The sequence below is a fragment of the Pelodiscus sinensis genome, chromosome 2 (assembly GCF_052426305.1).
Source record: "Pelodiscus sinensis isolate ZL-2025 chromosome 2, ASM5242630v1, whole genome shotgun sequence".
Classification (NCBI taxonomy): Eukaryota; Metazoa; Chordata; order Testudines; family Trionychidae; genus Pelodiscus; species Pelodiscus sinensis.
In genome coordinates this window covers 36,665,545-36,953,902 of record NC_143053.1, presented here as the reverse complement: position 1 = coordinate 36,953,902, position 288,358 = coordinate 36,665,545, and the positions used below count along the sequence as shown (strand labels likewise).

At 44.9% G+C, this 288,358-nt stretch overlaps 1 protein-coding gene and 1 long non-coding RNA gene across 6 annotated transcripts; one reads left to right on the top strand and one right to left on the bottom strand.

Moving 5' to 3' along the window:
- Positions 1-102,378: 102,378 nt before the first annotated feature.
- LOC102458448 (uncharacterized) lies at positions 102,379-164,176 on the bottom strand. Its single transcript, XR_332031.4, has 4 exons — positions 164,037-164,176; positions 143,501-143,587; positions 104,645-104,827; positions 102,379-102,688 (listed from the first exon to the last, which is right to left on the bottom strand). It is a non-coding gene; the product is annotated as an uncharacterized LOC102458448 (long non-coding RNA).
- A 162-nt stretch (positions 164,177-164,338) lies between these two features.
- GRHL2 (grainyhead like transcription factor 2) lies at positions 164,339-277,309 on the top strand. 5 transcript variants are annotated; one of them, XM_006122407.5, is made up of 16 exons: positions 164,339-164,473; positions 186,170-186,359; positions 196,884-196,951; positions 198,981-199,371; positions 202,408-202,463; positions 205,963-206,116; positions 209,788-209,899; positions 221,286-221,380; positions 239,054-239,212; positions 252,281-252,368; positions 252,457-252,596; positions 255,385-255,416; positions 258,116-258,210; positions 262,657-262,742; positions 271,222-271,286; positions 274,434-277,308. In XM_006122407.5, exons 1-16 carry the CDS (start codon positions 164,454-164,456, stop codon positions 274,546-274,548), a joined length of 1,866 nt encoding a protein of 621 aa, XP_006122469.1. In that variant the 5' UTR covers positions 164,339-164,453; the 3' UTR covers positions 274,549-277,308. The 5 variants fall into 5 exon arrangements, with proteins under 5 accessions (XP_006122469.1, XP_006122470.1, XP_006122468.1 ...); XM_006122408.5 differs by having other exon boundaries at positions 205,960-206,116; positions 252,460-252,596; XM_006122406.5 differs by having other exon boundaries at positions 205,960-206,116.
- Positions 277,310-288,358: the final 11,049 nt, after the last annotated feature.

Sequence of the window (288,358 nt, the reverse complement as noted above, 5' to 3'; positions counted from 1 at the left end):
AAGAGAGGCTGATGCATAATAGAAAAGCAGTAGGACTCAGACATTAGTAGATTAAACTGGGTTGCAGGTGATTATGAACAGGCAGAAAGCAGGAATGGTAAGTGGAGGAAAGATTATAAATAGTGCCTGAGGTCTTGTAGAAGAAGAAGAAGCTGTTGCTAGAACCCAGGTGCTTTTGTTTTAGCCCTTCTAAGGTATGTCTGGACTCTGATGTAAGTGCCTTTCAACCAGTATGTAAAATAGGGTTGCCAGGTATTGTACCGGACAGTCCGGTATTTGTGCTCTCTGTCCAGTAAAAAAATCAGAAAATACTGGGCATGTGCAATGTCTGGTATTTTCTGATTTTTCCAGCTGCACACCGGGTGGAAGTCTGGTGCGGGCGGGGGGAGCTGCTGGGAGCCCTCAGTTGGTTGAGTGTGAGGAGGAGGGGAAGCCTCCTCCTCGCTCATACGTTGCTGGGACTCTGCGCGGGACAGGCAGCGCCCTGGGATCTGCAAGTGCCCAGGTCAGTCCGGTTCCCCGCCAGCTGATTTGTTCACCCCCCCCTTCCTTCCGGGCCAGCCGGTTCTCCCCCACTTCCCCTCCTGATATTCCCTGAACCCTCACCCCCGCCAGCTCTGCTTCCCGCCCCCCTTTCCTCCGAGCCCCCCCCTTCCTTCTGGCCAGCCTCGGCCTCCGCCGCACTCCCTCCCCCCCCCGCTCTGCTTCCCACCCCTCTTCCTCCCGGCCAGCCCCACCCCCCTCCCGGCCGGTCCCTCTCCTCCTCCACCCACAATCAAGTGTGTCCGTTTTTTTGGGAGGGAGGGGTCTGCCTGGTAACCCTACTTTTGCTGCATGAAAAGAAGGGAGACTGCTTTATTTTAGAGAAATGCTATTTTTGTTAGCACATCATGTCTTTTCCTTTCAAGTATATCTCTATATTGCCCTCAAGTAAACAATACTATTATATTCTTCAACGTAAATGTTTAAAATGCTACTTGAGTGACAAGGTGGATAGGTGATATCTTTTGTAGAACCAAGTTCTCTGGGTGAAAGACAATTTTTTGACCTACAAAGGAAGACTTTGTTTAAAAAAAATTGGTAAAGGCCTAATTGGGAGGCCTCTGCTAAGGAGGCACCGGATCTGTGAAAGCATAAGAAGGAAACAGCTAAAGATAAAAGCAATATTGGCATGAGTCTGGGTGTGCATCACCTCTTGATTTAGGGCAGGGCTACTCAATATGTGGCCCGTGGCCCGTCTGCGGCCCACGGTGCAGTTTGGGCTTATGCAGGGCTCAACATGCAGTCCGCAGGTAGGAGCCAAAATAAAAAAAGTAGTCAGTATAACGGTCTTCTGTTGATATGCATTTTAGTGGTTAAATTCCTGGACTATCATTGCTCATTATAAGTGCTGTCATATGGGTAGAAATCGGGTAAATATCACATTTTATTAATATCAGCAGAACTGATTTAAATGAAGCCCATGTTGTGTAGTTTTGCCTTAATCTTTGTATTAATGCCTGTCAGTGTGAAAGGAACTATTTGCATATATATTTGCATGTATATACAACCACACTTAAGTTGTGGACCTTGGCATGTGCTGAGAGTATCATTGTGGCTCCTGGGGCTTCCAAAGTTGAGTAGCCCTGATTTAGAGTTTCAAGGCTGAAGTTCTAGAGAAGGCCCCCGTTAACAGAGTGGTTTTTCATACTGATCTGTGTTGCCTTGGGTATCAGCCCTGCATGGATAGGGATGAAAGTTGTGACCTGGGCTGGGCTAACGATATGTTTTATTTTATATTGATTCTTATACACCCAGAAGAGAGGATTTGTGATTTGGCTGAATGTCTGACTTCTCCAGAAGGAAAATGAGTCAGCAGCTGTCCTTGTTGCTTGAGAAGTAAGAATCTACTACTACAGTAAAACTCCAATAGTCCGGCACTCCTGATAGTCCGGCATCAAAATGGCAAGAGCCTAGTGAGTGAGCTTCGGCAAAAAATGAGTCACAAGGTAACAGCGGCAGCAGCTGAACTGAGCAAAAGGGGTAAAAAAGGCTTAAAACAACTAAAACATTACAGTACACTGTATACAGTATGTACAATAAAAAGGGTTAAGAACACTTTATATACAGTATATAATGCATACAGTATATATATAACCAGCTTATAGTACCTCCTGACAGTCTGGCATATTTGATAATCCGGCACCACCTAGGTCCCATAGGTTCCGGATTATCGGAAGTCTACTGTACATGCATGTGAACTTGAGCAGTCTTTTGTGCTTGTAAACTAGGTCTTTGGGGTGAGAAGTTGGGGGGTGGCTTTGAATCCTGGGGTGGGGAGGCAGATAGAGTTGCCAGATGTCCGGTTTTGAACCGGACAGTCCAGTATTTGAGGTTTCTGTATGGGGAAACAAATTGAGAAAATTTTCTAATTAAGTTTTATTGTTATCATGAGTACCAGTACGTAGTTGCATACTGCCTGGCTGGTAGACACACTCACGCTGCGTGAGCATGTCTACCAGCCAGGCAGTACACAGCTACGCAGTAGAGAGGAGCGGGGGCGGGGCCCAGGCCCGGGCAGGATGGAATCCCTGGGGCCAGATTCACCCATGTGCCCCACCAGGACCATACGCAGGACAGATAGCACCCTGAGATCTGCGTGCGCCTGAGTCAGTCCCGCTGGCCGGTTCCTCCCCCCTTCCCCCTGCAACCAGCCCTGCTCTCCTCGGCCCCCTCCTGGCCAGACCTGCTTCCTGCCAGCCGATTCCTCCCCCCGATCCCCTCCCAGCTAGCCCTGCTCCCCCCAATCTCCTCCCGGCCAGTCCTGCCTCCCACCAGCCGGTCGCCCCCCGCCCCCAGCCAGCTCCTTTCCCCCCAACCCTGCTTCCTGTCGGCTGGTCCCCTCCCCGTCCACCCACCGTTCTGAAATCCTGTGTGTCCGGTATTTTTTTTGAAAGCCATTTGGTAACCCTAGGGGCAGATACAAGTCTGATGCAAGGCCATCTGGGTATTGGGCTTGATGCAGATATTGGTGGGTATGGGTCTGTGGTTGGCATTATGCAAGGGGTCAACATGCTAGATGATGTTCCTTTCTGAGCTGAGAGCTTATGAACAATTCATTGGATGATTCTTGTAGTTGCTAGTTGTAATGGGTCTCCTCAAGTCTTACAGCAATTATAGGGGAGCCTTGTGGCATTCTTCTCATACTTAGCAAGTGCTTAAATGGAACTGGGGCCTGGATGCAGCAACATCCTCGATGGCAGAACGCAAGGCAGCTCCAGTCTAACATGCTTGGTTTTGACTGATCGTTTTTGGCAAAAGGGGCAATACCTAAACACTGTAACACAGCAACATTCCAAACATTGTGTAACTATCACTTGTGCATTTGTTGTTTAGTTCCTAGGTACTGAGCATCAACACTGGAGATTTCAAGTCCTATCTCCAGGTTCTGCTGCTGCTAAGTTTCATTGAATTAAGGGTTCATAGGGGCCCAAGTTTGTACAGAGATTTATGTGCCTGGGACCCGGAAATGCCATTATGCCAGTACCTCTGTCTATGCTAACAAGATGGGATTCTCAATAAGCAGGAGGTGATCATGAAGCAAGCGTGTTACTGACTCACCCCCTGGAGGTGGCTTATTGACCTACTCAGAGGTAAGGAAGCAAGATGGGTGGGAGTGGCCACCTATGGAAATGACTAAAGCAGTAGACTGAAGCTATTCTAAAGTACTAATCCTAAAATCTGCCAGGCCTAGATCAGGTTTAATCAATGGAGTTCTTAGTTAGTAAAACTAAACTTGGACAAAGAATGATGGTGAGGTTTTTTGGCTCACTGGACTTTGATTTAGAGCAGGTATCTCTAAATCATGGGAAAGGTATCTGCCCACCTGGGATAGTGGGAATGTTTATATAACAGTGTAAAGAATCACAAAGTCCAAAGCAGTTAGAGGGCTACTGCATTTCTGTTCCTTTTTTGGTCTCTCTGAGGGCACTCAGCTCAGGAGCCTAGGCCTTTTGCCCTTGTTGGAAAGATTTCACCGTGGCTGTGTCTAGACTGGCCAGTTTTTCCGGAAAATCAGCCACTTTTCCGGAAAAACTTGCCAGCTGTCTACACTGGCCGCTTGAATTTCTGCAAAAGCACTGACTTCCTACTGTAAGAAATCAGTGCTTTTTGCGGCATTACTATGCTGCTCCTGTTTGGGCAAAAGTCCCTTTTGCGCAAAACTTTTGCCCAAACAGGAGCAGCATAGTAAAACTTTTGCGCAAAAGTGCCAGTGTAGACAGCTGAGATTTGTTTTGTGCAAAAAAGCCCAGATCGCGAAAATGGCAATCGGGGCTTTTTTTCCGCAAAAGCGCGTCTAGATTGGCCATGGACACTTTTCCGCAAAAAGTGCTTTTGCGGAAAAGCATCCGTGCCTATCTAGATGCTCTTTTCCGAAAATGCTTTTAATGGAAAACTTTTCCATTAAAAGCATTTCCGGAAAATCATGCCTTCTAGACGTAGCCCCCGAGTCTCTTCCACTCAGGTGCTGGTAGGCTGCTCCTCTACACCAACTGCTGGTCACTTGATAGGGGCAGTAAAAATAAAGAAACAGTTGCCTGAAACTTATCAGTTTCATTGGTCACCAGCAGCTAATTAGGGTTGCCAGGTGTCTGGTTTTGAACCAAATAGTCCAGTATTTGACCTTTCTGTTTGGGAAACAAATTGAGAAAATATAGATATCTGTTATTTTCTAAATAAGATGTAGTGTAGATTGTGATGTAATGTCAAGTGTGTCCGGTATGTTTGTTGAAACCATTTGGCAACCCTACAGCTAATCAGCCGCCTTAAAGGTTTTAGTTAGCATTTAGAACACAGCATTAGAGGATTTCATGGGTAATGAGTGAACCAAAGCCGTGGGGAGGCTAGCCCCTGACTGGCCCACCACTTCCACCCATACCCCACCAGCCCTGGAGCACCTGGAAGGCAGGCCACTGAGCATGGGGCCCCCACAGTGCTGTGTGTGCATAGGCAGGCAGCGCAGCACAGCCCTCAGCCCCAGAGCTCTGGGTGAGCATTGACTCCAGCCACCTGGAATCCCTGGCCACAGGCTGGCCCCAAATACCACCTGAGGTGGTGCTGAAGGCAGGTAACCCCCTGCCAATGTCCCAGAGAGCTGGGTTCCAGGCTCCTGACTGCTGCCCATGCAGCTTTCCCCGAGCCATCTCTGGCCGAGGGAAAAGGAGCCGCTGAGCAGCTGTGGGGAGCTGCTGCAGAATTTCCACTTGCCTTCAGGGTACACTGTCTGCCTCCTGGGCTCCCCGCCTGCCTGGAACAGATGGAAGATCTGTGACTTTGCGGTTCCTACTGTGGCTGGCCTGCATCTCCAAGGCCCCACCCCTGGCTGGAGCTGGGTCAGGGAGAGTGGCATGGGCAGCTGTAGGAGCTAGCTGTGGGTTCAAGAACTGTCCTCCTGTCCTGGAAAGCTAGGGAGCCAGGGGGGTGGGGACACTGGGTGGGGGGCTGTTCTGTCCTCCTGCACTCTGGACAGGTGGAGGGTCTGCTGTGGTGTCCTGCCCGGGTTGACTGGTGGGGCTAACTGCTGACCTAGCTATGATAATCTAATCTGACCTCCTGTATAACACAGGCGATAGAACATCTTCAAAATCTATTCCTAGAGCAGATCTGTTAGAAAAATAATCCAATCTTGACTCTAAGATTTTCAATAATAGAGCCTTGCACAGATACAACATTTGTGTCCGTATCTATATCACAAAATGAGCTGTGGCTATATGCATTCATATCTGCAGATGCAGATACCCATGGATATAAAGTGGATATTTGCAGAAAATGGTAGAGAAATCACTATGACCCTTAAACTGTGGCAGTTGTTAATTAACATTATTTCCAGTATGAATTTGTCTAGCTTCAGTTTCTAGCCACTAGATCGCATTATACCTGCCTAATATTTGTTCCTCGTGTAGGTACTTAGACTGATCAAGTCACCCACTAACTTCTTTATTAGATTAGACTCAAAGAGTTTATCTGATCTCACTGGAATGTTTTTCCCCTAAATCATTAAACTTTCTCATGGCTCTTCTTTGAACCCTCTCCAATATTGCCACATCCTTTCTCTATCGAGGACATCAGAACTAAACACTGTATTCCAGCTGTGGTGGCACCAGTGCCCAATACAACCTGAAAATCATCTTTATTCCTGTCTGAGACTTCCCTACCTATGGAATGACACAATGCAGATTGCTCTATCAATAAGCTGTTCTTCTCATTGTTTACCACTCCTCCAATTTTTGTGACTTGCAAACTTTCTCTGTTCTTGCATTCTTCCAGGTGACTGAAAAAGGTTAAATAGGATAGGGCCAAGAACTGTTTCCTGCAGGTTCTCACTGGAGAAACACCCTGTTGAGTCCCTGCTCACAATTTACATTTTGAGCATATTATAAGAAAAAGGTGCTGTGCCAGGGTGTAGATAATACAAATGTGAACTTTCATCTGAATAATACAAGAGTTTAGTGTAGAGTGCCAGAAGACCTTGTTGCTGTGAGTTTGGATTGACTCCATCATCATGGCATGACTCTTACTGCTCAAGATCACAAAAGCAAATGAACAGTTTTTCAAATGTGGGCAATTAAAGCATGCATCTGCTGTGTGTGTGGAAGGGATACGGTCACAAAAGAATAGAAATTTGCAGATGCCTACCATGCTGGAATTGCAAATGGATTTTTGTCTAGGTGCATGTTATGCAGCACTGATCTAGCCTTCATACTCCTCTCTAATTTTCAAACCTGCTAGTGTGACCACAGCAGTTGCTGTGTGTCAGTGACTAAAATGTGAAACAGCTGTATGGTTACACCATAACTTACAGGTAGATTTGACAGTAAAAACAGTTTTTTAAAATGGTCTCCTAGCTTCCTGGATAAATAAACTGGAAACATATGGCCAGAAGTGTGTCTCCCTCTCCACTGTATTGGTCATTGGTAGGGTTTGTAACCTAGATCTTAAAATCCCAAGCATACCTCTGCCACATGAAGTACAGGAGTAACAATTCTCTTCTGTGTGGGCCAGCCGCTGTAAGAAGACTTAATGCACACATCACCAGCTGGTTACATGTCTGTTTGATAGACAGCCCTAGAGTACTGGTGATGGGAATTTAAGATTCTGTTTGTGGTTCTGGGAAAGGAGTAGTTCAGTGGTTAGACACAGGATAACAAAGCTCATCTGGCACAGTCAATCTGAAAGGCAGTGTGATGCAGTGGATAAGAGCTGGCTTGTCCTACAAAATTGCTGCCAGAAATAACTTGGTTTAGCATCTGTAAACTAATTTCTTTAAATGGTGGGGCTAATATTCAAGGAGTATTATCCTTCCTGCATCTGTGTTATCATTTGCATCTAATTCATATTCGAGGTTTACACAAACAATGAGACCATACCTGTGCAGTATTTCTATGCCAGTGTTCCCTGTAAGCTGCGTGGCAGCTCAGCTTCACAGGTGATTAATCAGCCCTGCCAGTCAGAGGCTCAGGGCTCCCTGCATGGAGCTGACTGACTGGGTGGGGCTGATTAATCTCCTGTGAAGCTGTGCAACTTAGAGGGGATGCTGGTCTACAGTGCAGTGTAAACACAAGCTCAACTCAGATCATTACACCCTCTGGACCTGGGTCTGAGGACCTAGCAAAGGGGGTGACACTGACCCCAAATCCCAACGGGACTCTGGTCCAAAATACATAATTTTGCAGTTCAGCCCCACTCTCCCAGACAAGTGCCCTGAGGGACTGCCAGCACTACCCCCTGTGGTTGCCAACTTTCTAACTGCAGAAAACTGAACACCCTGCCCCTTCTCCAGGCCATACCCCCACTCAGTGCATGCTCACTCTCCCTTTCCTCCCTCCCTCCCTCCTTTTCAGTAGGCTGGGGCAGGGTGTTGGGACATAGCCTTACTTCAAGTGGCGCTGTGTTGGTGGTACCATGGGGTTAAGCACTGTGTTGTGCTGCTGAAGTGGCTAGCAGGTCCAGCTCCTAGGCACAGCAGGGATGCTAGGAGGCTCCACTATCCCTCTTGCCCACCAGCACTGTCCCCCTCAGCTTCTATTGGCTGGTTCCCAGCCAATGGTAGTGTGTAGTTGGTGTGCAGGAACAGGGACAACCTTGTGGTCCTCCTCCCTAGGAACCGGGCCTGCTGCCTGCTTCTGGGGTGCAGTACAGTGCTAGGACTGGTGGAAACTAACCCTGCAGCACCGTTGACTCGACTTCTAGTGGCCTCACTGGCAATGTTGACCGGAGCTACCAACGTCCCTTTTCAACTAGGTGTTACAGTTGAAAACCAGACAGCTGGTCACCCTAACTATCCCACAGGCCAGTGTTCCTATCCTCTTCTGTCTCCAGACTAGCCAACCAACTCCCAGGAGACAGGCATAACAGCTGCTCAGCATTTAATCCTTCCATCTCATTCTGATCACTGAGCTGCCAACGGAGTGAAAAGTTTTCTGAGTTGGTTATGGCTACTGACAAGAAGTCAGTTGCGAAGAGTACAACTACCTTGTCAGAGTCTGGTAAATCTGTGGTGCAAGGTGACCAAGGTCTTTCTCTTCAGTTAGAATACCAGAAATGATGGATGCAGCCCTCAGATTATCTGTATCTGGCCCCAGAGCCTTGGGGTTCCCCCCCCCAATTTTGGAGAACCGATACTGGTGCTCCAGCCCTCTGCACTGTACTACCGCAGGGCTGGACCAGGTATGCAAGAGGAATGGCTTTGGTATGCAAGAGGAATGGTATGCAAGAGGAATGGCTTTTTCCTTCTCAGCTTGGGGCCACATCAGTAAGGGTTTGGGGTGGGTTTTTTGTTTGTTTTATTTTTGCTTCTCACTTGTGTGCGGCCCCCAACTGACTTTTCTGTGGGTCTGTCTCCCCCGACGCAAAAAAGGTTCCTCTCCTCCTTTACTGTCCGAGTAACTGCAGCATGTCCTGGCTTTGTTTTATGCCCCTCCCTTCGTCCCAGGGAAATAGCCACCTGAAGAAACAGAAGAGATAGCAGTAACCCAGGAATCTGGTAAGATTCTGGCTCTGTTTATTATCCAAATGGGAGGGATCTCTGGTTTAAGACAAAATGCAATTTTTATTAGGAGCTGCAGGTAGCAGCATGTATCTGCTAATAGCAGACTACTTGCTAGTGCTTTGGTGTCAGCACCTCCCACCATGTGGAATTCACTTCCCCGGCTCCATTTTGCAGACAGTTAATGCTGATTTAATATTACATTTTTACCAAGTACACACTCTCATTCCTATGAAGATGTGCTAGAGTATTGAGTGAACTACACATTGCTTTGCCATTTTAGTGTGCCGCACAGGGCCGACTTATCCAGTAGGCACAGTGCCTACAGCCCACGATACTTTTAGGGGCCCACTAAAATGTTTTAATTTCTTTTAAAATGAGAAGAAGAAAAATTACTTTTAGGGTCGAAGAAAATGTTTTAATTTTTTTCTCACATCGGAAAATAATGAAACTTTTAGGGCCCACGAAAATCTATTGTATTTTGCTTAAAACAGAAAAAAAATGTTGAAGTAGTTAGTTATATAAAAAATAATTTTAAATATTTTTTTTTTATGGAGGAAGGAGCCCACAAAGGCAAAAGTGATTAGGACCCACGATAGTCATAATGCGGCCTTGGCGCTGCACTGGAAAAATTGGCTGTGCCATAGTGTTACGAGCTACCTGTTGACAGTATGGGAGAGGGTAAATTGGGGTGGAGGAAATACAGTGTCTGGGTGACAAAATCAATGTCTGAAATATAATCCCCCTGCTGTCTGCAGTTCAGAAATTAGGTGGGGGGCTGGCTGTGCAACTCTTTGAAAGTGTGTGTGTGTGTGTGTGTGTGTGTGTGTGTGTGTGTGTGTGTGTGTGTGTGTGTGTGGTTCATAGATAAGTGTATTCAAAGCAGGCTATATCAAAAGCTATACGTTGACACTAATCTATGTGAATGCTTACTCAGCCTCCTATTGAGTCCATCATGAATTTTTTAGCCAAATTCTGGATGATAGCTGCAATTGCAACTAGGCAGGTGCATTTTCGGGAAGGTGTGCATTCTGGGCCCTCCTCGACAGGACACAGTCCGCTCAACTCATAACTTTTTGGCATAGTCAGAATAGTACATGCTTGAAAAGCTGCGAGAAATACACAGGTGGCTTGCCACTGATAGCTTGGAATAGAATGTCCCTTTGCTATTCCAGAGCCTCCAGAATGTTAGTCCTTTCAGGCATTTACTACTCACATAGTGGGACCAAATGCACATGCTGTGATAATCCTTATACAAGATATGCTTGTGAGGTATCATTTGCAATAACTTGCTGGTCAATATCATTGTAAAATGTGCAGCAATATTTATATGCAAAGTTTGATTCTTCCCTTCTCCAGCCTCCTCCCCCACATGGGCTCCCATGTGATAGCACATGTTCAAACCCACATAGTTCTGACTAGGCAGAAGTTGTTGTTAAACAGTCTAACCAAAAATATGTGTACCTCACTTTACATAGAAGTAATAAACAGGGTCCTCAGGGCAGCAGGGGGATAAACCAATTCCTCACAGACAAAGAACAAGCTGATACCTTTAGCCAGGTGTCATGGTAGGGGTGCCAACGGTAATATTTAAAAGCTGGACACTCCTGCAGGAGTGCTGGGTTATCTGCTGCCTGGCCTATTTCCTCCCAAAGCCCTGCTCCTGTCCATGCCTCTTCCCACCCCATCCTCTCATGAGTCAGAAGACACTTGGCTGCAGAGTTGGGTCTGGGAGCGGTAGTGACGAAGGTAGGAAGTGGGCCTGGCTTTGTAGGGGCTGGTGCAGGTGTTGATCCAGCACCTACCCTGCTTGCAGTAACCAAACTTTGGGTGTCTGGACAAATCTGATCAGGCATTATCAGGTCCCCTTTTTAGCCAGTTTTTCTGTTTAGAAACCAGGCACCTGGCCACACTGTCATCAAAGCCAATTGTCAGTCACTGGTGAAGCAGTCATTCTTTGGCCACAAAGGGGGACAGGGATAGATCACTGCATTTTAGCAAACAGCGACATGGAACCTTTCACTGAGTTTCCGTATCTCCATCCTCACCACAGGAAGGAGCGTCATCTAGGGGTAACCCTCAGAAAATGACTGGACTATAAAAGTGAGGGGTGATGTCAGCTGAGGTTATCTTTCTCCCTCTCTTTCAGCTAAGGAGGAGGAGTAACGGTAGTTCGAATTAGCCTAATTCGAACTACCTACTCCGTGCTGCGTGTAGCCACGGGCATGGAGTCCGAACTACCGGGGATTTAAAAATGGCGGTGCCCGGCAAGATGCAAATGAAGCCCGGGATATTTAAATCCCGGGCTTCATTTGCAACTTCAATTGACTACATTAACCACCCTAGTTCGAACTAGGGTGGTAGTGTAGACATACCCTGACAGAAAAAAACAACAACAAATGTTCTGATAGTGCTACCAGACCATTTGTTGTTGTTGTTGTTTGTTTGTTTTGGGTGTCTTAGAGTTGTTGTAACAGGGTTGCAGCTTTATAGACACTGAAGATGTGATCTGCATGCTGTTTTGTATCACCCAACCAGAGCTGCTCACACAACAAAGGATTGAGGCACCTAAGGCTGCTGGGCAGGAGGTGACAATTCCTTGCTGGTTTGGATTGCACCCTATAATGTGACAGGTAGTAAATCATAGTTCCCCTGTGCAATGGACCAAGTGCATGCTAGAAAGGGGAAAGCAAACAGGGCACTGGGGGTGTGCAAAAGTTGGGAATTGGTTTGTTTAGACTCATTCGCTCTTTTGCAGCATTCTATGTTTGTTATGCACTTTTTTTATTTGTTGTCCCAGTGTTGCAAGGCAGGCCAAGTGCCATCATAACACTTCAATATTGTTTTTCTTATACAGCCATGTTTACAGCTTTTACTATGTCGAAAATGCTTTATTACCATCATTGCTCATCACATTGTATAATCCAGTGGTTCCCAAACTCTTTTATACCGTGGACCAGCAAACCCATTCACATACTTCTGATGGTCTGGTAACATTTTATTTGCATATTCATTATGGTAGTTAATTTTAAGAGGTCATGTGTTATTTTACATCGTATCTGTATGCACACAATACATGTTGTTCTAATGCATGGGTTCCCAAACTGGGGGGCGGGGTATGTGAAGAAATTCCAGGGGTGCCGTGAGGTGATCCAGTCCTCCCACCCCCGTCAATTGCTGCTATTTTGGGGTTTTGACCTTGGTAAGCTCCTTTTTTTCCCCCCCTCCCCCAACAAGTTTTGCAGCTATTGTGGGGCAGCGGGCGTGAGGGTTTCTCAAAAATCAAAAAGGGGGCGTGATGCCAAAAAGTTTTGGAACCACTGTTCTAATGTATCAGAGTTTGCAGACATCTACAACACTAAAAAGATTCACCAAAGAATTCCCCTCTGGCTGCTGAGTGGGGCAGCCCCTCCCCCAGGGCAATTGGTGCCTGCAAAGGGAGGGGCACCACAGTGGCAGGGGCATCCTATTTAGCAACTGAAATTTTGTTAGGAGCATAGGAGGTTGTGCCCCCACGTGCTACCAGTCACTTCTGCCCTCCTCTGCCTCCTGCCCCATGGTGTGTGGGGGGGGGAACTGCCATTGTATCCCCCTCATCTCCTATACAACCCCGCCCTATGCCCTGTGTCTCTATGTGCTGTGTGCTCTCTCTCTCTCTCTCCCCCCTTCCCCACCCTTCCCCAGCCAGGCTGCTCTTGCTCCCACAGCCTCCCCTCTCTGCATCTCCCCCCCTTTCCCTCCCTATGACCTTCCCTCAGTTTCCCTCCATTGCACCCCTGCTTCATCTGCCCCATAGGTTTCCCTCCTGAATCTCCCTTCAGCACCTCCTGCATCCCCCCTCCTGCCCCCGCCTCACACATCCCTGTTCCCCCTCACACTCCTTATCTGTACCCTCCCCTCTTCAGTCCCCTACCAGAGCTGGCTCCCCCCATCCCGCATATGCTGGGAGCTGGCAGCAGCTTCCCTCTGCAGGGATCACAGCCAGCTCTTCTGGGAGCAGTCTGGGGCCAAACACTCCCCCTGCAGCCCAAGGGCACTGCTCCACTGGGGACTCTTGTGCATTTCAAAGAAGGCACCCGCATGCAGCCCGAAGTCAGCAGGACTTCCCAGCAGGGGCTCTTTACATTTCAAAGGAGGAATGCGGAAGTGCCTGTCGACGGAACTTTCATCGACTAGTCAATTAACCAAATTTTAACATCTTCATCAGAGCCATTAGCTATCATCTTTGAAAAGTCTTTGTAAAAGAGGGGAGAGATTCTAGAAGACTGGGAAAGGGCACATATAGTGCCCATCTATAAAAAGGGAAATAAAGACAACCTGGGAAACTACAGACTAATCAGCTTAACTTCTGTTCCAGAAAATAATGGAGCAAGTCATTAAGGAATCCATCCACAAACGTCTGGAAGATAATAATGTGATAATTAAGAGTCAGCATGAATTTATAAAGAACAAATCATGTCAAACCAACCCGTATGCCCATCACCATTGGGTAAATCATACACTTGATTGTTTCAAATCTCCATCCCCTCTTTACCCACATCTGACTTTTCAACACCACACTAGTTAGCAATGGATGGGGGTTAGCCAGCTTCTAGATGGTTATCACAATCTGCTTCATGCAAATGTCCACTCTGGAAGGTTGGGATAAGCTGCTGACAAACTTCAACACCGTAGCTTGCTTTGTGCAAAAGTCCTGGAGCCATGCTGGTCATCTCAGGTCTGCATAAGGATGTGATCCTACCAGGCTATACTTGTGACTTCACCAGAAGAGCCAGCCTCTGTAGAGAGCATCAGCAGCTGGGCTAAGATTCATGAGGAGCATAAGGCAGTTCAAATCTGTCGTCTTCTCCTCCACATGCCTTTGGAAGGTAAAAAATGTATCTGAAAAGTCCACCAGTATCTTGGTGATGTTGGGTCAGTTTCCTCAAACAGGAATGAAAGCCCAAGCAGGACAAATTCTTCAGATGGTGACTCCTCGGTCTTGGCTCTAGCTTCTGTGATTGTGCAGACCCAAAACACTACTCAGCAGGATGTGTTGGCAGGCTGGGAAACTTCCAGACAAGTTTTCCCCGCAATGCACCATGGCTAGAGTGGCTATAACTAGGAAGTCCAGGATGGGTTGGCTTGCCACAGGTCAGTGTAGTATAGACATGACGTGCAGAGGTGAGACTTGGGTCTAGAAATTCTAAAGAAAGGGCCAGTAATCAGAGTGAGTGCACAAGCCCTCGCTACAAACCCTGAGCCTGCAGGCTTATGCCATGCAGGCCTCGTGCTTATACTGCAATGTAGACAAACCCCCATCAGATCTGCCTTTTCTTCATCTTGCCTGTGTCCTCCTGAAAGGCAGGTGTGAGACTTCAGCACATGAGTCTTTGTTTGTCATTAAAGTTAAAACTTCTACTTATGGGCAGGAGCAGCATCTGGGGGATCTTATAACTATCTATATAATCTGAAACCAATTATAGGGGGAACCTCAGCAAAATGACCACACTTTAGACAATGCGTTTCATAATGGTACTGTAAGGCTAATCTGTGCTCTTTATGTAATATGCCTATTAACATTCCTACTCAACTGAAATTAAATCCTTTGAAAAAGAACTATAATGCCAGCAACAGGCATCAAGAATGGTGAGAACCAACAAGCATGACACTAGAAACTGCTCACCAGTTTGGCAAGAAACTAAGTGCCTGAAGGAAATGGTGTGATATAGCTAGAATTCATTGCAATTAAGCAATGGTGCTGCAATAGGAACATCATAAACGCCATCTCTTTTATGAGTGTTATGTAATAAAAATTAAAGCTGACTAAAAATCAATTCAGCATATTTCTTATGTCGTTAACATAGCTATTAAAATCTTGGGAAGAGCCTTCCAAATGGTATTGCCCCACAAAAATGCTTTAAATACATCCATCCATCACCCATAATACATCAACCCCCCAACTTTGAGACTTCTCATTCTGAATTGAAAGTTTCTGTAGGGAATCAGCATGCAGATCAAGGGTATCTTGAAAACTTTGGACTTCTCAAGCCAGCTATATATGGAATGCTACTAGCCAGGAGAATTTTTACCTTGAATGTTGCTTTTGCCTTGTGCTTCTTATGGAGCAGGGTGCAGTAGGAGAAACTAATAGAATGTCTGCTTGTTTCACTTGTCTATAATACAAGTCTTACTAAGGTGGCCTACTTGCTCTAGCAGAGGCAGGTTTAATGATGCACCTGGAAGTTGAAGTTTCACTCCTGCATCTGGCATAAAGGGGAGAATATATTAAGACAGATATGCACGAGAGATTATTGCACCCTGTGCTGTAGGGTATGCTATACCTGGCAGCCGAAGGAGCAGCATGGCTCTAGCTGTACTACTGCTCCCATAGGAAGTGATTTCCTGGCCAACGGCTATTGGGTACCTCCTTTTCATAGTGCGAGTCTCTGCGACTATTGTCCTAGGAACATCCAATCTCTTCACCCTCTTGACTGCTGTACACCCATGCGGAAGGTAGTTTGCGTACTGTGTGACTTCATGCACCCTGAGTGGTTGCCACCTACACAATAGCTGAGCGCATGAGAACAGCTCTGGCAATGTGCATGTCCCTTCCACACCCTTCTGCAAGAAATAGGTTTAGTCGCTGGGTACATCTTCTGTTCTTGTCTATAGTGTAAATCTGGACCCAACTGGATCCAAAAGCAGTTTTGCAAATGGCTTTAATAGATGCAAGACTGGGCCATCTGTGGGGCCCAAGTGTGGGCTTGATGGTTTTCAAATGGAAAAAGGGACACATTCCCAGCTGGATTTTTGTGTGGGCAAAGCAGAGTGGCCTAAAGCCTGGGCTTCCATCGCCAGTTTACCAGGAGCAGGCCTGCTGGCAGGGGAAGGGGCAAAGAGGGCAACTGTCCCAGGGCCTGGTGATTTCAAAAGGGCCTGGGGCTCTGGACCGGCACTGCTGCAGCTGTTACTGGTTTATTTTTGTGGTGTTGTTTTGCAGCCTTTTGACAGTGCGAATCCTGGGGTGAATAATAGCCTATTGCAGCAACTCTCTAGGTCCTCAACATCAGTGCTAGTTAGTTAGGTGACTGTCTTATGTGACTGAATCCACATAGCCACCTCCCACCATTTGCAGGTGATTTGCTATATATTTCAAAGAGAAATCAAGACAATGATGTCAGTATATTTACAGTTCCTTTACATGTTAATATTTACTTTTGAGTTCTCCTCTGAGAATCTACCTGCTGCTTAGTGCATTTTCACTTCCAAAAATACCTCCAGAAACTCATGAAGCTCAAAAGTGCAATTCAGCATTTTTTCCTTGGAATACCATCTAATCTCAGCATGTAGGCAGCATGTGAGGAGGCTTACACGTGAGCAATGGAAGCTTCCTAGAAATGTGGCCCTGGCCCCAAGGTCCTGCCTCTTTTCCAAAACCTCTACCCACCTCCCTCACTTCGCCTCTTCCTCCAGGCCCACCTCCTGGCCAGCTGGCTGCTCACTTGCTCCTCTCTGGACAGGAGTGAGTGGTGGGTGTGGGACACCTGGGAGAAGAGGTAGAGTGAGGGTAGAGCTATGGGGGAAGAGTACAGGTGGGACCATGATCAAAGTGCTGGTGGTGGCTTCCAACCTGTACTTCTAGGAAGTTTCACTTCCAGCATTCTAAAAGCAACCAAAAGGAGGTGATCCATGCTCCATCCACAGCATTTGGTCTCCTACATGGCTAGCTTCTTTTGGGAAGGCTTATTCTTCCCATGCCTCTTGCACACCACTTATGCCTCCATTTACAGAAGATGGCAGTAATGCAATTCATCCATTTCTGCACACATTGCTGGAAAAAATACATGCATGCAAAGGGTGTGCTTTGATAAAGCTAATAACTTTTATTGCCTCATCAAGTACGTCTTTCAGGTCACCTGGAAACTTTCTCAGGACTAGGTTCTCCCTGTAAAACTTGTAGTCCATTGCTTTTGTGAATGGTGCAACGTCCCCTTAATTTTTTTGCACCTCCATAATGTATCATATTATTGAAGCAGCACTGTCTATGCTCACCCCTTATCATACCCCTACTCTAGGCTGTTACTCATCATGAATTCATACAGAATCCTAATCTCTTACTTGTCGTTTTTGGCAGTAGTGATCTGCAAAACAGATCTATTGTCCCCTTGCAGATATGTCACACATAAACCAAACATCTGAACCTCACCGGACAGTCACAAGCTGTATTTCCCATTTGCTTGAATCCTGTGTAAAAACTGGTCTTTTGCATCAGCTGCAACATCTATAATTCACCTTTCAATGATGTCATTTGATACTAGCACATTCTTCTGTTTATTAATGTCTTCGTCCCCCTAATTATTTCATGGCACATACAATTGCCGAAACTTTGCTACTGCCAGCTGCAATTGATATGTGACTTTCTATTTTTAGCAATTCTAAGTGCAACTGTGTAAGATGCTTTGAGAGCCTTCTCTTGTGCAGTTGATGCAGTTTCTGTATTCCTTTTCTTTGTTTGTTGTTAGAAAGCAATTCTGCTTCCTTTCAAAGTATTCCACAGGCTTCTCAATGCTTTCCTCATGTAAAGACATCAGATGTCTTCTAAGTTTTGCTGGCTTAAGTGCTTTGTTAGAAAGTACTGTTCCATAAATTACACATCAGTCTTGATTCTCCACTAAGACATACATGCACAAAACAGAGTTTAATGTAGCTGTCATATTTCTTTTCTTTTTTTTTTTTTTTTTTTTGAAAGGGATTCAGTTTTGCTTCTTTATTTTTTCTTATTTGAGACATTTTCTGTTTCATGAACTGCTGAAGTTGACTGAATTATGTTACAAATTACAAACTTATCCATTACTGGAAATTAAATGAATGAATTGTATTTCGCAGTTGCAGTTGAAATGATCACTAGCATTATTCATCTTGCCCTGAATTACAAGATCCGCATCAAACCAATATGTATAATATAACGGGTGTAAACCAGGTTAGTGATTGGCACCTGACAGATTAAAAATGTGAATCCTCAGGTTTTGCTTTAGTAATTTAAACACATCAGATTTATATTCCTGTGCATCATTCTCAAATTATTTTCACAAATTGATGTTTTAAATGACAAATTATAGCGTTGCTAGGAGATATATGAACAGTGCCAAGTCGCTATCAACTTGGAATGTGCAAACTGAACGTGTCAGATCATAAATGTGTCATATTATGTAGTTGCTGGCACATTCATGGACCCTGGATTATACTGCCAAACCACTAAGGGTCTGCAGACCATAGGTTGCGAACCACTGGCATATATCATGCTTCGGCATCTTCTGCTATACCTGGACTCTTCAGGGCTCTCCTGGACTTCTGCCAGGACAGTCCCTCAGCACTTCCAGGTGGAAGGTGGTTACCCCTCTCTCATGTGTGGAGGGTATAAGAGGCCCCTAGTGGGGCCACCACTGACCCATTTCTGGATTCCTGGGCTGTGGTGGTCACCTGAGCTCTGCTTCTTCCTCTCCTTGCTCCGCCACTTCCCAGTGGTTGTCTAGTGAGTCCCTCCTTGCTCCTCTTTTCCACTTCATTCCCTCCTCCAGAGATTTCTGCTGCTCACTGCATCCCTCCTCTCCTTCATCCTCCCAGCATCTCCTGTGAGGCTGCCTGCTTCTTTACAATCCCTCTTCCCTTCCACTCCCACTCCCACTCCCTGAGAGGCCACCTGCTGCGTCCCTCTTTTCTCTTCTACTTCTTCTCCATGAGACCCTACTGCTGCTTGCCATGTCCTCCATGCCCTACCACATCAACTACTCCTCCCCCCACCCCCTGCTTGCGAAGTCCTTTTTCTTCAGTGGAAAAGAGAGACAGGCGGAGGAGAGGTGTGACCTGGCAAGTAGCAATGACAGGATGGAGTGCAGACATAAAAGGTGAGACAGGAAGCTAGCCTCCCCTAGGGGAAACGTCACTTGTGGCCACCCACGCCCTCTCTTCCCAGAGCTTCTCTGCTAGGAGATAGTCCTCACCAGTGAAGCATCCCTCACTTCCCCTGGCCGTCAGCAGTCCACTGGCCCTAGCTCTTCAGCATGGAGACATCAGCAAGGAAGCCTCTCTCCTCCTTCAGCCTTCTTTGGCCCTTGGCTGACAAACTAGTGAGCTGAAGCTAACTAACCCCTTTGCTGCCCTCCTGTCTTCCCCTAGCAACCACCTCCAACTTCCTTCTGGGTATCTCTGGCAGCTCTCCCAGTCCAATCTTTCACTTTTGGGTAGCTCTCTCCTGGTCTTTTTCTGAGTCAATCCCCACTTCTTGTATTTTATGGCATAGGAGACTCATAGTCAGAGTCTATAACTGCCACACTGGATTTAATGATAAGTCATTCTCTTCTTACGGTTTAAAAAAAAAAATTGTAATGTTTTCTTAATGGCACACCATTTTCCTGATACTCTTACCAGGCATTTTGTAGAATAATCATTGTCACTCTTAGGTGCCTGCATTTATCATACACAATTCCCCAATTGGTACTACTTTTACTCTCCTAACGGATGTGATCAACCATTTTTTTTGAACTTGCATGTGTCTCATAGCCCACCTTTTGTGTATTAGTGAATGGCAATGTAGTGTTTAAGCCACAGTCCCTGGCAAGTGTGCAAAATAGAACTACCTTTCTCTCCCGGTTCTTTCAGTAGGTCAGCATTTTTTTATTCTAGGGCTTACTTCCTGGAATCTTCCCCAGATCTCCTTTGCCCATACATCCTGGTACTCCTTTGTTCATTTTTATGAGATTTTTAAACTCCTCTTTGCTTAAAGAGCTCATTTTTCCCCCTAGCATTTTTTTGCTGCTTTGTCTGCCACCTACCCTCCTGCTTTTCTAACTTGCATGGGATCCATACTCTCAGTGTTTACTCCCATCTGTGTCAATTCAGTTAGTGCCAATATTTAATTTATATAACTTCTGCTTTCTGAATTCTGATTTGATTGCTAGTCATTCTAATAATGAATCTGACAAGATGACAATGGATGTAGGTTGTACATTTGAGTATCCACCATACTGCCAACCTTATGCCTGCTTCATTGTCTGTCAAAACAATTACAGAATGTAATAGTCTAATGAATTTCTGTTTTCCAAGTGCTGGGATGCACTCTCATCTTTAGACCCATTTGTAAATATTTGGCAGTGTTTGATCTATAGGTAATAAATGGGACAACTTGCTATATTCCATATATTTAGTTCTCCTTTTAATTTCATTATAAAGTCCCACGTTTCAGGCTTTTCCCCACCTGTAACATTTTCCCCATGGCTATTTATACTAATTTGTTCTAGGTCTTCCTTTTTTCATTGTTCCTTTGTCTGTACTTTTAATCCTATTAACATGAGGCATTTTTGGTTTTCCCTTGGTAGTATTCACTGAATTCCCAGAATTCTTCATATATTTATTTAGTGATTTTTCCATCTTCCCTGTTTCCAGTTAACCTTTTGGGCAACAAAATTTAAGTGCAATAATTTCATTAAGACTACAAGCATTTCACTGGCAGCTATGTGAATTACACGGGGGGAGTCATTATGAAGCATAAAATGTCTGGGCTTGTATTGAATCTAGCTTCCTTTGCTTCATTTCTGATGGTGAACTAAATGCTTGGTGTCCATATTGAATGTTTAATCTTATTAATGCTTTATAAAGCATTAATACATTGCTTTCTTATCCACATTACAGCTGGTTCCAGAGGTACTTTAAAGTAGATATTTTTGTCTTTACATATATCTATAGTATTGTCAAAGTGAACCTTCCAGGGTAGCTTTAGACTATACTAATGTACTATCCCTACAGAGGATGGAATCCTTTTTAATTTTCCTATTAATAAATATAATTCCTTTTTAATTTTCATAATTAAATAGACTTACACTTCCCCATTCTGCACTTTCCCCAAGTGCTTCATTAATTTGTTTGAGCTATTTCTTGGTTTCTTTGTTAGCCCACATAACACAAGCATATAGAAATGAAGAAATGCCTCTGCTACACATCCTTTCTGGAAGATCATTTATCATTATATTGAATGAGGTTGGGCTGATGACACTCCCTTTATGGAGTGCTATTTATGAGTATATATGCTGGAGTAAGCTTTCTCTACTCAGATCTGCATATTTCTTACTTAAGAAATCCTTTGTTCACCCATATTTGTTTTTCTTTTATGCCCATGGATGGTATTTTATATAAGCCCTCTCTCCATAACATCATATGGTTTTTTTATATCTAGGAAAGCTGCTATCTATTGATCTAATTTCTTACCATTTATTTCTATCTCTACACTTACTATATGATCAGCTGTATCCTTCCCCTCCTCAGCCCGCTTTGCATGTTTTCTATAAGTCCATTTCTCTCTAGATATGGTAATCTCTCAGTCACCATTCTTTCCATAGCTTTATCTGTGCATAATGTAAGGGGAAATAGGCCTGTAGCATCAGATCTTGTTCAGTTACCTGGTTTCTGTACTGGGACTGAAGCCCCATGTTTCCACTCCATTGGTAGCTCACCTCTTACGCCAGTGGAAACTATGGACTCCAGCAGATGTGGGGAAAATCCAATAACTCCAATTGTGTCTAAAGGGGGGACTGTGCAGGAAATCAAAACTCTCTAACGAAAACTGCTGTAAGGGTTAAAAAGTTTTCCAGGCCTCTCTTCCTGTAACAGAGAGAATCAAATTAACTCTAATCAAAGACCCTTACAAATGACTATCTCAAATTCATGGATACTCCTAGTCTGTCACAAATTATCATGTAAACTCTTATCTTTGTCACAGTTTGCCTTGTAGACTCCTCCACTCAAGTTCTCATGTGGCTTTGTGTACTGTAAAAACTTACTTCTAGCACTCCTGGGGTGAACAGAAGTCTCAGAGTACTTCTGCTGAGACTTTGATATGTTAAAGAAGAACAATCCACAACTGAACTGTCTAAGCATTCTGTATATAGGATACCTGAATCTGTCTGTCAGGGCTGCTGCTTCACTCTTGGAAGTAACAGCCTGCATGCATGCATCATAAAGTTTTCTCTTCTAAGTTTCTTTCCTGCCTCACTGATTTGACCTCCGGCCTCGAACCCTTCTGGGGGCTCTGTACCCCAGGGGAGCAAGATTTCCCCTTCAATTTGGTGTCAGAAGTGGGATGGCTTGGAACTCCAGTTGGAAAGGCTGATGACGGGGAATGGGAATGGACTACAGCGCGCATCTGGAGGGTAAGGGATCCATTTAAAATCCCCCAGTCCGCCTCCCTGTTCTCGTCACCAGCTGGACCGGCTGGCGGTAAGAGTCATCTTTTACTTAAAATTTTTTTTTGTTAAGAGGCTTGAGGGAAACTTAAAACGAAAACACTGGGTATAGCCAAATAGGGGTTGGATTTTGTTGTTGTTGTTGTTGTTGTTGTTTCTGACTGATTGGTGGCGAGTCCAAGCACATGGTTTTGAGTGAGTGAAGTCCGGAGGGGGACTGCAGCCGCACCAGTGCTGTCAGTGTCACTGCACAGCTGCTGAAAGCAAGGGCAGTTTCCCCCGGCACATAAGGAGTGTGAGTGAAGCTGACAGTTTGTGTGGACTCCCACACTATCCTTGGAGAGGGTAGTGCTGCTGGACGCCTGTACTATCCTTGGGGAGGGTAGTACTGTTGGGCTCCTGCACTGTCCTTGGACAAGACAGTGCTAACATGGATAAGATTGCTCCCTCAAGACTGTCTCCTACTGAGGGAAAAGGTTTCTCACAGCCTGGGACTCCCTTGTCTCAGATGATCAGTCAGCTAGGTATTGCCTGCAGGTTTGAAACTAAGGAGACTTAAGGAATTATTGAGCATTTGGAATGGCTATACTCAGGGGAATTCCCAGAATAAATGGCAACTAGAGCTTTGACTTACAAAAGCTTGCTTATCTTAGAGTTTTCCTCGAGGAAAAACATCCTAACCAGATGGAATATTGGTGCCTCTGGGAGGATGTGGCAGTAAAAAAAAAATAATCAGCACTATGGCTAGCAAAAAAGATTCTATTGAAAAGCTGCAGCAAGAATTGGCTACTCTAAAGAAACAGCTTGATTCCCCAGATGTGCCATCTGCACCCCCACCCGCTTTGGACCCTTGTCAGCTGAACATTCTTTCCTGTTATCTCCCTGTTCTCCTGTAAACCTTATGGGACGTGACTTGTTGTGTAAATTGGGTGCAAACCTTCTCTGTAGAGAGGAAGGGATATTTGTTGACCTTCCCCCCTATCAGGCTCCAAATTTGATGGCATTACTACTCTCAGAGGAATCTGATGAGACCTCAGGACATACACCCCTCCTGGACCTCTCAGATGTCCCAGAGACATTGTGGGCAGCCCATGTGAATGAAGTGGGGTTGCTAGCCTCTGCAACACCAGTGCAAATAACATACAGACACAACAAGCCTTTCCCAAGGGTAGCCCTGTATCTATTGGTTAGGGAGGCACAAGAGGGCATTAAGCCTGTAATCTCTCCCTCCTTAAACAAGGGATACTTGTTTATACAACTTCACCATGTAATACACCTTTACCACCTGTGAAAAAGCAAATCTATAGATTTGTAGAAGACCTAAGAGCCATTAATAAGTTTGTAATCCCTAGATTTCCAGTAGTACCTAACCTGGTTTTCTGTAATAGATTTATGTTCTGCCTTCTTTTCTATTCCAGTGCATAAGAATTCCCAATTTCTCTTTGCCTTTTCCTTTCAGGGTCATCAATTAACCAGGACATGTTTTTGTAAAGTTATTGTTAAAGCCCTACTCTGTTTTCTCAGTTTTTAAAAAGCTGACCTTAATTCTCTCTCTCTTCCCTGCAGTTCTGTGTTAGTTCAGTATGTTGATGATGTGCTAATTGCTAGTAAAACTGAGGAAAGATGTAAAACTGATACCTCTATGTGTTAAAGTGTCTTGCTAAAAGGGTCACAAGGCTTCCAAAGCCAAATTGCAGTTTGTAAAACAAAGAGTTCAGTACTTAAGGACATTTACTTTCAGGAGATGGCCGCCAGTTAACACCTGAGTGAATCTCACATGTTTTTTCCATTCCTTTCACCAAAGTCAGGTACACAAATTTCTGGGTACTGCAAGATATTGCAGACAATGGATTCCTAACTTTTCTGAACTCACCAAACCCCTTACTATTCTACTCTTAATCTTAGCTCCTGACCCAGTGACCTGGTCCCCAGAATGTGAATCTGCTTTCCTTTCCCTTAAAACTCTTCTCTCACAGCCACCTGTTCTAGGCTTACCTAAATATAGCAAGCCTTTTACTCTGTTTTGTCATGAACAGGATGGAATTGCAGCTGGAGTTCTCTGTCAGCCCCTTGGGCCCACACCTCGTCCAGTAGCTTATTTTTCTGCAACACTGGACTCAGTAGCCCGTGGGTTCCCACTTTGTCTGAAGGCAGTTGCAGCTACTGCTGAATTACTTTAAAAAGGCCCAACCTGTCACATTAGGCCACAGCATTATCTTACAGGTCCCTCATGCTGTCTCTGCTCTCTTACAGCGACACCGCACTCAGCACCTATCTGTTCAGAGACAAACCCTGTATGAGAATGTTATCCTCTCTTCCCCAAATGTGGTAATTCAAAAGATGTAATGTACTTAACCCAGCTACTTTTTCTCCTTTACCCTCTACTGGTAAAGCACATACCCATAACTGTGAAGAATTGCTTGAGCACTGTGTAAAGCTTCCCCAAGATTTGTCTGCTCAACTGCTGGAAAATGCAGATCTTGTATTGTATACTGATAGCTCATGTAAAAGAAAGTTGGTAAAGTAGAGGCTGGATATGCAGTGGTCTCAGATAATAATGTTTTAGAGGTTTTTTTCTCTTCCAGGAATCAAATCAGCTCAGGCTGCTGAGCTCATCGCTTTAATTCGTGCTTGCCTTTTAGCTTCCGGACAGTCTGCTGCCATTTATACTAACTCAAAGTATGCTTTCTCTGTCTGTCATGCCACAGGACAAATTTGGAAACAACGAGGTTTCCTTACCTCTTCTGGCTCTGCTCTCTCTCATGGTCCCCTTATCTCCCAACTCCTTGATGCTATTCAGCTACCCACATCCCTCTCTATTACCCATTGCCCGGCCCACACAGGTGCCATTGATCCTGTTTCTCTGGGTAATGGGAATGCTGATGCAGCCGCCAGACATGCAGCAGAACATGGACCTCTGGCTCCCTTTCAGATTCTGGTCTCTCTTTCCCTCCCTGTTTCTTTGCAGGACCTGATAGAACTACAGCAAGCTGCTCAACCTGCAGAGAAAAACCTTTGGGAGAAAGCAGGCTGCTCCTTATCCCCAGCTGGGATAATGGGTGCACCTGATGGCTGCCCAGTCGCCCCAAAAATCTCTCACACGGCAGCTTGCTCGGGTGTCTCATCAAATGACACACATGAGCAAAAGGGGGGTGGCCTCACAAATCCCAAAACAATGGTACGCCCCAGGCGTGCACCTAGAAGCTGTCTCAAGAATATCTAATTCATGTGTGATTTGTAAGCAGTTTAATGTTGCAGGAGGCCCACAGGCTAGCAGCCACACAGAAAGAAGAAACCTAGACATAAAATGACGGTTAGGAGAGCTTGCACCTGCGGGTAAAGGAAGCCCTCCCAGTACCTACTGATGTACCGTGCCACAACATCCAACCAGGCGACTACGTGTTCGTGAAGGAACATCGCAGAAAGAATTCCCTGACAGCCCGGTGGAAAGGACCGTTCCAATTGCTGCTCATCACCCACACAGCAGTAAAGGTGAAGGAGGGCCCCTCGTGGATCCACGCAAGTCATGTACGCCGAACTGCAGATCCCACAGAGCTGATTGACCCCGTCACCCAGGACCCCTCCCTGGAGGAATCACCTGAGGACGAGGTTCAGCGGACCGAGGTGGCAGACTCTCAAACCAGACTGTTACCAAACCGGCCTCCACCAGGAGCTTCGAGGTACAACCTGAGAGGTAGGACTGTACCAGCAAAGACCTACAGGTGAGCCTGGCGCCCTGTAGCTCTCACAAAGGGGAAGCCATTCCAGTATTGAGTGAACTAAGAGACTACGAAATCTCGAAGAGTGCCTGCAGAGGCAAGCCAAACAATACTAACTGATTACGTTTAGTTAAAAGACTGCTTTGCTAGTTGCTAGATAATTACTATATTATTATTATCCTTTCTACTTTAGAAATTTAAGATACTATAATAGGATAAGGATTGTTTTCCTTCTTTTAGTAGTCAGAATAGCCTTAGTATATAACTTTCCCCACCCTTATTGGGAAGCCCTGCAAAAGGTTGTGTCCCTCACCAATACAAGTGACTGTTGGATATGTGAACAGCTTATAAAAGGCTCTGAAGGCCTTTTACCATTACAGTTTATCCCAACTCCTGCCTCCTTGTGGACCAGACCCCTAAAATTGAGATTTACTGGTAGTCAGTACTCTACAGGAGAGCGGGAGTGGGTAGATGCCCAGAATGATAACACTGTGCCAGAAGTACATAGTCATGGGGGGGAACAGGCAGATTTGGCATAAAAATCTAATTGCCTCAGAGATTCCCCTTACTCAAGCATTACATCCATCAGGGAATGCTTCCCTTATGTTTCCCTTATGTTTTAAAAGCAATATTGGCACTGGTAAAGATCTGGGGGTGAATGGGCAGTGGATCATTTACCCAACTGATAAAGAAAACCTCCCTCTAAGATAAGAATTCATCCCAGCAAAAGAAGAATACCTAAGAATGTCTAGAATAACTTTGAGTAATACTCCAATAGGAGTATTAAAGGGGGGAATTGTGGGGAAAATCCAATAACTCCAATTGTGTCTAAAGGGGGGACTGTGCAGGAAATCAAAACTCTCTAAAGAAAACTGCTGTAAGGGTTAAAAAGTTTTCCAGGCCTCTCTTCCTGTAACAGAGAGAATCAAATTAACTCTAATCAAAGACCCTTACAAATGACTATCTCAAATTCATGGATACTCCTAGTCTGTCACAAATTATCATGTAAACTCTTATCTTTGTCACAGTTTGCCTTGTAGACTCCTCCACTCAAGTTCTCATGTGGCTTTGTGTACTGTAAAAACTTACTTCTAGCACTCCTGGGGTGAACAGAAGTCTCAGAGTACTTCTGCTGAGACTTTGATATGTTAAAGAAGAACAATCCACAACTGAACTGTCTAAGCATTCTGTATATAGGATACCTGAATCTGTCTGTCAGGGCTGCTGCTTCACTCTTGGAAGTAACAGCCTGCATGCATGCATCATAAAGTTTTCTCTTCTAAGTTTCTTTCCTGCCTCACTGATTTGACCTCCGGCCTCGAACCCTTCTGGGGGCTCTGTACCCCAGGGGAGCAAGATTTCCCCTTCACAGACAAATGAGGGGGGAAAGAAATCTTTGGGGAATATATGCCCCTTCCCTGCCTGTGTCAGTCTGGAACAGCCAGCAGAGATGTGAATCATAAAAGGGAGAAGGAGGACTGGGCAGGTGAGCCTACCTGGAGAGACATTAAGGGGGCAGGATTAGGCACATGCTTGTGTGCAAATGAGAGAAATGAGCCAAACTGGACAGTCTCTGCACCAAAGGATAAATATACAAATATAGGACATCAGGAAAGGTAACATACACAGATCTGTAGGGAAACACTGTAATCTTCCTTGACTTCAGTAATGGATTTAAAAGTAGCCATCCTACAAAATAACTTTAAAAGCCAATAACAATGGGGAGACAGCTGCACTTCATTTGCAAATTCAATACAATCATCTTAGGACTGAATAAGGATCTTAACTGGTTAACTCATTACAAAGGTCATTTCCCCTCTCTTGATATTCACATCTCCACATCAAATGCTTCATATGAAACACATCCACCCAGACCTGATTAACCTCATTAGCACTGGTCCCACACTTCATAAGTAAGTTCTTTGTTCTTATATATAATATCCCTGCCTCTGTAATTTTCACTCCTACTCATCTGATGAAGTGGGTTTTGCTCATGAAAACTTATGCCCTAATAAATCTATTAGTCTCTAAGGTGCCACAGGATTCTCATTGTCTCTCCCTATTGCTTACTATTTCAGGACTTCCAGCTTGGAGGGATAGGGCTTTGTGTGGCAGGCTCTGTCCCCAGAGGCAGAGCAGAAGTGTAACTGGGAGGTTGCTAATGATCCCATTGTCAGTTATTTGTACCCATTCTTAGTGAATTCCCCCAGGAGCCTAAAACAAGTGTAAACATTTTAAGGCTCCTTTACGTTACCAGAGTGGTGTAAAGGAGCCTTATAGTAAATGACAATAAGGGAATCCTCACCTAGGAGGATCTGTGTGCTTTCTCACTTTTTTTCCCCTATGTCAGATGGACATAATGAGGTTAGTCGGGATATGTTTTTCTTAATCATTATTAAAAGATGCAGAACAGTGATGAGCAAAACTATATGACTTCCATGTGTGAAAGTCTAAGCATTTGAAAATGACATTATACTTTTATTTTGGTGTAATTTAAACGGAAATCCAGGATTATAACTAGAATGCAAGGCATTGGTTACCAAGTATTTGTAACTTAACTTTCATGTGTTTTAGAAAATGCTGAAGAGTTATAATTTTCTGTTTGGTAGTTTAATTTAATCTTGTTAGCATACAATTTAGAAATGTGTGTCTGTCCATGCTTCTGTGAGTCTGTTTGTACAAAAACTCCTAAATGGTAAGAACTAGGACCACCAAATTTAGTATCCAGCTTCCTCTTATCATCATAACTTAAAGGCAAGGTTTAGTTGTGCCAGGACAATAGAATGTGCCTGGAATTCAATTTTCTCCTTAAACAGAAAGAGAGCTCTGACAGGAGGGACAGTTTATACTATAGAATGATCACAGGGGGCAACAAGGGGGCAGAGATGGGGACAGCTACCCCATTGGGCCAGCAAGGGTGGAGAAAGGGAAGCTATCTACCATATATTTCAGAGATCTCGTTGGTGTCTGCCCTCCAGTCAGGGGACATGCACCTCTCCTCCGGCTGTGCCTGCTACAACTGCAGCAGACGTGAAGAGGCACTTCTCACCTGACCCCAAGCTGCTGTGGTGGGAGGGCTGGGGTTGTCCTCTCTCCTCAGGGCAGCCTGTCAACTGAACCCCTCATCCCTAGCCCCATCCCAAAACAATGATTTAAATGAAGAAAAATAAAACGAGTTAAAGTCCTAAGCAATGCCAGGTAAATCTTCTAGTTATCAAAATAAATTAAACTGGTATGATTTATAATGCTTAATTTTGACAAAATAGGCAGAATTTTTGCAGAATTTTACATTTTTGTTTAGAATTCTCCCAGGATAGATCTCATCTCTCATAGAGAGAATTCCATTTAAGTAGAATTCTACACCTGGTAAAATTACTCTGATTGCCATGGTACTTGCTTGAATAAATCAGAACTATGCAGTACAAATTTAAATTTTAACATCAAGTTGACTTAGCCCATTACAAAGATACTACATAGCTGGATATCTTTTAATCACCTTAACTTTTTAGGCTTTAGTACTCACAGGAAAGAGATGATACCCACACACTCCCATACGCCTCCCTCACACAGTAGGGCTGATGGACTAACCCAACCATCCATGCTTGGCACTTTCTGCTCTCCGAGTTGGGCCCTGATATGGTCCCACCTGGCATCTGGTGTTGTCTTCCCAAGGCAACATGTGGGGCACACACAGGGTCACGTGCCCCTCTCCTCAGATTTCTGCCAGGGATCACACCAGAATGTGGCCCACAGGAAGGGAAGACTTGGCTCCCATCTTTGTCCCCTGCTACATTGCGGGTAGGAAGAGGTTAAGCCCTAAGGGTGCATTGTGTGTCAGAGCCCAGGGAACTTGGCTACAGGGACTTGAGTGAGCTCAGCAGGGGAGGATGTCTGTGAACACAGGCAGGAAGGAGGAGCTAAGAGGGTGGTAAGTCCCTCTCCGGGGGGCTATTATGGAGCCTGAAGGGTTGGGGCTGGCGATGGTTTCCTCACCAGTACTGCAGTGCTCAGCTGAGGGATGGAGAGGCTTCCTTGGGCCAGTGCTGTGTGGGGCTTTGGCACGTGCAGGGCTTGTCTCCTCCTTAGCAGCACCCTAGGCCAGACTGTCTTGGGCTTTCCCTCGTGCCAGCCCAGCCAGAGGCAGTGGGGAAGGAAGGAGACTCCTGGCCAAGTTATCGGTAAGCAGAGTGCTCTGGCCAAGGGCTGGTTCTCCCAGGGCCGTCCTTAGGCATATGCGGAGTATGCAGTCGCGTAGGGCACCACACTGTCTGGGGCACCACTCTGCCGGCCCAGGACGGAGGGGAAGCATAGGGGTGCGCTCTGCACCGGAGCCAGTGGGGGCACTGCCAGCACTTACGGCCCCACCAGAAGACCCCACCGGGCCGAGGGACTTCGGCCGGCAAGCTGACCCTGGCTGGAGAAGGGAAGCTGTCAGCCCGGGCGGCAGCGTTGGGAGGAGCCGGGACTGCGCCAGGGGCCGCATCACGTGCAGCGAGCCGGAGGGGGCGGAGTCACGCACGGCTTGGTGTTGCGCCGCCATTTTTAAAAACAGCCAAACCGCGCCTAGGCAGGAGACACGCCGAGTGGGGCGTGGGGGAGCAGAGCCACACTAGGGCGGGACTGGCTGTGTTGTGATGGGCCGGGGCTGCGGCTGCGAGCGGCCCGGCTCCGGCACGTGGTCTGGAGCCCGGGCTGCAGGGACTCCTGGGGCCCGATCGCAGCAGACTCCAGCCCTGCAAACGGGAAGGCAGAAGGGAAGGGAGGCGAGGCGAGTGGGAGGGGTGGAAGAGGAAGGGGCTTGTGCTGAGGGGGGGAGGTCAGGAGGCGAAGAAAGGTGAAGGCACCAAGGGGCAGGGGTGTAGGAGAGACCAATGCCGTAGGCGGGCAAGTGCAGACAATGAGCAGGAGGGGAGGTGTCAGTGGGAGGGGGGGACAGGGTGATGCTGGGAGAGGAGAGAGCATTGGGAGCTAGAGGGGGAGGAGGAGGTGCTGGGAGAAGGCTTAAAAGAAGGGGTTGGCATGAGAGAGGTGAGGATGGAGCAAGTCATGTGTGAGGGCACAGAGGCAGGAGGGGAATGGGACAGAGAGCAGTGAGGGGGTGGGCATCAGGGAAAAAGGGGGCAGGATCAGTAAGGAAAGGGGGAGGCACCGGAGAGGTCCAGGGTTAAGGGAAGGTGCAGGTGCCAGGGGATTCTGGGGTGAAGCAGAAGGGCAGACACCTGCAGGGGAGAGACCAGCACCAGAGGAGAGAGGCAGGACAAGTGTGTAGAGGGAGGTGTTAGAAGAGGGGTAGCTCACATGATCAGAGTGGAGCTACTGGAGGAGTGGGGGGGGGGAGAGAAGGGCTGGTGGAGGGGGGCAGGTCTCAGGAAGGCTGAGGGCAGTGAGAAAGGCAGGAGTCAGGACAGCAGATGGGGGGGGGGGGGGTTGAGGGCAGCAGGCACCAGGGGAGCTGATGGAACAAGGGGAGGAGATATGGCAGCAGAGGGAAAAGGTAGAGGTTTATAAGATATTTATTAATAACTTGGGTGCCACAGTGGCACATCCAAACAAGCCACATGAAATCAGTACTGGTGCACAACACAAAATTCATTCTGCTCATGGGAGGAAACTCTTAGGCTATGTCAAAACTGGCATGATTTTGTGCAAGAACTCTTTTGTGGAAGAGTTCTCATGCAAAAACTCTTCCTGAAGAAAGCATCTACACTGTCACGTGCCTTTGCGCAAGGGCATCCATGCCAGTGTAGATGTCCTCTTGCGCAAGAAAGCACCGATGGCCATTTTAACCGTAGGGCTTTCTTGCGCAAGAAATTCATGATGCCTGTCTACACTGGCCTCTTGCACAAGAACAGTTGCACAAGAGGGCTTATTCCTGAGCGGGAAGATCAGAGTTCTTTTGCAAGAAGCCCTAATTTAATACATTAGAATGTCAGTTTACTTGCGCAAGAACTCATGGCCAGTGTAGACAGGCAGCAAGTTTTGGTGCAAAAGCAGCTGCTTTTGCGCAAGATCACACCAATGTAGACACAGACTGAGAGGGAACACTTCCCCCAGCCTCTCCGCCCCCCCAAGTTAATGTCACACACATTGGGTTAATGCAATTGCAGGATAATTGCATGAGGGGCGTTTGGTGGGGGCCAAACTAATCCCTATTGGTAGGAGGATGGTGGGAAAAGTCCTTGGGGGGGAGGGCCCTTGACACCTTTTACTTTTGGTCATGTGTCCATCTTGCCCCGAAAGTGTTACCTCCAGAGGCGTGGCTAACGGGGGTCAGGGGTGTGGTTAATGGGGGGGTCAAAGAGTACATTTAAAAAAATTATTTGGGTGCACACCCTAATGAAATATGCTGCGCATGCCTATGACAGGAAGCCGTAGAGCATGTAACAGCAGGGCTGGGTCCTAGAGAGCTGAATGCACTGCCTGCAGCACAGTCTGAGGGAAGGGATTGGCTGCTGGGGTTTCTGGGAAGGGGAGGGAGTAGGGGTGGAAGAGCAAGTCAGTCATAGGGGCACCAGTTTAATAATCTCACGTAGGGCGCCATAAATCCTAAGGACGGCCCTGTTCTCCACACAGCACCTGGAGTGCAATGTGCCCTGCCAAGGGGGATATGGAGGATCAGGTGGGGCTGTGGGATGAAGGGGCACAGCAGGATGAGAACAGAAGGGGGGGCATGTAGAGGGCTGATGAGTGGACAGCAGAGGTTACATGTAACTGGCCACTGCCTGGCCCCTGCTGCTAGGGTTGCCAGAAGGTTTTAACAAAAATACCGGACACATTTGACATTACATCACAGTCTGCATTACGTCTTATTTAGAAAATACCAGACAGTTATATTTTCTCATTTATATTTTTTTCAATTTGTTTCCCAAACAGAAAGCTCAAATACTGGTCTGTCTAGTTCAAAACCAGACACCTGGGAACCCTACCTGCTGCGCTCACCAGCCACGGCAGCAAGTGGCCAGAAGCAGCACAAGGGGATAGAGCACTGCTAGCCAAGAGCCAGCATGCAGTGGGGGACAGATCCATCCCATCCTCTGGACATTTTGGGGCTGCTGCCCAAGGCCCCATGCTTTGAGGGACCCCATGGCGGCTGCCTCAGCCCCCCCAGAAACGGCCCTGGTGGGGGCTGGATAAAACAGCCGGAGTAGCCAGCGTTGTAGGCAACTTTGCCCAACCACCAGCCTTACGCACAACCACACTCTCTCTCTCTTTCTCCTCAGTCACTGATCCCTCTTCTTTACTGAGCACCAACCTACTCTATCCTCCACTCATTTTAAAATTACTTTGTATCCAGCAGACCAGAACCTCTGATTAGTGCAGTGTCACTGTCTTGGGTGCCATATAACAATCCAGGTAGGGGCAGACACTGCAGAAAATACCTGTCTTGTTCTCTGATCTGAGGTTCCTGAAGTCTCAGCTGAAGACGTTTTCCCCATCTGTTATACAGCTAAATGATTTCACACCCTATAACTCGCTTGTAGCTTAATTTTATCTCCTGTTCTTTGCAGGAAACAAGTCACTTTTTGGCATATCAGAGAAATGGAGCCTCCCTGATGGATTTAGAAACTAAATTAGGCCAAGAGCATCACAATTTATAGTTGACTGGAGCCTATTTCATTTCACTTCTTTTCATTTCATTATGACTTCCAAGAGCTTGGTCTGTTGACTGACACAGATTGCAGGCCACCTGCTGTAGAATAACAGCTGAAATCAAAATGACTTTTTCTGGTTTTCTACTAGCTCCCTTAGTCTAAAGTAAGATTTCACATCTTTTTATTGTGCTGAAATTGTCACTTTTATCTCAACCCCTCCTACTGCCTTATCTTCATCTCACTCCAAATCTTCTTTTCCAGCTGCATATTTTCTATCCTCTGTTCCATGGTCTCACTTTCTGTCTAGCTAATTATCTCACACTAGCAAGTTTTCTACCTTTTTCATCTAGTTCTCCAGCTTGGCATTTTATTTTCTAATCTCTTTACCTATTATAATTACATTGTTAACTATAGAATCCCTTCTACAGTTAACAATGCACTCATCCTATTAGCTTTTATCTTCACTTTCCTATCCTTTCCATTTTTTTGGTGTGCACTGGATTCCTTCTAGCCTGTTTTCCAGAGTCATACTATTGCTTGACCTCATTTCCCACTTCCTGCTGGAGTTCATAGATGAACCTCAATGTTGCAGTTAAAATATAGACCTCACCTTTCAGTTTCCTTATTTCAAAAACAAAGCCCTCAGAATGGAAGCATAAATCATCTGTGAATATCTACAAATAAAAAAATTAATATTGTTCCCTTGTCTCTCCAGCAGTAACTGAGGCTTGAGCGGATCAGCCCTAACACTCTTTCAAAAGTGTGTGTGGGGGAAACAATAGTGAAATCCCTGTGGGGATCTACATCAAGAGAAGAGGGACACGAGGAATGTCTAGAACAAATTATGGAAATATTCACAATATAAGCACTGGTAGTAATGGGATTACCTATGGAGCCCTCTGTGGGGAAAGTAATATGGAAAACCAGAAAGTGTCTAATTTTGGAATGTGTTTGGGGAAACTTTTTGCTTTGGAAGGCGATGGAAGTAACCAGGGAAACAGCCATTTTAGACCAAAAGGGACAAATAGTTTGCAAATCTGAAAGTTGAAGGCAGTTTGAGTCAAACTGGTCATGAAATGATGATTTTGTGGTTCTAAGGAAAGGCAGAGTGAGAGCAGCAGAACAAAGCCAACAGAATTCAGAAAAGCAGACCTTATTAAACTCTAAACTGGTAGCTAAGAGTATGTCTACACAACCACCCTAGTTCGAACTAGGGTGGTAATGTAGGCAACCGGAGTTGCAAATGAAGCCCGGGATTTGAATTTCCCGGGCTTCATTTGCATAAAGCCGGATGCTGCCATTTTTAAATGTCCGCTAGTGCTACACGCAGCACGAACTAGGTAGTTCAGACTAGGCTTCACAAGGAGTAACGGTAGTTCGGACTAGGAAGCCTAGTCCAAACTACCTAGTCCGTGCCGCGTGTAGCCGCGCGGCACGGAGTCCGCACTAGCGGACATTTAAAAATGACGGTGTCCAGCTTTATGCAAATGAAGCCCGGGAAATTCAAATCCCGGGCTTCATTTGCAACTCCGGTTGCCTACATTACCACCCTAGTTCGAACTAGGGTGGTAGTGTAGACATACCCTAAGGTTCCAGGGGAATAAAATCTAATGGAGAAAGGAATTCAGGAGCGCTAGCTATTTCTCAGTTTATTGTTACACCTCTTACACTAGCTCAATATGTAAGCGGGGGAATGGTCCCGCTATTGTGGGGAACTTTCCTGGCTTCTATACCACCCCGGTGAAATGGACCAGCAAAAGGATCTGAGTCCCCGCTCCCACTTCCTTTACCCCACGGCTTCCTGATCCTGAGGGCTCCCCCTCCACTCTCCGGAGTAGCAGAGCCCTTGAAACCCCAACAAGGCTGGGCCCAGGTTTCCTGGGGCTTAATCCCCGACCTTGTAGTCACTAGGGGCAGGAGTTAGGGTGTCCCCACTCCGAGGTGCTCTCTTCACACTGCATGCTTTCTTGGCCCAGTGATCATTTCATAAGGTTCAAAGCAAATACAATTTATTAAACATCAACTGGTTAAAGAGAAAAGAATAAGAAAAAATGAGAATGGTTAAATGAGAACACACAGCCCTGCTCTGTAGCACAGGGACATCAAAACAGCAGTCTGCAGAGTGTAAGGACAGTCCACAGTCTCTTCCTTAGAGGCCCTGGATGTGCTGCAGGCTGGACACGCTTGCTCTGGCAGTGACCACACAGCCTCAAGCTCTAAGTGGCCAGACCCCTCTCCCAGTCTGGCCTGCTGGGCCTCTTGGCTGGTGATATCTCCCTGCCCAGAGCCTCTCCCCGCACTTTGCTGGTCCCAGCTGCTCACCACACCCAGCTGTAGGCTGTGATGCCTTAGTCTCCAGCTCCTTGCATTGCTTCTCTGTCCCTTTTGGCTTCTCTGAGCACTGCCAGTCTGCTGCTCAACACAGGGTCTGTGCTCCTTGAGCTGTGTGTGTCTGGCTCTGTTGCTGCAGGACTTCTTCTGCACACAGCTTGCACTGCTCTTAGCTGTCTCTCAGCTCTCTCCTTGCTCAGAGAGACCCAGAACAATCCCAGCTCACAGGGAGGATGGGGCCTGGCCTCTCACTTTCCTCACTGGCCTGTCCAACCTGTCAATCAGGCTGAGCTGGAGTGTTGGCTGCTTTCCATTGTCTCTGGGGTCTGTCAGTCTCATGGACCCTTCCCCTTTTGATACTGGGAGCTGGCAAACCAAAAACTCTCACAGAGTTTTAGTAAGGGGCTAACAATCCCCTTACAAATAGTAAGGAAGGCTAAGAAGTCTAGTGAGAGGCCAATAGGGATAAATGAGGAGCTCCTTAATGACCTGAAAATCCAAACAGAATCCTGCAAGTGGAACCATGGACAATAATAATAAAGGCTGAGTACAAAGACCAGCACAAGCATGTAGTGACAAAAATCAAAAAGGGCTGAGGCACAAACGAGTAACAATTACAAGGGACATAAAAAACAACAAGCAGAGATTCTATAAATACCGTGGGGGTAAGAGAGAGTTGAAGGAAAGTGTAAGCCCACTACTTAATGGGGAAGCAGTGCTAAGAATAGGCAACCTAAGAAGCCTGAGGCTATATCTAGACTGTAATTTTCTTTTGGAATAAGCTTTTCTGTAAGAGATCTTCTGGAAAAGCTTATTTTGAAAGAGCGTCCACACGCAAAAAGCGCAGTGAAATATCAATGTACTATTTTGAAAGATAGCATCTTTCAAAATAGCACATTGATATTTCATTGCACTATTTTGAAAAATAGCGTCCATACTGATTGGATGCTATCTCGCATTTATGGCCACTTGGATCCAGTTCAGGCAGGGCTTAGATCAGCAGTTACTTCTGGGTGCTGTTGCCTAAGGTTATCTGAGATGTGTGCTTAAAGAGATCCCTCTGGACCGCCGTTTCTCAGCTTCTTCTGCTTGTTTGCCTATCTCTCTGAGAGACAGCAAAGCATTTGCAGTGTGTACTCTGGTTGCCCTGTTTCAGAATACCACAGCACTCCTTGCCATCGAGCCGGAGTTGCCTCTGGGCATGCGATAGCCCCACACTACTGTGTTGCAGTTTCTGCAGGCTGCCTTCATGGTCCTGCAGGAGCTCAACTGAACTCATTACCAAGACTCTCTGCCTGCATGCAGGAGCAAGGCCCTTGCAACCGCACTCCACGGTGGAGAGAAGGTTCTGGAGGTTGGACACCAGTTCCGACTAGGACCAGCTGCTCATGGAAGCACAAGAATATCATACATCGAATCAGTAGAATATAAGCTTTCATTTGACACCTTGCATGGCCCACTTTGTACAGCATTTGGGGCAAACACTCCCTTCCTTCCACCCCCCATGGGCACAGCAGTGATCTGTCTGCTCACTTGAAAAACCCAGTAACGTGACACCTCTGCCCTCCATCGACAGGACACCCAGATGCGACCCACCAGCCCCATGGAGAAACGGGTTGCCATCGCTATCTGGAAGCTTGCCACCCCAGATAGTTACCAGTCTATGGACAACCAGTTCGGTGTGGGGAAAGTCCACCGTTGGGGCCCTCCTCATGGAGGTAAGGCACTCTTGGGCTGCAATCCCTGGAGGGGAGGGGGAGTACTGAAAAGGGGACCCTCACGAAAATGGGGGTTGGGAGTGGCCGGGGGAAGCCCTGTCGCGGGGGGGTTCTGCAATCCTGCCCTCACACAGCCCTGCGGCCGGGGCGGGAGGAGAGGGGTGGGCTCAGAGGGAGTGGCTCCTGGGGTGTTTGTGTAGGGGGGGGAGCAGGGACCTCCCAAGGGCTCAGGCACTCCCTTTGATTCTCTTCTGTGTATGTGTTTGTCTCCTTCTGCAGATGGTGAGGGCCATTAACATCGTCCTGCTGCACAGGGTCATCTGCCTGGTAGACCGGGACTTCATCATAACCAGATTTGCCGCCCTGAGCTTCCTCAACTGCAGGGAAGTGCAAGAGCCTGTAAACCTCATTTTTTGAGGAATAAAGGCTCTTGCGCAAAAGGGTTTTTTTTTTTCCAACAAATGGCCCCATCTACACAGGGCTTTTTATCGCAAAAACCTCTGCCACAAAAAGGATCGGAAGAAAATATGCAAATGAGGGTGTGAGATATGCAAATGAGCACTCCATTTTTATTTCCTCTTCTGCAAAACACCCAGGGTATGTCTACACTACCCACCTAGTTCGAACTAGGGGGGCTAATGTAATCATACGGAGTTGCAAATGAAGCCCGGGATTTGAATTTCCCGGGCTTCATTTGCATGATCCCGGCCGACGCCATTTTTAAATGCCGGATAGTTCAGACATACCCCCACAGTGTAGATGTAGCCTCTGAGAGCTGGCTCTGCAGCTCCCATTGGCTGGAAATCTTGACCAATGGGAGCTGTGGGGATGGTGCCTGCAGGCATGAGGGCACCATGTAGAGACTCCCTCGCTCTCCATATGCCTATGGGTTGCAATGACCTGGCAGCTGTTTCCTGGGAGCCATGGTAAGTGCTGCTGAGAGACCCTGCACCCCAAGCTCCCTCCCATAGTCCAAGCTCAGGTCCCAGTCCTGAGCTCTCTTCTGCACCCCAAGCCCCTCATCACAGATCCCACCCTAAATCTCAACTGCCCTGCTGGAGCAATCACCTCCCTACCCCAACCCAGAGCTTTCTCCTTTTCCCCAAGCCACTCATCCCTATCCTCTCCCTAGAGCCCACACCTCCAGCCAGAGCCCTCACCCCCTCCCCCACACTCCAACCCCCAGCCTGGTGCAAGTGAGTGGGGGTGTGGAAGAGTGAACCGGGGAGGGAGAACCTCAGAGATGGGGTGGGGCAGGGTGTTTGCTTTTGTGTGATTAGGATATTGGTATCACTTAGAACCTGCCTTAGCTCAGGGGGGTGAATTTGATAAGTTCCTGATGCCCCTTCTAGCCCTATATGTCTATGATTTGCATGCCTGCCAGGAGACTACCAGTTTGTAAATTAGCCCCAGAAACAACATTAGCTCCCCACCGATATTTTCCCACTAGCTCAGGATGACAAAACTGTAACTCATGAGCTGTATTGAGCTTTTACAGTTTGAGGCTACATCTACACTACTGGGTTTTTGTGCAAAAGCCGTGAAGCGTGAACCTAAAGCACATTTTTGCACAAGTAAATTTACATTAAATCTAAAGAACAGAGGGATTTTTGTGGTGTAGGTATTCCTCTTTCTATGAGGAATAGCTCCTTTTTGCACAAGAATTCTTGTGCAAAAAGGTGTGTGGGGATGGGCAACAGGGGTTTTGTGCAAAAAGAGCCAATCAAAAAAAAGCACAGGTGCTCTGGTGGCTATTCTGTGAAGCTTTCTTTCGAGAGCGTCCATGCAGTCTGGATGCTCTCTTGTGCAAACGCACATCACTTTTGTGATGCGTTTTTGTAGCATGGATGCGCTTTTGCGCAAGAAATTTTTGCGGGAGATCTCTTCCACAAAAAGCTTCTTGTGCAAGAAGCCTACAGTGTAGACGTACCAAAGTGTGGCTGAAAGAGCTCCTCCCCGACCCATGTACCTGTACCTACTAGATTGGCGGGGCAGGGTGTGGGCTTAGGAGCTTCAGCAGCTGCAGGGCTGAAGCTGCGAATCCTGTCAGGTGCGCCCCACAGGATTGAAGCTGTGTGCCCCATCAGACACACCCCGCAGGGCTGAAGCTCCAGGGCTGGCTCTTGAACATTTGAAGATTTTAATGCGTCAGTGTAATACAGAGGTCTTCTGGGGCATCGCAGAGAGGATTAAATCAGGGCAAATTGCTTTGAGACAGGGCTTCTTACAGGCCAAGACTGGGAGTCCTCCACTATAAGGCACACTGAACCAGTCACAAAGAGCACTTCTGTTCACCTCATGGGCTAACAAGAAGTCACAGAAGACTGGGGGGGTGGGGAAGAACATTTTTTGGATCAGGGGCCACTGACCCACAGAAAAATCAGTGGGGGGCTGCAGGCATATGAGAAGCCCAAAAAAACCCCCCAAACCATCACTGATGTGGCCCCTAACTGAGGAGGAGACAGACACTCCCTACATTCCCTTGCACACCGGAACCTAGTGGGGCCCAGGCTAGTAGATTTTGTGTGCTCCAGTCCTGCAGTAAGGTGCAGACTCCACAATGCTGTGGTGGGGGGGGAGCCCTGAGCCTCAGGGGCTGCATCCAGGCATGCCGGGGGCTGCATCTGGCCCCCGGGTCAGAGGTTCCCCACCTCTACCTTAGACACTCCAGTTTTCCTGCACTATCAGCACCACTCCACATACAGCTGAGAGGTTATGAAAGTGAATCTCACCAAATCAGAACAGGTTCTTCCAGTCCCAAAGGAGCAGCCACATTCCCAGGTCAATTTATATCTCAGATCTTACCCAACCAAGCATGCTGTGTCAATCCTTTAGAATCTAAAGGTTTGTTAATAAAAATGGTGAGAGGTAAAACTGGTAAAGGAATCAAATAATACACCAATTGCAAAGTTCTCGGTGAAGGCTTGTGGCAGAGATGGAATAAACTGCTGTCTTAAAACAAGACTCTGGAATACATCGTTTTTGAGGATGGGACATCAATCCTTGCAGGGTTCAGTTCCTAGCAGAGATCCTTCATAGGTGATTAGCTGGATTGAAGATAAATGGAGGAACCTCCAGGACCCTTTTTTATAGCCTTCCCATGTGAAGGGACTCCCATTATTCTTGCTGTGCAAACGTATGCACCAAGATGGAGTCTGTCACATAAGAGAATCACTTGTCCATGCATGACTCGGTCCTTTTTAGGCAGCAGCCATTGCTTTCAGGCTAGTCCGAATGGTCACAGCAAAACTCATCAGATGTGGATGGGCACCACCTCAGGTGTATTGTCCATCAAGTATTCCTATTCACTCAACTAATAGTCTTCTTACAACAGCAAACATTTGAAATATAAGTACATAATCCATAAGTATAACTAGAAATATAAAAATGATATATGCATATGAGCAGTATAAACAGAATCAGTGCTTTTCCTAGACCTCTTACTTGGTACACTTTGTACAAGATTTGGTGCAGACCTATAACATTACGGCCAATAAGTCTGACCACCTCTGCACTAGCTATAATTTTATTTTTGTTAGAAAAGGGAGGCTAGATCCTGGGCAGTAGCTTGCAAGGTTACTAATAGTGAAGAAATTATTTTACTCACTAGACAGATTTTCACATTTCGTGGGGCAGGTAGATTCCCCTCATGAGAGGAGGAGAAGATAATCTCTGCCTAGTGTTCTCTCTTATTTTGCACAATAGAGGAAGGGCAGATCACTTCCCCCGCTACTTGTGTGAAATGTACTGAATGGTAGAAAGGAGGGCATTGTTTATAGCCCTGCTTTCAGTGTGGTGACCTGTGAAATGCCAATGTTCCTCTCTGAAATAAAAGCTTTTGCACAGCAGTGTTAGAGGTGACACAGTGGATGTAAAGCAGAGTTCAGAGTCAAGGACAATCACAAAGCTATGGAGTGTTGATTCACCTGAAGGGGAGAGATGAAGCTGTGTTTGCAGAGCTTCCTTTCAGAGTACCAATTTGGCCTTTGAGCCTATGTTCAAACCTTTTATTCCTCAAAACAAGCAAACACACTGAAACACCTGAGCATCATCAAATGTTTTATGCTGGATCTTTAATGTATTGAATAATCTTTAAAAGGTATTTAAATTATTGTAAAACCCTGTTAAATTCAATACATGTGGTGTGAAAAGTAGACTGTTGAGGATAGGCAGCCAGATAGCCATGTGTGCTATTTAGAAATACTTATAGACAGAAGTTAGACAAGCAAGGTCAGAAGTTAATGATTCCACACATTTGTCTCAGGGTTAGGTAGAGACAGGGTTGTCGATGTCATAACTAACTTTTCACATAACAAGGAAAATAGCTGATTAATGTATTCGCTTCTGAAGGTCGTATAATTAGACTCTTCTTTAGTTTGGTTACAGAGGAATTTGAAAATAGAGACAAATTTTTACTTTATCGTCTTGCCATGAAATGCTGCAACTATAGTGTTTTATGTGCCACTGCTTGTTCTGGCCCCAATATGGATGAAGCAGGTGCAGTCTGTGTTTGGGGGATTGGTGGGGAGTTTTTGTAGATTACATTACCAGATCATGGTGCATAGGTATTGAAATGGATGGATCTTGCCTTCTGCCACAAAATACCATGTTATAGCTCTGGTCATGGATGGCCAATGATGGTCATGGATGGCCAATGCTCAGAGATGCTGCTGTGATGGCCATGTGCTTCTCTGAATGCTGTGAGCCTGGGGAGAAGGAGAGAGGTTTCGTGCACTGCCCCTCCCTCCTCCACCCCAGCACAATCTTGCAGCTCTCATTGGCCAGAAATTGATCAATGGGATCTGCTTGTCTGTGAGGGGAGCCTGCCTCATACTCATTTCAAGGCTTCCCTGTAGTGTGGACACAGTAGGTGTGTCTAGACTACAGGGTTTTTTGGAAAAAGTGGTCTTTTTTCGAAAAAACTTCCCCTGCGTCTAGACTGTTGCCGTGTTCTTTCGAAAGTGAATCAAAAGAACACGGCAGTTTTTTCGACTGCGGAAAATCTCATTTTACGAAGAATAACGCCTTTTTTCGAAAGCGTTCTTCCGGAAAAAGGCACTGTATAATGCAAACTGTGCTTTTTCAAAAGAGAGCATCCAGACTGCCTGGTGCTCTCTTTCGAAAAAGCAGCTTGCTTTTTCGAAAGTACTGGCTGTAGTCTAGACGCTCTTTTTCGAAAGAGGCTTGCAGTCTAGACGTAGCCACTATGTTGAAATAGTTATTTCGGGAGTTATTATTTCAAAATAAGTTATTTTGAAACAATTTCCTAGCATAGACATGCCCTAAGGTGCCAGAGGACTCCTCGTTGTTCTTGTGTTTTAGGTCACTGCTTATCCATTAGATTGTATACACCTTGGCTGTGTCTATAGTGGCGCGATCTTGCGCCAGAGCTATGCAAATGAGGCTCAGCATGGAATATCGCCGAGCCTCATTTGTATAACTAATGAGCCGCCATTTTTGCGGAAGAGGCTCTTGCGCAAGATGGAGCTGTCTACACTGCCCCTTCTTGCGCAAGAAAAACCCTCTTGCGCAAAGCCGTTATGCTGATTATTTTCAGGCATAACAGCTTTGCGCAAGAGGGTTCTTCTTGCGCAAGAAGGGGCAGTGTAGACAGCTCCATCTTGCGCAAGAGCCTCTTCCGCAAAAATGGCGGCTCATTAGTTATGCAAATGAGGCTCGGTGATATTCCACGCTGAGCCTCATTTGCATAGCTCTGGCACAAGATCGCGCCAGTATAGACACAGCTTCTGGTGGGGCTGTCTGATGACAAGGTTTAGAAGGAATGGATTTTTTACAGGCAATGTCAGTTTCACCATAGGCAAGAGAGTGAAAACATATTTCTGTTGATAGCATTTGAGATTGACAAGCAAAGGTTGCTTGAGAACATAAGGAGTGTCTACATAGCAAAAACCGCAACAGCAGCCACCACAGCTATGAATCTCCGAGTCTGGGTCAGCTGACTTGGGCTCATGCTGCAGGGCTGAAAATCTCAATGTAGTTGTTCAGCCTTGGACTGGAGCCCAAGCTCTGACACTCAGCAAAGAGGAAGGGTCTAAACAGCCACACAACTATTTTTAGCCCCTCAGCATGAGCCAGAATCAGTTGACCTGGCCTTGAGAATTGCTGCCCTGGGGTTGGGTTTTGTTTTTGCTGTGTAGAAGTTTTAGCTGCTGATTTAAGGATACCTACTTTGTGTATTTTGACATGTGGTATTGACAATTTGCATTAGTGGCTATAAAGCTTAACATTTAGAATCTGTATTTGCCATTAAGTGTTTCTGACCCCTAAATTGCCCTGCCACTATGAAAATATAAATTGATAAACAGAAACAGTTTTACGCTTAGCCTTCAAAATTATGATAAAAAAATTGCATAGGCTCAAATTTGGCCAAGCCTATGCATTATGTGAGTAAAGCCATTACCGTTCTTAAGCATTATGGCTGCAGTTTTCAAAACTTGGAGCCTAAAGTTACATACCAAAAAAGATTGGTTTCAAGGATACTGAGCATCCACAACTGACTGAAGTCAAAGGACATGCTGTATACAGAGGGCAGGATTGGGTTTATTGTAAGATTCAAAATAGGAAAACACAGAGTGAAACTTTTGGCTATTAACAAGCATCTGAAAGCTGGGAAACTTTTGGATTTATTTTTGGAGTTTACTGCAGCAATAAGTGTCTTTTTGCTCTCTTACTGGCTGATTATTTTTAGTTACCTTATAAGAAGACTGGGCTCCCTTTGCACTGGCTATTGATCGTGGATGCAAATGAAAGAGACTAGCTTCAAATACAGAGACAGGGCTTCAGTCTGACCATCTAACTCTTATTAGGAAATATTGGATCCCTTGAAAAATGACCATAGTTACACAGATGGAGAATTATGTTAACCCAATCACTTAGACTAGAATTCAATAGCCTTGCTGTTGAATAGTACTTTGCCACACAAGACTTGTTAACTTCAAAGGGTTTCTTCAGTATGTGAGTAAGAATATTGCAATCTGGCCCTGTCGATATAATAATTTTATGAGTGTGTGCTGAAATGGAAAGATTAAGTTTCCTGGCTGAGTTACTATGGTAATAAGTACAGGCTGTAGGGCTTTGTACTTATACACTGAATACCATTTATGCACCAATATGAAAGACTTGTACATTTGAGGGTACATTTTGTAGTGTTAATCAACTCAGCTATCCATGTGACAATAATAGCTGGTATTTCTAGGGCATCTTCTTAGTCTCTTAAGCACTTTGAGGTGTGTGAAGCAACTGGTAGACAGATATTGGTTTCTTATGCTGGGTAGGCTTCTAAAAGCTTAAGCAGAAATTCTTTTCATATGCAGAAACACCTGTTTGCCTTGGCTTAAGGAAATGCTTTAAGAGACAAATCAGTGCATTTATTTCAGTATTAGAATTGTCATTGCTTCCTGTGATGGCGTGACTAATTCACACTCACCCTGCAGGATTTAATGCAGGCCAGATGGACCAATTAAATCATTAGGCAAGTGACTAAGAAGGCTCAGCCAGGATGGTAAAGCCCAGGAGCTGAAAGGAGAAGGGGCTGTTAGAAAAGAGCAGAGACACTCCCAGGTGAAAAGGAGGATTGCGTGGACACTGTAGGCTTCAGTGACTCCCTGGAATGGAAAAGGCTTTGGGAACTTGTAGGTCCAGGAAGTCAAGGGAACCAGTGGTAGGAAGTAGCCCAGGGATAGAGTACTGAGGCCAGAGAGAGAAGGACCAAACTACTTAGCTGAGGATCCATGTGCTGGAATCCAGAGAAGAGTGAGCCTGGGTCACTGGGGGAATGGCACAGAGGCTGTGAGCAGGAAGCTTGCCTAGGATTATTAGGGAGTGAAACCTCCCCGGTAGGGGGACCTTGGACAATGAAATAGCCAGAGGGCCAAGCTCTGAAGAGGACTGGGGTTGCCAATTTTAGTGGGATGTATTCCTGGAGATTTTCTCACATGACATAATCTTCAACTAAAGTTTAATCTTAAATTTCTGGAGAACTGGTGACCCTCAAGGTTCCTGAGTCTGTGAGGGGCTGTAGATGGGCAGCAGAGACAGAGTGGTGGTGTGCAAACCATGAACAGGGAGTTTCAGCCTCAAGCTAATCCCCAGTGTACCAGGAGGAGGCACCAGTCTGGAAGTGAGTGGTGTGCCTTGTGATACTTTCACATAAGGAAGATTGTGGTTGTTAAAAAAACAGCAACAACAGCTCTGCAGTACCTCTGTTTTTTTTAATTGCTTGTGTTATGTATACTTTGTTACCATTCTGTTTATTACTTCCAATTTAAATGTCATATCAGCTTCTTTCTCCATGTTAGTTATCTTTGTCATTTCCTCTGCTGCACAGCACCCAAGGAAAGAATGGTTTAGGTATCTACACACAAATTTTAAATAGACATGATTGTATACATTTGGTGTTGGCTTTTATTCAGTGCTGATGGCATAAGGGTAATGTATTAGTGTTAGAATTTGACATCCTTGGTTTTTTTTACAGGAGACCTAAGAACTAGCTAAGAGAAGAAATGCAAGATCTGCCTTTAATTACCAATACTACTCTTATTTTTATACATATGCTATATCTTTCTGCTGTTAGCAGACCAACTCAGGCATATAATATAGTATTTCCTAGTGCACTAGGTAACTCTTCAGTAAATCTTATTCTTTTTTGCCATTGTCTGCAAGATGTAATTCCAACTGATCAAAAATAAACCATCAAATCTCTGGGCACATTTAAGATGTATATTTATGCATGTGCAGTGGTATATCGATACTATCTGGAAGGAGAGAAGAAAGTTATGGAAAGCAGCAGAACTGTCAATTCACTGCTGCACTTGGTTGAAGCACAAATGTGTGGATTCAGAGGCAGCTGAATTGCTTTTTCACCCGTGAATGGGGCTACCCATTCAACCTAACCCAAGTCCTTGATGAGATTTTTTTTTTTTTAATGTATTTTGGGATCTTTTCACTTGTCTTCTGGCTTCTGTCTAAGGAGACATTTACTTCCTGTTTTCATGCTCATGACATGTTTAAACAAAAAGCAGAGATTCTCATGCGATCACTTAACTTCAGAAGTCAGAGTGGTAGGACAAATGCCAATTATCGGGCTCATGACAAAATCATGAAAATTGGTAAATATGCATTCAAATGGCATAAGCTGACAATTCTGCACACCCAAAGCAGAGGGAGAGAGGCATCAGTTCACCATAAACTAAGCCTGATAGGCAAGTTCCTCTTCAAACACCTCTACTGGTGCAGGAAAAAGTTGGAGGCACAATTGTTCATCGCATTTACTTCAGGCCTTGAGGCTGGTCAAACCATAGCACAGGAATGGAAAACATAGGGATGGTGGTTGAATTCATACAAGATGCTGCAGAAGGGCCCACTCCATTCCTGCCTTTTCATACCACAGAAGTGTAGCCCAAGGTCCAGTGTGTTTCAGCAGCAGCCCTGGGAACTACAAGTTGTGGACTACAAACTGCGGCATGTTGGGAGAACTTCCCGGTTCCTGCCAGGATTTGCCCTCTCCGCCAGCAGGGTCTCAGCAAGGACTGAGCTAGAAGTAGCACCCAGACTGCATGCTGCGAGAAGGGGCTGCTGAACTGTTTTCCTGTTCTGTTTTTTACAGGTAGGACCAGAAAGGGACCCTGAGAGGAGTTTGTGACACACAGGGAGAACCTGGACTTGGTTATTGTGGGGTTTAGTTACTGTGGGAGTTGGAACATGTTGTCAGGGGGTTGTGTTGTGTGCTGTAACCTCTGCCCCTAGGAGGGTCTCAGCTAGGACTGTGCTAGAAGCAGGACACAGGCTGCATGCTGAGAGAAGGGGCTGCTGAACTGTTTTCCTGTTCTATGTTTTTTACAGAATAAAGCCTGTTCCTGGTGATTTGTCTGAGTGGGTCTGGTCTAAGGTGTGTGCGTGTGCACGCATATACACACACACACACACACACACACACACACACAATACATAATGTGGAGCACACCAAACAGCTTTAGGCCTAGCGTCCCACAGTGGTGTAAGAAGTCACAAGGCTTCCCCTATGCTGAATAACCTCACCCTGGGATAGCCAACAGGAGGGGTTACAGAAGCTTTCAGTGGTTGTGCCACTTGAGTTCCCTCCACCAATGTTGTCTTAGTCCTGTACACTAGTTCTACTTGCAGGGTTTTCGGTGCTTTTCAGCCTTACCTCTGGGCAGGGCGAGCCTGAGACCAAATGGCACCCCAAAGGAGGAGCATGTTCAGTGCCCCCTCTGTTTGTTAAACTTTCAAATACCCTGTTTATTGCATTTATGGCCCACTTCATGAATTTCCACTATTTGCATGGATTATCCCTGTTGTAAAAGCTGACAAATTTGCAATGTGAGGATCTATAAATCTGTATTTAATAATGCCATATCCAAGCAAATTAAAAAATAATCCTCTAGGCTTGTAGAAACTTTAATATCAAGAAACTGAACTGTGCAACAATACTAATGCACCAGCATGGAACAGTGTTAACAGTATGTGACAGTCTTAGAATGTTAATTCTAGTCCTTTAGTTTAAAAGGTCACTTTTCTTCGCCTTTGCCCTCGCAAACTGAACCACAGCATCAGAGGCTGGCCAGTGGCATTTTCAAATGATAAAATAGCAAGTGATGTCAGTCTCTGGTCAGCTATCATTGATCAAAGTTGTGTGTTAAGCCTGAGCTTTGAAAAGCTGTGCTCACCCCTCGTGACTATGACTAATAGCATAAATAGAAACCTCAAAACTATCCACACATTAGGATGGGTTGGCAGCCTTTGGCATATGTTACATCAAAGTAATCTGCTGGCAGGCTGTGAGATATTTTGTTTATGTTGACCATCTGCAGGCATGGCCTTCCGCCACTCCCATTGTCCATGGTTCACTATTCCCAGCCTGCACTGCTTCCATTGGCCACAACAATGAACTGCAGTCAATCTGCTTGAATACAGACTCCACTCTTAAGTTGTCCACCATTTCTTTGGCAGCAGCAATAGCATTTTCAAATCCATTGTCTCTGTAGGCCACAACAAAATCAAGGCAGTGTAGTAGTAGTAGTAGCAAGATGTCCACTGGCTGAGTTTATAATGCCTTATTCACAAAGTTTACTTGGAACAGATACTGTGCCAAACCACAAGTGAGACCAGAAATCTGAAGCAGTGATCTGGTTTGCCAGGCTTTGTGCCTCATACTGGATTCTGGCCTTAGCTTTACTCGACTGTGCAAGATCCATCAAGACACTGAAAATCTCAGTCAATTGGTACCTCACTGAACTTATATTGTCAATTCTATTCTCTCAGCATGTGTCACTTTCTGGCTGCATGGTCAGATTTGTAATGTTTTCCATGAGGATCTTCCATGTGATAGTTAATACTGAAAAGAGAAGGTTGAACCTTTGCTGTACTCCAAAGAGAGTTGAGGGGATGGCAGCCACGAGGCACAAAGACAACACTTGAATTCAGCACAAGGATCCTTGCCTAGATGACCTTGTTTCTTCCCTTCACTTGGACACAGCTATCCCCATTGTCAGCAAATATTACTGTGAATGGCATCTTTTCACTGTGACTAATGCCAGGAGTGCAGGCCATTATTTCAGAGTAATACTACTAAGTTACTATTTAAGCTTAGTTACTACTAGCTTACTACATCAGGTAAGTTATGTTAGTAATTGTGTCCAGGACTGAATGTAACAATTTGGCATTCTCTTCAAGAATTTTGCAGCAAAAACAGAATCCTGTCAGATGATTTCAAGTAAGTTAGCCAATGCTGATTCAGTTTCTCTCCATTCTTGAACACTCTTTCACAGGGTGACTTTGATAAGTTTCATTGCTGCTCATTTACTGGCAATGTATTAACCTTTATTTTGCCTCGCTCATTCAATATTGTATGATCAATATAATAGTTTAGAAATATCAGCAATAAAACAGGATCTCAGTATCTATATTTGTGGTGTGCAATTTTCTCGCTGCTGTTTCTGTCATTGTGCGAGGCTGATTCTTTATCAGTTCTGTTCTTTTCATGTAAACCAAATTATTACTCTTTTCATTCTTCTTTATCACCCCTCTCCTTTACACAACCAGGAAATCTGGAACACTCTCCCTCACTTTCCTCATATTTACCTGAAAATAAGGAATGGAAATCTGCTAATTTCTTAGTACAGTAAAAGCTGTGTTTATTCAGCCCTGTACCAATTGAAAAGCTCTACAAACTGGCATTTCGGATCTTCATTGAAAGTCCAGTTTATAGTTCAGTTGGCATGGGGCTGGCAAGCTCCTTATCTAGCTCCCCAGAAGTGGTGACTTGTCCCTGCTGCTCATAGGCAGAAGAACAGCCACTGGCACTCTGTGGGCCGAGCCCACAGCTCTCATTGGTTGGGAACTGTGGCCAAGAAGAGCTGCAAGGACTTAGAGCCAAGGGAAACCAGAACACTACGGAGAGACTTAACCATTTTCTTATTTATTGCAAGCTTTAAACAGTTAACATTGATATTTAAGTTTTACAAGCCTTACAAACAATTATTAGACAATTTAAAATATTTAAAGTTTAAAATCTAAAGCAAGTAATACAATGTAAAGCAAGTAATAGAAAATTATAATACAATAATTAAACCTAGTTCACTTACACTTCACCTGTATGCTACCTACAGTACCAGGCAGGAGGTCATGGTTCCTTTGTTTCCCATGTGTCGGAACGCCAGGCACTGGGCTTACTGGTGTAAAGGGGTCTGTTCCTTTTTGTTACATCGAAAGCAGGACCTGTGGGTCAATCCTGCTTATTCCCTCTGACTGATTGTGCTTACTAAACCAAATGTATAGCAAAGCGAGACTTGGTCATTCTAGTAATATCTACCAATCAACTATATTTTATGTAAAATACCTATTATGCCAATATCTAGGATACATTTTGCTAAGCCAAAATATTGTAAAAGTGTTTAATAGTTTTTCTGGCTGTCTCTTGAATTTTTCTTTTATCAAAAAATGTACTAGTACCAGGTTGTTTCTGGTCTTTTTGGCCTGGTCTCACTGTCCTGTACTAGTTATGCATAATTGGGCAAGCACTCCTGACTTTCCCCTACCCTTTCTGGCCTGGCCTGTATGCATACGTGCGTGCCCAAGCTTGAATCAGACCTAGGGTGGTGTGTTAGAGAGCCATACTTTGGACAAGGTTGGAATGAGGCCTAGCACTGCAGATGTTGTTTTGATCATGGGAGGGCCATCCAGGCTTCCCTACAGCAACACATAGAGCCAACTAACTGCACTTCTGCCTTGGAGCACCAGGGACATATCACCACTTGTGGAGTGTCACCTAAGGTGAACACTGCCTGGATCTGGCATCCCAAAACCCCTCCCATACCCCAACTCCCTGCCTCCTCCTGCATCTAAACTCCCTCCCAAAGCCCACACCCAAACTCTAGTTAACTAGAATATTTGACTAACAGGCATCCCTCATTCTTCCAACATGCTGGATAACAAAGCTTTTCCTGTAATAGCCACTTCATCTGGGTCTTACGTACAAAAGCTCAAGATACGATATACATTTGTGTTAGTCTCTAAGGGTGTGTCTACACTGCAGGGCTTAACTCAAAATAAGCTATGCAAATTAAGCTATATCAATTATGTATCTCATTTTGAAATCCCTATTTCGAAATAGGGAGCATCTACACAGCACTTATTTCAAAATAGAGCACTCTTCCTCTGACTTCCCTTATTCCTTATACAATGAGGGTTACAGGAGTTGGAGTAAGAAGTCCTCCAGCTTGACAGTATTTTGACACTTTCAAAATAACTGCCTGCTGTGTAGAGGCGGACTAAGTTATTTCAGAATAGCACTAGTTATTTTGAAATAATGTTGAAGTGTAGATGTACTCTGAGGTGCTACAGGACTTCTCATTGTTTTTAAAGTTACAGACTAACATGGTTACCCCTCAGACTTTAAAAAAAAAAAAAAACAGCAAAAAATTCCATCACTTACACTTCACTCAATTTTTTGTTCACTAGGATGATCTCTGCTGCCTAAAGCCTAAACTGTGCAGTTCTGTTTGAGATATTTTTCCCATCAGATTTCCCTCTTGTTGCTAACTAGATTGCATCTGAGCTTTTCTCTTCCTGTACTGCTGTCCTGAAGACTTCTTTGGGAGCATTTCTTCTTTTCTGTGGGGAAAAAACAAACCATGCTGGGAAGAGCAACAGTCTGTTCCACAGTCTTAAAGTCAAACACTAAGCATGTAACAGTATTTCTTTTATTTTACTGCACAGAGAGATTCAATAGCTATCTCTGGCATCTCATTAAATGTCCTTTATTAGTTGCTACTTACACTCTTCCAGTCTTAACACAAGTACACTTCCACAATAAGTTGACAATATCACAGTGGGGCTCTCATTTCACTTCAGTTCTCATATCACATTGAGTGACTGGCAGTGCCCTGCTCCTTTATCTGCCCATGAGAACAAGGCTGACAACATACTCAGAGATTCAAGGAGAATGCAGCTCTCAAAGTCTGAAAGGTTCCATAAGATTCTACAAAGTTTCAGAACTAGAAGGCCATAGTGAAAAGTAAATCCAGCTATGGAATCCCTGAAACATATTTTACTTCAACCATGCTATTTTCCCTTTTATCACAAACAACAAAAACAGCACACTAAGCCCACTGCCCCCTAAGCCTGGCATCCCAGGCAGTTGGTTCAGTCTCTTGTACCTACATCTACCCAGCCTCTGGACATGTGAGGAACAGAGGACTTCCAACCACAAAGGTCAGCTAGCCTCATTCTTCCTTACTTCTATACTTCCTTTCTGTGTCTCTTTATTGGTCTTGAACTGATGAGATACTTGGCTTCTTAGCTCACTCAGCCTACAAGTCTGATTGGGATAATTAAAGGTAATTAGCTAATCAGCATTCTCTGGGGAAACAAATGGGTCTCAGGGTGTAGCTTCACCTGTTAACTCTATGCACTCTGTTGCAGAAACCTACAACTTTTCCTTGTCCCTACTAGGATGAGTTCATAGCTTATCACTCATAGCAGAACAGTCCCCAAATACTCTCTGCAATACAAGAGGGGACAGAAGGAGGGGCTGATTCACAGCCTCCTCTCATAGCACCCCTAAGGAAGTCCAAGCAGCACTTGAAGGCATGCTCCACCCACTCTGATAGAAAAGAAAGGCAGACGCCAATAGCACTAGCAGCAGCTGCTTTTTAGTGTATTTCTTCTTTTCTTCACCTCCTCTCTCAACTATGGACTAGAGGCCAGGTTTACACAAGAAAGCATCTTCTAGTGCCAGCACCAGGGAACCTGGCCCAAGCAATCAGTTAAGATAGGCAGAGGCGCTACCTGTAGGACCACTTGGTACCATTCAAGAGACAACAGTGTATCAGGAGTGAGCTCTAGGAAAGATCTAGGGAACATTTAGCTGAACATATAGCTACAAGCTGTCACTACTCCAGCAAGCAAGCTATCATGTAGCCAATGAATGACTGAACAAGATCTGTACAGTAGTAGGGGCTACATGTGTACCTCAATGATTTACTAAGCATTTTCTTGTTTAATTTTTCTGCTGGGATGGAAATATGTCTGCGAAATTTGCAAGTTAATAAATAATGTATCCACGGACTATTACAGGTCCTGAAAAGTCATATTGAGCATATCAATCTGTTTATCAAATTAAGCTTTCTGTTTGGAGGAAGTAGGCCTGTTTGTGTTCAAAAGGCTACTAGAAGAATTGATTGTCTGACAGCTGTGTGATTTAAAATAATAGCTTCAGGACCCTGATACAGCAGCAACTGTTTTCTCCTAGAGAAAATGCAGAACAATCTCATCTCCTAGACACAAAATAATGCCAAAATCGAACACTTCTGTAATACTTTTATAGGTTTTGCAAACACTTGGCTAAAATACAACCCTCTTCTGGTTACTCAGCAGCTGAAATCACTAAAAAACATAAGCCTTGTCCTCCAATTGACCTTGAGAAGAGGAGGATGGATCCGTACAGAAAGAAATATCCTGGTTTGTGGCTTTTTATTTGGGGTCACAAAATATTCTGCACTGGGGCTGAGATTGGCCCAGTTTTCACGTTTTACTGAATTACAGGGCTGTCTGTGTTGACAGAATAAACAGTTCACATGCCCCCTCTTGTCATTCTGCAGCTGCCTTATGAGTAGAGCTTTCTGCTGATTGGTAGCATTCAGACATTGCAGGTGATTGGCCCACAGTTTTGTCTCTCCCTTCTAATTCCTTTCTGCATTGCAGTCCTATTGATTGAGTCAGCAGGGAGTGCACAGCTGGACAAACCACCTATCATTAAAGAGAATGAAAATATGTGCTCCAATGTACCAGTTCAGAACTCATGCAATTCCACAAGGGAGGTCCAATGAATGATGGGAGCTGAACACTTTGCTTATATTTCATATGACTCAAACGTGTACACTCCAGGGTCATGTGGATTCTCAGTCCATTGCTAATCTTCAACACAGACAATGGGACTTTTATATACAGATTACATTTATGTGATGCTTTAAGTCACATTTACACTATAAACTTTGGTCAAAACTAGCTACGTTAGCATAGAACCACTAAAGCCTGCATGTTGTTTGGATGCTTGCATTGGCTCTGAGTAAGATGCATGTTTGTGTTTGATGCAAAGTGCACTGCACCTCAGGTTGGTATCCCCGTGTGCCACCCACTGCTGTCCAGACTAAGGATGTTAAATACCGGTTAATTTACTAGTAGAGTAGTTGATGGAATTTCCATCGACTACTCGATAGGCACTTCTGCATTCCTCCTTTGAAATGTACAAGAGCCCCAGTAGGGGCATGTCAAAGGAGGAATGCGGAACTCTGCATGCAACCTGGGGCCAGTGGGAAGTCCCTCTGACTCCGGGCTCCATGAGGGCTCTTTCCCTTTGAAATGCACAAGAGGCCCTGGGGGCTCTTGTGCATTTCAAAGCAGAAGTGCCTGCATGGAGCCTCAGGTCAGCGGGGGACTAAGAGTCCTCTGCTGATCCCGGGCTCCATGCGGCACTGCCGCTTTGGAATGCCGTGCAGAGCTGGTGTCAGCTTGGGACTCCCCAGCTAACCCTGGGTTCTGTAGAAATGCCACGTAGAGCCTGGGGTCAGTTCAGGACTCCTCAGCTGATTCTGGGCTCTGCACTGCATTTCCACACTGTATATTTCTGGAAATGCTGCATGGAGCCCAGGGTCAGCTAGGGAGTCCCCAGCTGACCCCGGGCTCCATGAGGTGCTTTGAAACGCTGCAGTGGCATTTCAAAGGGGCAGTGCTGCACAGAGCCCGGGATCAGCTGTGTGGCGCTGCCACTTTGAAGTACTCCCTCTTCCCCCTGGCCTTTGCTCCCTCTATCTAATAGAGGCAGCAAAGTGTGTGTGTGTGGGGGGGAGTGACTAGTCCTTAACATCCTTAGTCCAGAGCAGTGACCTTTGGAAGCTTTTGCAATGTGTTTTGGAGAAGAAACGAGTCCCCCAGAGATTTCTAAGGAGTGGGGGCAAGTTCCAAGCATGCCAGAATGCCATCCAGATCCTTTAACTTTTGTACCGTGTTATTCACATCCCAGAAATCTATGCAGCACTTTTCTGTGTCCACCATTTAAGAGAGAACCTTGTGGCTCCCGAATGTTGTACATAGAGGACTAATGATCCTTTGCTAGCTGCAGACCTGCAAGAAGAACCACAATAATACGGGACATAAGGATTCTTCTAGAACACTTTGCAAAGGGACATAGTTGAAACATATTCAAGGTTGTTGGTGGCATTCACAGGTCAGCTGCAGACAGTAGAGCACCACTTCTGGGCAAAAGAAACGAGCACTGATGAGTGGGATTGCAGATTAGGGATAAATGGTGGCTGCACAATTTGCAGATGTGAAGGGCTGTGTTCCTTAATCTGTGCACTCATCGTAGCTCTCCAGTGCAGGGACAGGAGAATGAGAATAGCACTCACACTGGAGAAGTAAGTGGAGATCGCAATGCCAGATTATTACTGGTCAGTGGGAAATCCTTTTGTTTCATGAAGCTGTGTCCTGATCATCTCAACACCACTAAAGAAAGACTCAAACTGCCAGGTCAGCAGGTGCAGAATGACTGATTGTGCTTTTGGTAGATAGAAGGGATGCTGGCATTGTTTACTTACAAGATTAGATTGCAGAAAGAAAAATATCACCAGTGGTTATAGCTGCCTGCTTCACATCTGTGAGACAAAGGGGAACAAGCTCTCATCAGGATGGATGGTAGTAGTGGAGTGGCTGTCTGCTAACTTTGGACATGGGCTATTACAAGAGGTCCAGGTGGAGCTGTGCACATGAGGAAGGCTTTGAAAGACCACTTAAACAGTCTGCCGCAGTGTTCTGTGCTGGACTATTTTCTGGGTTTGGAGGTTTGAGTGCTATTAGGAACTGTATGGTGCTTGCTATACATATGACTGTGTTCCTGGACCTCTGAATTATACGGCCCTTGCAGTACATTTCCAAGCACTGTATTCTTTGAGCACTATGGTGCATTCTACAGGATGTCTGTGAACTAGTAAAGATTTATTCTCCCAAAATAGACATTTGAGTGGAGAAACAGTGCAGAAGGACATTTTACAAAATACACACGTTAAAATAAACTGACTGAAAATATATTTATTTTAAAATAAATTAACTGAACGGAAGTTTAAAATTAGAAAGGCAACAAACATCCTACAGTACAGAAATGTATTCCAGTGTAAGTGCACATAAGTTGACGTATGAGAACCATAACTGATGTACAGTATGTGAAGGTGTGGTCTTCCTTTCTGTGCTCAGCATGAAGTGGTAGGGGCAAGATTGTGGCCTGTGATGCCACATGGAATGCTGGAAGCTGTAGAGATCTGCTACATGTGATTTTCCAGGGACTGCAAAGGGTGGAGAGTCCAGGACTTTTGGACTTGTAATTCAACCAGGGTTTTTGTTGACGGAGAAGACCCATTGTATTCTGATGTATCTCCCTCTTCTTTTGGTCTTTCCCTCTCAGCGCCATATGAAATGTCAGCCCTCTCTTTGTGATCTGATGCAACACTGGCTTGCAGGGCCTTGCTGAACATGTCCTCCCTAGTATTCTTCTTTCTCCTTCCCATCAGGGTCAAACATTCTGAAGGAAGAGACACCCTCAAAGCTGCACTGTCAGGTGCTGCTGATAAACAGATGTAGCACTGGATTTCTAGTCACTACAGAAAGGGAAACAGAAGTTTCAGATCTCACTTTCCTTATTCTCATAAACATTTTTATTAAGACATGCTAATTGACACTTCAGCTTTGGAGTGCCTCTGCACAGAGCCAGACATGGTGAATATGGCCTGGAAGGAGGGGCTAGGAGGAAGGAATTTTGAGTGCACCTAGTTATAAAATATTGGTCCATAGTCCATAGGTATGAGCATAGGGCTGTGACACTATTTTCCATAGGCATTGTTGGCTTCACTCCTGAGGGCAACAAAGGCACAGACAGCACATCTACTGCTGGTGTCCAAAGCTGACCAGCACTTATCTTGCTAATTTGGTTACCACTGTGTTGCCAGCCAAACTTACTGTGGAGTGTTATGAGGAAAGGGCCCTACCTCAGAGGAAGAAATAGGGCAGCAATCCCTAGAAACCTTCAGGAGAGGTTCTCTGTGAAAGTTTCATCAGCATGTCTCAGGAAGATACACAGAACATTCCTAAGTATATAAAGTACTAGGTAAGTGTAAGGGGACTGTTGGCCCCTTAGTAAAACTCAGTGGGGGCGGGGGGGTTGGCTGGATAGTCCCAGTATCAAAAGAAAGGGGAAGGTCAATGAGAAATCAGGACCCTGAGACTGACAGTGACCAGGAACAATGGGAAGAGGCCAGTGCTCAAAGTCAGCCTGTTTGACAGGGCAGGCTAGTGAGGGAGTCCGGAGGAAAGCACAGCCAGGGCCTGAGAAGGAGGCTTGGGAGCTACAAGGAACAGACTGGGAACTGTCCTTACATTCCAGAGACACAGTGTGTGGAGTCTCCATGCCAGAGCGGAGTGGTGTGGTTTCCATTTTTCCTTAGTCTTTTGTTTTTTAAAAAAAATGATTGCTGTTTAATAAATTGTATTTGCTTTGAGCTGCATGCAATGATCTGTTAGTCAAGGAAACATCCAGTGACAAGAGAGCACCCCAGAGTGGGGACAACCTAGCCCCTGCCCTAGGTGACCACAACAAGATTAGAGGTTGAGCCCCCAGGAATCCTGGGCCCAGCTTTGTTGGGGTGAGGAGGATTTTGGCACACAGGAGAGTGGAAGGGGAGCCCTCAAGGTCAGGGAGGCCTCTGGATAAGGGAAGTAGGAGCAGGGTCTCAGATCCTTTTGCTGGCCCATTTCACTGGGGTTGTGTAGAAGCCAGAAAAGTTCCCCTCAATAGTGAGACCATTCCCCCACTTCACATGTCTCCCTCCCATCCCCCACCTCTTCATCCCAGTCCAACAGGGCAATAAAAACAGACAATTCCACTTTTATTGATCTGTCTGTACTTCTACCTCTTTTCATACAAAAGAAATAATGATACTTTTGCCTTATTAACTTGGGGCTGGGCTGGGTGCCATCTTCAAGTTGTAGAGAAAATACATACACATACTTTATCTAAGGCTATGTCTACACAGCGGAGCTATTTCGGGATACCTCTGGTATCCCGAAATAGCTTTTCTGCGCCTTAAGAGCAAGCCTGTTATATCAAAATATAACAGGCTCACTATTCCAATGTCCCTGTAAACCTCATTGCATGAGGGATCAGGCACATTTAGGAACAGTGCCAAATTTTGAAATAAGCTGTTTTGAAATAAGCTACGCAATTGATGCTTGATTATCCCTTGCACTCTATCAGACTGTCCCTGTCCTATCTGTGACTGAAAAGGATTTTTTATATATTTCTACAATAAAGCATTCAGTCTGTTTTTGACTTTCATAGCTCTCATGCAGTGATGAGAAAATGCATTTTCTTTATGACTGAATGTTGTCACTATGCTAATATGTTCAAATATATTTCACATGTTGGTTTATTTAAATTTTTATTGGCTGTGTAGCCTATGTATGCGTTCTAAAGCATTAGGTCTGCAATGCAAGCACAGATAAATTGTTCTGTTATAAAATACCAGAGGGTATTTTATATATTCATTAATTATTGTGATGCATTTTGGAGTCTACTTATAAAAGTACCGTAAAAGCTAGCCAGGTACTATCAACCAGCCAAAAGCCTTAGGATAAAGAGATGATGTTTGTAGTTCCCGGGAGTCTGTTTCAATTCCAGCTTCAAAATCCCTTTACAGGGAATCGGAATATAAAAACTGAAGGTTTTGTTGGAAACTTCCTCAACATCAATGGTAAACAACTTAGAGCCAAGAGAAACCAGAACACTCCGGAGAGACTTAACCATTTTCTTATTTATTGCAAGCTTAAAACAGTTAACATAGATATTTAAGTTTTACAAGCCTTACAAACATTAGACAATTTAAAATATTAAAGGTTTAAAATCTAAAGCAAGTAATACAATGCAAAGCAAGTAATAGAAAATTATTATAATACAATAATTAAACCTAGTTCACTTACACTTCACCTGTATGCTACCTACAGTACCAGGCAGGAGGTCATGGTTCCTTTGTTTCCCATGCGTCGGAACGCCAGGCACAGGGCTTACCGGTGTGAAGGGGTCTGTTCCTTTTTGTTACATCGAAAGCAGGACCTGTGGGTCAATCCTGCTTATTCCCTCCGACTGATTGTGCTTACTAAACCAAATTTATAGCAAAGCGAGACTTGGTCATTCTAGTAAAATCTTCCGCAAAAGCTTCTTGCGCAATAGCACGTCTACACCTCAAAAGCACAATGCAAAAGTGATGTGCTTTTGCACAAGAGAGTGTCCACATTGCATGGACACTCTTGCGCAGGACAGTTCTGATTGCCATTTGCAGAAGTGGCCGTCAGAGCACCTGTGCTTTTTGTGATAAACTCTTTTTGCACAAGAAACCCCTGTTGAGCATCCACACACACCTTTTTGCACAAGAACTTTTGCGCAAAAAGAAGTTATTCCTTGTAGAAAGAGGTATACCTATACCGCAAAAAGCCCTCTGTTCTGCCATTCTACTGTAAATTTTCTTGCTCAAAAACGCACCTGAGATGTGGCTGGTCCGCAGATTTTTGTGCAAAAAAATTTTGCGCAAAAACCCTGTAGTGTAGACATAGCGAAATGGATCTTAGCTAGGGAGAAAGGACTGAAATAATCCATGATTAGTTATTTGCAGAAGGCTTCAAATCGATTACTCTCTTTGCTGCTCACCTGCAGATATTGTTAAATAACAGGCACTCATATAAAAAGGAAACAGAAGTGTTACAGTTCATGCATCTGTAATCACTGTAATATAAGTGATTCCTTTCCTATGAGTCACTATGATCTCATCTAAGACATATTAGACATTCTTCAACAGTCATATAATTTGTATGCTTTTGTGCCATGTGGAGGTTTGAGCCACATTCTTCTGGATAAGCAATTTTTTATGAATTAGTTTAATGCATTATGAAAACCTTTCTACCCTGAAGTTTTAAAGGCATAAATAGGAACGTAAACATTGCAGTCCCAGAGCACCGAGTCTCATCTCATGGTTCTGTTGGTTGTTCTTAGTCACAGTGCTTCAGGAAGAAAATATCTCAATGCTCATTTGTCAGGATGAAATTGTTGCTGCTGGGATAAATGACAGTATGTATTCTGCAGCTAAAGAGCAGCATTACAGTACTTGAATGCACCATCAATCTTTTCAAATACAAGGTTAGCACCACTATGTAGCTGTGTATGAATGAGATAAAGGGAGAGGATCCCCAAACTGGAAATAGTAGCTACAGCAGAGAAGATGGATAATAATGTACAAGAACAAATTCAAATTGGGACTACTTATGTTGTAAATGCCTTGAAAACTTAGTGAAGTAAATTGGATGAGGTGGAGCCTGCACAAATAATTCTGGCATCTCTTCTTGGGTCATAGAAAGATAATTTGCAGAACTGTTCTCTGTAGTCCCTGTCAAACTCCCTGAGGAGCCACAGAAATCAGGAAAGGTTACCACATTCTCACAATACCCCAGACAACATTCTGACACTTCTGAGGAAACAGCACTGTGATGGCACTGTGAGATGAAGTCATCAAATGTACAAACAGTGGTGTGAAAATTACTGTTAATGCTTTTTATTTGTATACATCCTTCAATGAGTCAGAAGTGAGTAGTCTTGTAGAGTGTGCTTGGCACTTTGCCTACTGTGAATTGTACTTTGCCATTGGAAATCTCTCTTTGAAGAAAATCATGAAATAGGATATATTAATAGTACAAACTGGGAATGCAACACTTCTTTTACTGTTAAGGGACTGTGTGCTGCCCAGTGGCTATACCCATTTAAATCCAAAGTAACACTGTGGAACTAGAGTAACTGAGGGTACATCTTACTACAGGTACGTCTAGACTGCAAGCTTCTTTCGAAAAAAGCTTTTTTGGAAGATCTTTTCCAAAAAAACTTCTTTCGAAAGAGAGGGCCCACACTGCTGAAGTACATCAAAAAAGCGATCTGCTTTTTTGAAAGAGAGTGTCCACACTCATTTGATGCTCTCTCGCATAAAAGGCCACCCGGAACCACTTCAGCCAGGGCATTAGGTCGGCAGTTACTTCCAGGTGCTGTTGCCTAAGGCTATCTCAGATGTGTGCTTAAAGGGACCCACTCCTCTTTCCCCCTTCCTCTCCCCCCTTCCCCCCCCCCGTCTTGGGGGGGCTTGTGGTTGTTCCATGAGTCAGCAGGCCTGTGGCAGGGAGAACCGCATGGTCAGGGTACTACTCCAGGGCCGACTTCCTGCCACAAGGCTTGTGTATGGTGCCTGCAGCTTTAAGAGCTGGCAGGAGACAGAAACTATAGAGCTGTGATTAGTTTGGATGGAGTGTCCACCAGGACACTTGTGTTATTTCCTGGAGGCCTCTTTTTTCGAAAGAGCTCCCTCTTCCGCATCCACAAATGCCTTTTTCTGAAAGAGCTCTTGCGGAAAAGCCATTCTTCCTTCTAGAATGAGGTTTACCAATGTCAGAAAAAACCCTGCATTCTTTCGATTTTCTTTTGGAAGAACACGATTGCAGTGTGGATGTGGGTGAAGTTTTTTTGGAAAAATGGCAATTTAAAAAAACAACAGCTGCATTCTAGATGCACTCTACAGGGCAAGGTTGAATTAAGCTACGCAACTTCAGCTATATTAATTACTTCAACTTCAGCTATGCATCTTAATTCGGCTTTTGGCGCTGTCTTGGCTGCAGGAAGTGAAAGGCAGAACACTCTTCCTTCAACTTCCCTTACTCCTCATGAAAGCGGGGTTACCGGCATCAACCAGAGTGCCTCTCTCACTTTGAATTAGCTGTCTTAACTAGACCACTAATTCAAACCCTGGAAGATCGACAGCAGCAGCTTTAATTTTTTTTTCATCTCTAGTGTAGACATATCCCGAGGGCTGAATTTGGTACTGACAGCAAGCCTCTTCTTAGATGAAGGTAGACAATATACGAAACTGAGGCAAAAGCCTGTTTCATTCACTGCAGAGGGCTCAATTCTGTTCCTCCATGAAGTCAATGAGTCTTATTTGCAATAGCAGAGAATGTCTGGTGGGACAGCAATATATTTAAAGGCAATAACTGTATTTTCAGCATTGCTTACTTACAAGCTTTGCTCTAATTGTTATGTGATGCTCCCATTTAAAGGACATAGGGATAAATTAAAATCTTGGGTGAGGAAAGGGATTTCCAAAAATACAGCCCAAAACCTGAAGTGCTAGATTTTTTTCATCCTGCTTGAGCAGCTCTGTTCAGAGTCAGGGGGCTGAGCAGGGAGAGACAGGAAATGGGTTCTGGAGCTGTGCTTAACAAGCACTTATCCTTATAGCCCACCTTTCTTCATTTCAGTGCTTCCTGACTGCAGATCCCAGAAGTGCTGACTTTAGGAGTATGCGCACCACATCACTTTAGAAGTAGCTTAGACCTATTGCTTCCAGCTGGCAGCTGGAAAGTCCTGCCATACCAGTCTGAAGCAAGCATTTTGGATTCACTGCGCCGAAGAAAGTGAGTCACTGTAGCCTGTTTAGATATTTGGTTTTCACTAGAAATGTAAGATTGTCAGGGTCCCAGCCACAGTTGTTAAATAATGGTGTATTCAGAGCAGCCACTTGGGAGCAAGCAGCACCTGTCCAGAAAAGCAGATCCTCACAGTTTAGGTGGTACATGTCTGTTCAAACATGGCTTCATAATTAAAATCTTTAAATGCTATTGGCGAGGACTCAGTTGCAGCTGACAACTGGAGTCCTTGTTGCAGATCTGTAACTTCCTTTGGCTTCTTTTACATTGGCTAGTTTCTATGCGAGTAAATGTCTGTTAAGAATGTCTAGTATTATCCTGAATAGTGATAGAAATGTAGCCATGTTAGTCTGGTGTAGCTGAAGCAAAATACAGGACTATGTAGCACTTTAAAGACTAACAAGATGGTTTATTAGATGCTGAGTTTTCGTGGGCCAGACCCACTTCCTCAGATCAAATAGTGGAAGAAAATAGTCACAACCATATATACCAAAGGATACAATTAAAAAAAAGAACACATATGAAAAGGACAAATCAAATTTCAGAACAGAAGGGGGATGCGGGGGGGAGAGGGGGAGGAAGGTAAATGTCTGTGAGCTAATGATATTAGAGGTGATAATTGCAGACGCTATCTTTGTAATGGGTAAGATAACTAGAGTCTTTGTTAAGACCCCCGCGTAAAGTGTCAAATTTTAGCATGAATAACAGTTCAGAGAATTCCCTTTCACTTGAAACTGCACGGCTGTGTCTACATTGGCATCCCTTTCCGGAAAAGGGATGCTAATGAGACACTACGGAATTGCAAATCTGCAGGGGATTTAAATATCCCCTGCGGCATTTGCATTTACATGGCTGCCGCTTTTTTCTGGCTCGGGGTTTTTGCCGGAGAAAAGCGCCAGTGTAGACACGATTTTCCGGAAAATAAGCCCTTTTCCGGGAGATCCCTTATTCCTACTTCCAAGGGTTTATTTTCTGGAAAATCACGTCTAGACTGGCGCTTTTCTCCGGGAAAAACCCTGAGCCAGAAAAAAGCGGCAGCCATGTAAATGCAAATGCCGCGGGGGTTATTTAAATCCCCCGTGGATTTGCAATTCCAAAGTCTCTCATTAGCATCCCTTTTCCGGAAAGGGATGCCAATGTAGACACAGCCCACTTGTCTACTACATGTTCCCAGCCCTAGAGTTCTAAATAATTTGTTTATCTACCCCTTTTCCTTCAGCTCAGCCTCCTCACTGGTCCTTTCGTGGGTGGCCTCTCACTCTTTCCTTAATCCCCCAGCAGGCCTGGGTCTAGTCACATGCCTTTCCCATATGACCTTGTGCTCTCATTCCCTTCCCCTAGGTAGGTTGGTTATTTCTAGCACAGGTGTCACTATACCCAGGGTTGTGAGGCATCTCACCATCACTTTATCTTAGCTTGAGAAAGTTTTGCCTGTGTCTGCTGTGGATCTGCTCCATGACTCCACCAGCCACTCTGAGCACTATCTTCCAGGCCTCCAGAGGCCTCATCCTCTCAATACAAGTTACAAATAGGCACACACGAACCTTGGTCTCCAAGCATCCCTCTGGCGTGTCCAGCCCCATATCCACTGAACACTCCCAGGGCTCTTAGCTCCTTTTCTCCCGCAGGAATAGCAGAAACCAGCTCACTAAATTCAGTCCAGGTTCACCAGTCTGCTTAACACACAGCACTTAGATATATTTATAATCAAAACCAGAATTGGTTTAATTTCAAAGAACAGATTCAGATGAAAGTAAGAATACTGGAAGCAAAAGGTTACATATAAACCAAGGTCATAACTTGTGTTCTTGATCCTAAACATAACTCTGAGTCACAAGACAGTCTTGTTTCCTAAAGGACAGCTTACCCCAAGTCTTTTTCCTGTATTTTCAATCAAGATGGCTGAGACCCCCTTCAATAAGATCAAGATTGCTGGCAGCCTGTTTTCACAGACTGAAGGATGTTGGAGTATCTCACTGCATCCCCCAGCTATATCAGACCATTAATCTTCACATGCTAACAGGATCTGCTCCCTCTCTCCCCCTGTTAATTTTCTATTGATGTTGCCATAAATCATTTGCATCTGACTGGATAAGCTAACAGATTTCTGTTGTAAGAGACACAACACACCATGGTCTACCAAGGAGCTAAGGATATGTCCCCACTGTAATAAAAGTCCTGCGGCACTGAGTCTCCAAGGTCAGTTGAGCTCTTGGGGCTGAGGCTGTGGGGCTCAACATTGCAGTGTAAACATTTGAGCTTGGGCTGGATCCTCCTTGCCTGAATCTACACTGCAGTTTGATAGCCCTGCAGCCAACTCAGTTGTCCTGGGCCGGCTGCAACTCCACTGTGCATCTTTTATCTCAGCATTGACGTGCCCTAAACATCTCCCACCTCCTGTTTGTAGAAATTCATCTCAAGGCTCGCTTCCCTTAAGGGACACGCCTTTAGCTGCAAGGGCTAGAGAACATCGTTTCCAGCATATATACATAACGATTCAGTGTGCCGCAGGATTCATGAGAGACCCTACCTAACCCCCTTTGAGGAACATGCAGATCCCTGAATCTCTGCGCCCTCTGCCCGTTGGCATCAAGAGGTCTTTAGGTCACAACCGGTGTGGCTGAGTGTCAGCCCACTTAGAGCCAGTCACCCTGTAATATTGTACATTTATATTATTCCACCCAAGATGTTTCAGTTTTGGGATGCCTTACCAATGCTACCATCTGAATTACTAAAGGCTGCGTTTTGTGATCCCTATGCTTAGTCATGTAAAACTCCTAAAAAGGTAAGTCCAAGTGATGCCAAGATTTATGCTTACTAAAGAGACACCTAACTAGCACTACAAGTTTTAACTTGCCACTAGAGATGGGCCTGCACAGAGGAGTTTGGTTACAGGTCTAAATCTGAACTTCCCTTAAGTTTGGGATGTTTGGATCCATTTCTACTATTGTGACAGGGCTTCTGCCCTGTACTGGTACTTTAAGGGCAAAACTCAGCCCTGGGAGAGGGCTGAGATCAAAGCCCACATCTGAGGCTGATATTGTCAATTAGGGCCCAGTTGGGGGCTGTATAAATAAGGGCTCCAGGAGCGAGAAGGAAACAGGCACTTGCTGTATCTGGGGAGCAGGAGGGACCTGATTACCAGGGAAGTTGGGGTCTTCCTGAAACAGAGCAATGCTGGTAAAAGGCAGGCAGAACTGGGGGACCCTGGCCTGGCCTCACTCCTAGGCTTCAGGGCCTGAGTGCACTGGGGTACAGGGAGACAGCCAGGCTAGACAGAGGCAGCTGGTCTACACCCCCTTGCAAATGATGAGTGGCCATTTCAGACTGCAGTTTGCCCCTGTGGCAGAGGCTAGATGAAGACTGGCAGTGGGTCACTGAGGTAAGGTGGGTATAGGTGAATTGGGGGTTCCCTGGGAGGGAAGGAGCCCAGAATGCAGAGACTGATAAACAGCCCCCCCAGAAGTGGATGGAAGACCATTGTAAAGGGCACTGCTGGAGAGCAATGTCTGGAAGGGGATACCATCATCTGGGAGCCATGTGGGTCTGGACCCGCAACAGAGCGGAATGACAGGGAGGTGTCCTGCTAACAAGCTAACTTCCAGTGCTACTAGCTAGAGATGCTGTGGAGGTGAGTCTGCCCCATGACTACCACTAATACCTTTTCAGGTCTATATCCCTTCCCACCACCCTTAATCTCATCAATTGTAAGTTTTTCAGGCCAGCAGCTGTCTCTTACTCTATTTATATAGCATCCAGTGCGATGGGTCTTAGTTGCACCTCTTGATGCTACTTGAATGTAAATAAAAATCTAACAGAGGTCCCCAAAAACCCAGGCCTAGCTACTGGGGGGACCTGATGCAGCAATAAGTCGGTAGCAAACAGAGTCTATTGGGGCAAGAGAGAGTGTTCAAGGAAGCCAGAGGGAGAGAAGAGTGTAGGATGCAGGAAGGAGAGACTGGAGGGTGGATTTACTTGATGAAAGAGTCTGCAGGGGTGAGTATGACCTTTGCAGTGTGGTGAGAGCAGTGCTTTTTTTGTTCTTAAAAAAAAAAAAAAAAAAAAGATGCCGGTACTCCAGGGGAAAATTTGTTGAGCTGTGACTGGAGGTGCTGGTGCTGCGTACTGGGCAGTACCATCACAAAAAAGCACTGGGTGAGAGAAAAGAGCAAACCAGGCCTGCCAATGAGGAAGGGGCAAAGGAGTCAGCTGCTCCAGAACCGGTGATTTTTAAAGGGGCCTGGGGCTCCTGGCTGCCCTATAGTGGCAACAGCAGTGGCTGGAGTCCTGGGCCCCTTACATCACTTTTGGAGCCCATGATGGTGCTGACTGTGGGAGGCTAGACTCCCCAGCTTTGCCCTTTCCACCTGAGGCCCTACCCCTTCTGGGTAGCTGCTCCCCATCTTGCCCAGGGCCCAGGAGCAACACTTACTAATCCATTCCACCGTGCTGATTTGCCTCTTATCCTGGAAGAATTAAATTGAAGTAAGTTACTATTGGGTTGGGAGGGGGTTACTTTTATTATGTGCCAGGAGAAACGGGAAAGTAGCTCTTTGTTTTGCCAGGAGATATCCCCTTCTTAACACACATTCCCAACTCATTACTGGCATTAGTTATCTAGTAATGCTGATCTACTTATGGGACAAAAGCTACCGCAGGATCATCTCTAGGAACAGTGATCATGCCAAAAGGCATGTTGAATAGGCCTTTTTTAATGCCAACATTTTAATGCAGTATGGAAATACAATCCTTGTTATACCCTACATCACTTTGCTGTCTTACAAGTGTAGAAACCTGATTCTCAGTTGTGGAGCTGAAAAGAGGACTGAAGACTTCTGCTGACTCCAGGCTGCACATGTTGTATGCATAAAGCTCCAAGGAGAGTGTTGGCAAAATACCTGTGAGAGCTCAAATGCCAGGAGATAAAACCTTTAGTTTATGGCAGGGCAAGAGACAGAGTGTGTGTGTGTGTGTGTGTGTGGTTTTAGTGGATAAGGCAGAAAACAAGCAGGTAGGAACCTCCATATTTGATTCTGATGTTGACTCTGTGAGGGTTTGGGCTTCAAGTTAAAGGCTTTTTATGTGTCTATTTAATTCTATTACAGAAATATTAACTGCTGCTCTTCATTAGAGAAGACTAGGGTGGGCAGAGGTCTGGTACTGTGATGTGCATGAATGCACATATACATGGACTGCCTAGTTCTAGTCTGGCATAGAGGTGTTCTACAGTACACATTCTTTAAACAATACCCCTTGATCTGACTACCTGAGAGTGTATTGTTCAGTTACAAGAGCCCTGCATCATGAATGTGCTAATTACACTAGGAGGCATAATTCTTAAATACACTCTGTTTTAAATACAAAATGGGGGAAGGTGTCTTCCCATTTCCAAAGGTTTAGGTTCAGTGACAGACTGCAGCAGCTGATCTCTGATCATTCATCTGTTGCTAATTTAGTGGAAACTACAGGCAGTCGCCGGGTTACGTACAAGATAGGGACTGTAGGTTTGTTCTTAAGTTGAATCTGTATGTAAGTCGGAACTGGCATCCAGATTCAGCCGCTGCTGAAACTGATCAGTTTCAACCGCGGCTGAATCTGGACACCAGTTCTGACTTACATACAGATTCAACTTAAGAACCCCAGGCGTCCCCAAGTCAGCCGCTGCTGAAACTGACCGACTTGGGGACGCCTGGGGCAGAGCAGCTCGGGTACTGCTGGGTTGGTCCAGTAGCACGGCTGCTCCTCGGCGCTACTGGACCAACCCGGCAGCACCCCAGCTGCTCTGCCCCAGGAGTCCTGATTCAGCCGCTGCTGAAACTGATCAGCAGCGGCTGAATCAGGACTCCTGGGGCAGAGCAGCTGGGGTGCTGCCGGGTTGGTCCAGTAGCGCCAAGGAGCGGTGCTGCGGGACCAACCGGCAGCGCCCCACCTGCTCTACCACAGGCCCCGGGCTTTGCTCCACATCTCCCTGGTCTGCTGGAGGGGGCACTAGCTGCGTCCCCCCCCCAGCAGACCAGGGAGACGCGGAGCAAAGCGGTGGAGGACCCGGGGCTGGACCTGCGGCGCTTCCAGATCAGCTGGAAGCGCCGCGGGTCCGGCCCGGGTCCTCCGCCGCTTTGCTCCCCCTCTCCCTGGTCTGCTGGCTTCCCCAGCAGACCAGGGAGACGGGGAGCAGCTTTTCTCACCCCGGAGGAAGCGGGCGGCGGGACTAGGCGTCCCGCCGCTCCAGTCCTCTGGGGCGAGAAAATCCCCGTTCGTAACTGCTGATCCGACATAAATCAGATCCCCGTAACTCGGGGACTGCCTGTATTCTAAGAATGAATGTGCCATTCTGAATGTATACCTTAGCTTTGTTTATCTTTGACGGAGTAAAACATAGGTACTGGCTGTGACGTCTTTTGTATCAGACCATCTGGAAGTCCTTACTAGCATGTATGAGAGTAATATATATTTAATACAATGTTATGATTAATTCAAAGGTTCCTAAATGACTTAATTAAATACATCATAATTTCAAGTAGTTTGGCTCTGATACCTTGAAAGGGAATGTTCACTAAAGTTGATGAGTGTCTTGAGCCAAGCATGAAATAGGATGTGCCATGGAAATTTACATCTGCAGTTTTTCCAGTGCATCTCAGTCTTTACTTGCAATAAGTACTGCAGCAGCTCTGGGCCTCAGTTGCTCAATGGACCGATTGATGGGCTGGACTGCACGGGAGTGCTGAGATACATAAAAGGGGATGAGGAGGAGATCAAATTAATTTTCATTTGTGACTTGCTGCAAATAGTGTTCAAGGTCAAGGCTTTCTTTGGTTGCTTAATCTACTACTAAATCTTCAGTGGGATACAGGTTGTCTATCAATTTGGCCTTTGATCCAAGTTTCCCTCCTGAAATACAATGCACATTTTGCTTGGGGAAATTGGAAAATTTGGAAAATCTGTGTTTATTTCAGATTCCAAACTTACTGTAGCAAAATCAACAAGGAGTCGAGTAGCACCTTAAAGACTAACAATTTTATTATAGCTGCAATGTGAAACTGCTGAACTTGCATTCATATGTAAATTTGACACCACCAGAATGGGCCTAAATAGGGACTGGGAAGGCTCTCATTACAATAAATAATTTTCCACTTTAGGTATCTTCACCTTCATATCCACATTCAATCTGATTGAATTAGCTCTGATGTAGCACTCTCATCTCTGTACCCCTGCTACTGCTTTCTTTTTCTTTCAGTTCATGTCTCACAAAGTGAGCTGTAACTCACAGAAGCTTATGCCATAATAAAATTTAGTCTTTAATGTGCCATTACACTTATTGTTTTTGCTGAAACAGACTAACATGGCTACCTCTGAAACATATTGTAGCAAGTTAACAATGTGCAACCTAGAGTCCTATTCTGGGTAGCATACATGTGGAGCAAAGTGTTTGTCTCTTTGGCTGTATTTTTGGCACCGCCCACATGGCAGTGGCAGATGGAGAAAAGGAAGGGGGGGGGAGAGAGACAACCACATGACATCTGAACAGTTAACAACGGATTGGTTATGCTGTAGGTATGAATGCACCTGCTTACTGATCTCTATAGGGAGCAATATAAATTCCTAAGAAATAAGAAGAGCATCATAATGACCTAATTCAGATTATTATTCGCATGCCTTGTTAGCACAAACTGTTAGTCAACTGTCTATAGAACTGTCTGACATGCATCTGATGAAGTGAGTCTTTGCCCATGAAAGCTTATGCTCCAATAAATCTGTTAGGTGCCACAGGACTTCTTGTCACTGTCTATGGAATTATTTATCATCTATATTTCAGTAGCACCTACGGGTCCCAACTGAGATCAGAACCCCATTATGCTAGGCATTGTACAAACACATAACAAGAATCTGCTCCTGCCCCCAACGGGGCTCCATGCTCCTGGTGTCGCTAAGCCTCTGACTGCCAGAAGCTGGGACTGGATGACAGTGAGCATTTGATTAATTGCCTTGTTCTAGTCATTCTCTCTGAAATATCCAACACTGTCGGAAGACAGGCTACTAGGCTTAGAGGGACCACTGCTCTGACTCAGTGTGGGCATTTTTCTCTTTATTTTAAGCTCTTGCTTAAATCTATCTGGGCATACATGGGAGAAAAGACATATCCCTCACTTTGGTGGAAGGTCTGACTGGCATACAGAAGCAAACTGGTTTCTTTTAAAATGCATCTCACTTTAACTGGTCTTAGAAGGCTTGCCTGTTTTTATAGCAAATGCTTTCCTACCCCCACATGTCCTTTTAAAGTGAGAGTGCTTCCAAAAAGAAAAATACAAAACTAAGCTAAAAAAAGTTACTCTTGGGAGTTTTTCCTACTGTTATAATTGAGCTCTCATACAGACTTCTTAAGTAACATGATTGTCTACATTTGGTTGAAAGAGAGTCTGTTTTCTTTAGCATCAATATGAAATAGTATTAAGCTCTTCAGTGTGTGCCCTCTAAAGTATGCTCATAAGAATGTGTGCATGGAAGCATGCTGCATTTTCTTACACTTGTTGCAGGGAGTGGGGAGGGAACTGTTTTGACTGGTTTCATATTACATCTCGGGCAACACCCACAAGTTAAAAAAACCCCAAACCAACATGGCTGCAGGTTTTAAGTGTCTTCTTGCGTGAAGGAGCAGGACAGATCGTACCAGTATTTGGAAGATAATCCTCCTGGCATTTGTTTGTAGGGATGTAAGTTGGCTTTTCCTGAGAAAACGTGCCACAGGACATGTTTTACTCGACACATGGATCATTAGCCAATAGCCTTCTTAGCTTTGCAGTTTCCCTCAGACCAGCTACAAACCAGATTTCTCTTCAGATCAGCAGTGAGTCTATTCCTTCCAATCAAGTTATTTTCCTAGGATCAGATATTCCTTAAAAGTTCTGTCTTTTGCAAAATTTTCAGCCAAGATAAATCATCATTCTTCAACCTTGTGAAAGATAGTCCTCCCCACCCGTGCCACGTACCTCTCTAATCCCCAGCTGACTGTAGGTTAGGGAGAGTCTTACATGTATATCCATCCATCTCACTTTGTTCCAAATTTTGAACTCTGAATAACCAGAGAGAGAACAAAACTCATTGTATTGTTTTGTTCAACAAAATATCTTAAGGTTCTGTGATTGAATTCAAGTCAATAAGGATATGTCTCGGAGCCCAAGGAAGGCAGATAAACACACATTGTAAATTGAACAAAAGAAAATCTTATGCTAATTACAATGAAAATTTTATTTTGCAAGAAAATTGTTTCTTACAACCTTACACTTTTGGGGCTTGATGTTAATCTTAGATATGACATGTGTCATCCTGTAAACTCATCTGTCTTGCTTATGCATGCATGTACAGTGCCAGTTTTACAAGTGCGGTGGTGATGCATCATATCCATCCATGAAAAGACAGGACTGTGCCCTGAGGTGTGCGTTGTATTTGCAAGACGCGGTTCATCCAGAAATACTAATCAGTACAGATTCCCAGTTCTGTAAAAGCAGTTTCAATTGAGATAGTACAATACAATTTATTATTGTGCAGAACTTCAGCCATTCTTTGTGGAGCTATGGGTAAAATGTAGAAGTGGGACCCTGTTAAATCTAAAGGTGGTCCAATGAGGCAGTGTAGGGCTGGGACACCTGAAGTGAGTAGCCTTAACTGACACAGGGGGGCAGGTTTTGCAAAGTGCAGGGTACCCTCTTCAATGCCTATTGATTTTAGACCTGTCAGGAAGAACTCTAATATGAAGGTTCAATTCCATAATGGGGCACTCAGAACCTAACACAAGTTAGTAAAGTCTGTAGTGCAGCTTATAGAGAGGTCCTGGAGCATGTGGCAATGGGAGGAAGCAATGTAGGAAATTGGCAAAAAAATTCCTAGGGTTGACTAGGCCTGAAAATATTCTTCATGCTGCTGTCATCTCAGAGAGGCTTAAATCCTAGGTGTGCTGACTTTCACATTGGACATGGAATTACACACACACACATTAAAAGACCATTACGGTTGTACAGTCAATCACTCAAGTGGATAAATGCCAACATTAAAACTGCCCATGAAAGGTGTGATGTAAATGATTTGCCCAGTATCAGACATGAACTCTGGGGCAGAGGCAAGGACTGAATCTATTTTTCCAGAATAACCTCTGACTGTCTCACCCGTGAACCTATTCTTTCTCTTCCTGCAGCCCCTGCCTCATTTACTACACATCTTCTAACTTCAGCAATACAGGAAGGAGGGATCTTCCAGACAAGAGCCTCTATCACCACACAATCCTGTTTCATTCCAAACTTACCATCCAACCTGTGTGCTGAAAGATCATGCAGAAAAAATAGCATGTGATCATATAATTAAAGATGGTATCAAAAGGCATATGCACAAGGACTCAAATTAAGGTTGCACAAGCACCTTAATTCTGACATCTCCTAACTCATTTGACATCATATTAATACACACAAGGCTCCTGAGTAGGGTTAGATCCATTATATCCTAGGGGCTGGATATATATTTTATCCTAGGGGCTGGATATATATTTTATCCTAGGGGCTGGATATATAGCCAAAATGCTGAATTTGTCACATCACTGTCCTACAGCCCAGCGGGAGCCTTAGGGAGTCTCCTTGCCTGCCATGCCCCTGCACGCTGTTCAGACTGGCTGGGTGAGGGAGCTACGTGCGTCTCTGTGCACTGGCTTTGCGTGTTGCCCTTGCCTCCAGCACAATCTCGCAGCTCCCATTGCCTGGTTTCCAGCCAATGGGAGGTGCCTGGGCTATGCTTGCGGTGCAGGCAGCATGCAGAGCGCCTACCCCCAAGGGCATGTGGCACACAGATGCACATGGCCCTGCACCCGGCCACTTTCAGAGGTGTGCAGGAGCGTGGCAGGCAGGGAGCTTGCCCACTGGACTGCTGGCTGGGAACCGTCTAGGTAAGCACCTCCCAGCCAGAGCCTGCACCTGGCTTCCTACCCCGTCCCACACCATAGTTCCCTATCCCAGGTCACAACCCGAACCTCTGCACCCGTGCCCTTAGTCACAACTCCCTTCCAGACCCTGCACCCTCTCCTACACCCCTCCTGCAGGTCAGAATCCTCTCCTGCACCCCCACTCCATCCAGGACCCTGCACCAGCTCCCGCACCCCAATCCCTTGTCCCAGGTTGCAACCCCCTCTTCACTCAAACTCCAAGTCCCTCATCCCCTCCTGCACCCCAGTCCCTCACCCCAATCTCCCCTCTGTACCCAGCCTTTATCTCAAACTCTGTACCAGCTCCATTAATACCATAGAAGAGTGCAACCATTGACCACTTACCAAATTCTTGACATAGCTCCCCATCAAAAATAACTGTCCACCCCTGCCTTGGATCTACTGCACAGAGCTCTGACACTTGATCTAGTGGAGAAGCTGACAGCAGTAGTAGGCTGACATCCTATTTAGAAGCACTTGGACGAGGGGAAAATGATCAGGAATAGACAACATGGATTCACCAAGGGCAAGTCATGCCTGACCAATCTGATTAACTTCTATGATGAGGTAACTGGCTCTGTGGATATGGGAAAGTCAGTGGATGTGATATACTTTGACTTTAGCAAAGCTTTTGGTACGGTCTCCCACAATATTCTTGCCAACAAGTTAAGGAAGTATGAATTGGATAAATGGACTGTAAGGTGGATAGAAAGCTGGCTAGATTGTTGGGCCCAACGGGTAGCGATCAATGGCTCGATGTCTGATTGGTGGTCAGTTTCAAGTGGAGTGCCCAAGGATCAGTTCTAGGGCCAGTTTTGTTCAACATCTTTATTAATGACCTGGATGAGGGGATGGATTGCAGCCTTAGCAAGTTTGCGGATGACACTAATCTAGGGGGAGAGGTAGATACAATGGAGAGAGGCTGTTCTCAGTAGTGACAGATGACAGAACAAGAAGCAATGGTCTTAAGTTGCAGTGGGGGAGGTCTAGGTTGGATATTAGGAAAAACTATTTCACTAGGAGGGTGGTGAAGCACTGGAATGTGTTATCTAGGGAAGTGGTAGAATCTCCATCCCTAGAAGTTTTTAAGTCCCGGCTTGACAAAGCTCTGGCTGGGTTGATTTAGTTGGGATTGGTCCTGCTTTGGGCAGGGGGTTGGACTTGATGACCTCCTGAGGTCTCTTCCAGCCCTAGGGTTCTACGATTCTATGATCCTCTGTGTGGACCAGCTAACAGCTGAGGAAGCAGCACACAGATTGCCAGGGGATTTCACAGATATGTGCTGACAGCAGTGGAATGCTGAGCCTCAAGTGTCTTTGGCTCCTTCTCAGACTCTAGAGGGGAATGTGATTAAGTGGTCATGGGCCCTTTCTGCCCTTCACCCTGTCTGCCTGTTTCCCCTCCAGCTATCCTTGTGCTAGTCCAATCTCTTTCTTCACTTAGGTTCTTTATACATATCCCAATTTTCCCTCAATTTGGGGGCACAGGGAAGTCAGGTGTTTGACTAAAGCATGAAAAAAAAAGGGAACATAGACATTTCCCAGGAAAATTTTTGTTTCTACGAAGAAATCATTGTCAAATAAGCTCATTGGGGGGAAAAAACAAAACCCCTGACCAGCTCTAATAACCAGTAGTACTTACATCAGTAATGTATATAATTAACAATAATTTGGTGACAACCATCTCTAAATCATTTACTGTCCTTCATTTTTTGCATTTCCTTTCTCCTCCATTTGATTTTCTTTTTTACTGTATCTGATTATGGCTCCCTAGGTGCAGACTTGCTAAAAGATCAGATCATTCAGGCTGGGAATGCATTCTGTACAGTGTTGGATTTTTAGTGTATGACTGTTATGATGAATAGCATGGCTAGAGAAATGTATATAAAATGACCCTCAGCTACATAGACCAGGTTGGGGAGTCAAAATCTTTTATTGGCCCAACCTCAGTTAATGAGAGACAAGCTTTCAAGAGTGTTCCTCTAACCAACCGAAGTTGGTTCAATAAAAGAGATTACCTCACCCACCTTGTCTCTTGAATATCCTGGTACCAACACAGCTACAACTACACTGCATGCATCAACCACAGCTAGATAAGTCCATGGTTCCATTTTGTGCCGTTAAAGTGTGCTGCACCTCTTTAGCCAGAAGATGGCAGCATTGTGCCATGAGGAATGTTCAAGTCACTGTTTCTCCTTACATTGGGGAGGCAGGCAGGTAGGTTGGAGATTGAGGTGGGTTTTGTTTCCATAACAGTTCCTTGTGGGCATACTGCTACAAAACAGATCACCTTAGTCAATCTTCAGATATCATATGCAAATGGCAATAGCTCTGTAAATGTTCTGCTGCTTGTTGCTATAATGAAAGAAACTTAGATGAGTATAAGTTATGGGAGTGACTCATCCTTCTTGAGCACTACTGTGTGTGATATTTTTTTTTCTAAATCAGGGCATTGGATCACATCCAAGTCCATGCTAGCACAAAATTCTTTCAGCTCTGCTGTATGCATGCAAGTAGTAGCCAGAAATGCAGTCGCATTTTATCACATGCAGTTTTAAAACACTGAGCTCTTTGTAGACCATACGATAACTTACAAATTACATGCCTGCTATTTTTATCAAAGATTTGTGTGAAATATTGTGGAAAATGTATCATAAATCATGGGCTTGGGCTCAGAAGGGAAACCTGTGGATGCCTGCCTGTACCTGTTGCTGTCTTGGAGAAGTTCCCATGAATAAAAGACCCAAAGGCAAGTGAAGATAGATTTCTGTTGGACTGGGTCACTTCAGCACACAGCCAACTCACTCAGGGTGATGTTTGCTTCTGTCAAGGCCTATGAATCACTTCAGTCCTTTTCTGAGTGTTTAAGTTGGATTTAAATGATGCAGGCCTTGTGCTGCCTTTCTTCCCAAGGTTGGATTTTATCCTGTTGGAATATTTCCCATTTTAATGGACTGGTTACCAGTGCTTTGCCAGAGGCAGTTTGGTCCCTAGAACTAAGCATTGTGTTACAAGTAGGAAGTTAAGGTGGGTGCATAATTGGCTGGATAACCGTAGTCAGAGAGTTGTTGTTAACGGTTCTAAATCCTGCTGGAAAGGGATAACAAGTGGAGTTCCTCAAGGGTCTGTTTTGGGACCCGTACTATTCAATATCTTCATCAATGATGTAGATATTGGGATAGAGAGTACTCTTATTAAGTTTGCAGATGATACCAAACTGGGTGGGGTTGCGACTTCTTTGGAGGATAGAGACATAATTCAAAATGACCTTAGCAAGTTAGAGAAATGGTCAGAGGTAAACAGGATGAGGTTTAATAAAGAGAAATGCAAAGTGCTCCACTTAGGAAGGAACAATCAGTTCCATACATACAAGATGGGAAGCGACTGTCTAGGAAGGAGCATGGCGGAAAGGGATCTAGGGGTCATAGTGGACCACAAGTTGAATATGAGTCAACAGTGTGATGCTGTTGCAAAAAAAGCAAATATGATTCTAGGTTGTATCAACAGGTGTGTTGTAAGCAAAACTCGTGAAGTCATTCTGCCGCTCTATTCTGCACTAGTTAGGCCTCAGCTGGAGTACTGTGTCCAGTTCTGGGTGCCACATTTCAAGAAAGATGTGGAGAAATTGGAAAGGGTACAGAGAAGAGCGACAAGAATGATTAAAGGTTTAGAGAACATGACCTATGAAGCCAGGCTTCATGAACTGGGCTTGTTTAGTTTGGAAAAAAGAAGATTAAGGGGGGACATGATAGCGGTTTTCAAATATCTAAAAGGGTGTCACAAGGAGGAAGGCGAAAATTTGTTCCTCTTGGTTTCTGAGGACAGGACAAGGAGTAATGGGCTTAAAGTGCAGCAGGGGAAGTTTAGATTGGACATTAGGAAGAAATTCCTAACTGTCAGGGTGGTCAAATATTGGAATAAATTGCCAAGGGAGGTGGTGGAATCTCCCTGTCTGGAGATATTTAAGAACAGGTTAGATAGACATCTGTCAGGGATGGTGTAGACGGAGCTTGATCCTGCCTTGAGGGCGGGGGGCTGGACTCGATGACCTCTCGAGGTCCCTTCCAGTCCTATTATTCTATGATTCTATGATTCTATGAAGTCCTGAGTTCTAATTGTTTCTCACCACTAACTTGCCAGGGAGTCTTTGGCAAATCATTTCAGCGCTCTGCCTCAGTTTTCCTAGCTGTACAATGCAGATACTAACTTCCTTGTGCAGTGTCTGAGGAATAATCAATCAGGGTTTGTACAGTATTTTGAACACACAAGGCACTATACAAGCGCTGAGTATCATTACTGCTGTTATCTGTAGCTAACCTATTTTATTTACCTATGTGGAATCATAGTACTAAAAGGGACCTTATGAGGTAATGTAGTTCAGTCCCCTGTACTCACTGCAGTACTAAATATTATCTAGACCATCTCTGCCAAGTGTTTGTCTAACCTGCTCTTAAATATCTCCAATGATGGAAATTCCACAACCTCCCTAGGCAATTTACTCTAGTATTTAATCACCCTATAGTTAGGAAGATTTTCCTAATATCTAGCATAAATCTCCCTTGCTGCAATTTAAGCCCATTGCTTCTTGTGCTATCATCCGAGATTAATAAGAACAATTTTTCTCCTTCCTTCATGTAACAATCTTTTATGTACTTGACAACTATGATGTCCCATCAGTCTTCTTTTCTTCAGACTAAACAAATCCCATTTTTGCAATCTTCACTCATGGGTCATGTTTTCTAGAGCTTTAATCATTTTTGTTGCTCATCTCTGGACTTTTTCCAAATTGTCCACATCTTTCCTGAAATGTGGTACCCAGAACTGGATACAGTACTCTAGGTGAGCACAGAGAAGAAAAACTAATTCTCATGTCTTGCTTACATCGCTTCTATTCGTACATCCCAGAAAGATCTTTGCTTTTTTTGCAACAATGTTAACACTGCTGATTCATATTTAACTTGTGATTCGCTAGGCTCTCCCTTCCTCCCCCCTCCCTTGATTATTTTCTATAGCATTCCTTCCTAGGCAGGAGAGCAGATCAAAAAATAAATGAAAGGCACATGGTAAATGTGAGAGAGGCATAGAGGACAGGTCATAAATCATAGCACCATTTATGTGGGGGATAAAAGGGCAGTAGCCCCCCTCCTGTGTTTGAATCCTGGGTTTCATACTTGAGATCCCCTTAAAGCTGCATGCCCTGGCTCCAAAGACAGCTTTTAACTGCAACAGAGTTTGAGCTGCTTGCAGCTTTGCCTTTGAGGCAGGGAGTTTGTTATAAAAAGAGGGAAGCAGGGAGATTAAGAATAACCAAAGGCTGGGAATTCCAGTAATTAAGGGATCATCATGAAAACATTGCTAGGTACTTAAAAGCTAGGAGATGGGAGAGGAGTAGCAATCAGTGTTGTGCTGCTGGGATCTGAATTTGGGCCAGTACAGGCAGTCCCCGGGTTACGTACAAGATAGGGACTGTAGGTTTGTTCTTAAGTTGAATCTGTATGTAAGTCGGAACTGGCGTCCAGATTCAGCCGCTGCTGAAACTGACCGCCAGTTCTGACTTACATACAGAATCAACTTAAGAACCCCAAGCGTCCCCAAGTCAGCTGCTGCTGAAACTGATCAGCAGCTGATTCCAGGAAGCCCGGGGCAGAGCAACTCTGCCTCGGGCTTCCTGTAGTCAGCGCTGGTCAGTTTCAGCAGCGGCTAAATCAGGACGCCTGGGGCAGAGCAGCTGGGGTGCTGCTGGGTTGGACCAATAGCGCCCAGAGCGGCGCTGCGGGACCAACCGGCAGCACCCCAGATGCTCTGCCACAGGCGTCCGGAGAAAAGCCTAGTCTGCTGGGGGGGGCGGGGGCGTACTAGCTGCGCCCCCCCCACCGCAGCAGACCAGGAAGACACGGGTGGCGGACCGAGACGCACTGCGGTCCCGCCGCCTGGGTCCTCCGCGGCTTTGCTCCCAGTCTCCCTGGTCTGCTGGAGACCAGCAGACCAGGGAGACGGGGAGCAAAGCCTCTGAGGACGCCGGCAGCGGGACAGCTGCGGGACGTCTGGGCTGTCCCGCTGCCAGCTTCCCCCGCGGCTTTGCAAAGCCTCGGGGAAGCCGGCAGTGGAGCAGCCCAGGCGCGCCTGCGCTGCCTCGCTGCCCGAGCCCCCCCGCGGCTTTGCTCTGCGTCTTCCTGGTCTGCAGACCAGGGAGATGCAGAGAAAGCCCCAGAGTACACGGGCAGCAGGATCGCGAGGTCCCGCAGTCCGTGTACTCTGGGGCAGCCCCGTTCGTAACTGCGATCCTACGTAAGTCGGATCCGCGTAAGTCGGGGACTGCCTGTACTGTTAAACTTTTAAATGTACTTGAAAAGGGGGTAAATAGTGAGATGGCAAAATTTGCAGCTACTGTGAATTGCTCAAAATAGTTAAGTACAAAGCTGACTGCAAAGAGTTACAAAGGGATCTCAAGCAACTGATGAAGTGGGTCTTTGCCCACGAAGGCTTATGCTCCAATACTTCTGTGAGTCTATAAGGTGCTACAGGACTCCTTGTCGCTCATGCAACTGAGTGATTGAGCAATACAAAGGTAGATGGAATTCACTGTTGAGAAATGTGAAGTAAGGCACTTGGAAAAATGTAATCCCAACTATACACACTGTCATGGGGTTGCCGGCCCCGCGCTTCTTGGGGAGGGGGGTCAATATGGCGGTCATGGGGTTGCAGGCCCCATGGCCGAGTCTCTAGCTCACCCTGGTCTGGGAGTTAATATAGCCCAGCGGCCGAGTCTCTAGCGCCACCTCCCAGTATGGGAGTCAATAAGGCTCAATGGCCTAGTCTCTAGCTCCCCCCGGGTCTGAGAATCAAGATGGCCCAGCGGCCGAGTCTCTAGCTCTACCTCCCAGTATGGGAGTCAATATGGCCCAGTGGCCAGTAGCTGGTGCGGCAGCGGGCTGCATTCGGCATGGCAGCTGCTGTCAGCGCGGGGGTTGTGGCTGTTGTTCCGGCTGGTGCGGTGGCTAGAGCTTCGGCAGCTGCTCCCGTGCTCCGGCAGGAGCTCCTTCCCCTCCGGAGGTCAGCCCCAACTGAGCTATTCATTCAGCCTTTATACTGGGCCTGCAGGTGGAGCATGTCCGGCAGGGCTGCGCGGGAGGGGCCTTCTCAGCCCAGCAGGCCTAAATAGCCTCCCCTTGGCCAGTGTGGGGCGAGTACAAAAATTGTGTCGCACACAAAAATTACGGGATCTAAAATAACTGTTACCCCTCAAGAGAGAGATCTTGGAATCCTTGTGGATAGTTCCCTGGAAACGTCTGCTCAATGTGCAGTGTCAGTCAAAACCAAAAACTAGCAGAATATTGAGAATCTGTAGGAAGGGAATAGATAAGACAGAAAATATTATATTGCCTCTTCATAAAGCCATGGTTTGCCCTCATCTTGAATACTGTATGCAGATGTGTTCACCCCATCTAAAACAGATCTATTGGATTTGGAAAAGGTACAGAAAGGGCAACAGAAATTACTATGGATAAGGCACAGCTTCCATAGGAGGAGAGATTAACAAGATTGGAACATTTCAGCTCAGAAAAGAAATGACTAAAGGGTGGAAGGCATATGTTAGAAAATCATGAATAGAGTGGAAAAATAGAGTAAAGAAATGTTATTTACTTCTTCACTAACATAACACAAGAATTAAATTGAATTTATAGAAAGCAGATTTAAAACAAATTATTTCTTCACAGTCAACCTGTGGAACTCTTTCCCAGGAGATAGTGGAAAGGCCCACACTGTAACAGGGTTCCAATAAGAACAAAATAAGATCAAGGGTGATAGGTCTATCAATGGCTACTAGCCAGAAAGGGCAGCAATAGTGTCCCTAGCTTGTTTGCCAGAAGTGGGAATGGGCAACAGGGGATGGATCATTTGATGATTGCCTCTTCTGTTGATGCCTTCTGAAGCACTCGGCATTGGTCACTGGTAGCAGGCAGACTACTGGGCTAGATGGACCATTGGTCTGACCCAACATGGCCGTTCTGATCTTATATAGAGCCCAAATGTATCTGCCCCCTGCTGTAACCCACAAGACCCCACTCCACCTCCAGAGCTGGGATGGAGTCCCGACAGTCAGTCCCTCTCTCTCTCTCTCTCTCTCTCCCTCTCCCTCTTCAGTTAGTAAAAAAGTAAGACTATATATTAAAATGTTAAGGCTATGTAGTGTCCCTTAAGTGACTTGCCATAAGATGTCAGAATGTTAATATTAGAGCTGAGCGGGTCTAATATTTATTTAAACTTTCTTTATTTTATATAGGGATTAGATACAGTGCTCCTGTCAGCTAATTGATAAGCTATCTGCCCCCCAAAACCCTAGACTTTTCCAATGCTTTAGTAACCCTAGAAAGAGGCGTGGTGTGTGTGGGGAGAGCGAATGTAATCGGACCCCCCATTTGCTGCTTGGCTTGTACTGAGTATGCTCAGTAAAACTGCTCAAGCCGCTGTCTTCATCTGTTCCCCCTTGCTCTCATTCTCTCCCACCCCCATCAGGGTATGCACAGGTCTGTCCCCCTCTAATTAAAATCTGAAATAGCGCCCCAACATAAACTTCTTTCTTGTGTTAGGAAAAAAATGACCGACTTTCGATCCAGGCAGCTTGTTTCCCATACTTCTGTTCAAGAAGAGGAAAAAGCTTAATTCCAGAGCCCCACAGTGGACAGAAGGAGAAGCTGTAATATAGAGCACGAGATCTAACTTATCTGCAGAGGAAATACTGAAAGGGGGAGGATGTTTGTACTTTAGATGGAGGGTTGTACAAAAACCAGTATTTTCCTGCTATTATCTCAATAAGGCTTTCTACTAAAAATCAATGAGAAAAAGTTCATTACTCCACGGCTGTGTCTAGACTGGCCAGTTTTTCCGGAAAATCAGCCACTTTTCCGGAAAAACTTGCCAGCTGTCTACACTGGCCGCTTGAATTTCCGCAAAAGCACTGACGATCTCATGTAAGATTGTCAGTGTTCTTGCGGAAATACTATGCTGCTCCCGTTTGGGAAAAAGTCCTTTTGCACAAAACTTTTGTGCAAAAGGGCCAGTGTAGACAGCTCAGATTTGTTTTCCGCAAAAAAGCCCTGATCGCAAAAATGGCGATCGGGGCTTTTTTGCTGAAAAGCACGTCTAGTTTGGCATGGACGCTTTTCTGCAAAAAGTGCTTTTGCGAAAAAGCATCCGTGCCAATCTAGATGCTCTGTTCCGAAAATGCTTTTAACTGAAAACTTTTCCATTAAAAGCATTTCCGGAAAATCATGCCAGTCTAGACGTAGCCCATGGGTAAAGAAAGAGGCATCAGTAGCATCATACAGTGTTGCTGTCTTGCTCAGCCAATAATTCCAAACCCTGTTCTTCCTCTCCATGCCATGAAGCTCAGTGGTTGGTGGATCCTTGCTGTCGTATGACTACCCCAATGGATGCCTAAAGTTTGTGTCCTTCCTGTGCTCTGGCAACTCTTGTATAGCCTGTCTTGCCAATAATGTTGGATTGCATTAGCGTGAAAGATTCTTTTAATAGAAGCTGTTTGAAATGTTTTGACTTTTTGTCAAAAAATTGAATTTCACCTGAATGCCCCATGAAGATAGTTCAGTTTCAACAAAACCTTTCCATTTTTCAATGAAACAATTCAAAACACATTTTCATTTTGTTGAGAATTTTTTTTATAAAAAATGAAGTTTCCATGAAAAAGTTGAAAATAGCAAATAGAAAGGCAGCTCACTTTCTGGTGTCAACATTTTCCCTGGAAATAAAATTGGATTTTTTAAATTTTACCTACAACCCCTCCGCTTATGTCTGTTTAACTGTAAAAACTCCAGTCATCTGAAGAAGTGGGCTGTGCCCACAAGAGCTCATGATACCATCTACATGTTTTGTTAGTCTATACAGTGCTATCAGACTATTTGTTGTTTTTCAAGTTTAACTGTAAAATAACATCATGTTGCTCTGAATTTAACTCCAGCCTGATTCCTCTAAGCTTTTCCTGTTGTGTACATAAATTGCTTTCCTGTGATTGCCATTCCTCCTTCACTCGGGACCTGAGCCTGCAGTGTGCTGAGCAATGCCTAAGCTATTGAGCTCTCAATTCCCAAGGAACGCTGTTGCAGTTCAGGACATCCTGAACCTCTTAAGAGATGCTAAGCACGCTTAAAGAGTAAGCCCATAGTTCCTAGCTGTTTTAAGAGCAGAAGTAAAACAACCAGGCTATGGATAGCATGGGGAGCATGGGTCCTCTGCAAATCTAAAGGGCAAGTGTCACATAGTGCAAGAGTTAGCTGGTGTCAACTGGTTTTGCTTGTCAGATGTGTATTGTATGCTTTTGGGGTGTGTCGTGTGCCTCTTTTCATGGAACGAGCCAAATCAGGGGTGTGGTTTGAATTTCAAGTCTGTAACAATATCTAATATGCATTTCAGATGACGGAGGAGCTTTGGTTGAAATGCTAATAACCTTCCATGTACAAACAGATGTAATCAAGGCTTATTTAGGTGAATATTCCATCATTTCCGTGTGTGCCTGTTTGCATTCTGTTAGCTTTTGTGGAAAGTGGCTGTTTCAATTTCTTAGGGCTGTTTGACGTGGTGGAAAAGCTCTTGCTCAGAGTGCTGCGAGTGCTCAGAGTATGGGTGATTCTCTAGAACTGTGGTATACAACACACTAGCCACATGTGGTGATTTGGCCAGTTGTGTGTGGCTAGTTTGCTATAGTGGCTACTGCTTCAGAACTGGTTGGATACCATGGTATTAGAATTACTATGGCCATTTGGCTGGAAAAGCACTTTGAAAAACAGCATGATGGCCAATGCCCAGATTTAATTAATTATCATTGAGCTTCATCAAACATGCTGGTTTTAAAGAGTCTAGTGCTAGAAATATTTTTCCGGGGTTGTTTTTTATTTCTAAGCCATCAGCAGAGTTAGAGAGAGATAAGGCTCTCAAGAACATCTGCTGCATGCCATCAATTTCCTTTTAGCTGAGCCACTTTATCGCCTCTGGAATAGATACTGATTGGCTTGAAGCTGCTCCTGCGTTAGAAATAGTCAGACATTTAATATCCACATTCAGAAATAAGAGCAGCAGTGGCTGACTCAGCATTCTAATGGCAACACAAGGGTGTCCTATGTAGGGGATATAGTTGCAGGACTAACATCCCTTGCAAACTCTCATATATATGAGTTCCACTAGGTTCTCGGGGTCTATTCACATGCATACAGTGTCTGCCAGATTGGAACCTAAGAGACAGGGAGAACTTTGGCTTTCCAAATTTTAGCAGAAGGGCTGCTACTGAAGTGGGCTGCCTTTCTGTGTGCTATTTTGTTTTACAGGGAGAATAGTTTGTACCAAGCAGCACCCTTAGGAAAGATGTAAGCACTGAGCTTGTGTTATTGAGAGGTGTGAAGCTAACAGCACCTAAGAAATATGTCTGCATCGGGGTGGGCGCGATATGGCCCACGGGCCGGATTCAGCCCGTCAAGCTTTTTCATATGGCCTGCATTCATTCCACCCGGACCATGAGCATAGAGCAGCTCCACATCCCTCGAATCGGCTCACCGCTAACTGTGGCTCTCTGCACTGCACACTGGGGAGGAAGGGAGGCTTTGCATACTGCCCCGCCACCAGCACAATCTCTCACCTCCTGTTGGCCAGAAACTTTGCCAATGGGAGCTGAGAGTTTGTGCTGCACTGCCCCTGCCCCACCACAATCTCTCAGAAATCAGCCAATAGGAGCTGAGAGATTGTGCTGGGGGTGGGGGCAGCATGCTGAAGCATCTCCTCCCTCCCCCCATGGTGCAGAGAGCAGCTTTGAGCAGTCTGGGGTTGCACCAGGCAGAAAGTCTGTCTGAAGATCCTGCAGGGCTGCTGGTCCCACACCCCAACTCCCTGCCCAAGTCATCACCCAAACCCTCTGCACACACCCCACCCCAGGTCACAACTCCTTCCCGCGCCCTGCATCCCTTCTACACCCCTCCCCCAGGCCAGGATCCTTTCCTACACCCCCACTGCCTCCCGGACTCTGCACCCCAGTCCCCTGTCCCAGGTCACAACACCTTCTTCACTGAAATTCTCACACACCACACCCTCTCCTGCAACCAGACCCCTACCCTGAGCTCCCTTCTGCATCCAACCTCCATTCCAGACCCTGCACTCTCTCCATAGAAAAGAGTGGCCCTTGACCACTTAGCAAAGTCTTGGAGTGCCCGCCCCCATCAAAAAATATTGCCCACCCTCGTCTACATCCTTATAAATGCACATCTCGGACCTAACACACTTATAAAGTGAGTTCGTGCACTTAGAATCATAGAACACTAGAACTGGAAGGACCCTCGAGAAGTCAAGTCCAGTCCCTGCCCTCACGGCAGGACTAAGCATCATCTAGATCATCCCTAATAGATGTCTGTCTAACCTGCTCTTAGATAACTCCAGTAATAGAGATTCCACAACCTCCGTAGGCAATTTATTTCAGTGTTTAAACACCCTGACAGGAAGTTTTTCCTAATGTCCAGCCTAAACCTCCCTTGCTGCAGTTTAAGCACATTGCTTCTTGTCCTATCCTCAGAGGCCAAGGAGAACAATTTTCCTCCCTCCTCCTTGTAACACCATTTTAGATATTTGAAAACCACTATCATGTCCCCTCTCAGTCTTCTCTTTTCTAAACTAAACAAGTCCAATTGTTTCAATCGTCTCTCATAGCTCATGTTTTCTAAGCCTTTAATCATTTTTTGTTGCTCTTCTCTGGACCTTCTCTAATTTCTCTACCTCTTTCTTGAAATGTGGTGCCCTGAACTGGACACAATACTCCGATTGAGGCCTAATCAGCACAGAGTAGAGAGGAAGAATGACTTCTCATGTCTTGCTCACAAGACTCCTGTCAATGCATCACAGAATCATGTTTGCTGCTTTTTTTTTTTTTTTTTGCAACAGTCTCACACTGTTGACTCATGTTTAACTTTGTTTAACTTTATCTCTGCTTCAGAGATAAAATGTGCTATTTATTATGTATTTTGATGTGCTGAATTCAAATATGACAATTAAAACAACTGATTGGCTACTGTTTCCAAGATATTTAAGTTTTTATATTTTACGTCTATGTATATTGTGTAGATAGTAGAGTTTTAATCATAAATTGTAAACCTAGGTCTTTTCATGTGTTTATGGTTGCTTTACATGATAATATTTCACCTGTCCTGTTTATGTAACACTTTAAAAATCAGCAAAAGGGTTATATAAATAAAATTTATTATGAAACAAAAGGCAAAAAACTATTATGTACATAGTTTAGTCCTATTCAGTGTCTACTCGGCGCTTCTTGGCTTTTCTCTTGTATTCGTTAAATGGAGCATCTCTTGTCACTGTCCAGCAATAGTCTGCAAGCATTGATGGGCTCCATTTGCCCTGATAGCGTTTCTCCATTGTTGCAATGTCCTGGTGAAATCGCTCACCGTGCTCGTCACTCACTGCTCCGCAGTTTGGTGGAAAAAAAATCTAGATGAGAGTGCAAAAAATGTATCTTTAGTGACATGTTGCAACCAAGGCTTTTGTATGCCTTGAGGAGGTTTTCCACCAACAACCTGTAGTTGTCTGCCTTGTTGTTTCTGAGAAAATTTATTGCCACTAACTGGAAGGCTTTCCATGCCATCTTTTCCTTGCCACACAGTGCATAATCAAATGCATCATCTCGAAGAAGTTCACGAATCTGAGGACCAACAAAGACACCTTCCTTTATCTTAGCTTCACTTAACCTTGGAAATTTTCCACGGAGGTACTTGAAAACTGCTTGTGTTTTGTCCATGGCCTTGACAAAGTTCTTCATCAGACCCAGCTTGATGTGTAAGGGTGGTAACAAAATCTTCCTTGATTCAACAAGTGGTGGATGCTGAACACTTTTCCTCCCAGGCTCCAATGACTGTCAGAGTGGCCTATCTATCTTGATGTAGTGGGAATCTGTTGCACGACTATCCCATTCGCAGAGAAAACAGCAGTACTTTGTGTATCCAGTCTGCAGACCAAGCAAGAGAGCAACAACCTTCAAATCGCCATAGAGCTGCCACTGATGTTGGTCATAGTTTATGCACCTCAAAAGTTGTTTCATGTTGTCATAGGTTTCCTTCATATGGACTGCATCATCAACTGGAATTGATGGCAAAACATTGCCATTATGCAGCAAAACAGCTTTAAGACTCGTCTTCGATGAATCAATGAACAGTCTCCACTCATCCGGATTGTGAACGATGTTGAGGGCTGCCATCACACCATCGATGTTGTTGCAGGCTACAAGATCACCTTCCATGAAGAAGAATGGGACAAGATCCTTTTGATGGTCACGGAACATGGAAACCCTAACATCACCTGCCAGGAGATTCCACTGCTGTAGTCTGGAGCCCAACAGCTCTGCCTTACTCTTGGGTAGTTCCAAATCCCTGACAAGGTCATTCAGTTCGCCTTGTGTTATGAAGTGTGGTTCAGAGGAGGAGGATGGGAGAAAATGTGGGTCCTGTGACATTGATGGTTCAGGACCAGAAGTTTCATCCTCTTCCTCTTCCTCGTCTGACTCAAGTGAGAATGATTCTGGTGCATCAGGAACCGGCAGTCCTTCTCCGTGGGGTACTGGGCGTATAGCTGATGGAATGTTTGGACAATGCACAGTCCACTTTTTCTTCTTTCACACCTTTCTCAACTGGAGGCACCATGCAGAAGTAACAATTGCTGGTATGATCTGTTGGCTCTCTCCAAATCATTGGCACTGCAAAAGGCATAGATTTCCTTTTCCTGTTCAACCACTGGCAAAGATTTGTTGCACAAGTGTTGCAGCATATGTGTGGGGCCCACCTCTTGTCCTGATCTCCAATTTTGTAGCCAAAATAAAGGTGATAGGCTTTCCTAACCATAGTGGTTATACTGCGCTTTTGTGATGCAAAAGTCACTTCACCACAAACATAGCAGAATTTATCTGCACTGTTCACACAAGTACGAGGCATCTCTGCTCACTTTGGCTAAACAGAAATGTGTCCCTTTGCAAAATCAAACACTGACAAATAAGAGAGCACGACACTGTATGATTTCTAGAGCTGATGTAGGGCAATTTGTTCAGCAGAGTGATGTAAGCTTCGTTATGATTGCATCATCCATGACTTCTAGGAATAACATGCAATTCATATCATGTATGACGCAATACCAGCTTCAGATTGCATCATTCATTGTTTTGCCTAAAAAGCAAGTACTGTCCAAACCCAGTCATAGATTTATTCATAGATCCAGTCAAAGATGTATTTTAGTCATTTCTGGTTTAAATTGAGATCCCTTCCCTTTATAACTCACTTATCCTCCACCATTCGCAAGTCAAGGGTCATATATACTGACCCAATAGCATATCTTGAAAACTAGAGCCAATCAACAATTTTAAGCATCATTTTCGTTCTCAGTGATCCAGAATTAGTAAAGTTTGACTACATTTATTTCAGAAGCATTTTGGCTGTAAAGCAATTATCCAAGTTGTGTAGAAGGTTTTATGGGGTTGTTGCAGCATTAATATTTGTTGTCTCTATAGTGCCAAAAATGTAGGTGGGGCTTTACAGACAAGGGGTATGTCTACACTACAAAGTTAGTTCGAACTAACAGACGTTAGTTCGAACTAACTTTCATAGGCGCTACACTAGCGCTCCGTTAGTTCGAACTTAATTCGAACTAACAGAGCGCTTAGTTCGAACTAGGTAATCCTCATTCCACGAGGACTAAGCCTAGTTCGAACTTACTAGTTCGAATTAAGGGCTGTGTAGACCCTTAATTCGAACTAGTGGGAGGCTAGCCCTCCCCAGGTTTCCCTGGTGGCCACTCTGGCCAACACCAGGGAAACTCGTCTGCCCCCCTCCCGGCCCCGGACCTCTTAAAGGGGCACGGGCTGGCTACGGTGCACGTGCCAGGTGCAAGCCTGCCAGCACCCAGCCAGCAGACCCTGCACCTGGCACGGATCGAGCCACCCACCCGATGCCCCCCAGCTCTCCCCCCTCTTCCTGGGACGAGGCTGGCGGCTCCCAGGAGCTTGTCCGGGACCGCAAGAGGCGGGCACCCGCCTGGGCTAGTGCGGACATCGTGGACCTCGTCCACGACCTCCGCACTAGGCACAGGACAGTGGCCGGCTAGGGCAGGATAGCTGCCAGCCTGGCCACCCAGGAGCAGGTGTGCATGAAAATCAAGGTGGTCCACTGAGACCCCTGACCCTGAGCTTACAATGGCCGTCCTGGGTCAGACCAAAGGTCCATCTAGCCCAGTAGCCTGTCTGCCGACAGCGACCAACCCTAGGGACCCTGGAGGGGATGGACCGAAGACAGTGACCAAGCCATTTGTCTCATGCCATCCCTCTCCAGCCTTCCACAAACCTTGGGCAGGGACACCACTCCTACCCCCTGGCTAATAGCACTCCATGGACCCAACCTCCATGACTTGATCTCACGTCCCTTTAAACTCTGTTCTAGTTCTAGCCTTCACAGCCTCCTGCAGCAAGGAGTTCCACAGGTTGACTCTTTGCTTTGTGAAGAACAACTTTCTGTTACTAGTTTGAAGCCTGCTACCCATTCCTTTCTTTGGTGTCCTCTAGTCCTTCTTTATGGGAACGAATGAAGAACTTTTCTGTATGCACCGTCTCCACCCAACTCCTGCTTTTAGAGACCTCTATCCTGTTCCCCCTCTGTCTCCTCTTTTCTAAGCTGAAAAGTTCCAGTCTCTTTAGCCTCTCTTCATAGGGGACCTGTACCCAACCCCTGATCATTTTAGTTGCCCTCCCCTCTCCCACCCTCTCTCTTCCCCTCTCCCACCTCCTTTTCCCAGTCTCCCCCAGTTTTGTTCAATAAAGACAGATTCCATTTTTGAACACACGTGTCCTTTATTTTGTACATCAAGAAGAGGGGCTAGGGAAGGGTAAGTGGAAGGAGGTGAGGGAGGAATGGGGTACGTGCCCCCGATGGGGAGGACTGGGCTGGCTCTGTGGGCTTCTGGGGGTGGAAGCTCTCCTGCAGCCCCCCAATTGCCCCCTGTCCCCAGATGGCAGCCTGCGGCAAATGCAGCCGGTCTGATGGCCGAGTGCTGTGATGTGCCCAGTGTGGGTAGTCCGGGCACTCCAAGCCAGGACTGCTTTGCAAGCGGGGCACCCTGAGAACTGTCTGTCCGGGGTGGGGGTCGGGACCCTTTAAGCACAGCCCTTGGCTAGCCTGAGGCAGCAGCTCCACGCTCTAAGTCCTCCTCTGATGCCCTGCCGGCACTGCTTCCGGCCATCCTTAAGCCTGGTTCAGGGTCCACTTAATGTGGACACGCTAGTTCGAATTAGCAAAACGCTAATTCGAACTAGTTTTTAGTTCTAGATGCGTTAGTTCGAATTAGCTTAGTTCAAATTAACTAATTCAAACTAAGTTAGTTCGAATTAACATTGTAGTGTAGACGTACCCATATAGAAGTTGAGGTCCCTCTCCTGAAGATCTGTGGGTGAGACAAAAGCAATAGGAATATGGATAGCCATAGGAATATGGAGCAACATAATCTAAGGGGGGGAGTTTCATACTCAATGGTATTCAGGCACCTGAAGGTACATCTATACAGCAGCATTATTTTGGAATAATTGGCACAGGAGAAGGGCTAGAACATGCAGATAATTTAATTGCCTGTGATACTAATGAACAAATCTTGAACTGTTAACATCACAGATGAAGAAAAATCTTACATCTGTCTTCCTTCACATATGTCAGCACATGCATGAACATGTACACTCAGATGCAGGTACTGAAATGGGAGGATTAGGTCTGCATGGGCCTCACCAGTAAAGTATGTCTTTCCACGGTTTTTATCTCCACCCTCTCCTGGAATCTGCAACTTTTTTATATCCTTGTCATCCACTAATAAATATCTGCTCTTTTCTATTAGATTAAAAACAATTAACTTCCCACGAAGGGGGAGATAGTTAAAACTCAACCCATTCAAACCTCTTTTACAAAACATTGTTACCCTGCATTAAATCTCTCCAGGTACAGAGAACTAGCATGAGGCTTAACCACTTATTTTGGTGAAGTCTTATTTTGTGGGTCCAAGTAGGATCTAAGCTATATACGGGCCTTGTGATGGCCCTATGTATGACTTTTTCCCTTATTGTAAGTATAGAAAATGTCTGTAGAGTAGCACCTCTTTTTCTGAACTGATTGTGAGATGTTCAATATTATGATCTCCACACCCAACTGGTGCAGTAATTTATTGTTCAGTGATAGTGTACATAATGAATGGTGACAAATGTACACAGTGTGCCTGATTTGTCTGTCTTTGAGAGAGGGGTATCTCTTCTTTGCGGTCAGAACTCCATCTGTTCAGATGTCTATGTCTGGTTGAACATGGGCTGAAGGACTGAAGTTATATTTGGTGAGTGAAAGATGACGTCGGGGCAGAGTCATAAAATTGATTGTTCATAAGATCAATGTGGAGGAGATCAGGGTTCTACTATACTGCATTTATGGGCCAAACCACTTCCTTGGACAGTCTTTCTAGACTGTCCTACCTCTCCCTCCTACTCTCTATGGAAGAAGAAGATCTGTGCACCTTTTTCTGCCCCATACTAAGGATGTTAAGGGCTAGTCGACTATCTGATAAGCAAATGCATATCAGATAGTCAAGTCAACTAGTTGCTTGCCCCCAACTTGCTGCCTCTATCTGATAGAGGCATCAAAATGGAGGAGGGGAGAAAGAGAGGGTACTTCAAAGTGGCAGCGCCCCATAAAGCCCATGGCACGGGCTCCGTGCAGCACTGCCCCTTTGAAATGCTGCAGCTGTGTTTCAAAGCGGCAGCATTGCACAGAGCCTGGGATCAGCTGTGTGGCACTGCCCCTTTGAAATGCCGCTGCAGCCAGGCTCTGTGAGGTGCTGGCTCTGTGCAATGCTGGTGTTTCAAAGTGGCAGCACCTCATGGAGCTGTCCCCAGGCTCCATGCAGTGCTGCCACTTTGAAATGCTGCACAGAGCCCAGGATCAGCTGGGGAGTCACCTGTTGACCCTGGGCTCCATGCGGCGTTTCCACAGAATTCAGAATCATCTGGGGACTCCCCAGCTGATCCCAGGCCCCATGCAGCATTTCAAAGTGTGCAGAGTCCCAGGGTCAACTGAGGACTCCTCACTGACCCCGGGCTCTGCACAGCATTTCCATGGAACCTGGGGTCACCTGGGGACTGCCCAGCTGACCCAGGTTCCATGGAAATGCTGCACGGAGCCCAGGATCAGCTGGGGAGTCCCTGGGTGACCCCGCTCTGTGGAAATGCCGCACAGAACCTGAGGTCAGCTAGGAAGTTCCCAGCTGACCCTGGGCTCCATGCAACGCTGCCACTTTGAAATGCACAAGAGCCCCCGCTGGATTTCTTGTACATTTCAAAGGAGGAATGCAGAAGTGCCTATCGACTAGTTGATGGAAATACCATAATATGAATACTGCATCAATTCAGTCACTGATCTAGATGTGCAGCAAATGACACCCCTACTGCAATCATCTTCAATGGGGGAAGTGGGTGCTTAGCACCTTTGACAACCAGATCAACCAACCATTTAGGTGGCAGGTAGTATGCCAGGCACCGCATGCATGCACACATGAAGTTTCCAGCCAACATTTCCACGTAGTCAGAGATTCATTGGTTGTGGTTCTGGGTCTACTGCAGACTACTCCCACAACACAGACCACTGCTCTGCACATGAAGGTATTCAGACTTTCCTTGCTTGCTTTCTCTCAGGAACTGATTCAGCCAAAGGTTAGGGCTCTGTCACAGGAGTGGGTGGATGAGATTCTATGGCCTGCAATGTGCAGGAGGTCAGACTAGATGATCACGATGGTCCTTTCTGACATTGAAGTCGGAGTCTATCCATTCTGTGGAATCAGTTGTCTTTTTAAACCTTCTACAGACATTGGGACCTGGCCATGCAGAAGGCGTTTATGTGAAGATGGGAAAGCTGGTCTAGAAAAAATATGATTCTCTGAATTACATGGGTGTTTGAAAGCACAATGCTCCTTGTCCATTTGGAATTTAAAAATAAAACGGTAGTAATACTGGAATAAATAATAGAGACCAGCAGCTGGTGAATATTGGCACAGCTGACTTTACAGATTCCGATGAAATGATGCTCACATCCAACTGAAGACTTAGTCCGAGTTTTTAACTTCAATTAACTCACTAGGAATGGGAGAGATTTCTGGGAGGCACCATGGAAGGCATACCCTATAACAAACAGCAAAAGCATATGACATATATTAAAGGGACCTCAGTGCACACCAGCCATTTTTGTACCATATTTGCAATGAGTTTTCTCTCTATCTTCTTCTGCAGAGTTGGTTTTGGTTTTTTTTTTCATCTTTTTAAATTTAAGCTTGTTTTTCCCTTGTGACAGATGTCTCAGTCACATGCAATATCTTTAGCAAATCGTATTCTGTAGGAGGGTTATAACCGCTCCTACGGGAACTAAAAACAACAGTGGGTACTATGCCAGGTCACTGAGGGTAGAAACCGCTCCAGAGAAATACCTTTCCCTAGTGTGGTATGAATATATTGGTTTGGAGTAGGCCCAGGGGAGAGTTAAGAAACAGAGAATGAACTTGGGCTATAAAGGCTAAATTTAAACATACAACTGGTTTCTTGGCTTTCTTTCTGATCTTAGCAAATTTAAATGATACTTTGTTCAAGGCAAGGGGTCTCCCAAATCTTTGCTGAAGGTTTGGAAGGACTTTGGCTTACCAAGGTTTCATAAAACTGATGAGCAGCTGCTGTTACATTTAGAATATATAAATGAATAGATTGATGTGGTGTTTTTCTCTTAATGCTTTTGTCCTTAAATAAATATACTCTGCTGTGGAAGAGCTGGACGGTCCTCGGTAAAAACACTCATTGTCTTTGGAGAGAAACTGGAGAGCAGAGGTCTGGGTATGTGTCACACCTGCTGGGGAATCAGCACACTAAAGAGTGGAGTGTTGCTTCCTAAAATGCCTGGTGACTGGAAGAGGTCCTTGCCCAGAGATCAGTGAAGGCTAGAGGTCTGAGATCTGAGCTGGTATTCCTTGAGCAGATCCTGGGGGGTAAAGGGGGGATTTAAAGATCCAATTACTCTCTGAAACTGTGACACCCTGTCACAAAAACATACACAGCAAGTGAGTCTTCATGATCTGCATAAAGTGGAAATCATTACTGAAATGGAAGTTTTATATTAAACCTACTACCTGGAGTGGGCCGTGGCCATATTTGCTATGAAATCTAGGGGGATACTAGCAGTACAGGAACCTACCTATCAAGGAGTGGGGGTCCTAGAACTATTACTCACATAAGCAGTGGATTGACTTCTGTGATGCTATTGTGTGAATAAAAACAGCTCACATAAGTAAGAGTTGCAGGATCAGGACTTGGACCTCACATATTATTTTCCATCCTTCAATCTAACCAAGCTCACATACATAATCAGATACTATATTTATCACAACAATTTTACTGTTAAAGCCCCTGATTTTGCAATGCAATGTGTGTTTGTACCAGTGCCACTGGAGTCAGTTTATCCTGACTGGGAGGTTGTGCTAAGAGACAATGTTGGCATATCAGGTGCCTTTTCTAAGGATATTTAACATGAATTAAAGAACCCCATTTCAGTGTGGTTTCTGCAGCCTAATTTTCCCCTTGTGCTCTTTTCTCTTTTCAACTACTGTTTCATTTTCAGCATATTCACTAATTATGCAGTTAGCTATTTTTCTCTGAACTATCATGATTTGGCACTCTTGTTCATTTAAAATATCTACAAAAGTCGGGCTTTCTTCCTACCCTACATAGAACAACTACACTATATTGGCTGGGGGAAATCCCATTTTAAATGTGGCACTAAAGTGTTTTAATGGGCTACTAGAAGTATAGGAACCTTAGCAAAATCATGATTTCCATGGAACCAGGATCATGACTCTGAGGGTGTTTTAGACGAGCCATGTCCTTTATGGAGAGGAATGTCATAGAATCATAGGACTGGAAGGGACCTCGAGAGGTCATCGAGTCCAGCCCCCCGCCCTCAAGGCAGGACCAAGCTCCGTCTACACCATCCCTGACAGATGTCTATCTAACCTGTTCTTAAATATCTCCAGAGAGGGAGATTCCACCACCTCCCTTGGCAATTTATTCCAATATTTGACCACCCTGACAGTTAGGAATTTTTTCCTAGTGTCCAATCTAAACCTCCCTTGCTGCACTTTAAGCCCATTACTCCTTGTCCTGTCCTCAGAAACCAAGAGGAACAAATTTTCTCCTTCCTCCTTGTGACACCCTTTAAGATATTTGAAAATCGCTATCATGTCCCCCCTTAATCTTCTTTTTTCCAAACTAAACAAGCCCAGTTCATGAAGCCTGGCTTCATAGGTCATGTTCTCTAGACCTTTAATCATTCTTGTAGCTCTTCTCTGTACCCTTTCCAATTTCTCCACATCTTTCTTGAAATGTGGCGCCCAGAACTGGACACAGTACTCCAGCTGAGGCCTAACTAGTGCGGAGTAGAGCGGCAGAATGACTTCACGAGTTTTGCTTACAACACACCTGTTGATACAACCTAGAATCATATTTGCTTTTTTTGCAATAGCATCACACTGTTGACTCATATTCAACCTGTGGTCCACTATGACCCCTAGATCCCTTTCCACCATGCTCCTTCCTAGACAGTCGCTTCCCATCTTGTATGTATGGAACTGATTGTTCCTTCCTAAGTGGAGCACTTTGCATTTCTCTTTATTAAACTTCATCCTGTTTACCTCTGACCATTTCTCTAACTTGCTAAGGTCATTTTGCATGTCGTCTTATTCTCTTTTGCTTAAAGTCATAGTCAAGATGTTGACAGTTGTGTATACTGTTTTAAATGAAAAGGCATAACAACTCTGCTAAATTTAGAATTTGGAACTGGCTGCAGTTGTTTTATAAATGTTGTTGAAGAAAACCAGAGCCAACTGTTTTGTTACAAAAAATCTCTCTGAGTAACTGCATTGGATTATTTGAAATCTGTGTGCTGTACTTCATTTTTGTTTGACATTATCTGAATAGAACACTGAGAATGATATATCAGCTCCACTTAGGAAAGTGAGACAGACAAAATAATGTTTGGATAGAAGTAGTTTTATATTTCTTCTCTGTTTGAGCAAGGCTGAATCAACACCTTAGTCTCATGGTGTGAAAGGAAAATATTTTATTTTCATTACATTTTAGGTTTCCTTGGCTCAAACAAAGATTTATGGATTATTTAATTTTATAAGTATTTAAAATGTGATTTGTTTCTTTGTGATCAGTTATAAAATCCTAACTCATAAAAAGGTGAAGCCAGGGATTTTTTGTGTTTTTGTTTTTGGGGTTTTTTTTTTGTTTGTTTTTTTTTTTTTGTTGTTATCTGTATGTACAGATGACTGGAAGGGTTTGAGCTGATGAACAGTTAATGAAATATGCATTGGGTGTTTAGTAATGTTTTCTAGCTTTGGACTGTTTTTCCCAGACATTTTGACTACTACAGAATGCCTCTGGGGAAGGGAGCTGCAAATATTATATACACATAGCAGACAGGTAAAAGAGAAGGAAAGGTAGCAACATGTTCACTGAAAGTCTGAGGACATAATTCTGTAGTTGCCAAGTGCCTGTTCAGTGAGGGGGCTCTGGCTTCTTTCAATAGGTAACATTCCTTGTTTAAAACATTAGCATGTGGATACTGAGTTTCTTTGCTTAGCAAGCTGTGCAGCCACACCACTAATCACTCTCTTGCTTGGGACATAGCTCCCTCACGTACTTTCTCTAGTTCATCACCTCCTCATGGAGCATATAGAAAAATGGTCTCTATCTCCTGAGCTTCATAAGCTCACTCTGTTCCCTAGAACAGGGATCCATCATGGAGTCTTATTATGCTATACACAGGGCCAGTCAGAAGAGGGGCCTGGAGGGCCATTTCCCCTGAGCCTCAAACTTAGACACTTGTTAATAGCAAGTTGTAAAACTTATGTGCATTTGGACTGAAAGGCTAGAAAAATATTTGTTAAACAAAAAAAAATTCAAATTATGTCTCTCTATCTTTTTGGTGCCTTATTTTGTTTTCATATGTCATCATTTTTTATTTTGATTATAGCTAGGGGCCTCAAAAGCTGGAAATGGCCAGGTCTTTCAGGGTATGTCTAGACTACATGGCTCCGTGGACGGAGCCATGTAGACGAGTTTACTAGACATAGGAAAATGAAGCAGCGATTTCACGAGGCATACCGGAGCGGTCGACAAAGGCTTCCCTTGTCGACCGCGGCGCGTCCAGACTGCCCCACTGTGCCGCCAAACAGCTGATTGGCACAGCGCGGTGGCCATTTTGATGTAAATGAAGTGGCGATTATTTAAATCGCCACTTCATTTTCCTATGTCTAGTAAACTCATCTACATGGCTCTGTCCACGGAGCCATGTAGTCTAGACATACCCTCAGTTCCGAGTCCATGCTGTGCTTGAACAAGAACAGTGTGAATAGCCACCAGCAGGCTCCGCTTGGGCATGACAGTGACTCTTCCCATCATTGGAAGGGCAAAAGAGCAGGAAAGCTGATACACTGGAAACTCCAGCCCGGTGGAGCTATTTTTGGTACTGTAATACTTCCTAAGAGTTCCCACCAATATATTGTCTGTAGTAATGAATTAAATGCAGAAATCAGGCACTCAAAGGCTACCAGCAACAAGCTCATCCCTGAAGAAGAGTGTGGAGCCAGTGCATAATTATGAGAACACATCAGTGGCCATGCTGGAACAGAGCAGTGGTTCATCTGCTGTTGTATTCTCTCTCAGAATGCAGCTAAATGCTTTAAAGGAAATTGTTAAACCTGCAGGTTGTGCCTAATGGCACAACACTATACCAAAGAGCTAAGCTCTTCCTTACTCCACCTGGAGATCAGTTTCACACTGTCCTCCTAGAACATGATCCATAGGTCACAGCACTGCAGTGGAAGTATACTGTGGCCCCAATTCACCCTATTTCAGCTTTACACCAGTCTGTCCTCCATCCATTCCAATAGTTTATATCCCCATGAAGCTGGAGAGGAGCACAGTGGGAGGTCCAGGCCCCTGGATTTAGTATTATCCTCTAAACCTCTGTCCCTTTATCCCCTTACTTACCTTCTGGAAATCAGAGAGCTAGTCTGACATAGTTATTAACTATGTGTATGTCTACACTGCGGAGATATTTCGGGATACCAGAAGTATCTTGAAAGGAATAGTGAGTTATTTCAAAATACAGTTGAAATAAGCGATGCGGTTTGCATAGCGCAATTTGCGTAGCTTATTTCAAGCTAAGGGTGCTGTGTAGACACACCCTATGTGTCCATGCAGTACAAAAGATGTATCCTCCAACAGTGATCTAAATACTACCGAGACCTGCTTCATTATAATATTACTGCACCACGCAGACCTTGACTTGCCTGATAGTTTTCTAGCTGCATCCTGTCTGGCACCTGTTGCCTGATCTATTGATTGTGTGTTAATTATTAAGGATTCCCAATTGACAGGTTCCAGTTCCAAGGTAAGGCCCAGAATGATTAGAGTTACCGTTAAATTGGAAACCCCATGTGCACAGTTACAACACTCACACTTAATGAAAAAGCTTTTGGCTTTTAGTCGTTTTATTAACATGGTTGGTGAATACACAAATGTTCCAACCCACACAAGAATGTAATGGCAGAGCACTGTTAGTATTGCATCCAGCTTTGTGTCGTGCACACTCTCACAATTGTTATGGAGACCTAGGAGTAGGGACATAAGTCCCCATCCTCTGGCAGACCAAACAATTCCAATGACTGAAGTTTTGATGACAGCACAAAGTATCCCCCTCACAGCCCGGGTGGGGTGGAGTCACCTCAGCCCCCTCTCCTGCTAGCTGGAAAGGAACCAGGCAGCATTGGAATTGCCTGCTCCGGGGCTTCACTGCCTCACCTCTCCAGATGGGCAGTGAAGCCAGGAAAGCAGCATGACACCTAGAATATTGCCCTTGAGCCCCGATAGCCTTCTCTAGCAGCCATGCCTTTGGCTGCAGCTCTCAGCTACCTCCTCCCCGCTGCCCCCCCGCCCCCACGCCTCCGCACTACCCCATGGATCATGGATGAAGGGCCTCAGAAACAGCACTGACACTGCAAATACCACACAGCGCAATTTGTTAAACAGTCTGATAAAGAGACTTTCGGACCCAGCATCATCCCTTTGCCACCACCTCTATAACAGGCGTCCCAAGGCATCCCTACCATCCCCCAGGCTGGGGCCTGTACGCCCTGGTCTACCCTTATTTTGAAATAACAAGTGGAGTGTCCACACTATCAAGTCCGTTATTTCAAAATAAGGGGCTTGTTATTCTGAAATAACAACAAGGAATAACTACTCCTCAAAGTAATTCAAAGTAATTACTCCTCAGTGCTTGCTGGGGCTCTAAGTCAAGATAGCGCGTTCACATTAGGGGAGCCTGCTTGGACTAATTTCAAGGCTTCCCTATAGTGTGGACACGATTTTGAATGGTTATTTCGGGAGTTCTTCTTCTTCTAGGAGTGTCCCCATGGGTGCTCCCCCTTAGGGGTGCCAGACTTCTGATAGCAATGCCCCTCTGGTTGTCTGTGCACACGGAGCACTGGTGTGTGACGCTTGGAACGATCATCCTATGCGCACAGCCAACCGCCGCCTCAGTCCCTTCTCTGACTGCCGCTGGCTATGCTGGTCGCAGCAGTGCAGTTTTGACCCAGTTTACCTCCGCCTATAGTTTTCCATTAGCTGTTAGCAGTTATGTTGTCTTACCTTAGTTGAGATTAATTCTCTTTTCTCACACAAAGAAAAAAAACAAGAAGAAAGGAGAAGTTGTCACTTTTTAAAGCCAGCACAGAACCGCGGTCTTTTCCACAAAAGACCACCTCAGAAGGACTCTTACCAAGACATGCCTGGTTCCTCAGGATTCAAGAAGTGTGAATCTTGTAGGCGCTCTCTCTCCATTTCTGATGGACACTCTCACTGTGTCTGTTGCCTCGGTCAACAACATAATACTCAGCAGTGCAAACACTGCTTGAAATTGACCAGCAGGACCAAAAGAGCCAGACAACTGCAATTAAAAATCATGCAGATAGAATCTGACTCCAGGTTGACACTAGACCAGCACTCATGGGCAGCCGCACATTCAGGTCTCCTGGGGGCGCCCGGGAAAAGGGGCCGAACTGCAGCTCAAGCCCCAGGAACCAAGATGGGCTCAAAGACTCAGGAAGGAGTCCCACTCCTCAGTGGCCTCAGATTCCCCACCGAGAAAGCACTCTACCCCCGACAAACCTGCCTCCACGCCCAGCGCAGCCAAGGTGATGGAAAAGCAGGCAGGAATGGTGTTCATAAAAGTCAGGACCCTAAAGAGCAGGTCCGACCTCCCCCACCCACCCCGTAAGCCAAGCGTGGAGCAAAAGCACAAGAGCTCCATGCCAGCGCCAGCTAAACCACCATCAGTGGCCATGCCGAAGGTAGTGACAGTGGCAGCAACAACTGTCCTGTCAGCAGCACCACTCAAACCACCGCTGGTGGTACCACTGAGAGACAAATGAACAGCGCCCAAAGAAGCGCTGACAACGGCACCGGTGAGAGCGCACTCGGAGCCTGGCTTAGCAACACAAGTGTTTAAAGGGCCGGCAGAGCATAAGAGTGCAAAACCTCACAAGAGTCACACAGCACTGGCTGCAATACCTGTACCGGCACCGATACCATACACACCAGAGTCACATGCTGCTCTCCTCAGCACAGCTGTCTCAGTTTACCTTGACAGCAGACCTGGCGGTGGCATCGGTACCAGAAACACCACTATTTGCCAGGGGTGGCACCTTAAAATCCTCCAGACTCAGTTTCTCATCATCATCGGCTTCAATGCTCCTGCTAGTGAGCGAGGAGGAGTATGATGCAGGCTCTCTATACAAGTGTACCCCCAGAACCTCGTCATCGAAATTGCTACAAGGGCAGTAGTGGCAACAACCACAATGGCTCCCGCCACCCAGCTAGCCATACTGGGACCCATGGGCGGCTTACAGACTCCTACAGCCCAGATAACTCGGGTACCAGACCCAGGATCCTCCCAGGAACTCCCTTGAACACTCTGTCCCTTCAGAGGAAGAAGGTGAAATGGATGTCACAGGGGCAGAAAAAATATTGGACTCAACATCAAACGAGCACCTCTCATCTTCGTCACCCAGGGAGACAATCCTGCCCCACCAACCAACACAGAGGATGATTTTAGTTCCTTCCAGGAGCTCTTTAAGAGGGTGGCAATTGCATTTCGCTATTAGCTATGCCTGAGACCCAGCATAAACTCACAGACATTTTACTCATCTCGTCACAGGCTAAGCTAGCCATCCAAATGAAGGAAGCACTGATGGACCCAGCCAAAGCCCCGTGACAGACACCAGCATTGATCCCACCTATCAGCAAAAGATCTGACTGAAAATACTATGTAGCCCCAAAAGGTGTGGAATTCTTATTTTCGCACCCTACTCCGCATTCCTTAGTGATCAAAGCTGCTAATCAAAGGAGCAAGCACCAGACAATCAGCACAGGGCCACGTGACAAGGAATGGAAGTGCCTGGACGTGTTGGGCAGAAATGCCTACTCGTCTTCTAGCCTCCAAATCAGGATTGCAAACTGTGGCACTCCTTGCAAAGTACACACACCACACATTCGATCAACCATCAACTTTTATTACCGAGCTTCCTGACAACCAAAAGGAACAATACAGTGCGAACATGAAGGAGAGGGCATAGATTGTCAGAACAGCCCTGCAGACAGCACTGGACTCAGCTGACACGGCCTCAAGGTCCTTAGGGTCGGCAATAGTTATGAGGCGGGCGTCGTGGCACCAATAGTCTGGCGTCCCAAGGGAGGTGCAATCATGGAAGATCTACCGTTTGAGGAGCTATTTGCTGAGTCCTCCAACGCTTCCCTCCACACACTGGAGGACTCGAGCCACTCTGAAGACATTAGGCATACATGTACCTGCAAATAAAAAGAAACCGGGAAGACCTTTCACATAATGCTACAGATCAGCTCCATTTAATCAACAGGCAATGGCCCAGACCGAATAGACGCAGGCAGGCTCTGACCAGGCAACCACACAGCAACCTTCAACACCCTGCCAAGCATTTTGAAGGTCTGGTCGAGGGTCAGACAGCACTGAGTTCTCCAAGGCAGCAATACACACCTTATACACCATTTGGCAGCAGACTAGCTGCATTCTGTCCAGCATCACAGACTAATGGATACATCACCACAGACAAATGGATAATGGAGATCATCAAAAATGGTTATTGCATCCCATTTACTTCCATTCCACATCACCAACCCCCCTTCCCATCCCTCTTCAGGGACCCCTCTCACAAACTTATGCTAATACAAGAGACATAGCACCTCTTAAACTCGGGGCTATAGAAGAGGTCATAGCAAAGCACAGGAGGAGGGGTTTCTACTCCCACTACTTCCTGACCACCAAGAAGCCAGAGGGAATGGAGATCAATCTTAGATCTCTGAAAGCTAAACTGATTTGTTCATTATCAATTCAAAATGATAACCCTAGCCACCATCATCCCTGCCTTGGACAAGGGAGATAGGCTGTCCACCCTTGACCTCTGTCCACCCTCCACCTCTGAGATATATGTACTTTCACATCACAATATACCCATCCCACTGGCAATTCCTGAAGTTTACTGAGAGAGACCTACACTTCCAGTACAAAGTGTTGCCATTCGGACTCTTGACAGCCCCAAGAGTTTTCTCAAAAGTCCTGGCTGTTGTAGCAGCTCACCTAAGGAAAATGGGTATCACCGTTTCCCCATACCTAGACGACTGCCTAACAAGAGGCCCCAGGGCGCACAACACAGAACAGGCAGTAGCCACCACCAGAGCACTGTTCGACTCTCTGGGCCTACAGATCAATCTGGAAAAGTGTGTCCTTATCCCAAGCCAGACCACAGACTTCATAGGAGCATACCTGGACTGCACGAAAGCGATAGTGTCACTACCCCACCACAGGTTCACAGCTATCAGGGACCAGGTATCTCTAGCGCAAACCAGCCCATTCATAACAGCAAGACAATGCCTGCAACTAGTGGGACACATGGCAGCAGCCACGTTTGTGGTACCACACACCTGGCTGCACATGAGACCACTACAGGCCTGGCTAAGAACAGTGTACAGACCATACATACACCATATAAACAGGCACCTAGCCATGCCAAACAAGTTTAAGTCCACACTAACGTGGTGGACAATACATCACAATGTTTGCAGGGGGGTACCCTTACAGTGCTCACCTGCTACTATAACAGTAACAACAGATGCCTCGTTAATAGGCTGGGGAGCTCACCTGGACAAACACATCATGCACGCTCAATGGTGCAGGGACGAGACCAACAATTAAATAAATGTGCTCAAACTCAGAGCAGTTGGCAATGCTTGTGCCCACTTCCAGCCTATAATTCAGAACAAAACCATCCCAGTGTTAACAGACAACACTGAAACAATGTACCACATCAATTGGCAAGGGGGGGGGGGGTGATCCTATCAGTTATGCCAGGAAGCCGTAAAGCTATGGGAGTGGTGCATCCCTAGGAACATAACACTTCCAGCTACCTACCTTCCTGGCAAGGACGACATAACAGCAGACAGTCTCTGCAGGGACTTCCCCCACAACCAAGAGAGGGAAATTGACCCCAAAATACTAAAACCTATTTGCCACCAGCAAAAGCAAGAAGTGCCAATACTATTGTTCAAGAGCGTGCATAGGCCCCTGGTGCTTGGGGGATGCATTCAGCAATAAGTGGGAAGCATCTTTACTGTATGCGTTCCCACCATTTCCTCTGATCCAGTGCACAGATCATACTGACAGGAAAAAGGTGACAGGAAAAAGGTCATACGGATAGTGCCCATGTGGCCCAGACAGACTTGGTAACTTACCTTCTGCGGATGAGTGTTCACCCACCATAAAGCCTCCCACCAGACCGGACACAGCAGTACGGCCACAGTCACCATCCGGATATACACTCTCTCCACCTCCACATATGGATGGTGACTGGCTGATGCCTTCGGAGGTCGACTACCCCAAGGAGGTACAGCAAATCCTTGTGAACTGTCGTAGACCTGCAACAAGAAAAACATACAGTCAGAAATGGCACTGCTTCAAGTTATGGTGCCTCAAACACAACTGTACTCCAAAAGTCAGGAGTGTCAGAAATACTTACTTACCTGCTAGAACGATACAAAACAGGACTATCTCTAATCTCAGTCACAGTACACCTCACCGCAGTAGCGGCATTACACCCTCCAAAAGAGGGGTACTCAGCTTTTACTCACCTTTCCACCAAGAGGTTTCTCCGGGATCTACAAAACATGTTCCCACCACAATGAGACCCACTTCCAGCATGGGACCTCAATCTTGTATTAAGGGCTCTTATGGGGAAAACCCTGTGAGCCGCTAGCTACCTGATCCCTATTACACTTATCAATGAAGGTAGCCTTTCTCGTGGTGATTACCTCCGCAAGAGGAGTGGGTGAGGTGGGGCACTCATGACACAACCACCGTACACAACCTTCCATAAAGACAAGGCGGTCCTCTGTACCCACCCTAAATTCCTCCCGAAAGTAATTACCTCTTTCCACTCTAACAAACCAATCTACTTACACGTCTTCCTTCCTAAACCCCATAAGGATGACAGAGAAAGGGCACTTCACGCCTTAGACACCCATAGGGCAATAGCCTTCTATCTCCACCATATGGAGCCCTTTCAAAAATCTCCATAACTCTGTGTCATCTACAGAAAGATCAAAACGGTTACCCTTATCCAAACAGACTATCTAAATGGATCTCGGACTGCATACGCCTAGCCTATAACATATTCAACAGAGAACCCCCAATGACCATAAAGGCTCACTCCACGAGAGCAATGGCAACAACAACAGCCTCCCTCAGTGGAATCCCAACAGAGGACATCTGTAAGAGGCCACATGGGGATCTGTTTACACATTCACACAGCATTATACAATAGTCATTTGCGGACACGGACATGTGCTTTGGCTGAACGGTACTAGCAGTTACCGAGTCAACATTGCTGAAGTGCCCACCACCAAGCACAAATGCCACTTTGTAGTCGCCTAAGGTGGAGCATGCCCAGGGACACTCCTCAAAAAAGGGAAGGTTACTCACCCTGTGCAGTAACTGGAGTTTTTCGAGATGGTTGTCCCCATGGGCGCTCGACCATCCACCCTCCTCCCCTCAGCTTTGGATCCATCTGCTTCCGGGCCAGAAGGAACTGAGACAGCAGTTGGCTGTGTGCACGGGACGACTGTTCCAAGTGTCGTGTGCCAATGCTCCACGTGCACAGCCAACCAGAGAGGCACTGCTATCAGAAGTCTGCCGACCATGGGCGCAGTGGCGCTGGCACACCTAAGGTAAAACACCCACAGGAACAACCATCTCGAAGAACTCCAGTTACTGCACAGAGTGAGCAACCTTCCCTTTTGAAATAAGTTATTTCAAAATAATTTCCTTATGTAGACATACCCTGTGAGACCCATCTGGAGCCTATTCCAACCCCAAGAACTTTCCCTGAAGGTACGTCTACACTATTTTGGGATATCAGAGTGTCCCGAAATAGCAAGCCCATTATTTCGGGCTCACTATTCCAGAGTATGTCTACACTACAAAGTTAATTCAAACTAACAGCCGTTAGTTCGAATTAACTTTCATAGGCCCTACAGAGGCAAACCGCTAGTTCGAACTTAATTCAAACTAGCGGAGCGCTTAATTCGAACTAGGTAAACCTCGTTCTACAAGGACTAACGCCTAGTTCGAATTAAGTAGTTTGAATTAAGGGCTGTATAGCCACTTAATTCGAACTAGTGGGAGGCTAGCCCTTCCCAGATTGTCCTGGTGGCCACTCTGGGCACAACCAGGGAAACTGTTCTGCCCCCATCCTGGTCCCCGATTCCTTAAAGGGGCACGGTCTGGCTACGGTGCCCGTGCCAGGTGCAAGCTTGCCAGCACCCAGCCAGCATACCCTGCATCTGGCATGGCATAAGCCAGCCATCCGCTGTCACCCAGCCCTCCACCTCTTTCCTGGACCAGGCTGGTGGCTCCCAGGAGCCTGCCCAGGGCCGCAAGAGATTGTGGACCTCATCGAGGTTTCGGGGGAGGCCTCCAACGTCCACGACCTCCGCACTAGCCACAGGAAAGTGGCCGTCTAGGGCAGGATAGCTGCCAGCCTGGCCACCAAAGGTCACATGCAAACCCAGGAGCAGGTTTGCATGAAAATCAAGGTGATCCAGTGAGACCCCCGATCCTGAGCCCTGAGCTTAGAACATAAGAACATAAAAATTGCCATACTGGGTCAGAACAAAGGTCCATCTAGCCCAGTAGCCTGTCTGCTGACAGCGGCCAACACCAGGTACCATGGAGGGGATGGACCGAAGACAATGACCAAGCCATTTGTCTTGTGCCATCCATCTCCAGCCTTCCACAAACAGAGGCCAGGAACACCATTTCTACCCCCTGGCTAATACCACTCTATGGACCCAACCTCCCTTAATTTATCTAACTTCTCTTCAAACTCTGTTATAGTTCTAGCCTTCACAGCCTCCTGCGGCAAGGAGTTCCACAGGTTGACTATTTGCTTTGTGAAGAAGAACTTTCTTTTATTAGTTTGAAGCCTGCTACCCATTCCTTTCTTTTGGTGTCCTCTAGTCCTTCTATTATGGGAACTAATGAAGGAACTTTTCTTTATGCACCCTCTCCACACCACTCAGGCTTTTATAGACCTCTATCTCATCCCCCCTCAGTTTCCTCTTTTCTAAGCTGAGACGTCGCAGTCTCTTTAGCCTCTCTTCATATGGGACCTGTTCCAAACCCCTGATCATTTTAGTTGCCTTTTTCTGAACCCTTTCCAAGGCCAAAATATCTTTTCAGGGGTGAGGAGATAACATCTGTACACAGTACTGAAGATATGGCGTACCATAGTTTGATACTTCCCCTCCTCCTTCTTCCCCTGGCTTCCCCCTTCCAGCTCCCTCCTCCCAGGTTTCCCCCTCCCCATACCCACCCTCTCTCTTCCCCTCTCCCACCTCCTTTTCCCAGTCTCCCCAGAGGTTAATTTCCCCCCCCCCCCAGTTTTGTTAAATAAAGAGAGTTTCTATTTTTGAACACACATGTCCTTTTTTTTGTACATCAGGAAGGGGGGCTAGGGAGGGGTAAGTGGAAGGAGGTGAGGGAGGAATGGGGTACGAGCCCCCGATGGGGAGGACTGGGCTGGCTCTGCGGGCTCCTTGGGGTGGAAGCTCTCCTGCAGCCCCTCGATTAACACCCCCCCCCCCCCCGATGGCAGCCTGCAGCAAGTGCGCTGAGTGCTGTGATGTGCCGAGTGTGGGCACTCAGGGCACTCCAAGCCAGGACTGCTTTGCTGTCCCTCATCGAGGTAGACAAGCAAGCGGGGAACCCTGAGAACTGTCTGTCCGGGATGGGGGTCGGGTCCCTTTAAGCACAGCCCTCGGCTAGTCTGAGACAGCAGCTCCACGCTCTAAGTCCTCATCTGATGCCCTGCCGGCACTGCTTCCGGCCATCCTTAACTTTGGTTCAGGGTCCACTCAATGTGGACATGCTAGTTCGAATTAGCAAAATGCTAATTCGAACTAGTTTTTAGGTCTAGATGCACTAGTTCGAATTAGCTTAGTTCGAATTAACTAATTCTAAGTTAGTTCGAATTAGTGCTGTAGTGTAGACGTACCCCCAGTGTCCCCATAAACCTCATTCTACAAGGAGTAAGGGACATTTCAGAATAGCTATTGATTTTGACATTTGGCACTGTGTAGACAGCGTATTTTGTCATTTGGCGCTATTTCAAAATAGCATTGAAATAAGATACATAATTTGAACTATGCAAATTGTGTATCTTATTTCAAGTTACAGTGCAGTATAGATACACTCTGAGGGTATGTCTACACTACCCCCCTAGTTCGAACTAGGGGTGTAATGTATGCATACCGAACTTGCTAATGAATTTGAATTTCCCGGGCTTCATTAGCATAAAGCCGGCGCCGCCATTTTTAAAAGCCGGCTAGTGCGAACCCCGTGCCGAACTATCCTAATCCGAACTATCTGTACACCTCGTTCCACGCGGCACAGGGTTCGCACTAGCCGGCTTTTAAAAATGGCGGCACCGGCTTTATGCTAATGAAGCCCGGGAAATTCAAATCCCGGGCTTCATTAGCAAGTTCGGTATGCATACATTACCCCCCTAGTTCGAACTAGCGGGGTAGTGTAGACATACCCTGAGAGACCCAGAAGGGGAGAAAAAATACCCAGCCTCACTAAGGCTATGTCTACACTATGTTTTTTTGTGGAAGAGGTAAAGCAGTTCTCACAAGTGGTGTAGCAGTCACTCAAAATAACTTCAAGAAATATTCTGCCTTTGTTAAATAACAAACTCAAGTTTTTAGGCTCACTGAGACTCACAGAAGAGTACAGGTCGAACCTCCTGTCCAGCACTCTTTGTGGTCCGGCATAATTTTAGTGAGCTGGATGTCCATTTATCGGTGTGGCCAAGTTTCCCGCTACAAGTCCTGGCTATTATTTACAGCCACAAGTCCTGGCTCAGTGTCCAGTGCTGTTATTTAGCTCTAATTTACCCCTAAATGTCTTCTAAGAGCCCAGTAAGCAGAGGAAGTGTTGGTAATGCTGCTAGACACTACTGACCTCCATGGGTGGTTGGCTAAGGTTGGACTGGAGGAGGCAGGCCCCAGCCCCACCTACAACCTGCCTTTTCTGCTGAGTCCTCATCTCCCCATCCCAGGGAAGGGAGGGACAAGTACACATGTCTCGCCTCTGGCCTGAAGCACCAGAGAGGGAGGAGGGCACACGACTCCAACCTCCTTGGCCCCGGAGCACAGGGATGGCAGGCGTTAGGGGGCAGTAACATTCCGCCCTCAGTATGCCTAGAAGCAGGCGTTCTGGGGGCAGAGTGTGGATAGGGCCATGCCTGGCAGTTTGGGAAGGTTGTGCCTTCTCCTACCTAGGCTACCAGACACCCATGCAGACCTCCTGTGGTTTGGAAAATTCTCTGGTTCAGCATCAGTCAGGTCCTCAGGGTGCCAGACTAGAGAAGTTCAACTTGTTGTCATATCTCCTGCGCTGAGTTGTCCTAGATGGCCGTATTGCCATCACCAAATTCTACCTATTAGTCATTCAATCTTAGCCAGTGCCATTTCTGGCAGAACTGTTCTCCATGCCTTTGGGAGCAGAGGAAGATGTGTATATAATATTTCAAACCTTTTTTCTGAATGCCCATTTTTAAAGGATGGTCCTACTTCCCACCCTGGAGTCAGAGTTTTGAAGATCCCATTGTAAACCTCCTTTGAGTACAGGCAGTCCCCGAGTTACGCGGATCCGACTTACGTATTTGCCATTCACCAAATTCTACCTATTAGTCATTCAATCTTAGCCAGTGCCATTTCTGGCAGAACTGTTCTCCATGCCTTTGGGAGCAGAGGAAGATGTGTATATAATATTTCAAACCTTTTTTCTGAATGCCCATTTTTAAAGGATGGTCCTACTTCCCACCCTGGAGTCAGAGTTTTGAAGATCCCATTGTAAACCTCCTTTGAGTACAGGCAGTCCCCGAGTTACGCGGATCCGACTTATGTCGGATCCGCACTTACGAACGGGGCCCTCTCCCTGGTCTCCAGCAGACCAGGGAGAGGAAGCAAAGCGGCGGAACACGCGGGCAGCGGGCAGCCCAGACGCGTCTGGGCTGTCCGCTGCCCGCGTGCTCCGGGGCTTTGCTCTGCTTTGCTCCTGGGGGGATAGGGAGCAAAGCAGAGCAAAGCCGCGGAGCACGCGGGCAGCGGACAGCCCCGACGCGTCTGGGCTGTCCCGCTGCCCCCGTGCTCCGCGGCTTTGCTCCGGGCGCCTGTGGTACAGCAGCTGGGGCGCTGCCGGTTGGTCCCGTAGCGCCGCTCTGGGCGCTACGGGACCAACCCGGCAGCACCCCAGCTGCTCTGCCCCAAGCATCCTGATTCAGCCACTGCTGGTCAGTTTCAGCAGTGGCTGAATCAGGACGCCTGGGGCAGAGCAGCTTGGGTGCTGCTGGGTTGGTCCAGCGGTGGCACTACTGGACCAACCCAGCAGCACCCCGGCTGCTCTGCCCCAGGCGTCCCCAAGTCAGCCGCTGCTGAAACTGACCAGTGGCTGACTACAGGAAGCCCCTGCCCCGGGCTTCCTGGAATCAGCCGCTGATCAGTTTCAGCAGCAGCTGACTTGGGGATGCCTGGGGTTCTTAAGTTGAATCTGTATGTAAGTCAGAACTGGCGTCCAGATTCAGCCACTGTTGAAACTGATCAGTTTCAGCAGCGGCTGAATCTGGACGCCAGTTCCGACTTACATACAGATTCAACTTAAGAACAAACCTACAGTCCCTATCTTGTACGTAACCCGGGGACTGCCTGTACTGCAATCCATGGATCCAGCCCACACAGCAGACAAATCAATCATCCAGACTAGAGATAGAAATTGACATCCAAAGGTAGGGTTTGTTGCCATTAGTGGAAATTCCCCATGCTCTGCGCTAAGATAAATTGTTGAGATTTTTCCTCAAGTATAGTTAACACTATTGCAATTTTAGAAAGTAGAATTGAATTAATTTAGCTTTGAAAGATGTCTCAATTGAAGGGAACTTCAGGGTGTGGTTCATTCCCCTGCAGCCACTGTCTGACAAGTCTGGTTTTGCCCCCAAGCTGCAAGCAGACTGAAGTAGCTATTGGAACAAGGTCTACACTAGAATTTTTTTGCCTCTATAGTAATGTCAATTAAACATTTTTTTTCTTTTTGTGACATTGCAATGCTGTCAAAAAGCCATAGTATACACACAGTTTCAGCTGCAAAAAGTACTTTTGTTAATCTAGTTTATTTTGTTTAGGGAACCAGTATGAGCTGTGTCTACAGCAGAAAGATTTCCTGGTATAGCTATACACACAAGCCTTTTCTAGTATAGACTAGGCCAAAGAAAGGAAGTTTTCAGGCAAACACGAAGTTTTAGGAATTGGAAAACTTTTCTCACCTAGGGTCCTCTTAATGGTCTTTTCTATCATTCCACATGAATGTAAATGTTGTATTGACCCCCTCATAACCATTTGTGTTATTTCTGCCAACTAGCCACACCTACCTTAGTTCACACACAAGCCTTATGGTGCAGCTGTTCTAAAATGAAAGATGAAATGTAAACAAAGACATTTGCCTCTGGGAGATTGGCTCAGATTTAATAGAGGATGTGCAGGCTTTCAGTCTTGCTCAGCCCACAAGGCTTAACAACTATAGAAACTAAACTGGAACACCAGAATCAAATTGTTTGCTTAGATATATTTATTTAATTCTGTTTGAGACAGTTGGACTTTGTATTGGTCATGAAATTACCATATAGAAATTGTCTACCTTATTATATGGATGGCCACTGTGTATATGTTACTATATCTACTAGATCCACCAATTATTTATAATGTGTGAAGATACTCATGATAAGATCCTGTTTTCAGTTGCTTATATCTTTGCTGGATTTTATCCATTCAGGCTGAAGTTTTCCATGCCAGGACTATACCTCAGGCTGAATTTATTTTGGAATTTCAGCCAAGACAGTTTGACTGTCCAAAAATAAGGTTAGTGGAAAATACCTTGATTTCCTCCCTGTTATAAAAGGAGTGTAGCAAGGCCCTAGGCCCCTGATTTAAAAAAATAAAAAAGTTAAGGGACACCTTACCAATTCCAAAATCTAAAATTTAGCTTTCATTTACCATCTTGGAAAAGCAGAACATATCCATGAGGTATACACAGAAAATTTGTATTTACAAATGTATACAAATTCCTCGTGGGCAGTAATGCAATACTAAACTTTATAGTGCAAGAACCCTACAGAACTGATTCCAAGTTAGTAATTGTCACATGTGACAGTCTCTAAAAACATTGTCTTTGAAGTGATATCATCTTAAGACAAAGCACTTCTATACAATTGTAATATTTTACCAGTAAATTTTAGCTCATGACAAATGAAACTTCATGCATTAGTAATAAAAAGACATCCTAGCAACATGAACTACACATAACTCAGCTATTCTATGCCAAACCTTAAGTCACCAGGTACATCCAAAGCACACAAGCAGCCAATAAAAAAGCCCAAAGGATTGAATCGCTATTGTTACTCCAGTTTCAAGCTGGTATAACTCTACTCAAACTAAATGAATGGAATTACATCACTGTAAAATCAGAATAATTCAGGGGGGAAATCAAGCCCAATATCTTTATACCTGAACTCCTGGAAAAACTTTCAGTTTGAGCACAAACATTTGTTTTATATTTATCAATCACATGGCTGAGCACCACATATAAACAAAGTTCGTCAGAAATATACAGACCACTTTTGAAAATGTGGTCTCTGTACCTCAAAAACTAAACACAAGGATCCTTGCTGCTGTCATGTAATTAAAGTAAATAAATAAAAACTTTAAAAAACCCTACATCCTCAGGTAAGGAAGTAGGGTCTAGGTAGTCTGGCTTAGCTGACCCAGCTGGGCTGGTGTTCCCACAGCAAGGACAGCCACAAAATGGTAGCCAGCAAGCAGAGGAATTGCTAGCAAATGGAACAGTAATCAAGAGTCAGGGTCAGAGACTGGAGACCAGAGGGCGCTTGGTGGTCCAGAGGCACAGCAGGCCAGAAGTCTGTGTGGTTACCTAGACAACTTCCTGGGGCACTCTCCAGGTTGGTACCTTTTAAGGTGCACATGCTTTTTGGATAGTGTTTGAGTCTGTCCTATATGGGGTCAGGTTCACTTATATGCTCCAGCTAAGTTTGGGCCACTGCATAAACACAATGTCACTTAGCGGATCAGACAAAATTAATATGGCTTTCTGGTGAATCTAGCTTAGTTAGGAAAACACCTTCTAACAGAGTGAAGAGATTAATTCTCGTGAAGGGTTGCTCCTCATCTGCTTCCCACAGCCCTTCTCCTGGAGCTGCTCAGCTCAACCACAACGGGACCCAAGCATCCCCCACCTGCCCCCTGCACACCACACCACCCTTCTGTGTTCCCTATCTGGTCTCCCACACTCCACACCCCCAGCCCAACCCAGCTCTCTCCCCCTACATGGCCTCCCCATGCTCCTTAGCCTGCCAACCCACCACCTTTCCAGGTGAGCTCCTTGTTGTCAATGAAGTATTCCATCTGTATCCAAATGCATCTGTTACCATTTTTGCATCAAGGCAGAGATCTTACCACATCCTCTTTTGTTCTGTTGGTCATTTGCTTTGTACCCCAAAGATTTATAATAAAAATTGTATGTTTTTATGGAATATGTTTTCTTATGGAATAAGTTTTGGATTTAATACCCATGGAGAAGTCTTCTGCTGCTATGGCTGTTTGCATCATTGTAACTTCTCACTGAACATTTCCAGTCAAATACTGATAAGCCACAACCTTACTTAGCTTGTGTGATTTAAATCACCAAACCCTTGGTGGCTGCTCTTCCCCTTCCGCTCCGCAATCTCCAGGCCCACTGACAGGAGGGCGGGAAGAGGAGGAGGAGAGGGGTGGTTAGAATCGCATTGGGTTTAACAAGTGCACTTGTACCCTTCCAGCAGTGTATACGTGATTGGGTACATCTACACTTGCTCCCTAGTTTGAACTAGAGATGCAAATGTAGGCGACCGAAATTGCTAATGAAGCGGGGATTTAAATATCCTGCGCTTCATTAGCATGATCTTGCCGGCGCGTTACTTCGCTCAACAGCTGTTTCAAAAGTGAAAGTGTGCGCCGGGACGCGTTAGTTTGAATCAAACCCCGTGGTTTGATCTAACGTTACTTCTCATATTTCGGAAATGAGGAGTGACATTAGTTCGAACCAATGGGTTTGGTTCGAACTAATGCATCCCAGCATGCACGTTCACTTTCAAAACAGCTGTTGAGCAGAGTAACGTGCTGGCAAGATCATGCTAATGAAGCATGGAATATTTAAATCCCTGCTTCATTAGCAATTTCGGTCGCCTACATTTGCATCTCTAGTTCAAACTAGGGAGCAAGTGTAGACGTACCCAATCACGTATACACTGCTGGAAGGGTACAAGTGCACTTGTTAAACCCAATGCGATTCTAACCATCCCTCTCCTCCTCCTCTTCCCGCCCTCCTGTCAGTGGGCCTGGAGCTTGCGGAGCGGAAGGGGAAGAGCAGCCACCAAGGGTTTGGTGATTTAAATCACACAAGCTAAGTAAGGTTGTGGCTTATCAGTATTTGACTGGAAATGTTCAGTGAGAAGTTACAATGATGCAAACAGCCATAGTGAGGATTCAATAGGAGGCACTCTTCCCTCTAGTCTACTTTACACATGATCATTGATTGCATTTTTACATCTTACAATGGTTCAGCTGAACGGTTGTAATGTGTAATCACATAGTGTGGCAATATCAGACTGTATTGCTAACATAAACTTGTGAGGGGTCTCCAAGTACAGCTCTTTCCAGACGTTGTAGTGAAATGCATTGTGGGCAATTATTTCCTGCATGGATTCCTAAGTGTTTCTCAACACATAAGGGTATGAATACCCTTAGCGGTACTTGAGAGAAGTCTGGGGGATACGTCAACACAACTGAAATTTGGAGAAAACTGAATTTTTATTTTAAGTTTTACAGCACTTCATTATTTTTATACTTATTACACCCAAAAATTTCATCACCCACCTGGCTACGATTAAGTTGTTTAAACAAATGTATAGCATGCCCAGGTAGAGGTCTGAGAAACAGTGTAATACTATTGCAAAAAAAAAAAAAACCCTCATTTTGGGATGCATTAGCACAGAGGTGGGCAATAATAATTGTTGATGGGGGGCCACGCCAAGATTTTGGAAAGTGGTAGAGGATGGCACTCTTCCATCATATAATTGGAGGAGGTGCAGGGTCCTGGATGGAGGTTGGGTGCAGAAGGGAGGTTGGGGTAAGGGATTAGGGTGCAGGAGGGAAAGTGGGGTCTGGGTAAAGGAGGCAGTTGTGACCTAGGGCAGAGGTCTGGGGTGCAGGGATTTGGAATGTGACCTAGGGCAGGAGGGGATTGTGACCTAGGGAAGGGAACTGGGGTGCCATATCTGGGAGGGGATATGGGTACAGGATGGGGGACAGAGGGTTTGTGTATGTTGAGTGGTGGGCAGAGGGTTGGGGAAGGGAGGGGCTGAGGTGTCAGAGACAGGCTCTGGCCAGGAGACTTACCAGCTAGCAGCCCAACCAGTCTGCCTGCCTGCAGAGCTAAATGCTTGCAGAGTTTAAAACATTTCTCAGCCAGCCTGCCTTACACTTGAACAGGCTGCTTGGCCATATGCTTGTGTGAATAACTGAGCCGGAGAGAAGGGGGAGTGTGGTGATTCATGTGCTGCCTGTTATTCAAACAGGCAGCTCCCATTAGGCAGTTTCCGGCTGGATGGGAGTTATGCCTGAAGCCTTCATCCCCTCCTCCCGGGCTAACAGTTTTTAAAGAGAAATGGCCCCCCAGCTGCTTTTCTGAGAGGTGTGTGGGGCTGCCAGAGCAAGCAGGGGAGGTTGTCTGGGGCTCCCCCCTGTGTCTGTGGGCCAGATGTGGCCCACAGGCCGTGTTTGGCTGGGGGAGGACGGGCCGCACGCGCTGCAGGGCCGAACTCGTGCCGTGCCGGGGTGTGGAGAAGTGCCAACGGTGGGAGAACCTGCTGGGAAGCATAGCGAGGAAGCCGCGGGAGCAGGGCGGCGGGTCTGGAGCGGTGAAATGGCCATGGTGAGGAGTCTGGCACTGGTGCAGGCGCACTTGGCACGGGGCCGGCTGGCCGGCCGATGCAGCGGGATGACGTCACCCACCGATGCGGCTCCCGCTACACAAAAAGGTTGGGGACCACTGGTTTAAGATAACACTTAGTCCTGCAGTGAGTTCAGGGGACTGGAAGAGATGTTTTGAGGTCCTTTCTCCTCCTACAATTCTATGATTCCTTTTGTTGATTTTTTTTAGTGTTTTAGAAACAAACAAAAAACTTAAGATTATATGCAGTGCACCTTATAAAAGAGAAAAAGCCTCTGTGTAAAACTACAGAAGCTGTCAGAATACAGATCTTGCACCAGGTGGTCTTTAAGTATAAAGGAGTTGCAGGAACATTGTGAGATCATGCTGAAAGCACCAGTTGCAGTGCTGCAATTGCAATGCTGAAGAGCAACCCAGTGTGGGATTGCAGCAGTGGTGAGCCTTGTACCAAACTGGATATTAGGAAAAAATTCCTAACTGTCAGGGTGGTCAAATATTGGAATAAATTGCCAAGGGAGGTGGTGGAATCTCCCTCTCTGGAGATATTTAAGAACAGGTTAGATAGACATCTGTCAGGGATGGTGTAGATGGAGCTTGGTCCTGCCTTGAGGGCGGGGGGCTGGACTCGATGACCTCTCGAGGTCCCTTCCAGTCCTATGATTCTATGATTCTATGAAACTAATGCAGTGATAATAGTGGCACTTGTATGCCATTGCAAACATTTTGATCATAGGGCATCTTACTAGTGTGCAGAATTCTGGCACTATGAATACTTGTCAGTGCAGACCAGGGGTGGGCAAAAGGGCCTCTGCGGGTCGGATGCAGCCCACCAAACGGGTGGATCCTGCCCACGGAGGTCCTTCCACTCCTCTGCCCCAGGCCGATTTGGGCCTGGGGGTGGGGGAGTATACGAAGCCTCCTCCAACTCCGCCAAGAGCACATAGCGCTTTTAAGTGCCATGCGCTGCTCGCAGGGTGGGGCAGAGTGGAGGAGGCTTAGCGTGCTCCCCCCGCCCCCAGGCCCTAATTGGCCTAAGGGCAGGGGAGCATGGGAAGTCTCCTCCCACACCAGGAACATGGGCATCTAAGGGGAAGGTGGGGGGGGGTGCAAAGGCACTCCCTCACCCCCAAATCAATCATTGTCTGGGAGTGGGGAACCCTGAAGTATCTTGGCCCCACCCCTTCCCCTTAATGCCCCACCCCTTCCTGTGCGGCATGGAGCCACTTCAAAAATTTCCAAAGTGGACCCCGGCAAAAAATTATTGCCCACCCCTGATGTACACGTAGCTTCTGGGTCAGTGCTAGACTAGTTTCAACTTGGTGTAAGATGCTCTAGGTGGCAATTGACGCTTCCACAGCGTTTTGAGCAGGTGTTACAAATACTAGACTAGGTCTTTGGCTTGAATTCTAATCTGGGTAACTACATTTTACCTAGAAAAGTGCTCTGCAAGATCTTTTTTTTTTTTTTTTTTTTTTCCTTTTGGTAAATCTACTTTATGATCCAGAGAACAATCTGTAAAATCCCTTCTCTTAATCCTATTGATTTAGGAACCCTTAATTATTGTATTGAAAGCATAATTTAAAACTCTGTGGTTGCCATTAATATCTCTATTAATTTATATAAATTCTCAAATTAGTAAACTCTTGCCTGAGCATTTAAAGTAGAAGTAACTAGAAACTGAACTTTGTTTTTAAAACTTAGATCTGAAATCAGACAATGGATTTCTGCCCTAGAGGCTAATCCCAAAACAGTGCAGCATTATTACTTGAAATATCTTTTGATCTGTCTTTGAACACTAAATGTACTAAAGATTGTGACTGGGCTCTAAGTACAGATCATTATGTTAGAGTTTAAATGTGAACTCTCCAGATGGAAAGGCCTAAATGGAACAGTCCATCCATTCTGAGGACAACAACTAAGGTACTTACCATTACCAGGCAATCAGCCAATCAGGAAACCAGTGTTCTGAAAGCTGCAGTGACAACACTCTTAATTAATTAAGTGTGCTTCAGAATCCCTTATAATTCTGAGCAGTGATTAGATCACACAAGTAAGAATTCTTTAAAGAAAATAAATGCTATGCAAATGTGTTTACATTGAGGTATATAGTATTCCAGTCACATAATTTGTAGCACTTTTTATTCACCTGTTGATTTGGCAAATTCTGTTTGGCTAAAGACCACAGATGAGCTATCACTGGTAACATGTAACTTGATCTTCAAATGAAAAGTGTGTCCATGATTTCTAATGCCTGCACCTAGCAGACAAGTTTAATATCTGTTTATTGCTATAATTTCTAGGAAGAGCGGGCACTGAAATAAGTGTTTTTATTTCACAACTCAGTCATTCCAAGTGTTATAACAAGAGAGCAACAGAGAGTCATAATAAGACACTTACACGTGGAACATGGATCAACACCCCAGTATGTTTGGTGTGTATGTGTAGAAATAAACATGACATCAGCAGCAGTGAAATGGTTAAGAAAATGAGCAGCAATTGAAGCAGGTTTTTCAGGTGCAATAATGTCGGAAGGCAGTACTTTAATCTGAATAGTACCAGATAAACAAACTGATCTTAATCAAGGAAAATGGAGTCCAACATCTTAAACCAATAAGTGCAACTATAGGTGGAAAATTAAATAGCACATCCAAGTGTCGCGGTAATCATTTAATGTAGAACAAAGCTAGATAAACAAAAAGTTCTACAGGATATTCCCATACTTGATGATGCTTATAGTGGAATATTAGCCAAAGTCTCCTTGTCCTTGGATGCACAAAGGAGCTCAGAATCAGGGAAGAAGACTACAATTCCATGCTGAGACATCTAAAAACCTTTTATTTTTTGCTACCAAATTAACCATTAGATATTAAAAGAGGCTTCAGCTCCTGGTGAACTAGATGATTCTGCTAAAGATTAGCCTTTCAAAAAGGCCACATTTTCAATAGTTAATGTGCATAGGCCCCAGTAATTTCAAATGTGGTCTGCACTCAGACCCATGATACAGAGGAGTGATCCTTCACAGCCAACAGCAGAGCACTGGAGACGTATATAGCAAAAATATTAGCAGCAGAAATTGCATCCATGAAGGTGAAACTCAAACAACCTGTTGACCCACCATCCACCTCAATTCAATCCACTCTACTAAGTCAGACAGAAACTTCTTGGAGCTATGCAAATAGTCCATTCTATCTTTCTTATTGGCCTTTCCTCCACCTGACCTAATTAGTGTGGGGAGTAAATAGAAGTGTAGGGTCAAATACAGGACTGAAGTTTCCTTCAAATGATTCCAGATCTGACTATGCTGCTGATAGTTACTGACATCCCAGAGACAGAAGGCTGTGGATTAAAGCTCAGCATTTGGATGTTTGGAGATGGAAATAAGAAGAACAGGAGAATGTAACTCTCTTGGACCAATCACCTGAAAATTAGAGTTCAGTATAAAATTCATAGTATCAGTATATATAATTAACATAAAATATAAGTGGAGTAGGTAGCCTGTGACCTCACAGATTCTGTTGCTTCATGTGCATTTTGTGGGCAAAATAAAGCACTTTCTATCATTGTGACTTTTTTTAAAAAACATTTCAGGTTTAGGGTAATTTTTTAAAACAGTTTAATCATGAAAACAAGATTACCACAATTAAGCTAGTCTACTACTAGGATAGGCAGGCCTAGTCAGGGAACTCACATGTTATTTCCATGGTAGGAAGCCAGGCAGTGCAGTTTTCCAAGAATTTTAATAATGAGCACGTGACTTTTATTAACAGTTAATGCCCTTTTCTTTCAGTATGTCTAGCTGTTATGCTACAGGAAAGATGAGATCCGTGCTTTTCCATATTATTTAATCACAAGCTAATACATATATCTTGCACTGACTGGGTGGCATGAGCTACTTGTGGATTTCTGGGGAAGTTTAAGATGCTCTGTTCTATTCTATATAGATTCTTATACCATGCTTATCATATAGCATGTGAATTCTTTGAAGTAGTGCAGTAACTATTGAGTTAATGCATTTCTTCCAGCTTCAGCGGGATGGCACTAGGGAAGTGAAGGATTTGTCGACTAGTTCACTATCCGATAAGCAAATGCTTATTGGATAGTCGACAGGCTTGTTGACTAGTTGCTTCCCCCGCCCTCTCCCCTCCCCCTGCTGCCTTTATCAGAAAGAGGAGGGGGTACTTCAAAGTGGCAGCACCGCGTGGAGCCTGGGGCCAGACCCTGGGCTCCATGCAGCGCTGCCATTTTAAAATGCCGCATGCAGCCCGGGGTGAGCTGGGGCGTCCCCAGGCTGCATGCAGCATTTCTAAGCAGCACCAGCGCGTGGAGCCCAGAATCAGATGGGGACTTTCCCACTGATCCTAGGTTCCATGCACTGCCGCTTGGAATGCCACGTGGAGCCTGACGCTGGGCTCCCTGCAGCATTCCAAAGCAGCAGTGCCACATGGAGCCTGGGCTCAGCGGTGGAGTCCCCAACTAAGTGGGCTCCATGCCGTGCTTTCGCCTAGGGCTGTTTCTACGCTTCAAAGGCGGAGACGTCCTATTGACTAATTGAATAGCCAATGCAAAATGTATCAACTATTCGATCAGTTACTCGCAATTTAACATCCCTAGATGGCACTCAGCTCTTTGTTAAAATTATTTCTTGCTATCAGGTTCCATGGGCTCATTTTGTGAGGAGTTCTCCAGAACTATCACCTTTTGGGAAGGTTTTCTGAGAGCTTATATGAACTGTCATTCCACTATTTGCCTTCTATATTCCACAGGTGCGTTATGACAATTACTGTTTGTGCAGGACGTTTATGAATATTATGTTCCACTAATGCTTACTGTTTCTTTAAGTGCATTCTTGAGTACTTTGTCGAGCTCAGATCACATCTATCCTTTCCTGCCAAGGCTTTCTGTCGCCTTGGTTTTCTCATTCTGGTTTTCTGGTTTTCTCATTCTGTTACATCCACTTATGCTTCTTCAGTCATCTCAAACAATTTCTCTTCCTCTTCAGCATTTCAGTACTTTAAATACTTGTAGGTCATCACATTCAGCTTTAGTCGACACTTAGCCAACATTTTAGTTTTCATAATAGGTCCTTATGCTGTAAATAAATCCATCTAGCTCCTTAAACATATTAGTTATTGTTATCAGTCCCCAAACTGAAGAGTATATTTGAAGTAGAGCCTGCTCAATGGACCCGTGGACTAGGGTTGTTAAATATCGGTTAATCGAATAGGCAAGTAACCTCATGAATTCTTATTGCTTAGTCAACTATTCTATAGTCCCTGGGAGCGGGGCTGGCAGCAGCGTGGGGTGTCAGGTGGGAGCTAGTCCTCAAGGAGAGCCAGTTTAAAAGCCAGCTCCTCTTGTAGTCTGGCTGCTTGTCACCCTGTATGGCTGCCTCTGACCCCTGTCTGGAAGGCGGGGGCTCTGAACTCCCAGACCCAGCACGAACCAGAACTGAGCCAGACTGCCTGCCCGCCCGGCTCCTATTACACTTCAAATGCAGAGCCAGAGTGTGGGTAGGTCCCGGACCCGGCGTGAGGACGGAACTGAGCTGGGCTACTGGCCAGCCTCCTAAAAAATGTACTGGTTGGGAGGGGGAAGAAAATGTGTGCCCTAATCAACTACGCTATTACATCCCTATCGTGGACCCGTGTCTATAGCTCAAAAATATATTGGCCTAAATGTCTGCTCTCTTGCTAGCTCATATCTAAATTACAGTTCCTTAGGGTATGTTTCACGAGGCATAAGGGAGTGGTTGACAAAGGCGTTCCTTGTCGACCGGTCCACATTTTGACTGCTGCACTATGCCGACTATCAGCTGAGCCAACACAGTGCGGCGGCCATTTTTATTTTAATGAAGCCGGGGATATTTAAATCTCGGCTTCATTGACTATGTCGGGTAGTCTAATGTACATGTCTCTGGCGACAGAGGCATGTAGTCTAGACATACCCTTAGTGTCTTTCAGGAACTGCTTTCCAAGTATGTGTTTTTTATTTAATATTGAGGATTTAGATCATTTCTCCCCTCATATATTGGAGTTAAATTTCCCAAAGTGCTTCTATTTTATTCCCTGTCCTTTTTTTTATCATCCATAAATCTTTTTGGATTATGTCTTTGTTTTCACCGGGATTTTTAAAGACTTGTTCAGTTTCATTTTATTTATAGTTCTTGTTATTTTTTTAAAGATTTTAAATAATACTGGCCCCTAATAATAATCTCTGTAGCAGCCCATTAGATCTCTCCCTGCAAAATTCATACTAATATGTCTTGAAGAATCATATAGTAACACTTGCTTAATTTAAGAACTACACTTACAGAGCCAGTACTAGGGATGTAATATTGTAGTCGATTAACTGATAAGCAAAAGCGTATAGGTTAATGCAATAGACTAGACACATTTCCCTCCCCCCTACCCTTGCCAGTAAATTTTTTGCAGCCCAGCTCAGTTCTGGCTCCCACCGGATCTGGAACCTACCCCTGCTGTGGCTTTGCATTTAAAGTGTATTAGGAGCCAGGTGGGCAGGCAGCCTGGCTCAGTTCCAGCTCATGCCAGGTTCAGGAGCTCAGACCCATCTTAAACAGGGGCTGCTGCCACCCACGCTGCTGTTTCTTAATCATAGGCAACAGCACTGGGTGACAGTCAGCCAGTCCAGAAGGGGAGCTGGTTTTTTAACTGGCTGCCCTTGTGGACCAGCTCCTGCCTGGCACCCAGCACTACTGACTCTAATACAGTGGCTGCCGCCCTGCCCCTGGAGACCATAGAATAGTCGACTAACCGATTAAAAATTTATGAGGTTACTCGACTTATGAGGTTACTCGACTATTAAATTAACCGATATTTAACAGCCCTAGCCAGTACTTCTCCCACTAGTAGCTCATTGTTTGTTTCTCTACAATGCTCTTACACCACATTAATTAAACTACAGATGCAGTTTTGAATGTTACTTGCAACATCTTTTATTGTTCCAAAACATTTCTTGCCAAGATGAAAAAGTAACTTACATTGATTGCAGCTTCTCCTATATATAGTCACTGTGAGACATGTTTACACAGCAGGGCAAAAATTGAATTAAGATACTCAACTTCAGCTACGTCAGTTGCGTAGCTGAAGTCAAAATAATTTCAAAGAACCCTCTTCCTTTGACTTTCCTTATTCCTCATAAAATGAGGGTTACAGGAGTCCAAGTAAGAAGTCCTCCATCTCGACATTATTTCAAAATCATGGCTTGGTATTGGAATAATGATAGTTATTCTGAAATAATGCTGCTGTGCTATACTGCATCACTATTTCGGGATACTAAAGGTATCCCAAAATAGCTATCCCACATCTTAACAGCAAGCCCGTTATTTCAAAATATAATGGGATTGCTATTCCAATGTCCCCGTAAATCTCATTCCACGAGGAGTAAGGGACATTTTGTAATAGTGGGTTATTTCAAAATTGACTTGAAACAAGCTATGCAATTTGCGTAGCTTATTTTGAGCTGCAGGTGCAGTGTAGACGCAGCTTTGATGTACCCATAATTATTATGCTACTGTTTTAATGTATTCAAAACACATAGTTAATCTGCTGCCTGTTTTATTTCCTTTTATTTATAGTCCTTCAGCTCAGTTTTCGGTCTATGTCACAGTGTTTATGTCTGTTTTTATGTGAATTAATATTGAAAATAGGATGTTGTGAAGTAAGCTATTGGGAGACCTGAGCAGAAACAACACACAGCAACAGTCAGGTCTGTTCAGCAGAAAAGAATCTGTAAAAATACAAGCAAGTAAGACCATGTAAGCTAAAATAGCTACAAACAAAATTTTCCCCAACTAGGGATCAACCTTTTCATTTTCCTGTCTCTCCAACAGCCCTTGATATATCCTTTCCCTTCACAGGTGTTCTGTCCTCTGCATCCTGTTCTTAAAAGGTATATTTAAATTAACTGGTGTACATATTATTACATCTATTGCCTCCACCTTTCTCCAAAATAATTTTATAATTCAAATAAAAAGTTATCTTTCCATCTAAATTTTTAAATAAAATCAGCCCTTACTGTGGTATCTGAGTCTCTGACCACAAAGTGAACACACACAAAATTTTCTTTCTACGGATAATAAAAAAGGGATTATTGATTACCATTTAATTGCTTGCTGTTCCTATATTCTCTAGGTGCCTTCAATTGTTATTGCTCAGCATTTGCCACCAGATTTGGTCAGGTATTGAGGAAAGAAGATCAATACTGGCAATTATTTTCTAGAAAGTCTTTTTCTTTTTGAAGTTTGCTAATTTTTTTTTGTCCAATTCTCTGGTACCATCCTTACTGTCCACTTTTCAAAAATAGTTTCCAGTCCGATCATTTGTACATTCTTTTGTTTTGCAATCTCTAAATATCCAGTGCACTATTTAAAACTTTTATATATCCTGCCAATAACAAGTTCAGTGAATTCCAGCAGTTTAGTAAACTTAACTAGTTTAAGCCATGCTTTTCCAAGCATCATCCCAATGTGATCCCTGAAATTGACTTAAGATTTTCCAACAATGGATTTCAAACTGACTGATTTGTAGCTCTTAATGTGCCCCAGGCTGCCTTTCCTTAGCAATCACATTTCGTTACATTCTCCAGTTCCTAGGAATTTCTCTCGAACTTATGAGAAGGTTTGCTAAAGCATCTCTAATTTCGTTCTCCATTTCCTTCCATGCACATGGATATGGGCTTTCTTTTTATCTGTTTTGAGGATCTCATGTTTTTTATTAACTATTTCTGATTTTATCACCTGGTTTCCTAATAACTCATAATCTGTTCACAGTAATCAGATTCCTGATTAGGAAAATAGCTTTTTTCGTGTACGTAGAGATGCAAAGTATGTGTTTAATATTTTCTTTGCTCTAATTGTTTTTTTCTGATTACCCTTTAACAGAAATTGCTTTTTCCCCTCTTCATCTTTTTCCCTCTGCTAATTGTTTGTGTTAGATCAATTTAGATCATCTAAATTAAGTGCAGCTGGTTCCTCCAACTATATTTTGCCTCTGCAAAAGATTTGAGAGGTTATTCCCAACTCACATTTACAAAGTGTGGCTGCATTGTAAAATGATTTCAATTTTTTTTCTGGATACTTCCTTACTTTTTTACTGAATTACATTCCACATTTGTCTTCCATTCACTTCTAAATGTTCAAGTAGACACTTTAGGGCACAGTTGCACAAGGTCTTTGTATGCATAGAATTCCTGCTGAAATCAGTGATAGTTCCATGCATATAGAGCTGTTACGTTTTAGTTGAATGACTGAAATCTACTTCAATTTAAAAAGCTCTCTTTTGTGGCCAGCAGTGGGATAGGAATTTTAGGTGAAGCGGGTGGTCGATGTACTCATTTATACATCAGTACCCATAGTCTCGTTTCAGTTCACATCTGGGTTATACCGTAGGTGTAGTTTGGGGGCGGGGGAAGAGGGGCATTTCCCGCCACCCCAAAATTGCAAGACCCAGGCATGTGCGGAATTTGCCTTTTGGCTTGACTGGAGTTGCTCCCCCAAATATAGAAGTCAAATTACAACTATGTATTGCAGTTATTTTAACTAAGATAAAAATGGAAAGGTTTGTGCATGTTTGTGGGCATGCATGTTGTGTGGCTTGTGTATACTTGACCAGAATGAATATAACATGCACTGTCACAGTCTAGTAAATTTACAATGAGATTTGATTCAGCAATTAGGCAATTGTTTTTCTCGGATATATTTCTGTGTTCTCTTGCAATGCCTTCTTAATGGTTTAAGTTGTCACTTTATGTACATCTGACATCAATGATTTTTAGCCCCAGTGCATCTATCATTAATAAATTACATATTACCAAAAGTAATCCAAAATTGTATTGGCTAGTTACTCAACATTCTGTTCCCAGAAATGAACATTCCTTAGCCCAATGCACCTTGCTTTGGACATTTGTAATTTGTATTCCAGATGGTATCAGTGCCTTAACTTTCACATAATCAGTATGCTGGCATTTTTATGGTGTTCTTTGGTTTGCATAAACATTTGCTCTTTGGTTTGCATAAACATCCCGATGTTCTTTTGCCTTGACTCCTGGAGAACTAGTACTTGATTATGATTTTGTACCATCCAGTCATCTTGCTTTCATCTCAGTCTATACCATTTTCTGCTGCAGGTACTTCATATGCTCCTATTCTTTTCTCAGAAATACTGCCCACCCCTACAAAAAATGTTTCATCAAATCTCCTGCTTTTCTGCTCTATCTACTTTGTCTTTTGACATATTAGATGATGGAATCATATCAGTCTCACAGACAGTTTACTGATGTATTCAAGTTTCAGAGTTGCACTGCAGATCATATTTGATGGCAAATGTGTTAACGTTAATAACTTTCTTGGCCTTCTGGCTTCAGAAAATTTGTTTCCAAAGCACTTATTTTTATTAAGCTTTCCCCTCAAAGCTTGGAGGCTTCCACTATATAGTATCTTGTGCTCCCCACCCTAAACATAGTGGTACCCATTCTTTCCCTCCATTTCATGTACTTCCATTCCATACTAACTTCCCTTACAAAGTAAAGGGGCTGCCACTGCTTGTACCTTACTATGCATCACATACTGCTCTTCTCACCTCGCACATGAAAATCTCAAAATGTTTAATTTTTCATCATGGCTTCCCCTAAGTCCCTTTTTGCCACAGGACAAACAAAAATTAATATTTTTTATTTTTATCCATTAAAATAATAAATTCCCTGATTGAGCGACTTCAGAAACAGTGGAAAGACTGAAGAAATGAAGAACTGTCTCCTGCCTGTCTCTCCTATCTTTGTTCTAGTCCAGTTACTCTCACAGTGCTGGTGTAAACAGGAGAATGGTCCCACTATTGAGGAGACATTTTCTGGCTTATATAAATTGCCCCAATGAAATGGGCCAGTGAAAGGATCTGAATCTTTGCTGCACTCACTTCCAGAGACCTTCACTTCCAGTGAACTCAAGGGCTCCCCTTCCATGCTCCTGTGTGGCAGAGTCCTTCTAACCCAGTGGTTCTCAAACTGTGGTCTGCGGACCACTAGTGGTCCATGGCCGCCTGGTCTGCAGGTTGAGCATAGCCCCCCACTTCCCCCACACAGCGGGGAGCCTGCGCTGCAGCTTGAGCCTTGTGGTCTCTGTGCAGCTGCAGGCGGGAGGGTGCAGGGGAGGGGCAGAGGGAGTTGCAACATGGCATAGGGGCCAGGGTGGCCTGGCAAGTGAAGCAGGCGGCATGGAGTCGCTCACAGGGTCCTGCACTGAGATGCTGCAGGTGGCCGAGGAGGCCTTTCGCAGAGACAGCATCAAGCTGGCAGCTGAGATCTACGGCTCACAGCTGGCTGAGCTGCTGCAGCCCGAGCGGAACCTCTGCCTGTGCCGACGGGATGCGCTGGCCCGTGCTGGCCGCATGGCCGAGGCCCTGGAGGTCTACAGCACCACTGCCTGCTTGGCCTGCCTGCAGCTGTGGGAGCCTGTCACCCTGGCCCACCAACAGCCCCCTGTGCTGGAGGCTGCTGTGCAAGCCAGTGATCTTGCCCTGCGGCCACACTCTCACTGCCGCCACTGCGCTGAGCCCAATGACTGTGGCTGCTGCCATCGGCCCCGCTGTGCTACTACCAATGCGCCCAGCCCTACCAGCGCCTGGATCAGTGGAGTGCTGGGCAACCTGCTGGAGAAGTGGCTGAAGGGGAAGAGTTGGGCTGCGCAGTGGCTGTGAGTCTTGAGCTGCAGCGTGTGTTCCCCACTGTGTGGGGGAGGAGCAGGGGCTGAGCACCCTCCCCACTCCACCCCACTGGGGGAACGGCAGTGCAGTGACGTGCTGTCCGGAGGCTTTCCCCGCTGCTCCCATTGGCACATCAATGGGAGTGGCAGGGGCAGTGCTTGGGAGCAACAGGTATGCGAAACCAGGTAGGCACCTCCCTCATGCCCAGACCCCTGCAGCCCAATACCCCTCACACACCCTCTGTGTCCCCGCCAAAACCCTGCTCCCCCAGCTTGCTCCTGCACCCTCCCTCCTGGCCACACTCTTCACCCTCCCTTGCTCCTGAAACCTCTGCCCTGGTTAGATGTGCTACTTCCAGCCTGCTTCTGCACCCTGCCTCCCACCCAGACCTCACACCTTCATCCCCTCCTGCATCCCACCTGCCACCCAGATCCCGCACTCCTATCCTTATCCCATTCGCTGGCAGCCCTGTCACACACACTGAACCCCTCATTTTTGTCCCCACCCCAAAGCCTAAGGGGGACCACTAAATCCACTAACTCAGGAATCCCAGAAAAATAAATCTGGCCTATGGCAAGCCCTGAATCTCAGTCCTCTCTGTCCCTTCCTCTCGCCCTGTGGGGCTCGAGTGCCGGAAGAGTGACGTGTCTTATTTGGGGGCCACATTAGTGAGGGTTGGGAGTTTTTGGAGTTGGTTTTTTTTTGTTTTGTTTTGTTTGGGTTTTTTGCATCTCACTTATATGGTCCCCAACTGTTTTTTCTGTGGGTCAGAGGCCTCCAACCCAAAAAAAGTTTCCCTCCCCTGCCATAAATAAAGAAAACATGGGAACCTTTTGTGTTGGACAAATTAATATTTTATTTTATTTAAAATGAAGTTTTATAAACTAATGTGAGAGAGTTAAAATGCTTAATCTGTTTAATAATTTAAATTAAACCAGTCTCCCTAGCTGCAGCACTAGCAAAATGGCATGGGCATATTATGTAATTAATCATGAGTTTCCATTAGCAACTGGTGGTTTGCGGAAAGGTTTGTATTGAGCTAAGTGGCCCATAGGCCAAAAAGTTTGAGAACCACTTTTCTAACCCCAATGCTGAACCAAAGATTCCTAGGGAGCTTGAACCCCTCCACCCCCGTCATGTCACTTAGGATGGAAGCTAAGTTGTTCCCTCTCCAAGGGGTTCTCTCTGCTCTGGACACATCTCTGTCTCACTGGTCATTACATACAGTTCAAAGCAAATATTATTATTAAACAGCAATCTATTTTTTTTAAATAAGGAAAAAGTGGAAAAGGCAAAAGGGATGTTAAATATTAGTGAACTGAATAGTCGAGTAACCTCGTGAATTCTTATCGGTTAATCGACTGTTCTATAGTCCCCAGGGGGCAGGGCCGGTGGCCAGTGTGCTCCAGCCTCACTCCTGAGGAGCACTCTGCCACTCTGTATCCGAGGCAGCAGCGTGGGGTGCCAAGCAGCAGATGATCTGCGAGGGGAGCCAGTTTAAAAAACAGCTCCCCTCACAGACCAGCTGCCTGTAGCCCTGTGCTGCTGCCTCAGATAAGGAAGTGGCAGTGCAGGGTTGCAGCAGCCCCTGAGCTCCTAGACACAGCGTGAGCCAGAACTGAGCCGGGCTGCCTGCCCACCCAGCTCCTAATACACTTTAAATGCAGAGCTGGAGTGCGGGTAGGTCCCAGACCCATGGCAAGTCAGGAGTGAGCCAGGCTGCTGGCCAGCCAGCTAAAAAAATTTACTGACAAGGTGGGAGGGGGGAGGGGCTGTGCTGCTGTAAAACTCTCTACTGTAGATCTGAAGAAGAGCTCTGTGTAGCTCAAAAGTTTGTCTCTTTCACCAAAAGAAGATGGTCCAATAAAAGATATTATTTCCAAGCACCTTGTCTGCCTAATATCCTAGGGCAATTCTGCAAACAAGGTGTTAACCAGAGTTTTGACACCCAGTAATGGTGCATACCAGGCACTTGTTGCTCCCTACCAGTGAGCCTACTGCCTTGGTGCATCCTGCTGTAAAAAGCATCACTTAAAAAGAGAAGGGAAGTGAGCTTGGACCTCCAGGAGTTGTCTAGAATCCCAGAATTCCCAGTGCAAGCTGCTAATGAAATTGGTCAGACTTGATCCACCAGCTGCTACAAGGGCTGGGAGCCAACAGAGGCCAGTCAGGGCCCAGCAGGCCAAATGAAAAGGGCTGGCCACTTCTATCAAATGGCAGTCTCTGGGTGAAGTCAGGAGAGGGGAGAACAATCCTCCCTCTGCCTTAACCCAAGAAGCCATGCCTAGCTAGAGACGATTCCTGACTGCCTTTGGCACTTAGGTCAGCGAGAGTACATCTAGATAGCGGCGCTATTTTGGGATACTTCTGGTATCCTGAAATAGCTATTCCGTGTCTTGACAGTGTGCCCATTATTTTGAAATAGTTTTCAAAATAATGGGCATGCTGTTCTGATGTCCCCGTAAACCTTATTCCACAAGGATTAAGGGACGTTTTGAACAGTGCTCTATTTTGAAATTTTGGCGCTGTGTAGACAGCGTCTGAGAAACTTTAATTTTGTGGCATGTCAGGCCCATACAGGCCATCCTGAGTTAGACACTAATTGGATACTAAGAACTAGGCAAGTTCACTTCACAAGACACCCACGGGCTCAGGGGAGCCAATGATACACCCTTTTACCTTGAGCTATTAGTCATCCCATAGGGCTGCACTAATAAATTCTGCTTCTAGAAGCCCTGACTGTTCTTCCTTGCCTTTCTAGTGGGAAAAGCACGTTCTAGCTATTATGCTAACCTGGGGTTCCAGCTTGTGAGGTTCTCCCATGAGTGGATGCATGAATTATAACTTCAGTTTCATTTAAATCTATTTTGCGTTGCTGTTTTTTAAAAATAGTAAGTGAACATTATCATTGTTAATTGTATATGAGTGAGTATGTTTAGTATACATAGGGTCTGATCCTGACTCCAGTGAGAGCAGAACTGGACCCAGAATCAAGCGTCATATTTTAAAAAACAAATTAATTTGCATGTCTGGCACTACCTTCTGCAGGACAGAATCAGAACTGCTCAGCTGTGTGTCATATACCTAAAACTGCCAACAGCTAATGAAGAGTGCAAAGTGCAAGGCCTGCCCTGTTGTAGAAGTAGGATCTGAGTTCTATACTTGTTCTTGGCTATGTCTAGATTGCAATGTTTTATTGTAAAAAGGTATGTGTTAGAAATAAAAAAAAAACAACCTGCCCCCCAGTAAAAAGTTTGGCCAGGCTGTTCTTGCTATAGTGGGCTGCAGTACTCATTGGGAGAAACCAGCCGCACCCTTCCTGCATACCATTGCCTTTAGAAAAGGGAAGGTGTGAAAAGGGGAAAACAGCCTTGGACTCTTCCACCCGTCACCTTGGCGTGAGAACTGCAGGGCTTACCTGGTCACATGAAACCTGCACAGTTTTGGCCCAACCCCTGGGACACAGACCCCCACTTGATGACCGTTGGGCCGTATATGGTAATATGCAAACGCGGGAAAGCGATGTGCAGACTTGGGATAAATACTCATCGCACAGTTCGCTCGAGTAGGTCTTCGCAACACACGCACCACTGTACATGTGCCTTCCCGTATACTCCAAAGCGCTGCCGGCCTGATCAACCAACCAGCCACCTCCCCCGATTCTCGGGCGTAACCAAGGCCTTCGCAACCGAACCGATATCTTTGAAATGTTCCGGATGCTGTGTAAGTTGGTATGTATGATTTGATGTTCCTTGTTATATAGCTTAGTGTTATAGTTGTTTTGATAGTACATAGAGTTTGTAGTTATCACTGTTATTAATTAGTATAGCTTGATATCTTTAGAGCAGAGACTATTCCCCTTGCCGTTCCCACCCTTATATTTCTGATACGTTCAACTAGAAATCATAGAATAAATATAATAAATATTGTAAATTCATTACTGACACGGTCAATTAAAAATCTTAGAATAAATACTATAAATTCACCACTGTCATAAATAAATATCTTTTATTTACTAAAACAGTCCACCTGGTTCTGTCCTTCCCCCCCTTGGGTATGCATCATTGGACCTGTGGTTCTCACGACAGTACGCAAATTGTGCTCCAGCAAAAACTCTAGTGTATCATAGAATCATAGAATAATAGGACTGGAAGGGACCTCAAGAGGTCATCGAGTCCAGCCCCCCGCCCTCAAGGCAGGATCAAGCTCCGTCTACACCATCCCTGACAGATGTCTATCTAACCTGTTCTTAAATATCTCCAGAGAGGGAGATTCCACCACCTCCCTTGGCAATTTATTCCAATATTTGACCACCCTGACAGTTAGGAATTTTTTCCTAATGTCCAATCTAAACCTCCCCTGCTGCACTTTAAGCCCATTACTCCTTGTCCTGTCCTCAGAAACCAAGAGGAACAAATTTTCGCCTTCCTCCTTGTGACACCCTTTTAGATATTTGAAAACCGCTATCATGTCCCCCCTTAATCTTCTTTTTTCCAAACTAAACAAGCCCAGTTCATGAAGCCTGGCTTCATAGGTCATGTTCTCTAAACCTTTAATCATTCTTGTCGCTCTTCTCTGTACCCTTTCCAATTTCTCCACATCTTTCTTGAAATGTGGCGCCCAGAACTGGACACAGTACTCCAGCTGAGGCCTAACTAGTGCAGAGTAGAGCGGCAGAATGACTTCACGAGTTTTGCTTACAACACACCTGTTGATACAACCTAGAATCATATTTGCTTTTTTGGCAACAGCATCACACTGTTGACTCATATTCAACTTGTGGTCCACTATGACCCCTAGATCCCTTTCTGCCATGCTCCTTCCTAGACAGTCGCTTCCCATCTTGTATGTATGGAACTGATTGTTCCTTCCTAAGTGGAGCACTTTGCATTTCTCTTTATTAAACATTGTGTAGACATAGCCCTTGTGGCAAAGTTCTCTGCCACCATAGTGTGCAGCACGATGGCTTCTTGAAGCACTAGGTACCAACAATGTGTTGCAGTGAATATAGAGCAGAATGAAAAGGACAGATATATTTTGGAGAGCAGTGGCCCTAACTAGGCAGGTGTAACAGTCTGCTGTATGAAAAATATTCTCTCATTGGATTCCAAGTATGGCTAGGTCTATACTGCAGACCTGTATCGCTATAACTACATTGCTCCTGGGATTGAAAAATCCACCCCCCTGAGAAATGGGGTTATATTGAACTAACCCCCTGTGTAAACAGTGCTATATCAGCAGGAGAGGTTCTTCCATGGACATAGATGCCACCTTTTAGGGAGGCAGATTAACTACTTCCATCAGTGTACGAGCACAGCGCTGTATGTGAAGACAAGTCCTCACAAAACATGTCTGACTGTTGGTGGTGGTAGATTTTAAAATGTTTAAATTGTTCTGATTCACTTGTAAGTAAAACTGAGCTAGAACACTAATTTTAAAAAAAATCATAATTTTTAACTTATTCCTTTAATTATATCTGCTTGCTGGCTGTATAACAGTATGCAAGGGAAAATAGACTTGAAGACATTTGGCTATAATTAAATTAGAACTACAATCTGAAAATATGTTTGAATTTCTGGAACTTGAAGGAAGTTTTCTTAATTGGAAATTGCTCAAGTGTTCTTTTGTTCTCATGAAATGAAAAAACACATCTGATTCACATCCCCTCCCACCCCAATTATATAAATATTCTGACACTGGATCCTTCTTCATTTGGTTTCAGCTAGTATCTGGACAGTTCCCTGAGGTGGAGAGAGAAACTTGCTCTTAAACTTCCTTCTTGTTTCATTTAACTTTAAAGAGAGTGCATCTGTAAGGGAACATGAGCTTCAAGAAGTGTCTTAGCAGGAAATTTTTAATGTCTGTGGTTCAAATGGCTTAGTGAGTTCTGCAGTCCATTGGTCCTAAGAGTTGATTTTTATAATAACATTCTGCAGAAAAGGGATACTGGGTGTGTGAGGAAATTGGTAGTAGGAAATGAAGACTTTATCTTCAATGTACCAGTCTGAAACTAGCTTGAGTCAACACAGATCAAATCAGATAATAATTGTTTTGTGGTCTGTGGGATATGAACTGATGGTCTCTGGCCAGTTCCTAGTGGATCTAGTTACTAGATTGGTGCCCATTTCACAAGAATTGCAATCACAAATGGCAATCTCAGCAGAGAGACCATGATGTGAATGGGAAAGGAGAATGAGTCTAGGGGTGGTCCACACAGAACAAGACTGGGGGAAATATGGGGAAAACTATACCAAGTTTGGGTCTGTGTACGTCTTAAGTAGTAGACTTCAGCTAGGTTTATATAGAACACTTCAGTCCCCAGTGTGGTCAGTCTTCTTCTATAGAACTATTCTCAAATCTACTATATAGTTGAGAGAGTTTGTTTGTCTGTCCACCTTCCATCTGTGAGTCCGTTTGTTCAAGAATTCCTCCTAAATGGTAAGAGCTAGGACCACGACATTTGGTATGCAGCTGCCTCTTACCATAACTTAAACCAAGGCCTGGGTTTGATTATGCCAGGGACAATGGGATTTGCCTGGAATACAATTGTTTCTCATAAAATACAAAGGGAAGGCTCTGCTAGTAGGCACAGTTATACTGCAGAATTACCACAGGGGAGCGGGCACACTGGTAAGAGAGTGGCTGGCTGGGGTCGAGGCTCTGGATGATGCTGGCCACTGTAAATGAGTACGGTTCCCATGCTGATGGGCTGCTAACCAGGCAATGTTACCCCTCATACTCCAACCAGCCCTGGGGATCTGGTGATTCTGTAGTGTGGCCCCTGCCACCCTCGGGAGCCACCACCTCGGCAGTGCATTGCTCACCACCTCAGCCCGCCCTGGGGAACCACCACCCAGGTAGCACAGGGCCTGCTGCCCTGCCCAGCCCCAGGGAGTCAGTGGCTGGGAAGAGTGGTCTCCACTGCCCTGGCCATCCCTAGAGTGCTGACAGCTGGAGAGCATAGCCCCTGCCACCCCAGTGAGCAGCACCCCTCACCCCCTGCCCTGAACCATCCCCCCCCCCACTTTACGACCCCTGCCCCAACTCTTGAACCCCTACTCTTGGCCATGAACCCCTCCTCACCCCCAACCCTGACTCCTGCACCCCCTGCCACCCTTAGACCCCTGCCCTGACCTCCTCTTTAATGACCTGAGCAAGTTTGGGTAAATGTGCTAGAATTAAATATGGAGAAAAAAATATATATTCTGAAGGAATTGATTGTCTCATTTCAAGAACTTCAAATAGAGAATTCAAGGCAAGATTAATACAAATAAAAGAGCAGATGGAATTTGGGGCCTTAAATACCAAAACTGCATTTGAAAACTCCCAGGTACAACCCAGGCGCCAACAGTGACACAGTACTGGTGTAGTCTATTGTGTATTGGAGGGAAATTGTATGTTCACTTTCATAACTTTCATGGACTTGTTTCAGCCATTGTGGAATATGAGCTGTAGCATGTCAAGTGATTCCTCAGGCTGCCTAGGAGGCTTCCATCCTATATCCTTAGCATAGGAATAACTATGAGATCACTGGCTATTAAACACTTGACATGATTTCCCAAGGGATCCCCATTATAGCATGAGTTCTGTGTCAAAACTGTCCGTGCCCTTGGGAAGGCAGACAAAAGAACATGAAATAGTCTTTGAAGCATTTTGATGTGTGTGTTTTTTGGGGTTTTTTTTCCACTTTGTTCATGCCTGGGGAGAAATGCTGCAAAACAAAACCTTCCTTCTTAACCAGCTCCTGTCATACTAACAATGCTTAGATAGCGCCTACATTTCCCCCAAAAGCTATCCACCAGGCTAGCTCCTTCTTCTGGGCAGAGAGAGATGGATGCTGCATGTTCTCATACTGCGTGCATGCGATGAGGAAGGGAGGGAGAACTAGAGTAGAGAATATGTGTAGAGCAGAGGGAGGAAGTTATTAGAAGACTTGACGAGGATACGTTGGTCTTTGCATTTTGATGCGGTAGAATGTATGTGATGATTCTCATAATTTGATTTTTGATCTTCATTTTTAAGGGTTTAGACCATGGCTTTTATAAAGTAAGTGAACTTAGATATTCTGAAATGTCATATTCTGTAGCACAGAAATCTTGTGACAGAAGGGCCATGCTCCGTGTGTGTGTGTGTGTGTGTGTGTGTACATGGAAATCTTTCTGTCTTACAATACCTTGTCCTCATCCTTACGAAAGAACATGTTTCAGAGCAGAGTTCCTCTGCTGACCTACATAATCAAAAAGGCAAAATGGGTCTCATTACTCCCATTGATTCAGCTGATATGGAAGTCTGAGTGCCAAAGGAGTGGGAAAGGGGGGGAAGCAAATCCTTCAGTGGAAAGTCCTGGGGACTAGCCCATTTAAGAGGGAGCTGGGACCATGTTTGCACTGGTGTAGTTCTGAAGTATGTTTCTGCTCCAGGACTTTGTAATTGAGGAAGTTGAATAAAAGCAGCCCTCAGAACAGGGGCAGAATTGTGTACGAACCTGTGTATTGGTGCCTCTTTTTTTTTTTTTTTGGCTGTGAGTACTCCTGCCTGCTCAGAGTTTAAATCTCTTCTAAAGAGACTGTGCTGGACAAATTCTAAATACATATTATAATAAAATAATTCTCCATAGCCTGTTTATTCTTCCATCACAAAGCATTTCTTACGATCAGGTTTTTACTTTATATAGCTCGGGGAGGAGAACCTAAGGTCCAGGGTCTGGATGCAGCTCCTGGCTTGCCTGCATCCAGCCCCTGAGGCTTAGGGCTCTCCCCGCAGCAGTGGGGACTGGAGAGCCCACACTGCACTCCCTCCCCCACTCGCCCTTTGCACAGCTGGCGCACACAAAATCAACTAACCTGGACCCTCCTAGGCTCTGGTGCAGGGAATGTCTTTCTCCTGCTCAGTCGGGGGCTATGTCTATGAGGGTTTGGGTTTTTTTTGCCCCCGACTGGTTTTACTGTGGGTCAGCGGCCCCCCACAACCCAAAAAAGGTTCCCCACCCTGATATAGATTGTCTCTCAACCTGATAGACCAGCTGTTCACTTGTAGTGATTCTTCAGTGCATGCTGCATGCTTTTAATTAAAAGAGCTTTCTACCAGAGTCAGGCTATGTCTGCACTACAGGCTTCTTGCACAAGAAGCTTTTTGCGCAAGAGATCTTCTGCAAAAACTTCTTGCGCAAGAGCATGTCCACACTGCAAAAGTTCATTGAAAAAGCGATTTACTTTTGCACAAGAGAGCAACCAGACTATATGGACGCTCTCTCAAAAGGAAACTCTGATTGCTATTTACAGAATGGTCACCAGGGCACCTGTGATTTTTCGATTGCCTCTTTTTCCATAAAAAACCCGTTCGCCGTCTCCACACACCTTTTTGTACAAGAGCTCTTGCGTAAAAAGGAGTTATTCCTCGTAGAAAGAGGAATACCAGTTGCGCAAAAAAACCCTCTGTTCTTTTGACTCTCTTGTGCAAACATGCACTTGAGGTGTGGACGCTTCACGAGTTTTTGTGGAAAAACAGCTGTTTTTTCGCAAAAACTCTGTAGTGCAGACTTAGCCTCAGAGAACTCATCAACTTTAGCCAAAAACCTGGAAAACAGATAGCCAAAAAGTAAATTGCCAGCATGAAACAACGTAACATTCCTGTGCATGACTGCAGAGGTCAAGGATTTGATAATGGATCTCATATGTCAGGAAAATTAAAAGGCTTTCAAGCCTGCACTATGTCAAAAAATCATCTTGCTGTGTCATCTTCTTGCTCTTCCCATTCATTTCATCTCCTAGGAGTTAATGCTCCTGATGCTTTTACTGAAACCTAACGGCTGTGTCTAGACTGGCAAGTTTTTCCACTAAAGCAGCTGCTTTTGCGGAAAAACTTGCCAGCTGTCTACACTGGCTGCTTGAATTTCCACAAGAACACTGACCATCTCATGTAAGAAATCAGTGCTTCTTGCGGAAATACTATGCTGCTCCCGTTCGGGCAAAAGTCCTTTTGCGCAAAAGCCAGTGTAGACAGCTCAGATTTTTTGTGTGCAAAAAAGCCCTGATCGCAAAAATGGCGATTGGGGCTTTTTTGCACAAAAGCGCATCTAGGTTGACACGGACGCTTTTCCGCAAAAAGTGCTTTTGCGGAAAAGCGTCCGTGCCAATCTAGGCGCTCTTTTCCACAAATGCTTTTAATGGAAAACTTTTCCGTTAAAAGCATTTGCAGAAAATCATGCCAGTCTAGACGTAGCCAACATGTTTTGCTGCGTGCAGGTATTTTTCATGTTTTTCAGTGCCAGCCCTGTTTGCTAAAAGACACATAGGTCACTCCATTCCCAGTCAGACGCAGGGAGTACATGTGCTGACACTACGCACCCAATGGCAAAGCTTCTCCCAAGTATTTTGGAGACATTGGAATGTGCTCAATTAAATTTGACACACAAAGTCAATTAGAAATGGAAGGGCTGAAATAGACTTTCAGCTCATTTTCATGTCTTTTGTTACTAACTTCTGGTATAAAGTTCTTTGAAGTATTGAGGAGATAAACAAGATTCTACAAGCCTGAGGAATCCCTCTTGATTCAGGGAGCTCTCATCACAGTTATTAATAAAGAATTAAAACAACTTTGAGATCAGTGGCACACCACTTTACTGGAAACATGCCCTGTGGCAAAAGCTATGGGAATTTTGCCACAATTACTGTTGAAGAGAGGCAGGAAATAGAAAAGGTGACATGAGACACCAGAGTAACCAATATAGCAGAGCTCTTGGTGTGCCCCCTGGGTCCTGCACTTCCTGGTGGGTTTCCGTATGCCTCCGAGGCTCACGGTGACACTACCACTGCCTCTTGTTTTTCTCAGAGAAGAAAATACCCCCCTTCAGGAGCCATTTTCATCAGTCTCTAATTTGGAGGGGAAAACTCTTCCATGATCTGAAGATCCTTTTCCCCTGTTGGCAGGCCACAGGTCAGGGAGAGGGTTGAGGGGAACCCAGTCCCACCCACTTACTCTGGTTTCAGCCCAGGGCCCTATGTGGGAGCCACTAATGGATCTCTTGCCCTTATCCCCACTAAATAGCAACCCCTCCCTGGGCCACTTCCCCAACACTTCCTCCCAGGCATCTTGGAGAAAAATCTGTTCTGCTTGCAGACTGTAGCTTTTGCCTCCACTGGGTTTCCTCTTCTTGAGTCCATCCCTCTTCTCCTTCCCCTGCCTTGCCTGAGGGGAAGCCTTTTATAGTGGGCCAGCAGGCCTTTACTGGAAGCAGGTGTTCCATTAGTCTAAGCTGCAGGCTGGCTCCTAATGAGTTTCAGCTTCCTGCCTGACCTGATGGCTGAGCAGCAGTCTCTGGCAGCCTATTCAAGGCACATAAATCCACCCACCCAACTAGTCATGTATCTGCCCTCCACCAAACTCCTGTAGCCCACTGCCTTCTATCTGCTCCACCATGTTCTATCACCTCTGAAGATGCAACAGTCTCTGTTCAGAAGGAATGTGTTCTATGCAACTCTGGACAATACCATGTGTGAGTTGAAGCACTAATTTAAAGCAACTAGACTATTCGTTGTTTTTTTAAGTTTTTCCAGTTACAGAGTAACTCAGCTACCCCTCTGAAGCTTTCAAAGCAACCAGTGACATTTGTTTTACATTCTGTATGGTCCTAAAATGTGTCACACGGTACCCTGAGGAGCTAGAAGTTCCAAATGTCTAGTTCACTAGTGTCCTATTGATCTTTTGGAGAACTTTCCATGTGAAATCTTGCATCTGAAAAAATCTTGGTGTCTACTTTTTGGGGGAAAAAAAAACTTGAACTGCTACCATTATCTTGTGAGATTCATCATCATAACAAATAACTAAAGCTAATTTTCAGTGAAGTGTACATAGCCCTATGAATTTGTTTTATTATTTTTGCACGTTGCCAGTGACTCTGGCTAAAGCTGAAAAAAGTTTTAGTGAGCTGGCACTAATAAAAAATTGAAAGGGATCTACTATCACTCAAGAACTTATCTTATTGTTTTGTCTGTTGAGCGTGAACTCACAAGAAATATTTATTTTAGTGAGGTCATGCAGGATTTTGCAATGAAAAAGTACAGAAAAATATAGTTGAAAAGTGATAAGGCCTATCTATACATAAAGAAAAAATATATGATTAATTAGTGTGACTCTGTGGGATGAGATGGGGGCCATGTTATGAATTTGCCCTGAGCCCAAAAAAGTGTTGATTTGGGCCTGAGCTAACGCACACAGAGCTGATGAAATCTTTGTGTAATTTAGCTGCTAAAATCTAAGAATTCTTTACTGAGCATATTCAACCTGTAATATTGCAAAGGCTTATAACTTAGTCACATTTGGGCAGATTTACACGGGGATGGCTAAAAACAAACTCCTGACACCAATACCATCCCGTGCCAAATTTTCAACTCCCTGCTTCAAAGCATAAAGTGCTAAAAAGGTTGTCAGAATTTTTTTTCACACAGACAAACCATGTATTTTCTCCTGGTCTCACTCTTAGAAATGGCTGAACTATTTAGGCTGAAATATTCCTGAATAATTCAGTTTGAGGCAGACACTCAGCATGGAAAATTTCTGTCCAAAGTCTGGCAAAGTTAAAAGTACAGGCAGTCCATGGGTTACGTACAAGATAGGGACTGTAGGTTTGTTCTTAAGTTGAATCTGTATGTAAGTCGGAACTGGCGTCCAGATTCAGCCGCTGCTGAAACTGACCGCCAGTTCTGACTTACATACAGATTCAACTTAAGAACCCCAAGCGTCCCCAAGTCAGCTGCTGCTGAAACTGATCAGCGCTGATTCCAGGAAGCCTGGGGCAGAGCAACTCTGCCTCGGGCTTCCTGTAGTCAGCGCTGGTCAGTTTCAGCAGCGGCTGACTTGGGGACGCCTGGGGCAGAGCAGCTGGGGTGCTGCTGGGTTGGTCCAGTAGTGCCCAGAGCGGTGCTGCGGGACCAACCGGCAGCGCCCCAGCTGCTCTGCCCCAGGGTCCGGCAACAAAAGCCTGGTCTGCTGGGGGGGGGGGGCACACTAGCTGCGCCCCCCCCCCAGCAGACCAGGGACACGGGGAGCAAAGCCGCAGTGGCAGCGGGGTGCCGCGCTGCAGCTGGGGCTTCGCTCCCGGTGCCCCTGGTCTGCTGGTCTGCTGCGGCTTCGCTCCGGTGCCCCTGGTCTGCTGGGGACCGTCTCCAGCAGACCAGGGGCACCAGGAGCGAAGCCCCAGCCTCGGCGCGGTCAGAGGCACCCCGCTGCCACTGCGGCTTTGCTCACCGTGTCCCTGGTCTGCTGGGGGGCGGCGCAGCTAGTGTGCCAGAGTAAAGCCTCAGAAGCGTGGGAACCCGACCTGCTGCGGCTTTGCTCACGGTGCCCCTGGTCTGCTGGAGACGGTCTCCAGCAGACCAGGGGCACTGGGAGCAGCTTTTCTCGCCCCGGAGATCGAGGTGGCGGATCGCTGCCTGTGAGCTCCGGGGCGAGAAAGCCCCGTTCGTAAGTGCGGATCCGACGTAAGTCGGGGACTGCCTGTAACTGAAATCCACGTCTTATAATGGGAGATTATAACAGCTCTGCCTGTTATATACCAAAGTATGAAATGAGACACAGAATAATAGTCTATTCTTCCTTTTTGCTAAAGAAAAGCTTAAAGGCATACAAGAGTGTTATCTGGAGGAGTTATGTTTTTTGTGTGGTGATCTCTGAAGATGAAAAGTACTCTGAGGGCTAAGTATTGTTACTTTCAACTATTACACACACAGGAAAAATGAACAAAACTCCTGGGCACAGCAACTACCTTACAGATTCTATTATGATTCATGGGACCATGATGTATTTGGTAGATAGATACTATGGAGATGAGAATAGTGTGAAGGCTTGATGCAGACAGAACAAAGAACAGTCAAGACAAAGATGTTGCCACTTTGACCCCTATGAATAGCTAGTGGTGGTAAATTCCATGGGGAGCTCACCCTCCTCAAGCATTACTTACCTTGGAATCTATTTCACTGAGGCAAGAATCTCTATTTCATATTAAAATTGTAGATGCTTTATTTAATAGATTTTTCATAGGCAGTAGTTATCAGAACATGAATGGAAAGGATCCTTAACATGCTCCTATTACACAGACCCCTTATGTAAGAGGAAGATGATGAGCCACAGTATTTCTTTACATTTTACTGCAGAAGATTGCTAACCAGAGTTGTTCCATCACTGAAAATATAATGGGGACATTCACTATTAAGCGGTTAAGTTAGTGGAGACTGAAATAAGCTTAAAGTGATGTTTTGTACCAAATTGCATATTTAACCTCTGAGGCACGTGCTGGCTTTGTTAAGGATACCTCTTTCCCCTGTATCTGCTCCTTTGTCTGTAAGAGGAACAAGTATCCTTTAAATTAATCCCTTCGTGCCACTCTCTGAAGGATTTGGCATGCTGGCTTTTTCCCTCCAGCCTTTCAAATTCTTCTTGATTTCACACAAGTTGACTAATCTCTGTGTAAATGTTTAGAAATCCTGTCACACGATCACAGCTTAGACGCTGTTCTATGGTGTGAAGCAGCATCAGTGTTGGTGAGCTAATCATTTCACCAAAAAGTGTTTTAAGAAAATTAAAGACTATGCAAAGCTCTGTCACAGGAACACTGCTAGCATTTGCAGTAACACCCTTAACACCAGCTTCACCTCTCTTCAGCAGGTAATGAGTCTGCTCTACCTACTAGGGTTAAAGTTCCAGTTCACAGACACTAAGGCTGGTTCTACACTGCACCCCTTTTCAGAAAAGGGATGCAGATGAGACAAGTTGGAATTGCAAATGAAGCGGGGGATTTAAATATCCACCGCTTCATTTGTATAAACATGGCTGCCGCTTTTTTCCGGCTCGGGGCTTTGCCGGAGAAAAGCGCCAGTCTAGACAGGATCTTTCGGAAAATAAAGCCTTTTCCGAAAGATCCCTTATTCCTGATTTTAAGAGGGGTTTCTTTCAAAATAACCACGTCTACACGACATTTATAATCTCAAAATAGGGTATTTCGAAATAGTGGCCGGACACGATTATGCAAATGCAGCATGGGAAATTCAAATCCGCACTTCATTTGCAATTTCACTTGGCTACATTTGCATTCCTCCCTTGAAAGAGGAATGCAGTGCAGACATACCCAAAGAGAGTTATGCCTCAAATATCCGAGTTGTGTAACAGTCAAGAAAGAGATAGCAGCACAACTCTTCCAAAAATATTTATTTTTATGTATTCTAGGACATAACAGGAATGATCTCTATTACTTTGTCATATACTTACAATAAATAGCTCTTCAGAATGGTTCAACACCTCCTCTTTTCTTCAGCTGTTAATCATTCTCACCAGTCATTTATTGCTTCATATGCTCTAAAGTGACAGAGAGTGGTGTTAGTTGATAAAAATATTATTTATATTCAGAATAAGAAAGTGTGGGTAAAATAAGCCTGATCTCCATGAAGTTGCATCATAGATTAAGCTGGCTCATCACATATCGATAATACAACAATAATAATTAACTAACATGTTTTATCTATGTCTCCCAGGACTTTACAAAGAAGGGAATCACCTTCCATGCTTTACTGATGGGAAAACAGAGACACAGAGAGGTGAAATGACTTGCCCAAGATAACAGTTCAGTTATCAAATATGGAGCAGGAAAATCTAAACACACAAACACAAGAGCCTTTCCCTACATATAAAAAAAAATCTTTGACTAAAAGACACATAAATCTTGATGTTTATAGAACTGCAGGTAAAATTCACATGGTAGCATGGAGCTGTATCTCGTATGGAACTATTAAATGCTTTCAAAACATCTGTACAATTAACTGTCTCTATATAGTTGACAAGAAACCAGTTTTGTCAGACTCTCTTACTAGAAGAAAATGGCATCATGTATTGAGGTTGCGATTTCTGATGGTCAGAATGATTTGGTGTAAGATGATCATTAGGAGTTGACAGTAATGCTATTTACCATTGACAAGGTGATCTTTCCTTTCAAGTCACTTTCCTCTTTCAAAAACATGGTGATTGTTGGCATGTGTGCAAATGACTAGCAAATTCTAAAGAAAATTATTAAGTTCCATTCTTCTAGCAGTCTGCCCAGCCTGCTGACAGCCAGTAAGTGCTGCTATTAGACAGACAAAAAGGAAATGGTCACAGCCCCACTCAGATAACGCTACACTGAGATTCCATCACTTTTGCTGTTGCCATGTTTTTCTAACTCCCTGGACATTTTATGTGCATCTAATTTACTGTTTGGTAGGTTCTCTGATCAGAAATCAAACATTCTTGTCACCTGATAAATGCAAAGAGGAAGAAAGGGCCCAGTGCTCCTTGAAGTCCTTTCCTTGTTTTGTCTTCTCTAAACTATATTTATTTTGTTTCTTCACTTTGCAAACAGCTAATGTCTTCAAGCCAGGACTACACCCAGCCCTTTTATGCCCTGCAGCCATTGCTGTGTCTTTAAGAGCAAACTGATTCTCTGGAATGCTGTGCGTGCACATACCTATCTGAGCTCTACAGCCCACACCTGCCTAACAGGTAAACCAGATCCTCAGTGCTGGGCCTCAGCAGCCACATTCCAGCTTGGCAAGCTATTACTCTCTAATTGTTACCTGTCAAACAGGTAAACTAAGCTCTTGGGCCAAGTCCAAACAAGCAGATATTCCCACGAAATCCTAAACCTGCAAACCTTTGACCTTTTTCTCAGTCCCGCAGATGATTTTAACCCCGACTGATTTAAAACACAATTATATTTTTGGCTGACAGCAGAGAGTAGCATTTGCAGCCATTTTTACAGCGACAAAGCTTTCCCATGCATGTTAATACCTGCACTAGTGCCCAGGATTACCACAATAGGGCAGAGGACAATCAGCCCAATAAACACAATGCCAACCAATGGCTCCGAATTAAACCACATCTCTCTGTCTGTGTGGTGGCTTGTCAATGATCTCAGCAATAACAGCTTGATCCCCAAACTGGTTGGATGACTTTGTGGTGGTAATACAGAAAAGTTTCCTGAACAAATTAACGTACAAAGCAGCCCAGAGCCATTTTGAAGAGACAGGTCTGGCACTTCCTGGTTGTTTGGTCCAGTTCAGACTTGCTCCGCACAGTAACCGGATCAACTTGCTTACAAGGAGAGGATCTCCCGACACAGACTTATGCAACACCCAGTCACTGTCATCCACCTCATCCATCTCAGTTACCATCATCGCTCCCCTCTGCATTTTATGAAAAGGCAAGGAAGTGCCAGCTAGGGAAAATGGCTCAGGTCCAATTACATCATCAAACAAGGCTGAGTTTTTCTGGCTAATTTCACTAGAAAGCCATTTTCATTGGTTCTTCTGTAAAGGTACATGCTAAGGAAGTCTGCTCCCTCCTCATGACATCCTTTTAGATATCTGAAAACCACTATCATGTCCCCCCTCAGTCTTCTCTTTTCTAAACTAAACAAACCCAATTCTTTCAGCCTTCCTTCATAGGTCATGTTCTCCAGGCAGCTGGGTTGCAGGAGGGGGTTCTAGGTGCAGGCTCGGGGGGGGGGGGATGCTTGGATGCCTGGGGGCTCTGGGCTAGGACAGGGGTTTGACATATAGGAAGGCGGTTCATGAGTTGGGTAGGGGTTCAGTATGAGGACTCCAGTTGGGCACTGCTTACCTCAGGTGGCTCCTAGGTGATGGTGCAGTGGGGCTAAGGCTGGCTCACCCCTGCCCTAGCCCTGCACCACTCCCAAAAGCAGCTAACAAACTTGCTCTATTCCTAGTCCTGTTGTGCCCCATGTCTGCACTGTGGAAATAAGATACAGGGTGTGAGAAGGGGGCACGGTAATATTAGCACCATCCTCTCCCTCCCTTGTCCTGCACAGCAAGCAGGAGATTCCTGAGGGAACAACTCCAAGGCAAAGGGCCAGAGATGCACAGCAGTGGGAGGAGGAGCAGCTGAAGTGCTGTACTTGATAGCCACATGGCCAAACCTGTCAGGATCACCTGTCAAAGGCTTCAAGATCTACCAGTAGATCTAGATCTACTGGTTGGTGATCACTGCATTGAGGGCACCTTGCATTTCCCTCACTAGCTCCTAGTGCCACCCTCCCATTCCCTAATTCAGGGACTCTCTAGGTTCTCTACCCTGGCCCTTATTCATGTTTCTTTTCTGTTTTGGAGGGAGAAATATTCCAAGATGTCAGCTTTCTAAACTACTTTGGGAGACTCAGCAGAGCCAAGAGGGTTATTTTGGCCAGGGGCGAGGAGGAGAGAATGTGCTATTGCTGTGCTGAAAAATGCTAATGGCTGCCATCAGCAGTTTTTTGATCTATAGACAATTACCCAGATACTGGAGGCTAATGGCTGTGCTAAGCAGATGCCAGGGGCTCTCTGTGCCAATGTCCCTCTTGTGATTTTTTTTCCAGTTGTCACCATCATCTATAGGTTCAGGATATTGATGCCTCCATAGAACATTCTCTGAAATCTTGGAGTTGATCAGATGAAATGTTCATAAGTTATTGTACTGCAGACAGACAAACACCATTGAGTATAAGCCACACACACAGCAGCATCTTATAGGATCAAGTTGCTATTCCTTGCACGGTGATTTAAGATGAGTTTTATGTGGGCAGTTGGGAGGACACACCTATATTTATGTTCCCAGCTCAATGGTTCCTCAGGATTATCAAAAAATCTTCACTCAACAAATTTATCTAATGGTAGATGTTTTCATTACACAAATGAACTGAAACCTGTTTCTTAAAAATGTACAGGTACGATAAGAATTAAATTACTGATGAAATTTCTCAAATAAGAGAAGTAATCTTAAAACCAAATAAATCTTTAGTTCTTAATTGCTACTGGGGAAGAAGAATAAATACACTAATATGACTACATCCTTGCATCGAAAGGCATTACTCATGTTTATGAAAGTGATGTGCTTTAACTTGAACTTCAGAAAATGACATAACTAGCTGGTAAGTTAGACAATTGAAACTCAAATTTTTATCTGACAGGATGTTGCTTAATAGTTTCTTGTTGTAATAATGGTGAGATCACTGGAAGCACAGAGGCAGAAATGGACTGAAAAGGGAGGTCAGCATTTCCAATAAAACACTGAAAGGTTTTGAACCCAAATTCAGGTTCTCTTTAACAAGGCATAACAATTGACTCCAGCAGACTTGTATCAAGACTGTATCTTCTTTCTATTTATTTATGTATATACCTTTAAATCATCATTTAATATTAAAAAGATGCTTGTGGCGCCTTTGATAGGTTCATCAATGGCTATTAGCTAGAATGGGTAGGAATGGTATCCCTAGCCTCTGTTTGTCAGGGGCTGGAAATGGATGACAGGAGAGGGATCACTTGATGATTACCTGTTCTTTTCACTCCACCTAGGGCATCTGGCATTGGCCATTGTCAGAAAAACGGATACTGGGCTAGATGGACCTTTGGTCTGACCCAGTATGGCCTTTCTTATGGCAGCTGATACCATCTCTTTATGTGAACATTGCTGCCTCTGTTTCCATCATTACGATTACACCATAGTTCTTTACCTGAACGCAGAAGGGGAAGGGTTTTCATTTAACAGTTCTGAATTGACCTGGAAGATTCTAGGCCAGCCCATGTTGTCAGCTTTGTTTAAGTTATCGGCTGATGTCTTTTCCAGGAAGGAGTTTTGACTTTTTGTACCTACCTTCGCTTTTTGTTGATAAGCTTGGATTTGTTTGGTGAGCCTTTTGGAAAGCCGACCATTTTCCTTAGGCATCTGGGGAGGATTTGGGTCGATGGGCAAGAGCTATGGAGGAAATGGGTTGACCTAATGGTTGCATTATTTTGATCACTGGGAAGGCTGAATCTTTCTGCAGTACTCACAGGCCTCTCTTGCTGATTGTGAATTTTGCACTGAATATTGTGTTTACTTGTGTGACATGCCTAGAGTGGTAGGTTTGTCTACACAGTACAGGCAGTCCCCGAGTAACACGGATCCGACTTATGTCGGATCCGTACTTACGAATGGGGCTTTTCTTCCCCAGGAGGACGCGGGCGGCGGGACCGCCCAGACGCGCCGCGGTCCCGCCTCCTGCGTCCTCCGGGGTGAGAAAAGCTACTCCACGTCTCCCTGGTCTGCTGGGGGGGGGAGGGCAGCTAATGTGTCCCCCTCCCCCTCCCCAGCAGACCAGGCTTTTCTCGCGGACACCTGTGGTAGAGCAGCTGGGGCGCTGCCGGTTAGTCCCGCAGCACTGTTCCTCGGCGCTACTGGACCAACCCGGCAGCACCCCAGCTGCTCTGCCCCAGGCGTCCCCAAGTCAGCCACTGCTGAAACTGACCAGCGGCTGACTACAGGAAGCCCGAGGCAGAGTTGCTCTGCCCCGGGCTTCCTGGAATCAGCTGCTGATCAGTTTCAGCAGCAGCTGACTTGGGGACACCTGGGACAGAGCAGCTGGGGCGCTGCCGGGTTGGTCCCCGCAGCGCGGAGGTGTGGCGCTGTGGGGACCTATCCGGCAGCGCCCCAGCTGCTCTGTCCCAGGCGTCCAGATTCAGCTGCTGTTGAAACTGATCAGCGGCTGATTCCAGGAAGCCCGGGGCAGAGAAACTCTGCCTCGGGCTTCCTGTAGTCAGCCACTGGTCAGTTTCAGCAGCGGCTGAATCTGGACGCCAGTTCCGACTTAAGTACAAATTCAACTTAAGTACAAACCTACAGTCCCTATCTTGTACGTAACCCGGGGACTGCCTGTACAGCAAAGCCCTCTACAGCAATGTAATTTGTAGCACACTAATGCATCGCATCCTAACTGTCCTTTGTAGGCACTGATGGTATGCACTAAAAGGTACTCAGTTTACATTAATGTTCAGGACAATATTAACGTAAACTAGGAACCTTTCAGAGCGCACCAGCAGGGTCTAATAAATTCTGTGTCCCTCCACAGCAATTCTGGCCTGTCTCTCCCCTTAAACTCTGCACCTGCTCCTGCTGCAGCTGTGGGAGTCTTTACCCATGCTAAGGCCTTGGTGAGTAGCTGCCATGTAATCCTCTTATCCACCTTCCCATGTGAGCTCTTTCTGTTCCCTCCTTTGAAAACAGTGTTGGCTGTTCCTTTTCCCACTCCCCTACCCAAAAAGCTCTCTCTGTGCCTGTCAGCAGTTCAGTCAAAGGTGGTCTGACCTAGTGATTGGAGAAAGAGGCCAGCCTCCAGCTTAAAGCTGGATCCAGGTGAGGCAGATCCAGAAGCAAAGCCAAGAACTTATGCCGTATCAGAAATCAAGACCTAAGGTTAACCAGAGTTACAGTCACAATATGTAAATAGTGGAGGGTCGAAGCTGGAAGTCAGGAAGAAGCGAGGGGTTGCAGCAAGGTGAGGGATAGCAGAGGCAGGGACAGGATCAAGAGCAGCTATGTTCTTGGAATCTGTTGTGCATCCACAGGCCTGCTGTTGCTACTGAGCTTCAGGATCAGTCTGCTGACTCTTTCAACCAATCAGGTGGCACTATCAATCAGAGAGGTGGTATCAGGACCAGCAGCATTCATTAGGTTGCCAGGAGACTGGACGTGGACGTGCTGCAGGCTGGCTTCCTGAGTGGGGGAAGGAGAACTCTGTCTGCCTCCTGCAGCAATCCTGTTTGGTTGCTCTTTCTCAGTAGACAGGCAAGTTAAGAAGGCAGCCAATCAGACAGCGCATTCCCCCCAGGAAGATTTGAAATTTGCAAGAGGGCTGGAGTTTCTTGGGTTGTGATAAGACTGACTCCAGCTCTAGCCAAACCTGTATTATTCTCAAAAGACTTTCAAGAGTTGGCAACACTGAGAAATTGAGATTTCACTTTCAGATATTTTGAATACAGGTAATTTCCTCCCCATGAATTAAAAACCTTCCAAAATGAGTCAAATTAGGTGATTAAAATCTTTGATTTCATTTTAATATAATGTTTTAACATTTTCAGACTCAAAAAAGCAAAAGATAGGGTAAATATACAACTATTCAGAATTAAAGAACAATTTTCGTGCACTGAAATAATGAAGCAAAAGGATTTTGCAAATATAATCAAGACTAGATCAGAAAAATAGATTAGTGCCCAATGATGCAAGCTCTTACTACCACAAGCAGTGTTACTGGAGACAGTGGGATTAAAATATAGCCAATTACTGCAATGTTATCTCAAGTTTCACAGTAATTGGTACTTTTCATGTGACTTTTGAGACTGGCAAGATAGGAATTAATGAGAGCCTGTGCACCCAATGGTCCCTGCCCCTTTACTCCTGTAGCAGTTGTCAGATGTGGAGAAGGGAGTTAAAAGGAGGAGACCAAGCTAAGTCTGGGGCTGACCACGGAGAAGAACAGAGCTCTTCAGCCAAGAGTTGGAGACAGCTGGCTGCATGAACTTGTGGATGTGATGACTCAGTCCTGGAAGGCCGGCTAAATGGACAGGCTGCATGAAGGCAAACCTAGAGCAGAAAGGTGCAGTCCTGCTGAAAGATGATTTTGAGTTTGCAGCATCCATTTACCTTCAGACTTTGAGCCCCTGTAAGGGATGAATCTCATGCATGCTTTAGCTGGAGGGCTATATATAGTACCACTGCACAGGACCCATGAGAAGTGACAACTGCTGTTGAAGACCTCATGTACTTTTGTGGGCTGACAATCTTGGGCCACAAGGGAGCACCATGAAGGAAGGCCCTGTCACAAGTAAATTTCTAACCCTCACAACTTTCTAGGGAATCTTTAAAATGAAACCTGCAGGCTCTGATACCAGAAGACAAACAACCTCCCAATCCTTTTCACATCTCATGATCTGAAGGACAGGAGTGCTTGTTCATAATGTAACATTTGGGTTTGGCGACATTTGGGCTGGTCACCATAGTATGCTTCATGTTCAGCAGTGTTTGTAGGACTGGCTCTAATGCTCATGTCACTTGGGTATTGCTCAGTGTTGTCTGTGCCCTGCCCTCTCGAATCTAGTGTATGTTTTGAGGCTCCTCCTGTCCCTATTTTGCATGTGTTCCTCTCGGGCTATGAAGTCAGCGTGGAAAAAAATGGAAACAGGAATAACAAGACTTGTCCCTTTGCAAAAAGACAGCTTGCACTCGCTACTGAGAGTCAAAGGAATCGAGAAGCTGTTCATACTGGAGGGCCTTTAACACGGTGTCTAATTATATTGATCATTGTTCTGGGAGTTTGGTTCTGTAATGCTGTTTCAATAGTCATGTAACTACACTCACTTTCTGTTGCCAAATGTAGTTATTGAATTGCTCTAAGCAACAGTAACAGTTGATCACATGGGATTGCTCTGATTATTTTCAGTTTGCCATAGGTGGGGATTGGGAAGGGCGCAGTTCAGCTGTCGGGTCACTAATTAGCCACTTATGCAATTCCCACACAGGGCAAAGGCATTTTTTGATGGCTTTCCCAATTAGCATCATAATAGCCCAAGCTTGTGAACTGTTTGTGTATATTTATCTTTCCCTTTAAATTGCCTAGGCTGCCATAGATCAAACCAATTTAATAGTATACACAAACCTATTGTCTGGCAGCTGTTAGCCTAAATTACCCTAGCTCTCCCCCAGCAAATGATAAAAGCCAGACTCGGGGAACCATTTTAGGGTTGGGGGGCCACTAGCCCACAGAAAAATCAGTCAGGTGCCCCACATATGAGGACATTCCCTTTGCACACCAGAGCCTAGTGGGGGCCAAGCTAGTAGATTTTGTGTGCTCCAGCTCCGTGGGGGACAGTGTGGGGGGCTGGAGTGCTAACACGGGCTCCCCAATGCTGGGGGGGGGCCCCGAACTGGGGGCAACCTCCCAAGGGACTGAATCCAGGCAAGCTGGGGGCCGCATCTTAAAGCAGGTACACTTTGGGTTCTGGTTTTGGATTTATTTGTAATCTTCCAGTATTGCTATAAAACTGGAATGAAATTTACAATCTACAGGAAGAGTTTTACCATCTAAAGGAATGGCATCCATTCAGTTCTGCTGTGAACAGGAGGGTGCAAAAGGAGGAAGGACAGCCAGAGGAGTGTCATCTGCATGGGAATTAAATACATGGCATAGAGGGTTGAGGCAAGGGAAGGAACATGACCACTGGACATGAGCCTACATGAATCAATAGCTCACAGAAGTGAATGGAAAAATTCTGATTGACTACCACAGACTTTGGATTATGCTCTAAGAGCAAGTGGTTTAAAGAGGGAATTGCAAGCTCTTCAGAGGACTGAGATTAGTCTCTTTGTGTTTGTACATCGCCTAGTATAACAGAATGCTGACCCTGATTGGGGCACAACAACAGTTCTAAGCACAACCACAGCACAAATATTCTGTCTTCATGTTTCTCATTCCTGGTAAGACTGCAGGGAGCTGTTCTGTCCCTATCTCTGGTCTTTAGAACACGAGTCAGCAACCCATGGCTCTCGAGCCAAATCTGGCTCTCTTGTTATTCCCAAAATACATGCAATGTTTTAAACTAAAATGAAAAAAGAATTCAAAATTTTAAAAACACGTAATTACTCATGTCAGGATGGTCTTTTTTTGTCTGTTTCACCTTTAACCAGAGGTGGAAGTAAGGCAGAGTGCCCCAGTAAGAACTGGCTGCATTCTGGCAAGAGCCGGCTGGGGGACTCTGCTCGTTTAAAGACAGGCAGAGGACGTGCTGTAGGAGACGTGTGAGTGCTCCAAGATGGGATAGTGAGAGGGGCTGGTGGCGGCAGATGCCTCCAACTGGCAGCAGTGGCCCAGCTCCAGCCCACCTGATGTCCGCAGACTGTCCCCAGCCACTGTGCTCCTTGGGCAGACCCTGCAGCCCAGCCGTGGCACCTGCAACAGCATGGCCGCAACTGCCCCCATCTGGCCACAGCATCCTGGCCCCAGTCTGGCCCCTGTCTGGCTGGAGAAAGGGCTGGCAGTGGCCCACCTCCTACTGTGGCATACGTAGGAAGGGAGGCCACGATCCGGCTGCAGTAATCCTGGCTCAGTTGCTAGTCCAGCCACTGGTGCCTGAGTGCAGTAAGGTAATCTGGCTCCGCCCCCTCCCCCCCAAACACACATTGCCCCGCCCTGCCTCCTGCACCTCCCACACATCCCAAGCCCCTGCCCTGAGCCCTTCACATACCCCAACCCTGACTCCTGCACCCTATTTCCACAAAGTGCGCCCCAGCAGCAGCAGAAGTCCCATTAACTAAAGTCTGAGACTACAAAGTTTCACTTATGCTATCGTTAATCATCATGTCAATTATCAATAATATTTAGTTGTATATTTTCGGTCATGCAAATGGGCATTCTTATACTGGCTCTTTGTTGACCACTTGTTCTGAATTTTAATGTCATTTGGCTCTCTGGTTTGAAAAGGATGCCGACCTCTGCTTTAGAATATAAAATTCATTTACTTATGTACTCAGCAATGTATAGGAGAGAGCAAAGGGAAGTAGTCTGAAAGTGCCCCAAAGAATAACCCCTGGGCTTACTAAGGTGTGAGGCAGAACAAAATAATGCACTGAATAAAAGAAGGCTACCCCACATTCATACATGAAAATTCCTAGAACTCATTGGATAAATCATGAACAGATAGCAGTTAATTCCTATGTTCTTCCATGAGCTGCAGCAGGTTGCAGACCTCTCATGGGATCCCCCTGACATGCTTTCACCACTGCTAGACTGCTAGGTGCTACCATAGTATGAAAATGACCAAGTGTGGGATACCATGTAACTTTATCAGTGAAGATGATGAAGGTGCCTTAGCAAAGTCACCTAAAATGCTGTGCTCCTGGATTGTAATTTCTAAATTGTGCTTCCTGAATGTGTGTTCCTTACAGGCCAATGAGAGCAACCATACTTACATGATAATTAATATTGAGTTTGTCACACTGTCTTGCCCCTAGATATACATACACAGATCCTGCTGACTTCAGTGGCCCATCTGCACGAGAGAATTGCACTAAGCAGTGCATTTAGAACAGTGCTAAAGTTACAAGTACAGCACACCTGCATACCCTCAACAAATCTTTTAAAGGATTGAGCTCAGTTCTGCTTCCTTCCCTAGACTTGAAGGAAAGCTCTGTGTAGCTTGAAAGTTTGTACTTTCCATCTACAGAAGTTGATCCAGTAAAATGGACCACCTTGTCTCTCTCAGATCCTAGGATCAACACAGCTTGAACAACACGGCAAACAAATTAACTACATTTTCAGTTTATAGAGCAGTGATTTGTTCCCAGAATGACAGCAGCAATGGGTTTGTATTCCCCTCTGAAGTGTTAGTACACCAAGTTAGTTTATGGTAAAATAGAAGCACATTCATTTTGTGCTCCTTCAAGACTATCCTGGATGTGTGGGAGCAAGAGAAAGAAGTGGCAAAGAAATTGAAATGTAAATCTTACTGCCTTTACATCTCTCCACCATATGCATTAGATAAACAAACAGCCATCTCCATGTACTTTGTTTTTCTAGCCAAACAAAGGCAGGCAAATCCTTAGAATCCATGCATGGCTGGGAGGCGCACAAAACTAACTTCTTCAGTAAAATGTACTTTCAACTCATCTGGTGAAAAGAAAATGGTTCCATGTAGGTGGTAAAGAGAAAAACAAACCAAGAAAAAGTAGAATAAAGCAGAAAGGAAAAAAAGGCATTGTAAATAAACCTGTTTATTCTGAGATATTTGCTTTCCATAGTAGAATAAAGGAAACAAAATCTCCAATATACTCCTCATTTATTTACAAAGTGTCTTGAGGCATTACGTAGTATGAAGAGTTTACAGAGCTCAAAATGCCTGAAAGGCTTGAGAAAACAGATGCCTTGTTTCATCCATTTCTTAAAATGCCAGAACCAAGGAAACAGATGCAATGTCATTGCTCAATATATTCCACAGCTTCCAAGCAGTTAACAAAGGCTCTGGTACCCACTATTTGCAAACCTTATTAAAGGACAGTTAATAAACCTGTGCCAATTCATGCAATTTTGGGGCATTAGGGTTCAGCTCCATAGGCATCTGGTGTTGCAAAAGGATAATTAAGGCACAAAGCTATTCCATGCTACCTATCAGGTAGCAGCCTGCTTTCAATCCAATGGGCCTGATTCTTGGATCTGGACATGCTATGACCATTGCAGGACGTAGGAGCTGGAGGAAAGATGCAAAGGTGGCTGTTAGGGAGCCATTTGGGCATCTAGTAGTTTCTTCACTGTACGCCTAGGGATAACTAACATTACTTGCAGTGGGTGTCTAAATATGAAAAATAATCTCCGGGTATGTGGGTGTACTCTTGGCGTATCACATATAAATACATACTATCTCCTAGATTGTCGGCCAGTTGGGACAGGCTACTGAGTCTGTTGCTGCAGGGGAGGCTTAGCCAGCGTATTCCTGAATCAGTGGGATTTAATGCTCTTAAAGCTAACGAGCATTAAAAAAAACAACAACCCCAAACAATAACCTGGAACTCATAAGCAGCCCTGTGGCAGGCTGAAGGTTATCTCAGTAAGCTCTGATGCTCCAATATGCTTAGCCTGGCTTGTTGACCAAATTTACTTCACTTTTACCCAAAGAAAAATTGTTTATATCTCTCGTCTTAAAAGCTCCCAAACTGAATAAATAAAAAGAGACAATGGAAGTGGCAATATTATACACGTCACGCTGTCATTTGCATATTCTCTGCTGATGCTTTTTGCACAAGGGGTTTTTGCGCAAAAACAAGCAGTGTAGGGGGGTCCATTTTGTGCAAAAAAAACCCACTTTTGCACAAGATGCTTATACCTCCTTTTTTGAGGCATAAGGTTCTTGTGCAAAAAGCATCGGCAGCGAATATGCAAATGACAGCGTGACAAATGCTAATGAGCACTTCATTAGCATACTCTGCTAGCAAAAGCCTGCAGTGTAGACATCGCCTCAGATGTGGGCTATTGACCTAACTCTAGGACTAGGAGCCAGGATATCCAGAGTTATCCTCTTGGTTCTAATTCCTTTTCTAACATTGGACAAGTCACTGAATTACCAAATAATATGGTAAAGTCCTCTGAAAATGATACATGCCTGGTCAGTATATCCTGACATTCCTCGCTATTCTAAGTTGCTATTCTATTTATAAAAACACCTTTTACTAATATTTCTTCCGTATTATCACCATAGTGCTCCCTGCCACCTACTTGATTAAAATATTATTTATAATTTTCAAGCACCATTTTCTACCATTTTCATAGCATCTATTTACATTGATAGTTGGGGCAAACTCCAACACATGAAAAGCTTTTTTTTTTCTGAAATTCCTTGGACTAACTTTACTATGGTTCCTGAAGTGTGGAGAAGATAGACAGGCTTTGTTTAGAATCCATCCTTCCTGTTAATCTACTGAATGAAAGACTGCTGAGCGCTAGGAAGTATTCTGAATAAGTCAGCTTGAACAGGTATATCTATTACTTTTTTAGGACAATACAGTAAAGCAAAAAGAGATCATGAGAAAACACAACAGTTTTTGAACCACTTATTGTTTCACGTGGATATTTTATATCTGTATTTTCTAAAACTCACAGCAGTTTTACAAGTGTTATGGACTGGTTGGAAGGTCAGTCAGAAGTTCAGTCCTGCACTGAGTTGCGTGCAAGCTCTGTGAAAGTCATGCTTCCCCAAGTAACTGTGCTCCAGCCAGCTGGGGAAAGGCGCTCTGCCGGAGACTCCCTCTCCCCAGCTCCCGCCGGCCAGAGGAACACTGGGACTGATTTGCCCCTCCTCCCCCACTCAGGAGCAAGACCCTGCCCCATCCCTGGTCTCACTCCTGGGGAAGAGTGGAAAAATCAGCCCCAGCCTTCCCCGGCCAGCTGGAGCATGGGGGAAGGAGGTTTGGGCAGCGTGCTGCTCCTACCTTACGCTTGGACGTGCGTTCGCACTCTTCACGCACTCCCTGCATACAGGCCAGCTAAAAGCCATGAATCTGACAAGATGACACAGAAAGAAAGCCATGTGGTTGCCTTCCATAAAGCAACAAGTCTCTGGTGTCAGAGTAGCAGCTTGCAGGGAGCAGGCAGCGGGACCGGAAGGGTCTGTAGGGGATGGGGCCACAGGTGTTGCAGCCCATAGGCCGTCGAGAACAAGCTGCCATAACTTAAACAGGTCTCCAGCGTTGTCCAAATTAAACTAGGGACAGTGAAGCAGACCATGACTCGATGTGCAAAAGGGGGACTTAAAGACATTTCCTCGACTCAAGGTTCAGCACAGAATTTTACCTGGAGTTTTAAGATTCTAGCTGAATTACTGTCCTTTGACTCATTTGTCATAATTACACTGTCTGCTCCTTGCTTAAGAACTTGGAGCCAAACCCACCACTTGCACAAGCAACCACTGAAGTCGAACTGGTAACCACAAGAACTCTCTCTCTCTCTCTTTAACTTCTATACAATGCCATGTGTAGTTGTTAGCTTAAATCTGGGTCAAGTTAGCTGTAAATGTAACAGAAAATCCTTACCAGCATCTATGTTCTAAAGAATTTAAATAGTGATAAATTAATAGGTTTCTAGAGACATTTCCAGAGAAAAATGACATTAAAATGGAGTTTCGACTGAGAGTATGAATGAGTAATTTATGGTAAAATACATGGTAACAATGTTGTAATTATCCCCAAATCAAGAAATATAAACCCAGGAAATGCAGTTAAGTATCAGAAGTCCAACCATGTTAAGACAACAGTTCTCAAACTGGGCTGGGTCTCAGGACCCCAAAGTGGGTTGTTTAACCCCATTTTAATGGGGTTGCCAGGGCTAGTGTTAGACTTGCTGGGGTCAGGGACTCAAGCCCAAGCTCCACTGTCCAGGGTTGAAGACCGAGCCACATTGCTCTGGTCCAAAGCTGAAGTCTCAGTCCCACCGTCCAGATCCAAAGCCAGAAGACTTCATCCCTTAGTGGCAGGGCTCAGGTCAAAGGCTCCCACCTGGGACTGAAGCTCTGGAAGCCTTGGTCCCTCCACTCAGAGCAATGGTGCCTGGGCTTTGCCTCCCTCACCATTTTATCTCCCTCATCCTTGGGGCTGCGGGGCTCAGACGGACTCAGGCTTCTGCCCTCCTCCCCCCGCTCCTGGGATGGAGAAGCAATTTTTGTTGTCAGAAGGGGGTTGTGGTACAATGAAGTTTGAGAACCCTTGTTATAAGGGTGCACAGTTAGGGCACCGAAACAATGCAATTCTGTCCCATGCATTTCCATGCTTGACTCTACAGGCTAGCTCTCTATCAATATATAGCTCTCTGTCAATGCTATTGGATCGCTCAAACTAGCTACAGAACAGTTATTCTCCATTAAACTCAACAAAGCTGTTCTATAAGAGAATGTCTACACGGCATTCCTCTTTCACGAGAGATATGCAAATGCAGCCGAGCGAAATTGCAAATGAAGAGTGGATTTGAATTTCCCGCACTTCATTTGCATAATCACGTCCAGCTGCTATTTCAAAATACCCTATTTCGAGATAAAAATGCTCTGTAGACGCAGTTATTTTGAAAAAAAAAAACCTTCTTTCAAAATAACCCTTACTCCTCAAAAAATGAGGTTTAACGGTTATTTCGAAAGAAAGGGTTTCTTTCAAAATAACTGCATCTACATGGCATTTTTTATCTCGAAATAGGGTATTTCGAAATAGCGGACGGACGCAATTATGCAAATGAAGCATGGGAAATTCAGATCTGTGCTTCATTTGCAATCTTGCTCAGCTGCATTTGCATTCCTCTCTCGAAGAAGGAATGCAGTGTAGACATTGAGTAAGCGAGGGCAGTCTATATGAAATGGACTGTTGGTTTTAGTCTAATTTTTGGTAATAAGATGCAATAGCGCACAGTGGTACACAACTGAAATACAGCGTAGCCCTCTGAAACCATGAGAAGGGATTGTCAGACATCTGATGTCTCACTAAACTTATTTATACCTTTTGTTTTGATATAAATGTTAAACTTTCATACCTTTTATCTCATAGACTTCTTTTAGTAGTTTTCAGAAAACCATTTTAGATACTTACCCCAATTAGTAACCCTAGTTAAACCTTATATTTCCTGTTTTTTCTGCCCAGCACTGGCAATTCCAACCAATGCTAAAATTAGCTGTAATATAGCAAATAACGCAAACATGAAGAAGGTTCTTAGTTGAATTCTATGTTTTTTATTGGCGTAATGCTATAGTAAAACTAGAAGCTGCTATGCAAACAAGCAAGCCAAAGCAAAACATGAAAAACAGTGGTTGCCTGGAACAGTAAATGAAACTGTCAGCTTAATTATTCTTGTAAGGGTCCAAAGATACACCATAGATGTTAAAGTCTCAGCAGGGTAGCCATGTTAGTCTGTAACTAAAAAAACTTTAAAAATGTTGGTCCTGAAGCATCTTAGAGACTAAGCAAAAATATATATAGAAAGCTCATGATACTTTCTATATATTTTTGGTTAGTCTCTTAGCTCTGGTCTACCTAGGGAGTTATTTTGAAATACAACAAAAATTGCGTCCACACTACCAAGCTCGTTATTTCAAAATAACAGGCTATTTTGAAGAAATAACTCCTGCTTTCCACAAGCAATAATGCTTATTTTGAAATAGTTATTTTGAAATAGCAGTAGTGTGACACTCCACTGCTTCTATTTCAAAACAGCTACACTCCAGAGTCATTCAAAGTAGTTACTCCCCAGTGCTTCCTGAGGCTCTATGTCGAGGTAGTGTGTCCACATTAAGGGAGCCCGTCTTGGACTAATTTCAAGACTTCCCTGTACTGTGCACACGCTATTTCAAAATGGTTATTTCAGGAGTTAGTTCGAAATAATTTCCTAGTACAGACGAGCCCTACAGTGCTACAGGACCATTGTTGTTTTTAAAGTTTTCATAGATTTTAAAGTATATGCCACATAGCTATTGGGTTTTAACTCAATGACTGATTGTATTACAAGAGAGGAGGATTTCTTAGGTCAGAAGAGACTGTTAGTTGATTTTGCAACTGACTCATTGACAAACAAATACAGGGTATGGAGATTTTGTAGATCACGGAGAATGAGAAGCAAGTTGGACCAGACAGGACTTGTTTGACTTGCTCAATTAGAACTTGACTCCAATGTTTTAAGATATATTTCCATCTGCTAAATGTAGCAGAAAAACTCCATCCAAACAAAGAAATCCCCATGCAATACAGTTGGATGATTTTGAGGATCTGTTTTCCTTCTTCCACACCTACAGGCTGGGGTATAAGTAGGGATGTAAAGAGTTAACTGGTTACCTGGCATGCTTGCTGGGGCAACTGGTTAAATGTGATGTTTAACCAGTTAACTTTTAAATGGGATTTTACATCCCTAGGAATAAGAATATTTATCACTAAACAGCTCCAACAATGACAAGACAGAAAGGGCCACTGCCCTATAATTTTCCACTAGTTTTGACCTTGGGCCACTTTCTTTGAGGGTGAAAGCTTATTCAGTCCCTGGGTTTAGCTCATTCTGAGGGAATCTCCCTAAGAACTGAATGCCAAAAACAGTTTTGTATTGTGATCTGTGTACTAGAACAACAAACTTCAGTTCAGATTACCAACTGGACTTGATCCAGGATTGCGATGAGAATGTTTTTCTTATAAAGTCATCCAACCTTCCACGTCCACGCTCCTACCTCAATACAAGTAGTTTTTTCAAAAGTACTCAGCAGTGGCTTTTAAAGACTTCATTAGGAAAATGAAAAATCACAACCTAAATGTTATTGTAATGTTAAAAATAAAGAGAAAGAAAGGATTAGCTCTGATTTGGAACCACCTATTTGCTTACTAGTACAAATAGTCCTTTTTGGACTAATACCGAAGCTTGTTTTAGGATATCTAAAACTTAAGGTTTTGGAATGAACCCCTGCCCTATTTGAAACCGGAGTGTTCACATTGACTTCAACAGAGCCAGCATTTCACTTTTTATTTTCCTAAGAAATGCTACTGATAAATTGTATCCTTAGGTCCCCAAGTGGTTTTAAGGTGACATCCTTAAAAAACAATAACAGGTCTGGTGGCACTTTATAGACTAACAAAACATGTAGTTGGTACCTATTCTTCAGATGCTTATTGATGCCCTATCTCACACACACCCTTCCTTTTTTTCCTTTTTTTTCTTTCTTTTTCTCCGCCCTCTCCTTTCCCTCTCCTATTTATTTTGAGTTTTCATATCCCCTACTCATACTCCAGTCATCTGAAGAAGTGGGTTGTGCCCACGAAAGCTCATGATACCATCTGCATGTTTTGTTAGTCTATAAAGTGCTACCAGACCATTTGTTGTTTTTTTCTGTAACAGACTAACTTGGCTACCCACTGAAGCGCCTTAAAAAACAATGAATGGTTCTGCAGCACCTTAGGGTATGTCTACACTACCCCGCTAGTTCGAACTAGCGGGGTTAATGTAGTCATCCGCACTTGCAAATGAAGCCCGGGATTTGAATTTCCCGGGCTTCATTTGCATGAAGCCGGGCGGCGCCATTTTTAAATGCCGGCTAGTTCGAACCCCGTGCCGCGCGGCTACACGCGGCACGGAGTAGCTAGTTCGGATTAGGCTTCCTAATCCGAACTAGCTGTACACCTCGTTTCACGTAGACGTAGCCTCTATGTTTTTTGTTAGCCTCTCAGGTGCTGCAAGACCATTTGTTGTTTTTTTATTTTTTTTCAGTTACAGACTAACACAGCTACCCCTCTGAGAATCATACTTCCTTGTTAGAAATGAGCAAATTATTTGTAGTGCATACTTTATTGAATGGACTGGCTTTTTTTCCTATTTGAATTTTGACTGTCTCAGATAACACACAACTACTGTAGAATCATTTTTATGAATAATTCTTGGCTTATAGATAGTTTGATTAATTTATTGGCAGCATTTGTTATTCAAAATTCAAGCTGTTACTTTTGACTAGCCATATAGGTGGCAAGGTATTGTTTTTGATTCCTAACAATCAGGCTGTCTACACTCAAAACTCTACTGGGTTAGCTAAAAACATTTTAAAATCAATATAGTTAAACCACTGCAAATGTTTAGTGGATATTTTGAAATCAACTGAAACCTGGCTTATATTGAGTTGAGCTTAATTTGGCTAGTAACTTTGAATATAGACTTAGGTTTGTGCAAATTTATGCATCTGCTTCTGAACTCATGCTGATTTTTACATTTACATCTTTACATTATTGAAATCCCAATTTATTAAAGTTTTGTTTAAAGTGATGTGAGAAAAGATTTAGGCTCCACAAGGTCAAAATTTTCTATATTTGAAAATTACTAAATATTTACTACAAAATATACTATTTCAGTAAATGTTTCTACCAGTGAATACCTTTGTGAACTAAAAAGGCATATGAGCATAACTGAAATTGAAATATCTATGTTTTAGTGCCTTGTGAACAGTTGTTGGTCTAGTGAACTACCTGGACAAAGCATTTTAAAATAATTGTTAATAATTAGCAGGTTTAAACAAAAGGAAATATTTCTTCATGGAGTGCAAGAACTAGATAAATTCATGGATGATAGGCCAATCAATACTTATTAGTCAGGATTGGTAGGAATGGGGTCTCTAGCCTCTGTTTCTCTGGAGAAGGGTGACAGGGGAGGGATCACTTGAGGATTACCTGTTCTGTTCACACCCTCTGGGGCATCTGGCATTGGCCACTGTTGGAAGACGGGATATTGGGCTAGATGGACCTTTGGTCTGACCCAGTATGGCTGTTCTTATATTCTTATTAACTAATTAATCCTACTGTGAAATAGGACAACTAATTATTACTCCTGTGAAAACTTGTATTATATAATGGCATATAAATAGCTTTATATACTATGTAGTAAGGGTTATTATTTATGATGCATAGCGAGTTTTTGTCACTAAGCTTCTGAGCACTTATTTTCCTTAGGACCTCTGTGCTTGCAGATTGTATCCTGACAGATGTGCCACATCATTTGCTACAACTAGCTCTTAGATTCAGATGGTGGGTGTCATCTTCTGGCATCATGAATCTGGCTTCATTGTGAAATGTTTTCTTCTCTGACAAATCCAGCAATTTAAAATTCAGTTCATTCCAGCCTCATGGAGTATCTGTTTTAAGCATGAAGAACAGTGTGTGTCTAAGTCCTGTTTCTGTGGAGTTACAGAGCAAACATTGATGGCTGATGCTACTCTGAAGAACACCAAATGACAACAAAAACAGGGAAACAGTCAGTGGATGCCTGTGTGATACTGACAGGGCTCAGGAATTGTAACAATGGGTGGGTAGGAAGTGCAGGTGACTCCTTGACAGGTTTTGGTTGGGAAAGTCAAAGGCATAGACGTGAATTTTTCCCTACCGTTTTCCTAAAGCCAAAAATAAAGCTGGACAATGCTGTTTAACTGAGCATAAATCTCACAAGTTCATTTTTATAGCTCTGATTTGGATTGTAAATCTTGTTGTTTAGGTAAAACTGGTACAGTGCAATCATATAATAGATATGCTTGTCTCTCAGGTAGCTGTAGTTACATATTTCTTCCAAACATCCCTCTGTACAGGACAATAAACGTTCTTGTTTATTGTTCTCAGCCATACCCCATTGGCCATCCAGGGTTCTTTAGATCTCTGAATTCAATAGCGTTGGCCTTTTCCCCTACTCGGCTGGCATTTCAGCTGTCTGCGGGTGGGGGTGGGGCTGATTGTTAAACAGCCCGAGGAAAAAGTTATGTGGAGCGCAGAGAGCTCTGATGGCGCCTCGCTCGGGCCTGCGGGCTGCTGGACCAGCAGGTCTCCCCCCAGCTCAGCTGCCTACAGCCAGCCTCGGGCAGCTCTTTTCTCAGCTCTCTCTCCCAGCCAGCCCCGTGCTGCCCTGCTCCGCAGCGAGTTACCTGGAGTTAAGCGGGGGCCTTACCTGAGCGCGTCTCTTCCAATGGCAGCTCACCTGAGCGCCACCCCTATCCAATCAGCTCGCAGCGCGTCCCTCTGCCGTGTATCCTTCAGTGAAAGAATCCAGCTCCTCTCGAGAAAGTTACCTGTGGGCGCCTAGGTCTGCTGCTTTCCGCTCTGTACCTCCCCCTGCCCCAGCACCACGGGAGAGAACCCAGCACCCAGCCTCTGCCCACACGTGAAGGGAGAGGGGGCTGTACCTGTCCTACCTCTGGGGCTGGCGGAGGGAGAGGCGGGAGGGGGGAAGAAAGCAGAATTACCAGTAGCTCTGGTTCTCCCGTCCCGGGCGCTCACACACCTTCACCTGCACAGACTTGAAAGTCCAGTTTCACCAGAGAGACTGAGGCAGCAGGAAAAGGGGAGAGAGTTCATTGGATCAAACATGTCACAAGAGACGGACAAGTAAGTGATCACAGACATCCTGCTGCTCCTGCCGTTTTGGGCTGATCAGACCAACTGGTTTGTTGTGTTTTGTTGGTGGTGGCTCTGGACCTGCTGGGATTCCCATGCTGCCTCGAGAAAAGGCACTAGACTGAGGAGGCTGAATGAGTCCCAGGGCTGCTGAGCACAACGCTGCGGCTTTCACGTTTCTCCTCTCGCTCTTTTTTTCGTGTTCCCTTTTCAGCCGAGCTTTCTTCCGTGTGGGGGACTTTTTCGTTTCGCCCCAGAGCAGAGCACTGGGCCTCAGGCCCGGGCCGAAAAGTGGCTCTTGGCTTTTGTGTGAGTGCAACAAAGAGCTTTTATATTGGATCACAAACGGCCATCTTCTTCCCCCTTCTCCTTGCCCGGGTGCGTGTGGCCGAGCGCAGGAGGAGGGGCTCTGAAATCTCTGCTGGGGGGCGCCTGGGGGAGACCCCGCTGCCGGCTGGGGCCGTTGCGAGGAACGGGGTGTTTGGCAAGTGGCTTTGGGGGGGATTTTGTTTCTTCCCAAGGAGAGTCAGGGAATCCAGGCACAGCCGAGTCCGACCGTTGTTCTCTGAGCTGCTTGTCACTTTGAATGCCTACCTGCACACATACAGTTCCCAGGCTCTAGGGAACCTGAAATTGTTTTTAACCTGGACGTCTTTGCAGCGCCCAGGCCTCTAGCCCCCGCCTGCCTGAAGTTATAATTTTTATAATCAATTGGCCCAAGAAGCGCCACCATTTATTATGTTTCCAATAGTGCGTAATTAAAACAAACCTGTCCATATATTTTTAATCCAAGGACACCCCCCCCCCTCGCCGCGCGCGCGCTGACAAGGACCTTACAATGCCCTGGTTTGGGTTAACAGTGAAAACAAATCGCAAAAGACAAACTTTAAAAAGTTGCATCGAACTTTTTGCGCGAGCTTGGAAGGCCACGAGACTGCAGCTTGTGTGCGAGGGGGAAACGGGCTCACACGGGTGTAGAGTACCTGTCTGGGCAACAGCCTCCGCTCACCCGATTCCCCCCACATACACAGTGTGTGCGGGGCAGGGGCTGGGTGTCTCGGGGAGTTGCTTTTCCCCTTCTTTCGGACGAGATGCGTGAAAACCCGCCGGGTCCTTGTAGTTTTGTCTCGTGACTTCGGGCCAGGCTGCAGCCGCGGGTCTTGCAGAGGCCGCCGACGCAGGGAAAGGGGCCAGGCTACTGCAGGAGGCCGGGGCTGGGGATCAGGATTAGGAGCAGATTCTGCTCTGGCCAGAAAGTGCCTTCACCTTCCGGGCATGTGCGGGGCCCTGCAGGCCCAACATGCGCCGCGCTGGGGAAGCCAGCGAGCGCGGCTGGATCAGGGTCGAGGGAGGGTTTGGATCTGCGTGGAGGGAAACTGGAGGAGATACCTTTGCAGGAGAGGCAACAGCAGAGCGGGGGGTGGGGAGACAGGGGATCCAAAGGATGGAGGGGGATCCAAAGAAGGGGAAGGGAGGGGGGACACACCAGAGCTGGGGACAGGGAACCCGAAGGAGAAAAGGGAGCTTGAAAGGGGCGGGGGAGGGGGGGGGGAGACCCGAAGGAGGGAAGGGATCAGAAATGGAGGAACCGAGGGCACAGAGGAGTGGCTGGCCATGGGCATGAGAAGGACGGGTGGGCTGAGCAGGGATGAGGGGGTAGGATAGGGAGAAAGGGGCGGAGCGGCACCCAAGTTGTGGGGAAGAAAGGAGAGAATGAGCCAAGCTGTGGATATGTGGTTGGAGGGAGGCCAGGCCAGTGGGGGTGTCAGATATCCTGCCGTGGGGCATAGAGGCAGGACTTTGCAATGTAAGGACACTACTGGCAAGACTATTCGTGTGGACAGAGGGAGGGACTGATTTCAGAGACGTTGAACTGGAAAAATCTCAACAGGATTTGGTGACAGCCTGAGAGTATGGGGTGGAAGAGGAACTGGTAAGGAGACTAGTCAGAAAGGGAAAGGAAAGGATGGTTTAGAATGGAGAGGTGACACATTTAGTCTTGGCCACTTTGAGCATCAACTGGCAGAAGGAGCCACTAGAGAAGGGAAGGGATTGTAGTGGAGATCGAAATTTGGGAATTGACAGAGCACAGATGGGAATTGAAGCCAGAGGACTAGAGGGTAAGGTATGTAGAGAGGAACAAGGACAGAGCGCTGAGCTAGGCTAGTGGTAAGGGAAGAGCAGCAGAAAGAGCAGTGATAGAAGCAGGAGGCGAACTAGATAACGAAAGTGTCAAAAAGCTCAGAAACAAGAGGGAATGACTATTAAAAATAATGGGTATATTAAAAATAATTGGTATATTAACGAAGATGAGAAGGGAAAGAGGTTGTTATGCTTGACAAAGAGAATGATCTTAGTGACAGAGGTCCTTTACTGGTGTGGAGGGGCAGTGGACTAATGAGAAAATTGGAGTGGAATTGAAGTCAGGTGAGGTGAGGAACAAGTCTTGTCAGCTCAAGAAGCGCTGAAGCAAAAGAGAGGAAGATGGAGGAGTAGATGCAGAAGTATGCATTTGTCATTGTTATTGTAACCTGCTAGCCACCCAGTGGGGAACACCAGAAGAACAGAAACGTTTTAGGGGCCGTATACCTTTCAGACATCAACATCTGCCCTCAGCAATTGTATCTGTGAAAGGCTTAGAAAAATCTTGGGTGAAGGGGAAGGAGAGTTTGAAGAGGAAATAAAAGGTGGAAAAACGTCACTGGTCTTTGTAAACATAGGTGTGAATCATTACGAAAAATAAAGCTGTTTATCAAGAATGATGGCAGTGCAGAATGAAGAATATTTTTGTGTGAAGGAAGTCTATTTTGCTTTAATATATTCAGTATATAATGATATCTATTTTAAATCTAACCTGTAGCCTTTATTTCTTTTAGCATCTCCCTTTACTCTCTCTCTCTGTCTCTGTCTCTTTCTTCCCACCCGTGCATCCAAAGGGTAAAATAAGGAAGAGACATTCATTATCATGATGTCAATTCATTCCTGTCAGTTTAATTGGATGTGCTTTTTTTCTGTTATGTAATATTAATATGCTGAGAGAAGCAGGACTGAAGATACCTATGAAAAGATGCCCTATTCTTGTTTCTGTGTAGCAGGGGTGTGTGTGGAAGATTGGTGCAAGATTTGCATGGTCCATATGACAGACTTTGTGCAAAATAAAGTCATACTTTGCGATTACCTACAGATACCTAATTTTGCATAAACAGTCCTGCCATGTAAATTAGCTGAATGCACTACTTTACACACCAGAATATGCTAGGTGAAAGATTTAAATAATTATTTGTTTTTCATTGGAAAAAAAGTCATGACTATTATGCTTAGAGTTCATAAAAATATTTTCTAACATAATTAAAATCAAGTTGCCTATTGAATTGTCATTTTAGTACAAAGAAAATTGTTACTGTTACAAATCAGAAAATAATTCAAATTAATTATGGAAAGAGTAATGGAAGCTTTACAAGTTTCTGATTCAAATTTACTATGTATAGTAATTATTCAATAAAATGAATAATGTATGAAGTAGAACTGGAACTTTAAAACTGTTCTTTTATTTCCTTTTTGCAAGCACATTAATAAAACATTCTTTTACATATATTTCATTTCTTGAACTTTCCTATAAGATTAATCTATGCAAAATGATTTTGCCCAGTTAACAAGGGGCCTCACCTGCTAGTAATAGATAACCAAGACATTTGATTCTAATACTGAACACAAAACTTACTTACAATAAGGATTGTGCAGAATTTTCAGACATAAAATATTACTAAGAATAAAGCTAGCTAACAGACACATTGTGATCTAAGGCATATTTTGTTGTTGCAACTGTGCCGGTTCATAGGGCTGGAGACTGAGGCCCCCACCTCATATGAAAGCTCAGAGAGAGAGGGAATACTTCTGAAAGGCAATTATTACTAGAGAAGAAACCTTGAATAGTCACCTGCCTTCTGTGCACTGGGGAAGGACTGTGGAGGCATATTGGTGGGAATGTACTCTCACCTTGGACACCTTCAAAAACTCATCATCCTTGCTATGAATGGGGTCTCTGAATGGGAAATCACCTGAAACCAGTTGACACTAGCTGTCTTTTGAGAAATATCAATTCAGTGCAGATTCCTTTGATTATGTGATATTTCCAGTAGACATGAAGAAGAGCATCTGGACTTGCTATTTTTCCTTATAGTACAGGTTGCACCTCTAAAATCCAGGATTCTCTGGTCCAGCAACATCTGTGGTCCTGCATAACCACAGATGTTCCAGGATCAGAGAGTCTCAGTGCACTGCAGGGGGACTGGGTCCTGGGAGCCAGTGCGTGGCTCAGTTGGGCTACAAAGAGGAGCCAGGAGCTGGCTCATGGTTCATTTTGGCTGTGTGAGGTGGGCAGGGAGCTGGCGCATGGCTCAGCTGGGCTGCAGGTAGGGGGCAGGATGGAGGAAGGCACAGGAGCTAGAAGCCATTGTATGAGCTCTACTGGGCTGGGGAGGGACCAAGAGCTGCGCTGCAGGGGGAGTCAGGAAAGAGGGGGAGAGGCACAGCAGCAGGAGACCTGAAATGATCACCCCTGGTCCAGAAAAAGCCCTCATCTGGGACAAGTCAGGTCCTGAGGGTGCTAGACCAGGGAAGTACAACCTGTAGTAGAATGCAATTCTGTCCCTAGAATTGAAGGATTATATCTATTTAATGTTTGAAATAAACTAAGATTTTTCTGATAATTTGCTCTATTATCATTGTGAGAAGTCTTGGCCGGAAAGAGGCTAGGACTGTTTAATTTGTGCTTTCCATAGGATTGTTGCATCTTCAAATTAGAAAGTCTCTTTAGCATTGCTGATGCTATAATTATTGAATTCTTATTAACTTCAGTGAGAGTGTTGAGTGAATAAGAGCTTCAGGAACAAATCATAAAATACATCAAATCATCCAGGAAGTTTTGTCATTGCTACTTGAAGATTAAAAAAGCACTGTGGGGCTACCTGCACAGAGAGGCCGGTTAAACAGTCGTGTATGATATTTTCTGTCAAAAGAATCAAAATACAAAGATAGACCCAGACAGAGGGCTTGATACAAAACCCATTTAAGTAAATGGAAATATTCCTATTGACTTCATTAGGCTTTGAATCGAGTGCACAGTGCAAATCCAGAAAGTCCTCCAGTTCTTTGAAGATATACAACATAATTCTGTCCTACTTAATAAAAGTGAAACCTGCCACCTGTAACTACCCAAGGGACCAAAAATTGGTTGCCTAATAGAAATTGTTTTAAATTAAGAAACAAAACTGTATTTGGAACCAATGCAATACTTCACAGTCTTTGCTTAAGATAGGAAACTGATCATTAAAGGTGACCTCAGTGCAGGTTTTACTGTATATTTTTTAAACTTCTGTGTCAAATACTTTTCTGTAGCTGACTGACATATTTAATAACATACCCATGTTCACAGTATACTTTACTTTCCCTCAGAGGTTAGCATAGGCAATATAATTGTGTGTAGTCATTCAGCATGTTTGATCTTGTTTAGATTTGTCATTATATTGGAAAAGAAACATTTCCCTAGAATTACAATAGTCCCACTCTAGCACTCCTTAGTAGGCAAACTCCTATTGATTTCAATAGGAGCATTGCTTGATTAAGGAAGGACTGCAGATTGAACCAGAAGTCTGGTATCTTTTTACTTCTAATTTCCCTGTAGTCTAAACACTTATATTGTACTCTGCTCTGCAGTTACCCATGTATAAACATGTTTGTAAAATTGGGGTGAAGTGTACTATGAGGACTTTGTGTTGTCCTCTGCAGATTTAGTATAGTCCGTTACTAGAGACAAAACATCTGATTAAATGGACTATTTTCTCACTTGAGCATGGAAATTCTTATGCTTCTTTGTAACTTTGGACACTACCATCTAATTGAGGGTCAAATTTTACTGGCTATTAAACTGTGATTTCTAGGATATGTCCTCCCGATACCAAAATACCTATTAAAATATAAAAAAAGCCAAAGTGAGTCAATGGTATATTTTATTCTTCACCTCCTGCTTGCAAAAATATATTGTGAATAGAGAGCGTGATGAGTTAGAAATCTTAATTAAAATCTCTTCAGGTTCTAGGAAAGTCAGGACAGTATTCAGAACTTTGTAGTTTATGTCTATTTCCATAGTGGGTACAAACTAGAACTACAGTTTCAAACATTCAGATCTGTTTAAAATTCAGATCTGGATCTTACAGTTGTGAATTGGGCCTATCACAAAAGAATATTTTTTTGGTCATTCACCCACACTCAGATTTGTTCAGAATATGTTCTCCCTTCAGCTACACATAACTGAAATGGGGTTTTCCTTCCAGGTTAACTCAGGCTCAGTCACAGACAAAGTTGTACCAGTTTTAACTAAAGCTGTGATTTTTAGCTGATCTAGTTAAATCTGTGCCACTTGTGCATTGATCCTTGCTTTAAATTAGTTTGTATCAGTTTCACACATGTCTCTAAAACTACAGGCACAAGCTAAACTGACCTAGTCAGTTTTAAAGTGATGTAAAAGAATCCACATACAAAGATCGTATTGGTTTAATTACACAAAATCAAATTAATCTGGCACAACTTCTGTGTTTAGACAAGCTGTCCTTTAATGTCTTTTCACAGTTCTGTGTAATGGCATGTTGCCTCCAGCCTACCAATGTGGTGACTTATTTAACAGCTGCTACAAGCTGCTACATATATCATATCTAGTTCTTAACTTGTGTCTCAACCTAGTTGCATCATATTGTATCATTTGAATCAAATATTTATTTGAGATGGAGTTGCAAATGTGATTGTTTTGTTGATCCACACATTTACTCATATTGATCTACAAAGCAACTACACAACAGCACACAAGAATCAGCATATCAGAGAGAAACTTTCAGTAATGGCATGCCTGTACTTGAAAATTGTTGCAGATTTTGTGTATTTGCATTAAGTGAGCTGTATTAAGCAATCCGCAACAACTGTGATGCAAATAGTTTGCATACACCACACTGTTATTCTGTGGTTAAGCTATTTTCATGTTGTGGACATACAGAACTGTCATGCTTCTAAATAATGCTCAGCATTCTGGTCAGCCATCCCATGGTGTACTGCTCTGCAGCTATGCTAAATACACCGTGGGATTTTTCACAATGCACAGTGTGGGGTATCTGTTGGCAGGCAAAGGAATTGTAGGGCTGTGGGATAAACTACATACTTCCCATGCTTCCTCTTATTTCATCGGCTTATCCATCTGGCTTTTGTGAGCTAGCCAGCACCATTTTCAAAGCACTGTCAGGCACTATGGAGGATATGTATGAGAGCACTATATTCATCACCATAAGGATCATAAACAGGCTGTTGCAAGCATATCTAAACTAATCCAGTGATCTTCAGAACCTGATGAGGAAGGTGATATTGAACATACATCTTAGATCTCTTATTAAGAGATATTTATTAAGGGCACAAGAACAAACTGTTCCACTGTGTAGGAAAGATAAGGCTGTATAGCAAGAGACCACCCTGGCTTAACTAGAAGTTCTTCAATTATCTGCAAATTAAAAAAAAAAAAAGAGAGACCTACAAAAATTGAAAAGTAGGTCAAATTGCAAACGATTAATATAAATAATTAACGTAAGTATGTAGGGGCAAAATTAGGAAGGCCAAGGCACAAAATGAGATCAAACTAGCTAGAGATAACAAGAAAGGGCAACATGAAAACATTCTACAAATATATTAGAAGCAAGAGGAAGACCAAGGACATTGAAGGCCTTTTACTCAATTAAAGGGGAAAACAATCATATATGGAATGTGGAAATGGCAGAGGTGTTTAGTAACTTATTTGTTTCTGTTTTCACCAAGTGGGTTGGTTGTGATTGGACACCTAACATAGTGAACACTAGTGAAAATGGGATAAGATCAGAAGCTAAAATATGAAAAGAACAAGTTTAAAATTACTTAGTCAAATTAGATGTCTTCAAGTCATCAGGACCTGATGAAATACATCCTAGAATAGTTAAGGAGCTGACCAAGAAAAGCCATTAGCTGTTATCTTTGAAAAGTCATAGAAGACAGGAGAGATTACAGAAGACTGGAAAAGGGCAAATATAGTGCTCATCTATAAATAGTGAAATAAAGACAACCCAGAGAATTACAGACCAATTAGCTTAGCTTATGCACCAGGAAAGATAATGGAGCAAATAATTAGGGAATCAATTTGTAAACATATAGAAGATAGTAAGTTGATAAGAAATAGTCAGCATGGATTTGTCAAGAACAAATGTCAAACCAACCTGCTAGCTTTCTTTGACAGGATAAGAAGCCTTGTGGATATGAATTGGTAGATGTGGCATATCTAAAATGTAGTAAGGATTATTGATAGTCTCACATGACCTCATTAAAAAGCTATGGAAATACAACCTAGATGGAGCTACTACAAGTTGAGTGCATAGCTGGTTGGATAACCATTCCCAGGTATTTTGGTATCCAGAGGACATATCCTAGAAATCACAGTTTAATATCATCCTGGATATTAGCTCTGCAAGGTGCTGTACCCCCACGCTAGTGGTGTCTTCACCAATCCTATCTCATACTATGGCCACTCTTGCCCAGGTACTGCAGCCTGTCTTTTGTGAGTCAGCCCTCCGCTGAGGTCTCTGTGGGGCTTCCCATTACAGGGGTAGGAGTATTCTTCTCACAGTATTCAAGGTAGTCTTCCTATTCACTGCCTTGCCAGTATCACTTTGCCAGTGGCTGGTGGGGGAATCCGGGCCTGCTCTGTAATTCTGGGTTCCTCAGGGCCCCTCTTGTCAGCAGTCAAGGCCTGTTCCATCCCATTCCTGGCTGAATTTCCCAGAGTCCTATCCTAATCTTTTGGCTCTCCCTTTCTTTTCCGGGTACGCCAGCCTTACCATTCCCTCTTCCCAGAACTAGGGGTCACTAAATGAAATTAATAGGCAGCAGGTTTAAAATAAACAAAAGGAAGTATTTCTTCACACAACACACAGTCAACCTATGCAACTCTTTGCCAGAGGATGCTATTAAGGCCAAAACTATAACAGGGTTCAAAAAAGAACTAGGTACGTTGATGCAGGATAGATCAATCAATGGCTATTAGTCAGGATAGGCGGGGATGGTGGCCCTAGACTTTGTTTGCCAGAAGCTGGGAATGGGCAACAGGGATGGTTCATTGTTCTGTTCATGCCCTCTTGGGCACCTGGCATTGGACACTATTAGAAGACAGGATACTGGGCTGGATAGACCTTTGGTCTGACCCACTACGGCTGTTCTTATATTCTTATGTATACCAGCTTTAATCAGTATCACTGTGCTTGAATTAATGTATACAGTGCAGCTAAGCTTTTGACATTCTGCATATGGGGATTCTAGAATTCTATATGTGGGAATTTCTAACACAAGGTATGGATGGATTTTATTATAGTGCATGTGAAGGTGGGCAACCTTATAAATTAGATCTGTGGACCTGGGCATTTTCATGAATTATTTCTAGGTACAAAACCATGCAAAGGTATTTTCAGTATATTTTTAATAAATAACAATAAATGCACCAATTTGAAATTTGTGATTAGTAAGAAAGTATTCAACATTCATAGAATCATAGAATACTAGAACTGGAAGGGACCTCGAGAGGTCACCGAGTCCAGTCCCCTGCCCTCATGGCAGGACCAAGTACTGTCTAGACCATCCCTAATAGACATTTATCTAATTCTTAAGATTGTATAAATTGGAAAACACATTAAAAACTTTTAAGTGATAGGGTATTAGGAGACTTACCCAGCCTGGGTCCTTCAGGGCAGGGGGCTGGCGTGTGGGGAGTTCAGGAGTCAGGGCTTGGCCCTGAGGAGGCTGTGGGCAGGGTGTGTGTGTTAGTGAATGTTGGGGAGTAAGGAGGGGCTCAAAGCCCCATCCCCTCCGGCTGCCTGGGGCATTTTCTCTCCCCCAGTTTCTCCCCCTAGCTGCCAAGGGCCTTCCCCTCCGCCCCCCAGTGTTGCAGCCAAGGGCAGGAGTGGAGAAAACAGTTTGGGGAAGAGAAGCTACTTACTGGTGTTCCAAAAGGCAAGATGGGGGAGCCCCAGCCCTGCTGGCCATTCTCTTGGTGGGCTCTCTGCCCGCAGTGGCCACTCTCAGTATCATGCCCCACTGAACCATAGTCCCTCCCTTTTATGTTATGGAAAATAGTCCTTTTTTCACAGGCTTCTGGTTGTCCTGGCACCAGGAAACCCTGACCTTGCTTTAAGTTAGGAGTAGGGGAAGCTGCATACTATATTTCGTGGCCCTAGCTCTTACCATTTAGTTCTTGAACAAATGGATTCGCAGACAGACACACAGACAGACAAAAAACTCGAAATTCAAAAATAAATAAATAGGCAAGTCAAGTCAAATGCATGTATGTAGGGCACTCAGTACTGCTCTCTGCATCTTGGGATGATGATAGAAGGGTATCGCCCTATGGCTCAAGGACCACTATTTTCTTTATCTTGGGCCACAGACTGCCTAGAAAAAGACCTCTGTCCGGGCTTGGATGTGGTAAATGATCTGCCTCAGAATGAGCAGGTTTCAGAGGCAGAGAGAGTGCTGCAGAGGTGTATAGCCTTTGGTTTAGGGCTTCACCAGAGAACCACTATGCTTTCCAGGATGGTTGTTTGCCTTTCCATCATCTGCAACAGCTGAGTACATGAGGACCTAGCCATGTTCTTGCCCTTTTCCTTCTCTTTTTCTGTCATGTTGTCAGAACTCTTCCCTCCACTCCTCTGTCATTTATCCCTCTCCTGGGATGTTCTCTGAACATGCCATGACATCTCTTGAGCTCTTCCTAAGCAGATTGGATAAATGATAGCTTTCTTTGATAGGATATCAAGTCTCGTGGATAAGGGAGAAGTGGTGGACATGGTATACCTAGACTTTAGTAAGGCATGTGATATAGTCTCGCATGACATTCTTATTAATAAACTAGGCAAATACAACTTAGATGGGGTACTCTAAGGTGGGTGCATAACTCGCTGGATAACTGTTTTCAGAGAGTAGTTATTAACGGTTCACAATCACGCTAAAAGGGCATAACAAGTGGGGTTCCGCAGGGGTCTGTTTTGGGACTGGTTCTGTTCATCAACAATTTAAATATTGGCACAGGGAGTACGCTTATTAAGTTTGCAGATGATATCAAGCTGGGAGGGGTTGCAACTGCTTTGGAGGATAGGGTCATCATTCAAAATGATCTGCAGAAACTGGAGAAATTGTCTGAGGCAAATAGGATGAAGTTTAATAAGGACAAAAGCAAAGTACTCCACTTAGGAAGGAACAATCAGTTTCTTACATACAGAATGGGAAGTGACTATCTAGGGACTGCAGAAAGGGATGCAGGGGTCATGGTGGACCACAAACTAAATATAAATCAATAGTATAATACTGTTGCAAAAAAACCAAACATGATTCTGGGATGCATTAACAGGCGCGTTGTGAGTAAGACACTAGAAGTCATTCTTCTGCTCTACTCTGCGCTGATTAGGCCTCAATTGGAGTATTGTGTCCAGTTCTGGGCACCGCATTTCAAGAAAAATGTGGAGAAATTGGTGACGGTCCAAAGAAGAGCAACAAAAATGATTAAAGGTCTAGAAAACATGAGCTATGAGGCAAGGCTGAAGGAATTGGGCTTGTTTAGTTTGGAAAAGAGAAGACTGAGAGGGGACATGATAGTGATTTTCAGGTATCTAAAAGGTTGTCACAAGGAGAAGGGAGGAAAATTGTTCTCCTTGGCCTCTGATGATAGGACAAAAAGCACTGGTCTTAAACTTCAGCAAGGGAGGTTTAGGTTGGACATTAGGAAACATTTCCTAACTGTCAGGTGGTTAAACACTGGAATAAATTGCCTGGGAAGGGTATAGAATCTCCATCACTGGAGGTACTCAAGAGCAGGTTAGACAGACATCTATCGGAGTATTCTGTGATTCTATGTTCCCTCAGGCTATGTCTAGACTACAATGTTTTATCGGAAAAAGGTATGCAAATTGCGCTCCACAGTTTGCATACCTTTTTCCAATCGTTTTGTTGGAAGTGTCTCTTCCTAAATTTGGCCCGTCTACATTGGGCCAAATTTCAGAAAATCCTCCTCTTTCGGAAGAGTCCTTCTTCCTCATGGAAGAAGGAAGACAGAGCTTCCAAAAGAGTGCGTTTGCTCTTCCGCAAAAAAAAGCGGAAGAGCAGACACGTTCCCTGGAAAAAAAACCATAGTCTAGACGTCGCCTCAGTGGTAGCAGCACCCTATCCCTGCTCATCACAAGGTGTCTGCTGCTATGGCGGGGAGGAAGAAAAGAAGAGGAAAAAGGACAGCTAGTTTCAGTTAAAATTGAAGTCTCCATGCCAACAGTAACAAACTGTTGTCTTTTCTTTGTTTTTGGAATTCCATTCCCAGAATCTCTTCCCAGTCTTGGTGAGCTGGGAGATGGTAGGTTGTCTTCAATTTTTGCTGTTTTCATATGACATCTTGGCCTCTGATATAAGAAAGGTTGTTGTTAAGCCAACTTTTGGAAAGGGATAATAAATACATGGTGGGCCTGGGTGTCAGGGTAGCGCCTACCTAAAGATGGTGGAGAAAAGGCAGGATACTAATTACACATGTACGTCTGCAGGCTGTCCTTACTTTGAAGGATGTTACTCTGAGGCATGCAACCAAAAGGCAGAGAAGGATTCTGTTGAAAAAGGCCATGGACAAAGCAGAAAAATCTGCTCTGCTGCTATTTATCAGGTGCCCACAGAGCTGGGGTACAAGTAATAAGGAAACACACACTGCACAGCATTACTGTGCAGTCTTCTTGCCAAAGCAGAACACTGTCTTAGGCTTCAGTTCTGTTTTAGCTCCTCCCCCTCTCCCCTCCCCCGCACGAATCAGCACAAAGTGCAGTGTAAAATAAATAGAATGCTGTAGTAGATCAAAGGGAGCTGAGAGCCTCACGGTGTCTAACAATAGTTTTATTTTTTGAAATGTTTATGTCCCATTACTTTTCTGATTTATCTCAGAATACAGCATATTGGCTAAAATCCGAGGCCATCAATGAAACTGTGAGCAAGATAAATGATTCCAGTGTTTTTCTTTTCCGTATTTGCCACTACAAAAAAACTGCCTTTACTTAACACCATCTGCTTTTTAACCCATATGGCGCTGCCATCTTGGCTGGGGAGGTTGATTGGGAGCAGGGGAAGAAGGAAGACCAGGTAGGAGTGCATGTGCCCACCCTCAGCCTGCTCCCGCATCTCCTTCCATTCCTGTAGCTTACTTCCTTTCCAGACCCCCCACCACAATCCCCAGCCCACTTAGGGTTACCAGGGAGACCCTGCCAAAAAACCTGACATACTTGATGATGGGCAGGGTGGGGGAGCAGGGCTGGCCAGGAGGGGGGCGGGGTGGGATGCAGAGCTGGCGGGGGCGGGTCAGGGGGCTGCAGGGCTAGTCGGGAGGAAGGGGGGGACAGGAAGCAGGGTTGGGGGTTCACGGGGCTGGCTGGGAGAAGGGGGGCCTGGACAAGGGGGGCGGGAAGTGGAGCTGGCTGGGGGGAGTGGTACAGCCACTGACCGCAGCCAGAGTCCAAGGGGCCACGCTCCTGGCAGGCACTCCCTCTAGTTGCTAGTAGAAACCGGGCCTGCCTCCCAGTCACTCCCCTGCCCCTGCCAGGCTTCCGTCCAGCGCCCAGCTGGGAATTCAGAAAATACCGGACATTGCACATGTCCGGTATTTTCTGAATTTTTCTATCGGACAGACAGTGCAAATACCGGACTCCAGAAGAAAACCAGACACCTGGCAACCCTAAGCCCACTCACCCCACCCCCACTCTATTCCTGCAGCCCATTACCTTCCCAGATCCACCAACTCCCAACCCTCTCCTGCAACCTCCATCCCACGCAGACCCACACCCTGGGGGTATGTCTACACAGCAGAGTTTTTCCAGAAAAACATCCATTTTCTTGGGAAATCTACACTTAACAAGGTCCACACTGCAATTGTGTTCTTTCGACAGAAAGTTGAAAGAATGCAGGGTTTTTTCTGACAGTGGTAAACCTCTTTCTAAGAGGAAGAAGCCTTTTTCTGAAAGAACTCTTTTGGAAAAAAGCCTGTGTGGACAGGGAAGAGGGTTTTTTGGTTTTTTTTCGAAAGAAGAGGCCTCCAGGATAAAGCACAGGTGCCCTGGTGGCCACTCCGTCCATAGTAATCACAGCTTAAATGCGAGAGAGCGTCTACATACTCTGGGAGCTGGTGGCAGCTTCCCTGGGCCCTGGGAAAGGATAGCAGCCAGCTCCACTGGGAGCAGCCTGGGGCCAAACCCTCCCCCTACAGACCAGGGGCCCATCCCCAGGGGGTGGGGAGGTCTCTCTTACCTGCCCCCAAGTGTTGCCCGCCCTGGGGCAGAGACTGGGCCAGGCAGGGGCTAGCCAGGCTGGGGGCGCTGTCCTAGGAGAGGCTCCTGGAGAACAGTGGGACTGGCCCTCATGGAGATTCCCCCTCCCAACTGCAACCCCTGCTCCAGAGTAGGGATGTTAAATATTGGTTAACTGAATAGTCGAGTAACCTCATTACATTTTATCGGTTAGTTGACTATTCTGTAAACCCCCAGGGCGGGGCTGGCAGGCAGTGTATTAGAGGCAGCCGTGCGGGGTGCCAGGCAGGAGCTGGTCTGCAAGGGGAGCCAGTTTAAAAACCAGCTTCCCTCGCAGACTGGCTACCTGCCGCCCTGTTCTGCTGCTTCTGAGAAAGAGTCAGCAGCTCCCTGTCTAGGTGGGGTTTGAGCTCCCAGACCTGGCGTGAGCCAGAACTGAGCTGGGCTGCCTGCCCACCCAGCTCTTAATACACTTGAAATGCAGAGCTGCAGCAGGGATAGGTCCTGGACCTGTTAGAAGCCAGTACTGAGCCAGGCTGTGAGCCAACCTGCTAAAAAATGTACTGGCAGGGAGAGGGCAAAGGGAAATGTGTGTAGTCTATAGCATTAACCTATAAGCTTTTGCTTATCGGTTAATCAGATAATTGACTACTGCAGAGTCAGCTGAGATCAGCCCTGGGTCTCAAAGTCCCTGCCTGCTGTTGCAGGGTCCTAGCGAGCAACCCACCGTGCTGCAACCCCTGTCCTGGGGGCCCTCCCGCCCCCAGACTTGGGCAGTGTTCCCCGCATCAAGGCAGCATCATGCAGAGAAGCCAATGCAGCACTGGACGCAGGGAGAAGAGACAATCCTGGGGAGAGGAGAAGGGGGTTTCTGGGCAGACTGGGCCTTGCTCCGGAGTCCTGCCAAGCCAATCATCAAGGCATGGGCGTGGCCTGGCCATGTGCCACGGCCCAGCAGCCAGCAGTTTGCGGCCCAGCACCACTGGCCTAGGGTGTCCACAAAATCTGCTTGCCTGGACCCCTCTTGTCTCTGGTGTGCGAGGGGAATGCGGGGAGTGTCTTTTTGCTGCTCAGTCAGGAATTGCAGTGGTTTTTTTGGGGTTTTGCGTATACTTTTGTGCATCCCCCTATTGATATTTCTGTGGGTCAGTAGCCCCTAACCCAAAAAAGGTTCCCCATCCCAGTTTTACATGCTGCAGGCCATCTCTATAACCAAAGGAGAGGGGCATTTTGTTTTTAAATATGAAACCATAGATTCTAGAGAACGTGTTCAGTTCAGTATGAAGGAAGACTCTAAATCCTAGTCTACTGATTTCTATTGCCATGAGATTTTACTTCCCAGACTATTCAGTTATTGACAGGTAATTCAGTTGCACTCACCGCCTTACTGTCTGAGTGCCCCCCTCCCCCACCTCCAATGATAGATGCATCACTTATAGTACCTCTGAAGTAGAATTCTCCTGTCTTATACCTTTAACATGTGTCCTCTCTGGGACTGAGTGCTTAGAGCAGGGGTGGGTAAATATCCGGTTGCCCAGGTTTAGCCTCTGGTAGACTTTCCACAGCTTCCATTGGTTGGGAATGGTGATCCATGGCCAACAGAGGCCCAGGAAATATAGCAGCAGCAGCCTGCTAGGGGCTAACCCTGGCAAATTGTTGCTGTTAATTGCCCACCTCTGGCTTACAGGCTGATTCCTTCTGATTTGGATGTCTAACATTTCTCCAGACAAGCCTGTTACAATTTTAAATGGGTACATCTTGCAATAATAATGTAGCATTCATACTATGAAGTCACAGAGTGACTAGCTGTGTTAGTCTGTAACCTTAAAAATAACGAGTAGTCCTGTGGCACCTTAGTGTACGTCTACACTGTGGGCTAAAATTGAGTTAAGATATGCAACTTCAGCTACATTAATTAGTAGCTTAACTTGGCTTTTGGCACTGTTTACACTCTTCCTTTGACTTCCCTTACTCCTCGTGAATTGAGGGTTACAGAAGTCGGAGTAAGAGGCTTGTTATTTTGAAACTATTTTGAAATAACGGGCTTGCTATGTAGATGTACATTCTGTTATTTTGAAATAACATGAATTATTTTGAAATAAGCATTGAGTGTAGACATAGACTAAGGGTATGTCTACACTACAGCGCTAATTCAAACTAACTTAGTTCGAATTAGTTAATTCGAACTAACAGATCCAGACTAAAAAACTAGTTTGAATTAGCGTTTTGCTAATTCGAACTAGCATGTCCACATTAAGTGGACCCTGAACCGGGGTTAAAGATGACCGGAAGCAGTGCCGGCAGGGCATCAGATGAGGACTTAGAGCGTGGAGCTTCTGCCTCAGGCTAGCCGAGGGCTGTGCTTAAAGGGACCCGACCCCCACCCCAGACAGACAGTTCTCAGGGGTGCCCGGCTTGCAAAGCAGTTCTGGCTTGGAGTGCCCGGAGTGCCCACACTGGGCACATCACAGCACTCGGCCATCAGTCTGGCAGCATTTGCCGCAGGCTGCCATCTGGGGAGAGAGGGCAATTGGGGGGCTGCAGGAGAGCTTCCACCCCCAGAAGCCCACAGAGCCAGCCCAGTCCTCCCCATCGGGGGCTCGTACCCCATTCCTCCCTCACCTCCTTCCACTTACCCTTCCCTAGCCTCCCTTCCTGATGTACAAAATAAAGAAAACGTGTGGTCAAAAATAGAATCTCTCTTTATTGAACAAAACTCGGGGAGATTGGGAAAAGGAGGTGGGAGAGGGGAAGAGAGAGGGTGGGAGAGGGGAGGGCAACTACAATGATGAGGGGTTTGGAAAGGGTCCCATATGAAGAGAGGCTAAAGAGACTGGGACGTCTCAGCTTAGAAAAGAGGAGACTGAGGGGGGATATGATAGCGGTCTATAAAAGCATGAGTGGTGCGGAGAGGGTGCATCAAGAAAAGTTCTTCATTAGTTCCCATAATAGAAGGACTAGAGGACACCAAAAGAAAGGAATGGGTAGCAGGCTTCAAACTAGTAACAGAAAGTTGTTCTTCACAAAGCAAATAGTCAACCTGTGGAACTCCTTGCTGCAGGAGGCTGTGAAGGCTAGAACTAGAACAGAGTTTAAAGAGAAGTGAGATCAATTCATGGAGGTTGGGTCCATGGAGTGCTATTAGCCAGGGGGTAGGAGTGGTGTCCCTGCCCAAAGTTTGTGGAAGGCTGGAGAGGAATGGCACGAGACAAATGGCTTGGTCACTGTCTTCTGTCCATCCCCTCCAGGGTCCCTAGGGTTGGCCGCTGTCGGCAGACAGGCTACTGGGCTAGATGGACCTTTGGTCTGACCCAGTATGGCCATTGTAAGCTCAGGGTCGGGGGTCTCAGTGGACCACCTTGATTTTCATGCACACCTGCTCCTGGGTGGCCAGCCTGGCAGCTCTCCTGCCCTAGACGGCCGCTTTCCTGTGCCTAGTGTGGAGGTCGTGGACGAGGTCCACGATGTCCGCACTAGACCAGGCGGGTGCCCGCCTCTTGCGGTCCCGGGCAAGCTCCCTGGAGCCGCCAGCCTGGTCCCCGGAAGAGGGGGAGGGCTGGGGGGCATCGGGTGGCTGGCTCGAGCCGTGCCAGGTGCAGGGTCTGCTAGCTGGGTGCTGGCAGGCTTGCACCTGGCATGGGCATCGTAGCCAGCCCGTGCCCCTTTAAGGGGTCCGGGGCCGGGAGGGGGGCAGTAGAGTTTCCCTGGTGTTGGCCAGAGTGGCCACCAGGGAAAGCTGGGGAGGGCTAGCCTCCCACTAGTTCGAATTAAGGGGCTACACACCCCTTAATTCGAACTAGTAAGTTCGAACTAGGCTTAGTCCTCATACAATGAGGTTTACCTAGTTCGAACTAAGCACTCCGCTAGTTCGAATTAAGTTCGAACTAGCGGAGCGCTAGTGTAGCACCTATCAAAGTTAATTCGAACTAACGTCCGTTAGTTCGAATTAACTTTGTAGTGTAGACATACCCTAAGAGGCTAATAAAAATATATATAAAAGTCTCAGAGGGGTAGCCGTGTTAATCTGTAACTAAAAATACTTAAAAAACAACAAATGGTCCTGTAGTACCGCAGGGCATGTCTACACTGGGACATTTAAAAAAAAATAATAACTCCCAAAATAACAATTTCAAAGTAGCACTATCATAAGCAAGGGTTATTATTTCGAAATAACAAGCCTGTTAGACATGCCCTTAGAAACTAACCGAAAAATATAGATAGTATCATGAGGATAACTAAGGACTTAGTTCGAATTAATGTTTCACTGTTGCGTGTAGCTGCACGGCAGTGAGTTTGAGCTAGTGAAATTTCAAAATGGCGACCAGACGGGAACATGCAAATAAAGCCCAGGATATTTAAATCCCGGGCTTCATTTGCAACTCCGGTTGCCTCATTTGCCTACCTAGCTCGTATTAATGAGCTAATGTAGACATACCCTAGGAGAGAATGTATATGGTATTTGTGTTGCTCACAGTGGGCAAATTGCCTTTGTCATAAAACCATCATGTATTTAGTAAAAGGAGAGCTGTCTTTAGGAAAGAAGAATAGGAAGTCTGAATAATTACCTCTTAGCTGGAGAGAAGTGGCTCTTTGATGGAGGGAACAATGTTTCAGTCACCTCATAAGCACAAAGAAAGAGGCGATTGCAAATCTGAGTTGAGGGTCACTAACAATACAAAGCTGAGAAGGAAAGCAGGCTGTGCAGTTTCTTACATCTGTTGCTTGTATTATAAATACATGCTTTAGTTTCCCTCGCTGTAACTGTAGGTACCCAATTATACATGAGGAAATGAGAGGGAGAAGACCTGAAATAGTGCAAAAGGCCACATGATGGTGGAAAGGCACTGCAAAAAGGAAAGGAGTATCTTAACGTCAAGATATTTTAACCATAAAGAAAAAATAATCAGAGATCTTTATTCTAGTTATTTGTATAATGGAGTAATGCAGTGCTTTCTCCTGCAACTCATAAAATGTTGATCCATGATTATTTTGTTTCTCATTAAACAAAATAACATGGAAACAGTGCTGTGTTCTGTAGAGATGACAATCTCTACCCCCCAAAAATCCCTTCATTATGCATCAAGAAATTGTACTTTACAAAGTCCGTTTAGTCATCAGTAGCTTCAAAGTGAAGTTTGTGCTTATCAGTAACTTTACAGTGGGATTCTCTGTAACTGGAAAATTGTAGGACAGGGCATATTCCAGGGGAGTAAGGGCAAGGGAAGCATTCATCTAGATTGTGACTTCAGTGTGACCTTTACTGTCTTCTATTTCTCAGATCAAATATAGGGATATATTGCAAAGTGTTTGTGTTAACAGAAGTCCCACTAACTTCAATTAATTTTTTCTTGTTTAAGGATTAGGTAAAAAATAATTGGAGGAAAATCACAAATTTAAAATGAGCAGATTTTACAAAAATGTAAAAGATTGAAAGGATTTTTTTTAAAAGTCACATTGAAGGCTAGTCAAGTAAAAAGGCTAGCAAATGAAAAGAGCACATCCAGTTCTAAATCATTTTTACCCAGGTTGATTCTTCTGTGGAGAGCTGATAAAATTTTTAAGAGGAAATGTATAAAAAGATGTTAGCAGTTGCATAGTTTGGACAATCACACTGACCTAATGCTTCCAATGCACAATGGGATTATCTGCCTTTCAGTCCAGATCAAACACTTCTTTCCCAGTGCTGGGTTATCTACAATTTGTGTGTGGTAATAATACTTTGCATTTATATAGCTCTTTATCTTTAAGATTACAAGGAACTTCATAAAGGTGGCCATTGTTATTTTCATTTCCAGTAACAGAGGCTTAGTCTGCATTGGTAATTTCAGCCATTGTTAGTCAGCCATCAGCGTAGTTACATCAATGCAAACTCCTGATGTATGTGGGAAAAACCATTATTAAGCCACACTTCTCACAGATTCAGTGTAACCTAGTTTCAAGCAAGGGCAAACTACATTTTTGCAAATCTTAGCTTGTAGATAGTAGCTTTGCCCATGTATTCCAAGGCTACGTCTACACTGGCATGAATTTCCGAAAATGCTTTTAACGGAAAAGTTTTCCGTTAAAAGCATTTTCAGAAAAGTGCGTCTAGATTGGCAAGATGCTTTTCTGCAAAAGCACTTTTTGCGGAAAAGCGTCCGTGGCCAATTTAGACGCGGTTTTCTGCAAAAAAGCCCCGATCGCCTTTTTCACGATCGGGGCTTTTTTGCGGAAAACAGTACTATGCTGTCTACACTGGCCCTTTCGCGCAAAAGTCTTTCGGAAAAAGACTTTTGCCCAAACAGGAGCAGCATAGTTTTTCCGGAAAAGCACTGATGATTTTACATGAGATCGTCAGTGCTTTTCCAGAAATTCAAGCGGCCAGTGTAGACAGCTGGCAAGTTTTTCCGGAAAAGCAGATGATTTTCCGGAAAAACTTGCCAGTCTAGACACAGCCCAAGAGTTTACAGCTATATGGGAGACTGAAGTCCTCTGCACGGGCAATGCCTGGGACTCAGAAAGGTTAAATGATTTTCCCACAGTAGATCAGTTGCAGAGATGGGCATGAAATCCAGGTCTTCTGACTTCCAGCTGCACACTCCTCCTCATTGCACCACAGATAATCCAATTATTGAAAGGCGATCTGAAATCACTGTCAAAGTAAGCAAGAAGGGAGAAAAATAGCCCTAATATAAAACGTGTATTAAATGGAGCATCCAGCTAGAGCCCTGCAAATTCATGGAAAGCCTCTTTATATGTAGTTGCAAATATCTGTGGCTCATTTTTGCGGATATGGATACAAATTTTGTATCCACACAAGGCTCTACATACAGCATATACTTTAATTATATTTAAATTTAGGCGAAGGATACAATTGCATACTGCTATTATTTGTTTTGGGTCACATTGCTCCCTGGTATCAACTTTTTAGTTAAGATTTTATTCAGTCAACTGGTTACAGGTCTAATAATTTTTATTGGCTATTTTACAACATTTGAAAATTATTTTAACAGATACTCAACTATACATTGAACAGTGTGAGGAGAATAATGCACACAAATCATTGGGGTGCAGATGCACGCAGGATAAGCCTTCTGGATTCATAGATACATATTAAGTTCTGAAGGTATCTATCTAGTATTTATACATGATTTAGCAGCAAGTTTAGTACAGAAGTCTTTGCTTGACATTGTTAGATCAATTTCACTCTGCTTATATTTTTTGATCATCCTTTCTTGGAAAGATTATACAGCAGAAAATTGTAAGGTGGTTTGTAGATCTGAAAGGAAAAAATATCTACTGAATTTCCATTGTGTGCCTTGTGTTTTTATAGTAACAAACGGCTGGTGGCCTTAGTACCCAGTGAGACACCATTCAATACCAGACGAGCCTACACAAGCGAGGATGAAGCCTGGAAGTCATACCTGGAGAATCCTCTAACAGCTGCTACCAAGGCTATGATGAGCATAAATGGAGATGAAGACAGTGCTGCTGCTCTTGGCCTGTTGTATGATTATTATAAAGTAGGTAACTTGATTAATATGTCTTCTGACCATGCTAACTAGCTGGGCTCTGTTATTAAGGCATATCAAGAGGGAGGATTATGTTGCAGAACAATTTCTCAGTAAGTTTCTTCCCACTCAATACTGACATTAAACTCCATTTCAAGAAGACCTTTTGATTTAAAGGCCTTTAGATATAGCTACCACTGGGGATTAAAGTTACAATTACAAACCTTAAATGAACCGTGCATCCACTATTTTGCTCAGCACAGTGTTCTTGCTTTCTTTCATTTCTAAAAGCCTCTGATGAATATCATTAAGCTTTCTTTTCATTTATAAACCTGGAGTAGTCTTTAAAAAGTAGATCTCTTGCTCATCTGGAGGTTTTTCCATAGTATCATGATTCATTTTGGCTAAGTTGAAACTATATATTTTTGCCCACTCCTTAACTAGTTTCTTTCTCTTAATGGCAGCTTCATTTATCCCGCTTCTTGTTATTTCTTTGTATTAAAGTGGTACCTAGATGTCCCAGTGGGCTCAGGCCCCATTGTGCTGGGTGCTGTACAAATACAATAAGAGACAGCCCCTGCCCCAATTAACTATCTTCTAAATCAGGGCTGGGCAAAATATGGCCTGGGGGCCAGATCCGACCTGCCAAGCCACCGGATCCGGCCCATGGACCATCCTGCTAGGACCCTTAGGCACACAGCTGCTGCAGTCCCTGTGGCTCTCTGCTCTGCAGGGAGCGGAGACTTAATGTGATCTCCCGGCTCCCTGCCTCTGGAAACAACCAGCCAATAGGAGCTGGGAGGTTGGCCTGGGCGATGGGGGCAGCACAAGCCTCTTTCCCTTTCTGGAGCTGAGAGCTATGTATAGGGAGCAGCCTGCAGTTTAAAGTGATCTGGGGCTGTGGCAGGCCAGGAGCCCAGCCTGCCTTGGGGCTGCTGCAGGCTTAGGTAAGCTCCTCCCAGCCAGAGCCTGCCTCTGGCACCCCTACCCCATCCGTACCCCAATGCCCTCCCCCAGGTCACCATCCAAACCCTCTGCATCGCCCTGCCCCAGATCATAACTCCTTCCTAGGTCCTGTACCCCCTCCTGTACCCCTCCCCCAGGCCAGAATCCTCTCCTGCACCCAAACACCCTCCCAGACCCTTCACCCCATTCCCCCGCCCCAGGTCACCACCCGAACCCTCTGCAGTTTGCACCCCCTTTTCCCCTTCTCCCAGGTCACAATTCCCTCCCAGACTTTGCACCTCCTCCTAGAGCCCCTCCCCAGGCCAGAATCCTCTCCTGCACCCATACTCGCTCCCTGACCCTGTACCCCATTCCCAGGGCTGGCCTGAGCCATTTTGGCGCCCCAGGCCTGGGCACGTGTCGCCGCCCCCGGGTGCACAGCGCATGCACGCGCCCACCGCCGGGGTGCACAGCGCATGCACTGCCTGGCCACGGTTGCTGGCGCACAGCCCAGGGCCCGCCCCTGGGGCACCTGGCACATGCGCTGCCCGGCCCGGCCACCGCTGCTGACGCGCAGCCCAGAGCGGGCCGCGCCTGACCGTGCAGGGCCCCACGGCCATGAGCGGAAGGGCGCTGCTGGCCGGCACCTTGGGGATGTGGGGGAGCCAGCGCTGCAGGCACCGGGCGCGCAGCCCCTCATGGCAGCTATAAGGGACGCCGCACGCCCCTTACAGCTGCCATCAGGCGCCCCCCATCGGTTGGCACCCCAGGCAGCTGCCCGGCTCGCCCACCCCTTAGTCTGGCCCTGCCCATTCCCCTGATTCAGGTCACAACCCTCTCCTTCACCCAAACTCCGTCTCAGACCTCACACCGTCTCCTGCACCCCAGTCCCTTACCCCGAGCACCCTTCTGTACTCAGCCTCCACCCTAGATCCCACACCTCCTCCACAGAAAAATGTGGCCCTTGGCCTCCCACCAAAAATTATTGCCAAGCCCTGATCTAAATAGACAATGAGAGAGGCAAAGGCATAGAAGAAAGGAAGGCGCATTACCCTCTTTGCAGATAGGGAACTGAGGCACAGAAAGATTAAGGGTATGGCTACACTAGCCACCCCAGTTCAAACTAGGGTGGCTAATGTAGTCATTTGAACTTGCAAATGAAGCCCAGGATTTAAATATCCCAGGCTTCATTTGCATGTTCCCGGGCGCCGCCATTTTTAAATGTCCGGTAACTCTAACTACCTGCCCGCAGCTACACGCGGCACGGGCTAGGTAGTTCGAATTAACACTCTAAATTCGAACTACCATTACTCCAATGGACTCATAGAGTGTTAATTTGAACTACCTAGCCCGTGCCGCGTGTAGCCGCAGGCAGGTAGTTCGAGCTACCGGGCATTTTAAAAATGGTGGCGACCGGGAACATGCAAATGAAGCCTGGGTTATTTAAATCCCGGGCTTCATTTGCAAGTTCAAATGACTACATTAGCCACTCTAGTTCGAACTAGGGTGGCTAGTGTAAACATACCCTAAGGAATTTAATCAAACTCAGGAAGCCTTTGGCAAAGCCATGACTTGAAAACTGAGTTCCAGGCCCAGTAGTTTAACCTTGAAACCATCTTTGTTCTTGTACTGCTAATAATGTCAAAGTGTGGCTGCTGCTAAGACTCAGGCTCCAACTGAAGTCAAAGCAAAACCATATGATGCTTTTAACCAACTTTGCCATGTATGAGAAATTAACTCCACAGCGATCGTCTCATGCTCATGACATTGCCCCCCCCATTCCTTTTACAGTGAATCTGCATTTTCACACCCAACGGCTACGTCTAGACTGGCATGATTTTCCGCAAATGCTTTTCACGGAAAAGTTTTTCCGTGAAAAGCATTTGCGGAAAAGAGCATCTAGATTGGCACGGATGCTTTTCTGCAATAGCACTTTTTGCGGAAAAGCGTCCGTGCCAATCTAGACGCGATTTTGCGCAAGAAAGCCCCGATCGCCATTTTCGTGATCGGGGCTTTTTTGCGCAAAACAATACCGCGTTGTCTACACTGGCCCTCCTGCACAAAAGCATTTGCACAAGAGGGCTTTTGCCCGAACGGGAGCAGCATAGTATTTCTGCAAGAACACTGACAATCTTACATGAGATCGTCAGTGTTCTTGTGAAAATTCAAGTGGCCAGTGTAGACAGCTGGCAAGTTTTTCCGCAAAAGCAGCTGCTTTTGCAGAAAAACTTGCCAGTCTAGACGCAGCCAACCTGTTTTTCAAGTAGGTTTCTTTTTCACGCTTGGTTTTTAATTAACCCAACAATATTCACCTCAACAATTTAAAATTAGGCCTGTCAATGAGAAGAGTATTTAGTACCAATCTGTAACCAAGTGAAGATCAGATGCCAGTCCTCTGTGCCTCTAATTAGCTTAGATACTTTATATTAATTTTGACCACTGAAGGACAAGTGAGTATTGTTTTTCTCTAAACCTGAGTATGTCTTCTGATTTTTCTTTGGTGCTTTAAAGGCAGTAAACAATTTTGATTTGGTTTTAAGTTTGTCCTTTCTCTGTTGTCATGGTGGTCCAATGCCATGATGAACTGGAAATAATAGGAAATAGTTCAGAAGTTTGCTTTCAAAAACCACTAATTCAGCTGGAGAAAAAGGGCCTTGAAGAGCTTGGGGCCTTGACATTTTATGAAAAGCCTGAAGAGCTATTAGGGATAATGAAAACATGAGGACTGTCTGAGCAAGGTAAGAGGGCTCACAAGCATTCAGAATTCAAACAGCAGAGTCAAGAGAGTCTAAGTGTAAAGTAAAAATGGGCTTATGTTCTTTTTCACGTTCTTTAGGATGTGTTAAGAAAGCCTTTTATTCTCATTGTTTCTCCACCAGAAATGTAGGTATTGTGTACCTTGTTTTTCCTGAAAGACACTATGGAAATCTACTTGATTTATGCCATCATAGAGATCGTGCAAGTGAACTTTGTTAAGTGAAATAGGAAAGGTTTTTTGTATGGCATGTTTAAAACTCTTTGTGTCTCATTCCTGTGCTTGAGTCAGGGAAGGCTGGAGCGAGGCAAAGGTGTCTTTAAATTACCACGAGTGTCACATAACCTGGATCCAGAGAGAGCCTGTGTTGATTTTCATTCTGTTTCTCAGGGTGCTCTTTACGGCTAGGGAAGCGGAGAATAGCAGGAGTTTAGTGTTCGCTGGAGATGCCCCAACATGTCACCACCCTTACACCAAATGTGGAAGCAGGGCTGATGCACAGTCACTCCCCCATCTCTAGACCAGCCAGGGATGCTCTTTGAGCAGAGGATATTCTCCAGGGACTGTTTCCTCATATATTAAGGTCCCTTTATGCTGCCAGCCTAGTGTAAAAGGGCCTTGGGATAACTGAGAATTAGGCCCTTTGTGTTTTTTAACAGTATTTAAATCCAAAAGGGAGAAGCGAATGCCTCACAGTTAAAGATTTGGCACCTCCACTAGTCCAGTCAAGGCGTGAGAGAGTTCCTGATCCACACCACTCAGTAATTCTGGGAGATCTGTACAAACAGACACTAAGGACTGGTCTACACATCCATTTGCCCAGACTGAATCAAATTGGTTTTAGGCAATTGTTTTACTGTGGTGCAAGTCAATGGCTGTGTTTGTACTACAGAAACGACACTGCCCTAGCCATGTCAGTGTAGCTATGTGAGAATATCCAGTCAGTATAGTCACAACCTATGGTCCCTCTAATGTTTTCCATCCATGTTCAGAATAAATTTTTATGTGAACCAAGGGTATCTGTGTATGTGCATCACCAATAGAAATAAAAAACCTAGCTGTGGGCATGCTGCTAATCAGGTGGGAAGCATTTGAATCTTTCCTGTGCAGCCGCACAAGTGCGGGAGCTTATAGAGAATACTGATCACAACCCACATCAGCCAAAAGGGGTTTTCTGTCAGTACAGAAACATACTTCCCCAAACAAAGTATCTGTGTTGGTGGAAGCATTCTTCTATCACATAGCTGCATCTCCACTGCAGGGTAGGTTGACACAGAGTATACCATCTGTATTGCAAGTGGCACAACTATAATGCTGAAGTCACACTGCTATAATGTGAAAGTCTCTCAAAAACAACCCGGACATTATAATCAAACCAGCTGACAAAGGTGGTGCAGTGGTCATTATGAATAAGGCCGACTATAAACAGGAGGCAACCAGATAACTCTCCAACACCACATTTTACAAACCTCTTTCCTGATCCCACCTCGGAATACCAAAAGAAACTACACTGTCTCCTTAAAAGCCTCCCTACAGCTACTCAGGAACAAATCCACACAGAAACACCTTCTGAACCCTGACAAGGATTGTTCTATCTGCTTCCCAAAATCCATAAACCTGGACACCCCAGATGTCCCATCATCTCAGGTATTGGCACGCTCACTACTGGTTTATCCAGCTATGTAGACTCTCTTCTCAAAGCCTACACAACCAACACCCCCAGCTATCTCCGAGATACTACTGACTTCCTAAGGAAACTACAAAACATTGATAACCTCCCCAATAACACCATCCTTGCCACCATGGACGTAGAAGCTCTATACACCAACATCCCACATGAAGACGGATTACAAGCAATTAGAAACACTATCCCAGAGGATACCACTGCCAATCTGACAGCAGACCTATGTAACTTTGTTCTCACCCACAATTATTTCCAGTTTGAGAACAACTTATACCTCCGGATCAGTGGCACAGCCATGGGTACACGCATGGCCTCACAGTACGCTAACATCTTTATGGCTGACTTAGAACAACATTTCCTCAGCTCCCGTTCCCTTTTACTCCTTCTCTACTTATGCTACATCAATGACATCTTTATGATCTGGACGCATGGCCAAGAAACACTGGAGACATTCCACAGAGATTTTAACAACCTACACCGCACCATCAATCTCAGCCTGGACCATTCTACACAAGAGATCCATTTCCTGGACACCACAGTACAAATAACCAATGGAAAATTAGACACCACTCTACAGAAAACCCACCGACTCATACAGTTACTTACATGCCTCCAGCTCCCATCCAGAACACACCATATGATCCATCGTCTATAGCCAAGCCCTTCGATACAACCGCATCTGCTCTAATACAACTGACAGAGACCAGAAACTTCAGGATCTCTACCAAGCATTTATAAACCTCAACTACCCACCCGGAGAAATAAAAAAACAAATTGAAAGAGCCAGACGAATACCTAGAAACCATCTACTTCTAGACAGACCCAAGAAAACCAACAATAGAGCACCACTTGTCATCACCTACAGCCCCCAACTTAAAGCTGTCCAACACATGATCAATGAACTACAACCTATACTGGAACAGGATACTAAACTCCGAGAGGCTCTGGGAGACAGACCCATAGTCTCCTATAGACAACCACCTAACCTCAAGATGATTCTTACCAACAACCACAGGACATACCACACTAATACCAACCCTGGAACCTTCCCTTGCAACAAACCCCGTTGCCAGCTTTGTCCACATATTCACTCTGCTGATACCATTATTGGACCTAACCAATTGAGTTATAAGATCAAGAACACATATTTCTGTGCATCCAGAAATATAATTTATGCTATCATGTGCCGAAAGTGTCCATCTGCTATGTACATAGGACAAACGTCTCAGACACTTCACCAAAGAATCAATGCCCACAAAACATATATTAGACAGGATCACAAAGAAAAAACAGTTTCTTGCCACTTCAACCAGAAAGGGCATTGTCTCAACGACTTGATTACCTGCATCCTGCTTCAAAGACCTTTTCACACCAGTCTTGAAAGATAATCCTCCGAACTGTCATTCATACTTAAATTCGACACTTTACGCCTCGGTCTACACAAAGACATTAATTATCTTGCCCATTACAAATATAGCTTCCCCAATTATCACCTCTAATATCATTAGCTCACAGACATTTATCTCCCTCCCACCCATCCCCCTTCTGTTCTGAAATTTGATTTGTCCTTTTCATATGTGTTCATTTTTTTTTTTGTATCCTTTGGTATATATGGTTGTGCCAATTTTCTTCCACTGAGGAAGTGGGTCTGGCCCAAGAAGTGGGTCTGAGGAAGTGGGTCTGGCCCAAGAAAGCTCATCACCTAATAAACCATCTTGTTAGTCTTTAAAGTGCTACATAGTCCTGCTTTTTGTTTCAGCTACACCAGACTAACACGGCTACATTTCTATTGCTATAATGTAGACACTTGCTAGAGTGATGGAAGGACTTGGTTGTTGTTGTTTTTGTTAGTGTAATAAATCCCCCCCACCCCACTTTGGAAAATGCTAGCTAGGTTGACATAAAGAATTCATCACTTGACCAGTGGTACCTACACGAGGGCTTAGGTTGGCTTTAGTGCATCCCACATAGAGAGGACTATGCAGCACTTTAGGGTATGTCTACACTACAAAGTTGATTCGAACTAACAGCCGTTAGTTCGAATTAACTTTAATAGGGGCTACACATGCAAACTGCTAGTTCGAATTTAAATCGAACTAGCGGAGCACTTAATTCGAACTAGGTAAACCTCATTCTACGAGGAGTAACGCCTAGTTCGAATTAAGTAGTTTGAATTAAGGGCTGTGTAGCCACTTAATTTGAACTAGTTGGAGGCTAGCCCTTCCCAAGTTGCCCTGGTGGCCAGTCTGGGCCAAACCAGGGAAACTCTTCTGCCCCCCTCCCGGCCCCGGAGCCCTTAAAGGGGCACGGTCTGGCTACAGTGCTTGTGCCAGTTGCAAGTCTGCCAGCACCCAGCCAGCAGACCCAGCACCTGGCAAAGCATGAGCCAGCCACCTGCTGCCACACAGGCCTCCGCCTCTTCCCAGGACCAGGCTGGCAGCTCCCAGGAGCCTGCCCGGGGCCGCAAGAGGCGGGTGCCCGCCTGGTCTACTGCGGAGATCGTGGACCTCATTGAGGTTTGTAGGGAGGCCTCCAACGTCCACAATCTCTGCACTAGGCACAGGAAAGCAGCCATCTAGGGCAGGATAGCTGCCAGCCTGGCCACCAAAGGCCACATGCAAACCCAGGAGCAGGTTTGCATGAAAATCAAGTTGGTCCAGTGAGACCCCTGACCCTGAGCCTGAGCTTAGAACATAAGAACATAAGAATGGCCGTATTGGGTCAGACTAAAGGTCCATCTAGCCCAGTAGCCTGTCTTCCGACAGTGGCCAGCACTAGGTACCCCGGAGGGGATGGACTGAAGACAATGACCAAGCGATTTGTCTCGTGTCATCCATCTCCAGCCTTCCAGAAACAGAGGCCAGGGACACCGTTCCTGCCCCCTGGCTAATAGCACTCCATGTGCCCAACCTCCATGAATTTATCTAACTTCTCTTTAAACGCTGTTATAGTTCTAGCCTTCACAGCCTCCTGTGGCAAGGAGTTCCACAGGCTGACTATGCGCTGTGTGAAGAAGAACTTTCTTTTATTAGTTTTAAGCCTGCTACCCATTCATTTCATTTGGTATCCTCTAGTCCTTATATTATGGGAACTAATGAAGAACTTTTCTTTATTCACCTTCTCCACACCACTCATGATTTTATAGACCTTTATCATATCCCCCCTCAGTCTCCTCTTTTCTAAGCTGAAAAGTCCCAGTCTCTTTAGCCTCTCTTCATATGGGACCTGTTCCAAACCCCTAATCGTTTTAGTTGCCCTTTTCTGAACCCTTTCCAAGGCCAAAATATCTTTTTTGAGGTGAGGAGACCACATCTGTACACAGTACTAAAGATATGGCGTATCATAGTTTTATACTTCCCCTCCTCCTTCTTCCCCTGGCTTCCCCCTTCCAGCTCCCTCCTCCCAGGTTTCCCCCTCCCCTCTCCCATCCTCTCTCTCTCTTCCCCTCTCCCACTTCCTTTTCCTAGTCTCCTCAGAGGTTTATCCCCCCCCTCGTCCCCAGTTTTGTTAAATACAGAGAGTTTCTATTTTTGAACTCACGTGTCCTTTATTTTTTATATCAGGAAGGGGGGCTAGGGAGGGGTAAGTGGAAGGAGGTGAGGGAGGAATGGGGCACGAGCCCCCGATGGGGAGGACTGGGGTGGCTCTGCGGGCTCCTCGGGGTGGAAGCTCTCCTCAGGGCCTCCTGGATCCTGACAGCCCCCCGATTGGCTCCCCCCTGAATGGCAGCCTGCGGCAAGTGCAGCCGGGTTGATGGCCGAGTGCTGTGATGTGCCAAGTGTGGGCACTCAGGGCACTCCAAGACAGGACTGCTTTGCTGTCCCTCATCGAGTTAGAGAAGCAAGCCGGGGACCCTGAGAACTGTCTGTCCGGGGTGGGGGTTGGGTCCCTTTAAGCACAGCCCTCGGCTAGCCCGAGGCAGCAGCTCCATACTCTAAGTCCTAACTGGATGCCCTGCTGGCACTGGTTCTGGCCAGCCTTAACTTCGATTCTTGGTCCACTCAATGTGGACATGCTATTTCGAATTAGCAAAACACTAATTCGAATTAGTTTTTAGATCTAAATGCACTAATTCGAATTAGCTTAATTCGAATTAAGTTAGTTCGAATTAGTGCTGTAGTGTAGACATACCCTTAAAAACTAACAGGATGGTTTATTACACCCCATAATGCTGTAGCTAGATCAGTTTTAGGTGTAGTCCAGGCCATAGCACAGGTTAGAAGTGTGTGTGTTTTCCTGGCCTTGACTGCTATAGGTATGTTGATTTAACTTTTACGTTTATGTGTGAAGCCTTTTAATTTGGAATAAAAGTGATTATGGGCCTGCCCACATGGTGGGGCAATGCATACTATAGCGTGTGATTTCCAAAGCACACTAAGGGCATGTCTACACTGAGGAGTTATTTTGAAATAACTCCCCTTATTTCAAAATAACAAGGTGAGCATCCACACTACCAAGCCTGTTATCTCAAAATAATGGACTTGTTATTTTGAAATAATAACTCCTGCTTGTGAAGAGGACTTAACTTATTTTGAAATATCCTAGTGTAGACATAGCCTTACATGTTGCACCTCAGTTGGTCCATATAGACCCTGATGATGTGCTAAAGTTCTCTAGTATGCAATTAATGCATAACATAATGCTGTAATATGTTCAGAAATTACATTCCTGTAGTATGCATTGCGACACCATGGAGACAAGCCCTCAGTTTGATTTAGGTAAAGCTAGTTTCTTACTCCTCTAAGCTACATTGACTTCACAGATTTGTACCAAAATAGCTAAATTGATTTTAATTCACTCCCTTTATTATTTTTGGTATATATACCAAACCTGGATCTTGATACTCCTGGTATTTCCAAGGTAAAAATCAAACAGAGTAAAACCTTATTCTGGGGAAAGAAAGCTAAAAACCTTTTCAGGCCTTTAAATATCCAAGAACCAAAGGAGAGAACAATTCCTGTATTTTTCCCCTTGGGGGGTGGGGGTAATCTTTAAGGTTACTGTCACTATAATAGACAAAAATAAGCAAGGACAATCATGAGTTTGACATCCTTGGTCTAAATAAATCTTACTTTTTGTTAGACTATATTCATCTGAACCTGCAAACACAAATTGTTACATTTGCCTGACCAATGCCCGCTGCTGTTCACAGGTTCCCAGGGATAAAAGGCTGTTGTCTGTTAACAAAGTGAGTGACAATCAAGAAGACCAAGATAAAAGGTATAGTATCATTTAAAATAATACATTAATACACTGCAGCTAAAAGAACCTCTTGATCAGATGTGAATCAAAAGAACCCCAGTGGAGATAAAACAGGGGTAGTTTTTACCTTAGTTAATCAAACATACAGCTATGTCCCAAAGTGGGGTTTGACTCAATTAGGGTATGTCTACATTACCCCGCTAGTTCGAACTAGCGGGGGTAATGTAGTCATCCGCAGTTGCAAATGAAGCCTGGGATTTGAATTTCCCGGGCTTCATTTGCATGAAGCCGGCCGGCGCCATTTTTAAATGCCGGCTAGTTCGGACTCCATGCCGCGCGGCTACACGCGGCACGGACTAGCTAGTTCGGATTAGGCTTCTAATCCGAACTAGCTGTACACCTCGTTCCACGTTCCTCATTCCACGAGGCGTACAGCTAGTTCGGATTAGAAGACTAATCCGAACTAGCTAGTCCGTGCCGCGTGTAGCCGCGCGGCACGGAGTCCAAACTAGCCAGCATTTAAAAATGGCGCCGGCCGGCTTCATGCAAATGAAGCCCGGGAAATTCAAATCCCGGGCTTCATTTGCAACTGCGGATGACTACATTACCCCCGCTAGTTCGAACTAGCGGGGTAGTGTAGACATACCCTTTGTTACACTGTGATGAAACTAACAGCGCCTTGTTTTCTCTATGATTTACAGCAAGCTAGCTATCTTAATGCGCAAAACCTACCTTTTGACAGTGAAGGCATAACTTGAAACTTCTTCAGTCTGCATCTAGAGAAAAGAGAGTTTCACTTCCATCTGGCTCCAGAGAAATTCTGCGGCAGGCTAGCAAAACATTCCTCCAATGGAAAGCCAGGATGGCAGCATTTTCTCCTCAGAACAACTCTCATTAGTTATTGAAAATGAGAACAAAACACTTAGCAACTGAAAGAAGCTGAAAGCTTTATGAATGAACCATTTCATTTTGTGCGACGACTACACATGCTATGGGTTTTCAAGGGCATCTTCAAAAACGAGTGGTCCTATGGCACTTTAGAAACTAATCAAAATATATAGAATCCTGAACTTTGGTGGTAAAAACCCACTTCATCTGATTGTACATATTTTAGTCTATAGGTGCTACAGGACTATTCATTGTTTTTAAAGTTACAGACTAACATGGCTCCTCTGAGATTTTTTAAGGGCATCTTCAATTAGCGAGAGAGCGGTGCTTTGCTGAAAGCTACTCTGCACTCACAACAGTTTCTGTCATGTTCTGTTATGGTGGGATTTCTGGAAGTATTTCTTCAGTAATTACATAGTAAACAAGGTCACCACCGTAGTGGCTGTCTGAAAGGGCAGGTAGCAAAATATTAATCTCATTGACAATTCATTCTCTCTATTCCACATGAGAATTGTTCTACTGTGAAATATATAACATCTAAAGCCTTTGATGTATATTTTAGCCAATAAGTTTTTGTATTTCTCTATTAACTATGTATCCAAATAGCAGTCTAAGGGGACATAGGATTTGTAATATCAGAGCAGAGTATTTGTTCTCTGGGGCTACATCTACACTGCATCCTTTTCCGGCAGAAACAATGCAAATGAAGTGCTCATTAGCATTTCTCGCACTCACATTTGCATAGTCTCTTCCGATCTGTTTTGCAGAAGAGATTTTTGCGCAAAAAAATGCAGTGTAGACGGGGCCATTTTGCTCAAAAAAACTCTTTTGTGCAAGAACTTCCGCAAAACAGATCGGAAGAGACTATGCAAATGAGAGCGTGAGAAATGCTAATGAGCGCTTCATTTGCATTGTTTCTGCCGACAAAGGCTGAGTGTAGATGTAGCTTGGGGAGCTGAAGTGTTCTCTGGGTCCTGCAGTGGCCAATACCTGATGTTTCAGAGGAAGATAACAGCTCCTGGTCTTCAATATATGAAGAAAGATTTTCTCTGAGGGTGTATTTTCTTCCTGACCTCTATGGCAATCTGCTTACTTCCTAAATGAAGAGATTTGATGCCAGCTTTTATTAGGAAAATTCACAGGTTTTTGTTTTTCACAGAAATTGTCTTGGCTCTAACGAATCTCAGAGTAATTTGAGTGGAGGAGAGAACAGAGTTCAAGTCTTGAAGACAGTGCCAGTTAACCTCTCCTTAAATCAAGAACATCTGGAATCTTCCAAAAGGGAGTATAGTACCAATGTATCCGGGAGCCCAACACCAGTCTCAGTGACTGGAATCACTGTGGTAAAGGCAGAAGAGTTCACTCCTGTTTTTATGGCACCGCAAATCCATTATGTAAGGGGTGAAAATGAGGAGCACCGGGGAGTTATCTTTGAACAGACTCAATATGAAGTGCCCAACATTGCCCCTCATACAAACTATCTCAAAGATGACCAGCGTAGTACTCCTGATAGTACTTACAGTGACACTTTCAAAGATGGGAGAACAGAAGTAAGTTTTTAATTTATGAACCAGTATCTTGGAACTCATTGAAAAGAGTCAGACAATTTGATTTTGTGTCTGTACAGCAATGAGCATATCGGGCACAGCCAGAAGAGGCTCGGGGATGGACAGACATACAGACAAACTCTCTGAAATCTATAGTAGATAGCTGTTCCTTTCTCCACTCTTGCCCCCTGCTGTCCCAGTCCCCATCTCTAGCCCCTTGCTGCCCACCTGTGGTCATGCTGTAATAACTGCTCTTGCTAGCAGAGCCCTCCTTTTCAATTTGATGAGAAACAATAACATTCCAAGCACGTCCCATTGTCCTGGCACAACCAAACTCTGAGTTTGCTTTAAGTTATGATAAGAGGAAGCTGCATACCAAATTTGGTGGTCCTAGATCTTACCATTTAGGAAGGGTTCTTGAACAAACAACCTCACAGATGGATGGACAGATGGATGGACATTTCTAAAATATATAATAAGATTAGATTAAATAATTGTATGGTTTCAAACCTTATGCTGGGTTACTGGTAAATACCCTCTTGTAATGTGCACATGGGCTTTCCCTTAGGTAACTCACAGCCAGGTCCACCAACAGGGAGCCCAAAGGGGGCAATTGTCCTGGGACCTGGAGATTCAAAGGGACCTAGAGCTTTTGGCCACTGCCGCTACTGAGGCATTGGCTGGAGTCCTGGTCCCCTTTGAATTGCTGCTAGAGCACCACTTCACACCACTCTGAGGACTGGAGGGGTAGGGGCAGGCCACAGTCTGAGTGGTGCTAAGGGCTGACTGCCCTTGGCCCCACACCTTCTGCCCGAGGCCTGCCCCTTCCAGGTACATGGAGCTGGGTAACCCCACCCCTGCTCTGGCTTCTGCCCCCCTTCCCCACAACCTGGTCTCCTCTCCTGAACTTCTCCACACCCACGCACTCCAATCCCCTGCCCTGAGCCCTGCACACTACATCTGACATTTATTTCTTACAAAAACATCAAGGAGTCCAGTGGCACCTTAAAGACCAGCAATTTTATTATGGCACAAGCTTTTGTGAGTTGCAACTCACTTCATCAGCTGCATGAAATTGTTAGTCTTTAAGGTGCCAGTGGACTCCTTCTTGCTTTTGCTGAAGCAGACTAACATGGCTACCTCTGAAAACTTTTTCTATCGCAAACCTTTCCACCTCCAGCTCCCTATTATAACCCCCCTAGGGGGAGTTGTGATAAGACAGTACCTATAAGAAATTTAAGTTGCTTTCACCCCTGTTCCAGTGCCAGAGCACCTATTGAGTCAGCACATATAGCTCATGGTATCGATTCCATTGTGCCAATACAGGCGGCCCCTGAGATGCGACCACCCGAGTTCTGACACACACACACACACACACACACACACACGTACTTACAACCATTTTTGTAAGTGCGGAAGGGGCCGGAAACCCCTGACTTACGTCCTTGGCTCGCATTTACGACAGTGCACGGCACCTACCGTAAATGCGAGTTCGAATTACAATGCTCCCAACTTGCGATGCTTTCTCCGGAACCAATCGTGTCACAAGTCGGGGGCCTCCTGTATGTGTTTTTGGAGATGCAACAGAACACTGACAAAAAAATGAATCCATCATGGATACAAAGTGCCATCAGTGGTCAAAAATACCTATATTTTTTGCTAATACCTCAGTGACATCAGTAATATTTTATCACTTTTTTAAAAAAAATATGCTCAACCGAATTATGTATAACATTTCATACCTTACTATGATCATGATTTTTCATAATATTATAAAAGTGGTCATTTCCTTTATCTTATTATTGCTTCATTTTAATATGGATTTAAATAAATGTGGGCAGATTTTAAATTGTGTCCCAGATGGATTAAATAAAATATCTTAATTACATACTAATTAATATAAACTAGTTGGATTGATATTGAAAAGGATTAATATTTTAAAGATGTTTATCTTCTGTAGACATTCTTGGCATCGCTACACAAACCCATACATGAAAATATCACACAAAATTATATAAAAACAAGACTAGTCAGTTGCAAATCTACAACCATTGCTGTGCCATGGTAAAAATGCTCTGTAATAAATTGGAGTCTCTTATAGAAGTTTCAAGTCTTTTGATTACAGAGCATTTTTGCAATACTACCACAATATATAATTAACTTTGAGTGGTAACAAAATAGTAATAATAATCATTAATAATTCATGAGACTATGGCTATTGATCCATTAGAGAGGCTTTAGAAACTGTATATTATGGCCGCAAAAGGTAAACTAAAAAGAAGAAGAAGCAAGGATCTCAAAGAACATAATTTTCCTCTGCTCTATAATGTAATGTAGTGCATGGTTCTTTACTTAGTATATACAGTGGATATAATTTTCATAATTGAACCTTTTGATGCAGTATAATTCCCATTTTTCATCTATATGTTTTGTAAATCTGTTTTCATCTGTAAAATGAATCTATTATTGTAACATGATCTTGTATTACATGCAGAATATTTTGTTAGCCTGTTTTCCCACTCCCATTCAAAGCAGATGATATCGAGGCTCATAAAAATTCGTATTCTTGTATGTGGGTTGTAGAGAACGATTAGACACACAAATCCTCTTTAAAAACCTAAACACTGTAAAAACTTTCATTTAATTTGCAAATTACGATATACTTGCATTTGTGAGCAATGCATGTTATTACAGGTTTCATTTAAACATGTGCTAATGTTACGACAAGCAGAGCACAAAGATATCTGCCACTTCACTAATATGTTAGATGTGATGAGTTAGCTAGACAGACAAATTCAAACACTTGGTGCAAATAATTTCTCAATGTCAACTCTAGAGGTAAAAAAACAGGGACAACTCAGGCCAGGCCAATAGGTATTTTGAGTCTTAATTACCTGATAGTGTATTATAAGGGTTTCCTTAACTAGAAAAATTTTACTGTGCTCTTGACAGAATTTTAATTTACTTTGTATCCAATAATTCCTCATCTGGTTTTGTTGTTGTTGTTGTTTGCTTGTTTTTTATTTCTATAACTTCCAGAAGTACCGCAGTGCGTCAGTAGGGGCTGAAGAATACATTTACGAGCAAACAGCAAGGTACGTTACTGAAGAACAATGGTCAATAGATAGACCTAATTGGCTTCATGTTATGGAGAATCCCACTATGCCACCACTTGGGGTGTACTACGTTCCCCCAGCATGTGGGCACAGTTACTGCTGTTTCACTCCTTTGCTCTGCATGTTGGCTTTAAAATCTGACTAGTGTGTGTGTCTTCACTGTATGTCAGGGCCTGATTCTCTTCCTACTTTTACCAATTTAAATAAAAAAAAACCTCCACTAAAGTCAATGTTGTTGTACAAATGTAAAATTAGTGTGAGAGGAGAACCAGGCTCTCAGTATAAGAGCACAGGTCACCAGCCTGCTCCTGGAAAATGTTAACTGTGAAAGGAGGATACAGAGCACACAAGTCTGAAGTTATTGAGACTTTATGAAATTCCTAATTTTTTTCTTTTATTTTGTAACAATTGGTTTTGGCGGAGATCTTTGTTCTAGGCAGTAGATAGTGTGATACGTTTATGTTTATTTTGTATTATTTAATCTGTTGGGTGTTTGTCACCACCCAACTAAATACCATGCAGGAAAAAGTAAAGTTTTATAGAAATACATGATCATTGAGGTTAGCAAAATGCATGTGTATAAATGGGCAAGAGCTAGATTAGTCATTGACTTGTATTAGCTCTGATCCAGGAAAACTCGTAATCATGTACTGAATATTAAGCATGCGAGTAGTTCAGTTTATATCAGTGAGACTTATCATGAGACTAATATATCAATGAGACTATTCATGAGCTTAAAGTTAACATATGCTTAAGTATTTTCCTGCATTGCAGCCCCCATGCAAGGAAGAGGACTTTTTTCCCCATGGTGTAGCTTTTTTAAAATGCATCTACACAGCAGGCCTTAACTCGAAATAAGCTGTTCCAACTGAGCTACATCAATTGTGTAGCTTATTTCAAAATTGGGAGCGTCTACACAGCACCCATTTCGAAATATAGGACTCTTCCTCCAGCTTCCCTTACTCCTCATACAATGAGGGTTACAGGATTTGGAAATAAGAAGTCCTCCAGCTTGACAGTATTTCAATATTATTTCGAAATAACTGCCTGTGTAGACGTGGACTAATGCAAGTTATTTCAAAATAATGTTGCTGTGTAGATGTACCTTTAAGGCCCAATCCATTTCCTATTGAAGTCAATGGTAAAACCCCCATTATCTTCAAGGGGATCAGGAGTTCCTTAGACAGGAGTATATCTGCAGCATCAGTTCAGCAGAGTTTCCATTTCCTGCGTTGGGTATTTTTGAAACATAAACCAGGAGTGTCTGCATTGTGAGGATTTTTGTGAAGGTGAAAACTTTTAGCATAAGAGCCAAGGAAGGGCAACTTCTTATGTCAATTTGCCATTCAGAAGGAAATGCCTCCCCGCTGTGAATTCTGTAGCATTCTGTTAAGTGTTTCATACCCAGCATGTAGACAAACAAATGCTTCAGATACATAACATCAAAAAAACTTAGGCTTGGTCCAAGACCCTCTGAAGTCGATTGTTGCATCTGACAAAGTGGGTCTTTGCCCATGAAAGCTTATGTCCAAATATATCTGTTATGGTGCAGCTACACAGCACCCTAAACTTAAAATTAAGATACGCGATTTGCATATGTTATTGCGAATCTATTTTGAAATAGCTTATTTTGAAATCTGGCGCATCTACACTGTGCCACATTTTGAAGTAATGCACTATTTTGAGATATCCCATAACCCTCGTGAGATGCCAAAATAGCATGCCAAAATATTTCAAAATAATGGGTGGCTTGTTAAGACACGGAGTAGCTATTTTGGGATACTTCCTGTATCCCAAAGACATACCCATAGTCTTTAAGGCCAGGTCTACACTAGACCCATCCACTCAGCTTGAAGTGCACAACTCCAGCTACACAGAATAAGTATCTGGAGTCAGTTTACCATAAGCTGAGTTTGGCGGCATTCCCACAGCGAGAGGCCAAGAGGCACAAATGTTCCTATCAGCTTTCCTTAATCCTCTCAAAAACAGGAGTACTGCATGCTGGCAGGGGCACCCTCTGAGTTCAATTTAGCGAGTCTTAATTAGACTCGCTAAATCGAACTTTGGAAGATTGATTGCAGCAGTGGTGATCTTCTTTTTAGTGTAAACAAGGCTTAAGGTGCCACAGGACTCCTCGTTGTTTTTGTAGATAAACGCTAACATGGCTACCTCTCTGATGCTTGAAGTAGATCGAAAGATTCCCATTGATTTCAAGGGGCTTTTAGATCAGTCAGTTGATGAGATTCAAAACAAGCTTAAACACTTTTTTGAATAATGGCTGCATTTACATTTGCTAGGCTAAAAATGACAAGTGGTAGCAACGTTCATGCTTTAGGGCATAGACTGATTGCCAGTTGGAATCTATAAGAAATTTCCACTACAGTATATTACGGGTATTGCACAACTGGCCAGGTGCTGTCTGTCTGGAATTTTGGGCTTTTTAACACCTTCTGAAACATGCAGATAAGGAAACTGTCATACACAGGAGAACAAAATAAGGTACACAGACTATTTAGTCAGTTGTACTGTGGCACTTACTGATTCACACTAATTCCCTTCTGGATTCCTTTATATGCTGACTGATGTAAAAGAATCTTAATGTAAATGAGAGTCTGGCCTTCTGTGTTTAAAATATCCATTTATCATACACAAAATATATATTGTACATACATTAGTCTTTTCAAATCAATGCAACATGTAGCACAAAAAACACAAACATTTTTCTTTTAAACATTAAAACAGAATAGATTTTAGATTAAAGCAACATAACTAGGAACACCTTGTTTTGATCTTTGCTTCATTTCCTTTTATATTGCCATAGGCAATGGTATGACATAGAGTATATTTGGTGTAGACTAAACATTCAAGGACACCCGAACCTTTTGATTTAGTATGTTCTTGCTTTTGGCCCCAATTTAGCAATGCTTAAATGCTTTGCTGAATTCAGACATTTGAGAAGGTATTATTTTCTTCAACGTGTAGCAATATCCTATAAGTGACTCTTTCCATTATGGTGGCTGTAAGAGTATTTTGAAGGGAAATGTTTATTCAGTAAGTTTTATTATAGTGTGATAGGGATGAGCATACTGAATTATTGCAACACAAGGTGGTTTCACGAGGAGTAACGGTAGTTCGGAATAGGAACCTAGTCCGAACTACCTAGTTCGAGCCCCGTGTATCCGCGCTGCACGGGGTTCGAACCAGCGGGGATTTAAAAATGGCGGCTCCCCGCTTATGCAAATGAAGCCCAGGAAATTCAAATCCCAGGCTTCATTTGCAAGTGCGGTATGCCTACATTACCCTCCTAGTTCGAACTAGGAGGGTAGTGTAGACATACCCTATTAGTTTTATGCTAGTGCCATCTGTATTCATATGACATGTATAAATAAATAAGGAGAAAAGGAAAAGAAAAGAAAAAGTCATGGTGATTGATTGTTTGATCTCTTTCTCTCTCTCTCCCCTCCCCCCGCCCCAGCAGCACTTTTCAGTATACTCTAGAAGCTACCAAATCTCTGCGTCAAAAGCAAGGGGAAGGACCGATGACCTATTTGAACAAAGGACAATTTTATGCCATTACTCTGAGCGAGACGGGTGACAACAAGTGTTTCCGACATCCCATCAGCAAAGTCAGGGTAGGCAGCCTTTGCTTGACAGAACAGAACTCTGCTGCGTTTTGCTCACTGGTTGATTTATTTTTCTTGTGGGAATAATAGAAACACTTGGCTACAATAGTCAACGGAAATATGGGGTAAAGTTACCATCTATGGATACTTGCTGTATATTTTTAAATCCTTTTTCAGTTTCATTTCATGAGCTGCTCAGTTGTGTATGTAGCTAACTAAGGCCACAATTCAGCAAGAAACTCAAGCATGTGTTTAACTTGAAGCATTGATGTCAGTAGTTCTGCTGCTGTGCTTGATTCAGCAAAGCACTTGTTCCTATGCATAAGTTTAAGCACATACAGGTTGGAGCTCCTTGATTCGGCACCCTCAGAACCAGACTAGTCCTGGATGAGGGATTTTGCTGGACCAGGGAAGGTCATCACTGCCCCGCCCCTCCTCCCCCAGCCATGGCCTCTCTGCCAGCCTCTCAGCTGGTTTCCCCCTGCTACCGGCCCCTCTGCACGCAGGGCTCTCAGCCCCATCATAGCAGTCCCAGCGCTGCACACACAGCCCCACTACCAGGCTCCCAGCCCTGCGGGGCAGCCACCCTACTGAGGTCCAGCTACGCTACCAGGTGACAGCCCCGCTTGGGCTTCAGCCTTGGTCAGCAGCCCTGCTTCCTCGCAGCCTCACCGGGCAGCTTCACAGGCGGTAGCAGGACTGCTGCATCACCAGGCAACAGCCCCACTCTCAGGTTCCTGGCCCCACTGCCAGGCAGCGCCGTGTTCAGGCTCCCGGCCCCGTGGGGCAGCCGTATTGCCTTCTAGTCCTGCTGGGCAGCTGCGCCGCTTGGCAGTTGTGGGGCTGCTGGAATCCTGGTTATGCTGCTGGGTGGCTCCATTGCCTCCCCATCTCACCAGGCAGTTCTGCTGCTGGGCTCCAGCCCTGCTGCCGCCTGCCCCCAACCCTCTGCAGTGTTGCCACCCAGCGGCAGCCCTACTGCTAGGCTCCCATTTCACTGCCACAGGGCAGCCCCACTACTGGCCTCTAGCCTCGCTGCAGAGCTCCCAGGCACCAGCCCTCCATGGGACTCTCTGGTCCTGGGACATCTCTGGTCCTACTGGACCAGGGATGTTGCCGGATCAGAGACTCCCAGTTTAGAGAGGTTCAGCCAGTATTTAAGTTGTACGGTCAGCCAGTGTTAAGAACCCTCTTGAGTCCTCGTAGCCAGGCCAGCTGACATGGGGGGAAGGGGCAAGGGCCCAGCAATTCAAAAAGGACAGAACTCCCAGCTGCCACCATGCTGTTTAAATCACTGCCTGAGTGCTGCATCATACGCTCTGTGCCACTCTGAGAGCTAGGGGGAGGGGGTGTCTCTGGTCTGCCTGGCCCAGTCCCACTCCTTCTAGTCTTGCCTCTTCCATCCAAGTCCCCTCCCATTCTGGGAGCACAGAGCGGGCCCCCTCACCTTGCCCAGCAGCCTCTGCAAGCTGTCAGCTCCCCTGCTCCTGGCCCAAACCTGTGAGGTGCTGAGTAAGCTCTCTTGGCTCCTACTCAAGCCACTGGAAGTTGAGGGCATTAAGCAGCTTGCAAGATTGGGCCATTAATTTACTAATGAGCCGCGTTAAGGATCAAAACAAATATGGTGTATGCGTGTGAGCTGTTTCATATTCAAGGAGAACACAACCATTAGGGAGATTCCCTGAGGGTGGCACTGTCCCCTGAAGCATAAAGTTCAGCAACTTTGCAAAGCAGTAAATGAAAGCTCTACAAGGTGAGGAATGCTGTGGCCATTGTACCCCAGTTCCATTCTCAACATGTTTTTCTTGCTGTGTGTCAGAGACAGGGTGGGGGATTAAAGCAAGAACAAATCAATCTGTTTACTGAAGTTCTTTGATGATTAGATCTTTTAAAGGATTCCCAGATTTCTGATATGACCCCTTGAGACAGTTTGGGGACAACCTTCAAACCCTGCTAGAAGGGAGAAAATGTGAATAGAATCCCAGAACAAATGCCCGATGCAAAGTCACTTGAAGTTGTTGAGGGGCTATTCAGCAATTTCATTGCATTGGATCCGTTCCAGGGGAGCAGTGGAATTTGTGTTGTTCATCTCACCCATAGTTTTGGGAGAATCTTTACATACAGAGGCATTGATTTTTCTAAAGTTTGGTGATTCATGCTGGGAGGTTATTTAAGGGGAATTTGTGCAGAGATTGGGAAAGGCTTTTCAGCTGAGAACTAACAGAACACATACAAGGGTCTATTTTTTGTCTTCCATAATTTCAGGTCACCTTGGCATGAAGTGCTTATGACTGACCTCAGGGAGATTTTTTTTTAAAGTGCTTAGATTGGCAATTAATTTTTTCTGCACTTTTATGACTCTAGTGTTAAGATGTAGAGTGAAGGTACAATTTGGTTTGGTTTTTGGTATCACATAATCAGAACGAAATGAATCCAGAACTTGAAATGAAAACTCAAATGAGACTCAGTAAAAATATCATATAGCAATGTGATAACAATCACAGTGAGATTTCTGACCACAGGATGGGTGCTTGAGACTAAGGCAGGGGTCCCAGTACTGTGAGGCGTGCCCCACTAGGGATGTGTGGAGAAAAGTTTAGGGAGAGGGAAGGAGGGCCTGGGCCAGCCCCCACAAGGGCATGGAGGGAGCAACACCCAGCCCCACTCTGCCCCTAGTTCTTCTCTGGCCCCACCTCCATCTGGAGCCCTGGCTACTGGTCTTGTGCCAGCCCCCAGCCTTGGCTCCAGCCTCAGCCCCCTTGCCCTACCCAGTCGTCCCCTCCCAGTGAGCCACGACCCTGCTCCCAGCCCTGGCTTCTGGGGGTCATGGATGTGGTTAAGGGGAAAAACTACCCTAAAAAATGTGAGAGCCACTGAACTAAGGGATATTTTAAATGGTATGGCCACAAATGCAGACAAAACACACTTTTGTTTTTAACAATTGCTATTCGTCATATATGAAAACACCTGTGTGAAAGGAGCTCAAACATTAAATGTTACAGGCTGTGATTTGTCTGAACTGTTGACTATTGTAGACACCTAAAGAACTATATGTTTCTGGGTGTATTTCAGTTGTGTTAAATCAATTTGTGGCTGTATTTTAAAAATGAAACATCAAGAACATTCACACTGATATTTCCTGCCACACTTCTGATTTTCCTGCAGTGTCATCAGTCCCCCACTACCTCTGACACATACTTACTTGACTGAAGCATTACATGAACTTTTTGTGTGTATGTTTGTTTTATCCAGAAGAGCTCCTGTCATATATAATATTTCATTTCTACTTTTTTAGAATCTTCTAAATGTACAAGGAGTCCAAATGACTTATTCTAAGTATCTCAGTCAGAATTAGAATCTGGGGTACTTTTGCTTTTGAAATCACCACATTTGGCACTATGAATCACAACCCTCTGAAATTTAAATACTTAGTTATATTTGATTCAAACTGTAGAAAATGCATCATATTTATTCCTGCTTTATTTTCAAATTACCTTTCTACTGCACACAAATGTAAAGGCGTCACATATGCAGGGCATGAATACAAAACACTGAATGTTATTCCCTTCAAGGGCAGATTTTCTAAGTGACAATAGAGGCAGCTGAGAATTTCTAGAACTCTGAATTAATTAAACTTGAGTTACCACCAGTAATATAGTCTCCACTCCCCTTTTCTGTAGAGCGTGGTCATGGTTGTGTTCAGTGAAGATAAAAACCGGGAGGAACAGCTGAAGTACTGGAAATACTGGCATTCTCGGCAGCACACAGCTAAACAAAGAGTCCTTGATATTGGTGAGTAGTTCTATGAATTGGTATTCTTCTCCATACTCCGTATTGAAATGTGGAGAAGTGCAGTTTGTCATTATGGGAGAGAAATAGAACAGTGGCCAATACCAGATGCCCAAGAGAGGGAACACAACAGGTAATCCTCATGTGATCCCTCCCCTGTCACCCATTTCCAGATGAAAGAACCAGTGTAAAAACAGTAAAAAGAGCTGTGCAGTCAGGTGGGACTCAGACACTCTCATAGCCCCAACTCCTCCATTGATGGGAAACCTATGCCCCATGCAGTCCAGCTCCTCTACATGGGGAAACTCTTCTCAACAAAAACGATGATAATTTGGGAACTTTGCAAGCCTAAACTTGTGGAATGTCCCAAGCACTCTTTTTAAATGAATGCCTAAGCTGCTCCTCTGTTTCTAGTTAGCTGTCTTTTAGGGCTAGTCTCCGGGGAAAATTATACTGGCGTAAGACAAGTTGTGAATTTAAACCACTCGTTATATTAGTATAACCCACCTATGAGGACACTCTTATTCCAGTATAAAAATGTCTTTTCCTGATTTAATTTATGTCTCCTGGTAAGCTATTAAAAACTAAGCTAAAAAGTGACACACTTATTCTGCAATATAATTACAATAGTTTTACTCTGCCAGTATAATTATACCCATGTCACCAGTGAAACTTTCCCACATAAACAAATGCCTAAGCATAAGTATGTGCTTAAGCGATTTGCTGAAGAAAGATGGAGACACTCACAAGTTAAGCATGTGCCAAAATCCTATTGAAGTCTCTGGGACTCGAGTATATGCTGAAGTGCCTTGCAGAATCAGGGTGCCTGTGTATGCCTGTTTCATTAATCTTTCATCTTTAATTAGAACACTAATGAGGACTCACAATCAGCTTATGAGGATTTCCTCTGTAAAGTTTTCTCCTATTTATTTCTTGACTTTAATTTTGAAAATAAGTGGCATTATTCACTATTTTTAGATTGTATACACTGCTGTCAACAGCTACATTTTCAGTGTATTAAACATTAGTGATTGGTGGTTTTGGGGGGTGTTTTTTGCTTTCGATAGAAGAAATTCCAGACATTTTCAGGAATTGTATAATAGTGTCCAAACTCAGAGAATCATATTTGGTCCTGGGAAAATAATTTTTTAATAATAATATAGCTGAATGCTGTCTCTGAGAAATTCACTATTTGGTTTCAAGGGAATAAATCCATATTCCAGTTTATTTGCTGGCCTTGTTTTCTTGAGAGGTATCCTTAAAGGTTAGATTTACCCCCAAATTGTGCTGCCTCCTGTGTTTCACAGATGCTTTTGTTCAGCAGCAATTAAAGACAACAATAGTATTACTAATGCAACAAAATTTCACACTTCTAATAAGCCTGTACTGATACTATTCAAGGCAAAGCTCTTTATTGTTAAAAACAAGAAGGTTCATTGACCAAGACATGATCTTTCACCCAATGCTGTTACAGACTCCTTTCCAAAGCCTGATGCCTTAAAAATAGTGAACCCATTAAAATCAAATAATAGGTCTCGGTGCAGACACAGCAGTCCACCTGCACTCTGTTTTGGATCAGGGCCTAATATGCTACAACATCATGTTCATTCAGCACTTCATATATGATAGCCTAAGCCCTAGAAAATGTGAAAAGAGAAACCTACAGAAACTCCATTCCTAGGGCTAAATTGATCCTGCTACAAAGACGTCCTTGCTATTCAACATTTCTGCAAAACAATACGCTTTTTCAGAGATCCATTCTTGGTGTCTGCTCAGGAGCTCAGCATCTATGTGAGTGCCTGCCAATTAGCACACAGCACTGCCCAGCTCCTTTTGCTTTCTGCTTTCTGCTTTCAGCTATCTCACTCAAAACAGGGAGTGAAGCTGTTTGAACCCCTGATGAGTTATCCTGATCAACTCATTTATTACTCATCCCATCACGGGCATTTACAAGATTCTCTGAGAGCCTGCAGCTGCCCTCCTCATGTGCTTGGGAAAGTCTTATCCTTGGCAGTTTCTACCTGCTGCCAAAAAGCCTAAAATCCAAATCTCTGGGGCTATGTCTACACTCGCGGCTTCTTGCGCGAGAAATATGCAACTGAAGCCAAGCCTCATTTGCATACCTAATGAGCCGCCATTTTTGCCCTCTTGGGCAATGTCGCTACACTGCTTATTTTCAGGAATAACGGCATTGCGCAAGAAGCTTTTTCTTGCACAAGAAGGGGCAGTGTAGACATCTCCTTCCGGCACAAGAGCCTCTTCTGCAAAATGGCGGCTCATTAGGTATGTAAATGAGGCTTAGCGATATTCCACATTTAGCCTCATTTGCATATTTCTCATGCAAGAAGCTGCGAGTGTAGACATAGCCTGGGAGTATCTAGACATCAAAAGCTCCTCCTCCACCCCCCAAGTGCAATTCACATACACCATCATCTGCTCAGATTTCTGGCCTAAGTAGTGTGCTAGACCAAAGCAGGCAAAGTTTATCTTAGTTTGACTGCCTGAGGGAACCAAACAATTGTGTGCAGGGAGGGAAGGGGAAGAATGAGAAAAGCACATCAGGTTCGCTCACCCACTTTCAGATGTTGCTAGCATGGGTGGCGGGTGAAGGCCCAGCTGGGAAAGGCAGCTGAAGCCCTGCTCCTCCCCCCGAAAGCCCAGCCCCTTCCCCGAGACCTTGCCCCTTCACAACATTTTCCCTACCCCCAGCCAAGCCCTGCCCAACCCCAGCTGGGGGCTGGGGCTGCCATACGGCACAGCCCCACCCTTCCCCTGCCACTGGGGAGTTGGGCTGTCATGTGGTGAGGCCCAAGCGTTCCCAGGCTGCCTGGGAGCCGGGCTCCTGTGCAGTGTGGCCCCAGCATTCCCGGGACACTGGGGAGCTAGGCTGCCACATGGTGCTGCCCCAACCCCTCTAGGGTGGCTGGGTAGTATAGGCACTTTTGGGAAGGCAATGCCTTCCCTTGCCTACCTTACCAGCCACCCGTGGTTGCCAGTCTTTACTGGGGCCAGAAGTATACCACAGAGCTAGATCAACGTAAGGCAGTTTATGTCAACCTACTCTGTAAGCATACACACCACGGTGTTCCTCCCACCACTGTAACTCCCACTACACCAGCAGAGCAGGGGATCCAGCTATGAGCCCTGCAGTGCTGACAGCTGGAACTTTGCTGCACACGCTGAGAACCTGCGCTGTGGGCTCTGCATGCAGCTCATATCTGCAATTCTCCCTGCCTGAGGCTGACAGCCCAGCTTTCAGCTCCTTGCTGAGTTCCCAGCTGGGAGTCCGGCTGCTGGGCACTGCCCTTCATAAGTCAGTGGAAGGGCTCCGAGTGAGGACACGCACCACCAGCAGAAGAAGGGTAGATGGACATGAAAAAATGCAGGAATTATTATGGTGTCTGTAAGTTAACCTAACACAGCTTGATTTAATTTTATAGTGTAGACAAGGTCTTAGACTAGGATTATTTAGAAACACAGGGCTGACAGAATTGCCAAGCCACTGGGCAAGGTGGGGAGGGGACAGCTCTATGCTCCCAAAAGGGGCAGAGCCTCAGGTGGAAGGGACACGACTTCACCTGCAGCACAATACTCCCCACCACCCAGGCAGCCCTCAGAGCTGCCTGGAGTGTACCGCATTCCAGCGGTGATTTAAAGGGTTCTTCTCCGCCATTGCTGCTGTGATACCCGTGGTGGCAGCTGGGAGCCTCAGGCCCCTTTGGCCCCATCACAGGCCTGTTTAGAAACCCACCTATTTGGAGAAAGCTGCTGAGGAGCTATTACTGAATTATTTCCTGCTACCAGCCCAACCCCAGTGATCAAGTTGAAAACTGTTCATCTGCTGAAGGGGAGTGATTAAAAATTCCATTTTGGCTTCCAGTCCAAATGAATGTCTGTTTAGTTCTCAGAGGAAATGCACTAACAGAGCAAATGTAGAGAGAAGTTGTATCATGTCACAACTGTTGTTTAAAGCCCCATATTTTGGCACTAGTACATACATGCTGCAATACCAATGTTCATATCTTTGCACCTTTGATGATATGGGATGAAATTCCCACTGACTTCAATGGACCAGGATTTCACAATAGTTTAATTGACACATTTTAGGCTCTTTGCCCAAACAAGTGAATCTGCAGTGTGTGTTCAGGATACTGGAGTGCTGTGCATAAGCAGTCTGTTTCATGTGCTAAAATTGTATTAATCTGAAGAGAAATTGACCGGTGCTAACTTCCAAGCATTCAGATCTGTAGTTTTTATTTAGACTGTAAGCTTGAATGAAACCTGGAATAACTAAGTTTAATGATACAATCTTCAGTGTCAAACACAGGAACTATTTAATATGCATCTAAACTTTGCCAAAACATTTCTCAGGAATAAGTTCAGATCTCTATAGAGTCTCTAGAGTTTAGACACTATTATATGGTATTTCAGTTATGCAGTTGAAATACGTTCTTTGGTGGTTATCATTGCCAAATAAAATGTTTACAAAACAAATTTTCCTTTAATCAGGAACCAAAATGTTAGTCATTTAGCTACCAAACACCTGAGCTGTGTCTACACTGGCACCTTTTTCCGGAAATGCTTAAAACGGAACAGTTTTCCGTTATAAGTATTTCCGGAAAAAGAGCGTCTACATTGGCAGGATGCTTTTCTGGAAAAGCCCTTTTTCCATAAAAGCGTCCATGGCCAATGTAAACGCGCTTTTCCGGAAAAAAGCCCCGATGGTCATTTTCACGATCGGGGCTTTTTTGCGGAAAAGACTACTGGGCTGTCTACACTGGCCCTTTTCCGGAACAGTTTTCTGGAAAAGGACTTTTGCCCGAGCGGGAGCAGCATAGTTTTTCCAGAAAAGCAGCTGATTTCTTACAGTAAATCGTCACTGCTTTTCCGGAAATTCAAGGGGCCAGTGTAGACAGCTCACAGCTCATTCCGGAAAAGCGGCTGCTTTTCCGGAATAAGTGGCCCAGTGTAGACACAGCCCTGGTGTCAAAAGTGATTCTGCCACTTCAGAACAAAACGATTGCCACATTTCTACTGTATATTTGAGAGAGTTTGTGTGACTGTCTGTTCAGCTGTCTGTTTGTTCAAGAAATGGTCAGAACTAGGACCACCACATTCTGTATACAGCTTCTTCTTTTCATAACATAAAGCAAGCTAAGGGTTTGGCTGTGCCAGGAAAATGGGATGTGCCTGGTATGGGATTGCTTTTCAAAAAAGAGATAGATACATTCTTGGAGGTTAAGTTCATACATACTTATTAGCCAGAATTGGTAGGAATGATGTCCCTAGCTTCTGAGGCTGGAAATGGATGACAGGAAAGGGGTCACTTGATGATTACCTGTTTCTGTTCACACCCTCTGGGGCAGCTAGTATTGGCCACTGTTAGCCGACAGGATTCTGAGCTAGGTGGACCTTTGGTCTGACCCAGTATGGCCGTCTTTATGTTCTTATGCTTCTCAGAAAACCATACAGAAAAGAGACAGAATCACCAGTCAGGTGAAACGGGCTGGCTGGGGGCACACCTCCCCTATCTGGGACTGCCCCAACCCTGAGCCTTCCACTCTCAAGTTCCCTGTGCATCTTTTAGGAAGGGGGGCTGAAGGTCGTCCCCCCCCATATAGGAGTATCCCTGTCTGTTCCCTTTCGTCAGGGAGCAAGGGGAAAGTGCATAGTTTGTTGCATTCCTCACTCTGGTTGGAGAGTACAGGGGGGCAGACGAATCTGGATCTGCCCGGCTGTGCCTGAAGCTGTAGCATCTATGGAAAGGTGCTTCTCACCTGGCCAAAAGCTGCTGGGGTAAGAGAAGGCTGGGGCTGTCCTCTCTCCCCAGGCCAACCCCCATCCTGAACCCCTCATCCCCAGTCCAACCCCAGAGCAACAATTTAAATGAAGGAAAACAAAAGTTAATTGAGTTAAGCACCCAAGCAAAACTGGGTAAATCTTCTAGTAGCTCATATGTGAGCTTTCCAATGCGGTGCTCAGCAAAACTGCTGGGCTACGTCTACACTGGCCCCTTTTCCGGAAGGGGCATGTTAATTTCAGAGATCGCAATAGGGAAATCCGCGGGGGATTTAAATATCCCCCCGCGGCATTTAAATAAAAATGTCCGCCGCTTTTTTCCGGCTTTTAGAAAAGCCGGAAAAGAGCGTCTACACTGGCCCCGATCCTCCGGAAAAAGCGCCCTTTTCCGGAGGATCTTATTCTACTTTAGGAATAAGATCCTCCGGAAAAGGGCGCTTTTTCCGGAGGATCGGGGCCAGTGTAGACGCTCTTTTCCGGCTTTTCTAAAAGCTGGAAAAAAGCGGCGGACATTTTTATTTAAATGCCGCGGGGGGATATTTAAATCCCCCGCGGATTTCCCTATTACGATCGCTGAAATTAACATGCCCCTTCCGGAAAAGGGGCCAGTGTAGACGTAGCCCTGCAGTTTTCTTTTACATGGTCTGGCAATTACTAACTGCTTAGTGTATGTTACATCTATTCCACACGGGGGCAAATTGTGACAGAGACTGAAGACACTATGCAGCATTGTGTCTAATTTTCACAAAATTGTGTTTGCATATAGATCTGTATGTGAATTACTGAATTACTTATAGTCAGTTTATTATTCCTCATGTCAGGGCCTTCTTAGAGATAATTCAGTAGCTACCAGCTTTCTCTTGGAGGGGAAGAATTCTTTTTCCCAAGAGTGTTCACATAACAATAAAGTGGCTTAGTGTTTGTGATCATATCTCTCTCTAGTGACAGGTCCAAGAAATTCATTTCTGGTCTGTTCTCATATGATCTGGCTGTGTCATTTCTATATTCCAGCTTGTAAACTCTTTGAGGAAGGGCATTGTCTAGCTCTTTTTCCTGAGGCAGCTGTAACAAATTTAGGCATGGTACAAGTACTGCATATTGCACACACTTCATGTTGAAATTACAGTATAATTTATAAAGGGTTAAGAAACGATTAACTGATGTTGTGGTAAACAATTGTCGTAGATTGTAATAACATCTTATACTGATGTATTCATAGCCTTCAATGTCACATATTAGTCATTACATGCTTATAACCTCTATGATCATTCACTAATCCTTTATAAACTATTCAGAAATATATCCTTAATATAAAGCATGGCCTACATAACAACAGTGGTGCTCAGAGCAAAAGGAGTAATTCCTGTATTATTATTCAGAGAATAGGGGCTGGTGCTGATGGTCCCAGCTGCGATACCCACTATCAGCAGGGGTGTCCGTGTCCCTGTGCCAATATTCCATCATGCTGCTTCTTTGTAGGTGCTCCTGTCATCAGGTTTTTTGCACTGTTCTGCAGATGTGGAGCCAACTTTTACCCAAATTCAACAGTGTCCAGGTTTGGGGGTTTGGCTTGGGCTCATCTCTACTGTGACGCTTGCAGAAAAGCATCATCTACTGATCGTGTGATGAACTGAGGTTGCATGGCAGGTTGATGTTTCAGTCTCAGGGTTCAGTATTGAGAGCATGGTAGTATGCCCAGAGTGAAGCCAGAACACAGGTGTTCACAGGTGAAGAGTGTGACTCCATTTTTGTCTTCCATTAAAAGAGGATGTGTGTATTAGCAATAAACCAAATACTGAAATGATGTAAAGTGCTATTGACAACTCCTGAAACTTGCAAGTCAGTTTTCCCACTCCTCAGTTACGCATCTCAAGGCTGAAGAGACCAAACTGAGGCAGGGGGAGTCTGAAAAAAACACTCCAGACAGCGCTGAAGACTCCTGCCCCTCCCCCCCAAGGCCCATGTGCAATTGCCCCTTTTGTTTCCCCTCCCCCATCAGCGGGCCTGGGCTGGGGAATCATTGGATGATGTTTATTAGTGCAAGCTTACATCCCAATTACATTAATGGGAAAGCAGATACTTAAACTTAAGCAGATGGTTAAGTACTGTTCTAAATGAGAAATTATTTATGCCCAGAGTTAGCAGGAAACAAAGGGAATTTACAAAATCAATGTTAAATGCAGGTATGGATTTCTGTGGAAAAGGTATAGGTGCTTCCACCTTCTTCATTCCATAGGAGGACTGGGGAATATTTCTGACCTTTTAACACTTACATGCTCGGACATCCCACTCCATCCCACCTCTTCAAAACCAATGGAGCATACAGAATATAGTAGCGGATGACATTACAACAGGCTGTATTCATTTGGCTAGTATTGGTACCATAATATGATCAAAAGTGGTACAGTTTTACTGTTATTTTGCCTAATATTGATATCATTTGGATGCTTAAACCAAAAATGGTTACCCCTAGCGTCTAATTCTTGCAAGCTTTACCCAGGTCATGAATTGATAGTGGTTTAGTAGACTGCAAATTTCAATATTGCTTTATAGAATTTTCCAAACAAAATGAAAATAATTCTTGCAGAGTCATTTTGTTGCATATCAAGTAACGCTAATTTTCTACAGCTGTTGAAGCAGCAGCAACTTGAGAGGAAAAAGTACAATGGTGACAGCCTTCCACTATCCATGGAAATGATTTCTAATTGATAGTTCATTGTTAGTTAACATTTATATTGAAGTAGCACCTAGAGCGGGGGTGGGGGGGGGGGGAAGAGCCTGTCAGTGGGCCAGATGTGGCCTGCCTAACTCTTATCTGGCTCACACAACAGTTCTTGGCTCTGCCCCCTAACTCATTTCTGGGAAGTGGCAGCCATGAGGAAGACACAAGACCTTTAAATAGGAGCAGTTGAAAGGGCTCGTGCAACCTCAGCTCCCAGTCAACGCACTAGAGGCGCGGGAGCTGCTAGTCCTTTCAACAGTTTCTATTTAAAGGGCGAAAAACAGTTGAAAGGGCTCGCAGCTCCCACACCTCTAGCACATTGCCTGGGAGCCAGGATCACGCGAGCCCTTTCAACTGCTTCTATTTAAAGGGCTAGCTCCTTCCCCACGGCTGTCAGGCAACAGCCCCAGGGAAGGCACAAGCCCTTTCAATAGAAGAAGATGAAAGGGCTCGCGTGTCAGCAGCTCCCAGGCAACGCGCTGGCAGCAAGACAGGGAGCTGCACGGCCTTCAAACAGCAGGAGTTGGAAGGGCTCGCAGCTCCCATCTCTGGCTAACGTGATGCCTGGGAGCTGCGGGGGAGACATGAGCCCTTTCAAGTCCTGCTATTTAAAGGCCCTGCCCAGTGGCCCATGACTACTTACAAATGTTTGAAGTGCCCCCCCCCCCCCTTCAAGAATTATTGCCCACGCCTGTCCTAGAAGCAGCAGCTAGGCTGATGCTTAAAGCAGCTCCAGTTGGTCATTTTCAAAACCCCACAAGACTGATTTCTCTGCTCTGGATTCTTTAGTTATCTTTGAGCTGAAGGGAGTAATGTGCAGCCCTGCTTTTATATGGCATGTTGCACATTTCCTGAGGCATGTGTATGGCAGGTCAGGAAATGGGGGGCGTGTTTTGGGGGAAGAGAGATGCTGGTGGCATGGTGGATACTTATTGTCTTTTATGTGAAGAAAACATATGTCTTTACAAGACTCTTGTTCACCCCTTTCCAAGATACACCTACACAGCATGTTCATGAGCAGCAATCATTTGCACAAGGCATTTTTGGGTGAATCATAAATCGAAGGGGTGGGTGGGAAGGTGGGTGCATGTGCATACTAAACTGCATATGTATATTTCCTAATTCTTCTTGCTTGCGTTCTCCATTACAAACTGGAAAGCCAATTTGTTCATTTAGAAAGATGACTTGTGTTCACAGTGTGGATAAAGGTCCAGAGACCTTCTTTAGACACATTCACTGTGTCCAATTGCTTGACCTCACTGAAAGTTTCATGCCATGCCTGTGGTTCTTTGATCCAACCTGTTTCAAGCATTTCAAGCATGTTGTGTCACTAGTCCAGACAGCGTCCTTGTGCTTCAGATAAATGTATAGTAATTATACTTCTGCTCTTTATTGCACGCACAAAACTGACACTTTTGCCATGCAAGCATACTTGAAAGTATTGTTGCTTCTTAATTATTTTGTGAAACCTAGATAATGTTCATTTTTCTTAAAGGAATAACAAGGTTGAGAAAAAGAATACCAAATTCATATTGGACCATCACTTACTGAGTGTCAAACATTCACTTTCTACCACTGATCACAAAGCCATGAACCAACCTACTTTTGAAGTGCAGATGCAGGCAGAAGTTAAAATAAGTTATTGCACTGAGTAATCAGAGCCCTCTGGTACTGAGTACAATTATACCTCTCCAGGGATTTTCAGGCAGCATATGCCCCATGGAGGGGTGACATATTTTCTCTTTGAAGAATCTGAAAGCTTTTAATCTATGATTACATGTGGAACTAGAAATATTAAAGGTAAGGGAGGAAAATGGGTTATCGTCCCGTTTTTGCTTCTCTGTGCTGTATAAAGAAAAGCTGAAATCTGCCATATTCCTGCTTCCTTCTTTCAAATTTTTTTCCTGCTGTTTTCTACATTAGAAATTCAGGTCTCATTTACACAGCGGTTTTTTCTTTTTAATACTCTTTGGCTGACTAGAGTATTGATAGGGTTATGACATCATAGGCCCCGAGGAAACAAAAATCAATTAATTGAGAGGGGATGTTTGGTTACTTCTGTTTTTTGTTTGTTTTAAACTTTCATGGGTTTTGCTTTGGGATTGTTTTTTTTTTGCTTGTTTTTGTTACTGCTAGTTATATTTTTGGAAGAAAGGGTCCCCTTGTTAAAGATCCAATGCGTTGTACCTTCAGTTATCAGAAAGCAGAGTGAGCGTGTAATCACTGCTCTGTGGACACCACTGAACATGTTCCTGATGTTTTTTCTTTGTTTGTTTTTGTTTTTTAGCAGTTGGTGATGAATGGATTATTTATTTAAATTGCAAAACAAAAACAAAAAAGCTTGGTAGTCAAATTGGAAGGAAGCTACCTATAGATAGCAAAACAATATCAGGCTAATATTGCATAGCACGTTGCAAGCCTTCCTCAAACTTTGTTGCAAGGTGCATTGGTTTCCTCGGCTCCGTGTGTTTCCACAAAGGGTTAAATGTTCCTTTGACTGTTTCCACTACCTTGTTTAGCTTTCCAGTTTCAGCCTTTCCTTCTTACTACCACGTTAACAAGCACACATTCATTTCCTGTTCAGAAACATTGGTTCCATGTTAAGACTAAAACCTCCAGTAAAAATCCAGCTATCACAGTTGTAATAAAGAATGTGGCTCCAGGAAGATTTACTACTCTGAACAGCTGTGATCTTAATTTTGTAAATCAGATTTTTAATAATGAAACATGAGCAATAGCATAGCTTTCCTGTCTAGATAGACCTGCATGAAAAGGCAAAGGACAACCTTGCAGAAGACTCTGTGAAGTATGAAAATAAATGAGAGAACTCTGTTCTTAAAAGTCATTTTTATTGGATGTGTCTTACAGCTGATTACAAGGAGAGCTTTAACACCATTGGGAACATTGAAGAAATAGCATACAATGCTGTGTCCTTTACTTGGGATGTCAATGATGAAGCCAAGGTGAGTAGCAGTACAGAGTGAATGTGTTGTTTTTATGATATTTATAAATATCACTTTCCACACCATCACCCCCTTAATAAGCATAAAAGAGACAGAAGTGAACACGTTCCACATCCTCAGAGGTAGCACATTAAAAGCTTGGTCAGCTCCTGCTCTGAGGTCCCACCAGAAGGTGGTGTGATGGACAGTACCTGTAGGAAATTTAAGTTATTGTTCAGTTCCAGTTGAATGTGGAAGATGCAGTTAGCAGGTTAGATGATAACATGAAAGGTACAACTTGTGCTGAGTTATCACCAGGCACTAAAATGTATCGCCCCTTCCCCTCACGTCCCAGTGTCAGCTAGGAGTGTGAGTCTCTTGCTTGTGTACACATGCTTGCTCTCGCTCTCAGTGAGTTAGCATAAGTATTAATTGTGGTGCAGCTGTAGAACTGCTAGTAGCAGAAGCACAGGCACAGCTGAGCTGTACCAAGTAGAAACCAGCCTGAAGCCAGTGGGTATGTACTCAGCAAAGCTCAGACATACCGGCTGCGTCTAGACTGGCATGATTTTGCGGAAATACTTTTAACGGAAAAGTTTTTCCGTTAGAAGTATTTCCACAAAAGAGCATCTAGATTGGCACGGATGCTTTTGTGCAAAAAGTGCTTTTGCGCAAAAGCATCCACGCCCAGTATAGACGCGCTTTTGCGCAAGAAAGCTCCGATGGCCATTTTAGCCAGTGTTCTTGCACAAGAGGGCTTATCCCTGAGTGGGAGTGTCAAAGTATTTGCGCAAGAAGCACTGAATTCTTACAGTAGAATGTCAAATAGTGATAGAGATGTAGCCGTGTTAGTCTGGTGTTCATTTTTTTTTTAATTGTATCCTTTGGTATATATGGTTGTGACTATTTTCTTCCATTATTTGATCTGAGGAAGTGGGTCTGGCCCATGAAAGCTCATCATCTAATAAACCATCTTGTTAGTCTTTAAAGTGCTACATAGTCCTGTATTTTGTTTCAGTAGAATGTCAGTGCTCTTGCGCAAATTTAAGTGGCCAGTTTAGACAGCTGGCAAGTTTTTGTGCAAAAGCGGCTGCTTTTGCGCAAAATCTTGCCAGTCTAGATGCACCCACATCCTGTTTCTAGAGTTAGATCTTTTCTTTCTCCATCATTGCCTGCTCCACCTGGTCACCAGCTGATTTAGATCCAAATCCTCCCTCTGGCAGAGTGGAACAATTTGGGGAGAAATGTACTACTCAGCCTGAGTAGAGGAGTCAGGGTCTGGCTGTCAGCAGAGAAAGGCTATCCAAAACTTTGACACAGAATCTCAGTTTGGACCTAAGTAAAAGAAACAAACACACACACAAAGAATTCAGAGACTTCTTTTATCTCCTCAATTATATCAGAATTACTGCTTCAGTAATGCTGGCTCATCTTGCTGTAACCCTTGATTTTCCCACTGTTCCTTGGTGTAGACTGGAAGAGGCAGAGGAATCATTCTCTATGAACCTGATATATTGCACACTGAATTCAGTGGGCATCTAACTATCAGCTTTCGTGGGGTTTGGATCTGGCTCCATGGCAACAAACTCAGATCCTTCAGGATTCTATCCTACTGCCACTGAAATCAATAGCAACATACCTGCTCAGTTCAGTGAGAACAGGAGTCGATCCTCAGTCAGCATACATTTCCTCCTCATTCTTGATGGTGGCTTTTCTTACCTATTCAGGCTGAAGCTTTCACTGTGCCATGGAATTTCATAGAATCATAGAACCATAGAATACTAGGACTGGAAGGGACCTCGAGAGGTCATCGAGTCCAGTCCCCTGACCTCATGGCAGGACCAAATACTGTCTAGTCCATTCCTGATATACATTTATCTAACCTACTCTTAAATATCTCCAGAGATGGAGATTCCACAACCTCCCTGGGCAATTTATTCCAGTGTTTGACTACCCTGATAGTTAGGAACTTTTTCCTAATGTCCAACCTAAACCTCCCTTGCTGCAGTTTAAGCCCATTGCTTCTTATTCTATCCTCAGAGGCCAATATGAACAAGTTTTCTCTCTCCTCCTTATGATACCCTTTTAGATACCTGAAAACTGCTATCATGTCCCCTCTCAATCTTCTCTTTTCTAAACTAAACAAACCCAAATTTTTCAGCCTTCCTTCATAGGTCATGTTCTCTAGACCTTTACTAATCCTTGTTGCTCTTTGGACCCTCTCCAATTTCTCCACATCTTTCTTGAAATGCAGTGCCCAGAGCTGGACACAATACTCCAACTAAGGCCTAACCAGCGCAGAGTAGAGCGGAAGAATGACTTCTCGTGTCTTGCACACACCACTCCTGTAAATGCATCCCGGAATCATGTTTGCTTTTTTTGCAACAGCATCACACTGCTGACTCATATTCAGCTTGTGGTCTACAATAACCCCTAGATCCCTTTCTGCCATACTCCTTTCCAGACTGTCGCTTCCCATTCTGTATGTGTGAAACTGATTAGTCCTTCCTAAGTGGAGCACTTTGCATTTGTCTTTATTAAACTTCATCCTGTTTACCTCAGACCATTTCTTCAATTTGTCCAGATCATTTTGAATTATGACCATATCCTCCAAAGCAGTCGCAACCCCTCCCAGCTTGGTATCATCTGCAAACGTAATAAGCGTACTTTCTAGGCCAATATCTAAATCGTTGATGAATTTATGGGATAGATCTGGGGCTCAGTGGAGTCAGAAGACGAGATCATTTTGCCTAGCCATGTCAAGCCTCATCTCAGCTTCCTCAGCAGAAAGACAATGTAGCTATTAAGAGAGCGTCACTAGAATCATAGACTTCAGAGGGGTAGCTGAGTTAGTCTGTAACAGAAAAACTTTAAAAACAACAAATAGTCTAGTAGAACCTTAAAGACTAACAAATCATTTTGCCCGCAAAAGCTCATGATACTAGCTACATGTTTTGTTACTCTTTAAGGTGTTACTAGATTATTCATTGTTTTTTAAGGGTTTTTTTAGAATCACAGAATCATAGAATACTAGAACTGGAAGTGACCACGAGAAATCATCAAGTCTAGTCCCCTCCCCTCATGGCAGGCCCCAACATGGTCTATATCTTCCCCAATAGATGTCTAACCTGCTGTTAAATATCTCCAGTGATGGAAATTCCACAACCACCGTAGGCAATTTATTCCAGTGTTTAACCACCCTGACAGTTAGGAAGTTTTTCCTAATGTCCAACCTAAACCTCCCTTTCTGCAGATTAAACCCATTGCTTCTTGTCCTATTATCAGAGGCCAAGGAGAACAATTTCCCCTCTCCTCTCTGTGATACCCTTTTAGATACCTGAAAACCACTATCATGTTCCCTCTCTTTTCCAAACTAAACAAGTCCAGTTCCTTCAGCCTTGCCTCATAGCTCATGTTTTCTAGATCTTTAATCATTTTTGTTGCTCTTCTCTGGACCTTCTCCAACTTCTCCACATCTTTCTTGAAATGTGGTACCCAGAATTGGACATAATACTCCAATTGAGGCCTGATCAGTGCAGAGTAGAGTGGAAGAATGACTTCTCGTGTCTTGCTCACACCACTCCTGTAATGCATTCCAGAAGCATGTTTGCTTTTTTTGCAACAGTGTTACACTGGTGACTCATATTTAACTTGTGGTCCACTATGACCTTACATCCCTTTCTGAATACTCCTTTCTAGACTTTTAATAATTTTTGTTGCTCTTCTCTGGACCTTCTTCAATTTTTCTACATCCTTCTTGAAATGTGGTGCCCAGAACTGGAAGCAATACTCCAACTGAGGCCTAATCAGTGCAGAGAATGGGAAAAAAAGGATATCTGGGGAGTAACCCATCTCACTTTCATTCCCCCACTTGGACTTTATGCACAGAATTATTAAGAGCAAAGTGATTAGCTGGTTTCTCATCTATTTCAGCATGAAGGCAGCCTTTAATACTGGTAACAGAAGATGAAAAATAATTAAGCATGGAGTGGCTGTGTGATTCTAAAAAGCTAATATTTCTGCAGTGACTGTCCTGCTGTATTATACATGTGCTGAAGTCAGTGCTTAGCCAGATGACAAAGATCTAGGGGAACTTTGGTGACAGCAGAAACTCTTTCAGTAGAGCTGTCAAGCATTTAAAAAAATGAATCACAATTTATCGCATTGTTAATTAGTAATAGAATACCACTTATGTGCATATTTTGGATGTTTTCTACATTTTCAAACACAACACAATATAAAGTATACAGTGTTCACTTTACATTTGATTACAAATACTTGCACTGTAAAAGACAAAAGAAACAGCTGTTTTCAATTGATCTAATACCAGTGCTGCAGTACAATCTCTTTATCATGAAAGTTGAGTGTACAAATGTAGATTTATAATATAAAAAAACCTGCATTCAAAAATAAAAACAATGTAAAACTTCAGAGCCTACAAATTCACTCAGTCCTACTTCTTGTTCAGCCAATCACACAGACAAACAAGTTTGGTTACAATTTAGGGAAGATAATGTTGTCTGCTTCTTGTTTACAATGTCATCTGAATGTGAGAACAAGCATTCACATGGCACTGTTGTAACCAGCAATGCAAGATATTTATGTGCCAGATGTGCTATAGATTCAAGTATTCCTTCATGTTTCAACCACCATTTCTGAGGACACGCGCAGTGGCGGATTTAGGGCAGGGCGAGCGGGGCGGCTGCCCTGGGCCCCGTGCTTCCCGAGGCCCCGCGCATGCGCCTTGGCACCACAGCGCACGCGCTGTTTCAAAGGGGGGACCCCGCGAAATTTTGCTGCCCGGGGCCCCGCGGCGCTGCCCTGGGCCCCGCAGCACTCTCATCCACCCCTGGACACATGTCCATGCTGATAATGATCCAAAGCAGAGCAGACCTACAGATGTTGATTTTGGCCATCTGAGTCAGCTGCAACCAGCAGAAGGTGATTTTTTTTGGTGGTTTGTTTTTTGTAATTTCCACATGGGAGTGTTGCTTTTTTAAGGCTTCTGAAAGCTTGCTCCATACCTCGTCTCTTACATATTTTGGAAGGCACTTCAGATTCTTAAATCCTGGAATAAATGCTGAAGCTATTTTTAGAAATGTCATATTGGTACCTTCTTTGCATTTTGTCTAATATGCTCTTAAAGCGTTCTTAAAATGAATATGTGCTAAGACTGTGGTGACTTTTTCGGTGGTCCACAGGAACATCATCCAAAGTCCACGAAAATTTTTTGATTGGCCTGGTGGTTCGTGGACTGAAACGAATTGAGAACCACTGTGCTAAGGCACCATTCAAGCCTGCTAGAACATGAAATATATGGCAGAATGTGGGTAAACTCCAGAGCAGGAGAAATACAATTCTCTGCAAGGAGTTCAGTTACAAATTTAATGAATACATTTTTAAACAAGCCTCATCAACATGGAAGCATATCCTCTGAAATGGTGGCCAAAGCATGAGGGGGCATATGAATGTTTAGCATATCTGGCTTGTATATACCTTGCAATGTGCCATGCAAGTGCCTTTTCTCACTTTCAGATGGCTTTGTAAATAAAAAGCATGCAGCACTATCTCCTGTAAATGTAAATAACCTTTTTTTAACTTAGTGATTGGCTGAAGAAGAATTTAGACTGCATGGACTTATTGGCTCTAAAGTTTTACATTGTTTTGTTTATTAGTGCTGTAAAGTAACAAAAAAATCTACATTTGTAAGTTACACTTTCACAGAAAACCGATTTTACAACAATACTTGTATAAGGTGAATTGAAAAATGCTGTTTTTTTACAGTGCAAATATTTGTAATAAAAATAATATAATGTAAACAATGTATATTTTGTATTCTGTGTTGTGACTAAAATAATATATTTGAAAATGTAGAAAATATCCAAAATATTTAATATGTTTCAGTTGGTATTCTGTTACTAACCATGCAATTAATCATGATTAATTTTTTGAGTTAATTGTGTGACTTAACCTCAATTAATAAATAGCCTTTATTTTCAGTTTGACTCATGATCAAATTTGAAGTTTCAGGAAAAGTAATTAAAAACCAGACAACACTAGTGGCATGAAAACATTTTTTCCTAAGCTGCACAAACTCTTAAGATATAACCAAAAATAAATTGGTGCTGTGAGCATGATTAATTGAAAACGAACATAAATAGTTCGGACTGAACTACATCTGAGCTTATTCCATGAAGAAAAAAACATGCATATAGGCAATTTGCATATTGGCCACGATAAGGTGGGTGCATAATTGGCTGGATAACCGTAGTCAGAGAGTTGTTGTTAACGGTTCTAAATCCTGCTGGAAAGGGATAACAAGTGGAGTTCCTCAAGGGTCTGTTTTGGGACCCGTACTATTCAATATCTTCATCAATGATGTAGATATTGGGATAGAGAGTACTCTTATTAAGTTTGCAGATGATACCAAACTGGGTGGGGTTGCAACTTCTTTGGAGGATAGGGACATAATTCAAAATGACCTTAGCAAGTTAGAGAAATGGTCAGAGGTAAACAGGATGAGGTTTAATAAAGAGAAATGTAAAGTGCTCCACTTAGGAAGGAACAATCAGTTCCATACATACAAGATGGGAAGCGACTGTCTAGGAAGGAGCATGGCAGAAAGGGATCTAGGGGTCATAGTGGACCACAAGTTGAATATGAGTCAACAGTGTGATGCTGTTGCAAAAAAAGCAAATATGATTCTAGGTTGTATCAACAGGTGTGTTGAAAGCAAAACTCGTGAAGTCATTCTGCCGCTCTATTCTGCACTAGTTAGGCCTCAGCTGGAGTACTGTGTCCAGTTCTGGGCGCCACATTTCAAGAAAGATGTGGAGAAATTGGAAAGGGTACAGAGAAGAGCGACAAGAATGATTAAAGGTCTAGAGAACATGACCTATGAAGCCAGGCTTCATGAACTGGGCTTGTTTAGTTTGGAAAAAAGAAGATTAAGGGGGGACATGATAGCGGTTTTCAAATATCTAAAAGGGTGTCACAAGGAGGAAGGCGAAAATTTGTTCCTCTTGGTTTCTGAGGACAGGACAAGGAGTAATGGGCTTAAAGTGCAGCAGGGGAGGTTTAGATTGGACATTAGGAAAAAATTCCTAACTGTCAAGGTGGTCAAATATTGGAATAAATTGCCAAGGGAGGTGGTGGAATCTCCCTCTCTGGAGATATTTAAGAACAGGTTAGATAGACATCTGTCAGGGATGGTGTAGACGGAGCTTGATCCTGCCTTGAGGGCGGGGGGCTGGACTCGATGACCTCTCGAGGTCCCTTCCAGTCCTATTATTCTATGATTCTATGATTCTATGAATTTATTTCCAGTGATTGCTTTAAATCAGTGGTTCTCAACTCTTTTCAGTCCACGAACCACCAGGCCAATCAAAAAATTTTTGTGGACTTTGGACAATGTTCTTGTGGGCCACTGAAAAAATCACCATGGATCACTAGTGGTCCATGGACCACCAGTTGAGAACCACAGCTTTAAATGAAAGTCAAGGCACCAATTCAGTGCATTGTTCATGAAGGAAAATATCACTGTATTGCACATGCAAAGCAGTGTGTAGATTGGGCTGAGGTGTTTGTAATGTGGCGACCTATGCAGTTAAGTTATACTCAATATAAACAATATGTCTTGTTTATCTTGTGAGCAGTCCAGGATTTATGCCTTACCTACTCGTGTCCTTGCTAAAGCTACATCAAATTCCATTTCACTAGGGAAGAATTTATTAGTTATTATTGTTGTTATTATTTTCTATTACTGTAACCCCTATGAGTTCCAGGCCTGGACCATGACCACATTGTGCTAGGGCAGGGGTGGGCAAAGGGGCCTCTGCGGGCCAGGATCGGCCAGCCAAGCAGACCACATTGTGCTAGGGCAGGGGTGGGCAAAGGAGCCTCTGCGGGCCAGGATCGGCCAGCCAAGCAGGTTGATCTGACTCACGGAGGCCCTGCCGTTCCCCCGCCCCCAGGCCACTTAGTGCCTGTGGGCGGGGGAAGCTCATGAAGTTTCCTCTGTCCTGCAAGGAGCGCACGGTGCTTAGAATCACCATGTGCTCCTGGCAGGATGGGAGGAGACTTTGCTCACTCCCCCGCCCCCAAGCCCTGATTGGCCTAGGGGCAGAAGGAGAGTGCACAAAGTCTCCTCCCATTGCCAGGGGCATGGGCACCTAGGGGGAAACTCGGGGGGGGGGGGCGGGTGAGGGGAGGGCAAAGACTTCACATACTCCCCCAGACTAATCATGGTCTGTGGGTGGGGAAGCAGGGAACTATCCTGCCCCTGCCCCTTCCGGTGCAGCCTGGGACCACTTAAAAAATGTCAAAAACTTCAGAAATTTCTGAAGTGGCCCTTGGCAAAAAATGATTACCCACCTCTGTGCTACGGGCTGCATAATCACAGGACCAAAAAAAAAGTCCCTTCCCTAATGATTAGTCTTTTTCAAACTTTTTTTTTTTTTTTATTTAGAGCTGGGAGGAATCGACGTTTTGTATTTGAGGACTGGTACCTGAACTTCTGTAGTGTTAGGCTTAGAGCCAGTTTCAATAAATCATCCCTCTGTATATGTAGAAGGAAGATAATTGAAAAAGGTTGTGGCAGCAAGCAAGGTTGAAATTTCATTGTATGCACATGGTTCAGTAAATAGGCAGCTGGGATTCACGACAAATGGGATTTTTATGTAGTTGCTGGGGTGTGGTATGGGTAAAGAAAGCTTCAAAAGAGAAATGTAAACATTCTCTGGAGTCATTGGTATTGAACTAAATCAAAGGCCTCACCTTTGTATAGGATTTATAAGGTAATGCATAGCAAGAGAAACTATAAAGCTGCACTTATGGTTTATAAAAGGGATGATGGGATTGATTTTTTTTTCAGTGAAAGACATGTTGTTTATCTCTTTGGCGTCCCAGTATGGAATGTGGTGTTTCAAAAGCTGAAGACTGATTGGTCCTATAAAGAACAGAGCTCTGGGTATAGAGTCCATATATTGCCAGCAATATATAGAGAAATGGCTGTACAGTTTTTTATTATTTGTTGTGAAAAAACTATCACTTCTTTTTAAGATGATGAAAGGAAGAAACGCAAACAATAGTAAAAGGATTATGTGTCACAGATGTAATGACTAAAGACCTTTACAATGTGTAAAACACAAGATTGAGGTAGGAGTCATGTCGGCTGGATTAAATAGTAAAGGGGAAATTAATCCCTGAGCCTGGCCATTGCCATCAAACAATACGTAATCTTCATAACTGCTGCACACGAAAAAATCTCCTCCCTAAAAAGAGGTAGAGATTCTGGCAATAGGCTCCCAATATGAAACAATATAGGCTGGTTGGTCTCTCTTTCTCTTTGTCATAGGCCAGTTACGTCAGCTTCTCATGCAGCAAACATTTCTCCAGGTTAATTTTTCATTGTCAGAGTGCCCTTGGTCCCCCATTAGCTTGAGTGAGCAGATGGATGAAATGTTGTAATTGTCTTACTACTCAGATGGGCTCCTCACAACAGTGGAGCCCTAACTAAGGCTCTCTCTGCACCAAAGATGCAAACAAGGCTCTTTCCTGGTTGCAGAACATAGTTAAGATCCAGTCTGCATGACGTATTGGAGTCATATTTGTAAATGAATTGGGGCACAAGTGCTCGTAAGCAGAACCCCAAATATGCCTGTATATGGAGTATTAGATCGGGCTTTAGGGAAAACAGCAGTGATTTCTAGTACTGCGATTACAGCTTTTTCCAAGCCTATGTTGCCCAACCATATGACTCTACCATGGAGGAGGCCAGGGCAAGAAGGCTCTTGAATCAAACAGCTACAGTTGGACCTCCCTGGTCTGGCACCCTGAAGGCCTGACCCGTCCTGAATGAGAGAATTTGCTCGATCAGGGGACGTCCCCCACCACTGTCCTCTTAGCCCACTGCCTCTCCCTATGGCTGCCTCAGCTCCAGCCCCGCTGCCACTGGGCTGCAGCCCGCTGCTACTGGGCTTAGGCTCAGGTGCAGTGGACTGGCCGGGGCTCTTTGGGTATGGAACTCCCCAGCCTTCATGACCCTGCTGCTGTCTACCGGCTGGGGCTCCCTGGCTGCTGGTGGCCTTGCTGTTACTCACTCCCCACTGGGGCTCCCCGGGTACAGGGCTTCCCAGACCCGCTGCTGTCCTGTCTGCCCTGGGCTGTCTAGGGATGGGGCTCGCTGGTCCCCTTCTGCCCCACTTAGCTGGGGCTCCCCAGGACGAGCTCCCCAGCCACCACTGGCCTCACTGGTGGAGCTCCCCACCCCACCATTGAACTCCCAACTGGCTCGCACTCCCCAGCTCTTTGGTCTAGCAACGCCTGTGGTCCCAGACTTAAGATGTTTCACCCGGATCTCTGAATGTGACACTTTTGGTCCTCTCAACTCCTGACTATCATTATGTCAGGAAGAATGGGCCTGGAGCATTTTGCATCTTTTATGCCCTTTCATGGCTAGTTGTGGTGTGGTACTGCTACCTCAAAGAGACTGTTTGCGCTCTCAGCCTCAGACAAGAGTGAGGCTTATATGGGTCTTATATAGGGAAATGTGGACCTCATGTGAAGGGGCAACTGAAATCACTGCTGGTCAGAACAGCTCACTTTCCCCAGTCATTATCTCAGGGAGTGAGGAGATGAACATGGGTCAGTATTAGGGGAAAAGAGATGATTCACTAGATTAGTTGGGTTCCTTTCACTGCTGAGATGTGCTACAATAATTATCACTAAATTCTTCTAGTGGGGATAGGAGATTTACACTGTGGGGGTATGTCTACACTACCCCGCTAGTTCGAACTAGCGGGGTAATGTATGCATACCGCACTTGCTAATGAAGCCCGGGATTTGAATTTCCCGGGCTTCATTAGCATAAGCGGGGAGCCGCCATTTTTAAATCCCCGCTGCTTCGAACCCCGTGTAGCGCGGCTACACGGGGCTCGAACTAGGTAGTTCGGACTAGGGTGCCTATTCCGAACTACCGGTACACCTCGTTTCACGAGGAGTACCGGTAGTTCGGAATAGGACCCTAGTCCGAACTACCTAGTTCGAGCCCCGTGTAGCCGCGCTACACGGGGTTCGAAGCAGCGGGGATTTAAAAATGGCGGCTCCCCGCTTATGCTAATGAAGCCCGGGAAATTCAAATCCCGGGCTTCATTAGCAAGTGCGGTATGCATACATTACCCCGCTAGTTCGAACTAGCGGGGTAGTGTAGACATACCCTAAGATATCAGAGGAGGCAATAAGGGAGGCAGATGGGACTGCAGAGGATTCCAGTCTGAGTAATCAAACAGAAGTTCATCAGGTTCCTTTCCCATGTTGTTGCTTTTCCCCTCATACCAAATTCCAAACTTTGTCTCCCTCTGTTCTGAGGAAGAGTATTGTGGAAGAAAACATTGTCCTCACTCTGAGTTTGTAAGCAACAAGTAGCCAGAGGCAGTTTTATTACGAGCTGCAACAAGGGAAAAACTGGTTTGGACGGGGGGGAGCCCCCCCCCGAGGCAGATCTTCGAATACAAGAAATTATGAAGCAGTTTATATACTGTCTATTAAATATAATAACAATAACAATTAGTCTCCTTCCCATTACAAACACCAATGGCTAACAGTTATTTTAGTTCCACCCAGATGCTCCTTATCTCAAGGTCCCTGCCAGAGTCGGCATTCTATCCTTATCTCCGTATAGAGGCGAGAGGCGAAGGCAGCGTCTAATTACAGATCTCGCGTTGTCAGGCCACAGACTTAGCCTGACTCTTGCTCTCTTGTTAACAAGACCAAGATGGCTCCACACAAATTCCCTTATTCCCTTTTCCTGCCTCCACAGTATACAGGCAGTCCCCGGGTTACGTACAAGATAGGGACTGTAGGTTTGTTCTTAAGTTGAATTTGTATGTAAGTCGGAACTGGTACATATTGTAGGGGAAACTCTAGCCAAACATTTCTCCAGAGCTCAGTTCTATTCTCCCACACCTCACTTCCCTCAGTCCTTTATTCTCAAGCTGAGGTGTCTGCTGAGAAAAGCCGCTCCGCGTCTCCCTGGTCTGCTGGGGGGGGGGGAGCACTAGCTTCACGTCTCCCTGGTCTGCTGGGGGGAAGCAGCTAGTGCGGGGTTGCCTCACCCCGTTTGTAAGTAGGGATCCGATGTAAGTCGGATCCATGTAACCTGGGGACTGCCTGTATATGGGATGGAGTGTAATGTACTTTAAGAAGGGATCAAAACTAGAAGCTGAGTAGTTAGTTATCAATAGGACAAGTGGAAAGACAGTAGTATGGTTCATCTTTTGTGATTTCATAGAACATATAGAACAGAAAAGGTATTTGCTATAGAAATAATTTGTTTGCAAATAGCAGTTTTACTGTTTGGAGCAAAATAGTCCGTGCTTCAATTTCTAGTCCTGCTGCATGGGGTAATTTGATTTCTTGTTGTGCTCTCTGCTGCCTGCCTATTTACTGATCTATTTCTAGAGCCTTAGTCACCATGGTATCTAAGTGCCATCCTGTTTAGAGAAGATCGGTGAAGTAAAAAAATCAGTAAAAATTGAAAATGTACTGAGAAATAATTTAAGGACTCCCCGAGCATTTAAATAAATAATGACTGGTCAGACAAAGAGTCATCTTCAGTGCTGCAAAATAATGAAATAATATCAATTCCAAGAAGCTGCACAGTCTTCCCACCCCACCATGTTGTAAATTGCTTTTCCAGATCAAAAGCCTACTTTAAAGGGAAGCTAATAGAAAAGCATTCTGAGGCACAAAACTCTGAAAATCAATGTGCTGTGTTAATTCAAATCCACCTGTCTACCCACATGGTCCAAATGAGACAACATTAAGCACAGCATGCCAGTCCTCACCTTCATATGTGTGCCATAAATGTACAATCATTGACCATTAGAAAGATGAAATGTCACTGTGCAAGATTAGGATATTGAATTAAAACCTCCAGCTATTATTCTCATTGAATGATATCAGTCTGTCTCTGTAATATGATCTTTTTTGAAAAGTTACAGAAAAATGAAAGACTGTGGCAGCAAATAGCCTGTCTTCTCTGATATCTCTTACTATTTCTTCTACCCCCAGAAATGTAGGCCAGAGAGAACGCACAGTGTCTGGGAGTAGATAAGATGGGGCAGTGCTTTGTGTCTCATGTGAGCACACTGTACTTACAAACTCCTCCATCAGCAACCTATTGGACAAACATGAAGTGCAAATGTGGTGTGGGTGTCCCCGGGTATGTCTACACTGCAGAGTTTTTCCAGAAAAATGTCTGTTTTTCCAGAAAAAGTATACTTACGTCCACACTACTAAGTATTTAAAACGGAGGGGGTTTTCTGACAGCAGTAAACCTCTTTCTACGAGGAAGAAGCTTTTTTTTGAAAAAGCTTTTTTGGAAAAAGGCGTGTGTGGACATGGAAGAGGGAGTTTTTTCGAAAGAAAAGGCTTCCAGGAAAAAGCACAGGTGCCCTGGTGTCTACTCTGTTCACAGTAATCACAACTTAAATGTGAGATAGCATCCAATCAATGTGGATGCAATCTTTCAAAAAAGCAAATCGCTTTTTTCGTTGCACTTTTGCTGTGTAGACACTCTCTTTCGAAAGAAGTTTTCTGGAAGACCTCTTCTGGAAAAGATTCTGCTGAAAGAAGCCTGCAGTCTAGATGTAGCCCCCTTCAAATTTCTGATGTGTTCAGTTCCTTCCTCCTTCAGTGCAAAAATATAGACTGAAATTTTGCAAGGCCAGATTCTCACTCCTTAAGGCTCTTCACCATGGTCTAGGAACGTAAAGGGATGTTTACATCCTCTTAAAGGTGCTGTCAGAACAGTGTAACAGAAACACAAGGTAAATGAGAGCAAGAACCACTGGGTTAAGAAATTTGTACCCATGTCCACGTCTAGCCTAAGGAACTGGACAGGCTGGGTTGTAAACTGAAGCTGAATAGTACTATCAGTTTCAAAATCAGTTTCAGCCAGGGCCCTTCTCTGATGCCCTCCCCTCACTTCAGTTAAAGTTCAACTACTTCATTTGTAAATGCAGCAGAGTGATACAATCAAGTGCAGAAATGCTGCCATGCCATTAACTCAGTCAGGCAAACAAACTGTGCCGGCTCCATCATAAATTAGTCCTGGCAATATTAACTCCTGCAATTACAGGCAGTCCCCGGGTTACGTACAAGATAGGGACTGTAGGTTTGTTCTTAAGTTGAATCTGTATGTAAGTCGGAACTGGCGTCAGACGCTGCTGAAACTGATCAGTTTCAACCGCGGCTGAATCTGGACGCCAGTTCTGACTTACATACAGATTCAACTTAAGAAACCCAGGCGTCCCCAAGTCAGCTGCTGCTGAAACTGATCAGCGGCTGATTCCAGGAAGCTTGGGGCAGAGCAACTCTGCCTCGGGCTTCCTGTAGTCAGCCGCGGGTCAGTTTCAGCAGCGGCTGACTTGGGGACGCCTGGGGCAGAGCAGCTGGGGTGCTGCTGGGTTGCTCCAGTAGCGCGGCTCCTCGGCGCTACTGGACCAACCCACCAGCACCCCACCTGCTCTGCCGCAGGCGTCCTGATTCAGCCGCTGCTGAAACTGACCAGCAGCGGCTGAATCAGGACTCTTGGGGCAGAGCAGCTGGGGTGCTACCGGGTTGGTCCAGAGCGGTGCTGCGGGACCAACCCGGCAGCCCCCAGCTGCTCTACCCTAGGGGTAGGCAAGAAAAGCCTGGTCTGGAGGCAAGCCTCCAGCAGACCAGGGAGACGGGGGTGGCGGGACGCCCAAGTCCTCCACGGCTTTGCTCCGTCTCCCTGGTCTGCTGATCTGGGAGACGCGGAGCAAAGCCGCAGAGCACGCGGGCAGCGGGACAGTCCAGGCGCACCGCGCTGTCCCGCTGCTGGCATGCTCCGAGGCTTTGCTCCCCATCTCCCTGGTCTGCTGGTCAGACCAGGGAGACGGGGAGCAAAGCTGCGGAGCCCGCCCGCAGCCGGACAGCCCGGGCGCGCTTGAGCTGTCCCCCTGCGGGCGTCTCCGCGGCTTTGCTCCCTGTCTCCCTGGTCTGCAGGAAGACGGGGAGCAAAGCCTTGGAGCATGCCCGCAGCGGGACAGCCCAGGTGCGCTTGGGCTGCCCCGCTGCCCGAGCCCCTCTGCGGCTTTGCTCCGTGTCTTCCTGGTCTGCAGACCAGGGAGACGGGGAGCAGCTTTTCTCGCCCCGGAGTACACGGGCGGCGGGACCACGAGGTCCCGCAGTCCGTGTCCTCCGGGGCGAGAAAAGCCCCGTTCGTATCTGCGGATCCGACATAAGTCGGATCCGCGTAAGTCGGGGACTGCCTGTATAGGAAAGTGCCCCTCCCCCAAAGCTACACCAGTACTGCTCTTGTCTCTGTGTGCAAGCTAGCACAGTGATATGCGGGTCTGGACTTTCTGAAAATGGTCCTCATTAAACAATTTTTTTCCTTTCGTGGGTGTGGAGAGGACTCTGCAGTTCCATGATGTCTCTAACTCTTATACCACCATATAGATTCCTAACACCCATGAATCTCTCCTCTGCACTCTCAGTGTATGTCTACACTACAGGACAAAGTTGAATTAAGATAGGCAACTTCAGATACGTTAATTATGTAGCTGAAGTCAAAGCAGGTTAACTTGGCTTTTGGCGCTGTCTACACTGCAGGAAGTCGAAAGAAGAACACTTTTAATTGGACTTCCTTTACTCCTCGTGAAAGCAGGGTTACCAGCATCGACCGGAGTGCCCCTCTCAGTTCGAATTAGCTGTGTTAACTAGACCGCTAATTCAAACCCTGAAAGATCAACAGCAGCAGCTTTGATCTTCCTCTGTAGTGTAGATACACCTTCAAAATCCCACACCATAGCTCAGTGGTCCCCAACCTTTTGGGGCTGCCGGGCGCCCAGGGCGGGGCCACGCATGTGCCGCGCACCGGGGGCAGAGGCCGTGCATGCACCGGGCTTCTGGGGTCTGGGGCGCAAGAATGGCTCGGGCCAGCCCTGGTCACTAGGTAGGTGCACATAAATGCCCTGGTGGGCACCATGGTGCCCGCAGGCACCACGTTGGGGACCACTGCCATAGTTTGTGTACCTGCCAGGCCTGCCCGGGGAGAGGGGGCGGGGGCAGAGGAGGGAGTCTAGAAAGTGGGCAAAGACAGGACTTTGGTCTTTCTATGGAGACCACCAAAGCTCTTCCTCAGTGCTTCAGTGGGAAATAACTAAAGGCAACTGGATTTTTAGTATCATATTTTCACTTTTAAAATGCCATGAGGGGTGTCCTGGATTGGGAGAAATTAGTATTTCACAGCAAAAGTAATAATTTTTATTATTTGTACAGTGACAGCACTTAGGAATGCCAGTCATGGAACAGGACCCCAATTGTGCTAGTTGCTGTCTAAACACAGAACAAAGAAAAAAGGCAACTCCCCGCGGATCTTACGATCGAAGTATCGGCAAGAGATAGCAGGTGGATACAGACAGACCAGACCAGGGGAATAGAAAGACTTAATATTCATTATCATATCAGCTGCCTAACTATTCTCAAGTTTTATGTAAACTTCATGGCAAAGAAGAATGAGAAGAAGAGATTTGAAGGGGGAGAATGAGAAAGGTTCACAGATCTTTACGAGGAGTGTGTCCCAAGTGTTTGGGGCAGCAAGATTTTTTTTAAAATTAATATGTGGGGATAGGCCATGAAAATAAAGACAAGAAGCTTATCTTTGATGGAGAAAGGAGAGGCAATGGAGGGGTGCAAAGAGAGGGGTGACATGGTCAAAGCAGTGGGATAGCAAAATGGTCTGTGTTGTAGCATTCTGGAAGGATATGGGCAAAGCAAGATGGACTTACTCAGAAGAAGAGGACTGCTATAACTGAGACTGCAGGTGATGAGATCTTTGCTGAGAGTTTTAGGTGTGGAGGTGGATAGGAAAGGACATATCTTAAAGAGGTTCTGCAGAAAGAATCAGCAAGATTTTGACACAGACTGGGTATGAGAGGTCTGAGTCAAAGATGACAGCCTGGCAGCGGAGTTGACAGCCCTGAGCAAGATGAGGAGGCGGCTGGCTCCGCACTACCAGAAGGGGTGGGGCCAAGGGCAGCTGGGCCTTAGTGCTGCCCAGAGTGCGTCATCTCCGTCCCAGCCCTCAGCGCTGCCCAGAGCACGCAGCACGGTGCTCCAGCCGCAATTTAAATGGCCCGGAGCTCTGGCTGCTGCTGTTGCTACTTTGCTAGTGGCAGCAGCTGGAGCCCTGGGCCCCTTTAAACTGCTGGTCCATGGGGTGCCTCTCCCTGATCAGCGGGCGAGCGAGCAGGTTCTGAGCTTGAGTGACAGGGAGCATAGTGGTGGTGTCTACAGCGACAGACGGGGGAGAGGGTTTGGGAAAACAAGAGGGGCTCTGTTTTTGCTACGCTGAGCATGAACTGATGGCAGGATATCCACAAGGAGATCTCCGAGAGAGAGGCTAAGATTTTGGCTTGGACAGAAAGAGACAGATGCAGGGTAGATTGGCAGTGGTGTGGTAGTAATTGATTTTAATAACAGTATCTTTTTTGGATATATGATTTGGTTTGGTTTGGTTTGGTTTTTGAATGAGATGACCCTTGCTGTAATCTTTGCCAGACATTTCCATTTGGTTCCAAGAATCCTACTTAGTAGCAATTTCAGAATAATAGTTTGCGCTGCCTTTTAAAGTAACTTCTGATTTCCATCTCTCTGCTTCAGATTTTCATCACGGTGAATTGCTTGAGTACGGATTTCTCCTCACAAAAAGGAGTAAAGGGACTTCCTCTGATGATTCAGATCGACACATACAGCTACAATAATCGCAGCAATAAACCCATTCACCGGGCCTACTGCCAGATCAAAGTCTTCTGTGACAAAGTGAGTGAAGATAATATTGCGAAAGATGGAGGGAGCCCATATCCAAAGTGTCTCTTTTCTCTTTTAGATGCTTGTTATCACTAATGTTTGAAGTGGTTTCCATCCTCTCCGCATATGAGTTGTGGCCTGGGATTTTTTATTTTTCATGGTGTATGGAGCCTCCATTCACAGTGACTCTTCACTGTGCCCTATATACAGGGGTGCAGGTCCCTTGTAAAATCAATGATAACCTTTAAGCTGGAAAGGAATGTGAATCCTAGGACACAGGAGACCATAACATGAACAACATCAGCACAGAAACACTCCCTTAAAAGTAACAGTGTAACAGAGGGAGGGAAACTTTATTGGGAACTGGGACATTGGGAAAAGACGGGATTAGGTGTAATCAATAAACATTTATAAATAAGCCAATTTTCCACCACCTTATAGTCACAAACTCCTCCAGCCAGGTCTCTGGACCTATTAGCCAAGACTGCATGTGCTCAAATGGAGAGTTGCAGCGCAGTGGCATTGACCAGCTTAAACTGGTCACCTTACTCTTACCTCACACCTGACTGAGGCAGGGTCCTCTCCTGATTCCAGGCAGGCTCACTGGTTTCCTAATCTGAAGTTCTTCTAGGGTCTTTGCTGGCTGTCAGTAGCTGTCACCAGCTGGAATCTGTCTGTCTTTAGATGTGCTGCTGCTGCCTGATCAAGGCAGCTAAAGTCTCAGAGCGTGCAGATGCCCCTCCAGGAAAGGGAGAATTCAGCAGGCGCTCCCAGAGCTGCACTGTCTCCCAGCTCCAAAACTCAACACAACTGTCCCCCGCCCCCCCCCCCCCCCCCACACACACTTTTCTTCAACAGCCTGTCCCTTACCCAGTTGCTTCTTGGGGACTGAACAAACCTGGCTTGTCACTGGTTCACTGGACTTCTTGCCCACATTACCTCATGCAGAAGCTTCCCTAACTGGCCCCAGCCAGGGTTTTCACTTTCATTTGCCTCCACCCCTAACTCTAGGCATGCTGGGAATAAGGTCAGGGATTCTGGTAGCCATCTTAGTAGTAGTTCTGTTAGTAGGGCCCCTTTAGGTATGTCTGCACTGCAGTTCGGGCTGGTAGGACTTGGGCTAAGGGTTGTAGAAGTTCAGTCTTCGGCTGGAGTCCTGCCAGGGGGGATGGTCCCAGGGTTCAGGCTACAGCCTGAGCCCCAATGTCGGCTCAGCAATTAAATAGCCCTGCAGCATGGGTCACTTGCTGGTATAGAATAAATGGTGGACTTGCTGTAACTTGAAGTATATAAACCAAGATTTGAGGATTCAGTAACTCAGCCAGAGGTTAGGGCTGTATCACAGAAGTGGGTGGGTGAGGTTCGGTGGCCTGCAATGTGCATGAGGTCAGACCAGATGATCACAAAGGGCCCTTCTGCCCTTACAGTCTGTGAGTCTATCCACAGAGGAGCATCTTCCACAGGAGGGGCGGAGGGAGCCCCACATAAGGTGAGCACTCCGCCTGCTCCAGCCAGATTCCGAAAGGGCCCTGTTCTGGTAAGCATGCTCAGAGGCGAGGCCATGCACAGGAGTTTGAATGTTACCTCTTTGGGAGGGGCACATTCAGTGCCCCGACTAAGGGCTGGGGTTGGAGGCGCTGTCAGCTTCCACCAGGGTCCCTTGGCTGAGGAACTTGCTTTCCCCACCCACTGCCAGGGCTGGAAGAAGCTCGCTCTCTTCTCCTTCCCTTTCCCCCTACCAGGGCTGGAAGGAGCTCATTCTGCTCCCTCCAGTGCAACCCAAGCGCCAGAAAGAACTCCTTTCCCCTCCCCCACTCCACCGTGCTCCTGCTTGTCCCCCTGCCCTTGTGTATACCCCTGCTCAGAGACTGCCAACTGGACCAGGCACTGCATGTGACTTGGTGGTGGGGCGGGGGGTGAACACCTGTCTTCCCCTCATTCATGAATTGCTCTGAGGCTGAGACGAGATGGGCACTTGGACACTCTGAGGGAGGCAGCAGTGCACATGCAGAGATGCAGAAACGTAGGCTGAGGGAACTTTTACCTTGAACACTTAGATGCCAAGTGAGTTTAGATGCTTACAAGGTTCAACAGAGTTTTGTGATTTTATAGTGGAGCCTCAAACTGGGACTTAGGCACCCAAACAAGCTGGAGACATGAGAACTTAAATCCAAAAGTTGAGTGTTTTGGTACTTTTGTAGATCCTTCCCTAAGTGACTTAGGCACCTAAGCACCATTGAAGGGCAATGGGTCGCAAGCAATTAAATTGTTTAGGTGCTTTTGAAAATGTTACTCATAATTATGATTCCCATTTTACAGATGGGGCAGAAAGATTAGAAGCCAGCCCAGGCCATAAGAAGTCAGCTTTTACAGTGAGAGACAGATCTCAAGTGCTCCAGGCTTCTAGGCCTCTCCTCAGACCACTATCCCACTCCCCGTCCTCTTAAATCCACCTCCTTCTCCCCCTTTTCCTCCAACGTTCTCTGTTGGCAACAAAATCTTTGAAGATTAATCAGGCAGTTTTATGAGCAGAGAAAAAATGTTGAAAGTAATGAATGTAAATGTATGTGCTGAATTAATCGTAAGGACGAAGCGCTTATTTTTATTTGTAGCTTTGAATGTCAAATATTTACAGAGATTTGAAGCTACAGTTGGCTGTTAAAAGCTAATTAAATATCAAAGGAGTATTTTTATCTACCTGTTTTTGAAAAGCAATTAGAAAAATCTGGACTATTAAAATTTTTTTTAAAGGAAAGGCATTTAGAGCACAACCTCCTCAAGGTTGACTGCAGATTTGAATGATAAATATTTGTTACTTTGACTATCTATCCACCTAACTGATACTTCACATCTCCAGGCTAGGAAGCAGGAAACGAATCCAAAGATGTTTAATCAAAACCATCTTAAACTAGGAGTAAACATCACAAGGGTAGTTAATGTGTTACACACATCCCAACTATGTTAAAGGTGTGGGCTGGAGCGCTCAGGGGATTGGGAATAGGATATAAAGCCTTTTAACTGTTGGTTGTCCTAAAGACTGGTGATGACTGAGATCCATCCCTCTCTTGAATTGTATTTAGTGGCCTATGTGAAATGGTTTGGTGAGGTCTCCCTCCAGTTTTTATATGTGCAACCGTTCACTTCACTAAACCTAACATAAAAATGGTACTAACTTGAATAGAGACTGGAGTTAGAGTCTCTGCTTCGTTACGTGGATGTAAATCAGAATTAACTCCACTACAGTCAGTTTTAGTTACACTGATGTAAAATGCTTGTAAGTGAAAGGAGAATCATGTTCCAACGGCGTTCTCTCTCCTATGCATATATGTGCAGTGCCTATTTTCACCTGGTTACCTCCTTCAGCATCAATCTGCTTATGAGATTTGATAAAAAGGCCTGGGTTCTTTTGGCTCCCACCTACCATTTAGCAGGAGGTAATTTCTGAATTTTCTTTCCATATGAATTTATTTGGCCTCCACTGTCCTTGCTCCTTTCTGGCAGGCCACCAGCTCGGTTTGAGAGGAAAATTCTAACCCCAGGGTAATTTCCTCTTACTCGCCAGGTAGTTGGAGATGCCTAAGAAATACAAACACAATATATCTATGTCTATCTATATATCTTTTCAGCAGAGTAATACAGAAGTAAATATAATGTAACAGGGTAAAAGACTTCTAGGGTCACTAATACCCACCCTGGTAATATCCAGGAATTTCCTCAGTCCTCTGACCTGATAAAGCAAAAGTAAAATTTAGCATCCCATTGATACATGTATGTCATAGGAGCTCAGACGACCTGTGACAATTATATCTGCTGTAGCCACAAAGCAACTTGGCTGACTGGGTTCAGTACAGCCCACAAAATTTACACAGGGAATAAGGTGGTAAGTCCCTTCACAAGTTTAATAGGTAGCAGGAAATACAATCTCCCCAAACTCTGCTCCTTAGCTGGAGGACCTGATTCAGGGAGTAGGGGTTCCCCCAAGCAATTTCCCAGATGAGCTAACTAAAAAATGTGCTCACAACTCTGTGGATGATCCTCAGGTTCAGAGATGGCTCTGGACTCCTCAGCAACTGCAGAAGGGGTGATAATCACAGCTGCCAGAAGTCCTCTTCCTGCAGGAATGAGGCTGATTTTGTTCCTAAGATTTCCCCTCCGCACAAAGGTGCAAATTATAATAGCTAGGGTTGCCAGATGGTTGAAACAAAAATACCGACTCCCCCCCCCCGCCCCCCCAAAAAAACCACTGGGAAAAAATGTTGTTGAAGGGGAAAAAAAGGGAGAGGGGGGAAACCTAAGTTGTTGAGCAAAAAAAAAGACTCCAAGCACTTATTAAAAAATTAAAATAAAACAGCATTAAAACAGCATGTCCCCTTTAAGAGTGAGTACAGGGATAGGAACAGGGGGAGAGGTTGAGCACTAAGACCCAGAAGAAACATTGCTTCCCCTAGGTCTTTTGTCCGCCAGCCATTTTATGCTGGCAGCCTGAGGAACTAGGTAAGCATGGGGGCTGGAGTTGGGGGTCTGGGTTTGTTGGGGGCCAGAAGGGTTCGAGGCGGGGGTTGGAGGGAGGCCGGGCGCTGAGTATTTGTAGGGTTGCCAGATGCCTGGCATTTTTGCCTCCTGGCTGGGGAAAAATTCAGAAAATACCAGACATCTCAGATGTCCGGTAGTCTCTGAATTTTTTTACTGGACTGTCCGGGTGAATACCGGACACCTGGCAACTCTAATAATAGCTCGAATGCTAATCTCCTGCCCTAGCACTCCAGTACACTCACAGCAGGCAAGCAGGCTGGCATTAGCAGCAAGAGCAGCACATGCCACGTGGTAACTGCATTTACCTAGGAGCTGGAGTTGCATCACCCCCACACCACTCTAGACCCCTCATAGCCCCCCCTTCCGATAGTCCAGCATATCTGATAATCCGGTACCCCCTGGGTCCTAAAGGTGCCGGATTATCGGAAGTTTACTGTACTCAGTGTGGATTGCAGTAGCAGCAGATGCCCTTTATGATCAGCTGAGGCAATCAGAGAAATTCCAGCAATACAGAGGAAGAAAGAGAGCTGGGCATGAGCTATTATGAACAGCAAAATAGACAGATACTGGATTTTTATTACCAACCTTTGAATGAGAGTATGTCTGGTTTGATTTCTCTTACAGTTCTGTTAGGCACTACCTAATAACACGGAAAGGAATGGCTGCTGCAAAGTAATTTATTTGTGCCTTTTATTACTTCTTTCCATATTCAAAAAAACATTGCCATCAAAACAGTTTTCAAGAAGACAAACATACAGTGCCTGATATATTTGTAGAACAAACATTGCAGCATCATGTTGAGGGGCAGAGAGCCAGAAAATGAAAGTGACCTGAAAGTGATTGGGCTATTTTTATTGTCCAAATAGGGGGAATTGGAAAGTGAAATTCTCCTTCCAGCATAAATAGTGAGATGCAAAAACACTTTAATCCTCTAAGGTGCTGTTGGTAAAATGAGAGGAAGAGATTTCAAAACTTTTTGGTGTTTACCTGACAGCGTTGTAAAAAGCTATCTGTGATTACCATGGCTCTTCCCAACCCATAGGCCTCTGATATGTTTACTAAGAATATTTGTCTGCACCACAACCACTGTAGCAGCACAGCTATGGCACTGCAGTTCTGCCACAGTAGCGTGGACACGTCCTACACTGATAGCAGGGTTTTTCCCATTGATGTAGGTAATTCATCTCTTGGGGTATGTCTACACTACAGAGTTTAATTCAAAATAAGAGACATTATTTAGCTCATTCAAAATAAGTGCTGTGTAGACACTTATTTCGAATTAGGGGGCCTCCAGCCCTTCCCAATTCCCCCTGGTGGCCTCTGTGGGCCAAACCAAGAAAACTCCTTTCCTCTCCCTCATCCCCGGGGCCCTTAAAGGGGCAGACTTTGGCCATTGGGCATGTGCAAGAGCCAGGCTTGCCAGCAGCTGCAGACCCTCAGCCAGTGGTCACAGGGTGGCAGCCAGCTCTCCCCCGCCCAGTCCCTCAGCACCCAGGGGCCAGCCAGGGGCCGTAGACAGTGCGCACCCTCATGGACTAGTGCGGAGATCGTGGACCTCATTGAGGTTCGGGAGGGGGCTCCCAACTTCCATGATCTCCGCACTAGGTGGAGGAACGCGGCCGTCTACGGCCACATAGCAGCCACCATGGCCAGGAAAGGCCACAGGCGCACCCAAGAGCAGGTGTGCCTGAAGATGAAAGAGCTGCGGCAGGCATATGCCAGGGCCACCAGGGGCAGCACAGCAGCAGGGGCTGACAACTGCCCCAACTTCCCCCGCCCTCGACCAACTCCTGGGAGGTGGAGTGGTCCACGCCAGCCCGGGAGGCAGCGAGCAGGGACCGGAGGGCCCTGTCCCGGGCACACCAGAGGGGCCACCGCCAGCTGTTCCGGCACCGGAGTCGGCAGGGTCGTCCAAGGAGACCATACCAGGTAAGTGCCAGCACTGTCCCCTACCTAGGGGGGAGGCGAAGAGAGAGACCAGGGACTGCGCGCGTGGGCCATGCCTCCCACGGATCACGCAGCCACCTGTGCACGTGCAAGCACATGCCATGCCACCCTTGGGCAGGTGGCTCCAGCTGCGTGACACCCAGGGGCCGTGGCCCAGTAGGCACATGCGTGTGTGAAGAGACCTGACACGCTCCCGACCCCGGGGCAGGACCCAGCAGGACGCTCTCCCTTCACACGCCCCCTCTACACAGAGGCAGGGGACATCTCACTCCCCCCCCCCCCCCGTCGCCCCGGCCACATTATACACGGCACAGGGGCGTCTTGGGGCAGCTCCCAGTCCTGGGGAGAGCCAGACATCCTGACCATGGCCTCTGTGCAAGCACAGCGGCTCTGACGGTGCAGGGCACAGTTGCCCTCATGTCGCGGGGCAGGGGGCTGGGCATCATTCACTGTCCCCCCAGGGAGAATTGACCACTTCTCTTCTTTCTCTACAGCTGCTCCAGCTGCTCATGCAGGGCGCACCACCCCACCCGGGACATGCTCCCGCACCCGCGGCCTGCTCCAGATCACCAGCACGCGGCAGGAACCAGCACCTGGGGGCCCTGTGAGCCCTGCACCGCACCATAGGCCTGGATGCTGGAGGACCTGCAGCTCCACCGGGAGCAGCTTGCTGAGGACTGAGCCATGAACTCTAACCTGCAGGCCCTGCTGCAGAGCATGGTGCCCTGTGCCGGTCTTGAGCCTGTTGCCCCCTCTCCCCAACTACTGTTCCTCCTCCCACTCCTGCCTCTCCCACCTCTTCCTCCTCAACCTCCACACCCTCCTCCTCCTCAATGTCCACACCCCCCACCTCAACCTCCGCACCCTCCTCCCCATCCCTCTGGGGACGCCGAGGCCCTCTCCCCCGCCGTGCTGGGAGGCGGTTGGCCCGGCGAGACCCCCAGCCCTTAGTGCTGAGCTTCCCCTCCCCCCTTTTCCCCTTGCTTTCCTCTTCCAGCTCCCTCCTCCCAGTTTTCCCCCTCCCCTCTCCCACCCTCTCTCCTGCCCTCTCCTGCCCCCTTTCCCCCGTCTTCCCAGAGTTTCATTCCCTCTCCCCAGTTGTGTTAAATAAAGACAGTTTATATTTTTGAAAATACGTGTCTTTTATTTGACATCAGGAAAGGGGGCTAGGGAAGGGTAAGTGGACGGACGAGAGGGAGGAATAGGGCACAAGCCCCCAGTGGGGCAGACCGGGGAGACTGTTAGCGCTCCTCAGGGTAGAAGTTCTCCTGAAGGGCCCCCTGGATCCTGACAGCCCCTCGATGGTCCTCCTGGATGGTAACCTGCAGACAGTGCAGCCAGGCTGCTGGCAACGTGTCCACGAGACACAGCAGAGTCCCTGGGGGCAGGTCTGGTTCCATGTTGCAGATTGCCATGGTGCCCCGAGTGAGGGCAAGCAGAGCACTCCGAGACATAAATGCTTTGCTGTCCCTCAGCGAGGTAGACCAGCAAGCAGAGAAACCTGAGAACTGTCTGTCCGGGATGGGGGGTCGGGTCCTTTTAAGCACAGACCTCGGCTAGCCTGAGGTAGCAGCCCCACACACTAAGTCCGACTTTGATGCCCTTTTGGCACTGGTTCCGGCCAGCCTTACCTTCGATTCAGGGTCCACTCAATGTGGACGCGCTATTTTGAATTAGAAAAACTCTATTTCAAATTAGTTTTTGCGTCTAGATGCATTCATTCGAAATAAGTTAATTCAAAATAGCGCTGTAGTGTAGACATACCCTTGCAGAGGTTGAGCTGCCGCTATACTGGGAGTTAGGTCAACCAAATAGTGACGGTAGAATGTGATTTTTTTCACATCCCTGAGTGATAAAGCTACCTAGGCTGACCTACGTTTTTAGGTGTAGCCCAGGCTGTAGCCAAGTCACAGATAAATGTGGCTAATTTTGAAGGCAAACTTCTAATTGAATGCACTATTCTTGAAGCTCAATATCAAAGTATTTTAAGCAGAATCCTCGAAGAAATAAAATTATATCCAATAGAACATTCTATGTACAGCAGTATTTTATCAAATATTGCATTTCTTTTGCATATCAGTTCTGTGGGACCTGCTCTAATGTGGGCATTATTTAAAGCTGACAGTATAATGGTAAAATGGCAAAGGCATGACTGGTGACCTTGACATATTCTCCAATGCTTTGTCCGTGTCATTGTCCACCAAATATTCTTCAAGCGATCCTTATGGAGTTTCATTTTCTTAATATTAATCCTGCTACCCCCTTAATGCTCCTTTGGTGTATGCAGAACATTCATGCCTTCGTATCATAAAATGATGTAATTTTTATGCCTTAATAAAATTACATAGGTTGTCAGGGAAACTTGCCACCAAGTCTATTTATAGTCATGAATTACAATGTGCTTTTACCACACAGAGTGATCGAGTTAGGGCTCCAGAAAGGTTTGATTCTTTAGGTTACAGTTCTGTTAAGACAGTTGAAGAAGGATTTGACTCAGGACATTTTATTCACTGTGTGATACTATGTTTTCCTAGGTGCCATTCCCATAGGTGCTATGGGGCTGAAGCACCCACAGAAAAAAAAATAGTGGGTGTTCACCCTACACCAGCCAGCTGCCAATCCGCTGTTTTGTGGGTCCCACCAATCAGCTCCTCTCCCTCCCCTCAGCACCTCCTGCCCTCCACTGAGCAGTTGTTCAGCAGGGGCAGGAAGAGGTGGAATAAGGGCAGGGTGTATTTCTGGAGGGGCAGAGCAGTGGCAGGAAGAGGTAGGGTGAGGATGGAGATTCGGGCACTTGGGTAGGAGGAGGCAGAGTGAGAGGGAGCCTTAAGGGGAGGGGCAGAGTGAGGGGGCTAGAGGGGCAGAGTGCAGGAGGAGCATCCCTGAGGAAGGCTGAAAGTCAGCGCCTGTGATATTTTCCTACAAAGTTAAGAGGCTTGACCCATATTCCTTACATCCATTGCTATTCCTTTTCTCTCCCAGCCTCTCTACTTTGATACCGGTGCTCTGGGTGGGAAGGGATCTCCTTTTGTGCGTTCGTGCAGTACATCAGCCTTCCATACTAGATAGAGGCAATTTGGTTTCTGTGGGCTTGATCCTGCCAAGCACTGAGCATTGTGTCTCTGGTCCAGCAAAGCACGTAAGCTCATGCCTAACTTTGAACACGGGAGTACTGCCCACTAGGTTACAATTGTGAGTACTTTGCTGGATCAAGGCCAGTGTGCTCAGCCCTTTGCAGGATAGTTCCGTCTATGCATTTCAGATTTGGAGGGCAGACACACATTTCAGATAATCAGAAATTCACATCCTGGGATTTCCCTGTATTAGTCTTACTATGTATTTTAGAAATGTGCATCTGTCTGCCTGTCTGTGAATCCATTTGTTCAGAAACTCCTCCCAAATGGTACGAGGTAGGACCACCAAATTTGGTAGGCAGCTTCCTAGTATCATAGCTTAAAGCAAGCTCAGGGTTTGGTTGTGCTGGCATAATGGGATGTGTGTGAAATATGATTTTCTCATAAAATGGAAAGGAAGAGGTCTGGAAGGAGGGAGTTATATTGCAGAATGACCACAGGGGGGCAGCAAGGGACCAGAGATGGGCACCAGGACAGCTGTAACCCTATTGGGTCAGCAGGTCAGGGGTGGAGAAAGGGACAGCTATCTACTGTATGTTTCAGAGAGTTTATTTGTGTGTCTGTCTGTCCCCCAGCTGGGGGACATGCACCTGTTTTCCAGCTGTGCCTGCTGGAGCTGCAGCAGCCATGGAGAGGCGCTTCTCACCTGGCATCAAGCTGTTGTGGTGAGAGAGGACTGGAGTAGTCCTCTCTCTCCAAGGCAGCCTGCATCCTGAACCACTCATCCACAGCCCCTCCCCAGAGCAATGATTTAAATGAAGAAAAGCAAAACTTATTTGAGTTAAGGTCCTAAGCAGCGCAGAAGATGTAATGGGCTTGTTGCTGTCATACAGAACTCAGTTACTATATCAGTTACTATGTTCAGTGGGGCTGACAGCCTTACCGGGCTCCTGATCAAGGTGAGGGGGGGCTTGGCTCTGTGCCTCCAGAAGGGGTGGGGCTGTGGGTGGAAGGGGTGGGGCTGGGGCTAGCCTCCAACAGGCAGCCTCAGTTCCTCCTGGAGCATGCTGCGCATCCCTCAGAGCATGCCATTTGGGCTCTGGCAGTGATTTAAAGGGTTTGGGGCTCCAGCCAACACCCCCTCCACAGTAGTGGCAGATGGGAGCCCTGGGCCCTTTTCAATTGCCAGGCCCTGGAGCAGTTGCCTTCTTGGCCCTGCCAGTTGGTCTGCTCTTCCCCCACCTCCTGATTATGTTTGGCTGAGTACATCCATTCAAAGGAAAAGGCCAACAGCATAAGTTTCACGAGGCATAAGTGAGCGGTCGACAAAGGTGTTCCCGTGACGATCAGCTGAGCCGGCACAATGCTGCAGCCATTTTTATTTTAATTAAGCCGGGGATATTTAAATCCCTGCTTCATTGACTATGTCGGGTAGCCTATTTTACATGCCTCTGTCGGCAGAGGCATATAATCTAGACGTACCCCCAATGTTTTACCGGTTAACTAATTAAACAGGATTTTACATCCCTAGTGGAGAGAAGATCTATTTTAATAGACAGTTGACTAGAAAACATAGGGGCCATTTTGAGTCTCCATAGGCGAATTGATGTGCTCTCTGCAGCCACTTCAGTGTGCTTATGTGGCTAATTTTTACAGAAAAGCACTGCTGTTAAAGTAGGGAACAGACACAATGGGCATGTCTACACAGCAAGCAGTTATTTTGAAATAATGTTGAGCTGGAGGACTTCTTACTCCGACACCTGTAACCCTCATTTTACAAGGAGTAAGGGAAGTCGGAGGAAGAGTGCTCTTCCTTCGACTTCCTGCTGTGTAGACAGTGCCAAAAGCCGAATTAAGCTTTTTCAACTTCAGCTACGCAATTGACATAGCTGAAGTTGTGTAGCTTAATTTGACTTTTGTCCTGCTGTTTAGATGTACCCAATAAGAGCTATGTAGCTTTTCAGCAGCAATATGGAGACTGTATTTCAGTTCATTAATGTCCCAGGTGTACTTGTGCAACTGTTTGCTGTTAACGACACCATAAAAAATGGTTGTAATATTGAATCAGTTGTCTTCCAGAGCAATTATGCTAAATGCTAAATTCTCCTCCTTAGTTACAACCATGAAATACAGAGTAACTCTTCTTGAATCTATTGGAATGGCTGGAAACTCACTCCAGAGCACGCGGGTTCTGTATGGCACTTGATAGCAATAACATTGCTTCTCTGGGATGACACTCCTTTAATGAGAAAAACTGTAGTGATGCCCAAGTACAGGCCCCTTTCTCTTTATGACAATCACCAGTTAGCATCTTATAAAGTTAATGGGTAAAATTCCCACTAATTTTTTTTCTGTCCATTGCAGAATAAATTTTGTTATGTGCACCAAGGCATGTGTGGATGTGTACCAACTGTAGAAACACACACTAGCTGCTGTGGGCACTCTGCTATTCAGCTAGGTGGCATTTGAATCTCTCCTGGGTGGCTAGCCAAGTGCTCCACTTACAGGGACTACTGGTAGTGGGTAGCTCCTTTCACATCAAGGGGAGTTTTGCTGTTGATGTCTGTATTAGCTGGATCATGACTTAAATCTGGATCAGAGGTTCCTTGATAAATGCTAATTTCCAGAGGAAAATAGCTTCATTTATTTTTTTCTCCAAATTAACATTTTCTGTTTTTGTTTTCTGGGTTAGTGCTTGCTCCCTCTGCAGTCATCAGAAGTGCCATTCATGGATCACGTTCTGGGTTCTTAGCCTGCAAAACCATTTCAGTGTTTCTGACCTTCATTTTAGCTTGATTCATTTAGTTCTGAACAAGCACATGGGAATGTTACTGTCTCCCAGTGAACATCTCCCACTTTGATTACAATGAAGAAGAAGAACTTCTATTTTTAAGTTGAAAAAACTGGGATATTTAATATTGAGTGACGACTAGTTTGGAGCATATGGATTTGTATTTTGCTTAACATTATGTCTGTACTTCTATTTATACAATACATTTGAATAGCTTCAAAGGAGGCTTTGCTGCTTGTTATGTCAATAACAAGGCTTATTTTATAAACTCCTTAGGAATGTATTTACATCACAGCCCAGGGGCAGCAAAGGAGCCGTTAGGGCCCAGTTAGGTCAACACTGTGCATATTCAAAGGCTGCACGTATGTCTCCAGGTCTTTAAATGTCTATAAATATCTGTTTACATGCACGAAGGCTGTGTCCTGTACACAGTAAAGCCTTATCTACATTTCAAAGTTTAAAGCACTGCTGTGGTAGAGCTGCTGCGGCAGCGCTTTAATGTGGCAGTGTGGTCATGGCACCAGCTCTGGGAGAGAGCTCTCTCAGCGCTCTCAGTAAACCACCTTCGCAAGGAGCATAACTCCCAGCGCTGGGAGCTTGTTTACACTGGCGCTTCATTCTCTCTCTTTCTGTTTAAGCATTTCCAATACACCCGTGGCTGCGGTGTCTTGGCATCACCTGCAGGAGTTTTATTAGCTGATCCCCATGGGGTAATATCTGTATTTTTGGTCTCAGGGAGCAGAGAGGAAAATCCGTGATGAGGAGAGGAAGCAGAACAGGAAGAAAGGGAAAGGCCAAGCATCACAAGCTCCATGTAATAATTGTGAGTGAGAAAAGCCCAGGCCAGATTACACCAAGTCATTCTTATTATGCCTTCTACCATAATAACTCTGCTTTGTGATCCATGTTAGCAGCTGAAGGAAAGTTGTCAGCTCTCCCTCTGCAAAAAAAGAGTGACATCACCTACTTCAAAACAATGACTGACCTGGACTCCCAGCCAGTTCTCTTCATACCAGATATTCACTTTGGAAACCTACAAAGGACTGGACAGGTAGGAAACAACAATGGGAACCACAGGTGTCTGATGCTTGTCCAGCTTGGTATGTTTCACAGTCTCAAAGCAGGGTGTTTGAGGGTAGGGTTTTGGGGTTTGTTTTTCACTTTAATGTTGTTCTTGTGTAGCCCTGTAGTACAGATACATAAAGGAGACTTCAGAAGAGGAGGGAAACTTTTTTCATTCTTCAGGGAAAGGAAGGAGTTAACTTAATATTTGTAAATTATTTTTAAGGTAACTATGAAGGGAACAAATAATTAGGAACTTCAAAATAGGAAGTTGGTGTGTGCTTGAGAGAAACAGTTGTTCCTTGTCTGTGCTGAGTGACTTTAGAGTAATATCTTTTATTGGACCAACTTCTGCTGGTAAGAGACAAACTGTTCAGCTTACACAGAGCTCTTCTTCAGGTCTGGGAAAGATACTCAGAGCGTTCCAGCTAAATCCAAGGGGAAACTCCTTATAAATGGCTAACACATATTTGTAAGAGACTTTAAGTCAAGAGATGAGCCCCCTTGTGGTGGAAGAGATGCCCATTCCCAGGATGATTTAAAACAATACTAACCCTGTGTCTGTCTGTCAGGATTTTGCTGTCTTTAAAAGAAGTCACAAGGAACAAGCTTCTCAAATGCCATGACATGTGACACCTGCCATTCTGGTACCTGTATTTCTTTAGAAGAGTCTTGCACTCATGTATGTAGGGATAGTGAAACTCTGGAGATCAAGAGTAGTACTCACAATCATTACTTTAAGCATTCGCAACAGTGATTTATCTTTTTCTTAAAGACCTGCAAATTAAATACAACAGAGTCTTTTTGGCTTTAGTTGTTAGAGCCAGTCCTTTGGCTCCTTGGGAAAGCTGCAACCTAAATTCTAGCTCTGTACATGGCTTTTTCCTAAATATGAATATATTAAGTGTGTACTGCTTAGTGGATGGAGAGAAAGCTTTGATTTGTATATATACATAAAGACAAAGTAATAGGGACTGTCAAATCTGTGTCTAGGTAGATGCACAGCTCACTGAAAATGTAAAAGGAACAAAGGCTAAAGTGACACTGAGTATGAGTTTATCATTAATTTTTAAAGCATCCAGCATTGCAGAAGAGCTTATGAAAAGCACATAGACTTTAGATATTATGATCACAGCTGTCACTGAAATTATTCACCAGGAATGGAAAGACTCCCACTTATATGTCAGCACTAGGTACCTTCTATTCTCAACTTTCAAATGTGAATGTGTATTTACCTCAAAACATAAGAAGATAGAATTAGTCCTAACATCACGGAAAGTAAATAATTTTCTCAATTAAAATGCTCACAGATAATATTTATACCTATTCTATACTAGGGTTTTCTGGGCATCCTAATGTTTTTCTCCTTAACTTGTTTTTTTATTTTATGAAGCCTCCTATTTCTTGATTCAAAAATATTTTACCAGAACAGTATTTTGGAGTTATACGACACCTTTCATCTGCTGATCTTATACTGCTTTACAGGTATTAATGGATTTAACCTGACCACACTTCTCTGTGGCAGGGCAGTATCATCAGGCCTCTGGTATAGCCCCAGAGAGTTAAAGATCCATTCCTTCAAGAGAACAAGTGCCCTTATCTCCCACTGAAAGTTTCAGTTGGAGTTGAGTGCAGTCAGCACCTTGCACATTCATACCAAAGGAGACATGTCCAAGGTCAGTCAGAAAGTCTATGGCAGAACTGGGACTAAACACAGGGTTTTAGTTCTATGCTTTAGTTCCTAGTTTTCAATGTTAGTAGAACAAGGGAGCATTCTTACCTATCAATAAGCATTCTTACCTCTGCCTTGTCGGAGGGGGGTGTTGTGGTGGTGGTTTGGGAGGATTGTGATTAATCTAGTATTTTATACAGCATCTGAAACATGGAGACTGCTGGGTAAATACTGAGCACTGTTTTTATCTCTGCTACAGACTGTAGGTTAGGGCCCTGACTAGTTTGAGATGGCATCACTGAATTCAAGCTATGCTAATTTACAGGAGCTTAGTATCTGTCCATGCATCTTTCTAGAAACAGATGTGTACCATATGTACAAATACCAGTTGCATGTCCCATTGGATATGTCTACACTGCAACACTATTTCGAAATAACTTAGTCCGTGTCTATACAGCAGGCAGTTATTTAGAATAGTGTCAAAATACTGTCAAGCTGGAGGACTTCTTACTCCGACTCCTGTAACCCTCATTGTACAAGGAATAAGGGATGTTGAGGAAGAGTGCTCTATTTCGAAATAAGTGCTGTGTAGATGCTACCTATTTCGAAATAAACTATTTCAAAATAAGATACACAATTGACACAGGTCAATTTGTGTAGCTTATTTTGAGTTAACCCTTGGTGCCATAGAGTTTTTACCATTTTTTATATTTTAATTCACTTCCTTGACATCTATCTATTTTATATTTAAAGCTTGTGAGTGCTGAGGTCAAAATCACATTGGGGTTATTTGAGTAAGTAGTTATCTGATTTTCAAGACTGTTATACTTTCCTAACAGTTGGAAGAATGATGTAAACCAGACTGGAGAGGATTCTTGTCGAAATGCATTCAAGTACCTCCATTGTGGCACACATAATAGCAGTTGCTCTAATGCATATTTTCTTCAGATCATGATTAAAAATGTAGACAATTTTTTATACAAGGGGAAAAAATTAACAGATGCAGAATTGCAAACTGTCTCTCTTCTCTTATCCTTTTTGAGCTCTTCTCTACAGTGGGTATTTGTGCTGTAGCAATAAACTTGTCCCTCTCCCATCCCTACAGGTTTACTATAACACAGATGATGAGAGAGAAGGGTAAGACATTTATTGCTTCACAAAAAAGTGTTGCAGCAAGGTCCAAATCCTTGAAAATCATGCACGCAATGTGAACCTTTTTTTCCTTCCTGATCTGTGTTCATAACTTGTGGAGTTAAAAAGGTGAAGGGTTTTGGTTTTTTCCCCCAGTTTTGACTATTGTTTTCCTTCACATTGGTTGGCGTCTTCTTGTATCTGTTTATTTTTATAGTCCATAATAAAATAGTGCATTAAGCACAGAGTCAATGCAATATGTTGGATCATAACGTAGAATAACAACTTTCCATTTATATTAGTGCCCTTCAACTTAAGGAACCCCAGACCACTTTAAAAATTATCCATGTAGGAATTGCTTAAAGCACCATTGGAGTGCAGGAAGCTCTCGGATGGAACACAGAAGCAGTTTAACACGGCAGAGCAACCTGTGACACAGCTGTGTAGAAGTGAATCCACATCCAAAATAAATGCTGAAGGATTTTAAGTCGGCTGAATAGTTAGGTCAACATATTGGGACCAACTCCTTTACTCTTGCAAACAAAATGGAATCGTTAGTGGTACCAGTGGTCCTGAAGATTGTAACTCGACCAGCTTAGTGCCCCTGAGCAGCATGTGTAACTCACACGTGTACGGAGTGTGGCTCACTGTCCCATGTAGTGGCACTTAGATCACTTACAGCAATAATTTTTTAAGGGGCAGAGCTAGGATGCTTTGGGCTTCCCCACCCACAGACTATGATTGGTCTAGGGGCGGGGAAGCCCCTTTGCCCCCCTCTTCCCACTAAGCACCTATGCCCCTGGTGGTGGGAAGAGACTTCCCGTGTTCCCCCACTCCCAGGCGAATCAGGGCCTGGGGGTGGGGGAGCACGTGAAGCCTCCCCCGGCCCTGCCAGGGTGCGGGCAGGGCGGAGGAAGCTTTGCGCACTTCCCCCTGATTGGCATGGGGGCGGGTGAGCAGGAGGGCCTCCACGGACCAGATCAACCCACTTGGCAGGCCGGATCCAGCCCACGGAGGCCCTTTTGCCCACTCCTGACTTGTAGAGAGAATGAGTTTGCTCTACAGCCTTAGCTGGGAGCCAGCTGGCTTTTAGCTCAAGCAGTAGAGGCTCATGCACTAAGCTCCAGAGGTCCCAGGTTGGTTCTGCCTGTGTGAGTTACACATGCAGAAGTATTAGTTCACTAGCAGCATAGAGAAAGAATGCTACCTACCTAACCACCACAACCATTTCCTGCAGCACCTTCCGTTTCTCTGATGGTCTCCCAACCAGGGACTGGCTATTTGAGCCTGCTTAGGTGTGGTGAGATCAGAGATGGAAGTTTAATGATTACAGACTGCAATCACAGCCCCTTTCCATTCTACAACTTATGAATTCTCTGCATTAACTTCATGTTCCTCCTTCTTTGCTCTGTCTTCTTGACAAACAAGAACATGGTTCTGTCTTTTAAACAAATGCAAAGACGACTGAACAAGGCTCAGCCATATAAATTAAAGGAGAAACAACATCCTACACTCACATTGAAGGCATTTCTGTCTCTCTGTCTGTTTGGATATAATGCAATAATGTTTCTGATAGCACATCCTACTAGGTCTGCAATTGTCTTCAGATCAAATAATTGGTTGATCGCAGCCATTAATAGCTTCCTGCATAACTATACCTGAACTCATCTCTGCCTGTCCTTCCAACAGATATTCACATATTGACACCCTTGATGATTTATCTCCCAGAGAGAAAAGGAATAAAAATCATGTGAGAGGGGAAAGGGGAAATGGGTCGCATAGAGAATCCCAGCAGGGAAGGAAAATGGAGAACCTGATATGGGGCAAGGGAGGAATGAGGGAGCACACAGAGTCTATGTCTACACTCGCAGCTTCTTGCGCAAGTACTGCCGTTCTTGCTCAAGAATCTGCAGAGCGTCCACACTGCCTGCCTGCTCTTGTGCAAATAAATTTACAGTATGGCGTGGGAAGAGGGAGCTCCTTGCGCAAGAGCTACACTCTTTTTTGACAGGTGTAAGCCCTCTTGCGCAGGAGCTCTTGCGCAAGAGGGCAGTGTGGACGCTCAGCAGGGATTTCTTGCGCAAGAAATCCCTATGGCTCAAATGACCATCAGAGCTTTCTTGCGCAAGAGAGCATCCACAATGCCATGGGCGCTCTTGCGCAAAAGCACAGCTCGCACATGGCAGTGTGGATGTTTTCTTGCGCAAGAAGCCGCGAATGTAGACATAGCCAGAGTGTCTAACATGGGAGTAAGGGCAGGATGTGTTGCATAGAATCCCCAGAGAGAACGAAGGGAAGAGGAGGGCATACCTTTGCACGGGGCAGGGACAGGGGTGTTTACAGAGAGCCCCTGATACAGATGGGCTTGGGAGAGTAAATGTAGTGACATCAGCAACTTGGTCAGTAACTTACTTCTTTCTTTTTTTTTTTTTCATTCACCTTCCCCATGTTTAAACAGATGTTTGTCTTTAGAATTTGTATTTAACTTCAGGAAACATATTTACCTATCACAGTACTTCTGGGCAACTTGAGACTAAGTCAGGGAAGGATCAGAATCTAAATCCTTGCAGTTCTTGCTCTATCATTCCTTGAGAAGCTAGTGAGAGTGTTGCTTGAGTATGGAGTGGGATAGAAACTGTCGCTGTTGTCTCCTCTCTTGTTGGGAGGACAGTATTATGCTAAAAAGACTGTGTTGTTATTTCTAGTAGCAGCATCCTGGTTAAAAGGATGTTCCGGCCTGTGGAGGAGGAGTTTGTCCCGCTGCCTTTCAAACAAATGAAAGAAGAAGGACTGAAAAGAGGTAACAATTAATTCTGAGGAAAATAAATGCCCGGGACACCATTCTCCAATCACACTGGCTAGGGTTAACCAGAAATTACTCAAATGAAAGTCAGCGGAGTTACAATGGTGCAAAAATAGAGCAAGGGACAGGAGAATCAGTCCCACTGTCATCACAGCACCATGCAAGGAGGTTTCCTAGAACACGCTAAGGGTAATCAATAGGTACTGCCTGGCATGCTAGCTTGAGAAGGGATAGACCCACCTGATTGTATAAAATATGAACTGTCCAGAACATTTCCTAACCCTTACCCCAAATTTTGAGGATCAAAAAGTTCCCCTGACAAATCCTTCACTATTTATTTTTCATATGTTTTCATCTTGGCACTTCCTTGTTCACAAGTTAAAGAGCCACAATACACTAAATAAAAGTACGTCTAGACTACATGCCTCTGTCGCCAGAGGCATGTAGATTAGGCTACCAGACATAGTAAAATGAAGCGGCGATTTAAATAATCGCCGCTTCATTTAAATTTACATGGCTGCCGCGCTGAGCTGACAAACAGCTGATCAGCTGTTTGTCTGCTCAGAGCGATAGTCTGGATGCGCGGGTGGCGACATCAAAGGTATTTGTCGACCACCCAGGTAAACCTCATCCCAGGATGTGTTAGACCTCAGTGTCTTTTCACCTTTACAGGAATATCCTTCCATGTGCTTACCTCAGTATTCTTTCTTTGTTGGCTGTGGTGGTGATATACATGAATCTGTGACAGGTGCAATAGATACCAGGCAGATGCTGTTGTCTGCTTAGAATTAATGAGCAGAAAGATTTTTAAAATCTAAATGAAAAAGCGAGATAAGCTCCAGCCAAAGACCAAGATCTGACCAAACCAAAGCCCTGGCTAGTTCAGATTTGGGGGTGTTGGGCCCATTCATTGAAAGTAGAGGGGCCAGCTGTCAGAGCTAAGTGTGAAACTCTTCTCTATGCCCACTGTGCCCAACAAGGAATTCCCAGCTAGCAGCATGGTGAACTGGCACAAGAGAGACTCTTGCTCTGATTCCTTCAGTCGAGTGATTAATTTATAACATGCTTCAGGAAGATCACACACGCGTGCACACAGGAGCCATTATTGTAAAGGTCAAAGACACCTGTGTAACTCAGTTCTTGTGCTGGGGTTTGTGGTTCTAATACTATTTGGGATTCCCAGCTATGTCAGGGTGAAGAATACAAAACATGAAACATTTCAATGGTGACAGGTTTCGTAGTAATCTGTTAGTTAGCCAAGCCTGTCAACAATGGGTGTGTGTCAATGGAGGCAACTGCCCAGGGCCCGATGATTCAAAAGGGCCTAAAGCTCCCAACCACTGCTACCGGAGCTCCAGGCCCTGTAAATCTCCACCAGAGCATGATATGCTTCAGACAGTGCTGAGGGCCGCCTGGGAGATGCTAAACCCAACCCTGCCCCTTCTGCCTGAGGCCCTGCTCCTTCTGGGGGCACAGAGCTCGTTCCCCTCACCCCTCGCCTTGCCCAAGGCCCCGGCGAGTCTTTCAGCCCCACTGCCATTATCCATAACCCGCAACACACTAACATGTCATGCCTTGGTGGCTTTTTTCATGCCTTGGCAGGTTTGAAGACTAAGAGGCACAATATTAAGATATAAGTGGGTGCCCAAAGTTAGGCTCCTGAATTCATATTTTCTCCTCTTATCTGGCATCTCCATTTCTGGAGGCTCGTCACGTTAGTCCATGTTGTACAGCTCTCTGCTGATTTCTTTGTGGATGATCAATCCATTTGATCCACTCAGGGTACCATATCGTCTGTCCAAGATCACCTTTGCCTGTCTCATGCTCTTCAGCCACCAACCTTCCCCTTCAGTTCCCATAAACACGCATCACCTGCAGAACCCTTTAAAATGTGTCCTGTCAATTGAATCTTTCTTTTCATAAGGTCCTGGCATTTGCTGAATTTCAGTCATCTCCAGTAGTATTCATTGGTTACTCAATGTATCCACTATATTTTCAGAATTCTTCTATTACACCGTAATTCAAATGCACATTTAGACACCTAAATTAGTTGCCTGATTTTTCAAATGTGCTGAACATCCCAGCAGCTTTGCTTTACTTCACTGGAGCTACTGGGAGTTCAGCACTTTTGAAAATTGGGCTGTTTAGGCACCTAAATATAGATTTAGGAATCTGCCCTTAGGGACCATATTTGAAACTCTTGGTCTTAGAGCATTAAGAAACACAGTGCAATCCAGGGCTAGGAAGAGAGTAGGGAGCATTTAGACCAAGAGACAGATAGCTTAGAGGTTACAGTTTTTCTGATTTGGTCCTACAAACAAGCTCACTATCTAGTATGATATGTAGCCTGTCACGAACAGTGTGATTTATTCCTACTAAGAGAGGCAGGCTAGATGACATGGAAATAGTGACAGTATGATGGATATTTAATGAGATGTGCTAAGAGATGATTGAATCACACAACGGAGTGAATCAATGACAGAATTCCATTCACACCACTAAAACACCAGATCTTTACAACTCCATTTCTGTGTATGCATAGCAGTGATTCAGGCTCCCTCTTAACCCTGTAATGGATCTTTCATTCAACATAATGTATTCTGACATTCTCAGTACGGCAAAGAGATTTCCACCCTAACTTTAACATTTGATTGAGTGATTTTCCCCCTTTCGAATGTAAGCTGAAGGTTATAGGAGAACTATTTTGAGTCACCCCTGCCATTCTCAAATAAGCAAATAGGGTTAATACACACCTTTGGATAGATTAAGCTCCCTATATTTCACTGTTACATGGATTTATAAGGCTGGTACACAACCCTGGGTGAACTTTATGCAAGTTCTATAGTAGGATCCTTAACATTTCTAAATACAAGGAGCAAAACCATCATGATCCCCTGAAATATACTGTTTGAAAGCAGAGAATGAACAGTGATCTTGCCAGCGAAGTATGAGCCCATTTCAGTCACCTGAAAGCCTTGGCAAAGACATTGCAATTCTTTCTAATGTGTCCAAGTTCACACTTAAATGCATTGCCAGTAGGAAATAAAGCCAGTAGCACTGGCTTGCTATGGTAAATATCCTTCTGCCTCTGTCTTAAAATGGATGTAATTCTATGTCAAATAGATGTCATCTGGTGGAAAATACCATCCAGACTAAATTTTTAAAAACTGGTCTCGCTTTTTTGTGTTTCCAGTTTGCAGGTACAAATAATAGCCAGTGCTGTTTGTGGCATTGCCCTCTATATACCTGATAGAATATGTGTATGTGCACAGTGGTATAGGAACATTTTTAAAAGTGGGGGTGCTGAGCAGGGCCACAAGCAGAGGCCCCAGCACATAGGGCTGGCAGCTGGGACCCCGGGTGCTAGGCAGGGAGCTTAGGGGTGCTACAGCACCCCTTGCACCTCTAGTTCCTGCACCTGTGTAATGTACATTAATTTATATTGAATTTCCAGGTAGTTTAAAATACATTGTCCCTTTAGAAAAAATTATCAATATCTAAAATAGTTCAACCTACTACTGAAGTTACAAATAATATCTAAGAGTCATATAAGTAAAAGAGATTAGACAAATACATTTTTCTAATTTTCAGTTTGTTAACTTTGTACCTTTATCAGCACTTTTTGTAGAGTCTGTTTTACTTGAATATCCAGCCAGTTGGTTTCCCCTTTCATTTGTCTGGGTCTTTAGCACAGCAAGAGGGGAGATAAAAAACATTCAAAACAGACAGAAAACTATGATTGCTAACCTGTAAAAATTGTCAGGGGTCTGAGGAGAAGATTTTCAAAGGCACAAAGAGCAGGTGAAAATCAATGGAGGTAAGTGCCTAACTGCCATTTGTGCCTTTGAATAGCTCTCCTGTAGCGCCTGAAATTACTTTTGACTCATTCTGTGAAATTGACTAGATTTCATATTGAGGGTGCACATTTAAGGTTGCCAAAATGGTAACATCAAAGAATGTTCCTTTTTAAAAACTTTTTTCATGGTGTATTGGCTAAAGGCAAATTTAATTTATCAAGTCGTCTTGCCTTTTCTGAATTCCTTTCCCTTGCCCTTTGGTGAAAGATTGGAGGGTTGCAAATCTTATATATTGATTACAGAAGGAACAGGTTATAATTTCAGTTGTTTGACTCCATGATTCAGCCCAAGGACTGAATTATCTACAAAGCAATAGCTCAACTACTCTTCAGCTGGGACTGCCCATATTTCAATAAAACTATTAACTGATCTTTGTGTGTTTCCAAACCAAGCCAATATGCCTCCTGCAAGTTTACATCAGTGTTTACATGAGATGGTTTTACTTTTTAACAACAACATCTGGCTTTCATCGTTTGTGTTTATTTGTCATTGATTCAAGATTAATATTTGGCTTCCTATTTAATGAGATGTATTTCATCTGTTCATCTGTCTGTGCCTGCTTCAAATTTGATCCTTGCTCTTTCAGTGCTTCTGTATGTGAGGAAAGAGACTGATGAAGTGTTTGATGCTTTGATGCTAAAATCACCCACCGTAAAGGGGCTAATGGAAGCGGTAAGTATCCCATGTTCCTACCTCATTAATCTTCCACTGAAAGAAGATCTTCAGATTCTCAAAGTATTACTTAGAGACAACACATAGTGTGCAGACAAAGCCATCCTCATACATACTGAAATACTTCATAAAGGCTTTCTGGACTATGTCTCCTTATCTGAAATTCAGAACTGTCAGCAGGTCAATGAGATAAGACCAATTCTTACAGCTGATTTATGAGTCTTGAGAAACTGAGGTAATTAATAAATACCTGAAGAAGAAAATAGGGCCAGGCTCTGTGTTCCGACATGCCTCTGAATGCAACAGAGATCCAGAGCGCTTTATACCAGGGATTTTCAGCCAAGGGCCACTGACCCACAGAAAAATCAGTCGGGGGTCGAACATAAGTAAGAAGCAAAAAAACAAACAAAACTCCCAAGCCAAAATTGAAACGAAACAAAACTCACTGACCTGGCTCCCAACAAGCTCAGGGCAGAACAGCACTCACACTCCAGCCCTGCGGCAGCAGGGCGGGCAGACTGACTGAGGTTTAGAGATTTGCTGCAGGGCTGAAGTCCTGAGCTTCACTGTGGACCAGATCCAGCCCAGAGGCCATAGGTTCTTGACACCTCTTTTACACCTTTGCCTCTAGCTCCTGCATGCCTATCCACAGCTAACACTTTTTAACCTTAGGGCGCTGACTGAGAGAATCCCTTTTCCTAGGGCTGTGGTGTGATTGCTTTGCTGGGAGGGTGAAAGGACTGTTAATGGTGACTTGGCAAGAGCCAGTCCTACCCTCTCCTCGATACCTCCTGCCAGCAACTCCCTTTCCTTTCCAGCCTTCCAAAGTGACCTGCCTCCCCTTTCTGAACTGCCTTGGCTGGCTCGGCTTCTTCTCTGGTTTGGCTTTGCTGCTACTTGCAATCCAGTGTTCCCTGATCCACAGTGCAGATCTCTTGACAACCTGGCACCAGTCAGGGTCATGTTCTTCAACCTGGTGAAGTGTGTGGAAGACGCCAGAGAGGAGAGGGGGGTGGGACAAGCCAGAGTGTCAGTGCTGTGGGTGAGGGTGGGGGCTGGGGGAGTCAGGGAGGTTAGAATTTGGAAGGTTAGAATTTAGTTAAGAAGAGAAAGGGGAGAGGACAGGAGCCCCTGTTGGGAGCTTGTTTCCAGGCCCACAGCTATGAGCACTAAAAAAGTCCACTGGGACTTTTAGAGTTAATGATGGACTTGTTCCTGTCTAAGGCCCAAGAGCAGAAGCCTAGAAGGAAATGTGCCAGGTTATAGTCTCTGTCGTAGGGGAGAACAGGCAGCTAGCTAATGAAGCAGTTCTGAGGGCCTTGAAAAGCTTGCTGCCTAATTAATAATGAATAGGGTTGTAGTAATAGGATTTGATCTTGTCCTTGTATCTGGGCTGTGGGTGTGTTATAGCCATGCTAGAGCCCTTCAGTCTGACAGTTTAGACCTGAATGACCGCTTCATCCCTGTGCCTCTTCATAGGGCAATGTGCTAGAAAAGACAGCAAAAGCAGGCCAGAGACCGGAAAGTCCCTGTTTCCAGTGGGTGCAGTAATATGCTTTTGGGACAGGTGGAATCTAGTCTGGCAGTGAAATGTTCATACTAGTGATCTTGTACATGAGCAAAATAGAGACATTTTTGTTGGCAGGTAAAGTGGTGGTATGATGGGGAAATCCATACCAAACACTGCTTACTTGCATGCACCATGTATTCTCCCAAAAGTCATTCCAGCAGTTTTTTAAGAGGTCATTTGAAGTTTTGCACATAGTGCACTCTGTAATAAGGTTAGAAAGAATAAGGCTCAAGCCACTGAATACTGAAGGGCTTCCTGAGTGATCCTAATTCAAACTCTGCTTTTGTCTGCACAAGTTATACCATATTCTTGTTTATCACACTTCCTGCTTTTTGGCATTCTCCACATTTTCCATTACACTTGACAGTGTTTTCTCCGACTTGAGGTTTGTTTTATTATTATTCTTCCTATCACTTTCCAAAAGAACAGTCAGTTTCCGACTCAGATTACTCTTTTCTGGGGAATAACTACTGGTTTCAGGTTTCAGAGGTAGGCGGACTCAAAGCCATGATGCAAATACTTGTCCTTTTTATGCTTGCCTTTACTCTAGGCCCTCTTGGTCAGAAGAAAACAGGGACATGTATTAGTGGTACCTACAAAAAGAGATCAACAATCACAAAACTCTGTTCCTGCTGATTACTGACAGGGGTCTAATTCTGCTTCTGCTTGAGCTGATTTTAAATCATGTAATTCCTTTGATTTCAATAGAGCACTCCAGCATTACATTATATGGGACAAGAAGGGGCCATTTGCTTTATTCAGCTGCAGCAGTCAAAATTCAGGCCTTTTTGAAGTAGTGAATATCTCTTCTGTGGTTACTAAAAAGTAACAAATGAATCCAGTGGTGCCCATTTAGACAAAAATGGGAATATAATGGGTCAGATGTACCATATGAATGCAACTTCCCCATAGAGTCAGCTGCACTGCACAGAAAGGGCAGCAATTTTAACTCCCATCCAGAGATCTATAGAAATCAGGACACCTCTCTGCCAGCACAACCCACAAAGTAGGCAGTCCAGTTCAGGAGGGCCTGCTGGCTATCTTTGAGGTCCCAGAGGAGCAGGAATTACAGGTAGCTTGTGCCACTCTGTCCCTGCTACCTGCTGCTGTAGGCTGGCTTTCTTCTGCAACCCACGGAGTCATCCAAGTGCAGTTTGTTTAGTGACATTCTCCCCTTGTGACTTCCATACTAAATACATGTTTTTCAGGAAACTGAACAGGGATTGATAGAGTGAGGCTCTATAATCTACCCCACAGACAGGGAGCAGGCTGCATGAAGAAAAAGATTAAACAAAAACAACCAAAATTTATAAACTATCATCATCCCCAGGGCTTCTCCCTTTGTCCCATGTTGATTGTCAATTTAAATGCAGGCAGCAAACTCTTCCAAGCACCACCTTTATGTAAACACAGAGGGTGTTATTTGTGCTTAAGAAATTAGTAATAGAAAGACAATGTTGTAGGCCAATATTCATAGAATTATAGGACTGGAAGGAACCTTGAGAGGTCATCACATCCAGTCTTCTGCACTCATGGTAGGACCAATTTCCACCTGAATCACCCCAGACAGATGTTTTTTATAACCTGATCTTAAAAATCTACAATGATGGAGATTCCACAGCCTTCCTAAACAATTTATTCCAATGACTAACCACTCTGACAGGAAGTTTTTCCTAAATCTCCTTTCCTGCAATTTAAGCCCATTGCTTCTTGTCCTATCATCAGAGGTTAAGGAGAATGTTTTTTCTTCCTCCTCCTTGTAACAACCTTTTAGGCACTTGAAAATTGTTATCATGTCCCCTCTCAATCTTTTCTTTCTGAACTAACCAAGCCCAGTTCTTTCAATCTTCCCTCATAGGTCTTGTTTTTTAGACTTTTAATAATTTTTGTTGCTCTCCTCTGAACTTTTTCTAATTTTTCCACATCTTTTCTGAAATGTGGCAACCAGAACTGGACACAATACTCCAGCTGAGGCCTAATCAGCTCCGAGTAGAGTAGAAGAATGACTTCTCATGTTTTGCTTACAACTAGAGATATGAAAGGTCCAGAACTGCCACTATCCCCGGTGGAGCAACCTCTGTCCACAGAGAGCCTGAGTCTGCTGAGGAAAAAGGGCTACCTCGGTGATGGCTGGCAGCTGGGAGCCAGTGGCAGCCTCAGCTCAGAGCAGGACTGAGAGCTGGCAACCAGTCCCAGTGCAGAGCTAGAGGTGGGAGCTCTGTGGGCTGAGGGCTGCTTCAGAGCAGTCCCCAGCCCGGATCCTACTTTAGTGGGTTAACCAGTTAAACTTTAAGTCAACCTAAAGTTTAACTGGTTAACTGGGATTTTCCATCCCTACTTACAACACTCCTGTTAATGCATCCCAGAATCCCTAAGAGGTGTACTTTGAATATCTTTAAGCACCATCTGTTGATGCCTTATCTATTAGCTTCTATACAAATGTAGCATTCTCTTGTAATGCCCATCATGTCCAAGCACTTCTCAGATAAATTAGGTCAGTCTTTCAATGTCCCTAAAGACTTCTTAGGAGACTCTGGTCATAATCACATCTCGATAAAATGTAGTAAGCTGTATTTTAAATTTTGTATCAGCATTTTCCTTTACCTTTGAGACTGACTGTGGCACTGAAGTACTGGATATTTGTTGCTGTTTATTCTCCATTTCACAGCAATTCCCATCTACCTTTCGAAAACATTTTCGTTTTCTCAAAGTCATGCTGGACACACACAAACTCCAAGGGCTGTATAGTAGCTGGGTTCTGACAGTCTTTACTCAAAATAGTTTTTAATTGTGCATTTCACTTCTCCAATACAGCAGACAATGAACTATTTAGTAGCAACATAATTCAGTTTCTCCTGGGAGAGGGCAAATAGTTTGCTTGGATGCTTGTGGTGTCCTCTTTCTTGGAACAGTCTGTGACAGAGATGCTCCCTGTGACATAATTATTTTCTCTTTTGAAAGAATCTGTTTTGCCCCTCTTTTAAAAGAAAAAAGAGACACAGAGCTCCTCCCCAAAGAACAAAGTAAGAATTCAGAAATGAAATTGGTCTGAGATTGATAAATACTGGAAATACTATTTCCATGAACATCAGATGGGTTTATCGTGGCATGGGTTATGCTGTTATAATGAGCATCAAAGGAATTACCAGTGAATTGCCAGGTACTACAATGGGCTGCCTAAGCATACTAATGGAGTGTATTTGTGTGTGGTAATTTCAGCTATCTAAAATGTCACCTTTCAAAAGTTCTCTTGTACATCCTGGTTCACCCATTGACACGTCTCAAGAGATGTTTTTGAAAGCCCTCTAATTCAATGAGCTTTTCTGATGTGCCTTAGAGAGTCACAACACACATTTTTCAACAAAAATGAAAAATTGGTGAAAAATGAAAATGTGCACACCTTTATTTCATTGGTCAAGCAGTTCTAATCCATATTGCAGGTGATTCAGTCCCAACTCATGTTTCATTCTGGGGTTAGGGCAAGAGTGGGCAATAATTTTTGCAGGGCGCCACTTTATGAATTTTGGTACATGGTCATGGGCCGGCTCCGGACCCCCTGGAAGGGGCAAGTCCTTGAGCAGAAGTGGTGGAGCTGTGGGGGAGCTACAGAGAAAGAGGGATGGAGTGTGTGTGTGAGCAAGACTCTCTGGCTATGTCTAGACTGGCATGATTTCCGGAAATGCTTTTAACGGAAAAGTTTTCCATTAAAAGCATTTTTGGAAAAGAGCGTCTAGATTGGCATGGACGCTTTTTCGCAAAAGCACTTTTTGCGGAAAAGCGTCTGTGGCCAATCTAGACGCTCTTTTCCAAAAACGCTTTTAATGGAAAACTTTTTTTTGTGGAAAACAAATCTGAGCTGTCTACACTGGCCCTTTTGCGCAAAAGTTTTGCGCAAAAGGGACTTTTGCCCGAACGGGAGCAGCATAGTATTTCCACAAAAAGCACTGATTTCTTACAGTAGGAAGTCAGTGCTTTTGCGGAAATTCAAGCAGCCAGTACGTGGCAAGTTTTTCAAGCTGGCAAGTTTTTCCGGAAAAGCGGCTGATTTTCCAGAAAAACTGGCCAGTCTAAACACAGCCTCTATGTGTGAGAGACAGACTTAGGGTACGTCTAGGCTACAGGGTTTTGTCAACAGAAGTTTTGTCGACAGATACTGTCGACAAAGCTTCTGTTGACAAAGAGCGTCTAGACCACATTCAGTTCTGTCGACAAAGCAAGCTGCTTTGTCGACAAAACCCTGTAGTCTAGACACAACCCTACATGCAATAACACCTTCTGTCGACAAAAGGCGTTATGCCTCGTAAAATGAGGTTTACCAGCGTCGACAAAACTGCTGAGTTCTGTCGACATTATGTCGACAGAACTCAGCGGTAGTGTAGACGCAGGTATAGTTTTGTCGACAAAAGTCCAATTTTGTCGACAAACCTCTGTAGTCTAGACACACCCTTAGTCACACAGATTGAGTGTGTGACAATGTGTGTGTGTGGCACAGACAGCGTGGCACAGACTGGGTGTGTGTGTGACAGTGACACAGAAAGTGTGTGTTCTGGCTGCTGCTGGGTAAGTTTGAGAGAAGCCACGTACTGTCTCTTTAAGACAGGGAAAGCTTTCTTGTTCTGTTGTCTCCTCCCTCCCCACCTCTGCAGAGATGGGGTAGGAGGGGAAAGTGATTGTGTGTATGAACTCTTACAAACAGTGCACTGCCTCTTAAGACAGTAATAGAAATGTAGCCGTGTTAGTCTAGTCTAGCTGAGACAAAAACAGGACTATGTAGCACTTTTCTGTATTTGTGCAAGTTTTTTCATATGGTTGATGGATTTCCATTCCAAATGGCTAAATGTAGTGCCTTGCATGTAGAATAGTAATAGAAATGTAGCCATGTTAGTCTAGTCTAGCTGAAACAAAAAACAGGACTATGTAGCACTGAAAGGACTGAAAGTGAACAATCCATTAAAATCAACATACTATACTGACTACAGTGAGAGACTCTGCTTCACACTATCCAAGAAATTAAGAAACCACCAAGTGCTACATGGTCCTGTTTTTCGTTCCTCGTAAGACAGGCACTCCTCTGAGTCACTTACCAGACATGGTTCAGCCTGGAGCATCTCTGCTGTGTGTCTCCCTCTCCCTGACCCCTGCTCTGCAGAGATGGAGTACAGGGCAGAGGAACATCCTGACTTCTGTGCTCCCCTCTCTTCTCCATCCTCCCTTCCATCCCCTGCACAGCCTGCAGGAGGTAGAGGAGAGCTGAGGGGGTGGGGGCGGGGAGAGAAAGAGAGTGAGACTGAACGAGAGACCGGAGGCTCAGGAGAGAAGACCGATGTGGAGGAGAGACCAGAAAATCCCATCTTATGACGGGATAATTGGTTTGTATCATATATATTGTAGCCCAGGGTCTGAGAGTCTGTAACACTAAAATTCTGGCTGTTCCCTCTGGGGGGGCGCTGTTGCCTGAAATGCTGGCTGTTACCTCTGGGGAGCGCTGTTGCTGAAATGCTGGCTGTTCCCTCTGGGCGGCCCATGCTGCATGGGGAGTGCAGGGCCCAAACAGCCGCTTGCTCCCCTGTGGCGGCCCGGCTGAGCGGCACAGAAGTCAGCCGAGTGCCACAGTGGGAGAGGAAGGGGGGGCAGGGCGGTGACATGATGTGCGGCGTGACAGCGGCTCCAGACCCTGCCCCCTGGCCGTGAACGTCACTGCCCCACCCCCCTTCGCCTCCCGCCGTGGCAATCGGCTGGCTTCTGCGCTGCTCAGCCAGGCCGCCACATTGGAGCAAGTGGCGCAAGCGACCATTTGGGCTCCACGCCCCCCATGCAGCACAGGGAGTGCGGAGCCCAAACGGCCATTTGGGCTCCGCAGTCCCCCAAGTGAGAGGCAGGAGGGTGAGGAGAAGCGAAAGAGAGAGACAGAGAGAGAGGCAGGAGGCAGAGGAGAGCTGAGAGAGGGGGGGGAGGAAGTAGGAGGCGGAGAGAGAGAGAGAGAGACGGAGCGACAGATTGGAGGCTCAGGAGAGAAGACCGACGTGGAGGAGAGACCTGAAAATCCCGTCTTATGATGAGCTAATAGGCTAGTTTTCAACATAATATTGAAATAATGTTGAGCTAGAGGACTGCTTATTCCAACTCCTGTAACCCTCATTGTACGAGGAGTAAAGGAAATCAGGGGAAGAGTGCCCTATCTCGAAATAACTGCTGTGTAGACAGTGTCAAAAGTTGAAATAAGCTATTTCAACTTAAGCTACACAATTAGTGTAGCTCATTTCGAGTTTAGTTGCTGTATAGATGTGCCCTTAATTGTCTTGCTAAATGGACAAATGTGAACAGTGGAAGAAAATGTTAACTGCTGGTGGAGGAACTCTCACAAGTGCTTTGGTGGGTCACAGTGAGATTTGCCTATCGTTGCTGTGTTTCTTGGTGCTGGACTCATGAGTGTTTTTATAAAAATCTAGTTATTTAGGATTACCAGAGAGGGAGAGAGCGAGCCTCCATGAACTGGTACTTCAACATCTTATCCTAAAACAGAGGTTCCAAACCTCACAGCCCATGGGCCTCCTATGGCCAGAGAATTTTTGCAATTTGACCCAGGTGTCCTGGTGGTGTGTGCGTGTCTAAATGCTTCCCCAAGCCTCACGCCTTCCTGCCACTGCTCCAGCTTCTCCCTACCCCCATTGCACCCTTCCCCTGAGGAACGTGGCCTCCAGGATTACAGGGAGGGCTGGTGTTGGGAGTCAGTAGAGGGTCAGGCCCCACTGTACTCCTTTTGGCAGCGGAAACTGTGGAGAAGTGACAGTGCTCTAGCTGTAGCTGGCCCGCAAGCTGTGAGTTTGAGACCCCTATCCTGAAGATACAGAATGTTTTTTTTCCATCCCTCTTTTGTCTTTAATTCTTGCTGTGGTTTGTTAATTTCAGATATCTGAGAAATATGGGCTTCCAGCAGAAAAGATTGCAAAACTTTACAAGAAAAGCAAAAAAGGGTAAGAGAAAGTAAAACCTTAATTAATTATTATGATTTATGATCCAGTAGTGCCCAGAGATTGCAGGTAAGATCACAGCCCCATTATGTTCAGTGCTGTACAAACACCTAGTAAGAGACAAATCCCTAAACCAAACAGATGACAAAGAGTGGAGGAAATGGAAAAAGCTGATCTCCAGTTTGTGTCTGGAGCACGTTCTTTCAGTGGTTTTGGGGCTGAATGGGGTAGAGCGGGGTATCAAGCCCATAGCAGGATGAGAGCAGAGTCCTGTGTGCATCATGAATTTAATCTTCGAGATTTACTGGGCTACTGGTTCTCTAGCCTTGATCTAGTGCAGGGGTCTCCAGCCTTTTTAAGCACAAGATCGCTTTTTTTATTTAAGTGCAACCCAGGATCTACCAAATACCATTTTTCCCTGCCTCCTTCGTGCCTCTTCTCCAAGGTCCTGCCCCTGCTCAATCCGTCCTCCTCCCCTTTCACCGGACAGGCACAGGCTCTGGGCTTGGGCTAAGGGATTTGGAGTGTGAGAGGGGTTCTGAGCTGAGCCTGGGGCAGGGAATTGGGGTGCAGGAAGGAGTTCAGGGTACAGGCTCTGTGAAGGGGTTTGGGTCCAGGGGGCTCAGGACTAGGACAGGGGCTTGGGGTGCAGAATGTGGTTCATGACTGGGGCAGGGGTTTGGAGCTGGATCCAGCTGGACACTGCTTACCACAGGTGGCTCCTGGGTGGTGGTACAGTGGGGCTGAGGCAGGCTCACCCCTGCCCTGGCCCTGCACTGCTTTCAAAAGTGGCCAGTAAATTCCCTCCATCCCAGGCCCTGTTGTCTCCCCCCATACCCCCGTTCTGTGAAGATAGAATACAGAGTGGAAGGGGGGCACCCTGACACCAGTGCCCCCCCCTCCTTTGCCTGCTCTGAACAGCAAGCAGGAGGCTCCTGGGGGGCTGGGGAGTGTGGGGAAGCAGCTCCAAGGCCAAGGGCAGGAGATGCACAGCAGTGGGGGGAGGGACAGCTGAAGTGCTGGCACTTGACAGCCTCTTGGCCAACCAATCAGGATCACCTGTCAGAGGCTCCAAGATCTACCAGTAGATCCCGATCTACTGGTTGGTGACCACTGATTTAATGGGTGCAATCAGGATTGATTCGGCAGGATGAAGGAATTTTCCTGTAATGGTCTGTGGTCCCAGAACAGAAAGTTAGATTGGAAGCTGGTAGTTGCAGGAAGGGGCCAGAGCTATGTTCATTATTAGAATGGTAGGTAAGAAAATTAGGACCCAAACTTTAACGTCCTGTTTTGCAATGTTTATTCTGAAATCACAACAACATTCTAGTATTGTCATTTTATATGAATTGGCTTCTATTTACACTCTAATTCTATCTGAACAGTGTTTCATGGGGGAATTTCCATGGTCTCTAAAAATAATGAGTCCTATAGCACCTTACTGACTAACAGATTTATTTGGGGATAAGCTTTCTTGGGCAATAATCCACTTTCTGGTTTTTGTCCACAAAAGCTTATGCCCAAATAAATCTGTTTGTCTTTAAGGTGCCATGGGACTCCTGGCTGTTTTGGCAGCTACAGACTAACATGACTATCCCTCTGATACATGGCTTCTAAGGAAATTTCAGTTTGCTTTTAAGTCAGCTTCTTCCTAGAAGAGAATGAGGAAACATGTTCTAGTGTCACATACCAGTTGACCTGATGTAGCTCAGGCTTTACACCCAACTACAAATCATTTCCAGAGCTCATTGACTCACACAGAAGTAAATCTTCATGGCTATGTCTACACTGGCAGCTTCTTGTGGAAGAACAGCCATTCTTCTGCAAAAACTTGCTGGCTGTCTACACTGCTCGCGCATTCTTGCGCAAGTACATTTACAGTATAGCATTGTAAAACAGGGCTTCTTCCGAAAGAGTTATTCCTCTCCCCATGGCTACGTCTAGACTGGCATGATTTTCCGGAAATGCTTTTAACGGAAAAGTTTTCCATTAAAAGCATTTTCGGAAAAGAGCGTCTAGATTGGCATGGACGCTTTTCCACAAAAGCACATTTTGCGGAAAAGAGTCCGTGCCAATCTAGATGCGCTTTTCCGCAAAAAAGCTCTGATCGTCATTTTCGCGATCGGGGCTTTTTTGCAGAAAACAAATCTCAGCTGTCTACACTGGCCCTTTTGCGCAAAAGTTTTGTGCAAAAGGGACTTTTGCCCGAACGGAAGCAGCATAGTATTTCCGCAAAAAGCACTGATTTCTTACAGTAGGAAGTCAGTGCTTTTGCAGAAATTCAAGCAGCCAGAGTAGACAGCTGGCAAGTTTTCCCGGAAAAGCGGCTGATTTTCCGGAAAAACTGGCCAGTCTAGACACAGCCCATGAGGAATGAGCCCTCTTGCGCAAGAGCTCTTTCAGAAGAGGCCAGTGTAGACAGGCAACATGAATTTTTTGTGCAAGAAGCCCCTATGGTTAAAATGGCCAGCAGAGCTTTTTTGCAGAAGAGAGTGCCATGGATGCTCTTGCGCAAAAGCACATGGCAGTGTAGATGCTCTCTTGTGGAAGAGATTTTGCACAAGAACTCTTCCACAAAAGAGTTCTTGCGCAAGAAGCTGCCAGTGTGGATTTAGCCCATATGTATATACAGCAGGCTAGAAGTAGCAAAATGGACCTGGGCAGCCCAACACCTGGGCAGTTAAATATGAGCTTCAGAGCAAGGAACGTGGGGCAGGTTCCTTACAGTTGCATGATGCAGAAGTTTTGGCTGTAGCTCTAGTTCTAGGCAGTTTCTAAAATCTACAGATATCCTGCCCCTGTCAGCTCTTTTGTCCTGCAGAGTTTGTAAGTACTACAGGAGACACAGCTCTGGCAGCTGCCTCTACTCCAGATGCTGTAAGAAAATAAAGCAAACAAATTAAAACCATTCTTCCACTCCCACTGTGATTTCACAGTGCACTATGGAGGGATGGGGGAGGAAGAGAGATTCTTGTCTCTTCAGGAAGTGGAGGAGATTTCATCTGTGGGTCTCTAAAAGAGATCTCTGGGGCAAGTCAGGATTAGGAAGTGAAAGCACCGAGCCAGGCAGCATTGCTTTGAGCAAGCGGCAGAATCTTCCCTTTGATTGGCCAGGTATGTAAGAATACTGATTTCTTCATTTGTCACCAGGATATTGGTAAACATGGATGATAACATCATTGAGCACTACTCCAATGAGGACACTTTCATCCTGAACATGGAGAGCACAGTGGAAGGCTTCAAGATCACGCTGACTGAGATCTAGCTCAGCTCAGGGCCCTTGCCTGAGGAGCCACAGCATTTCATCCTCGTTGTGAAGAGCAGCAGTCCCCAGGAGCCTTGCAGATTTGTCAATGCTGACCAGAGAAAGTGTCACAAAAGTACATTGAAAGTATCGCCCACTCTGTTATTCCACACTAAAAACAAACCCAACACACAGTGACTTGAGTCTGTCAGGTACAAGGCCATGCATGTTCACTTGGTCTTTATTTATTGCTCCCCCCTCTTCAATATGTAAGCGATTACCGGTGCAGTCATGCCGAGCTCATGTGGAATAGCAACGTTTGAACCCCCACGTTAAAACAGCACAGTGCCTTCTAAATTAAGGAAAGGAATTACATTGGGCCAATGTGGAAAATCTGGTTGAAAATCACTTTAGCAATAGCTCCCTCCACGATCAGTTGCCAGAAAATCTGATGCTACTAATTTGTGCATGCTAAAGATGGGGAAAGCGGCCAACTGAATTCACTTGCTCAGAAATGATGCCTATTGCTCTGTAGTACATAGTCTTGCCAAATACCTCTGGTAGTTCTCCGTATGTAGCAATGAGGCTATGTAAGTAAGGCATTCAGCTACACTGTAATTTGTAAGTAAGCTGGAAAAAATACCATTTTAACCTTGTATATAATGTTTATAATATGCAATAATATATTTTAACCTACTGTATATGGGCGTGTTTACTGCCACTATGTTTTTTTGTTTGGATTAAGGGTGAACTGAGTCTCTGTCCTCTGAGAGGTTTAGATTTCTGCAAGCTGCTGAGGGGTGAGGCTGTGCTGGGCAGCTAATATTCACATCTGATTCATGGGTTTGGTTCAGTATTTATACTGGAATATTTACAAGTATCAGCCCATATGCCTCCCTGGTGTAACTCCATTAACTTCAAAGGGCTAAGTTTGGGGATGAATTTGGTCCATTGCCTCTCAAAGTTGAATGTACTGGGATTGTTTGGTCCTTCTCTTGCTGTCTATTTTTTCTCCAAAATCCTTTTCTTTCCCTCTCAATGCTGATCCCTTTCAGTCATGTTATGGCAGTGATCACCTACAGAAATATTTTCCCAGCTTAATAGGCCTGATTCTCTGTTGCCTTGCACAGTCTATGCAAAGGTAGGTGTAAAATGCTGCCAATCTGATCTGGTGTTCTTGTTTTAACACTTGCTTTGTACAAATGTATGCTCCTGACCCTGCACAGATGCTCAGTTATTCACATGTGCAGGCCTATGAAATCAGAACTTCACCGTCGTAGTTCAGCATGCGCGTAATCCTTTGCAGGACTGGAACCCAGGCAAGGCTCGGGAGAATCAGACCCACCATAGCCAGAATCTGCTTTTCACTGTATTTCTGCCTCTGTATCTCGTTCTCCATTAAGTAGGGCTGGCAGGTGTTTTGTGGCCTTTTCATACCACACATAGTCCCCACATGGCTGCTTTCCCCACCCACCTGTCATGGTGTTTAAGAGTGGACACTCTGAGGAATAAGAAGCTTATGGTATTTAAGTTTGGGTTTTGTTTGGAGCAAGGATCTATCCTGACTTGAGTTTCTGACTCTTTGTAAAAAGAAGTGAATTCTGGCAGGTGAGAGTCAGGCCTGAGTAGGATGCACAGGCCTACTGCGTAGTGGGGTTTACTCTTGAGTTTTTCTTTTCTAAGTGGAAGATGGAGGCCCTATTGTTTGGAATTCTGACATCTCAACAGGGTCTTTCAATCAGTCACAAGGGCTCCGTTGGGCTACTCATGTGCTTAAAGTTAAGCCTGTGGGTAAACAAGCATAAGGGCCCTTTGATATCAGTCAAGCTCTTTTATCTATTTTAACCATCTGTGGCTTTAGATAGGGGAGTGCTTAGCAGTGCACAGCAGTGGCAGATGTCAATGAGGATTTTGGATTGACCGAATCGTTGACATAGATAAAGGCCAAGCAAAACCTGCATATGCAGCAGCAGTAGCAGCGCTTGGGTTACTATTGGACTTTGCATTCCCTTCCACAGGAACGTATTTATTTCTTCTCATCTGCATAACTGATAAGATATGAGTGTGTGTGGGTTGCAGTGTGTCCCACTGCCGGAGCGCACTGTTGCTTGCTAGTCTAGGACACATGAGAACTGCAGAGCTTTAGGAAATGTGAACAGGGGTTCTCAGGTGCGCTCCCACACTGTCTGCAAAATGAGGAGGTGCACCTGAGATTAACTGAAATTTTTTTGTAAACATACACTTTAAAATAAAGTGTTTAAGATCCTAAGATGGTCACAGAACAGCCAAATCCTTCTGGCTTTACTTGCATAGGTAGCCATACTGAACCGAAAGGCCTCCTAAAGGCTGAGTACAGCAAACAGGATTTGGGCTGATATAGAGAAAGATTTAACAATGACTAATATATCTACATTAAGGAAACCTGATAGTCATTTCTTCTTTAGCGTTATCTATCGGTCATGACCTGAAGTTTAGGGGGCTCCAGTGGATGGCATCACAAGTACCTAAAGCCTTACAGAGAATACAGCTTGCTGCCTTGTTTTAGGTTTTAGTGAGAGCCAGTGTTCCCTCTATTTTTTTCCATCAACATGCAGAATACATTTTGTTATGTACACCAAGTAGGATTGCTAGGTGTCTGGTTTTGAACTAGACAGTCCAGTATTTGAGCTTTCTGTTCAGGAAACAAATTGAGAAAATATAAATGAGAAAATATAAATGAGAAAATATAACTGTCTAAATAAATGTAATCTGGGGTATGTCTAGACTACATCCCTCTGTCACCAGAGGGATGTAAATTAGACATACTGAAATTACTAATGAAGTGGGGATTTAAATATCCCACGTTTCATTAGAATAAAAATGGCCGCCGCTTTTTGCCAACGCGGCACTTTGCCGGCAACAAGCAGCAGTCTAGACGGGGATTGGTCGACAATGAAAGCCTTTTCTGACCGATCCTGTAAACCTCATTGCACGAGGCATAAGGGATCGGTCGGAAAAAGCTTTCCTTGTTGACCGATCCCCGTCTAGACTGCTGCTTGTTGCTGGCAAAGTGCTGCGGGCGGCAAAAAGCGGTGGCCATTTTTATTCAGATGAAGTGGGATATTTATATCCCCGCTTCATTAGCAATTTCGGTATGTCTAATTTACATCCCTCTGGTGACAGAGGGATGTAGTCTACACATACCCGTAGATTATGATGTAATGTCAAGTGTGTCCGGTATTTTTGTTGAAACCATCTGGCAACCCTAACACCAAGGCAAATGCAGATGTGCCCCACCAATAGAAACACATGCTACCAGCTGCAGGTGCTGTGGGCGCTCTCATGGGTGGCCACCCAAGGAGAATCTCTCCTGGGTGGCCACCCAAGCACTCAGCTTACAGGTAACATTGGTGATAGCATCTGCTGAGAAAAGAAACAAAGGATCCTGATCTCTGGGTGACAGGTTAAAAGCTTGCTTGGTTCACCCTTGAGAGCTATTGATCAAAAGAAGAGTTCAAATCACAGACAGGCCCAGTGCCAGTAACTCACTCTCCTAGAACAATGGGAGAGCTCCCCGTCCAGTGTAAATATCCATTATACATTGGTTCAAAGGCTTCAGCTGGCCCAGAAAAATACCATGCATTTATTTACATTCATGCTGCTTAAAACATATATGTCACTTATTTATACTTCATCTAAACCTCTGCTGAACAATGTAGCTTACATTTAACATTTTGCTCCTAATTTAAATGTGAGTGGGATTTGGTAATGGTGCAACAGAGGACAAAATTGCCTGTGTTATCTTGCTGGTTTTGGGCAGTTTGTGGTTATTTGCTTAAAAGAATAAAAATCTCCTGCAAGAAAGGAGTCCTAAATATGAACTAGTGGAGTCTGAAAGGCAGCCAGTTCATGGAGCTCTTTACATTAAGGACAGTTTACTATTTACAAATATTACACTACTTTTTAAACACTCCAGCAGGACAGTACGTAGCAGTTGTCCCGCAAAAGACCAATGCTATCACGCAACAACTAGTAATGCCTCAGCTGTCAGTGGGCCATTCCAGATAGTTGTTTGTATAGCCGTCCATTGAATGCCTTATTATGAACGCTAAAATATGCTATAAAAATCTCAAGTCTGATGCTGCACCAACATATTTCAGCTGCTTGTAGTCCCAATAACCATACCCCCTGATTTGGGAGTTACATTTTTGGTTAGTTGGGAAATGGCAGTTTTCCTCCCTCCACATGTTCAATTTAACAATAACTACAGTTTGATGGGGTTGGAAGAATTTTTGAGGCTTCTTGTCTTTATGTGTATCTCCTGTCCACTCTTCTCTTGTGTTGATCCATGAACTACAGAAGCTATTGTTTCAGACACCTTTCCTGTTTGTTTTCCTCTGTTTTAAGCTATGGATTGGTTAAAAGTTGCAGATTGAGTGGAATTGATGGTTTCAGCGCCACCAATAAAAACGAAGCTGTACAGCTGTTCTGAATGCAGCATGTAGTGTTCTCTGGAACTGGAAATGAGTTTGCTTCCTGAGACTAAAAATGTAAAGTATGTAAAATGTTTATTCCCTTCCTACTTCCTTTAAATTGTGATAAGAGGCAAACAAGTGTGTTTGTGCCAAATTTTGTGACAGCCCCTCTCTGGCAAGCAAGAAAGCTTAGTGTATAAACAGTGTGCATTTATATTAAGGTAATAGTTCATGTAACTTAATAGTGTTGTAAATGGGAGAGGGGATTGATAAACTATAAATACAGGTATTTTATTTTTTGTACATTTTTCAGAAAGGAAAAAATAAATATTCATATGTAAGAGCGACTGGTGGCCAATAGGTTCATTGGTGTATAGTGCGTTATTAGGTACTGTTTTTCCATTTAATCTTTCTGTGTCTAAGACATGTCCCAAAATAAATAGAAGTAGCAATGTATTATGCAGGACTCAAGAGGGGACAGTGAAAATACAAATTATTCAGGCTGTGACGTCAGTATTCGTGTATTTATAAGTAGGGACTGGAAGCCACATAATCAGCTTTAATCCATGGGAAGCGAAGAACAGTATTACGCTGTATGTAGTAGGGTTTGTCTCATACAGTGAGGCACTATGAGTTACACAGTGGTCATAAAGGCCGCAAATGTGGGCTAATTAATTGTATGGGGCCCTCATTATGGAACACTCTAGTTCAAATGTGTGTCCGATGCACATTTTCAGAACTATGTGTGATGCTGGCTCTGCTAAGCAGGCCACTCCAACACCCACAAAACCTGTTCCTCTGGCACCATTTCTGCCTCCAGGACAGGTGGGAGGAAGGCCTCTGACTAGGAAGGGTTCAGGCAAACCTGGGAGCCGGGAGCGGCCAAGAAGCAGGATACTAAGAGGAACTCTCGGGAAATTTGTACGGAGCCATGGGTGGAGTGGGCTTTGCCAGTCTGCTGTCCCAGCTGGATGCAGGTCTCTGTGGGCCTTCTTATGGGGCAGCAGCTGGGCAGCAATTTGGAGCCTCTGGAAAAATTGCCCCCTCTATAGCCCTGGGACTGGAGGAGCTCTCACTCACCACTCAGGCCCCAGTCTCAGGGCCACAGTGGGGAAGAGCCAAGCGCTCAGTCCAGCCCTCCTCCATACCCCAGACCATGAGGGGCGGGGAATGAAAGCAGTGAGTGGGAATGTGGCCTCAGATGGCAGAGACAGGACAGGGGCCAGCCACCCCGAAGGGCAAGCTTCGTCGGCTGCCCCCGGCCTCCTGTCACTCAGGCGCATGCACTAGCTGCTGAACAGGGACCTTGGGGAGGGGGAGGGGAGGGGAGATGTCCACTAAGTTCTCCTGTTGAAGCTGTTCCATTGCAGCCAACCCATTAGAGTATCACTGAACTAGAAAGCATGTGAGCCCACAGCCTTGGGGGTGGGGTGGGGTGGGGCACACACTCATCCAGCAAGCCCCACGCTCCAGTACTCCTGCCCCCACTGATCCATTAATTAATTAGCCAAAGTGCAATAATTTCCAAAGGTGAGACTGAGGCTGCGCCACAGCTGATTAGCCCATAGCTCAGTGGCCAGAACACTCATCTGACAGATGGCTGAGCCCTGCTTAAATCTCTTCTTTTATTAGGCCGGGGGAAGGGTGCATCGCCCATCCCAGGGGAGTGCACTAACGCCCTGGGATAAAGGTTATGTGGGTGTACACCTTAGGCTGGTCTCTGTAGCATTAGGCCGACTTGGAGCCTGCCCAGCACGTCAGGCCCTGCAGGTTACAGCTAGAGGCACAGCTGTCATCCCCCAGTGTGTGAATTGTTCTGAGGCTCAGGCCTCCGGCCACCCAGCCTGGTGCTGCAATGCACAAGCCTAGCAGCAAAAACATAGGTGGACAGGAAACCTTTGCAGAAAATAAAAAGGCCCTGGCTGGGTGGGGTGACAGCTGGCGGGGAGGAAGGGTGAATGCCAGTGATGCCTGATTCAGGGACTTAAGAGGCTTACAGGGCAGGTGCATGCTAAAGGCCCTTTGTGACACTAGCCCTTAGTTCCTCTGGGCCTTAATGTAAATCTGTAAAATGGGGCTCCCAGCACTGCCCAGCCTTGTGTTAGGGCTGTGAGGGTAAATCCATTAACGCCTCTGAGGTGAGCAGCGACTGGGGTAATGGCGGGAGGTGCTGTCGGTACCTAAGCTGGTGCTAGCTCTGACTAGCAGTACGTGCAGCAGAGCAGCAACACCGGCACAGAACCAATACCTAACGCCTTAGACTGGTGACACTTATTGCAACGCACCTAGGGCCCTGTAAGTGAGCCATATGGATAACCGGCTTTGCGGCGTTCACTCACGGCCCAAGCCAGCTTGTGTAGGGCCAAGGGACACTGCTGACTGTAGCGTAATGACAACCCCCAGCCCCATACAACAGCAGTCCTGAGTTACCTTTCAAGCTGGCATTCCTGAGGTCACTGAGGCACTACAGCCGCCAGAGGAAACAAAATCATCCTCCTTCAGCCCCTGCTGACCCTGCTAGTGGAGCGGCGAAGCAGCTGTGCTGGGGAAGATGCAGGGTCACATCCAGAGGTAAAAATGAGCCAGTGCAAGCAGGTGCTGGCTTGATGGGGCGTTCAGCTGCAGCAGGGGCAGTGTGCTCCCAGCCAGGCGCCCTGCGCTCTCCTGCAGGCTGCTGCACTAAGCCGCAGGCTGCCAAACAGGTTAAAGGGGTTGGCAGGGGTGCCCCCCCCCTTCAGGGGTGTACCAGCCCTGAGCTCCCCCCCCCCCCCCCCCCGCTACCATTTAGATGTGCACTAGGACTTTGCTACTGGTCCCCTTTCCAGCACTGTCAGCAGGTGAGAGGCACTCAGTGTCCCTGCCTTGCTCTCCCTCCTGGCTGGGGAGGGGAGATGGCAGAGGAGCAAACAACTTACACTTTGCCCTATCCTCACACGCACTGACACTGCCAAAAGGGAACAGCAAGCAGCATTGGGGTAGGGCTCTCCGGGTTGGGGGGCATGTTTCAGCCCCCCCTTCCCTAAATAGTTCCTGCCCCACCCCACACCTCATGCCCTGAGCCCCTCCTCACATCCCAATCCTAACTCCTGCCCCCTCCCTCGAACCCCCCCTCCACACCACAAACCCTTGCCTTGACTCATGCTCCCCCCCCCAGTCCTACGTCCCGCCCTGAGAGCCCCTGCACTCCGCCCCCCCCATTTACATTTCTTTCAAGTACTGTCCTATCATAACTCCACAACCCCCTGCCCTGAGCTCCCCCCCCCCCCCCCCCGGGGTGCCAACTAATAGCACCTGTAAGAATGTAAGAAAGCAAAATGGTATGGGGGGGGACCCACTCAGAGGGGCCCCGGCAGCCTATAACTCACAGGGAAATGGGGGTGAGCAAGGGAGCAAGGCCTTGGGCTGCCTCTCGCCAGGATGCCTAGCACCAAGGATGCAGAGAGAGAGACAGAGAGAGAGAGAGAGAGAGAGTGTGTGTGTGTGTGTGTGTGTGTGTGTGTGTGTGTGTGTGTGTTGCGCTACACAAGAAGGAAAGCAGCAGCAGGGCAAGCTGAGCCCCCCCCCCCCCCCCAGCTATTTGTGCACTGTGCCGCCCCGCTGAGGCTGGGCAAATAAACTGCCTCGTCCCTGGGCAGAAGATACTGTCCCACACTTATAGGAGCTTGCACCAGGCAGCCTGCTCCCCTCAAACTGCAGTGAGGGGCCTGTCTGGTCTTCCATTTAGTAATAGCTTCTGTGCTGAATCAGCAGGCAGGAGCAAGTGCTCCCCTCCCTACTTGGTGTCTTTGCTGTTTCCTGCCCCTTTCCCCCGCCACTTTCAGTGTTAATTGTCTGCTCAAGTGTGGTTAAAAGACCACAGAAGTTACTGAGGTGAGTCCCTGTTAAAACACACACACTGCGCACTGCATGGCCAAGTGGGCATCTTTAGTCCTGGCTCCAATGTATGAACGGCCTTACCCTGCTGCAGTGGAGACATGTGATGGCAGAAAACCTGGCCCCACCCTGCCGACGTGGCTTCCTATGGCCGAATGTAAACTAAACCTTTTTCAGGGTCTGAAAACTCCCCTGCCCCCCACCCTATGCTCCAAGCCAGGATTAGACCAGCATATGGAACTGTTTTGCGAAAGAGTTCTTGCACAAAAAGTCTTCCAGAAAAGCATGTCTACACTGTCATGTGCTTTTGCACAAGGGCATCCATGGCAGTGTGGACACGCTCTTGCACAAGAAAGCTCTGATGGCCATTTTAACCATAGGGGCTTCTTGAGCAAGAAATTCATGTTGCCTGTCTACACTGGCCTCTGCTGCAAGAGCTCTTGCGCAAGAGAGCTTTTTCCTTGTGGGGTGTGGAATAACTCTTCCGGAAGAAGCCCTGTTTTACAAGGCTATACTGTAAATTTACTTGTGCAAGAATGCACATGCAGTGTAGACAGCCAGCAAGTTTTTGCACAAGAATGGCTGTTCTTGCACAAGAAGCTGCCAGTGTAGACATAGCCCTGATGTTTCTTCTTTCTTTTACAGAGCTACTTGCGAGGGCTGTGTCTACACTGGCAAGTTTTTCCGGAAAATCATCTGATTTTCTGGAAAAACTTGCCAGCTGTCTACACTGGCCGCTTGAATTTCCGGAAAAGCACTGACGATCTAATGTAAAATCATCAGTGCTTTTCCGGAAAAACTATGCTGCTCCCGTTCGGGCAAAAGTCTTTTTCCAAAAGACTTTTGCCCAAAAGGGCCAGTGTAGACAGCATAGTTCTGTTTATCGCCCGATCGTGAAAATGGCGATCGGGGCTTTTTTGTGGAAAGGTGCGTCTAGATTGGCCACGGACGCTTTTCCGCAAAAAGTGCTTTTCTGGAAAAGCGTCCTGCCAATCTAGACGCGCTTTTCCAAAAATGCTTTTAACGGAAAACTTTTCCATTAAAAGCATTTCCGGAAAATCATGCCAGTGTAGACGTAGCCTATCTGTTTCATGTAGTCCCGGGGCACAGGCAAGGACATTGTACGAAAAATATTTCAAATGGCGCAGCTGGCATTTGCAGACTGATTTCAGTCCAAAAATAGGCTTAGGGAGGACATAGGGCTGAATTCCACCCTAAATGCACTAATAGGAAATCCAAATGTTAATGCCCCTTCCCCATATAGTACTTGCACGCTGGAACATCATAAGTATTTTACTTAGATTTTAAATTCTACTCTGCACGGACTGTGAAAAGAGCCACTCGTGTTTCTACATACCTGTGCCAGGCTTACGAAAGTTATTAGGTTAAAGAAATAGTTCAGCCTTGCTGCAAAGACTATTTAATGAAGGTTATGTATTCTCTTTAATCTGTGCAAATGCTATGCTTTTCCCGGCAGGAAATTTCCAAGCCCAGGCATCCCAGTTGGGTCCAAATGCAGAGGCAGAGTGTTTAATCCTCTTTGGAGGATCCTTCGTATAGTGCTTGTTTCACAGCAGGATTGCAGAAGGTAGGCGCGTTTTAACTCTGCCTAAGTGTATATTGTAAGCCAGCTACAGCCTGGACATTCTTGTTCATTGCTTCCTTTCTCATGTGTAGAAACTCTCAGCTACCAAAGCTTCAGAGGGGTAGCAAGTTAGTCTGTAACAGGAAAAACTTTAAAACCAGCAAATAGTCTAGTAGCACCTTAAAGACTAACAAAACATGGAGATGGCATCATGAGCTTTTGTGGGAAATGCCCACGAAAGCTCATGATGCTATCTCCAAGTTTTGTTAGTCTTTAAGGTGCTACTGGACTATTTGTTGGTTTTAAAGTTTTTCAGCCACCGAAGTCACATACTGGGACTTCCCCACATTGAGAGAGACAACTGAAATGTGTAAGAAGAAACTTGCAATGGTGCAGGTTGGTACAATTCCCTGTAAGCCCAGTTTACCGGCTTGTCCTTTCTGCCAACAATAATCCATAGCAACAAACAGAGATGAAGTCACTCCTGTGAAGCATGCTGAAAAAGCAGGTACTGGTAAGGGATGGTGAGCTTTTGTGGTAGGAGATTTATTTTTTAAAACACTGATCATAGTTCAACTTATATTTCTTCCAAGTTGTGAGTAAAAATATGCCTACACTATGCAGCTCTTCATAGCAAAGCTGTGTCAACACAGCCCTTTCACTAAAAGTCAGTGTGCGTGAATGTATTTATTGGCACTTTTGCCAACAAAATACTTCTATTCCCAACAAGTGGGCTTTATTTGTTGGCAGCAGAGTGCTCCTGCTGACAAAGTAGTATTCACACGTACACTTGCCCTGGCAAAACATTGTCATTCATGGGAGAAGGGGAAATTAAGCACCCCTGAATGACAAATGTTTTGTCGCACAAGTGCACGTGTAGACAGAGCTTGAGAACCCGCGCTTCCAATAGCAGTACTTCCAACTTGTGCTAGTTCTAACAGGAATAGATTGGCACGTGTGAAAAGGGAGGACAGATAGTATTAGGTGAAGAATTAATTGTAGACCTGTACCTTGAAGTTTTTTCTCTAAGCCTTATGGCTAACTTGCTCAATTTTCATCAGGAACAATAGAATAGCACTTTCCAGAAAACTAGCTGCAGCAGAATATTTATTAGTAGGCAGGAATATTTAGGGACTTCCATGGGGAATTTGTTTGTGAACCTTAGTGTTCACCATACACTTATGTTCATAAAGATGGTTGAGGTTATGCATTTATATAAGAAAAACAGAATTCAGAGTTTGGTGCAACCAGCAATTCCAGTGTGAAAAAGCACCATGTCACAAAACAGTTTACAATACAAAATTCTTCAAAAATCTAACATTTAAAAAAACAATATTTGTTCAACAATAGTAGTACAGTAAAAAATTCTTATTTCCCTTCAAACAATACTGTTCAGATGTTTGGCACTGAAAAAAACTGCCACAAATGTATCTTTTTTAGCCACACAATGCTATTGTATGTGTCTTTGTATAACAAGGGAAAAAACTTTTGCTAAATGTATCATTTTGACAGATGCATTTTAAACTGCTTTCTCATAAAAATATCTGAAAGATGCAGCAGCACAATGTGCAAAATGGATCTATAGTCCTCTCAGAAAATGTATTGAATATCAAGATTGGCCTGGGCTAAAATCCTGGATCCAGGCACCCCCAAAACCTTATAAGAAGGTGGATCTAAATTTCATAATTGGATCCAACTGGGTAATGGGCTGAACCTTAACTAAATCCAAACACCCTGATTAGGATTCAGATCCAGAATTAGCTGTTCCAGGAGCATTTTCATTTAAATTATATTGTTTTTAAGTAGGTTACTGACATCAGCATGAAAATAGGACTATGCAAGGCTAAGTTAAGGTTATAACCAATTTATTTTGTTTTGACATAGCCTTTAAAGTATAAAGGGAAAGTGATAGGGAAAGTGACCGATCCTTCTGTCTTGTGGGAGTAAAGGCCTGAGTGATCTAGTCATGCCTGTAAAGCTGAGACAACTGAGCACTCTTCACTGCTATGTCATCACAAGTGTCACATGATGGGGAAAGGATATGTTTCTGGGAAAGGTTTCCAAGTCTTGCCCTCATGTAGCACAACATGTGTGATCAGAAAAGCGGAAGCTGAGAGATAAATACACAAAAGTAGACTTTCCAGGAAGAGTCTGTGTGAGTTTTAAACTAACCCCATTAAAAATAAGGATGCAGATTTTGTACACTATGTAAACCGATAGCATCATTATAATGACTGCCCACAGCTGCACAAAGGAAACGTCAACAGGAACATGCATTTCTTTAGTGTTGTTTCTATGAACAATAACAAAAGAAGTCAGTTTAAATAGTCTGTACAGCTTACAACAAAGATGCTATTTCTAAGACACATTACCACACATTAGTACAGTTTAAAAAAATGCAAACTAATGCTTCTAAGACTTCCATAAAACTGCATATGATATATACAGGAGAAAGTGGTTGACATATTGGAAAGGATAATCAATAAAGTAATTATACAGGTACACTAGCAGAATAAGAAAAGTTTACTTCCTTCACACTAAAAATTCCAGAAATATCCTAAACATTTATAAAATAGCAAACTGTGATCATGCTTAGAAACACAAACTAAGTACACACTAGCACCTACCAAACTCCTTTTCCCTAGGTGCTGCAAAACTGTTGTTTTTTAAGTTTTCCTTCTCCCTTGTAATTTGTTTCTTGGTTTCATTTCAAAGGTTTGGTTTAACCACTGATCCTTGGCATTTCTAACATATACACATTTATAGTACCAAGGCCCCAAATCCTGAAGTCTTTCCACAGGCAAATCTCCCACTGATGTCACCTTCTTTGAGTTTTGTCAGTACAAGAACTGAATAAAATCTCACAATGTGTCCATATGAGTTTTGAGCAGAAACAAACAAGGTGACTCACAACATTCTGATGTGAATAAAGGTGACCAATGATTTCAGACAGCTGTAATAGAACACTACAAATTGAGCTAGTTTAATATTTGCCCTTCTCAGAATTTAACATTTCTTTCTTGAGTTTCATACATTAATTTACAAAGGGTTAATTCAAGAGGTATTTCAATTTTCCAGCCTAAGAGATAAAGATGCAAGTGGTTGACTTTTTGAAAACCCACTGATTTCAGTGGGAGGGTGTATGTGTAGTGTGCATACACAATTGGGCCCACATTTTTATCCTACATCAAGCAATAGACCTGTATGTTCATAACTGGTAATGTTATTAAACTGATCAGCTTTAGGTGTTTTTGCCAAAGTGAAATACGACGGAAGCTGCAGAAACACAGAAGAGAAAAATGGAAAAATTGAGAGAGAGAGAGAGAGAGAGAGGATGGTAGTGGGTAAATGGAGGAATTAGCAAGTTCTAATATAAAAACCAAGTCCAACCAATTATAAATCCAAGTGCATGCAACAAAGATTGTGCAGACAAAAAAACCAAAAACCAAATATAATCCCTAGATCAATTAAAAACTCCATTTTTACTACATACAACCTGTTTCTGTTATTGCGGCAAAGCTTCCATTGGGATCAATGGAAATTTTGCTGGAGTAAGAATTAAAGAACAACAGGACGGGATCCAGTAAAGTTGATTTCACTCTGTTCAAAGTAGCTATGAAAAAAAACCAATATACTGAAATATTAATAAATTAAAGAATAAAAAAAGAACAAAATCATCTCATGCATTAAAAAGGTCAGCATTTCATTGGACTCTATAGATCTTCACTGGCATGAATCTTTGATGTTGTTTTTTCCCTTCAAACACTTTACTGAACAGGGTTTGGTTGTACTGGAAGTTGTATTACTTTTAATTGCAGAGGCTACATGAGAAAATTAGGTAGCGCTCCATTAATAATCAGACAGCAGGAAAGTTGTACGTATCCAAGTTGTAGGGCAAATGCAGGTTAGTATAAAAGAG

What these genes read in the sequence shown, in the direction of transcription:
- GRHL2 (XM_075920263.2), top strand. Translation starts at nt 166,396, where the DNA reads ATGGGGTGGAAGAGGAACTG. An exon ending in ACAAGCTCCATGTAATAATT is followed by an intron (nt 252,369 to 252,456) that starts GTGAGTGAGAAA and finishes GATCCATGTTAG; the next exon opens with CAGCTGAAGGAAAGTTGTCA. An exon ending in ACAGATGATGAGAGAGAAGG is followed by an intron (nt 255,417 to 258,115) that starts GTAAGACATTTA and finishes TGTTATTTCTAG; the next exon opens with TAGCAGCATCCTGGTTAAAA.